Source organism: Chelon labrosus, assembly GCF_963514085.1.
Source record: "Chelon labrosus genome assembly, chromosome: 6".
Lineage (NCBI taxonomy): Eukaryota > Metazoa > Chordata > Actinopteri > Mugiliformes > Mugilidae > Chelon > Chelon labrosus.
Genome location: NC_140342.1, coordinates 7,857,397 through 8,126,562, shown reverse-complemented (window position 1 = coordinate 8,126,562; position 269,166 = coordinate 7,857,397). Strand labels below are relative to the sequence as shown.

The 269,166-nt window shown below is 42.6% G+C and overlaps 17 protein-coding genes and 1 pseudogene across 26 annotated transcripts in view; 11 read left to right on the top strand and 7 right to left on the bottom strand.

The window, feature by feature from the left end:
• LOC311489030 (phosphoglucomutase-1-like) overlaps positions 1–5,181 on the top strand; it is a 6,924-nt gene extending 1,743 nt beyond the window's left edge. The window contains exons 2-11 of the mRNA XM_084545925.1: positions 520–682; positions 992–1,138; positions 1,376–1,501; positions 2,274–2,464; positions 2,601–2,755; positions 3,400–3,515; positions 3,631–3,766; positions 4,233–4,416; positions 4,613–4,741; positions 4,964–5,181. Of these exons, the coding sequence (XP_084402051.1) occupies positions 520–682; positions 992–1,138; positions 1,376–1,501; positions 2,274–2,464; positions 2,601–2,755; positions 3,400–3,515; positions 3,631–3,766; positions 4,233–4,416; positions 4,613–4,741; positions 4,964–5,053 (1,437 nt within the window). The 3' untranslated portion in view covers positions 5,054–5,181. The remainder of the gene's footprint in view (positions 1–519; positions 683–991; positions 1,139–1,375; positions 1,502–2,273; positions 2,465–2,600; positions 2,756–3,399; positions 3,516–3,630; positions 3,767–4,232; positions 4,417–4,612; positions 4,742–4,963) is intronic.
• A 1,449-nt stretch (positions 5,182–6,630) lies between these two features.
• Positions 6,631–10,174, top strand: LOC311489333 (leptin receptor gene-related protein). The gene is made up of 4 exons (XM_084546364.1): positions 6,631–6,751; positions 7,092–7,167; positions 7,819–8,005; positions 8,135–10,174. Exons 1-4 carry the CDS (start codon positions 6,736–6,738, stop codon positions 8,249–8,251), a joined length of 396 nt encoding a protein of 131 aa, XP_084402490.1. The 5' UTR covers positions 6,631–6,735; the 3' UTR covers positions 8,252–10,174.
• Positions 10,175–25,643: 15,469 nt separating this feature from the next.
• LOC311489092 (3',5'-cyclic-AMP phosphodiesterase 4B-like) lies at positions 25,644–60,220 on the top strand. Its single transcript, XM_084546006.1, has 16 exons — positions 25,644–26,007; positions 29,687–29,934; positions 36,232–36,426; positions 36,518–36,554; positions 37,268–37,338; positions 38,242–38,291; positions 46,351–46,463; positions 53,386–53,479; positions 54,737–54,945; positions 55,056–55,154; positions 55,589–55,753; positions 56,165–56,264; positions 56,506–56,660; positions 56,754–56,876; positions 56,959–57,141; positions 57,232–60,220. The coding sequence occupies exons 1-16, from the start codon at positions 25,966–25,968 to the stop codon at positions 57,589–57,591; spliced, it is 2,244 nt and encodes a 747-aa protein (XP_084402132.1). The 5' UTR covers positions 25,644–25,965; the 3' UTR covers positions 57,592–60,220.
• Positions 60,221–65,554: 5,334 nt separating this feature from the next.
• fzr1b (fizzy/cell division cycle 20 related 1b) lies at positions 65,555–72,430 on the top strand. Its single transcript, XM_084547046.1, has 14 exons — positions 65,555–65,960; positions 66,301–66,480; positions 67,047–67,148; positions 67,285–67,348; positions 67,443–67,570; positions 67,853–67,935; positions 68,027–68,210; positions 68,385–68,450; positions 68,575–68,677; positions 69,091–69,272; positions 69,846–70,079; positions 70,587–70,691; positions 71,429–71,521; positions 71,712–72,430. Exons 2-14 carry the CDS (start codon positions 66,403–66,405, stop codon positions 71,751–71,753), a joined length of 1,464 nt encoding a protein of 487 aa, XP_084403172.1. The 5' UTR covers positions 65,555–65,960; positions 66,301–66,402; the 3' UTR covers positions 71,754–72,430.
• A 4-nt stretch (positions 72,431–72,434) lies between these two features.
• LOC311489780 (importin-13-like) lies at positions 72,435–80,462 on the bottom strand (annotated as a pseudogene). Its single transcript, XR_014699941.1, has 19 exons — positions 79,713–80,462; positions 79,495–79,635; positions 79,271–79,412; positions 78,986–79,152; positions 78,468–78,588; positions 77,662–77,809; positions 77,247–77,428; positions 77,139–77,165; positions 76,867–77,001; positions 75,878–76,015; positions 75,686–75,766; positions 75,450–75,587; positions 75,251–75,347; positions 75,122–75,174; positions 74,971–75,037; positions 74,796–74,854; positions 74,181–74,270; positions 73,854–74,041; positions 72,435–72,588 (listed from the first exon to the last, which is right to left on the bottom strand). The product of XR_014699941.1 is annotated as an importin-13-like (transcript).
• Positions 80,463–89,714: 9,252 nt separating this feature from the next.
• On the bottom strand, positions 89,715–91,590 carry LOC311489332 (glutathione S-transferase 3, mitochondrial-like). The gene is made up of 6 exons (XM_084546363.1): positions 91,471–91,590; positions 91,026–91,143; positions 90,873–90,946; positions 90,705–90,762; positions 90,430–90,502; positions 89,715–90,335 (listed from the first exon to the last, which is right to left on the bottom strand). The coding sequence occupies exons 2-6, from the start codon at positions 91,140–91,142 to the stop codon at positions 90,199–90,201; spliced, it is 459 nt and encodes a 152-aa protein (XP_084402489.1). The 5' UTR covers position 91,143; positions 91,471–91,590; the 3' UTR covers positions 89,715–90,198.
• A 3,848-nt stretch (positions 91,591–95,438) lies between these two features.
• Positions 95,439–97,303, bottom strand: LOC311489331 (glutathione S-transferase 3, mitochondrial-like). Its single transcript, XM_084546362.1, has 7 exons — positions 97,204–97,303; positions 96,753–96,870; positions 96,600–96,673; positions 96,433–96,490; positions 96,146–96,218; positions 95,906–96,052; positions 95,439–95,826 (listed from the first exon to the last, which is right to left on the bottom strand). The coding sequence occupies exons 2-6, from the start codon at positions 96,867–96,869 to the stop codon at positions 95,916–95,918; spliced, it is 459 nt and encodes a 152-aa protein (XP_084402488.1). The 5' UTR covers position 96,870; positions 97,204–97,303; the 3' UTR covers positions 95,439–95,826; positions 95,906–95,915.
• A 4,407-nt stretch (positions 97,304–101,710) lies between these two features.
• LOC311489129 (leucine-rich repeat-containing protein 52-like) lies at positions 101,711–108,187 on the top strand (the record flags this gene model as incomplete). Its single annotated transcript, XM_084546076.1, has 2 exons — positions 101,711–102,359; positions 107,859–108,187. 2 exons carry the CDS (start codon positions 101,711–101,713, stop codon positions 108,185–108,187), a joined length of 978 nt encoding a protein of 325 aa, XP_084402202.1.
• A 7,923-nt stretch (positions 108,188–116,110) lies between these two features.
• On the bottom strand, positions 116,111–123,332 carry LOC311489779 (protein zyg-11 homolog). 4 transcript variants are annotated; one of them, XM_084547042.1, is made up of 14 exons: positions 123,163–123,332; positions 122,490–122,655; positions 121,465–122,264; positions 121,157–121,297; positions 119,952–120,128; positions 119,637–119,701; positions 119,244–119,343; positions 118,950–119,000; positions 118,343–118,507; positions 118,186–118,233; positions 117,766–117,966; positions 117,628–117,680; positions 117,031–117,128; positions 116,111–116,753 (listed from the first exon to the last, which is right to left on the bottom strand). In XM_084547042.1, the coding sequence occupies exons 1-14, from the start codon at positions 123,163–123,165 to the stop codon at positions 116,572–116,574; spliced, it is 2,250 nt and encodes a 749-aa protein (XP_084403168.1). In that variant the 5' UTR covers positions 123,166–123,332; the 3' UTR covers positions 116,111–116,571. The 4 variants fall into 4 exon arrangements, with proteins under 4 accessions (XP_084403168.1, XP_084403170.1, XP_084403169.1 ...); XM_084547044.1 differs by having other exon boundaries at positions 117,871–117,966; XM_084547043.1 differs by having other exon boundaries at positions 118,343–118,504.
• A 1,257-nt stretch (positions 123,333–124,589) lies between these two features.
• Positions 124,590–135,159, top strand: angptl1b (angiopoietin-like 1b). Its single transcript, XM_084546711.1, has 5 exons — positions 124,590–125,103; positions 127,883–128,721; positions 130,413–130,606; positions 131,738–132,008; positions 132,381–135,159. The coding sequence occupies exons 2-5, from the start codon at positions 127,899–127,901 to the stop codon at positions 132,566–132,568; spliced, it is 1,476 nt and encodes a 491-aa protein (XP_084402837.1). The 5' UTR covers positions 124,590–125,103; positions 127,883–127,898; the 3' UTR covers positions 132,569–135,159.
• A 3,095-nt stretch (positions 135,160–138,254) lies between these two features.
• On the top strand, positions 138,255–145,446 carry tada1 (transcriptional adaptor 1). The gene is made up of 8 exons (XM_084546003.1): positions 138,255–138,438; positions 139,468–139,559; positions 140,170–140,235; positions 140,494–140,588; positions 140,763–140,975; positions 142,155–142,306; positions 142,562–142,718; positions 143,956–145,446. The coding sequence occupies exons 1-8, from the start codon at positions 138,356–138,358 to the stop codon at positions 144,106–144,108; spliced, it is 1,011 nt and encodes a 336-aa protein (XP_084402129.1). The 5' UTR covers positions 138,255–138,355; the 3' UTR covers positions 144,109–145,446.
• A 113-nt stretch (positions 145,447–145,559) lies between these two features.
• Positions 145,560–162,537, top strand: fggy (FGGY carbohydrate kinase domain containing). Of its 4 annotated transcripts, none has more exons than XM_084546002.1 (16): positions 145,560–146,247; positions 150,995–151,188; positions 152,411–152,522; positions 153,048–153,199; positions 153,459–153,547; positions 153,865–153,980; positions 154,060–154,188; positions 154,979–155,082; positions 156,100–156,207; positions 157,878–157,939; positions 158,173–158,320; positions 159,149–159,223; positions 159,357–159,477; positions 160,017–160,111; positions 161,572–161,633; positions 162,404–162,537. In XM_084546002.1, the coding sequence occupies exons 2-16, from the start codon at positions 151,006–151,008 to the stop codon at positions 162,483–162,485; spliced, it is 1,638 nt and encodes a 545-aa protein (XP_084402128.1). In that variant the 5' UTR covers positions 145,560–146,247; positions 150,995–151,005; the 3' UTR covers positions 162,486–162,537. The 4 variants fall into 4 exon arrangements, with proteins under 4 accessions (XP_084402128.1, XP_084402127.1, XP_084402126.1 ...); XM_084546001.1 differs by lacking the exon at positions 145,560–146,247 and adding an exon at positions 149,397–150,677; XM_084546000.1 differs by lacking the exon at positions 145,560–146,247 and adding an exon at positions 149,397–150,677 and having other exon boundaries at positions 150,963–151,188.
• Positions 146,242–148,624, bottom strand: LOC311489090 (transcription factor Jun-like). Its single transcript, XM_084546004.1, has 2 exons — positions 147,704–148,624; positions 146,242–147,606 (listed from the first exon to the last, which is right to left on the bottom strand). Exon 2 carries the CDS (start codon positions 147,567–147,569, stop codon positions 146,601–146,603), a length of 969 nt encoding a protein of 322 aa, XP_084402130.1. The 5' UTR covers positions 147,570–147,606; positions 147,704–148,624; the 3' UTR covers positions 146,242–146,600.
• Positions 162,538–164,238: 1,701 nt separating the features above from the next.
• On the bottom strand, positions 164,239–166,756 carry LOC311489091 (peroxiredoxin-6-like). The gene is made up of 5 exons (XM_084546005.1): positions 166,482–166,756; positions 165,747–165,903; positions 164,780–164,929; positions 164,498–164,644; positions 164,239–164,379 (listed from the first exon to the last, which is right to left on the bottom strand). Exons 1-5 carry the CDS (start codon positions 166,682–166,684, stop codon positions 164,251–164,253), a joined length of 786 nt encoding a protein of 261 aa, XP_084402131.1. The 5' UTR covers positions 166,685–166,756; the 3' UTR covers positions 164,239–164,250.
• Positions 166,757–166,820: 64 nt separating this feature from the next.
• Positions 166,821–168,980, top strand: LOC311489401 (polyisoprenoid diphosphate/phosphate phosphohydrolase PLPP6-like). The gene is made up of 2 exons (XM_084546471.1): positions 166,821–167,500; positions 168,471–168,980. The coding sequence occupies exons 1-2, from the start codon at positions 167,122–167,124 to the stop codon at positions 168,890–168,892; spliced, it is 801 nt and encodes a 266-aa protein (XP_084402597.1). The 5' UTR covers positions 166,821–167,121; the 3' UTR covers positions 168,893–168,980.
• A 4,335-nt stretch (positions 168,981–173,315) lies between these two features.
• LOC311488851 (myocilin-like) lies at positions 173,316–175,444 on the bottom strand (the record flags this gene model as incomplete). Its single annotated transcript, XM_084545708.1, has 3 exons — positions 173,316–174,282; positions 174,401–174,505; positions 174,979–175,444. The coding sequence occupies 3 exons, from the start codon at positions 175,442–175,444 to the stop codon at positions 173,492–173,494; spliced, it is 1,362 nt and encodes a 453-aa protein (XP_084401834.1). The 3' UTR covers positions 173,316–173,491.
• A 10,830-nt stretch (positions 175,445–186,274) lies between these two features.
• Positions 186,275–205,210, top strand: dnm3b (dynamin 3b). Of its 2 annotated transcripts, none has more exons than XM_084546574.1 (20): positions 186,275–186,456; positions 188,058–188,131; positions 188,339–188,488; positions 190,746–190,949; positions 191,794–191,892; positions 192,038–192,198; positions 192,550–192,692; positions 192,851–192,986; positions 193,786–193,853; positions 194,494–194,632; positions 194,760–194,846; positions 195,662–195,732; positions 196,581–196,635; positions 198,074–198,187; positions 201,976–202,085; positions 202,882–202,996; positions 203,175–203,339; positions 203,658–203,893; positions 204,016–204,189; positions 205,131–205,210. In XM_084546574.1, exons 1-20 carry the CDS (start codon positions 186,296–186,298, stop codon positions 205,168–205,170), a joined length of 2,502 nt encoding a protein of 833 aa, XP_084402700.1. In that variant the 5' UTR covers positions 186,275–186,295; the 3' UTR covers positions 205,171–205,210. The 2 variants fall into 2 exon arrangements, with proteins under 2 accessions (XP_084402700.1, XP_084402701.1); XM_084546575.1 differs by having other exon boundaries at positions 190,746–190,956; positions 191,801–191,892.
• Positions 205,211–209,124: 3,914 nt separating this feature from the next.
• On the top strand, positions 209,125–223,249 carry LOC311489517 (SUN domain-containing ossification factor). 2 transcript variants are annotated; one of them, XM_084546632.1, is made up of 24 exons: positions 209,126–209,541; positions 212,689–212,800; positions 213,931–214,050; positions 214,357–214,580; positions 214,728–214,832; positions 214,922–215,063; positions 215,151–215,268; positions 215,358–215,482; positions 215,589–215,656; positions 215,757–215,864; positions 216,002–216,107; positions 216,469–216,489; positions 216,933–216,988; positions 217,740–217,822; positions 218,070–218,129; positions 218,230–218,295; positions 218,655–218,745; positions 219,364–220,695; positions 220,796–220,883; positions 221,386–221,490; positions 221,777–221,934; positions 222,221–222,309; positions 222,407–222,447; positions 222,546–223,249. In XM_084546632.1, the coding sequence occupies exons 1-24, from the start codon at positions 209,477–209,479 to the stop codon at positions 223,002–223,004; spliced, it is 3,942 nt and encodes a 1,313-aa protein (XP_084402758.1). In that variant the 5' UTR covers positions 209,126–209,476; the 3' UTR covers positions 223,005–223,249. The 2 variants fall into 2 exon arrangements, with proteins under 2 accessions (XP_084402759.1, XP_084402758.1); XM_084546633.1 differs by lacking the exon at positions 216,469–216,489 and having other exon boundaries at positions 209,125–209,541.
• The last annotated feature ends 45,917 nt before the right edge of the window (positions 223,250–269,166 follow it).

Genomic DNA, 269,166 nt, shown 5'->3' with positions numbered 1-269,166 from the left:
CAACATACAGTAAACACCTGAGGAAAAGAATAACAGTATGACAAAACAGAATGCAATTTCTCAGCAATTCTACTGCAAAACAATGCAAGACTGAAATGAGGGTGAACGCTGTCACCAGTAAAAACCTGAGACAGCAGAATAGCCTTAGCTCCTTGGCTCGGCTGTCCTCAAATAGAAACACATTAAACCCATTCTGTTTTCTACCCTCTTGCTTGCCAGCACCAGTAATGAGCTCTCTATGGTTTAAATTACATAACCTCTGAGGTTCTGATGCTCTTTTAGTTTAATGATACACCCTAGTGGAATTTAAAGCACACTTACACACGATACTAGTTGCTTTTGATGTGCCGTAACCGCCGTTCATTAAACTCAATTCCAGCCCTGCATACTTTCAGGAAGAAGCATGACCCCACCTAACCTGATATTCGGTGGCATTCCCAGCCCTCCCTCACTCAGATATATAAAGATGCACGCTCATCTCAGCCAACTTAAACACACCTGTGTGTGACATTTCCCCAGGTGGGTCGTCTGATCATCGGACACCACGGGATAATGTCCACGCCGGCCATCTCCTGCGTGATCAGGAAGTACAAAGCCATTGGTGGCATCATCCTCACTGCCAGCCGTAACCCTGGTGGACCTGATGGAGACTTTGGCATTAAGTTTAACACAGCGAATGGAGGTATGGTAACTTGAGAGGAGGAAGCTTGCAGAGGCATGCAAAATAGTGTTAGGGGGAGAAGTCAGGCATTTAACAAGGTTGTACAAGGCCTCATTCAGATATGCAGCCTGCATACAGATAAATTTATATACTTTGTGCGGACATACATGTGGGGCAAAGTTCAGACACAACAAGAAGGTCGGCAAAGCTTCAGCAATAAACATTAGATATGAAACCGAATATTAACTTGAGTCCGCTGAAGGTCTGTTGCTCTGCCGTATACTACATATAAATGTCAATGTAATACAAAACCTTTTCTGCTGAATACAGGCCCAGCCAAGGACGCTGGCACAAACAAGATCTTTCAGATCAGCAGAACCATTGAAGAGTTTGCCATATGCCCCGGACTGCGAGTAGATCTGACAACCCTGGGAAAACAGATGTTTGATCTGGAGAACAAGTTTAAACCCTTCACAGGTGAAGAGCAACACTGGTCTGTCCCCAAGCCCTTCCAATTAAATGAAGAAGGAGTCTATTACAGGGCTAACACAGAAAGACAAAAAAAACATAAAAACAATCCTTCCTATGCACACCTACGGCCAATCTGGAATCACCAGTTGACCTAAGGACCATGTCTTTGGACTGTGAGAGATAGAGAAAGGCTTGAAATCAATGGTGCTTTGTTAATTAATACAGTTCTGTGTTTTTGTCCAGTGGAGATTGTGGACTCTGTGGAGTCCTATGCTAATCTTCTGAGGAACATCTTTGACTTTGCTGCTCTGAAGGAGCTTCTGTCTGGAGCAAACCACATCAAGATCAGACTGGATGCCATGCACGGAGGTGAGAGAAAATGTCTCTGCACTGTCAACAGACTACAGAGCACTCAGACTAATTTTGAATTTGAGGATTTTTTGCTTCTCTTGGTTTAAATAAAGTTTGTGACTATATTAATTCACATTTTGTTCAAATGTGTCTTAAGATTAAGGTTTTTGCATAAAACTGTGAAATTAGGCTGAGCCCTTTCATGTGTTAATTTCCTCTTTTAACATCTAACAAATTCCCACAGGCTCACGGACCAGCAAACAGTAATTCTTGTCCAGGCTTACCAATTTGTGTTTTGTAGGAAATTCTGACGGGGGAAAAAAAGGTTTATTGTGCTGTAATGTTCCCCAATTATTTGAATAAGGCCAAGAGTCAAGGACAAGTCAAGCCACCAATCAGTGCACTAGATTCTGTTTGACCTCTCGGCCACATAGACTGTGTTTCGCTGAGTCCATTAATGCATCTGCTTGTCAGACAGCGTATCACGCTTCCAGATCCGCACTACTCACACATTTCTCCCATTCTTTTCATTGATGAAAATGATCAGTTTTCAAGTATGACCGAGAAACACATTAAAGGTCAGTGTTGTTTTAGGCTTTGTTTTATCATCTGAGAGGTCACATGGGGTTGCTGTGAATCTCGCTTTGGACTGGTTAGATTACTAAATCTATTTTGAGTGTCCCCAAACACTGAAACAGAAGCTTACCATTGAACCGCCTCATGGCAGAGTTTGAAGTTTTATTTTGTGCTACACCATCTCTGAGTAATGCCTCCTCCCTTTCTCTGTCAGTCGTAGGCCCGTATGTGAAGAGAATACTGTGTGAGGAGCTGGGCTGTCCTGCCAATTCTGCCGTCAACTGCGTCCCGATGGAAGACTTTGGGGGACAACATCCAGATCCTAACCTTACCTACGCTACAGATCTGGTTGACAGCATGAGAGACGGACAGTATGATTTTGGAGCAGCATTTGATGCTGATGGGGTGTGTGTACTGATTTATTATGTCTGCATTCCTACATATAAGTGATAAAACTAAATCAAACACAAATAGCAGGCTCAAGGATACTTCACAGAGGCCTTGACTTTCTAGCCTCTGTCTCTGTTTGTTGGCTTTCTAGGACCGTAACATGATCCTCGGTGGCCACGGCTTCTTTGTCACCCCATCCGACTCTGTGGCTGTCATCGCTGACAACATTTTCTCCATCCCATACTTTCAGCATACAGGGGTGAGAGGCTTCGCCCGCAGCATGCCTACAAGTGCAGCATTAGACAGGTAAAACTTTGACCTACTTTCACATGATCAAAACAATTGCGCTGTTACACCAATCAGGCATAACATTATGACCACTGACAGGAGAAGTAAATAACGTTGACCATCTTGTGCCAGTTCAATGTTCTGCTGGGAAACTTTTGGACCTGGCATTTATGTAGATGTTGCTTAGATATGTACCAACCACCTAGACCAGACCAGGCACCTCCACCCCATAGCAATGACACTCCTTGATGGCAGCGGCCATCCCCAGCAGGATGCAGCCTGACACAGACACACACACAAAAACGGTTTAGGAACAACTCAGAAAACATGAAGAACAGCACAAGGTGTTGACTTGGCCTCCAAATTCCCTAGATCCCAAACTGACCCAAGTATCTTTGGGATGATCCACAGAGGCCCCTCCCCTCAACCCATAGGACCCAAAGGCCCCCACTAACAACATTCTGTTGCCAGACACCACGTGTGTTATGCCTGATCGGTGTATGACTAAGTCAAACATGAAAACAAAAATAGCTTTTTCAGAAGCAACACCGTAGAAACAGATGGTTAATAATATCTAAATCATGTGTTGTTGCATTACTTGTCTGCTGTTTCAAAGGTTGTCTGAGATTTCTTAGAAGACTCTTTCGCTCTATTTCATGCAGAGTAGCAAAGGCAACAAAAATAGAGCTATATGAAACTCCCACTGGGTGGAAGTTCTTTGGGAACCTAATGGATGCAGGCATGTTGTCTTTGTGTGGAGAGGAAAGCTTCGGTACAGGTGTGCTATCTCTTCAGCAAATTATTCAGTTAAAAGATGTTTCATTTTATTTTATTTATTTTTTTCACAAGTTTTGGTGTTTTCTGTGCATGGCAAACTAAATAACACCGTTCAGGCGGAGACCATATTCGTGAGAAGGATGGGCTTTGGGCTGTGCTGGCATGGCTGTCCATCCTGGCCACCAGAAGGCAGAGCGTGGAAGATATTGTTAAGGACCACTGGATGAAATATGGAAGAAACTACTTCACCAGGTGACATGTGGACACAAGTAAACACCAGTGATGTTTCTTAGTTTAAATGGATCCAGAGTTGCACTTCACCAACCATTAAACCAGTAAAAGCCAAAGATAGAAGTTGAACTAGCGCACATTCTTCAGTTAATATAAATGAAAGTGAAACAGGTGGGTTGGTCATTTGCTGTACTGAATATGGGATTTGACTGACACCTGGTGGAGCATATATGCCATTACATGTTCTTTAAAGCCTTGCACGTGCTAAAAGAACATGGGAAATGATTATTTTCATTACATTAAATTTAAAAACACAACAAACTATAAGTTGAGATACAACATGTTTTCTTCACAGACTTACTTTAGTTAAATATAATGTTAAAGGGGACTGCATAGGTAACACATACATACCTTGTTTCTCATCACCTTCCTGTAATACATAAAATGAATAAGCATTAATTCTGCCATTATCACTTGCCTTGTCCAGATATGACTATGAGAATGTGGACATAGATGCAGCCTGCGAGATGATGGAGGATTTGGAGATTATGATCGCGGATAAGTCCTTCATTAAGCAGAGATTTGCAGTGGAAGACAAAATCTATCAAGTGGAAAAAGCGGACAACTTTGAGTACACGGACCCGGTGGACAGCTCCATCTCCAGGAACCAGGTACAGACACACGCACTGCAGTGATGCGCTCCTGTGATTTTAAGGTTATTACCTTAAAGTCACCGTGCACAGGTACAGAAAGTATCCAGTGGTCAGTATCTGTGCTCAGTCAGCATCAGAGCTGCTCAGCTGTGCCGGCAAATCCTGAAGATTCACATAGTCACTGTCACTGTGTGCGGGGCTCTTTTCACTGCAGGGACTTAGGATAATCTTCTCTGATGGCTCCCGAATCATCTACAGACTCAGCGGGACAAGTAGCGATGGAGCAACAGTTCGAATCTACATTGACAGCTATGAGAAAGAGCAAGTTTTCGAGGACACACAGGTAGAGTATGTAAATGAAAATTGAAAGACTTCTTTGAAATCTTTGAATCAATACACAAGAATTGTTTTGCATGAAACATCTTGATGTGTTGAAGGTGCTGCATGGTTAAATACAAAGGTTTAACCTCATAATGCTTGTCAGTGGCTAATATTCCAAGGGTATCAGTGGCACATGGCAGCCATGTGCATGAGTGTTTAACCTTATCCATCTTGTTTTTGACAGGTGATGCTTGCCCCCCTTGCAACCATCGCTCTAAAGATTTCACAGCTTCATCACAGGACAGGTCGAAGTGGCCCATCTGTCATCACATGATTCCTCTTGCATTTTACTCCATCTTTGCTCAATTAAGCCCTGATTTTATTTTTATTTTGTATAAACGAAGCCTCGATTCCATGTGTAGTGGCGTATAACATGTGCATTTTGTCTGAACTTGATGAAACTAAATCTGTAACACATTAAACTGCTTTTTATTTTTGGTTCATGCGTTGCTTGTGTGTTTTTCTCACATGGCAGCCTATGTCAGTTTTTCTTTTATGATTTGTAAACTGTAAATTTACACTAATAAAAGCGGTTGGGTTTCATGCTCATCAGCGCTCCTGGTGATCAAAACAACTGATCGTGGTCCTATTAAACGCAGCATGTGGCTCAAAAGCAGCAGGTTCATATCCTCTGTAAAACTCTTTAAAACAGCATCTGCTCAAACAGTGGATCAGCAAGCCACAGAGCCCTGCTCTGTGGTTTTGAAAATTACTGAAAGGTGAACATGAGGAAAATAAGAAAGTACAGTTGTTTACATAATTTCCTCATGCGCTCAGTGCTCATTTGCCAAGGAAAGAATAGGGTGTTTCCTGCTGTAAAGCCTCAAACTATCATTTGGATCATCCATACTCCTTAATTTAGAGAAATTAAAACTCATGAGGGAAGAATAGCCTTAAATTGTGTCCTGTGTGGGTGCTTGAGGATGAGTGACAACATGCCAAGATGCAAACAAACACAGACACAAATACATCCATCCAAATCAACAGTCCTGAAAATTACAAACAACAATGTGCTAACATTGTTGAACATTGTCAGCCACAGAATAAGATCGTCTTTAGGCTTCATCATGATAAGGAATTTCATCTTTTACTGCACTGTATGCGCCACTTGTACTTCAGCTTCTTTACTACAGCCTGGGCTGTGAAAGGAAACATTTTGAAAGCATCATCCATCTATGGTGGCCACATCATTTCCATCTGGACAGCGACAGCTTGAGTCTACAAGCATCTGGTCCATCTCTGTGATCACTAATGCACTTTGAAGTACTGCACCTTTCCCCTGGTTTCAGCTCCATATTACACTGAGCCTGAAACCCAACAAGAGGAACTCACGCTGAGTTCAGCTCCAGTTCATCTCAGCTCATCCTGTTGTCGGTTTTAGTTCCACTTTAATGTGTGGCCACAGATCACACTATTTGGATACATGGGGTTGACATTATACAATTAAATCACAACACTGATAACATGTGAGCATTAATCAAGGCCCAGAGACCAGACAATACTTCCTCTTGCGCAAAACACAAATAAGACCAAATTTCCTCATTCATCATAGTTCCTCAACACGTGTGTGTTTGATATCGAGGTCACTCTGAAGACTTAAGGCTAAAACTGTGATAGAGCATTACATTTAGTAAGGTTATCATATGTTTATAAAAGTAAAGACACATAAACATATGTGTTTAGGCCTGCATTATCGGTAACAACCATACAATTGAGAAAATTATATTATATTATATTATATTATATTATATTATATTATATTATATTATAAAAAATGTACCGTGCTGGTTTAACTTGCAGGCAGACGCAGTGCTACTGTCTCTTTAAGACGGTCACCTGATTAAAAAAGCAGGAAACCCCCATGGAGGAAGCAGGAAGTTGGTCTGTCGAGAAGGAGGGCCTGAGCACGTAAACAATACACAAAGAGAAGAAACTAGAAATTAAGCTTTTATCGCAATGGCCGGCATTAAAGGTATTATATTGTAGCGCGAAAGCGGCAGCTGAGAGTCGAAACTTAATGTTTGTGAAGTTATGCACTTCAAAAAACTTTGCTAGCCTAGTTGTCAAGATAATTGAAAAGATTTGCTGAATCATAACGAAAGTTACTGTACGTCGCCTTGCAAGCTATCTATTTTCCTTAATGTGTCTTTAAACAGTTTAATATTCTAAGTTATTGTCATTTTAACTAACTCACTGTCAACTTAGACAACTTCAAAGCAACCTTGGCGTGTTTTAGTTTATTTTTTTAATGTAACATATTGTCTGCCAATGTACGGTAGCTAATGTGGAGTTACTAATGTCTGCTCTTTCAGCACTGGTTGGTTTGTCCTTTAGTGGAGCCATTGGACTGACTTTTCTTCTACTGGGCTGTGCACTGGAACAGTACGGGTAGGTCCTCCCTTCTAAATGTATGTGTGATAGAGTATGGCATCGATGTGACTCGACATCATCGAGGAATAGCTGTGTTACTTTATTGTGAGGTTGAAGTTTATCAGTGACTTATGATGCGACACGTCTCAGCTATGATCCTGAATGGCTGGTCATTTAGTGCAGCGCTTCCATAAAGTTGTGAAAGAGGAAGAGTGATAAAAATCCGTGCCTTGGAAGTCTGCAGATGCAGTCCCTTGCAGAGAAATACTGCATTCTACTCATAAGAGCCCCTTTGTGCCTTATAGGCTCATTCAAACCCACGCATCCAGTGTGCAGTGCAGGCTTTCTGTTTAAAACAAATTCTTCCTCAATCCCAAGTGAAGATTGCAGATGTGCTTGGAGATATCACTTCAAAACTAGAAATTTCCCAAAGATGTAAAAGACATGAATTACTCCTCATGATGATTAGACAGAGCTTTACGTGTTTCATTCTGCTGAGGATGGATAGCTCGTTTGTGTGTTTTTGTTGAGTGGCTCCATTTATATCTGCCTTTTTTCTTTTTTTTCTTTTATAAATGGGAAGTTCAGAGTTTGTTCAGAGTTTGCCTTTGTAATAATGCAATTTAGTGTCATAAAGTCTGTGACTGTTCCTCACCTGTTTTTCTGTAGGGTATACTGGCCACTGTTTGTCCTGATTTTCTACATACTGAGCCCCATACCGACCTTCATATCCAGACGTGTCAGTGATGACACTGATTCCTCCAGCAACGCATGCAGAGAGCTGGCATACTTCTTAACAACTGGCATCGTGGTATCGGCCTTTGGGCTTCCCATTATCCTGGCGCGCACAAACACTGTGAGTTCTCTTTAACCATGCTAAAATATTTACAATTTATTTCCATAGGGTGGATGAATCCAAAGTATTGTGACAGCAACTGCATGATTATATTTTGGCCACTTTAGTTAAAATGTTTCTCCCCTGCAGATCGAGTGGGGCGCCTGCGGCCTGGTGATGACAGGAAACGCCGTCATCTTCCTCACCATCCTTGGCTTTTTTGTTGTGTTTGGGGGTGGGGATGACTTCAGCTGGGAGCAGTGGTAGACTTGCCTTGTGAAAGCTGACAGATAACGTGGGTGGGTAGGTGGATAGTTGAATGGACAGACTGCAGACTGAGGGGATCGTGTGTCCTGCACTCATTGGGAGATGATGCACACGTGCAGGCCACAAAATGTCAAACTAAACGGGCATGTTATCGGGCTGATTTTTATATAAGTGGGGATTAGGGTTTGAGAAAATACTATGTATCATATTAATGTGCCTTATGTCTGGGACCAGGGAGACACAGATACCTATATCCCTCTTATGCTCTCTAATGTACCATCACTATCTATCTGAACCCTCATATTTTAGCTGGTTTTGCCTTTGTTTCAACCCCCAAATCACCGCGCTCATTGCAGCTACCGCTATCTCATTATGCCTCAGTTAATCAATATCATAAAGGGATCCTGAAGAGTAACTCTATTATAGTGTACACTGCAAAGAAAGCTTTCTGCATTATCTGTCCTCATTGTTCAAGGAGGGGAGAAGCTATACTGATGTATGGCTTGCTTATTCTGAGAATTGTTTGCTGTTTAAAGTTTAAACACAGGGCAAGTTATCTTAATCCATGCAGTTTGACAGCTAGTTAGAGGGCGTCTAATCAGGTAAAGATATAGCCACTTGCCAGTTCATTAGGTACAGTAATGAAAACTAATGTATTCTAATATGACAGTCCAGCACTAAATCTCCCTTCATGACTGTTGTAATGTTCAGTTCATGTTGAAACGGCGTCAGAAAGGTGGTAAGTCAACTGTGTGATCATTTTGGAGGATGTAGTTTGTGGTGCTGTTAAACTGGATTCAATTTAACGCAAAAGTGTTTCTGTTATTTAAACCAGCCTGCTGAGTACAACGGGGTTGTCGGTTCAACAGTACTACAAACCACAGCCTCCAAAATGAAAGAAGACTCGATCTCTCAAAGTTATTTTAAGCAAATGCTGAATACCATAACATTCATGAAGGTAAGATTTGATACAGGACTGTTTTATTTGAATGCGTTTCCTTTTCATTCGTGTACCCAATTAACTGACAGGTAAGTGTATATTTGTAATATGTGTGTGTGTGTGTGTGTTTTTGTTTTTTCCATTTTGCCTCAAGACTTTAAAGCCTTTCTTTTTCCTCTGGTGCAGTTGTTTACATGTTCACCAAAGATCATTTTAGACTGCAGAAATGGAGCCTATTCACCGCTGAATTGTGGCGTTTGGCTTGTGCTGCACAGTAACACGAGCTTCAAAAGCCAGCCGAGGCATTTGGAAAAGTTTTGCGTCAACAGTGCAGAGAAAGTAGCCACGTTCATTTTATATTCTTGCGCATTACAAAGAGATCCGTAAGCCTGATGAAAGATCATTGATTCATGAATTCTATTTTTACATGTTGAATGCTAAATACTGTACATATATAGGCCAAGTGCACTTTTTTCCCTATGGGGGGGGGGCCTCTTTTTTCAGACTCAGTCATAAATGCCTGCCTTACACAGTGGATGTTTCCATTAACAGAGACATTACCTGTTTTTGTGTTTCTCAATCAGGAGCCATTGAAATTCTTAAACATGAATTAATATTTGACCGTAATATTATATTTTGTCATTGTCCGTAACTGATTCTTAATGAGGTTTTGAGGTTGATCAGCCCATATCACGTAGACTATCACAGGAAATTCTAGTGTCTTTTGTGATATGTAAAAATATCTGCTTTCTTTAACATCTGATACACAACTGCTTTATTATATTGTATGTATATGTAACTGACATGTTCAGTACCAATCCCCTGGATGAATATTCTCTTCTATTTCTTTTGACCTCCATACCCACACTTTGAAAACACTAAGGAGTGTTCAAGAGCTCTCAAATGTTATTTTTAAAGCTCCTGACTGCATTTTGTTTTCTAACACTGATTAAAACTCTCTGTCTAGTGAAGCCAATGTACAAGCTCTGTGTCGCTGTTGATGTGTGCAAAATGGATTGAGAGCTCGATTTGACTCCTGTGAAGCCCTTGCCATTGCTGATGGATGATGCATTCAGTCAGACACCTGCACTACTTGCACAGTACACCAGCAGTAGTGACTGTAGCAAAACTCGGTAATGGCCTCCCACGGGACACAGGCCTGAAAAGAAGGGAGAGGTGGTGTGTGGGTGAGTGTGTTTTGGGGTTAGATGCATTTCTGTCTGGAAAGACTGAGGGAGCCTGTACGCCTGACTGACAGAAACGCAGGTGTGAACATCTGCTAAATAATTAAAATACTTATCAATATTCAAGAAGCGGCATGTAAAGCAGCTTCATGGTTTGCCTTCTAGTCTATAATTCCGACTGCAAAAACAGCTTTTCGCTTTTCCTGTCTGTTTTGCTATTTCCAAACATGCTAGTATTAATATTAAACAGGGTCTGACAACATCACCTGTTGTGAACAAGCTGCATAGCAGAGAATGAGAAAAATAGATGACAAAAAAGCCAACATTATCTATTCAGGGCTAAATAGGATGTGATAAAAATCAACCATGCAGCTGCAGACAACTTGAGTGGTTTCATTTTCTTCTCTGTTTGTGTGTGTCACAACGTACTGAGGCGGCCTCACCAATTTGAAGCTGAGTACGTTTCCTCCGCAAACAAAAGGAACCCACACTCTGCAGATGAATTATTATTTATATAAAAAAAAACATCTGTGCTTCCCGCCTCCAGTGATCACATTTCACAAGCGAGCGGACACAGCATGTATGGAATAACATCCCACGGGCAGGTTAGTGACTGTATCTGTGCTGCTGTTTGTAGAGAACAGGTTTTTTTTTTGTTGTTGTTCCTAAACCATTTTTGTGTGTGTGCCTGTGTCAGGCTGCATCCTGCTGGGGATGGCTGTTGCCATCAAGGAGTGTCATTGCTATGGTGTAGGGGTGCCTGGTCTGGTCTAGGTGGGTGCTACATGTCTAAGTAACATCCACACGAATGCCAGGTCTCCCAGCAGAACATTGTATTGTCACAAGACGGTCAGTGTTATTCACTTCATCTGTCAGTGGTCATAATGTTATACCTGATCTGTGTATACTGTCTGTACTGCATGGAAATGCTTGGTTGGGTTAAGGTGAAGAAATAACAGGCTGGCAAAGAAAGACTGCTTGCAAAACAGTATTGCGAAATTTTAGATGCCATTAAAAATGCTGCACAAAGGCATGAAACACTAAGACTGGTTAGAGTTGGAGAGTGACTGGGAGCTTTTCTTGCTGTCAGACTCCCTGCTGGTTGCAAACAGCGGGCGTACTGGTGATGAGGGATGTTAACACGACGAACACAGCCAACTACAACTGTGTGGGACAGTGCCAGAGGGTTGCACTTGTGCCCACTGAGGTACCCAGCAGAGGATTTCCCGGCCAAATCCAGACTTCTGGTCTCGTATGTGCAACATGATGCCCATCAGAAGAGCATTTAACGGGGCTGCGGATCAAGACAAGCCATCTGTCAACTACATATTTTATGAGGATTAATCAGCCCTGACTCTAACATTTGGTAAGACTGATTCTGAAAGAGGAACCCACTTACCTCTGGGTTACACCAGTGGTACTGTAAATCCCCTCTTCTTACAGCATCATGATGGGCTGGGACAGAAGAAACTGCAAGAGAGTGATAAGGTCACACTGCCTTTATACTCACATAATACACGCGAAAGATAGACAAGGAGGAGAAGAAGAAAATATGAAAGGAAAGATGAAGAAGAAAAGGACCCAGGGATACCCATTCATCTCTGTTCCAGGACAGCTGTTGCCTGGCAACGACCAAGGCATCAAGATTATTCTAAAACACTCCTGAGTACGGCCTTGAACGCAGCACAATACCAGACAGTTAAGAACAACCTAAGGCAGGGCAAGCAGCACGTATAGTTAGTGCTTAAAATTTTAATATACTGTGTACCTCACCACGGCAACAACTCAACAACACAGCAGGATGAGAAAGAAATGAGTTATGCAACACTACAACACATTCCCATGCAGCATGGGGTAACTCAAAGAGAACAGTGCAATGTTGTAAACAACTCTAACCATAGAGTACAAATAAACAATTTTATTTACTACAGTATGTCGTAAACTTTTTAAATGATCAATAAATCTGAAAAGTATAGCTTCAGTACGTATCAATATTTTCGGACGGAAAAGCAGCATTAGTCTTTATAAGGTGAATCACTGCACTGCTTATAGGCTAACGCAGCCTCGTAGGCTATAGTCTAAAACGTAATAATAACTTCTTTTTTTTTAACAGTAGCGTGAAACACAGGGTAACATTCTGTGTGGCAGTAAACATAGCTACTCTTTATCCTAAATACATCCTAAAAGTCACGTCGGTGAATGAGACAGAGCCCGGGGGCTGCAGCCTCATTAAACGCAGACACGGATCCATACCCTACCCTGGCTGGAAATCAAATGGATGGCGGTGCAGGCGGTGGGGGGGGGAAGGCAGAGGGGGCGCGCGCGCTGGCACTCCATTGGTAAACGGAAGGACTTGCGTTGACGGAGTTGAAGCCAATCGATGCGCTCGCGGGATCGTGAAGGGGAACGAGCGCGAATGGCACAAATGGAACCTGATAAAAAGGGGGGCGCGTGCTTCCGAAGCGCGACAGAGGAACAGGAGACCGCACAGTGCGTCGCAGCTCGTGAGAGAGCGGATACAGCCCAGCACTGGTAAGAGACTGCATTTAACAGTCCTGTGATGGATACAGGGTTCCTCTGCTGCCTGCGGAAAAATAACACGTTTCAGTGTTTCCATAGCCTTTGTCGACATGTCTACGCTGTGTAATAACGTAATGTTTATGGCCCGTTGCCGACATTAGCCCGCGCGACATTTTTGAAGTTTTTGCATCGTGTCCGTCCCAAGTATTACTCCTAATGTTGAGGAATTTAGTTTGGGAAAACGCCCTTTATGGATGTTCAGATATCCGCTTTCATTTTTTGAGGGGTTTAGAAGCTATTTTCGCGGAAACATGATCGGAACTCAAATATCTTGAGATGCACTGAAACGTCTTTTGATTCAGTCATATCAGGTTCCTGTCTCCGTGTAGGCAGTGCTCCTTATCGCTATATCAGGGTTTCGCATCGTCGGCATCTCTCATCCTATTGACAGTTAAGTTTCGTCTGGTTTGATTCACTTTTCTTAACAAACGTAGCGGAGCTCTTCACGCATCCCGCACAAGTATCTGTGTGGTCAAACGAGGAGAGCACATTCAGTCATTGATTTCAGTTATTACAGTGGATGAGATTTAAATATAGGGCGGCACTGGTGCCTCACGGCAAAAAGGTTCCGGGTTCGAATCCAGGCCGACCCCCCTCTCCCCTGCGACCCTTCACATGACAAGCGGTTACAGAAGATGAATGAATGAGGTTTAAATACAGAGAAGCGAATAAAAATCCATTTGAGTTTTTAACAGTTGAGATGGGGATGGCCAAAAAGGGAGTATTTGTGTAAATCATGTGACTAAAAACCCATCAAGTAAAGGGATTGATGGCTGTTTTGGTATTTTAACTATGCCTTATATGCCATTAAACAATCAATAAGTCCTTCTAGCAGAAATTAAGTTTGGGCCAAATAAGGTCAACCAAGACATCAATAAGGCTCATAGCACTAGTCCTTACTTTTACCCTGGCACATTATTCAAGATAATATTCCTGTAGGGATATATGTCAATAACAAGGCTCAATACTGACATTTCCAAGTGGTTGCAGGAAGTGAAATGAGAGAGGGCTGTAACAGTTTTAAATTCATCATCTCCCTTTTAGTGGCTTTTAGTGCTGAAGCTTTACAACTTAGATTAAAGCCGCCACTGTTTGTCAGCTTATAATACGTCATTTCACATCTACGACAAGCATGTATGATGTGGGGTGATGTATGGAGAAGCCCAAAGTGTTCCACTGTCGCAATACTGCTTCAGCGGCACAACAGTGGTCATTGTTTGGTGCATGAGAGTACACTGGAAAAACTAACACAAAACACGTGCAGAAGTCAAACAGATTCAGCCGAGATGGGGATTTGTAGCTGACTAGTGGTTAGTGACATGCATGCTGTGAGTATACTAGCGATAATGAATGCATTGTAATTTAATAGTCCTGCTATAGTCTAATCTTCATGAAGGTCATGGTATTCAGGATTTGTTTGAAATAACAGAGAAAGCTGTTGATTCAACTGTTTTCATTTTGGAGGCTGTGGTTTGTAGTACTATTGAATTGTATTGTGTTGTATCGACTTGTGTTTCTATTATTTTGACAATCCCATTTGAGTCAGTGGGGTAGGCTAAATGACAGAACCTGTTATATAACAGAACCTCCTTTCCGTCGCTGTTTCAACGTAAACTGAAGATTAGAACGGTAATGAAGGACAATTTAGTGCAGGACTGTTATGTTTGAATGCATTTGTTTTCACTAATGTACCTAATGAACTGGCAAGTGAGTGTTGTAGTTTAAATAAATGGAAGCAGATAATGAAAGAAGAAATCCTTAAAAGCATGTTATTCGAGGCAAATGTGTCCTTTGTTTTTTACCACTTAATTATTTTTAATTTTTACATTTTTCCTTATGTGAGTGTGGCTGCATGTTTTGTTTCTGCTGAAAGGTTTCCGCAAGCTGGGGCTGTGCAATAACATTTGTTTGAATACCTTTCTAATTAAGTTCAACACTTTATTGCTGGAGTGCGATGTTTCTCTCTCTTATTAATCACCTTTCAGTGCTGTGCATTGTTTTTCCATCCCACGCAGTAAGTCACATCTCACTGAAGGCCATAATGTTAGGCTTCTAAAACTCACTTTCATTTCTGTTTAAGCCCAAAAAAAATTGTGTCGTCTCCCTGGTCATGAGGTATGAACTCAACTGGCCGCTGTGCTTTTATTCTCAGTCAATGCTGAAACAACAGAGCACATACAGTCCGTTAGTTAAAAGGGTTGCCAGACTGATGACTCACTAACTGGCTATGTTGATGTGGTTACTATACTGCCCTTTCTGTTACTGAACATTGATGTTTCACTCCCAGCTGATGAATACACGTCGTGTCTGCGCAAAGCATTTTGTGCTTCAGACTGACTGAGTGATTGTGGTGCTGGGAGCTGTAATGAAAATTTCCAGCTGATTGCGGGTACTATAACCACTGTGTGCAACCATTTGTGTGTGTTAGTGCTGAATGATAAATTGATCTGTGATTATAATGATAGTCATGCAATTGTTCTACATTACTAATGCAAATAGGTCAAATGCAACCGCTTTTACACATGTCTGGGTTTCCACAGATTTAAAGTTACTTTTTACATAACTAGTAGCCCATATTTCTGCACTGTCTATTCATTACTTGGTGTGAAATCATATACAGTATGAAACTCTCTTTGTATGTTTTCATGCTTGTCAGGAAGAAAGTATGGTTCCCCTAGAATATTGTAATATTGTCATTGGTTCTTGTTCTTCCTCAAAAATCAATCATGTAGTTCTGACTGGCAAAAGTATTGCAGTGAGTCAGCATTTTTCTTTTTTACTTACAAATATTGAGCTGTGCGATATGATCTGTGTAATTGTAATCCATACATTGCCTGTTTTTCAGGTTCACAATCTGCTGACGCGAATTCCCGCTTCCTCTTTTCACCACTGCCTGCGACTGAGCGTCTTCATCTGTGAGTATACATTTTCATCGTCTGAGTGGAGATATGGTGGTAAAAATAGGTTCTCACTGTGTAAGATGTATTGCTGATAAAGTGGTGTAGAATATTTCTTCATTGGTTTTCCAGCAGCAGCGATCAGTTTTCAGCTGTTGGTCCACAGTACAGAAGCCTCCAAGCTTCAGTATAGGACATGTTTTTCATGGAATTTGTGCCACTTGAATGTTTTTAGATTGCATTTACAGTTGGTATAAATGTAATGTGTGACGTGTTTTTTTGCAGTCAAACTGCAAAACCATTCACATCTGCTTTTCTTTTCTGATCATTTTAATCGATATCATTGCCGATCCAGGCGTTTCAAAAATGGTTGGATCAGATTGAGCATGTAGCTATACCCGACCTTTTGTATTTGTTATATGTCTGACTTAACTTAAACCAAATTTGAACACGTCTGTTATGTGGAAGTTCATCTTACCGGCCGAGCCTTTGCCTATAAGGGATGTGACTCTTCTGTCTGTACGCAGGGTAACATTTACGTGCCAAAAAGTAGCAATATTGTTTTATATTGTTGTCGAATAGCTTGCCAAAGCCAGTGTGCTCATCTGCTGGTCGGGGAAGGAAAAATAAAGTGCCCGGTTCACAAAGGTTAGGAGTTTTGTCCGGACCCAACGCTAGTTACCAGCAGTGACCTAGGCTCCAGAGAGGAAGCTAGCCTAAAAACAGAAGTATCCCTAGCAGGGTACGGTGCCATGCGTCTAGGATGGTAGCAGCTGGTTTTAGTACCAGTGTGAAACATCCCACAATTTTTCCCATCATTTTCTGACATTCTATCAACTCATTATTTAATTGAATAATCCTAAAGTATAGATATTGGTGTAGATACCAGTGGAAAATGTCATAGGTGTGTGTTGTGGTTCATAGGCCTGATTAGTACTTCCACGGCATGATATAACCTCCCTGTGAGAAGGAGATGGTGGATCTTATTGATTTGTTGACTTCATCATGAAGAGTATCTCCAAGGAGTACAGGTCAAAGCTGTGCAATGATTCATGTCTGTGTCAGATGTCATCTGAAGGATTTGCAGTTAGCGTGTGTTGACTTGGGGGCTGCCAATTTATGACACTCGGTCGCTCCCCAAATTCTGCAGCCTTTGCCAAACCTTCTGTTGCCACCATACTCTCCAAGGCATTTGTTATTTTTAATCTGAGTAGCTGGGTACACCAAGTTTGGTCCAGTGAACAGATACTTGATGAAGTGCTGACATCAACAGTACTTCAATTATTATACCTCACTTCATATTAAATAGGGCGACTTGAATACTATGGGGTAATTAGGATATGTGTGAGTGGGTGTTTTTTATCCACTAAATGACACTCCCGCTTAATTATTGGTCTTTTTCAGCAACTCCAATCAAAGGGTGACACATCCAGAGTCACAGCTGCCATGTGTCCAGACCCACCAATTATTTCTTTCTTTTTGTCTGAAAATGGCTGATAAGCCTCGTTTTTAATTCAGCAGTGCAGCACTAAAAGCTGGTGCTGAATTAAGCTTGAATTTGTCACTTTCAACTCAATTTAAGAATAAATTATAGTATTTGTGATGAATGCTGATCATCATGACCAAATGAATAATTTGCTGTTAGCAGTCAGTAGAGGATGCTATTGACACTTTGTTTTTATATATTTTTTTCTGTCAAATCTCAAAGCAATTAAGACCTCAGTCTGCCACCTCAGGTTTTGTGTCAGATTGATAGCCTGACTTTCTCTTGACATGAGTAGTGATGATATTTGCTGTGACAGCAGAACAATGCTAAAATGGGATGTTTGGCCCCGTGGCAGCAGGCCTAAGAGGGCCTGGCCTCTGTCTTTCTGCGTTCGTACAGTAGGGCAGTGGGTTCCCTGCATGTGGCCTCCACAGTGACGTCATCTTTCATCTGCCACAAGTCGCTGTGTTGTTTCTCTCCCTCCTCAACAAACTCCTCTCAGTCTTAGCTCGTCTGAAAAGCTCATTTCTGCTGGAATCTGCTTTCACACTGTATGCAAATACAAAAAGCTGCCAGAGTGTCAGAGTTTTCTGTGACAAATTGACAAGTGCAGATTGTATTTTTTACTTATAGAGAATCGTCTTTGATTGGTTGTATATTTATATGATTGAAGAATTTACGTTGACACTGAGGGTTAAATTCATTTTAATACCTGCCACCTTTCATGTGGTGTTTATAAGGACTGTTTAAACAGCTGACTTTTCTTTTAAAATCAAATCACTTAAAACAGAAGTATAGTAGGTTTTTATAATAGTTAAGTGAAAAAATTCTAATTAAAAAAATAATTACTCTATCAAAACAGTTTAGTAGTAGAAGCTTGGCAACACCCATATTGGTACCTGTTTCTAATCTGTCTGAAATGGCCATTCAGAGTTGTAGACATAATAACTTGTGTGTTGTTTTTTTTTTTACTTTAAGTCCAGCTTAGTCAGTTAGCATAAGGACACCTGCATGAAGTCCAGCAGCTGCTTTGTGTTTTGGACATGCCCACACAAGCAGTGTGGGAGGAATGGATAAGATTAGATTAGAAAGATAACAGAGTGTGCACCCAAAACTCACTGCAACCTTAAAGCAAGGGTTTTTCTTGACATGCAGTTCTTAACCTATTCACATATTCATAATAAAATGAACCAACTAACCCCACACTGAATGTGTCTGATAAATATGGATTGCTATCACACTCAGCGCACAAAGAGTACTCTAGTGGTTACAGCAGTGTTTTTACTGTTGTATACAGGATTCTGTTATTCTCACACATATTTATTAATAATGTTTGTACGTTCTTCCAGTTCTGATGTACATGAGATATTCCACAAATGTGAGAAAAATATGTACTCGTCACAGTTTACTTACTTTTCATATAAATTCAGTTGGAAATCTGTATCTGCAATATATAATCCTTTTCAACCGCAGCCACAAGATTGTCCAGGAGTGAAGCAGTGCAGCTGTAGGTGTGATTTGCATTCTGAGCAATGGTAAGTTGGTGTGCATCCTCCTGGCTATTGATCTAACGCAAACTACAAAACAAAAGGGCTTCATAGTCCTCAAAACACCACAACAAGCACTGTTTTTGCATCCCACTTCTTGTGTGTGACCTATAACCGTGGTATCCAGACACAAATGTGAGTTTGGAGACTTGGCAGCTCATTTTGTAACCTTGTGGTCAAAAGACAGTTCGTCTGGTTTCTTATTCTTTGTCTCCTTTTTCTACTGCTTGATCAGTTATTGTCTTTACCTTCAGCAACACTCCTGATTAAACATCTGTAACCGCTTATCAAAGGGTCGCGGGGGGGGGGGGGGGGGGCTGGAGCCTATCCCAGCAGTCATTGGCACAGGTCGCCACGCCACGCAGACACAGGGCGAACATGCAAGGCCCCAGTCGGCCTGGATTCGAACCCTGAACCTTCTTTCTGTGAGGCATCAGTGCTAACCACCACGCCACTGTACCGCCTGATCAAACAAATAAACTCAATCCTTCTAATGTAATATGTAACATCAGTAAAATTATTTAATTGCAGATGCTATGTGGTAAAAGATCTTGTATTCATAAAGTGCCTTTCAGCCTATTGGCACTCAAGTGCTTTACAGTCACAATGACACATCTACCCACTCGTTCACACATTCACGCGACAGCGAATGTTGCAACAGTGCCAAGCACCGGGAGCAACTTGGGGTTCAATGTCTTGATCAAGGACACTTCGGCGTGTGTTCCATGCACTGAGGATCAGACCGCTAAGCCTCTGGTTCACGGACAACTCAGCTCTACTGACTGAGCCACAGCTGTCTCTAATACACGAGAAGATATTTTTGACCTAAAAATTTAATTATGGGAGTACGCATGAGCTGAATTTCAGTTTGATGAAGCAGTCCTTTCAGTCTGTTGTTTTCAACCGCTTGTCCTGTGAAGGGTCGCGGGAGGGCTGGAGCCTATCCCAGCTGTCATCGGGGAGAGTCGGGGGAACACCCTGGACAGGTCTCCAGTCTATCGCAGGGCTAACACAGAGAGACCTGACGAGCATGTCTTTGAGACAGTGGGGAGGATGCCGGAGTACCCGGAGAGAACCCACGCAGACACAGGGAGAACATGCAAACTCCACACAGAAAGGCCCAGGCGGCCTGGAGTCAAACCAGGAACCTTCTTGCTGTGAGATCAGATCTTAGATATCTTTAAGCACCGCAATCACTCAGATATCTTTACAAGACCACACAATCTCTTGTATTTGATCAGTAAAGTTAAGCCCCCATGGCTCTACTAAGAGGATTTTACTTTGCAGACGAGACTGGCAACAACTCTTATATAACATGTAAACAAGCTATGTGTGAACATTTAAATTGCTGTTTTCAAGGTGTGAATAAAGTAGGTGTGGTAGTGTTTTCATGCACAATATGTGGGCGGACAGAACAATCAAACAGGACCTGCTGCTGTTCTGTCAACAGCTATTGTGTCTTGTGATGAGAGCTACTTACTTCTCTATTTACCACTTACATGTTGTTAAATGGTTATTTGAAGGCTTGTATAGAGCAGAGATTAATTCTTCACTGAATGGATCAAAGTTAGGTGAGTTAAGTCTTTTTGCTTAATAAGTACAAGATTTTTGCTCTGAAAGGTTCATTCATCGAACACTAAATCCAACCTCTCTGGGTGTTAATGAGTGACCACTGTAAAGTTAATTCCTCATAGTTGTGGTACACAGATGACTCTAAAAACTGTTGGGCTACAGAGGAGTAATTGGAAGTGATGCGCACTTCCACACTGGATTTCTTTGTTTTGACACCACAAAAGGTACCTTTGTGTGGGCGTCCAGCTGTTTTAAATTTATGGCAGTCACTGACTTACTCTACACAACTCTCCATTGTGTGTAGACACCATGTGACATTGATTGACTGGTCAGACAGCTTTCTCACTGCCACCAGCAATGCACCCTTTTCTGACCTACGGTGTGTCCAAATTGCAAACACGTGTTGTCGTCACTGTGTTCTGAATTTCCCTTTTATAATGAGTGCTAACGTTAGAATGTTGGTGCAAGATATTACAGATATACTCAATAGCTATTTATCAATCCATTATTTATACCAACGGCAGGTAGGGAAATGATCTGAACAGGTCTCCATCGTCTATCATGTACATAAGTCCAGCCACACTCAGATTCATGCCCGCAGATTATTTAGTATTGTCATTTCATGTCTTTGTAGACTGTGACAGAAAACCACAACACCAGAGTGAAACCCACACAACACAAAAACTGTTAATTGCTACTTTAATTATGATTCACTATCAAAGACGGCGTCTTAACAGATGCAGAGAGGCTTGTTCATTGACTGGATTGGGGCCGAGACTCAGAGTAGGTACACATCTCAGGATAATTGTTTTATTGCAATTCTCTACCTTAGTTTTACCAAAAGTGCTTTACAGTGTTTTACCTGCAGCAACTATGCAATGTGCTCGCCATTGGGAACAACTCTGTGTTCTGGATGTTTATGCATGCAGAGGGGCCAGGCATCAAACCACCAACCATGTAGTTAGTGAATAACCAGGTTCCCTAATTTTAGAGTAAAGAGGAAGGTTCATGTAATTTTCCTGTAATTTGAGAGGAAAGAGGAAGGTTCCTAACTGAGCCAAAGGGAAGTGAGACGTGGTCTTGTTCCTTACACCAAAATTATCCATTTATCCATTAACTGCTCTACAAAATATTACAAAGTGCAATGATTTCACAACAAAGTCAGACAAACTTGTTTTGTTACTCCACTATGCCAAATATTAAAATATAAATGTTACAGTGATGGACAATGTAAATTATTATATTTTTCTAAACTGGATTTAGTAAATGTTTAACAGTGTTTAACAGTGTTGCCAATACTGTCAATCGGCTAATAGAGTTCAGTTTGGCTTTATGGAAGAAACAGTCACCTTTGAAGCTAAGTGTGTCCATTAGCTTTGCATTGTACTTATAGTTTAATCAAAGCTCTTTTGGTAGGCTTTGACCCCAACTGCACTAGTGATATACACGTAGCAGAATAATCCTTTGGTTTTTGTTTCAAAAGCCAAGCCCAATCCTTACAATCAGCATCTCAAGCACTGACTCATGACCAGGCATTCTGTTACCAGCTTCACATCAACAACCAATTATTTGTCGAGGTCCAGACAGCCGCCGGGGGATGACCTATTGCCGGGGCCTCAAAGATGAGAGGTCACTTGAAGTGTTTTTCCCTAGGAAGTAGAGACTACAGTGCAATTTCAAGCCAATGTCTTATTCGCGCTGATCCTCTTTGTTATGAGTGCTCTCTTGGGTTTTGCGTTTAAATGCTCAAGTCTCAACTCTCATTGCTTCCATAAATGCAGCGACAGAGCGCTAACCTCTTCACTGAAACACTCATAGCAAGGAACAGGCCTTACTTGAAAGTAATAGTGTGGAAAACATTTCATGTTTTAACGACTTTACTTAGATACTTTGTTTCTTGCTTACAGATAAATTGTTTTATATAACAATAGTTTCATGGAGATTTTGAGCCTCGGTAGTTGGTCTTCCGTATAAATGATAGCATTGTTTGACTTAAAGACAGCTAATCATTTATTAAGCAAAAATGCCAATGTTTGCTGGTTTCGTCCACTCAAAGGGTTTTCGTACATTCTCTGTTTGATGACATTCAAATTAACCATTGTTCTGGCTAAACTAGCAATCGGAATATATTACCTTTGGCTGTTGGAGCTTTTGATGGCCACGTTTATTTTTTTCAGTGCATGTACCTTTGGTGTTGGTTGATTCAGTGACGTTCCATATCTGTTGCAGTTCAATATTTAACCATACAGACTTCGGTTAAGTAAATTTTGTTTCTTGGAACTGTGTTTTCCTCTCACTTCTTGGAAGTCCCACAACCTTGAAAAACAAACTTTTTCAAAGCCTAGAAACAAGTGATTAATCAGTATGTGCTTCCTGAATTCCCAATAAGTGGTCTCTTAGAGGTTGACAAGTCCCCTAACGGTTCATTACAAGATGTAACACAACTACTCCGTTATTGAGCCTTTTGGGCACGTTGCACACATAGTGTCTCTAATGGCATGAGGACAAAGAGACCTTTCTGGACCTTCCCTTTGTATTTTTGTGCTTTGACATAACCTTGGATTATGTTTTAGGGAGTTAAAATGCTATGTATATATTTATCCCCCAGTACAGTTGTCATGAATGGGGAGATTAACTATAGAATTTTTTGTTACCAGGCAGAAAACATGTTTATTTCCCCAGTTAAGGTGGACTTTTAACATGGCTGTCAACGGGGATTGACTCGCTTCATTTGAGGAACCTCTGTGTTGCCATATTTGACGTTTACCTGCTAAGCAACAAGCATCATTACTGGAAGTAAGTTAGCATGCTGACGTTAGCATTTAGCTCAAAGCGTCACTCTGTCTAAGTGCTGTCTCACATCCTCAAAGTTCTTGTTAGTGAATCCATATTTGGAGTGGTTTTTATCATACATAACTTGATTTATTATATTTTGTTTTTGATAATATAATTAAATAAAATGTAATGAACATTTTTAATATATGCATATTTTAAAGATTGCAAATTCCAAGGTACATAAATTAAAAAGCTACTTGGACTGATGCTATGATTATTTTTTTATTCCAACTAAAATTGCCCAATCTACCAACTTTACTCTTTCTTGTGGTTCCAGAAAAAATAGTATCCTCCTAGCTTAGGGCTGTTTTTAATTAAGGAGCTGAAAAAAATTTCAAGTCAAGTTTCTGAAAAATACGACTAAGATTAATGTCTTAGAGATGGCTCATTGTACATTCATACATTTCTATTTACAATTTTTTTTTTCTGCTCACACTACCCCTTTTGAAAAAGTGCTTACCATTAAATGTGATGCAGTATATTCAAATGAAACATAGCATTGGCAGGTAACTGTTGGTGTAAATTAATGTATCTACAATAAGAGGTTGACTTGCATTAGAGAAGTGCCAATAAAAAGACATCTCTTCACAAGAATCACAGCTTGTCGGCCAGATGTAACAGTAGAAACATTAGCAACACTGATATGTTGTTAGATTTGAAGTATATCTAAGGAAACCTTTAATCATCATGCATCTGAAATAACTTTACCTTGAAGTGTGTTGATATATTCCTTTTTCTTCTTTTTGCTCAAAGCAAATCATAGTGATGGTGAAGTTTACACCTTTTTCTGTACACTAGTTCAAAGACTATAATGTTTTCTTGTTCAGTTGTGTCTAAAAGATATAAATTTCCATGGAAACTCTCTATTTCACTTTATCTGAACCATCTACTGCACATGAAGATGTGTAAAGAATTTCAGTGGTAATCTTCAGAAACCTACAATACACACACCATACATCATACATCATACTCATACATTATGGAGAACCTGTCCCACCTGCTGAGATTTGAACCAGCAGCAGGTAATCAAGTGTAACTTCTTTTAATTTTTTGAAAGTGAACTTCAGAGCATCAAAGAAATCCTCTTTGCGTGCCACTTGGCAGCAGCTGAAGAGCACCGTCAGCAGTCTCCCTCACGAACTCTTGCACCGACTTTAATGCAAGGACACAGTGCCTGCCAAACAGGGAGTAATGTGCCTGGAACACAGCAGGGATCAATGTGACATGGAAAATATTGATTTGTGTCTGTCACATAGATTAGTCACTCATGTCTGCCTTGTGGTGATTTTCCGCCAGCTGAGGTCTGTCTATAATGGATGTGTGCGTAGTTGGTGCATTCAGAGTGGACTGACAGATGGGTCTGGACTCAAAGACCTTCAGGCGCATACACCATGCACTGTGTCAAATACCTCTCTTATTATGGAATCATTCTCAAACAGTGTATATATGGTATAAAACATACCAGGGTTCAAGGCACAAGAGCTGTTTAGACATGTAGGAAGTTTGGCTTTTTAAAACAAACAAGAAAAAGTTTTGAAAAAGCTAACATGCATGCAGGCACATTATTAGACATATATGTTTGGCACGTTACAACATAACATTTGCAAATTAGCCATTAACACAACGTACAGTTATAGCCGAGGAGAATTACTGTCATAGTTTTGCAGGTATTTGTAATCATAAACCAAAGTATTGACAAATTGACATTTTGACCTAAGCAGCACAGTGGTCATCCATCAGTCATCCTGAAGGTCTGCACCAAACTGCACAGCAATCCATCCAGTAGTTGTCAAATATATATCACTAAAGTCAAGGGATGTCAACCTCATAGTGGTGGAAAGGAATCGTCTGGAGACCAGTCAGGACATTGTTGATGGACTGATGCACTGCCATTGCTATCATTAGACCACTGACATGCCTAAATATGTTTCTAAAAGTTTAGTGAATGCGTGGGTGTGCTGACCCATAACGCAGTCTTTTGAGGAAGAATCACGATCCACAGTCTGAACCACTATTCTCCCCACAGATTTAGAGCTATTTAGGCTATTGGCTGGGCTCAGACTTAATTACAGAAGTTCTTACTGGAAGCGGTGATTCATATGTCCGCTGCTTTGGCACTTCATTCAGGATGTTGGAAAGCTCGTTAGTAATCTTCGTCGGTGGTGCTGTCTTCTGTTTACAAGCCTTTTGCTCAATTCATGTGGACTGAATAAAGCTTGGGCAGCGCTGCTATTTATTTGTTATTCAATGACTCAGTCAGCGCCAGAATGTCAGCTAGCCCACCCCCATACACATAACAATATCAGAACAAATGCTGACAAGGTTCCATAGAGTTCTATTTTATACGTTTGTTTTCTGCTTTTAAGACGCATTTCCGCTCATTTTACTACAATATGCTGGAAGAAAACAAACCCACTACTGCTTTGAATTATACATTATACAATAAGCACAGTGTAGTCTTTAGTAAACAAGTCTGACAGCTGTAGACAGATAACCTATGTGAGAATTTGGAATTGTTACTTTAATATTTTTCCTCCCCTCCACGCCCCTCTCTGTTACCCATGTGCAGGCATGCTGGTGAAGCTGCCCAGTGCAGGATAAGCAGGAACGAGCAGCGTTTCCCGACAGCGGACCTGACACAGAGAAAGAGAGTCGGACTGAGTCTCTCTCAAGATGAAGAAAAGCAGGAGTGCACAGGGGGTTACACCAGGCGATGTAAGTGCTGATTTATCCAACCATCCATCTGTTCAGCTGTGAATCCATCCATATGTTTGTTGCCCTTCAACTCATGATTTCCCTTCATTTGAAATCCCACATCTCATCTTTAAGTTCCAGCGTCTGCACGCTTACTATCAATTTTTGCCTTTGCCTTCCCCCTGCTTCCTCACAAGTGAAGGCACGGTGAGTTATAGCAGGAAAACACACCGGCAGCAAGGTGCAGTATGTCTGTGCGGTGGTCAGTGACTCATAAACAGATGACTGTACTGTACACAACAGAGCCATATCCGGCAGGACACTCTGCAGAGAGGGAGAAAGTGTGCGTGTTCACGGTGTAGGACTGTATCACGTGTGTGCACGAGGGAGTTAGGAAGATAAAGAGTTGAGGATTGTTTAGTTTAGAGGAAGGAGGCAGAGTGGGAAGAGGATGAAAGTTGTTAAACGACCATTCACACCAGGAAACATTTAGGCCATAGATGGAATCGAAACGCGGATAAGAAGAGGAAGGACAGATATCTGACGGAGAGGCCCATCTGTTTCTCCTCTATGCCACTGGTGTTTATGACTGGGCAGGCTGGCCAGATCATTTACTTTCACATTGTCCAACAGGAGCTCAGAGGCCAAGCCTAATCCTGGCTGATGAAAGGTTTCCTGCTGTGACTGGCCTCCATCTCCCACTACCCCATAAATTCATAACAGGCTAGTAATTGAAAATGAATGATAATGAAACCATATATAATACTTCCCTAATGCAAGGCAGTTCATAATTTGTAACAATGTAATCTAGAATAGTGGTCGCTAGTGTCAGGAATGATTAAACGGAGAGTTTTACTTTAATGCCGGCAGTAATTTTGGTGACTGCAGACACATTTTTCAAAAGATGGCCATTAGGACTGTCGCTTTCGCAGAAAGACTCAAACAAACACTATTTGTTCATTTGTATATAGCCCATATTATTACACCCAGTTGGTAAGGTCCTGATCTACAGGGAATCCAGAATACATATCTGGTCATTGTTAAATGAATGAGGCACAACAGCCTGCTCAGCCTCAAAATGAGGATAGTTTTTTTTGTCATAACACAAACCACGGCAAGAAATGTTAACAAAATGAACACTGTAGGTAAAAATATCACTCCAAAAGAAAAAAAAAGTATATTATAAAAGATCATGCTGCCATGGTAAAAGTATTTTATAGTGATATGTATGTATCTGTTTATTTCTTTAAGTGTCCTTATCTATCTCTCACAGCACGTACTGAACAGATATCTGCAGTGTTACACCACTCGCTGCCCTTGAGTGTCTATCTCCTACCTTTCCTTTACATTCTATAGGATTTAAATAATTAAAGCAGATACTTTTTTCCCTTTTGGCTGAAAGATTCAATAATTCAGTCTCCTGTTCGAGACTCACTCGTGAAGCTGTCGCATTTAAAATCACCTTCTTCAAAAAGGCTTTTTGGAAGCATCCCAGAGAACACCCGAGTTGTTTAGGCTGCGCAGCCAAGAACGAAGATCCTTTCATCTTCGTCGCGAAAACACCCACTCCACCTCTGTTTGACCCTGTAGCTACACTACATCCTTTTGAGATCCATTGTTTTATCTTTCATCGCAGTTCTTTTCCTTTTATGAACGCGTTCTGCTCCTATCATAGATTCCGGTTTCTAAATTTACTAATGCTTTGAGATTGAAATTATCAGCATCCTTATCCGACTCCTGGCTTTTATGCAGACACTCAGAATGCATCTGTGTTATTTCCTCTTCCCAGAGCCAGCTGGACCATGGACAAGAGATCAATGAAGAACTAGAGTTACATACAGATGTCAGATACATTCAATAACCAGTTGATAAATAATTTGGCAGTGAATCAGCAATAACACTGGGGCATATTGACAAGAGACTATTTAGATCTCGGCTGATATAATTCATTAGACAGGAGTGATTGTGTAAGTGGAAACAGAGTTTGGTTTTTAATTTTCCCCCTTTTCCCCGGGACAGGCAGAGGGTGCCTTTAAAAGACAGGGACAGTAAATCAGACAAATTGCATTTCCTAGAAAGAGGAGGAGAGTCAGCAGAGCCTGAAAGGATTCCCATCTCCGCTTGTGGTTCCTTTCTCTGATCGTACCTTGTGTTCATTCTATCACTCAGAACCTCTGCCTTTCCTGGTCTCATCTCTGTGTTGTGCCGTTTCATTTATTGTATGTCATGTTGGGTGTATCCCTGCCTTTACTGTCACCCACTTTCACTGGAAAGAGGAGATGAGAAGACTTAATCCTTCTCTTGACTTCTTCACCTTTAACGCTTACATCACCCGGCGACATTAGCCTGTCCACACTTTGAACAGTCAGTTTGGACTTGATATACACTTACTGCAGTAAAGAAGAACTATGAATGAGAGTAGATGACAGTGTCGCCAAGACTGTACTGGTCTTTTTTTAGAAGTACATATTTTAACAGAAACCTACAGCATGTGGCATTTCCTGAGATATCTGCTGATTCATTAGTGCTTGGCTGCGCTGAAACAATTCAGTATGACAAAAAAAAATGCTCTGCAACAATTATGATAATTATTTTGAGATGAACAAATTCAATTTCTTGAATTGAAGTCCATTTTTAGTTGTTGGTGATTTTCTTGTGTTCGCGATAAATTGAAAACCACATTTTTTCACATTTGGTCCAAACGGATTTCCTTTACTTACTAAATGAAACTGGTCCCTTTACTCTGGTCAGTATAATAACAGACGTATTAGTATTGGTGTATGTGTTGTCTGACAAGCAGTCGCAGCACAGAAACGCTAAACCAGAGGTAATTTAGAAACAGTGTCCTCATTGCACAGTTAGACCACTAGAGAGCACTAAGAAGTTTATTGTGGACAGTAAATTTGTTCCACAATTTTTTGTGACATTTTTTTCTAACTCACTATGGGTCAATATTACATTTGATCAGCCAACCAAAGTTTGGTTAAACAGTAATAGCTGGTAAATGCTGTTGATTGAGAGAGCATTAGTGGTTGATTGTGCGCAGGCTTGGTCTGGTTAATGAGTGATCAGTGGTGAGGTCAGACTGTAGCTTCACTCATTCTACATTTCATACTTTCTCACTTGCTGTCAGCTTCTTTCATTCTCACATCTTCTCCTAGTAGTCTTCTGCGCCACACACACACACACATAAAATAGACCAATAATTACTCACTTTCCACAGCCAGATTCTAGGAATACCTCTCTTTCTCCACTCATCATCATCATGTCTTGTTGATTGTCAGCCTTTCGGCATTTCATTTCCTCTTGGACGCAGTAAACCTAAAGTGGAGGGTGATGTATGCACAATGAGCTCTGGCAGCCCACTTCTGTTTCCTCAGTGCTCTGGCTATTTTACAACCCGCCGCTCCAGTGAAGCACTCTTTCCTGGAACCTTCACACTGACACCGACACATTAAACCTGCAATTTATATTCAGCACAGCTTCATAAAGATGTCAATTGGCAGCTCAAGTGTCAAGGGCCTGAAACATTTAATTTTTCTCTGTGAAATGAAGAGCATAAACACAGAAATGTAGCCAATACACAGTACAGTTCTTACTGTTTCCTTTAATACGACCTTTTTTACCCTTATTTTCTTCATGGTGGTTCTTGTCCATAGCATATATTTTATAATGCAATTCACTTCTCCTTGTCTGCCAGGAGAGCAAGGAGCCTCTTGGGGGGCAATTTTCTGCAAGCAACACCCTCGGGGTGGAGGTGTGCAAAGTCCACAGGCGATTTTCTGGCAACCTGCAGCTGCCTCCGTTGTCATGGCGACAGGCCGAAAAGGAGAGGGACAGGGCCAGACCGCTCACGCCAGAGGAAGATCCTGTGACCCGGATCAGACCCACTAGCCTGCCCATCGCCTCCCTGCCCCGCATTGACATCACACAGGCTGACCCTGACAGGTGAGGGAAAACAAAGAAGTGTCAGTGATTTTCAGAACAGCTTGTGTATTGGTTAACAGTGGGAGGTTGGTGTTTTCTCACATCTTCTGACAATAGATTTGCCAATTAGCAGCAATGTTGGCCTTTGTCCTTTGATTTCAGCTCACAGCAGTTTTCAGCACCTGGTTTTCTTCCTTTTTTAGTTGTTTCTTACAGTGATAATATAACCCTGTGCCTTGTTGGAACAACACACACTTTGCTCACTTTGAAGGTATCAGATGGAACAAAAAGAATTAGTAGTCATTTAATCATTAGTATAACATATAGTATACTGCTAATACTATTAGTATTATTTTTGGTTTTGCCTCTGAGGCACAATACAGCAACTTTTTCCAATGCTAGGATTAACGCAAGAATTATGTAGCCGAGGATATTTTTAGGATGGTGACCACTTTACATTACTGAACAGCAATTTTCTTCATAGATCCTTTGTTGTTTTTTTGTTGTTTTTTTGCACTGGACCTCTGACTCAGCCAGTAAAATTAAACATGGTTATGGGCTCTCTTCAGAGATATATTGTTCGTTGACTCGCTTTCATCTGTTGCTTTCATCTCATGAGTACACTCATACTATGCCCTACTGCTTTTTTGAAAGCACGGGTTGCATTTATCTGGAACTGAGGTCAGGAGCTGGAAAACTTTTGCTCTGTTTATTGCGTGACACTGCGCACAGTCCATAACTATTTGTGTTATTTTCCAGAAGAATTATTGAGTAGCCAATCTGCTTGTTGATGACGTTGCAGTCCATTTTGATTTGCATTATAAATAGTGCAGGGGGCATATGTGGAAGCTCAGTCCAGTTAATCGCAGGCTCATGAGTGAATATTTTTGTGCAGTATAATGAGTGAAGTTTCAGGGAAGGAGAGGTATTGTCTTCATTGTGCCGTTTTCTAACCCACATGATACAATGACTCCTTATTCTTAAACATGAAACAAGTGAATGCGGCTCTGACAGATTTATGAAAGGTGTCATTTTAAGGCTGTAGTTTTAGAAGTATCGTCACTGACCGTCATCGGTCTTGTAAAGCGGACACAGTAATGGAAGCTGGTGGAGAGTTGGATGGGCTTGGGTTGGATCCAGCAGACAGTTGCAGTGACGCTGGCCAGAAAATCTCACCGCACAGGTCACCAAGATGCTTTCGCAAGCAGGTGATGAACAAACGCCTTCCCCGATACAGGCGCTTCACTGTAGCCAACGCATGGTAAGGATTTTTTGGTCTGTGAGAGAAAGAGACTGAGGAATTGCTAGACTAAACATAATCTTGAGTAGCTGTCTGTTTAATTGTCAACTTTATTTATTGGTTGTGTTCTTAAAGACTCACAGCAGATGTGGCAGTGATTCAGGGTTTATTTGGAAACTTTTTTTAGGTCTTCTTTATTTCAGGTTGTCAAAAATATCCTTCCTCTTTGGTGACTTAAAGCGCAGAAGAGTCATTTATCAAATTGATTCATTGGTTTGGGAAAACGCTGAAAATAACATGAGCAGTCAGGGGATATCAACAGGAAACTGTCCACTACATGTCATAACTTGAAAGTCAAATCCATATATATACCACATACCCCAGCTAGTCTCTTTGCAATACAAGACACAGATGGAAAAATGTTTAAACAAACCAAATCTATTAGGAAAAATGTGAGATATCTCACAGGAGCTATGATCCAGGGAGGACCGTAGAGAGACAAGAGCTGCGCCCGTTGTTACAGTCTTTCATGTGTTGAAATGTTCAGATGATGAAATTCACTCTTGGAACATTATTTCATCATCTGCATTCTGTTTTCGAAATACTGAAAAGCACAAGGTGAGAGCAGAGCAGGGTACTGATGGGAGTTTTTTCCTCCGAGTTGTATATGAGTAAATGCACGTCATCAGGTCTTATGATTGTTTTATTTCTTTTTCAGTTCATGTTTTATTCTCTGGATTATTCTTTGGAGGGTGTTCATTTAGACTTACTGTTTTTAAAAGTAATACAGAGATTGTCTCAGCTTCACAGCGTGAGTCAAACGCTGAATCTCCGAAAATGTCCACAAATTTCAGGGACTTCAGGGAGTTTGCTCCTCTCGCCTCCACACATTTGTTGAAACTCGATAACCTACAACCATTTCCCAATGCTGCAAATAGCTTCTTGTGACATTAGGGAGGCACTCAGCTTTCTCTGTCTTCAAGCGCTCCACCAGTTTGGTTGAGGTCAATTGACTGTGGAGGAAAGTTTATGACAGTTTGTACTCCTTGGTCTTTTTCCATCTTTGAGGTTTGTTTGGGTTGATTATCCTGCTGCAGTATGAATCCTTTTTCGTGAAGAGGGTATAGCATGTTTCTGAAGAATGGAGTGCTTCTTCTCCTTGGTCAGGGTGGAGTTGATTCAGTGCAAGGCCTCCAACTCCAGAGTAGCAAAACACCCTTGACTTGAGTTTTGTCCTGTCACCATGTTTCACTGTGGGTTTAGTAAACTGTGCTATCATTCTCTTTTCCTGTCTTTCCCTCGTCTCCTTAGATACACCCATTTGTTACTGCTACAAAACATCCAGCCCAAGTGTCTGGTATTGTTTCCCCTCCTAAGAAGTGGTTTAGAGATGCCACTCATCCTCTGAGACTCTACTAGGTAACCTGCTTCTGGCAAGATTTTAGCTGTGTTTTAGCTAATCTAGTATCTGTGACAAAGTTGCTTTTCTATCTCCCAGTGAGCAAAGCTTGAATTATTGATCTTCTGATGGTGTGACCACTTTTACTCTGACTGATATGCATACTGATCCAGTTTCCACAAAGCATTTCACGCACAGCCCCCTTTGCAGCCTTCAGCCTAGCAATGATTCCAGACTCAAAAAGTAAACGATAATCTGACGCCCGACGCTTTCACTTTGTTCTTATGGCAAATTTCCCAACAATCACAATTTAACCTAGTAAGAAGTGTCCTTCTGGAAACTTGAGATAAATTAGTCGTAACATGTAAGCAATGGCTGCAAGTTGATTTATTTGAGCAAATGTGGAAATGATAAAAGGGAGTAACATGGTCAGTGCTACAAAATTTGGTACAGTCAAGCTGACCTACAAATGGAGAGGAAACCTTAATATTTCTTCTTCATTTTAAATGTCGTATCATCTCATGCTTTTAAATGTTTGCAAATCCCCAAACCTTCTGATTAAGTCCAGGTTTATAGGAAAACAACTTGAAGTGAAATGGTTTTCAGAGTGCTCCCAGACTTTTTAAACCCCACTGTATACATAGCCCGTTTCTCTCTCTTCCGCCATTTCCAGTCATATAATAATAGAAGGCTCTGGTTATTCTCATTCTTCCAAATGTCTCCTAAGCTATTCTAAATCAGCACTACTGCTGTGGACATACAGTATATAAACACTGGCAAAGTGTCAGATTAACTCAGGATTGTGCTAATAATACTCGTTCGTCTGTCAGAACCAGAATCTGGACATTATACACTGTATCTGGACATTATCTGTATTTCATTATAGTTGGATATTTTGAAAAAGAAGAACATTTCTGTGATAATTAGATTTCTTTGCTGTTTTTTTTGTAATAATTTTTTTTTTTGACAGTAATGTAGCTTCACAGCAACCATGCTGGTTATGCCATTAACAAGCTCACTTATTTCGCTTTACTGTACATGAGATGTGATGTTCACTCTTACATTATGTTCCTGATTGTTACACTAATTAAATTGTTAATATTTGGCTTGATCATTTTCAAAGTACCCTAAAAAAAGGTAAAATTATTTCTGTCTTTATCTGGGTGTACAATGTACAATGTAAACTACATCATATACACATAGTGATAAATGATCTGGATTTGTAACTTTAACATCAACTGTTTCACTCCAGTAAACTTCAGTCCATATGCTTTTATGGGACATCATAGATGGCCAAAGTGAAGGCGGGGCAAGATGGTGAAACGCACCGACTAATCTGCGGTGTTTTAATAAAGAGGGAAACAGGACAGGCGGTCAGATAAACAGTCCGTTCCCTGTGTTCCAGCCCGGATCTGTCTGTTAGAGTCTGCCAAGGCTTTATTACTCCAACACGTGGGCTGTTACTGGATAGAAAGGGGGTTTGTCTGTGTGTGTATGAACCGAGCTGTCGCAGTATATTCTGTTGCTTGATGAGGAGGGAGGAGGTGGAAAGGAGAGAAGAATGTTACGGAGGTCCCCAAGGTGCAGAGTCGGGCACTTTGACTTCAGCGAGGAAGTAGTCAGCAATGCACACCTCTCAGCTCCCAGGTGACTTTTATCTTCTTTGTAGTGTTTCTCTCTTTTTTTTTCTTTTTCCGGAATCTTTTTGACTGCTTATTTTTAGTGTTTTGAGTCTTTCTCTTGTTTCTTTACATGTCTGCATACAAAGAATTATTGCATAGTTTATATATAAAATTATAATATGACCAAAAGAGTCTGATTTCTAGCTTTCATGCATTAGGCTGAAAGATTTACATTTTATCATGATCTATAGAACATGTGTGTACACGTACGGTGGTTTCCTGGCTGTGTCAGATTAAGAGATTAGATAGCTCTAGGTAAAGTATGTTAATGTTGTGTGAAAATGGGATTTGAATGACGCAAAGCATAACACAGATGACGTCAACAGTCCTGCATGTGTGTAATTAGAATTTGCGCATCACCCATTAATCTGAGCTTCTCTGGCAGAGGTGTTTTAGTGGGATATGTGCTTGGTTAATCCCACATGGAGCAGAAATTACAGCGGTGGGGGGGTAAATGTGTGGTGCAAACATAACGTGTGGTTTAATGTGGATTTTTTTGTGTTAATATTATTCTAGGTTTACTCAGTGAGCTGTTTTCTTAATTCATGAATGTGGCATCTGCTATTCCTCCTGGCATTGACACCTTGACCTTTGACCTCTAAACTCCAATCCATCTGACCTGATCATCTGGTTACGCAATAGCTTGTCGTTTCCTCCTGCACCCACTCCACGGTGGCAGACAGATTATATGCATCTGTGCATCTGTAGAGGTTTTCATTGTGGCATCAAACTATCATTTAGAATAGTAACTGTATTCCTGGAGTGGACAAAAATGTGGAGATTCTTTATAGACTCTAGACTTAATCTGTGTGTAATATCTGAAGTTTGTTGGTTTGCTGTTCCTTTGAGCATGTCTTCATTTCTTGACATGTCCACTGCTACTACAGCTTTCACTCTGTGTTGTGAACAGAACAGAAAACTGTGACACGTTACAGAGAAATAAAAATAACTGAAAAAAAGAGAAATTAAAAATTAATCAAGAACAGAAAACATTTTATTTCTCTGTATGTGTAGTTATTATTTATTTAAGCCCAGCCCAGCTACACACATTGCATATTATATACTGGCAATAAATTGTACAATATGTTAATGTGTTTTTCTTTTAAATATATTTATCATTATTAGGTTTATTTGTCTGGCACCATCTAAAAACCCATTTATCTCAAGCATTGAAATAAGATGCTTGTTACAGATTTAGCCATTAGTTGCTGTTTTTAATCTACAAACACCACAAAACGAAACAGATACTAAATTCAAGTTAATCACTCTGTTTAAGATAAGATAGGATAAGATAAGATCATCCTTTAATTTATCCTATGCAGTGCTCCGCCAGCATATAGTAAAGACAGTGCACAAGACAAGACAAGAAAAAGTGAAATAAATACAAAAATAACAATTAAGTACAACAGTAGTTTTACATAGGTGATCTACTGGGAGCAGGCGTGGTTGTCCAGCCTCACAGCACGAGGAAGGAAGGAAGAAGTTGTCATGGATAGTGTTTTAGTAATAAACAGGCAGGCCAGCAGATTACAGTAAAGCAGCCTATTCTCTCACTGACCAGCAAAGCATTACTTATTTAATGAACACAATAGTTTTTTTTTTTTTTTAGGATAAATGGGTGAGTAATCAGTTGAGTGTTTATGCAACCATCTCTTTCCTGGATAGGATTTGTGAATATGTTGCGCAAGCCACTACTTAGTGACAGCTAGCACTTAGTACACGATGATGATGATTTAGAAGTCAGCTATAAATGATTGGATCAGTGATTGATCAGACAGGATAAAGATAATGCTTTAATGTGAATAGATCTAAGAATGTGTTTTAATTTGCCGCTATGATGTAACAAGCCAGATCCTGAAGTTGATTTTTGGATCATCCACGCACAATCAAATAAATTCAAATTCAAATACTTGTCGTATTTGGGTCTGAATTTAGCCACAATCTCCTTTTTTTTCTTTTTTAACCAGCATGTTGTTTGTCCCTCTCTGTTCTCTTAGCTTTGAAGTGGAGAATGGCCCATCATTGTGCTGCAGTCCCTCAGACGCACAGGCATCTCCAGGATCAGGTCTGGTTCTACACCCCAACCTGGCAAGCCACGGCCAGCGTCGAGAGTCCTTCTTGTACCGCTCCGACAGCGACTATGAACTGTCACCAAAGTCCCTGTCTCGAAATTCTTCCATTGTAGGAGAATTGTGAGTTCTTAACATCACAGCATCACATCTCTGATCAAATGTTGTTTTTTGTGTGTGACTCATTCTTTGCTTTCATTGTATTCAATTACAGGCATGGAGAGGATTTGATTGTGACTCCATTTGCCCAGGTAAGAGCTGACCACAAGTTCAATAAATCTACTCCAAAGAACATCAAAAACACAATTTACCCAAGGGCTTTTAGATGTAATGCTGTCACGGATAAAGAAAGCAGCTCCCTAACTAAGTTGTTATGAATCTATCTGCCCTCTAGTGGGCAAAGGTAAATTAATTTTACACTTAGTGTCATAAATGTACTTGGTATGTTTTATGAGGTTCAAACTAACACACTGGTGACCTTAATTTTTCCTGATCCACTTTGCTTTGTCATCCTTTAATCTCCGGCTGTTGTTGCATATGGTATGTTTGAAAATGTTTCACAATAAAAGACACAAGAAGGCTTTTAATTTGAAATGGTTACATCGTGTCAAGTGTTTAGTTTGTAAGTAGCAATAATGCGGTCACTTTACCTATGCAAATTAGAGCTTCATATTAACATATGACCAGTATAGTTATCAAACAGAAGGTCTGCCTCTAATGCAAACCTGCTTCAAACAAACCTCTGTTACCTTCTGCAGTTGAGGTACATAAAGGCAGCCATCACTATTTGAAGAAATATTGCAGATATAATGTCACAAGACATACTGGTTTGTGCACATTTTAAGCTCAGATTTTGTGAGCTTTTATATCATTTCTCTTTTTCTTTCTCATATTTCAACCCTGATTTTTGCCTTTTGCAACTTCTTCTTCTTCTACATTTTTAACTGCTACCGTTACTTTTCAGGTTCTGGCAAGTCTCCGGACTGTTAGGAACAACTTCACCACCTTGACAAATGTACAGTGTGTATCTAATAAGTAAGTCAGTTTGTTATTTGTTTATTTATCCATATGCTATAGCTGTGCAGTTAATAAAATTACTGTACTAGGGGATTTTATGTCATGTAGGCTAGGAGAAATTCTGCATGTGAATAGATAGTGGAATTAAAGATGCCAACACTTGGGGGCGCCAATGCATCAAAAACATTTTTCATGTTGTGGTTTCATGAAGAAGTCACTCAACTAAAGCCATATACTCTTACTTACGTACAAATCCATTCTACTAGTCCACCACTCAATCTTAGCTTCATGAAGGTTATGATATTCAGCACTTGTTTCCAATAACTGAGAGATCTGTTGCGTCTATTTGAATTTGTATGTTTTCTTTTTGGAGGCTGTTTGTAGTACTACTGAATTGTATTATGTTGTACCAGCATGTGTTTCTATAATTTTCACTACCTAATTTTAGGCATTGGGCCAGGCTAAATAACAGAGACAGTTTTGTGTTTGAACATAAACTGAGTATTAGAACAATCATGAAGGGGGCTTTAGCGCAGGACTATTGTATTAGAATGGATTAGTTTTTACTGGTGTACTCAATGAACTGGGAAGTTTTTTTTCTGATGGTGAGTAACAGTGAAATCCCTGGATTTTCTTTTGGTAGAAGAGACATTTATCTCATCTAATTTGAGTGCACGAAAGCTCCCTTATCCACTAAACCGTGCATCTGCTGAGCTGGGTCAGTGGCTGCAGTTGCATCAGGTGTGCCAGAGGTGGGTCACTGTAAGCCTGAGACCAGCGAGCACCTGTTTTATGTTTGTGCTGTGGCAACAAAGACTGCAGCTGAAACCAAGTCACACTATGGAAAATGCATAATGCATCCATCTGTTACACATCAGGGCTCCTGCTTTTCATACTTATTTACCTACTTCTCTGTTACAGGAGGTCTCCCGCTGCAAATCAGCCCTGTGTCACCAAAGTGTGTCTGTCAGGTGAGTTCAGTCATAAGCTTTCAATACGTGATAAAGGGAGAAAGGAGTCCATTGTGACCTTGATCAGAATCAAGGATTCTAGGAAATGTAGAACACTGTAACATGTATACACTGCTAAGTACTGCTGAGCTGTTTATATCTGGTAGTTCCTCTAAGAAGCCCGAAAGTCACGTTTAGCCCTGCTAAAGTTTTGAAAGATTCAAAAAAGACAAATAACGATCCTTGCGCTGGACATGGAAATTCTTCCATGTGACTAGAATCTGCACAGTTATGGGCATTATAGTAAATTACTTTTCTTGTGCGTGTGCAGTAACTAAAAATTGTTCCTTTGCAAATATACTACACATTTCCAGTTATCTTATCGTTTCCTGCATGCAAAAGCTTCATTGCTCTTTGTTACTGTGGACAGACTACGACAAGAACTGTCATTCTTCATGAACATTTCTATATAAACGGAGAGGAAGTGGTTGAGAAATATTTAATGGTTCAGATTCAGATCAGGTAGCTGTGAAGAAGTGGGAGGGAGTCTGGGCTATTGGTTCCTGCTGCACTGGTTCTTCAAGCCCCATTGACGTCAGCAAGGCCTGCACATGGGTGCTCTCTACTTCCTATCAGCACAGATGGGCTGTGAGGAGTGTCCCACAGCAGGAAAAAACACAAGACAACTTTGAGTCTTATTGTCCTTCCTCCTCCACACTTCTCACAAACGTTGACCTTCTCCAAGTAATCACAGATGAGTGAAACTCTCTCACTGGCTTCCATCATGACGCACGAGCAAGATAGAATAAGAAAAACAAATACGATTAGCTCGAATTTTGTTTGAAGCCTGTGAGACACAGTTCAGTTTTGTTTTTGCTCTGCTTTTCACTCCCGTCCCACTGTGGAATACTACTGTCGTCAACTAAGCATATGCTCAGAGAACATACAGTACACCTGCCACTACATAATAGTGATTGTTGAGTTTGTTCAGGAGGTGAATACAATTAACAATATCACAATGAAAGATGCCCTCACATCCTCCCCTGTGCTGCTTTCTTTCTCGTTTTTTGTCAACTCTTTGACCGGAAAAGGAGAACAGATTTTTCCTGTTTTGCACCTCTCTTTTTAGTGAGGCAATATCCCCAGTAGTGGAAAAGATACAGTACCTGCGTCTTTTTGGAGTGAGCTCAGCATCGGATGTTAGAAATATTGGATACCTCTGTCAGTGAAGTGAAACACAATGAAAATCAAGAGAGAAGATGATGTAGTTAGACATGGATTCAAATAAGACTGTTGCCAGACTGTTGCCTGGAGTGAGATAGGGAGGAAAGAAAACAAAGCAAAGGTTCAGAGGGAGATGTCACGCTTTTTGAACTGTATAGTCAGATGCATTATGGGAGAAGCAGAAGCAGGTCAAAATGGATAAAATAAACAAGAAGTTTGGGAACGTGACCACAGCCAGTGGGTGAAAGTGCACGAAGAGCAGAAAACAAGAAACAGGGGGTATACTAAAAATCAGCTCAGCTACAAATGCGTCACTGCAGGCTGTTTATGTCTCACTCCAGTAATGTTACAGGATCAGAGTTTTCCTCTTGTGAGTTTGCAGTTTTTGCTTCACAAACTCAATTGACCCCATCACATGCAGTCCCGTGAACTTGGCAGCCAGCAAAGGGCTCACTCTTGCCTTTCTGATTCAGATTATAGGCTTTACTGTATATTATGCCTGATAAATGGCGTTTTGAGAAAATTGTTCCATTATGATGTCTTTGACTGCCATGGACTGATGATTAATTTGTAATGGTTACCATTACAGCTCAATACTGTCATGGTTAGTAAGGACACCAGGCTATATGGTTAGACACTGGTCCAACCAGGAGATGCAAAACCATAATCATAATGTTCTTAGAGCAAATGTTCCCTTTGACTGGCCACAATGCCCTTTGTGTTTAGGTAGTCCTGGCAACTTTAGGGAACTTTAGAGTTGACGCCTCCTTAATTTACTTTTAACTATGCATGTCCATCTGCTGGGGCTGGGTGCCGGAGGGATGGGGGTGGGGGGTGGTATCTGTTCTGGGGTATACTGTATTTAGATCTGTAATCAGAACTCTGTTGGTTTTGTAATATGTAAAACTCAATAAACAGACTGTTCAACAAAAAAAAAAAAAAAAAGAGTTGACCCTCCGTGTGGGGAAAAAGACGTGTATTCCTCTTTACAGTTTGTGTGTAAATCAGAACTAACGAACATACACCAGTAACAGGGACTCACTCTAACTAATGGCGTTTTGTAGAAATGATCAATGATGATTTATACTCTGTGAATATATTTTAATAAATAAATATTAAGAATAGTAAACATTTTGAGGGTGAATAAATATGTTCACTTCCTGTGAAGAGGAAGGATATAACATCACGCTCATATGAATCAGTTAAATATAAGGCCACAAGTGCAGGTGGTAAGTTTAGCTTATAATAAACAGAAGCAACCAGCATGCACTGTTCATTAAGCTCATAGCTCACTTATTAACATGCCAAATCACAAATTAGCTTACATGCAAGTTTCCTGCTTCTGAAACACTGTTATTCTTGCCACTGAAAAAAACCAATGATTGAAGTCAAAAATAGGTGTGGTTAGACTCTGTATGTAATCGTTCAGATGTTTATAATCGTAGAGCTTAGGTGTACCTCTGGTTAAACTTTTAATCTTTTTTTAATATTTAATGTCTTTGCTATTATCTTTGTTTGCAGACATATATTTATGGCTGCTCTTGTTAAAATGAATTAATCAAGGGTAAAATCGGTATATGTGCACTATTATGTTTTTATGATTCATTACTCAAATTTGTCGTCAGCATCGTTGTTAAAAACTTTCTGGTCTTTCACAATATAGATATATCAGATACCTGGTCCGTTTGCCAGTTCCCATGAATCACGTGGATTTCAAACAGTGAAAAAATTTGTTAAGCACAGCTGACAGCTACATTGAGACAAACACATTCTTTGCCTTAAAACGACACGTGACTTTGTGCGTAAAATGGCCAGGGCGTGGGGCCCCACACAATAAGCCTTACTCAATCATTCTTCGTCTCTGCTTGTAAACACTTCCTGAAAGAGAAGTATTGAAAGATATAGCTGGAACTGATTATTCTGATAGATTAAAGAAGAAGCTGGTGTTATTTATAACTAATCTGCACTTGCATGTGTGCAGTTGTGCATATACTGCACGTACACACAAGACAAAGCACAAACGGTAATGTTGTAAGTTTTAATATTTCAGCTGGATACAATCTGATTTAACCTCTTGCAGTGTAGTGATTTGTTGCAAGGTTTTAACAGACGCAAATTTTGTCGTGTTATGGTTTTTACAGACGCCTTGGGTCCCCGCTGTCCACTGTCAATTGATGACATTTACACCTTCGTGTTTAAAATAATGAACCAACAGATGGATGGACACAGACAGATAGCTGATCACAAACTAACAGCCAGCGCAAATCTGAGCTGTCGTTTTCAGACTAGTGGCTACTCTGCTCCACAGCAGGAATCCATTTCAGGTTTTCCAGGCCTGCAGCCAGAGGAGAGGATCCGGCGGGCTGGAAGCGTGCAGCCTGGTTAAGTATTTGAATTATGTCATTGACGTCAGCAGAGTCATAAACCTCTCTGTGGCCCATCCCTCAAGCTGGCCTGGGCCAACACAGCTCCATGGAGCATTGTGAAGGAGCTGTCAAACAGGCCCTGATGAGGTGTGTGTGTGTGTTTGAAGGCTTTTGTTTTGATAGGTGGTGAGATTATGCCACAGTTGTAAACTATGAAGAGATGCGATCAGTGAGGGCTGTTTGTGAGACAAGACAAAGAGTGGTATATGGTTTCAGGGTTGGACCTACTGTAAATGTCCAACACAGCATAGCTTTTCAGACTTGAAGCTTTTTGTTGCTTTAACAGTGACAGTACACGAATAACATGACACCAAAGTCTGTCTCATATAATAGGTATCAAAATAACACACCCTGTATATGCTGTTACTTTTAATTGTGGTATCATTAGGTAAATGGGAAGCAAAGAACTGATTCTGGGACTGTGACCCATTTTTTATTTTTTTTTTCATCATCTGATAAAAGCTTTTAAGATTCGATGAGATGTAAATTATACACTCTAAAATAAGCCATGGGTAACCAATTTAAGAGAAAAGTAAGCCAACAAAAAAATTATTACAAAGTTAGTTTACATGATGCACAAATATGAATTTAATTTATTTGATTATTTTTATTAATTTACTTCTTCACTAATAAAAAAGTCATATGTCACTTACGGACTCCAAAACAACACTCCATGTGTATATATTAATGCATTATCCATCTATTCTGTTTAAATAAAATAATGTAGACAAAATGGAAACATTTACTTTTGATAACTTGCTTTATGTACAACAGTGTATGTATAAAACAAAATGCTAAACTGTTAAATTTGTTGTCGGCTAGACGGTGATCAAATTGAACATGTTTATGTATTTTCCTACCATATATGTACTGACTTGGCAGCTAACCTATATAGATCACCTCTCTAGCATATTAAGACTTTTTGTGTGCTTGTTGTTTTCTTTTCTCTCTCACAGTCTCGGTCAAAGTCCCTTTGTCTTTGCCTCTACTTCTGAATTAACTGACGTACATCGACGTTACAGAGATGATACAGAGATGAATCATTGCTGCCCCTTCTCGGCTCCACGTGTAGTGTAGAGTCAGACACAAACAAAAGCTAGTACGTGCTTGTACCGGTGTCAAGAGTGTGCCCCTCTCCTTCATGATGTGGTGAGGTCAAAACGAGGAATGTGTCTGTTTGCGTACATGCAGATAGCTCTGAGGTGTTTGCGTTTCAGCCGATGGTGGTGACTCAAGGCTTTTTCACAGACGCTCAATTGTTACTGGGGTCTTTATTCCCTGACGAGTCAAATTAGCATGACTGAACACGGCTTCATCCATATTAGTCATGTAATAAAGTCGTCTTTGCCATGAAAATTCATACTACATAAAAAAGTTTCCGTCAAGCCTGTAAGGAACTTGTGTAAAATCATTGTACAAAGTGACAAAGTAGATTCACTCAAGACAAAAGCACAACTTTGAGGCACTGGTATATAGGTTAACTTAGGTTTCTTCATGTTATTATAGCTTGAATTACTGAACAGTAACTAAAGTAGCTAAAATTCAAAATGCTTCTCAATGCCATACCTTTAACACAAATAAACCCTTTTAATACTCAGATACATTTTTTGTCATATTACTGCTTTTACTTGAGTAAAGGATATGAACAGGATATACTTTGTCCATCATAGGCTATAGTTGGTCTGAGAGATGAGACAGTGCAGTTGTGCAAACCAAGCTTCAGCCAGACAGCGAGGGAAACAGGTTTTTGGGGTAGTTTGAGAACACAGAGAGGGGCAGTGTGAGGTGGATGTAAGTGGAAGGTGTCTCGGCAGGAATGGAGGTTTGGTCCCAGCCCTGGCCGTTAGTTGCAGTTGATGGCTCTTACAGAAGCTGGTTTGTGGTCCTACAGGGGAGAGAGATAGAGGGAGAGGGGGAGGCAGACGGGGTCTGTCTGCACACTGAGGTCTGTTGTCCTCTCTGCAGCCTCCAGCATATGGCCAAAGCATCAGGACTCACTAAGAGAAAAAAGACTTCCACTAAAAAAACAAGCTGGAAAAGTACCTCACACTCTGTCTGGGAGCCGGTTTTTCAGACTGAAAGTGCGTCACACCACCTTTGACTGGTGACATTGTGAAATGTCAGCCCATTTAGCACTGTATTTATGATCAACCAAAGGTGATGATGGGTTCAGCACACTCTGCTCATACTGTGTGCGTGTGCATAACTTTGTTTGATCTTCAACGTCGACTCACAAATATGATTATTCTGTGACTCAAGTTAGAGGCGCGTTGCTCCAGGCTTTCAAAAAGTTTTATCACTTTTAGTAAAACAAACAGATGATTTAAGTGTTGTCTCGCTGAAACCAAGGGGTTTGAAACCATAATCTAAAACCAGCATAGTTTTCTTCTGCAGTTTACATCTTAGTCTTTTACTCTCATGACTCTGGACTGAGTCTATGATTCAGTCGCCAGCTTTAATATGACCTGAATCCTAACCATACTGGCAATGAGGATGATCCAAACCTTTGATGTTTCCCGACTGCCCTCTTCAAATGTCTGCAGTCTGTACATGCCCTCATCGGAAGGAATGGGGACAGGATGTGGTCACACCTTCTTGGCACTATTCCTGCCCCTATAGCCCAAGACAGCCACACGTTGGCGTATACCCGGTTTCAACAGCTCACCGCCTTGTGCATAAACTGCTTTGATGTTATACTTTGTGCTCCGTGCCGGTGCCTTTTGCACAGCTTGGGTGCCATTGGATCCTGTGAATAGTTTGGACCACAAAACTTGGCATCTAGTTATATCTTGTAGCCAAGGCTGTTTTAAAACCTGGAGATCAACTTAAGGAATAAGGCTAGACCTAGCAGTCACGCTTTTGTAACATGTGGATAACTTTAAACAACGTGCACGCCACTTTCTTTTGTGATTCAGAAGAGACATTGTCATTATGTTGTTCTGATAACCTTCAGTGGTGGAAAGTTTCTTTAGCTACACGACATCGTTTGAGGTTTTATTCAAGTGCTTTGTTAAACGCCGGTGGTTCAAACTCTGTACGCAATCACTGGGCTTTGAAGCGCTTTGATCCACTATATTGACGTAAATTGGGGAGCAGCATGCTGGCTGTCCTGTTGTGCTAAGCATATGGGGTAAATTTCTTCCATGTGTGAAGCCCTGTGAAGTAGAGATCAGTCTTTTCCATAGAAAAAGGATGGTGGGGAGATCCAGATGCGTTCAGCTCCAGGAAGAACTTTGCTGATTCACCATTCTCTTTGGAATATCAGAGTATGATGGTTTTTGATTTGTTTCCTTGTGTTTCCTTAACTCAGTGAATTTCTTTTAAACCACCCTTTTCCTTGTAAATGGTGCGTCTCTACCACATGTGAGTCATAGCTCCTAACGACAGAGCTACTTAATCAGATGACATCTAGGATTCTCCGCAGTAGTCACTCCACCATTTAGTAATTCCGCTCCACATTTTGTGTGAGTTCAGGGCCAAAGAGGAAGTGCTTTGGTTTCTTTGGCACAGAGTGAGGCCCTGGGCTGGCTTCCCCCCAATTCAGGGAGTCAAAATTTGCCTCTCGTGTTGCTTGTGCAAACACAAAGTTTGGTGTTTGATATAATTTTTTTCCTCCCTCAGAGAGGTTCAGAGAGGAGAGAGCCAGTTTGTGAAGCATGGTGGTGTGGTCTGAGCTGCTGCAGTTCAGCAGAGCACAGCCTTGAAGTGGTCTGCATGTTTCAGAAAGGAAGTCACCGGGACTGGAGGGAGTTGCAGCAGTGAATAAGTGCACTTTCTCTTCGTATCCACATAGTTCCAATAAATTAAATAGCGCAAAGGTGCTGAGTTTGGCTGAGAACATAAAGAAGGAAGTATTAAAAAGCAAACCCAGGTGCGTCTCTTTCACCAAGACATTGTTTTAAGGTGGTAGGGTTTTGTACTGTAACTGTATGAATGCACTATTTGTATGTGTTTAAATGGTCGGGGGTCATAGAAGACAACAGCAGGAGGCAGCAGACTGCCTAGTTTGCACTCGAGTGATACTGAGAGGGGGATAAGTTAATGAGAGAGTTTGAGAGGAGGTGGGGGAACCAGATAGAGTGGGAGGGGGGTTGCAAAGCGCACAAGAGCGAGGGAAAGAGGGGCTTACGCAGAGAAAGAAGCCACAGAGAAAGAGAGAGAGAGAGTTGGCAAACAGCAACTCTAACCTCTGTTTGTTGGGGAATACAACTTCCTTGAAGTTTCTGAGGTGGTGGAGCGTAACAAGATGAAGGAGTTCTGTGTGCACACCTCCCCCTCTTCCTCTGCGTCTTCCGGATGTCCTGCATGCCAGTCCTCCATACGATCAAGCCACTCTGGGACCCTTGGTCCGCCACACATGGTATCAGGGGGCTCTAGTATGGACATGGATCCTCTTGGGCCTGGTTACATGTCCATGTGTCTGTTGGCAGATGAGTCCTACCAGAAGCTGGCTATGGAGACCATGGAGGAGCTGGACTGGTGTCTGGACCAGCTGGAGACCATACAGACCTACCGGTCTGTCAGCGACATGGCTTCCAATAAGGTAGGACAATTTAAATTATTTTTAAATTACATTTGTGGAATCAAATGCTGTAAATCACAAAAAAAACTGATGGGATATTATCTCAAACAAAACATTTTACCTTTTTATTTGTAACAATTAGTTTCAGGGTCATCATGTACAGGGTGGTTATCTGGTAAAAATCATGTTTCTAATGTGTCAGGTTTGGAGATAATAGGAACTATTACACAATGAGTACTTGTGTGTCTTTGTGTCAGTCTGTTGTGTCCACTGAAACAGCGATCCCTATGCAACCTCCCACAAACACAGCCACTATAGCCTCATATCTGCCAAGCCAAAATTAAAACAAGATTTAGATCAAAGATGATCATTTACAGTATTAAAGAAATTATTATGGTCTTAGGACTGACCTTGTGGTGATGACTTGACTGACTTATGACATGTTGCAGCGTGGTTGCCCATTTGCATTGTGTATGCAAAATGTAAATTGCTTTTAGCCACAGTGACGCACTTACAAAGTCAGAACTATGATAATGTTTGATAGATCTTGTTAAAAAAGTTTGGATAGTGTTAGTTTTGCATACCAGACTTCTGAGTTCCTGGTGTCTTTGAATAGCATAATTGATTGTGTTCCTTGGAAAGGGTTGCGCTGCCTGAATTTCCGTTCCTTTTCCGTGTTATACAACCGGGCTGGGCTGTGGACGTACATACAGTATGACTTAAACTGCAGACAGATGCATTTGTTGTTCAGGTTAGTGTATTGTGTATATTCACTCTGTCATAATGTTTAGTTCAGTAGGGCACTGGTCCACTTTCTCAACTGAAGTCTTGTTTAACTGACATCGCTTTATCCAGACAGAACAGTTTTAAGATTTACAGAGAGAATTAAGACTGGTTAGAAGAAGTTTCAGCTGACTTGACATCAGTTCATATTTATTGATGATGACACCTACATTTTGTGGGTCCTTATTGTTCTATGTGTTGCCAAGACAGGCCAATTGAAAACACTCAATTTGTTCCTTTATGTTGCATATTCTTGCATCTGTGGATGAAGCAGTGCACTAGATTGTTGTGAAATTGTACAGGGATCCAAAGACAATTAAATGGTCCACCAAACTATGCTTATTGCAGAATTATTATTAAATACAGTTTTTACATTAATGCAGCATCAGCAGGCTTTTGTCTGCTGGCATGTCAGGAAACAAGAAGTTCCAACACAAATGTTGGGAGGCCCAACGCCATGAATTTACTGCTACCGGACAAGTGGTACTAAAGAAGCCTTACAGTGTAATCCCTTCAGTATTTAGCTCCCTCAGAATCAAGGTTACATGATGAAGTGCTCTCCTGCTAGTTACTGAAGTCTAATTGTAATATTTATAGACTTAAGAACCACCAGTGGCTGTGCTTAGGCACGGTTGTGCTTTGAGCTAAACACTGCAGTCAACAATGTAATAAAACGCTTACCATCTTAGCATGTTAGCATGCTAATATTTTCTAATCAGAATTAAATATAAAGTACAGCTGTGGTTGATGGGAGGGCCCTAGGTTTGGCATGTATTTAGTCATAGACCAGTTACATTTTTAGTTTTGATGATGAATCCTGATGAAAGGTTATGAGATCATCATACTGGTGGGACAAACATGTTTATACCAAAGTTCATGGCTATCCATAGTTGTTCAGTGATTTTAATATATTATGTTGTGCTCATAATGTTCCTATTAAGATGCTTGAATTCAAGGAACCATGGATGTCTGCACAAAATTAATGCACGCTTCCTGCCTGCTTGACTGAAAAGATAAAGAACTCATTCTCATCATTTGGCATGACCTACTAAATCCAGCATTTTATTTTAAATTAAAAAAAAGAAAGTTCAGCCTTCCTGTTTGTTTTAACTGAACCTAAATAAACTCATCGTGGTTCTTGGTGTCTACACAAAGCAGCTGTTTAGACCTAATTACTTCCCTTTGCTCTGATGCACACTAGCATTTCTTTGTGCGCATATGATTTGTACACTGCACACCATTACTCAGCCTCCCTGCAGACAGTGGAGACTGTACGGCGACATCAGATTATAAACACCCAGGGTGGTGTTGTCCATTTCCGTCTGTATTCTACACTGTGGTCTGAGGGAGGATCGGGATGGGGAGGGGTGTTGTCAGACTGTGATGGGTGACCGTGACCATGACACGAGTTTCCTGTCTCTTTATTTCCTGCGCCCCCCGTGCTGCCTCCTCTTTTCTGCTCCCTGGTTACCAGACGACAATAGTGATGCTTTGACGAGGCAGGTTTAGACCTTACAGACAACTACGTCAGTGCAACTGGCAAGACAATGGGCACAAGGTCCTTTAGGTCCGCAGGAGCACAGCTGCCTGGTCATGCTGGCCAGGAACAAATTGATACCAATATGACCCAGTACCATTGTTGATCAATGCTGTTTTCCAAAGTGTGGAGGTCAACAATTTGACGTTAAAGTCTAGTTTCATCAGTGTGCTCGACTGTTGTGCAACTGTACAGTTTGCTTTTATGATACAGTCATTACACCATTAATGCAGCATCTGAAGGCTTTTGCCTGCGTTTGCCAAGAGTTATTACAAAGAGCCTGCTTCTTTTCTGAACCGGAGGATGTAACTGAACCCGCAATCAAACCCAGGGTGTCTCCATTTTCAGTGTCCAAGGGCACAGGTGTGTCCGAGGCTACAGGACCACACACCCTGTTGACCACCAGCCTGGTCGCTGTGACCTCAGAGTGGGGAGCTGCTTCCCTACCCCTCACTATCATTAGCCTCGCCACACTTCCATGCTGATGCTGGTGACGGCCTTGGACAAACACTGCCATCTGAATCCAGTTAGAGGAGTTTAGTGCTTTGCGGGTTAGCGTGCAAGCGAGCCCCCGTGCAGAACACAAGCGAGTAGGAAATTTTAACTCACGTGTGGTCACTTCAACTTCGAAGCGCCGCCGTCTTCAGAGGGGAAAGAATGACAAAATTATTGAAACAGATGTAGCGGTGGGTCTGTAGCTGTAGCAGGCGTAATGGACATTAAATTATAGTGCTGCGATTCCATTTGACTGAAAGAGTGGCGAGGAGATCAGACAAGCTGCAGTGGTGGTTATGGTGCCTAATCGTAATTAAAAACTCTTACCTCTCTAACCTTCTGTTCATTCATCATGGAAAATAAGGCATACTGAGAAAACATAAAAATATGTTTTCACTGTAACCCTATTCTTCCCTGCATTATATCAACACCTTCTAGGAAATGTGTCTTTTTAATGTTACTAAACTGTGAAAACTTGCTGGGTATCAACCACAGCGTGTTGACACTGTAAACGGCCACACACGGGACAGAGGCAGCATTGGCTCACTCTGGGCTTTGTTAGATTACAGAGCTGCAGTATTGCTTGTGATTTCAAGCTGTTCCTGTGAAATCCCTTTTGTATCACTGCTCTGGTAAAACGTCATGGCAGACTTTTTTTGGTAAGACACTTTTCCCTAAGGAATATGTGTCATTAGGAATTTTTCCGCCACAATATGTCAGCACAGCTGCCTGCTAAACTTGTTATCAGGGACTTTTCAGTGATGATCTCAAGTATGTCAGTAGTTTGGTGCCTGAGGCCAAGTTAGGAAGCAGGATGTCTACCAGTAAATGACCTCAGTGAATTACTCTATCAAGAAAAGGGAAGTAGGTGGGGACACATGCTCGGGCCTGTGTTGGAGGGAGGAGCCATCAATCTCTCGTTAGACTGTGTAGGCCAGTCAGTCAAGTCAGCTTTATCACTATATGTTTCCTGCCTGTCGCCACTTCAGAAAAGAGAATAGAGAGAGGAAGCAGCCAGACTCTAAGACACGCTAAACAGAGTTATCGCTCACCGACTTTTACAGGATTTCTTTCGCGCTGTGTTTGGTTTTTCTTAAGTGACAATGGGATTATGTTGTTCTGAAAAGCAGAAGAAAAACTTTGAGATGCTTTCAAGTTGGAAAAAGGTGAGTTAGTTTTGTAGCGGCGCACAATGTGTGGGACTAAGAACTGCCATATGGAGACGTGTAATTCAAGAACAGATTCATTTATTTGATTTATTTAAATTAGTACATGTCTTTAGACAACATCAGTATTAATATTATTATTGTTTTATGCTTTTGTCATAATTATACTGAGAGTTTTCTGCCTTGTTTTACATGGTTCTTTTATAATCCAGGTCAGTGAGACAAAGCTCACTGTATGGTGGTGGATTTAAAAATGTTTTTGAACACTTTTAGTTTTAATTTTAGGTTAACTGTTGCTGTTAACAGTATTTTGGCTTGCAGCTTTTGCACTGTACAGTGGCTCTAGTATGCAGTTATTTGAATATTCAAACTGTGTTAGGCAGTGGCTCACACGATTCTGAGAAATGAACCACAAGTTCTTTTAGTAGAGATTAAGAAACTTCTCTCGGTTACCCAAGTCAACGGTTTGTTCAGAATGTAACTCTTTGCTAACGTAAAAGGATGTATGAGTTAATCTCATGCATTGAGCAATGTATTCAAGTGAGCACACTCATGGTCTCCTCACCATGAGTGTTCTCTGTGTGTTTTAGCTGAACTACATGACCCTGGGTGACTGACATGCAACTCAGCCTAATTGATTTTCTAGAGGTCACTCAAATCCATACTTTTCCACTGCTTTAAAGAATCAATCACAAGTTCCCTTTGAACTGAATATAGCCGACTGATTCCAAGTACAATGTTATGTCCTTACGAGCTCTCTTTGATTTTTATGGACTTGCCTCTGGCAGTCTGGGTTTTGAGTGCAGCCAGTGCTTTGAAAGTAGTATTCGAATTTCACAGTCAAGTAGATATTAGCTGTCTGCTCGACAGCTATTGGACAGCTGTGGAGACCAAAGTGTCTGGTTCACAATGAGGAGGAAACACACCATTGTAACAATGAAGAAAAGCCCTGGCAAAATGCATAGTGGCAGTTTTTTCCTACAGTTCTTGATTAAAAGAGAAAAGCACATTTAGTATTGATTGCACGGTTCTTATACTTTATTCATGTTATATTTTAGCGGAATTTTGCATTTACATTTCTCTGCATCTGTGGTCCAAATCTGTGTGCTGCTGCACAGTAACAATCTCTGCGTTTGTAAAATGTGTAGGCTAGTTTTGTCTTTCTACAGCTTCTCTGGTGTGCAGTTGTGCATGCCTGCGTGTCTATGTTTGTGATGTGGTGCAGCGTGCACAGAGTGGGGACCACCGATAGAACGACAGAGGGGGTCATGTGACTCTGTTGCCATGGCGTTTAGGTTGCCATGCAGTCGGTGGTACTGTGGTGGGCTGCAGACCAAAAGCTCTCATCTGCCTGTCTTCCATCCTGCTTCTTTAAGTTTTAAATGCAGAAAACTGCTGCAGTGAGACAGGAAGCTTGCTGTTCTTAGTAACTGATATCAAGTGCAGGTCTCTGAAGTGAAACATAAGAATTATGGACTGAACTACATGGACAGCTGCCCGTGGTCTTTGATTTAAAAATGAGACTCAAACCAATTCTAGTAAATTAATACCCTGTGTCTCCTCACTTGTGATAAATGTTCTGATTCTTTGAAGCCTCACATTGCGCAGTATGCATTGCATCTGTTCTGCATTACTGAGCATGGGGGAGCTTTTCAGGAAGGGAGGGAGACATAAGTGGGGGGGTGATAGAATTAGTGGGAGTGGGCAAAGAGCTACAGAGAGAAGTGGCTAGAAAGAGAGAATATGTGGGGGATTCTCCAAGCTCTCATTTTCTGCAGTGCTGTGTATGGCTCAGTGTTCAGCCACGGTGGGAGGCAGAGAGAGAGAGAGAGAGAGAGCGAGAGAGAGACAGACTCTACTAGTCTGTCTGCCACAGGGGACTCTCTACAGCTAGAGCGCAACCCCCTCTTCCTCTCCCCGTCTTTTTCTGTCCCTCTTTTCCTTCGCTCCCTCTGTCGTATAGCCTGCCTTTCCTCCCTGCCTTGCTCGATCTGGGCTTGGGAAGACTGGATTTCCCCCCTGCACGTCAGTGGATAACATTTGGATGGTGGCAGGAGGAGGCAAGAGTTTAGAGACGGACAAAGGCGACAAAAAACAAGGAAAAGAAAAGGGAATATTGATTGCATCCAGGGGAATTCCATCACGCTCGCCAGCGGCTTGCGCTGATTAAAAATGATGGGCGATGCTAGGAGGAGGCGCGTTTGCCTGGGGATGTAGGGGTCCGCCGCTGCCCCTCTCCAAAGACTCCAGCTGGGGCGTTTTTAAAAGGAGTCGACCGCTACAAACCGGTGATTTGGTGGCAAATTTGAGCTTCAGGCTGTAACGCTGAGCTCAGCCTTGGTGGTCCACTCAGAGAGGAGCGCTCACTGCTTCTGCTGGGGAGCACCAGGGGCTCAGCACAGTTCAGCACCATGCCTGAGGCCAACTACCTGTTCTCTGTGTCCTGGGGATACATCAAGGTGTGGAGACTTTCCTTTGATGTGGCTGTGTGTCTGTGTGCACAAACTCTGTGGTCATGTCTTTTCCCTGCAGATGGGAATGTGTCTTATATTTCTGACGCTGATTTGGTTATACTGCGTTTACACTCTTGCATGTGATACGTCAAAATGATTTTGTCATTATTGCTCAGTTTTTGCATACGACATTTCATTTCCTTGCAAAAATGATTCATAAAGATTAGCACACAGTATTTTGTAGATTATGTTCTATTTGTTGATTTTTGAAATGCCAAGCAGGGAAGGGTCTTGGTGGCTAATTCAAACCAGGACCAGCGAGACATAAACACAGACCTTATATGGCGCATAAAAAACAGAGGCCATGTTCCCATGGGACATGTTCCAGTGGAAAATAACAGGAAATGCTTTATTTTCTCTGCTCGGAAACAGGAGTAAAGTGATTTAATGGATGTGTATTTCTTTGTATAAATCATGCAATCATCTATGTTTTATCTGTTTGCTTCCAGTTCAAGAGGATGCTGAACCGGGAGCTTAGCCACCTGTCTGAGATGAGTCGCTCTGGCAACCAAGTGTCAGAGTACATCTCCAACACATTCCTAGGTGAGCTCTGCAGCATGTATTCACAAACGCAAACACACCCTGAAGTAGACTGTAGACAAATTGTGCTACATAAGAGGATGATAAGTGGGATAACAGACTGTGTGTGACAGAGGTTGCGAGGTTACCCAAAGCATTTGCTAAGTAGTCGAGAAACTCCTAGATGGTGTGCGCCACTGCTTTCAATCCAGTCTGATCTGGTCTGGAGGAGAGAGTCCCCTCGCACTGACTGCAGAATTGTGTTAAGGAAGGAGGGAGGGCATTGCATTCAGGGAAGGCTTTCCTCAGGAGATATCAGGAGCAGTAAGTCGGGGAGAGGGAGAATGTTTGGGCACATACAGTGCCATCAGGTCCAGATAAATCCTGCATTATTCATCAAGAGAATGCCAGCGTTTCCTTGTCTTTCGAATGCCCGGCAGCAATTCGTGACTCACAGCCAGTCAGCCAGTTTTCCTGTCCTGCAAACAGCCAAGCAGCCTACTCCTCAGATATTCCTTTTACCAAATCACTACCAGCGTACAGACAGTTCATCAGGGCTGATGTTCTGCTCTTGCTAATAAACACACCTCCATGCCTCGTAGGAACTAAGCCTAACTCCTAAACATAAAACATAAAACTCAAGAAAAAAAGGCGTGATAGATGGGCTTTGAGAGACAAACACAACAGCGCGCCGCACTTTATCTTTGAAGCTTAGTTTGTTATCTGCATTGCAGCTAACACCTGTCAAGTGTAGAGAGATCATTTTCCTGCGCTTTGAGGAGGATGCAGCTGAGATATTTATTTTTTTTCTCACTGCGGAGCATGAGGTGCACCGCAATTGCGCACTCAGAGAGACAACACTTTCGACTGCGTACGGCATATGAGAAATGTCACTCAGCTACCGGATAAGTTGAATCACATGCACCAGAAGAACCCGCAGTTCCTCATCCAAACAGTTCAGCGTAACGTGAGCCATCTTTCCACGATTCGTTGAACTGTTATTACAACATGGCTCAGTTTCACAGAATGAACGGGTCACTGGAACACTGTCCAATTGTCACAACATCAGGAGGACTTCTTGGTCCTGTATGTTATTATGACATTGTCAATGCATGTTGCGTGAAATAATATTTTTTTTCTTTATTTAAACTTACTTTGTGTACTCGGTATAGTTGCAACACAAGAGCCACAAAATCTGTGCAAAAACCCTTAGAAACTGAGCTGAAAACCACCTTTTTTAATCTTTTTATTCTCTCTACCTTTTATTTCTATTCTCTGCAGACAAACAGAATGAGTTGGAGCTGCCATGTCCAGTACCAAAGTCAAGGGAAAGGAAGCGGAGGCAGGGCCAGCAGCAGCAACAGCTGCTGCAGAGTGGTATGATGACACAGATCAGCGGCGTGAGAAAGGTCAGCCATACGTCCAGCATCTCTGGGAGCTCCTCAAGTCGCTTTGGGGTCAAGACGGACCAGGAGGAATTGCTGTCGAAGGTAATTGGTGGACAAATTGCACAGCCAAAAAAAATTAAAAATAAGATAAAACCTGTGTGATGTCTGGCGTCTCTCTGGCTGAAACCCTTAAACTCTGACCTCTCTCACAGGACTTGGAAGACATCAACAAATGGGGACTGAATATCTTCAAAATCGCAGAGCATTCCCACAACCGGCCGCTCACGTGCATCATGTACACCATCTTTCAGGTCTGTATCCTCGCTGCTTCATCCTCTTCCGTCTTCCACTTCCATCCCCTCATTAAGTCAGAAAGAGCTCAAAAAAAATAAAAGTGTGAAAGCGTACACACACGAGTAGAGACGGCACGAGGCACAGCCCGTGTCAGTGTGTACAGTATGTTCTGTGTTGAGCTGTTTGGATCATTACAGGAACATCTGCTAGGGGATCATTAGCAGTTCAAATTGATTGCTAGCTGTGAATCATGTTGACAAGAGAGCAAAATGTTTTAATTTTTCAGCCTTTTCTCTAGTATACGAGTCACAATTTGGTTTAAACATTAAATTTGAGGTTAGATACTGAATGGATCCACACTTAAAATATGTTTGAAAACATGTTCTAACATCTACAGTCGAGGTTGTTAAGGTCCTCTGTTTCTAATTTTCTTCCTCTGTGTCGCATGCAGGAGCGAGACCTGATGAGGACGTTCAAGATTCCAACGGACACCTTTGTGACGTTCATGCTGACCCTGGAGGGCCACTACCACTCCGACGTGGCCTACCACAACAGCCTGCACGCTGCAGACGTAGCCCAGTCCATGCACATCCTCCTCTCCACGCCCGCCCTGGATGTAAGTCACTTAAAATCTGTCTATATCGACATTCTGCTTCCTTGCTGACACAATATTCTTCACATCCAACTGTTCAGCTGACAATTACCTGTTGTTTTTCTCATAATGACCCTAAAGAATTTCACAGCTTTCTGTAACAAAGTCTGAGATAGTTACATTTGTTGGCTTTCATTAGTTGTTCAACAAATTAAGTTCCGGTTTTCCGCTCAACACCTGACACCATTAAAACGTGGCATCATTGCCCACACCTTTTTTCTCAAGCAGTTTATTAATTTAGTGATCACAGTGCATGCCAGTGAATATGACAAATGGAAGAGTCATCTTCACGCCACTGTGTAATACCTTACCTTGTTTGGCCAGTTTCTTTCAATGGGAAGGCTCATCTCTTTTTTATTTTCTCTTCAAACACAGGCAGTCTTCACTGATCTAGAGATCCTGGCAGCCATTTTCGCTGCGGCCATTCACGACGTCGACCACCCAGGAGTGTCCAACCAGTTCCTCATCAACACCAGTAAGTCTTCTTTTGCACTCAGAAGTCCATTAGAAGAGTCAACAACATTTATTTAGTATACATTTACCAAAACAGGCAAAAACATTTGCACGGTTTAATGGGATCTGTCTCCTCAGGAAACAGACACGGGTTTTTAAGGACACTGAATGGTTACCATAGTTACATGACTTGAGTTAAAGAACCCAGAGTCCTATTTAATTTCTCTCTTCCTGTCATTTCCCTCTCCCTCCTTTGCATTTAGACTCCGAGCTGGCTCTGATGTACAACGATGAGTCAGTGCTGGAGAATCACCACCTGGCTGTGGGTTTCAAACTGCTGCAGGAAGACAACTGCGACATCTTCCAAAACCTCACCAAGAAGCAGAGGCAGACGCTCCGGAGGATGGTCATAGACATGGTGAGGAAATGTCTGGTCTTGAAAGCTTTCTCCCTTGCCTTAATTTCCTAAATGAATTCTTGCCTCATTTCTGAATGTCTTTCTGTCTTCCAGGTTTTGGCAACTGACATGTCTAAGCACATGAGTCTGCTGGCTGATCTGAAAACCATGGTGGAAACCAAGAAGGTGACCAGCTCTGGTGTCCTGCTGCTAGACAATTACACAGACAGAATGCAGGTAAGAGGCGTGCTATTACACACAATATAATTTCATATGCAAGTGAGAGAAACATGATATTAAACTGTTGATTTCTCGGCAGGTTCTGCGTAACATGGTTCACTGTGCAGACCTGAGCAACCCCACCAAGCCCCTGGACCTGTACCGGCAGTGGACCGACAGGATCATGGATGAGTTCTTCCACCAGGGAGACAGAGAGAGGGAGAGGGGCATGGAGATCAGCCCCATGTGTGACAAACACACAGCCTCAGTAGAGAGAACTCAGGTAAAGAACACATCCAGCTCCAGGAATGAAACGTTCAGTTATTAGTTATTTTTCACTTTAACTTACATCATCCCTGTGCCTCTCTTCTAGGTCGGCTTCATTGATTACATCGTCCACCCTCTGTGGGAGACATGGGCCGACCTGGTCCATCCCGACGCCCAGGACATCCTGGACACTTTGGAGGACAACAGGAACTGGTACCAGAGCATGATACCACAAAGCCCTTCTCCTCCTTTCTACACCGGCGATGGAGAAGGAAGCCCGCACGAAGATGTGGAGGGAGCAAGTAAATTTCAATTTGAACTCACGCTGGAGGAACAGGGAGGACAAGGTGGAGACAGAGACAGCGGGATGATGGACACAGCTGACGGATGTGACCACGTGGCACATCCCTCTGATCAGGACGAGGTGGAAATGACGGCACACGACGGCTCTCCGGCGGAAACATAGCCGCACTGGTGGTGTTCTTAGAGAGCAGTCAATTTCGCCGAATTCATTTTGTTGCAGTAGAGCAATCCTGCAATCTGGCTCTGTGGAGCTGCCTGGCTAAGAGGGCCTGACTGAATGTGGGGCACCCCTGCAAACGAGGCTTGGAAACCCTGTGGCAGTTTGTTTTTGAGCCCCCTAGAAGGGAGCTGGAAGAGTGTCGCCTCTGTTCTTTAAAGAAGGGACTACTGTCTGACGGCAGACACAGGCCTGAATCTGGGTCCTTACACAAAGAATGTGAAGGACGTGGTTTGATTCCATGTACTGGGACAAGTAAAAACTTGCACTTCAGGACATTTTTTATGTTCATTTAGATTCTCTGTGTTGTGTCAAGACTGGATACCACCTGATAGTGTCCAACCAAAACTACTGGTCTGCAAGATATTTGTTACCATGTAGGTGTTTTTTTAACACTTGTCTAAAAAACATAGTGTGCCTATTTTTTTTTTTACGACCGTCTTTTTAAAAGTGTTTTCTAATTTATTGAACACATTCATGTAGCTGTAACATGCGCTAAATTTTCTACAGCAAAGACGCAGTTGTCTCACACAGTCTTCCTAATGTTCTGGCAATAGTATAAGCTTGTACTCACAAAGGCGCTGAGTGGATGTATTTCTAAAATCAGTGGACTTCCCAGCACAATTTGCACTTTGTGGCATGCTGTAAAATGAAGAGAGCGTGGAAAGCATCTGTAATTTATAGATGACATTACAACACATGTGTAAAACCAGTTAATTTTATTTGATTTATACAAGTACAGTATTTTATTTCTAATAATTCATTACATAAGCAATTAAATAGGTTGTTGATGAGATTCACTGTAAGTGGAGAAACTTTTTGTATTTTTTAGGCCAAAAACATTAAGAAAACCTCCAAAGATCCCGTAAAGAAAGCACTTTGATGAAGTCACTGCCACCTCTCAAAGGTCTGACCAGCTGCCTGACGAGTCACTGGTGTGACAAGTAAAACTTCCAACAAGTTCCCCGAATCTGCTGGAGAGCTGAGGCATACAAAAGCCAAACAACAACTAGAATTTCAACATCAACTGAGATAAAGATTTCAAATCCCTCTTTAATTGTTTTTTCCGGAATGGAAAAGAACTGTTTCCGCCATGAAAAAAAAATCCCTTTCATTGGCTCTCACTCACACACACCTGCTGCGGTTAAAAGCATTCCATTCTCTTGAATTCACACCGTGACTCATTTTCAGCTTTGAATGGCTGTAAGGCTGTGTGCACAATTTTTTTTATTTATTTAAAAAAAAAAAAAAAAAAGACACCTGTTAGTGATTGAACTATTGTATCTTGTAGTTTTTATTGCAGCACTTTGAACATGTCGACCGTTCTGCAGCTGGTTGCGGATCAGTCCAACACTACCTTAAAGGTACCACATTGTAAGGTGCAACCGTCATAATAAGTGGGGGATCAATTTTGTGTCATGACATGACATTCTTCTCCAGTGTGTTTGTGTGTGTGTGTGTGAATGCGTGTGAGTGTGTGTATATCAGTGGTCACAAAATCGCACAATCTCGTTGCACCAAGCTGTGTTGTGTTGACCCATAAGCTGTTTGTAACAGTGTATTTATTACATTTTCCTTGTATATGATAATAGTGATTGATAATATTCACTGTATATTTGTTATTATTTATATGCACTACCACAAATTGATGGAACTCGTCTGGTGGTTCGTCTGTATTTAGCGAAATATTTTGCTATGAGACCATAACATGAAGTTATGCAGATCAATTTTTTGACAGTTTAAAAAAAAAATATATATATGGTTGAAATTCCAGCCAGAAATGTTTGTACAGACTAAACCAACAACACCTCACGTGAGGTGCCCTAGCAGAAGCTTTTGTTCCTGGCTGATCACAAAGGCTGGACTCTCTCTGCAGATTATTGTGTACGGTGACGGGTCATTGTACAGCTGCAGGAATATTTGCTGAAATATATAGCATTGTTTCAAATGTATTTTTTCAGTGTTTTCCTCACAGTATATTGTAAAATGTCGTATGTTGTGCTCAACAAAATGTTTTCTATCGGATTATTAAAATGGGCATGTATAACAGAATCCTCTGGTCTGAGTGTTATTGAATTGCGTCAGGGAACAAAGTATCAGAACTGTTCACTTTCATTTCTTCTTTTCATTTCTTTCACTGAAGTTCTTTTCATCAGCTTGGAGAAGGAAATGAATTTATGACTTACAGAACTCAGCTACATCTAATTTTAACTTTAGCGTTAGCTTTGTGAAATGTGTGGTAAACTAGATAAATACTAAATGTTAGGTGCTTTTAAAACTGTCCCAGGATTAGGTGCACTTGTCCACAATTTCTACTTCAGATGTTCCAAGCTTCTGGAAGAGCTTACCCAAGATCTTCTGTTGTTATAGGCTCTTTAAATCTCACTCCCTTCTGTTTCTTCTCTACTGAGCTCTACAAAAGCCACACCACAACATGATGAAGTTGGGACCATTCCCATTCCGCCCTGGTGATGTTGTGCACAAACATAAACATCTCAGCTTCCTCGATCCTTTGCATATACGGGCAGTCAGTTTTACAGTTCAGCTAAACTGAGGTTTAGAGGTTGATTCGTCTGCATTATAGCGACTGATGTGATTTTTCTGCTTGCGTCATCCGGCCTTCAGTTTTGCAACTCTGAGAGGAAAAGCAGCAAGAATTCCCCGAAGAAGGAAGAGAGTCAAGACTTGACATGGTCTTCGGTCATTTCCCCTTAGCGACGCCAGTGACTTCTCTTCTTTCTGACTTGAGCTGAGTGCTGCTGGACACTGAGCCAGCAATGTAAACAGGAAGGGCAGAGATAGTGATGCTATGCGCTGAGCCCTCAGGGCATTCACTCTCCCATGGCTGTGAGCACCTTGACCCAAACAGATAAACATCTGAAATACGTGCTCAACATGAGAACATGCCAAGTGAAATTAACATGACGCCACAGATGGCTTTTAAAGATTTTAGCTTGTGTGTAACCTCAACAAAACAAAGCAAGGAAGACGTAACACATTTACTGATTGGAGCGACTGATGCACATGCTCAGTCGTGACAGGACAGTGTGACAAGTGTTTTTGTCAAAGATTTCTAGTCTCGATGGTCGATAAATTCTCATTGTTCTCCTGACAGACGGAGCTCTGCTTTTCTAAGTCTCTGCTGGGTTTTTGTTATATTCATCAGGTCACCAGGCCTTTAAAAGGCCTTCATTACATAGCTATGAAAATGACCTGGTACGACCAAACTGGCAGTGCTAGTGGACCGGTGCTGAGAAAGACTGGTGAAGAGGTCCTTTTTTCAGTCTAAAATGTCCTAAAATGTAGTGCATGTATTCCTTGCGTGATATATTATTAATCCGTCATTGGTTACATTCTGACCTGAGCTTTGTTTTCTTTGGAGTTTGTGTATGTCTAGATGGCAACAGGAAACCTGAACCTTCTCTTCCTTTGGATTCAGCAAAAAAAGCAGGCAGCTGTTTATGGTAAACACTGGCACAGACAGCGGCTAGTGTTTTTCTCTCGTGCATTTTCCATGGTGGTGGTCCGTACTGCCATAGCAATGGGCAGGGAGTTTGTTTGAAAATCTAACACAGGTCTTGCGGTCTGTCGCTGACTGACGTCAGCAGGGCAAAGGCGGCCCGCTCCGGCCCCGGCAGCAACGTCTGTGAACCGTCTGGGTCCGGGCTGGGCCGGACGCTCTTACTGCCAGTGGATCCAGTTGACAGCCGCTCGATGTCCTCCCACCGCTCTGCCAGCCTGGCCATGAAAAGGGCCCGGGGCCTGGGGCCAAGGCAGAGAGGAAGAGAACCACTTCCAGCAAAACAAACCTGCTCTCTCCATATCCACTTTATAAAAACAAATGTCTTCCTGGAGTTTCTCCTGGCCAGCTGCTGTTTGTTTTTAGTTTGCTTGACAGTAAGAACTGAAGTCAACTGGGCAGTGTGTGGGAGGACTGCAGCGTAATATGGGGCATTCCAGGATAATTCAATAGCAGCCCAGGCGTGTGTCTGTGTGTTTGGATGGCAGAGATCATCCCAGAGAGCCTGAGACAGATGAGTAAGGAAGGGAGCTCAAAAAGACAGCTCTCTTGATGAATCTGGAAGAGAGCAGAGGAGGCACTCAGCTTCCTGTGTGTGTGTGTGTTGAATGCACTCGGTAGTTCTAAAATGCAGGATTTGAACAATAACAGGATGCGTCCTTCCCCCCGAAAATGTCACAAATCATCGAGTTATCAAACAAGGTGGCAGTCATCACAGATACGCTATTGTTTCTCTGAGTGTGGCTTTGCCTTTGCATGCAAACGTCTCAAATACCTCTGAATGCATAGAACGTGCCGCGGTTATATAATCCAGAGACGGATGTCAAAACACATCTAAAATATAAGGAGGGCGGCCGTGGATTCAGCGTGTTAAAAGCAACATTGTGTCTCCTGAATGAATGTCTCCAAATCAATGAACTGTAATGTTTAGTTAGAACAGGTGGTTTACAAACAGGTTGTGGGGAATGCTTCCAGGATGCTGGTTTGTGCTTAGAGCACTTGTCCATGTCAAATCACATTTAATCATGATGCATTTAAGGACATGGCAGCCGCCTGACATTTGTGCTGATTCCTCTGGGCTCTTTAAGCAGCATGCAGCCAGCCAGGGAATCGTTGGGACATGGAAGGGAACACCCCTGTGGGGAGACAGCGGCCCACGAGGGTACACTGTTATCATTAAAGAAAAAAAAAACAACAACAACACATGCATACCGAGAGATGACACATGCACTTCAACAGACACACGTTGAAAATATCCTGCATTGCGTATGAACTGTGGTGACACCACTACACCAGACTGGAAAGATGGAAAGTGATTATTGATCGTTCACGTGCAGTATGAGCTCAGTACTTTATTTTTTTTTTTTTCACACGAGCTACCGTCCTCATTTCCCATCCTGATCAAGATCAGCTGTAAACAACATCACGTTCAATCCGCATGCCGGCATTGCCCAGATCAATACTTATCCTCGTTTGACTCAAAGGCAAGGGGAGGCAGACAGAGAGAGAGCGAGAAGGGAGCACATGCGGCTCTGTGGTGCTCTGGCGTGTCAAAGTTGTGCGTGGGAGGTGATGTTCGACATTCAGCAGTGGCACCGATGCAGCAGAGGGGAAAAAAAAAGAAACGAGGTGGGGGAAGAAAGAGAGTGCGTACGCAATATGAAAATATCATATATACCACATCTATAGTGTTGTGATAAAACCTTCTCACTGATGCACACTGTAAACTCCTAAGATCGTATCAAAGGTCACGAAGAGCCGTCAGCGAGGCTTGATCTGGTTTATTGGTGCATGAGGTCAGTTCAGGTTTCACCAAGACACACAATGAAATGTAAAAACAACTAAAAAAATTCGGCTTGACGTGTAATTTTGCATTAGTAAACAATGCAGGCTTCAGCTGTGTACCTGACTTATCAAACATCATGTTGCTGATTCAAAGATAAGTGTGTTGTTTTGTAGTAATACCCTGCTGCCGGGCTTACCAGACTTCCTCACGATGAACCAGCGCTAAAGTTTCCATGACAGCTTTTCCTGAACGCTATAGATGTTTGCCTGGAAAACAGAAATGCTGAGCCGGCTTTCAACAGTGCTACAAGACACCGTTCTTTTTCCATTTTTCATCGTAGTGAAACTATTATGTTACCTGTCACCACACATGAGATGAGATTAGTCAGAGTCCCATTGTTGTTTTGTTGTGGATTCCAGTAAGGATCTGACAGCGTCACAGTCTACCAGCACTGACCCAGCTTCCTCTGTGCCCACTGAACTGCACCGTATTACAAGGAGCGATAAGGCCGCAGCATTTCCCCCTCCGCCCTGCCCGGGCCAGACAAGCTGTTCTACACCCTCAGACGCTGCCCTCCGTGTCGGCAACGGGCTCCTGAAACGTGGGCCTGGCTGCACGTTGCTCATTGTGGACACGATGGTGGATGCAGATAAGAAAGGCTGTTGTGGCTGTGCTTGTCCTTAAGGCAAAATGTGGCGATTGTTTGATAGCTTCTGGGAAGGGACCCTGGTGTTTGTCTGCATGTGTGCACATGTATGGAATGTGTACATGGTGAGTGGAGAGGACAATGTGGAAAAGTACCCATGTATACAACAGGGAAAATACTTGATGACTGCTTTTAAAATCCTGCTTAAAAGCTACAACCATCAGCACGATAAAGCTGAAATAGTCATTGAGCAGAAAACAATGACTATATCTGATTCTGCAGGCAGGGGTGGAGCTTATTTTTATTACTTTATTTACAGTTTGTTTATTAGTTCCCGGGCTCAAGCCACTCCAGAGTGTTAGAAAGATGAAAAAAAAAAGACACTTAAATGTTTGTTTTTCTTTTCTCACATAAAGTGATTTAGGATCAGTGGTATCTGTAGCCCAGATGTTATGTGAAAAGAGTACAGCTCAGACGGCTTTAAGTGATGGATGAACAATAGTGAAACAGCTTAAGGTGAGCAATAGCTAAAAGATATTAATGAATATATGATGTAGCTTCAAGTAAATGATAAACATTAATGTCTAAAAAAATACTGCTGAAGTAGTTACCTTAAAATATTGTAAGTATCTGAAATACTTTGTGAAGCATAATGGATAACCTGTTGCTCTAACATGTATATTTGTATAATATTGTAACCTTTTAGGCCCTGTTTTGTACCTAAATGCATCTGAGGAGACTAGTTTAGAGGTGAAATCTAAATGTAGGATTAATATATACGGAATAAAAATTTGCAACATCTCTAAAGAAATACACGAAATGTATGACGTTAAGGAAATCTGAGAAGGTCTATACACAGTGTGGGTAGCGCGCACCACGTCTGCTGACACGTGAGTGTACGCTTGTTAGTATGTCAGAGGGCGCCTCGGCAGACGTGCCTACGTGCTGCTCAGAGTGCCACCAAAGATGCCATGCCTAGTCTCCACTCTACCATGTCAGTCAGTCTCATTAAGGCCCAGACACGCAGCGGGGCAGTTTTGCTGCCTCTGTCTCTTTTTCAGTTTCAGTGGTTCGGACCAGAAACCACACAGGCGACAGTTCAAAGAGTAAACCTTTATCTAGCTGTTTCGTTTGCTGTAAGTGTGCTCTCCGGGGCTGTTGCCAGGGGGCTGGAAAACTCACTATCATCGAAAGCAAATGTTAAGATCTTTATTTACTTTGAAGAGGGCCGGGGGGCCCTTATAGAGCTTGAGCTATCAGCGTTCCCACTATCTGCTTGACACACAAACTTGTGATGACAGTGCAGATGCAGAGATAAATGTGAGGGGTCAGTTTTAAGAGTGAACTTAAAATGTATTTGAAGGAGGAGCCAGTGTTTTGGGGGTCCTTGGTGGCCTGGGGAATTTGTCCCATGCAGAGACATGAGGACATGAGGAAACTTTTTGGTTTCTTTATTTCATTAAAATAGGTCAAAGACTACATTTATATAGATTATATATATTTCATTCATTCATTCATTCATTGATCTTCTGTAACCGCTTGTCCTGTGAAGGGTCGCTGGGGGGGGCTGGAGCCTATCCCAGCTGTCATCGGGCGAGAGGTGGGGTACACCCTGGACAGGTTGCTAGTCTATCGCAGGGCTAACACAGAGAGACAGACAACCATTCACACTCACATGAACACCTATGGCCAATTTAGAATCACCAATGAACCTAATGAGCTTGTCTTTGAACAGTGGGAGGAAGCTGGAGAGAACCCACACAGACACAGGGAGAACATGCAAACTCCACACAGAAAGGCCCAGTCGGCTTATTACCATAAAACTTAATATATCTCTATATGTAGTTCAAAATTACTACACTTTAAGAAGTTGACATACATTAAAAAACATTTTTAACAGCTTTTCATGGTTCTGGTTTCAAATATAATTTAATTTTAATAAGAATAATTTGTATGTTGTTAATACTTCCGCTTGACGCGTGCGTAATATTTTGAAACCTTTTGGCGCTTGGGATCGCCAGGTAAATTATTATTCTGTACACGAGCGACACCATGTGGTCAAGCGGGGAATAGCCTCGGTCCGCTGGTCAAATGCAGTGAGCTTGAGCCGCCAGCGGACGTCGCTGTTGAACCGCGCACCGCGTCGGCCTCTCGGGCAGCAGAAGTCAAGCAAAGAATTTCTGCTACAGCTGATTCGGTCGCCATCTTTGTCACGAACATAAACAACACCAGCGAGACGCGCTGGCATTCGGACGCACCGCTGTTATTTGTGAGAAAGCGTCAACAAGTGTCCCCGCCGCGGCGCCGATCCTTTGAACCGAAGATGACAGCTGGTTTGGTGAACCGAGCCACCGTGTGAGACGGTAAGAGCCCCGCTGGGTCGTCAGCTGATGTTTGTTGCTCTGCTCCCACTGTAAACGGGCTGCCCTGTGCGCGAGCACGATACCATGACAACGGTTGTCATTAGCGCACCGCGAAGCCTTGTGGCGATTTTACCTCGATTTCAGTCCGTTTGTGTGTGAATAACACGCTGACAAGTGCAGACATGGCTTTTAAACGGCGGGGTTTTAAAACGGCACAACCTAAATGTGACCACGCGAAGACGCCAGGCTAACCAGGCCGTGTGGTTTTTATTTACCTAGCCAAAAGAGCTGCTTGTTGGTGGTTTCTGTCCTGAATGAAACGAACCCCCTTTCTACACAGAGATGGGGGTCCTCTGCGGATTTCCTCACCGGGTGGGAGCGGAGGTTTAAAGGGGGCGGGGAGGGCAGCAGAGGGGCCTTGCTGCCGGTCAGCCCAGAAGAGATGGACCAAGACTACGAGAGACGGCTGCTGAGGCAAATCAACCACCAGAACCTGCCCACAGAGGCCCGCCTGTCCAAGGTGAGGTTAACATGTGAGAAGTGTATTTGAAATATACATACACTTTCTCAGACTAGAGGTAATGGAACGGCTTCCTGTGTCTGATACAGATCAAAGTCTTGATGTCATTGATGACAGGTGTGAGCTCTACTACTACTCCAGCATTTGTGCCCCACATGTTTTGGACTTGTCCTAAGTCAAGGGACTGCAAAAGTTTGAATGATGCATTTGACACCTAAGTGAAACCCTCTGCAGAAATGGTCATCATTGGAGTGTTAGTTAATGGGATCACAATGCTTTTGCTTTCACCTCCCTTTTTGGAAAATTTCCCCAGAGGATCAATTTCACAATTTCACATTTCACAAAATCTGGGGCGCGTTGATTTCTTGTTTTGATCGGCTCAACACTCTCCCATAGGACCATAGGGCCCTGATGCTTTAAGTAAAGCTGTATAACACAGGGCTTGTGCTGCAAGTGCCTCTAATTCTTTTGTTTGTTTGTGGGTAGAAAGAAGACAAAAAAGAACTATACATACACATTTTAAAATGGCAGTAGTCTTACTGGATCACCTGTGTGCTCTGTCTCAGTGTCTGAGTGCTACCTGCAGTCCTGTCAGTGTTAAGTCAGGGGACCGCTTCATTCCCACCCGGGCTGGAAGCAACTGGAGCATCAACTTCCACTATGCCAACGTAAGCGATTTATTTATTTATTATCTATCTACTCAGTGTGCTGTCCACATTTCTGGACGTGCCGTCCCTCAAGAACAGTCCGAGCGCCGCAGTCAAGGCTAAGGCCACTGCTGACGTACCTTTCCTTCTTTTACAGGAGAACTGTCGCTCTCCCAGTCAGAACCACAAAGCAAAGGATGCCAGCTCTGACTCGAGCAAAGGTTGGAAATGCTTCACACTTCTCATCCTGCGTGTCATCACACTTCTCATTTTCCACCCTGACTCACATCTCTGCCATCACTGCCGCCCCTCCAGATGCAGTGGCGTATGCTGCCCTGTTGAGGAATGAGTTGCTGGGGGCAGGGATCGAGACTGTGCCGGACCCTCACACAGACGACCGGCGGCATGCAGTCCTCTCTCACGACTCTCACAGCCTTTTTAGGGTACAAGTCATTAATCGATGCCTGTTATACGAAATTCATAGAAGTCTGATGTACTGTGCTTTTATAGATTAGTAACACTAGGATACAGAAGCTTTTCCTGGCACAAATAAGTAATCAGCATTGCTCGTCTTTAAGTTGTTGATCGGTCACGATGACCAAATTAATACTGAAAAACTCCACTCAAATGAAGCACCTTCTGACTTATTTTTTTTTGTTCCTGATGGAGATTAGACTGGTGTAGGCTCTAATTATTGTTCTACTTCATGTGTTCATCTTCTGCAGTACACTGTCCACACTAAGAGAGTGCCTTTCGATAGCGATAATGAAGTCTCGCCCTACTCCCTTTCTCCTCTTAGTAACAAAAGGTATGAAGTATCTGACATGCTGCAAGCTGAACATATTATTTGCTCAGGTCTTGCCAAGCTCAACACAGTACATTTTTTATTTTTTCTGTAGTCACAAGCTGCTCCGCTCTCCTCGCAAACCAGCCCGAAAGATATCCAAGATCCCCTTCAAAGTGCTGGATGCTCCGGAGCTGCAGGACGACTTCTACCTCAACCTGGTAGACTGGTCAGCGGGCAACCTGCTCAGTGTCGGCCTCGGAGCCTGCGTCTACCTGTGGAGTGCCTGCACCAGCCAGGTCAGAGGAAGGAAATAAAGAGATTTAAAGACGGGCTGAGTTTTACTGTGTAATTTACCAGCTATAGCCTTGCAAACGAGGAATGAGTTTGATATGTCATTCTCTGTTGCATTTTATTTAAAACTGCTGGAAGTGGAAGTGCGTATTTTATGTACGTTATGTCTGTCTTAACAGGTGACACGGTTATGTGACCTGTCAGTGGATGGAGACTCTGTTACATCAGTCTGTTGGAATGAGAGGGTGAGAGTGCCAAGAGTTGATGTCCTGCTTATTTATGACAATGCAACAAAACGGAGAATACGTGATCATGGAAAAGATGGTACAGAAAAAAAAAATAACCGTTGGATTGCTCTGGTTCCGTCAGGGAAGTCTGGTTGCCGTGGGAACCCACAAGGGTTACGTTCAGATCTGGGACGCGGCAGGAGGGAGGAAGCTGACCAGTCTGGAGGGACACTCCGCTAGAGTAGGTCAGTCATACCTGGAGCAAAGAGGAATTGTTTCACCCAGACATGACACACATTTAAAATTACATTTGTGACTTTCTCACTGACAATCCATTTATTTATTTATTTTTCTGTTGTTGTTGTTGCAGTAGGTGGTGGTTATAAAAATAACCCTAGCTTCTAGCCCTTTAACTGAGCTTCAGCTGTTGCTTTCTCTGTCTGCAGTTTAATACTGATGCATTCATTTAGAACAGGAAACAAAACACAACGTAAGTGTTAGGTTAAACTGGTCGATGGTTAAGCAGTACTCTACGACTTCCAACCAATCAAAATCCAGAGTCATCAGTGGCAGTGGGGTGCTATGGTGTAAGAAGCGCTGGGTGAATTTTTGCCGTAGTGAAACAGGAGACCCTCCCCTCCTGCCCTTTGTGCCCAAGGTGCCCTGGCGTGGAATGGGGAGCAGCTGTCGTCTGGAAGTCGAGACAGAGTGATCCTCCAGCGGGACGTCAGAACACCCCCCTCTGCTGAGAGGAGGCTGCAAGGTCACAGGCAGGAAGTGTGTGGTCTGAAATGGTCTCCTGACCACCAGCACCTCGCTTCTGGAGGGAACGACAACAAGGTGAGGTAACCTCTAACTAAAAGTTCAGATACTTTAATGTAACTTGAGACTAGTTTAAAGATCCCATTTAACCCCTGTTTGAGAAGTTAATGATAGGTCAAGTTTGATCAGTCTCACATGTACCCAGATTGTGTCTTTGTGTTCATTCTACCTCGTCTACATGCCCCGGGTTTTAGCCATGTTCCAAATGGTGTGTCTGTAGCTCTAAATGGTAATGAGCTGCCCAGTGTACACGCCCCATTTCACAATAGGGTTGTGTCTTTCCTGTGTCATGGATACCCCTGGAAAATTAGGTAGATCTGGTGTGGCTGCTGCCAAAACCATAGGAAAGCAAGGTTGAATGGCTCATTGAGAAGAACTCTTTTAGGTTGTTGGATAAATTAAACAAAGAAAGGGAATGTCTTTTCACATACTTCTTGGAGTTCATACTGGAGACACATCTTCAAAAACGCAAAGATGGATTTTCCGCCATATGCCCCCTTTAAATGACCAGTGACAGTAAGAGTAAACTCCAAAAAACAGTCCGTACACTTAACATTTCCTTACTTCCTTGTTGCGGTCTTCCTTGCTCAGTTGCTGGTGTGGAACAGCTCCAGCCTTCTCCCGGTGCAGCAGTACAGCGACCACCTGGCAGCAGTGAAGGCCATCGCTTGGTCGCCCCACCAACACGGGCTGCTGGCGTCAGGCGGGGGCACCGCCGACCGCTGCCTGCGTTTCTGGAACACACTGACGGGTCAGGCACTGCAGAGCACAGACACAGGCTCCCAGGTTTGCAACCTGGCCTGGTCCAAACATGCCAACGAACTGGTGAGGAGACGCACGCATATACTGAATGTACACTGCATGCTACCCTAAATCCAGTCTCTGTCCTTACCTAATGGTCCTGTCTGTGGTGGAGTATTTATGCCTCATCAGCATGGTACATGGTGTACATGACAGTATTTCAACATAATGGTGTCTGTTCCTTTTTGACGTGTGGGGTAGATGATGTGAATATTGTGCAGCATAATGAAGGAGCTCTTATTCCCTAGAAATTGTTGGAATACACCTCTTGTATGTTATTGTAAAGTAATAATCGCCTCTCAAAAACTATCCCTCACAAATTGTTGTCATTAAACAAATAATTTCAGGAGTTTAGGAGTGAGTTTGATTTAGTGAAGTATTCTACTACAGCTGGACAAGTTAATATCCACCAAGTTTCAAATTACAATTAAAGCAATGATTTGCTGTTAGCAGTAGTTTTGTTATTTAGTTAAATGAAGGATTTAAAGTCAAGGTTTGTCTGTAATGTGTTGCGTGTTCTTTTGTTTCCAGGTGAGCACCCACGGCTACTCTCAGAACCAGATTCTGGTGTGGAAGTACCCGTCACTAACACAGGTGGCCAAGCTGACAGGACACTCCTACAGAGTCCTGTATCTGGTATGACTCCCACTCTAAATCTATACAGTGTAACCAGGTGACCAGCACATGCTGACTTTTAGTTGCTCAAATACAGGGGAAGCATATTGTGTCCAGTGTTTCCATATATTTTCCAGTCATGCAAGAAGTATTCAAGTACTTAACTTGAGTAGACAGCAATGTCAAAATATAAAATTGTAAATCTCCTGCATTTAGTAAGTAGTATGCAAGAATTATCAGAAAAGTGGATTTAGTGCTCATTATGCAAAGTGGATTCTGTGAATGTTTCAACATGTGTATTACTGATTTTATTACGCCACTCGAGATCACCAAATAAATGCCAAAATCCTCTGGACTGCAGTAGAATATTGTGCAAACATCTATGCACATTGTCACCACTGTACTGACCGGCCCATTACTGACCGGCCCATTATTGAGGAAATACAGCGATGACTTGTGGTCACAAGCGGTCCAGACCACGACAAAATGTGGTCAGACGTTATCTAAAAGTTATCTAAAATGTGGTCAGACGGATGTTAATACCTCAAAAATGACACGATTTAGAGTTTCAACTCCCCACCTATGAGATAAATTGAATGCATCATCATCCGAAAGAGTGTTTTTGCAGAGCCTTCACTTTGCCAAGATACTACTTGTCAATATTTCCGTGTAGCATACCATCTCACCACTCGATTAATCACCGTTCCCAGTAAGCGTTGTTCATCATTTTGTTGATCTCTTTCCTCCTCCCCTCTCAGGCTGTGTCACCAGATGGAGAGGCCATCGTCACAGGAGCTGGTGATGAGACACTACGTTTCTGGAATGTCTTCAGTAAGACACGCTGCACCAAGGTACAGTCTGATTAGCCTGGTCCAGTGCCACGTATCCATTCTATACACATCTGACACTTTCCTTCTTTGACATTACCTAATGACAGCTTTATATCTATATATACTGAAATCATGCCTAAAATGATCTAATATCCCTTGAAATTGTGGATTCAATGTTTTAGACTCAGTTTCATTTCTTTCTCTTCCCCAGGAATCAAAGTCAGTGCTGAACCTTTTCACGAGAATACGATAGGGAACGGCCCGGGTCAGGACTGCGTCAGGAGGAGCCGGCTGGGCCGAAGTTGAAATGCACACAATCAACCAACAGCTCTCACAGACTCGACTGTAGACCCCTGGCCCCTCACCACCACTGCGACAGCTCTCCTAAAATCCAAATTTTTTTTCTACAAAGGATGCGGCCCGAACTTCCGACAGCGACTGCCATCATCACTCTCAGTGACGTCACTAATTTAAAAAAAAACAAACAAAAACACTAGCAGTCTGTGGTCGCCACAAGTTGTCTGGTTATAACGTTGGTCTTGTTCTCTTTTCTGTTGTGCAAGTGATTAAGCTGTTTTATTATATATTAGCAGAAGTATACACGTACAAGAGTTATAAGCTATATCATGTAATGACATTTTTAAAAAGACTCTCCTTTGAAACTGAGAAGACAAGGCCTGGCTGGGGTAAGGCGACGGGGGGGTTTCTATATTTTGATAATGTGTGAATTACGATCTACAGAAGTATGCAACAGAACAAAAACAATAAACAAGTGAACGAACACACAGTTGCTCAAGCAGCTGCAACAAAGGACGTGTTTATTGGGGCGTCGTCAGTCATTAGAAAGATGGAGCAGCTTATGAGAACTGATGAGACTTCCCTTTATCCTCCTTTAAACCTGACAAAGCTATTTTATTAAAAACATGGTTCAATCCAAGTACTACGGTGTCACTTTCTCAGTGAACAGTCTTGTCTGGCGCCCATAGCAGCTCTGACTAGTAATCCGAGTATCCGGACCCCTGCAGGCCTCGGCAGAGCAGAGAGAACTCTTCACAATCTCCTTAACGCGACGCTTGTTGGTTTGTTCCCTGGAGGACAGAAATGATTGCCAGATATTAGACGGATTGTTAGTTAGCGACATAGTGCTGTTTGTCCATATAAGCCAGGCTAATCAAGATCAAGATGTATTTGTATTTCCCGTGTTATGTGTGTGAATGTGGGGCTGTCTGGCCTCTGTTATTGCCACCACTTATTGCAAGAAGTCCTTTTATTGATTGTAAATCTGAAATTTACTGCAGCAGCAGAAACCAGCTGTCAGCATAACACTGAAATGTCACGGAGCAACAGTCGTCGGACGTGCTATCTGATGAATTCGAGTGCGCTTTAGTTCTGCTTTTCTCTCCATCAGCTCCTCTGGTACATGCTTAATGCTCCACTGTGTCAGCTGTTATCTGCCACGGGTTACTGTGAATGATTTATCAGATCTTTTTTTTTTTTTCCCCACTGCTGCAGCTGGAAATGAGACTGAAACAAACAGCAAGTAAGAAACGTTAGCTGTTGACCGAAAACCAAACGTCACATTTCTGTGCAGAGCTGCAGAGTCAGTCGGTTCATGCGCACACACTTAAGGTCACATGTTTTCGGACGCTGACACAATTTTATTTTAGCTGTTCAGACTCGGGTTAACAATTATATAGCAGATATCCACTTGGCTTTAAATTAAAGGGTTAAAAGACGTCTGAAAATACATAAAACCTTTATGAATAACACGTCAATTTTAATACCTTGTCGACAATCCTTTGCAGGTTAATGACTGCCTCAAGTCCACTGACATCACCCAAGGAAGGTTTTTCTTCTCTGTCACCCTCTGCCCAGCCTTACACTGTCTTCAGTTGTTAGATCATGGGTCTTTATGCTTTCAGGTTTGTCTTAAGCACGGTTGTCTGTCAGGTTGAGGTCAGGTGGCTGAGTTACAGTCATCCACCACCTTTTTAAGTTGCCAAGCTCAACAGTGTGTTCATTTTTCTCTCAAAATGTACCAAACAGTTGCTCTCCTAATGTTCCTGTCATCTTTTATTGCTGGATTTGTTCGTTTTTTGCAGCTTAAGGACAGATCTGTGTCGCTTGCATTGAGAACTCTTTTGAACCCATTTCCAAAATAGTCTTATAATCTCACATTTGGAAACAGCTCCAGACCTTTTACCTGCTTAATTGACGATAATGAAGGGAATAGACGACACGTCCATAAAACAGCTTTTGAGCGATTGATTCCTCCTGAACGCCCTCAAATTAAAGCCGAGAGTCTGCTCTTTAAGTTCATATTCATTATGTAATTGCAGTCGCTGTGATTTACCGTAGAAGCTGCTGGCTGAAGGTGTGTTTCTGCTCCGTGGAGACGTGAGCTGAGGGGAACCCCGGCGTCTGTAACGTTTCGTCCAGCCACTGGGACATCAGTGCCGGACAATGTCTGTTTAGATTCAGCAGTACCTCTGAGAAGTGCTCCGTCAGACTCAGACTGCGAGGAGAGCTGCCTCCGACTCCCTGAGACAGCAGGATGTAAATATACAGCACATAAGTAGACAGGTTGGGTTTAATACATTCAGACAGTTGCTCTCCAAAAGCCACCTTCATTATCACAGATGATTGCATCTAATCACGTTATTGTCCTCTGCTGGTTCACCTGCAGTATGGTCTCTGTCAGGAGCTGCCCATCCCTCTGCAGCACCTCCCCAAGTGAAGGCATGTCTTTACAGCGACTCAAGAACTCCGTCTGCAGGAACAAATAGGATCTATAAAAACGCACTGCAACCTTTACTCCACAAAAGATCTGTTCACTCTTTTTTGTAATTTTATGTTACACGTCAGGTATGCAAGTAGTCCTGCATTGCTGAAAGCATCTGTGTCTATGCGTGCAAAATGAAACTTTCTTGTTTCTGTTTTTTTTGGATTTATCCCAAAAAAAGCAGGAACCCTTATCGAGGGTGGGAGTCAGAAATTCAAGATTAGCTGCCTACAGGGAAAGGCAGTGGGCAGTAGATGTGGGAAATGACGCATATTGTAGCTGGCTAAATATTAATACGGTCACAGAATCATCCTGAACTCCAAGATAAGATATGCGTTCCCTCTTTATCCACTGCGCGACATAAAATCTGTACCATTTTGTCAACGCTGCAGGGAGCCATTACAGAGGGACTGAAAAGCTGCAGGCAACTCAAGAGCTGATGTATGAGAGGATGAACTGAAAACAAGAAACGGTGTTTGACGTGAAATCTTGCACATTTCTGTCTCTACTTACAAAGAACAGGCTGGCTGCTTTCACTGTGGGTGTTTCTGGAAACTTGATGGACAGAATCCCTGAAGATCAAAGGTTGATAAAAAGATTTCTTGAAATGAAAACTGGCAAATATCTGCAAAAAGTTATATAAATGATTCCGTATATGTATCGAGTGTGAGCATTTAACGATTCTCACCGCAGTAAAACAGAGCATTAACATCCAGCTGTTCAGACAGGTACATGTCTGGCTTCCTTTTGAGAATCTAACGGTCGAGAGGGAAAGGTACTGTAGTTAGGCGCCGATTTGTTCTGGCGTGCGAGAAAATGCGCAGATGCACTGAACCAACCTGAGCATGAAGGTGCATAAATGATTCTGCGATATCAGGATGATCCCTCGGACCTGCCCGGTAAATACAGGGTGAGACAAGAAGTTATGTGCGAAAACCAGATGGCTTGTATCTGCAGCCTCTCGTTACCTTGGTGAAATATGGTGAGAGTGGTGGACGTCAGCACTTCAATGAGGCCTCTGATGTTAGATGTGTGGTGTTCCTCTCCAGCAAAAATGTGCACCATCTAAAAAAAAAACAAAAACAAAAACAGTCAGACTAACATGTGACCCCAAGAGTCTTCATTGCAGTCGGAGGGATGCTGCTGTTTTTTCGTGGCTCTGCATACCTGACGTGCCAGGTCCAGAGCCGAGGCCTGAGGGAAGGCGCTGTAGATCCTCCCCAGCATCTCGCTCAGCTGAGCCACCATGGGCCCGAAATCGTGCAGGAGGGTTCGAACGGATTTATCAAAAACCCCGCACACTGCCTGGAGGGGGGCAAAGGGGAGCACTGTGAACAAGTGTGAGTCATGGAACGCACACGGATAGATCATACATGCACACAGTAAAAACCCTCCTACAGTACCTCTACCACCTCTGAGTCATGGAGCCATTTGCTGAGGATAGTCTGGATCAGAGCGAACACTTGCTGCAGCACGACTACAACCTAAATTTGAAACAAAACGGAGGGAAGACAAGAGGCTTTCCTTTAACTGCACCACATTTAGTAACACATTTTATGGCAGTTTTCTTTGAGCGACGTGTCATTTATTCTCACCGGGTTTTGCGAGAGTGTGACTCTGGGACCGGCTTCGCCATCCGAGCCGTCCGCCGGTCTGTTGATGTCCAGAGTGGTGAAGAGACTGGACAGCATCCCCAGGATGTGGATGATGCTCTGCTTGTTGGTTTGATTGGGCTACAGGGAGAGAGAGAAGGTAGATGGGTCTGACGTGCTGCACAGTGGAAGCTTTGTGTCTAATGTGGGAGCAAATTTACAGCCATTACTGCAAAAAAGATGCTGCTATGAAAGGAAGGAAATAGTAAGTGGGCCAACGGGGTTTCAGACGCAGACAGTGCCAATTAGATGTGCTCTACAGCACACAGTTTCATAACAGTTTGATTTCGTGTGAAAGATCTTTTTTCTTTTTTTCTTTTTTTAAACAGTGCTCATCTCACTGGTTTGAAGCACAGAGGGACGTCCCATGCTTACCCATTAAGGTGTGTCTAACCCTTCTCTCTCAGCTCTATTCTCACCCCCCCCCCCCCCCCCCCCCCCATCCCTCCCTTTGCTTTGCTCCCCCTTCATTCTCTCATTACAGGAACCAGGGGGACAAGGAGCCAGGGCTTCCTGAGACATGCCCCCACACCAAGTCTTGATCTCTGGTGATCTCTGATCTCTTGGTTTCTCCCTCTCCTCTCATCCCTTTAAATCAATTCATCTCTCCATCAGTTTCCCCCGTGTCAATTAATAAGCTTCCATGCATCAAATAAACTGTGGTTCAGTAATCGAACCCTGCCCACACTTTCCTGATGATGCACGATGATGCATCTTTAAACTCTAAATATACAACATTATTTTTCACATTTAATGTTTGATTATTGCTTATTCAGGCGTGAATATTTCAGGGGCTTTAAGATCAGTGGTGTACGGCTACAGGAATAACAGATATTTCAACATGTTTTTCGCAAAATCTGTAATTTAATAAATACTCCATAATCTAATGAGTTCACAGCTCTGCTTCCGTTCTTATTTTCAATATTTTTTACCTCCTGCTGGGACAGTGTATCCAGCTGCTGGACGTGAGGGGTGATGAGCGAGTGCAGTCTGCCTAAAATCTCCTCTACTGGCAGGGAGGACAGCAGGAAACCCAAGGCCTGCATGAGCCACATGCACTGGCTGCTCTGCACACACACACACACACACACACACAAAGATACAAAATACGCATCATAAATGCTGTCCCCATAGGGAAGACTAGCGCAGTGGTGATTCATGAAATAATATGTGAGTTTAATGGAGTTGAAGCCTGTTTACTCACCTTGTGGATCTCTTTCACCAACACGTCCTGCAGAAATACACACAAAAGCGGTGATCACGCTGTTAAAATACATATGTAGCTTTGAAAAGGAGCGTGAGGTTGTGTGACCTGTGACACGATCAGGATGTCCTGAGCATAGGGGGCGAGGTCGAGTCGGCACTCCCTGCAGATCCTCTTCAGTGTAGAGACGCTGGACACAGAGAGCTCTGGCTTCACGAGGCCCTGGAGCACCATGGGTAAAATGCCACCCAGCATCACCGGGTGGTCGGCCAGCCACTCAGCCAGAGACCCTGACCGACAACATGGGAGAGGAATGTCAGGTTATATTTGCAGTCACAATCACTAAGCAAATATACACCAATCAAAGATAAAATGAGTAATAATTGAGTCTGAATTATCTGCAACACCACAAATAGTGTTCATGTTAAACATTTTACAATACACGCCATAGATTCATTTAAAGACACATCATTTCTTTCCTATAAACAAGGAGACGCTAGTCGACAGGTGTGTAAGCGTGTACCTATGGTGTACATGACAGTGTCGGCCAGCATTATGTTGCTGATGTTGATTCTGGGGATCAGTCCAATCAGACCGGGAATAACATCAGAGTAGTTCACGTCTATGGTCTCAGCTATAGACTGGAAGCCGAATAACAAAGCCTCAGTGTCCTTGACATGGAGAAAAAACAACATGTGATGTTAGATGAAGACAGACGTGCAGGAAACACACAACCTCCCATCACTAAACAAATACAAAGACTCGGAATAACACATACAAAACAGCTCTCTCTCTCTCTCTCTCTCTTCAGAATTCTACACAGAAGCACAAAAATGCAAGGAGTAGATTAGAGTTTATTGAAGAGTTGACTCAATAAAGGGAATTGAGATGCGGCATTTATTAGTTTCAGGAACAGGGAAGCTCTCCAGCCTTACAGCTCAAAGGTCTCATTTTGGCTTATAACTTCCTGTCTGCACTGGAACAGGGAATCTGTTCAGTTTAGACCAGCGTCTGCCGCCTGTGATTGGCCATTTTCTACATTTTAGCAGATCTCTGACCAGTTGAATATTCTATTGCACAGCACGAGCATTTGACAGAGGGGATCAGCTGTTAACCGCTCTAATTAGCTCAGTTCTCCTGCACAGCACTGAGGTCAGCTGGTGCGTCACCGTCGCTCTGGCTGTGCTGACTCGTCAGAGTGTCGAAGAAACTGGGATGCCGCGACAGAAGTTGTCACTCCATGAGCGTTCATTCGCCGTATGGAATATGTTAACTGTGATGACAAATATTCACGCCAGATGCCTCAGTGGGAGCTGTTAATCACTTTACCTGCCACACTGCAGACTGCTGGGGGTCCATCAGCTGTCTGCCCAGCCTGTCGTACAGGTTACTGAGCAGCTCCGCCCCCAGCATTTCATACACATACATCAGCGTGTCGGAGATGTCGACCCTGGGGAGCAGAGCAAATGTAGTTAAAGGTGCTTTGCGAAGCTCAAACTGTAACCTACAATTTTTCAGTACTGAAAGAATTAGTCTGATCAAGTGGAAGGTGTTTGATTCCTGTCATCTAGCACCATCATCAGGTCTGACTTTAAATTTGTACAATACTTTAGTTTGACCTCAGCTAAACTACAGATGGTTGTGCTTTGTGCTAATAAGGAAATCTTGGAATGAAAAACACTAAAACTAAATTAAAATCCTATTCCTGTATAGCCAGAGTACAGCATGACTCTTTAGGCATATTTACCCCTGAATTTCAGTCATGGAAAGGAAATAAGGGCTTTGTTTCTTGGACTTAAATCCCATTTTAAAACTCCTTCAAAGCTTACATCAGTTTCTCGTCTCACCTGTAAATCCTAAACTGCTCTTTGTCATCAGACGACCAAGAGTCGTACTCCTCCTGGGATGGATAGTGGGATTTATGCAGCAGCACGTCCACCAGCTGGAAGTAAACTGGCCTGTAGACCTGCAGGTAAACGGCCTGCTTCTCCTCCTCGAATGACAAAATGTCATCCTGAGAAGTCAAGAAACAAGAACGAAGTGAGTTTGTCGAGATCAGTTTATTAGTCCTCGGAAAAAAGATAAACAGAAGGTATAAAAAAGAAAGCTCTACAGTAACCCAGAGTCCATACCTGCAGAGTGTACCAGAAGGTGAGTGTTAGGGAGCTCGTGGTCTCACTGACTGGGTAGTGTCCAGGGATGCCCGTACAGAACAGAATCATGTTGACCAAAGCAAGATATTCTTGCCAGTGATCCACCTGTTCCAGCAAAACCCTGTCGTGCACAAACACATTAAGACATAAAAGACAAATAATGAAGCTTGACCATGAGATGGTGTCCGTGCTTCTGTGTGTACCTGGAGTGTGTTTCCCCCATGGCAACGGCAATGCGACAGATACCATGTGTGGTTTCCATGTCCCCGTCCTGAGCTGCCGTCTTCAGCTGATCGTAGAGACCCAGCACCAGAGGCATCAGGTTCAGCAGAGCATTAATGTACCTGCGCACAAATGTTCAAAATGAGTCAAACACCTATGAACTGAGTGTCACCCAACGACCTTCTGATCTGTTCCTCACCTCTGGCAGTCAGGCTGTGAGATGGCGTTAACTATTGTCTCCACGGCTGTGTCAAACAGCTCCGAGTTGGACAGTGCAGTGAAACAGTCCTGGACCAGCTCCTGGCTTTCTCCTAATGGCACATCCAGCGCCACCCAGCTGGACAGACAGCGGAGCACCTTCTCCTTCACCTGATTCGACGAGTCCTGGCTTTGCAGGAGCTGGCGCAGCAGCGGGCACACCACCGCCCACTCGCCGACCAGGGCCTCCCTCAGCTGGCCGCGGCGAGCTTGAGCCAGGCGGCTGCTCTGGAACTCCTCTGGAAGGACTGTGAGAAGCTCCAGCAGAGCGAGGCAATGCGCGTGCGGGTCCTGAGAGGCTTTTGCGCCGGAGCCATCTCCAGAATCTGGTTTCTGCGGCTGGAAGGCCCTCACCATGTCCGCCACCGGCTGGGACCAGGCCTGGGGAATTAGGTTTAGCGCCATAGAGGCCAGAGCTACACACAGACGAGTCAGCACCATTTTAGGCCCAGAGGAGAAGTGCAAGATCTGGGAGAGAAGCTGCACCCTGAGGCCCTCATGCTGGTCTGAGGGGAGGTCGCTCCAGTGACGGGAGATCTTGGTGTGGAGGGTGCTGGCGCCAAAAAACTGAACCTCTGGAATCTGCAAAGAGACACATTCACACCATGAAGACACTGCGACACAGGGAATTTGCTGATTCCAACTCACGCACAGGAAGAAATCAGTGTCTTGTAGCTCCGGACCAGCACTCTATAACCACTGAGAAGAACCACAACAACACACCTTTTCAGGGCTGAGCAGAGCCCAGCAGAACTGCCACGCCTGTGCAGAGGCCTGGGCCTGGGTCAGCCACTTCTGGGCCACATTCTTACGATCCATGTCCGGATCAAAGTACAGCTGGTAGAGAGCCTGGAGGAAGGAGGACAGGGCAATGCACAAGGGAACAAAGCAATCAATTTGGACGTTAGCATCAGAGACGCTGGTGAATGTTAATGAGACTTGCATTAATTAACAAAAATTGCATGCACGTTTCCATTTTATCCTGAATGAGGAGGCAAACACTGAGCTCTGTCACGTAACAGGTTGCCACTGTACACACAAAGACCCAAAGGCTCCTTAAGGTGAGGTCTTTAAATACACAGACTCGCATTAACGATAGCATTAATAATTACCAATGCTGGATGACCAGATATCTGAACAGAGTTAAAAAATGTGTTGTCATAGCAACTAATCCAAAGCACATGGTGTTAGTTATTATTAGGACAGCATATGCTTATAGCTGGTATCATGTTACAGAAGGTCCAGTTGGCATAATCTCCTTGTGTTAAACTACAATTGCCAAACAGAAATTTTCCACTTCAATAAAGTTGCTGTTGTTTTACGGTTGTTGCACCAAATAATCTGGAACTCAGCAACGCTTTATTTTTGTTACATTTTTGAGAAACCTGTAGACTCGTGCGCGTTTTAATGCTGCTGCCGCTGCTGCTGCAGTGGGAGCAGAGCTAATTCAGTAAATATTCATCAATGAAAGCAGCTGATCAGTAACTCACCGACTCCACATTCTCCACCGTTAACTCCAACTCCACCGGGCTGACTCCCGGCTCGGCTGGAGGCTCCATCTGGCTCAACGTGAAGGTTTCTTCCGGTCGCCCCTGGCTATCCTTTACAAATGAAAGCCTGACCGGTTAAAGAAAAAAATAAAAAGACGATTAAAACGGGTTTTCAGCGTCCTCCAAAGTGTGTCAAACCGAGCTGACAAAGGACGCCGACAGCGGGTCAATCAGCTGTTCATACAGTACACATGTGGGCAGTGCGCTCAGCCATGACGACACACTGACCTCTGTGTGGGGACTGAAAAGTTGCGGGCACGCAGCAAACACTGACACACATACCGCCGCCACTTGTGGATGCCTGCAAATCGGTTTTCACACCGTTTTGGCGCAGGACACTAAAATGATGTGGAAGAACTTGCCCCACAGATCGGCAGTGCGCGTTTCTCACAGCTCTCAACAGGCGCCCCTGACGCAGACAGCTGCGCCTTGACGCACTGGCATCCGATTGGAGCAGAGGAGCGACAGCGACTGCAAACTGGTGCGTTTCAGAGAATTAGATTGAGAGATGGGTGAGTCTAAAATGAAAAGCACGCAGGCTGAGGGGGGTGAGGCGTGAGTCCGCGGTGGCATCAGTGACACGTCTGGCTCTTTGGAGCAAGTGTCTGTGCTCTGCTCTCACCTCCACCACCACCACCACCACCACCGCATGCCAAGCAGCCCGCCATGCAGCCCCACCCCTACTTCTCTTCTGCCCGACTCCCTCAGGATATTTTTAGCGCTGATGATGTGCCCTGTCAAATCACGTAACGGAAACAGCCTCAGAGCTGAAGAACGGAGCTGCTGCGGAGGACTCGTTTTATATTGTGATCTGCAGCGGGACGCCGGATGAGATGGGATTTGAAATGAATTTGGTGTTTTGTGTGCTGGCGGTGCTTACCGGCTCATCGCAGGCAAGAGGTAAGGTCTCATCCTCGGCGTGTGTCTTTGTGTTTTGATGCCAGCGGACCTGACATCCTGCTGACGCGAGTTGGACTCCTCTCTGGTTTGGCACATGATGCTCTCATCCTATTCATCTGAGAGAAAGTTCATACGGTGCTGCAGGTTGCCATTTATTATCATTAAATCATGTTCAGTCCCTCTATTAACTTTTTATATTTGACTCAGACCCTTAGATGTGAGCATACTATTTGGATTATTATTCTGATGTGTGTACCAGTCTCCTTTTTATTTAGTTACCTTTTTATTACATTTAGAACACTCACTTGTATAACATCAACTTAATGCAAATGAACAGTCTATCATTGGCAGTCAGTAGTGTTAATATATTAATGGATAGTTAGACACCTATTTTTGATCCTTGATGAATCGGTCACATTCAAAGCATAAATGTAGAAATGCAAAAATAAACCTGGGGGTCTCCAGCTGATGATGTTTTGCTTTTGAACTGACTAACTATGGAGTTTGGACTTTGGAGCTGCAATTGTGGTCAGTTAATTCATTAAGTGATTGAAAGACAAGAATGAATCTGCAACTATAAAATTAGTTATTCTGATACTTCATTGCTGAAAAACAAAATCTCAATTGCACCTTCTCACTTGTGAACATCTTTTATTTTATTTTATTTTTTTAACATATTTTATGATTGGGAATATCTGAGTATGTTAACGTTGTTTTATATATGTATACACCAATGAGGCAGAATATTATGACCACTGCAAAGTTCTGCTGGGAAACTTTTGGACCTCTCATTCATGTGGATGTTACTTAGACATGCACCACCCACCTAGACCAGACCAGGCACCCCTACCCCATAGCAATGACACTCCTTGATGGCAGCAGCCATCCCCAGCAGGATGCAGCCTGACACAGGCACACACACAAAAATGCTTTAGGAACAACTGAAAAAACAAAACAAAACATGAAGAACAGCACAAGGTGTCGACCTGGCCTCCAAATTCACTAGATCCCAAATTGATCAAGTATCTGTGGGATGATCCACAGAGGCCCCTCCTCTCAACCTATAGGACCCAAAGGCCCCCACTAACAACACTCTGTTGCCAGACACAACAGGACATCCTCAGAAGGTCCATGTTCATTCTCTGATGAGTCACAACTGTTTTGGAGGCACAAGGGAGACCTACACAAAATTATGAAGGTCGTCATAATGTTATGGCTGATCTATAACTATATATGCACTCATCAAGTTGGGCTTTGGGAATATATAAAAGCCAAATATTCTTACTACTTCCTGACTGTGGAAACTATTAAATCCTAATTAACTGAATTAAATCAGTCTTTAGTTGGTGGCCTGTTCAAGTGTTTCTTAAACAAGACATTTGAATATTTCCCTTGAGACTATGGGACAAAACAAGCAATTGTTTGGCGTCTTGTGGAAAAAAAACAAAACTGAGAAAGGCCCCCCTCTGATAAATACCTTTTGGCCTATTTTGCATAAACCCCCTTGAACCTATGAAGGCCCTACTGTGCAACGTCAATACTGCATAAACCCACTGAAGCCCCATTCTATCTATGACACATACTGTATGTCAGCAATAAGCATTACCTGCACCACTACAAATCATGAAGAAATGTGCCCTACAATGAATCAAAATGTCTCTTTAGCAAGACTGATCTTTCATTTTGCAGGTCAGAGCATAGCTGTGCCTCCTGCCTTCACCTCAGCTGCCCTCCTACCCATTCATGATGGAGCATCTCCTGAGCCATTGACAGAGGCTCATGGAGATGAAGGCCACCAGCAGGGACATAATAATCCTGCAGGAATGGATGAAACCTCAAGCCAAGCCACAACCCTGAGTCCAACAGAAGGGACGATCCATTCAGAGACTGTGACCGACGTGTTCACCACAGTCTCTGCAGCACCTTCACCTCAGCACACAAGCATACCTGCTGTCACGACCGCTCACCTCAGCACTCCAGGTAATCAACTTTAAATGCCTCTTTTATCATAATCAGCGCTGAACCTGTGACCACATTTCATACATACTTCTATGATTGTGTGCCTATAATTTTCCAGTCCGGTCTGTTTTCTTTGTCCAGACTGGAGCCTTAGAATAAAACACCCCACACACTAAACGCTGCCTGTTTGCAAACACAGACTCTCTTTTTCGGCTTCCGGTGCCAGCGGCATTCCAGGAACACGGTCCTTCTGTGACCCCCGCATGACTGCACCAGGCTTGAGAATGTGTATCGTAACCTGATTTAAGAGATTCCCTTTTATAGCTCAGATAAATATAACCCCCTCTCAGCTGATTCCATGTTTCCTCACTGAGGAGCCCAGTCAGGCATGACGTCACCCAGATCACACACGCCTAGTCCCCTGTGCTCCCTGTTATAATATCTCTGTCCTTATAGAGAAAGTTTCTCACCTCTAAAGCTGAAAATATCCTCGCTGGTTATGTTTATTCTCCTTCAAATCCAATCAGCATGAACATTTTTGTCTTTTAAGCTTTATGTCCATAGTCTGACTGCTCTGTTTTCTCATTCTGTCCTGATCTGCACGGCTATCTGCAAGAGCCGTCCAGCTTAACACAGCCACATGTGTGTAAGTTCAAGCAAAAATACTGAACGAAGGAAAAGACGAGCCAAGACCATGATAAATATTAAATCTAATGCATACAACTGTAAATATTAGGGTGGTTTTTATAGTCACTGAATGTTTTTATTAGGGATCTGGGAAAGAAACAAGTATTTATGTACCTGTATTGCGTCCCAGAGAGCCGGAGGTCAAACAGGTTGCTGTTGGGCCGGGAAGAATCCCTCAAAAAGTTTTTTTGCTCGCGTCTGCGTTGTCACGGAGCGAGGGCAGAGAGCAGCCGATGATCATCTGTGCTGTGTTGATGACCCATTGTTGTTGCTTTCTGATCAGCTGCTGAGCAGCCTGCGTACCACGCTGTGAGGCAGCATGTTAGGATGCTCTCTACGGCAGAGAGGTAGAAGGCTACCAGCAGCTTATTACGCAAGTTGTTTTTCTTTAGATCTCTCAGGAAGCTCAGGCTCTGCAGTGCTTTCTTCACAACAACTGTGGTGTTAATCGACCAGGAGAGGTTGTCAGAGATGTGGGTTCCCAGAAACGTGAAGCTGTGAACCCTTTCCGCACAGGCTCCAATAATTAGGACGGGAGGGCCGTCGGCCATGCACTTCCTGAAATCCAGAACGAGTTAATTCATTTTCTTAGTGCTCAGGATCAGGTTATTTATGGATCATCACAATGTCAGTTTCTGGACTGAAATGTAGCCGGCCGTACAACTGGATCAAAATACAAAGCACTGAAGCCCCGGTAATTAGAGTGAGACAGCACTGTATTGAGTTGTTCTGACTATTTTTCTGGTCACCAAGTTTAAAGGGCTGTTTATTTTACACATGTAACTCAGTTTACTCACCACAAGCACTGCTCAGCCTCTGACAGCAGGACTGTGCATTCATTTTCCTGCGGCTTTTGGGTTGACGTCATCAAGGTTATTCCAGCTTTGCTTTAGATTTGAAATCAAAGCCTGCGCTCAGAATGGAGGTAGAAATGAAACGGGCCAAGTATGACGCAGTCACCATGATTGTTTACTTAAATTTCTCATCGTGATTGGCCCGTCAAGAGACACCGTTTGGAAGCAAGGAGCGTCAGTTGAAGGACAATGTTCAGTTGAGTTATGGGACACGTAGGTTCCATTATCTTAATTAAGTCCTTTGCTCATAACTCCCCCAGCATTGGAACTCCTGTATAAATACACTATTCAAGACTATAGCTTCATATATTGCAGTGTTCCATCCAATCCATAGCTATTTACCTAATTTAGTCCTGACAGCTGAGAGTTCAGAGAGTTCAAGATGGTGGAAAAAAGTGTGTGTGGATATCTGTTGTTGATCTGAATCAGCCCCTGCAGAACTAGAGCAGAACTGCAGCAGTGAGCAAAGGGCGACACCCACCACTAGCACCCCTACTACACTGTTTATGTGATGCATGAAAACACAAACAGCGTGTGAAGTAGGTCGTTTTTAACAGGTTTTCTAGGCATCGTCAGACAGGATAGGTGAGATCTGCAGGCCGAGCAAACATTACCGACAGCAGCCCTAACGTCAGCTGGAGGGATCCATTTTCCTGAGCAGGGTGGTGTAGGGTTACCTGTAGAGTGCTCTGGGTACGGTCCACTTCCTTTGAAGCATTCTCTGTACTGTTTTGAATTGATACAGCACTGCGCTCACATCCCCACTTTCAGCTGCTGCAGACAGCCTTTCATCGGCGCCGACTGTTCTGAGCACGACCCCCCTGCAGAGCGTCCCAACTACTGAGGCCGGAGCCCTCCTGCCCAGCCTCACCACCTTTTCATCTCAGTCAGCCCACACAGAGCAGGATGCCAGCTCCACAGCCCCTGCCTCAGCCACAGAGTCAGAGTCTGAATCTCTGACCACAACCGCCACGGGTGCCACAGGGCGCCACCAGACCACAGCTCCAGGGCGGGGCCCCGCAGGGCCAACACACCAGGACGCCCCATCTGAACTCAATGTCGGAGATGAAGGTAAAATGACAGATGAGTGACAATGTGATTTAAGACTGTTAGACTGAGTTAAAATTGATTCTTATCAATTTGTGCGTCACACAGAACTCAAGAGATCCCACTTCGGCTCAAACTCCCCTCTGGACCCCCTGCTGGCTGGTCTGCTGTCAGTGTTCATTGTCACCACCGCAATCGTCTTCGTTGTTCTCTTCCTCAAGTTTCGCCAGAGAACAAATCACCCAGAGTTCCATCGGCTGCAGGACTTACCCATGGTAAGACAAAGTAAAAAGGGACAGTTTCACACAAAAAGGTCGGTTCACTTGTTATCAGCAATATACACTGATCAGACATAACATTATGACCATCTTCCTAATATTGTCTAGGTCTCCCTTGTGCATCCAAACCAGCTGTGACTCATCAGAGAATGGACATGGTCCTTCTGAGGGTGTCCTGTGGTTTCTGGCAACAGAATGTTGTTAGAGGGGGCCTTTGGGTCCCATGGGTTGAGGGGGGGGGGCCTCTGTGGATCAGGCTTGTTCCAGTTCATCCCACAGATACTTAATCAGTGTTATTTACTTCTCCTGTCAGTGGTCATAATGTTATGCCTGATTGGTGTTCAATCCTCAGTTTACTTGTTGTCAACAATATTCTCAACCCACGTAAAGTTACATATTCTTTTTCTGTTTGAAACCAGGAAGGAATGGATGGTATAATGAAAACAAATATTATCCTGATGCATTATTGGAAATGTAGGATTTTATCATTTCTAGCGCTTTACCCATACTTGAGGACTAAAAATGAGGAATACAAGGCCTCTGTGTAGCAATATTTAAACACTCAAATGTCTTCTGGAAACACCCACAATTCTATAAAAGTGAACTGAAATCAGCGGTTGAGTGCTAAAATATCGACAGTGCACAAAGAGAACTTTCCAGTGGCTGGTTGGGATGAGTCTTATGTCAGTCAGCGATGACTGTCTGCCAGAGTAACAGGGACTAGAAAGAAAGAGTAGTGCAGCCGATGTTTTATAGATTCACCGTCATGGGCGATCGAGAAAAACGAAATTTGATTACTGTTAGTGCAGGCTTTCTTTGCCTGCACTAAGCCAAAGTGCTGGGAACAGAGAGGGAGCTGAGGGTCTGCAGACATAAATGTTGAGTGGATCTGTGTAATTACTACCATCGCCACAAGGGGGAGACAAACGTACTACATACAGGTGGAACAGGCACAATTATGAAACTCCCAAGTCTACCAGTTTGTGATATATCTTTGTAAAATATATTTTGAACTAGCCCAGTCCTCTTATTATATTCTTAATACATACATTGTACCGTGTATATGTTTAACTCCGATGATTTGCTTAAAGTTATAGTAGAAATGATCCTATTTTAATGATCTCCTCCAGGATGATCTGATGGAGGACACGCCCCTTTCCAGATACACCTACTGAGGACAAGCTCCCGTCCTGTCACTCGCTCCCACTCCTCCACTCAGAGAACAGAAGTAAATCAAACACCAAAGGAAGACCACTTTGGATGTGAGCAACACCTTTGCCTGGAAGCATCTCTCCTGATGAGTTTCCCCTTGTGACTGAGAGTTCAGGGTCAGTGTTAAAATGGGAATCTTTTTAGATGGTAGGTTTCAGGGTCACTTTGGCTTTCTTCCACATTCCCTTTATTGTTCTGGAGACCTTCAGTCTGGTGGGAGGGTCTAGTTTTATTTTTTTCGCCTCCATGAGTTCATAGCACCGCTGCACCTCTGACTGCCTCCTTATATACGCACAGCACTTTAATGCGGCAGACGTGGTCACACTGCCCTCTAGGGGACAGCTGAGGTAATGTGGATCAAGGCTGCATGGTATAGTAGACAACCTCAGGTTATTAAGCACCACAGAGACGAGGCGAGGATATGACGTGCATTGACACATGAGAAAGTTGACCCTAAACTATGAAGGAATATTAATTATGATCCCTTAGGTGACCAAATCTTAGTGAAGTGCACTTTCAAACCAAATTGCCAGGTCGCACGAGTTGTCTTAAAGCTGAGGTCTCGCAGAAAGTCTGGGCAAAAATGAAAAGAAGCCATATCTTTGGAACAACAGAAATCAGCCATCTCACAGTAAAAGACTCTCAAATGTATTAACCAAGTTAACCCCAATTATAAGTGGAATATGCTTATTGTTGTAGTTAGAGGTGCTATGGAACTTGTATCTTCATGGTCTGATGCTGGTATGTAAACCTTGAATTTGGTAACTCTGTCTTTGATAGTGAATGTTTAATCCAACAATGAGATGAAAAGGTAAAGGTAAAACACGCTGTTGTTAATGTTGTAAAAGTCATATTTATAAGGGATGAGACAGAAGGAGCACCTGCGGGGATTTAAAGTTTGTTGTTACCTGTATCTGTGTTAGGTGGAGAACCATGCAAACGTGCTGGATCAAAACTGTTGTATCAGTTCAAACCTTGTGTCACTTTACTGTCAAGTGCAACAGTGATGTAAGATAATATGCCCTTGAAATGTTGAAGAACTTAGTTATTTCCTGTTTTTTTTAATAAAACAGAAACCACTATTAAACCTCATGTATCATGTATTTAAGAGGGAGGGATGTTGTTTAAATAAATGCAACGGTGATGTGTGGGCGAGCTCTTGGAGCATTAGCCTGTGCAATACTTGTCAAATATCATTAAATAGTGGGAGTGTTCTTGCACCAAAGCTTGACAATGTTAGTGCGCCTGTCCAGACAGGCGATGTGGACTTTGATCAATTACTCAACGTGAAAAGAGGAAAAACCCTCCCTTTAGGCAACCACCATCAATAACTTGACCTCATATATTCAATAAATACCTAATGAAAATCTTAAAAGATTATTTATGGCCAGTGTTTTATATCCAATATGGTTTCATAATGAGAAACAAAATCAGATAAATGAAAAAGTAATCATACTGCAAATTATGGAGGTTTTTAATAGACAAGAGCAACACATTTGACTAACCATTGTCAGTTATTAACATACAAAAGCTATCTTTTTCATCTTTCGCAAACGCAAAACAATAAAGATTATCTGTCGCTAAGTATGTCAAACACAGAGGGTTAAGTACTCATAATTAGAGTTTCTCCATTTTTATAGTGCAAAAACACACATGATATTAAGAGTCATGTGGACAACTGATTGAAGTTAAATCAGGGTGAAGTTTAAAAACAAAACACAATGACGGGTCCTGTATGGTGTGCCTATCTGAAAATACATTCAGTGTTCTAAATGAGGTGAGTCCTGTCCTGAAGAACCAGTCAGATCACTTAGTGTTTCACTGGTCTGATTACCAGACATGTTGCAAGGTATATGATTTACGTTACCTACAGTGGTCTGGATTATACCAATGAATGTGTGAGCGGGGGGTCGGGGGGGGGGGGGGGGGGGTCTTCTTTATCAAGACCGAATGTGGCGGAAGTGCCCCATCCTCGGTCCAGTCCAGCCCAGCAGGTGGCAGCCGAAGTTGAGCGTGGTTAGCATCATCCCCGTCAGAGCCAGATTCCCAAAAAATCCCCGCATTCTTTTGTTAGGATCTGTTTGAAATGAATGGCAGTAACAATGGCAAGTTAACAGCAAGCTTTACTGCATGTCAGAAAAGAAGAACCTGAAACAAGAGCTTTTTCTTACCTCCTGTGGAGTAGCCACACGCATACACCTCTCTGCCAACGATCCACAAAACTCCAAGTCCACTAACTAGACGCTGTTAAAGCAAAAACACAACAAAATAAAAACTCTCAAATTAAAAAAACAAAAAAGAAACACAAAAGATGCAGCTATTCCTATATTCCCTGCCTCCACAACTATTTTCTCAAATGTTGTGCTGTAGGAGCTATATTTTTGTTTTGCTTCATGTAAAATCATGTTTTAGAAGTAGTGTCATGAAGGTGCAAAGATAAACTTACGGGACAATGCAAGCCACCGACAGCCAGACTGAAAAGAAAGGCGGGGTACATCTCCAGCCTGGTGAGAGATGAAAAGGAAAGCATGTCAACTTTCACCTGCTTGTTCATTCAATCACGGAAACATGGCGCAACAACGACTGTGTGTGAGCACAATGGAGCTGCCTTTACGTGTTTTGGTGTGCACGCTGGATGCAGTTGAAGATGTTTCCAGTCTCTGGGTCATCGCTGTACATCTTGGGGTACTGCAAAGAGCAAACAGTTTGTTTGTCCACTAAGTTCACTTATAACGCTTTCTGCTGCGTATTTGTAGCATGTGCTCACCTGTACGTTGTACTTCTTCCGGGCCATGCCGACTTTTACGGCCAGATGTCCAACCATGACCATGCTAGCAACACCAGTTAGCACCACAAATCCATACTCCTTGGAAAGCACAACCATCCTGACACAGAGAAAACAGAGTTGTCGGTTAGTAGGAGCGGTCCACAAAATGCGGTTTAACAAGCTATTGGCTAATTTTAAAAGTAACTCTTACGTTACTTTGTTTTTTATTTGCAAAAAACAGATCTACTGCGGGTAAAATATAAGGGAAAAATCTCGTTTTCAGGGCAAAGACGAGAAAGCAAGCTGAACAGAGGAGAGAGCAAGGACGTTTTCAAAACGAAAGGTCAAATGAGGAAACCAGCAGCGCTGTGGTTGAAGTGTTAGTTAGGGCGAGTTTTAAAGCACGTAACAGAACACGCAAGCTATCACAAAAATATAAGTTTACCTGGAAGCTGTGAGCTGGGCAGGCAGTAGCTGTAACACTCAGGTGAAACACAGAGACTAAGCGTTGACACTGAAGTTTCAACGTCGGCTGCGTCGGCGTGCGTAGCCCTACGTAACGTAAACACAGACGGGGTGTTACGCTATAACTACTCCCCCGTCGATATGTGCTCGCTTTCAACTTTACGTGAACCTTTTACCTCTTTTACCTTTATTACATCTGACTAGTTACTTAAGCCGACCCTATTACTGGTTTATTTTCCCCCGGGATCACCTACACACATTTATGGTGCAGCAATAGCACACACACATATATATATATATATACACACACACAGTTATAACAGTTATAAAAGAGGAAACGGACACTTCCTGAAATAATCAGTTCCATTTATCTGACATGCGCTGTAGGGCACAGGTAAACTGCGCTGTTGTGTTGCTCCCCTACACGAACGAATAGCAGGGGTGAGGTTATCTACTCCACTATATTTCAGCAGGGAATGATGCACTTGGTACTCACTATTTTTGTGTCTGACCGATTTACTGAGTTACTTTAGAAAGATTTACTGCTGTGTGCCTGTATTTATGTCAACTTTTGATTTTAGTACTGTCTGTCTTCTGTGTTCGTGAACTGAAGACAACTTTCCACCCCGGTGAACAATAAAGTTTTATTCTATCATTATTAATATTCATTAACAAATATCCAACAAATAAAGTAGGCTTGTTGGAAATGGTCCAGCTGTAGATATATTTCCTATGGACTAGCCATATCTTTGGAACAACAGAAATCAGCCATCTCACAGTAAAAGCCTATCAAATGTATTAACCAAGTTAACCCCAATTATAAGTGGAATATGCTTATTGTTGTAGTTAGAGGTGCTATGGAACTTGTATCTTCATGGTCTGATGCTGGTATGTAAACCTTGAATTTGGTAACTCTGTCTTTGATAGTGAATGTTTAATCCAACAATGAGATGAAAAGGTAAAGGTAAAACACGCTGTTGTTAATGTTGTAAAAGTCATATTTATAAGGGATGAGACAGAAGGAGCACCTGCGGGGATTTAAAGTTTGTTGTTACCTGTATCTGTGTTAGGTGGAGAACCGTGCAAACTTGCTGGATCAAAACTGTTGTATCAGTTCAAACCTTATGTCACTTTACTGTCAAGTGCAACAGTGATGTAAGATAATATGCCCTTGAAATGTTGAAGAACTTAGTTATTTCCTGTTTTTTTAATAAAACAGAAACCACTATTAAACCTCATGTATCATGTATTTAACCAGGGCCGGCGCTAGCCATTTGGGTGCCCTAAGCGCAAATGCTTGGTGGTGCCCCCCCCCAACCAACCAACTACCCACCACCAAAGGAATAACAACCATTCAGAATTTCTTAGGTTCTCTTTACTTCCAAAATAACTGCTGCAAATAAATAATTTTACATTAACAATGGCACCAAACATGAAAAGAAATAAATATAATATATATATATATATTCTACTGAAATGCATTTTTGATTGAACCATCATACAAAAATATTGCACACATTAGTCTTTTATATAGGCCTATGTGTCACTGGAACATTTAAAATTCAAAACTCTATTTTACCTTTAAAAGAGGTCTGATGAGGCACAATATAATTCTGTACATAATTTGACAACTCTGTGAATATGAAAATATACAAACACTGAGATTGTGTTTTTTTTTTTTTTTTCTAATTGCAGTTTCACCAACAGATGTCGCCCTTGGCCTATGAACCTCTTGAAAATGACCGCATAGAACAACGAAACTTATCTAAAGCGGTCTAATTTGGCAAAATCACATCACGTTCAGTTGCAGGGTTTTTCTAAAGTTCACCTTACCAAGAGCCGTTTCCCACTCACCATTTCATTACGTTGTGAAAGTGTCACTTGTAGCGTTACCTTTTCACTACACATCGTTTGATCATAATTGATAACAAACGCCAAAAAAGCGTCCTGAAATGCAAAGCAAACTAGGCTAATAGGCTAACGTTACTTACCTGACTATATCTCTGATGGCTAAAAGAAATAGCAAGCCCAGTTTAAGCATAATCAAACATAGCATTGCTAGCTGACTAACTGATAAGTCTACCGTGCAAAAACGCAACACAGGTTCTTTTTTATTTATTTATTTGTGATCGTACAGCAGTAATGTTACAGTAGCCCACACAGCAGCACAGGTTCGCGTGGCCGTCATCAGATCTGGAAGTCGCTGAAAAGGCTCTTTCGAGGTTGTGGCTTCGAGTCAACTTCAGTGAGGCGCGGTGGTTTATGGGATGAGTAGTTCCTTCTCTCGGAAATGAAAATATGTACACAGTCTTGTACCTTTGACTTTTTTTTGGACTTTCTCTTCGTTTTTTCACTCGAAATGGTATACTTATGAGTTCAGCCGTAGCTGGTTATCCTAAGACATGCACTAAAACTCTTTAGATACGGATTTTTCCAAAACGTCAATGGGAGAAATGAATGGGAACCGTACTTCCGGCACCTCCGCTCTCTTTGGCTGTGGGCGGGACTGTGACGCTCTATTGAGGCATAATCGAACAGACCACTGGGAGGTGGGGAAGGGGGGCACCAGAGGGAGACTAGAGAGAGGGCCGCACAGGAGATTCACCTTTTTCTCGACTAATTTGGTCTAGGCCTATATTACTTTTGTATTGCTTTTGTATATTAACATGCTTTAGACATATTTTATTTGTTATTTATACTAGTAGCCTATTGTGATGATTTTTCACGACCCAGATTTTTTGGTGCCCCCCCAGGCACTTGGTGCCCTACGCGCAGTGCGTGATGTGCGTGTGCGGAGCGCCGGCACTGTATTTAACCCATTCAGACCGGATCACGCATCTGTGCGTGTTTACTTTTAAGACCGGATCACGCATCTATGCGTAGTTATCATTAGGCGTGTTCGACTTCATGCAGATCTGTGCAGATCTGACTTGACGTGATGCATGCTGGGTTGTTATGCTCATAGACCTCGAATATGATTGGTTAAAATGAACTTGTTCTACCCAGCATGCATCACGTCAAGTCAGATCTGCTCAGATCTGCATGAAGTCGAACGCGCCTATTGATCTGCACAGATCTGCATGAAGTCGAACAAGCCTATTAAGACCGGCAAACGCGTCATTTTGAGCGTTGTCGTCTTTTTCGAGGCACATGGCCAATTATATGCACTGTGATTGGCTGAAATATTCTTGGTGAGTGACAGAGATGCTTAGGGATTTTTTTAAACTCATGTGACTAATAAAACGCTTTGTGATTGGTCGAAATAAGCCTACACGTGGAGTATGTTTTGGTCGAAAATTTTAAACACCGTGCTAGCGATCCGTCACGGCTGACTCAAGTGAAGGAAGTGATATTGACGAAGTAATTGGAAAAATAGATCTTTACTGATTTTCAAAATTTTAAAAATGTTTGGTGTTTATTGATTTAAAAAAAAATGCATTTGAAGATTATGCCCTAGCAAGTCAGTCAAGTTGAAAGCCAAAGAAGTAAGCTGTCAAATGCTTTTTATCTCATGTTTTTATCTGCAACAGAGCCTGAGAAATTAAGGTTTTAGTAAGAGTTGACATATTTTGAAAAACCTCAGGTTTTGAGAGGGGGTTTACAGAAGAGTATTTAGGCCTGAATGGGTTAAGAGGGAGGGATGTTGTTTAAATAAATGCAGCGGTGATGTGTGGGCGAGCTCTTGGAGCATTAGCCTGTACTACTATACTTGTCAAATATCATTAAATAGTGGGAGTGTTCTTGGCACAGGCGATGTGGACTTTGATCAATTACTCAACGTGAAAAGAGAAAAACCCTCCCTTTAGGCAAACACCATCAATAACTTGACCTCATATATTCAATAAATACCTAATGAAAATCTTAAAAGATTACTTATGGCCAGTGTTTTATATCTAATATGGCTTCATAATGAGAAACGAAATCAGATAAATGAAAAAGTAAACATACTGCAAATTATGGAGGTTTTTAATAGACAAGAGCAACACATTTGACTAACCATTGTCAGTTATTAACATACAAAAGCTATCTTTTTCATCTTTCGCAAACGCAAAACAATAAAAATTATCTGTCGCTAAGTATGTCAAACACAGAGGGTTAAGTACTCACAATTAGAGTTTCTCCATTTTTATAGTGCAAAAACACACATGATATTAAGAGTCATGTGGACAACTGATTGAAGTTAAATCAGGGTGAAGTTTAAAAACAAAACAGGATCCTGTATGGGTGTGCCTATCTGAAAATACATTCAGTGTTCTAAATGAGGCGAGGCCTGTCCTGAAGAACCAGTCAGATCACTTAGCATTTCACTGGTCTGATTACCACACATGTTGCAAGGTAGGCTATATGATTTACGTTACCTACAGTGGTCTGGATTATACCAATGAATGTGTGAGCGGGGGGGGGGGGGGGGGGGGGTCTTCTTTATCAAGACCGAATGTGGCGGAAGTGCCCCATCCTCGGTCCAGTCCAGCCCAGCAGGTGACGGCCGAAGTTGAGCGTGGTCAGCATCATCCCCATCAGAGCCAGAGTCCCAAAAAATCCCCTCGCTCTTTTTTTAGGATCTGTTTGAAATGAATGGTAGTAACAATGGCAAGTTAACAGCAAGCTTTACGCATGTCAGAAAAGAAGAACCTGAAACAAGAGCTTTTTCTTACCTCCTGTGGAGTAGCCATACGCATACACCTCTCTGCCAACGATCCACAAAACTCCAAGTCCACTAACTAGACGCTGTTAAAGCAAAAAAAAAAAAAACCCAAAACAACAAAATAAGAACTCTCAAATTAAAAAAAAAAAAAAAGAAACACAAAAGATGCAGCTATTCCTATATTCCCTGCCTCCACAACTATTTTCTCAAATGTGCTGTAGGAGCTATATTTTTGTTTTGCTTCATGTAAAATCATATTTTAGAAGTAGTGTCATGAAGATGCAAAGATAAACTTACAGGACAATGCAAGCCACCGACAGCCAGACTGAAAAGAAAGGCGGGGTACATCTCCATCCTGGTGAGAGATGAAAAGGAAAGCATGTCAACTTTCACCTGCTTGTTCATTCAATCACGGAAACATGGCGCAACAACGACTGTGTGTGCGCACAATGGAGCCGACTTACGTGTTTTGGTGTGCACGCTGGATGCAGTTGAAGATGTTTCCAGTCTCTGGGTCATCGCTGTACATCTTGGGGTACTGCAAAGAGCAAACAGTTTGTTTGTCCACTAAGTTCACTTATAACACTTTCTGCTGCGTATTTGTAGCTTGTGCTCACCTGTACGTTGTACTTCTTCCGGGCCATGCCGACTTTTACGCCCAGATGTCCAACCATGACCATGCTGGCAACACCTGTTAGCACCACAAATCCATACTCCTTGGAAAGCACAACCATCCTGACACAGAGAAAACAGAGTTGTCGGTTAGTAGGAGCGGTCCACAAAATGCGGTTTAACAAGCTGTTGGCTAATTTTAAAAAAGTAACTCTTACGCTTTTTTATTTATTTTGGAAAAAAAAAAATACAGATGTACTGCGGTTAAAATATAAAGAGAAAAATCTCGTTTTCAGGGCAAAGACGAGAAAGAAGCTGAACAGAGGAGAGAGCAAGGACGTTTTCAAAACGAAAGGTCAAATGGGGAAACCAGCAGCGCTGTGGTTGGAGTGTTAGATAGGGCGAGTTTTAAAGCACATAAGAGAACCCGCAGTTATCACAAAAATATAAGTTTACCTTGAAGCTGTGAGCTGGGCAGGCAGTAGCTGTAACACTCAGGTGAAAACACAGAGACTAAACTGGAACTTCAACGTCGGCTGCGTCGGTGTGCGTAGCCTCCGTAACGTAAACACAGAGGGGGAGGGCGTGCTGCTACAGTATAACAGTAGCTAATAAAAGAGGGTGCTCCCTATGGTGCTCCACTAGGACACTTCCTGAAATGATCAGTTCCATTTATCTGACATGCGCTGTAGGGAGCAGGTAAGCTCCGCTGCTGTGTTGCTCTCCAACACGAACTAATAGCAGGGGTCAGATTATCTACTCCACTGTATTTCAGCAGGGAATGATGCACTTTGTACTTTGTACTCACTATTTTGTGTTTGACCGATTTACTTACTAGTTTCTTTTGAGAAACTTAAAGATACAATCTTTAAGTAATGCTGTGTGCCTGTATTTATGTCAGCTTTTGTATTTTAGTACTGTCTGTCTAATGTATTGGTGAGCCGAAGACAAAGTTTTGTTCTATCAATATTAATATTCATTATAATATCCAACAAATAAAGTAGGCTTGTTGGAAATGCTCCAGCTGTACTAGATATGTTTCCTATGGACTAAAGTATCAGTTTATTTAGTGTTCTGAAGTTAAGGTTGAAAGTGAAACAACGTCAGAAAGGTGGTAATCCAACCTTATGATCATTTTTTAGGATGTCCCCTTAAATACACTTGTCAAATTAGTAGAAACGTGACAGTACAAAACACAATGCGATTCAACAGTACTGCAAACCACAGCCTCCAAAATTAAAGCGCAGCTGAATCAACAGCTCAGTATTATTATGCTGGTGTGTGTCTAATAACATCAATGACGGCCCCGTTCTTTAGAAGTGCCGCGGCAAGGTGTGTCACTAAGCCACCACTCAATAGCAGGGCTCTGATCCAGAGGGCAGATTTAATTGAGTTGTGGAGCGCAGCCAAGTAATCTCCTCCTTGGTGAGGTGAACTGAGATCTGACAGGCTGGAGTTTTACTCTATCACATGTCAGGTCACGTGGAGATATGCAAACCACTGCCAGTGGTGTCATTTGCTCAACAAACTCACGCTGCTACTGCATGAGTGAATGAAACAGGTCTGACATCCCTTTACATATTGGCATAAGATATCATATATGATAATATGATAATAGATTAGTTAAACATAAATAGTGCTAGTGAAGATATCTTTTTTGTTTTTGTATGACCTTTACTACACCAGCACTTGTAGTAGACCAACCTGCATTCCAGTAGTTGCTATAACCAAAAATTAATTTATTATAACTTAGGCTCAGGAAAAAGATCATGTCATTCTTTTTCCCCTGCTTACCTGTAGAAGGTGTGTCTTAACCGTCTGTCTCTTTGTTTGTTTTAGTTTTCAACTATTTGCTTCTCCGGTAATCTTTTCCTATTCACGCTCCTTCTACCGTTTTCAGCCAAAGAAATCTCAACCACATTGTGTTCTAACCAAAACCTCACACAGTGTCTTGCTTAGCTCTTAATGTTCATTTCTCACAGCTTACTTACCTCTTCCTGTTAAAAGGAAGTTTTTCTTGTTATTGTCGCCTTAGTGCTCGCTCTGGGGGTTTCAGGTTCAAACCTTTTGAGGATACAACACAAATTAAATTGAATAGAAATTAACTGAAACAAGGAAGCGAAACTTCCAGAGACGTGCCCCCAGTCTGAGTCCCACTCCCTGGGCTCCCTTTGCGTCTGAAGACCATCATCCATCTGCAGTTTCCACCGCCTCATACCTTCCCTTCGATCCCTCTCATCCCTCCATCTGTTTCCCTCACATCTGTTGTGGTCCTGGGTTTCCAGTGCTGGTGCTGGTTTTGTTCTCTTTCCCTGCTTTCTCTCTCTTTCCCTCATTAGGCTCACCTGGGTGGCCAGTTATCAATCAGCACTCTTTAAAAGGCTGGCCATGGCTTCATTCCAGTGCCAGATAATTCTGCATGTTATGGTTTGTGCCAGCCCTCAGATCTTGCCTTGTGTTTCTGTGGCTTTCTCTTTTGCAGACATTGAACTCATCTCTTGTGTTTTTCCCTCCTTTCCAGTGCCTCCCAGAGAGAGCCAGACTCCTGCCCTTGCAACCACTTTGTGTTTTCTTTTGTTTCTCCTGGAGTTTCCAGTGCCTTTTGTTTGCCCTTTTCGCATTGTCTTTTTTTTTTTTTTTTTGCCCTGGGATTTACATCCCAGCTGAACTTTGTCATTAAACTCAACTCTATTGACTTTCACACACAGTATTGAGTCTCTTGCTTTGAGGTTCGGCCTCCGGCTGGACACACCTTTACAACATCTTGCCTACCAATAAACTTCCTTGTATCAATTTAGGTGGACTCTTTGTTAGTGAACAGGTTTGATGAATGCAGATCAAAGAAAGAGACAGATGAGGGACACAAGTTCTTGCAAGAGTGGTGGAACATGAATGGCAAGTTGTAAGAGGACAGATTACAAAACAAAGCAGTTTAAAACCTATTTCTACGTATGCTGTGCTATGCTTTTGTATTTCATATAATAGAGAAAGAATATGTGGAATAATAGAATAGTATAAACTATAAAAAAGAACAAAGAAATCAGTGTTTATGTGTGATAACTGAAAGTGCTCTTCATCCTCCTCAGCTCAAAAATGAGAGGATGAGAGGAGTTGTCCATGGTGGCTTTCAGCTTTCCTCTTATTCTCTGTCACTGCCTCCACGCTGTCCAGTTCCATCCCCGTCTGTTTGCCTCCACATGAACTGGTTTTACTACATTGAAAATGTTTGCCATCAGAGCTAAGCTGGGTATTTGAGATTCATTTTTTATTGGTCTTAAGGCTGATAAATCACCTTCCTCTACCCTTCCTGTCATACAATCTGTATATCTTTTCACTGAATATGATGTTAAACTATGTAAAATTGACAATCGGTCCAGAAACCTGCCTGACATATTTGGTATCCATGGGAAGTTTAAGATGTTCTCTGGGCTTTAAAGCTAAAGGTCTGGGCTTCAACAGTCATGATTGGGCTCCATGTTGTTATGCATTTCCTGTGTCACCAAAATCAGCAGATAGATCTGGACAACCATAAGTAAACTCTTGGGCCACACTTAACCATTCTGCCACAAAGCATGCATCAGTATGAGAAAAGATCAGTGCGTGGCTGCAAAAACATGACTCTACAAAGCATTACCAAGCTTTCGTCACTAGATGTCCTCATGAAGTCACTGAATATAACTGACTCAAAACAGCTGTGTGGATTAGTCCAGTCCACATGGATGACAAGTGTGAAAAAGCATTAGGTTATACTCTGGCGTCCAGCTCCACACAGCCGCACTGGGTAAACACAGGGAAAAGGGCTGAACTTCATTTTGGTTTGGATGTCTATGTGTGGTCAGCGTGCAGTGGGTTGTCGACTGTCGGCTCAGGGGGTTCTTTCATGCACTGTCAGCGGCACATCTGTCCTCTTCCTCCTCCGCCTCCTCCTCCATCATGCTGTGTCTGATTCAGCACTTCAACACCTACACAGTGAACCAAGAATAGACTCAGGACTCTCATACTGAGACTGGAGAGCGGAGAAAAACAACTGCATGCCTGAGACCACCCTGTCCCATCTCATCTCGTCCCATCATCCGCTGGCTGGGTAGAGTTTGTGGGGTCGGTTGCCTGTGTGACATCTCATTCATTATCATAAAAGCCTCGTTGCACATGTTTGCTGAGTGGTCTAAGTAGGCTGATTGGGATTCCCTCTCTCAGCACACTGATGTCACTGTGTTGTCCATACAATATGTTTCTCGCGTGTCACGTGCAATTGATCTTTGCTCTGAACACACAACCATGTCCACAGACAGATATTTACATGAAGGTTACACACACACACATGAGAGCAGCTTTGACACACGTGAGTCATGTATGTATGTAATTACTGTGCCTGCAGTTGAAGTGTCACAGGTCACCTAGTTATTTGTGGCATAGGTGTCAACTGTGCATGGACAATGCTTTGCCTGCTTGATATTTCATGTTAGTATTGTACTACCTCCACTGTCCAGACCTTCCACCCTCGTTCCAGCTCACACCAAAAGCGTGAGATCACTCCATAGCTCACCCTCCACCCCTACCCGCCGCGCAGTTCAGTGCGCCCCCCTCATTTGGATTCAGTTTCGGAGAGCGAGAGGATGGCAAACATGTAGTGGAACAACAGAGCGTGATGAGCAGCGCAGCATGAGGGGACCCTACAGTCTGCGAATAGCTGTCATCAAAATAAACTCGACGAATGTATGACATTTGAAACAACACGAAAGCTCCTGGATGACAGGTTCAACGCAGCGTACGGACGCGCGCTGGATCCAACTGACACGATGAACTGAGACATTACGCGCAAGAGGTTGCCACGGGCGAGCGTTAGGTTTGACCTCGGTGGAAATCATTTCTGGGACAAACATCTTGGCGAGGATGTCTCAATGAAGAATGTGACTGCGTCTGACTCTGTCCAAACGGGGTTGATGAAGCCCTCTGCGGTGTCATGCGTCTTGCCCCGCAGCCAAGCGCGCAACCCTTGCGGCTCATAGTTTTGCTCCTCTTCACTACGGGGGTCATCACATCCCCGGTACTCTCCACTGGCTGCCCGGACAGGTGTGTGTGTGATGACCAGCTAGTAGTCCAGTGCGCTGGGCAGCACCTGACCACCTTCCCAGTCAACTTGCCTCTGGCCACGCGGCAGCTCATCATCTCCAACAACCGGATTGTGGAGCTGCCTCCTCTGGCGCTCAACTACCTCTCCGACTTGGTGTACCTGGACTGCAGCAACAACTCCCTGACGGAGATATCAGAGTCCACGTTTGGGAATCTACGCAAGCTGGCCTATCTGGACCTCTCCTTCAACACACTGACCCGGATCGAGGACAGGACATTCGGGCCTTTGGCGAGCCTGGTGATGCTGAGGATGACGGACAACCCGGGGCTCTCGGAGATTCACCCGGACGCCTTTGCGGAGAACGCGGCCCTTCAGGTGCTCGATGTGAGCCGGAACAACCTGACGGTCTTCAACATCACCTCCATGATCGCTCTGCCCGCCCTGCGCTCGGTGGGGCTCAGCGGGAACCCCTGGAGCTGCGAATGCGAAAACGAGGACCTCTGCTTGTGGGTCCACCTGGAGGGCTTCAAGTTCCAAGGTCCTGTCAATTAACTATTCTATTTTAGTGTACTATCATATAAGGAAATTATCTGAACATTAACCTTTAATCCAAGTCAGTCACATACAAAGACTCCGATATGCTCCAGTTATTAATTATTAGATAATGCCCTGTTACGCAAACGTTTGACCTTTTGCTTGAGGCTCCTTTCAGGAAATGGCCCATTTCCATTGAAAATATGCCTTTTATGTAGGAAAGTTGTGAGTACTTTATATGTCATAAAGGGAAATAGCATGGTGTAGATGCTTTAATTGGAACTTTCTTATACTTGACACCCCTAAAAGGTTGTACCTTGCTCGTCTTTGGTGAACAATTATGCACTCGTGCTTTACATACAGTATATTGTATAAAACACTAATAACATAGTTTTAGGGCTGGCATGAAAACCCAGGGCTAGATGAAACTACTGGGTCTACTGGCAAAAATTATATAGCACACCAAGCACCTATCCAGCCAAGTTCTTCCAACTTTATGAAATGGATAGAATTAGATCTTAATAAATAACAGGCCACATTTCATAATGTTTAGACAAAAGGATAAATCCAAATAATAAAGATCATAAAAGTACAGATTTGAACACAGTTTTTCTAATGTTGTGTTTAATTTCCTGTGTTTTCTCAGAATAAAATTAGCACTGACTAGTTGACAAGGAGCTTCCTGGAATTCCAGGTTCCCGGAACTGTTGCCAATCCAGGCTTGCTTTTGTTTTTCCACCAGCATCACAAAACATCAGCCTGGGTGATTAAGCACCTTTATTTAACACATAAAAGTAAAAAAATAAAAAAATAATAATTTGGCAGCAGTCATACCTAACGAACTGGCAGTGAAAGACTCCCTCAGACCCCTTCAAGGAAAACATGACATCTTTTGAAGCACACGCAGAGGCCTCACTGCTGGATTTCCTTCACGCCATGTGGCATCTGAACTCCCCGCCACGCCTGCAGCTCTGAGCGCGCACACAGTTGATAATCATTGCATGTATAAAGATACGTTGTTGTATGTGTGCCGCATAGACACGTGTGAAACCATGGACGGTTTTATGGGAGTCTGCAAAGTTAACCCCTCTCTCAGCTTTCAGTGCGATGAGACGCAGGTGACAGCAGTGGAGCGTGACAGCATTCAGACTATCAAATGACAAAGGGGGTGAAAGAAGATCGTAGGGAGGGAGCCTCTTGATTTCTCTTCTGGCAACTCTGCTTTCTGCAGTTTTGGAAAGGAAAACAAGACATTCCTTTATCTGGAAATGACTTACCAATCTATATTCTATTTAGCTACTGGGTGCTGTGTTGCAGGTGTGAGTAATGGATCAAAGTTGCACCATCAAATATTGATTCCCTTAAGTTTCATTACTGTTGAGCTGATCGATGCGTCTGATGCTCTATGATCTTTCTTACTTTGAATTATTATGCTCATGCATTGGTATAGATGTGTCACTGTGTAAAAGGGCAGCTGCTATTTATAGTGAGTCTAACTGAGCAAGAAGCCAGTCATAATTCTAACAATATAGCTATAATACAATCGCCACGCTTACTAAAAAGGCATTCCCTGCTTCTCTCTCTCCCTCTCCCACACAAACACACACGCACACACTATAGTTCACCATGGTCCCTGTGAAGCTTAGGCTTAGTCCAAAACGAGTCCTGCAAGAGCTGTCCTATTTTCCTGCTGCTCATCGCCTTTTGTCTAGCTTAATTTGGAGTGGAGCCTCTTCCAGTGACAGCTGCCAGCAAGGGAGAAGGCGGACACATAGATACTCACATTCTCTATATCTCTAAACACACAGTCTGTCCATCTTTTTTTAAAGCACACACCAAACCTCGGCATGTGTGCCTCCATTCGGCATGGTTAAGAGAGCTAAACCATGCCGAATGGAGGCACACATGCACACATACCCGCGTGTACACGCTGACTTATTCGTGCAATTAGACACACAGACGTATAAAGCACACTTGTAGTGCTTGAGGGGGAGAATCAGCAGAATAACAATTCTGGGACGGCTGTTTTTCGGCTGCAAGCTCTGCCTCCGAAGCCTTGTTATTTCTCGTCTGGGTCTCACCTGGTTCATGCGACATGGCTTGCTTGTCTCCACGGTTTAGCAAACACATCAAGAGCAAGCATGCAAGAGAGAGAGAAGGAGGGGAGAGAAATACAGCTTCAGGAAGGAACCAACAGATTCTCCTCTGTCTCGCCTTCCTGGCTAGATTAGCACTCTCTCAGCTGTTATATAAGGGGAGCATCTCGAAATAGAGCAGAGAGTGGATGGGGGAAGGAGAGAGGGAAGCCCTCTTCTTTGATGCCAGTCCCTCCTGGGGGGGGGGGGGGGGTTGAAGCCAGAAGGGTTTCCTTCCTTGCTGTCAGGCGCCTACACATACACGGAGATGAACACGTGCATCCATTAACTGACTCTGAAAGGACTGAGATAGCGGACTGGGAAAAAAAAGTGTTGTGGAGGGGGATTATGCATGCATGTATGCTAAGAACGAGTGTGTGTGTTTGTAATGGCATATTGTGCGAACAGTGTGCAGAAACAGCCTTTGAGGAGATCAGAGTAGACTTTGAATCTCCTGCGGTAGACAGAGCTTAGAGAATCAGACCGCCGTTCTTCAGCTGCATGCTCTTTCTCAGATCTCTGAGCCACGGATGAGCCTCGCTGAAGATACGAGCTGTCAAGTGATTTGATTGACCATCAATCTGAGTCCGTTTTTACACACTACTGCTAAATGTTGCCGCTGAGTGCATGAAAACTACAGAGAATGAGCAGAAATAGTTTGCTAGAAGTGATTGTTAAATCAAAGCATAATTATGTTTTTATGTTATTATCATTGACCCACATTGTGTGGCTCCATTGTAGCTAGATGTATAGATCTTATATTTTGGGCAGCCTTGTGTTCCTTTTTATGGTTTTGAACAGCTAGGCTGGCAACCATCATCTGCACTGACTATACTGGTGCTATGCAGAGGTTTGCAGACCATGTCTACCTGTTGTAGCCTTCCTCTGCCATTAATGTCATAAAATATATGCCACTGTTTGTCCTTTAGTTATGCCCCTGTTGGGGGAAAAGACTGGACAAAGACTTTGTTTTCATGTGTAATAATTTTCTGCCTCTCTTTTGTTTGTGCTTTCTGATTGGGAATGTTTCCTTTCCAGTCCAAGCCGAACTTTCACACAGTCAGCATTTGGCCTACATACAGGCAAAATTCTCTTATGCTTTATCTTATGCTTAAGATTTGAGCTTCTGCCCTGTAGCTCCGTACCCAATGCTGTAGCCTGACGTGCACCTTGACAAAAAGCCACAACAGCTCTTATTGGTCAGAAGTGCATTTCCTCTTCTATGTCTCTCAGTGGCCGGACAAGCACAGAAAATTCACCATTGCTCAGCCTCCTACACATCATCTACATGGACATCTCTCTCTCTCTCTTTTCTGCATTGTAGTCATTTCAGTAAAAGTAACTGCGGCTCCAACTCCAACATGAGCCACTCAGTCCCAGTTGCCATAGTTTGAAGTAAACAGAGAAACTGTGTACTCTGCACGCAAGTATGTCTCAGTAGCCCCCATGTTGGTTGAAATCCCATAATCCTTCACTCTGTGTAGATGAAAAACTATACAAATGTATACAGTAGGAAAGCAAACTTGCCTCAACATTAACAGTTTGGTCATGTTACACTTCTTGCCGTGGATCTATGAGGTTGTATTTAACTTCATTAGAAGCCACTACAGAGCTATCATTCACAAGGTAAAAAGGGAACAAGTTTATAAAATGTAATATCCATGAGTCATTTGAGTAAACATAAAACAAAACTGAAATATCTGAAATATGTTGTGGTATAAAGAGAGCCAAAGCAGCACAGTTTAATCTTTGTGTATTTGTTACGTCCACGTGTGCACAAACCATATTCTCATAGCAAAACACGCCATCAGAAGGGGACTGTGTATTTTGAGGCTGTTGGTGCAGAGATAGGGTTTCAGAAAACTCTTTCCCGTGCAGAAACTTTCAAGTCTTTTGATCTGTCCCAGTGGGAATTCACAAGCTTGGAGAAAACAGAAGCCAATTAAAAAACGGTGGCCGTGTGGAGACGGCAACACTTTGCTGGGTTTCAGTTTGAGCTCGCGGTGACAAAAGGCTCAGCCAGCCTCCAGGATTAGTTTCTGAAAAATGCATCTACTGTCAGCTGCTGCAGAGCCCAGCACCCGTCATGCGGCGTGTTTAATTTTGACTGATGGGCCTTTGAAATGATAGTATATCTAGGCAGGAAGTCAACATTTTTGTTCAGATTTGTAGGTTTCAGCTTAGTCTTAGTTGTAGTCATATCCAATCCAATCCAGTGATGAGGAACCTTATTATCTGTGGTTTCAGGCAGACACAAAGGCCCAAGTCACTCTCTAATCCTGCATAGGGAAAAGGAGTTTGAATAATTCATATTTTCTTCTTCTTCTTTTGTAATTTAATGCGGCATCAACTCTAGACTCTAGAACATGGGGAAGGCGCTCACGCCTCACAGTTTCCTGATAAAGAAGGCAACATCGTTACGCTGGCGCTATTTTTCTGCACTTTGTTTGTTTTTAGTTTTGCTAGGGATATCTTCAGCTCAGTTTGAGGCCATTTACAAATGCAGTGCAAAACGAACTGTAGTAATATGCCTGAATTATTCAACAGTCTTCTCAGTTTAATGCCTTGCGCATAATATTTTTCTCGCTCCGTTACTTTGCATTTTGTTACAACTCTTACGACATCAAAGGAACATTTAAACCATATGCTAATTCATGCGTTTGTGTATGTCCGCTGTGTGTATATAAAGTTATTTAGTGCAAAAGGAGATGAGCGGGTGAATACATTTTGAAGTCCCTGAAAATAAAGTATTTTCTCTATTCTGTCATGAAAGTGAAACAGTGCACCTCAATGGGACACTATTTGAGAAATATGTCCAGGAGTTAGTGGCCAAAGACATATAGTTTTATAATCCCATTTGAATTGAGCCACGGATAACAATTATGTTTATTAGTTTAAAAGTGAGGCATACACACGAAACTAAAAGGCACTTTACTACAGTTAGAACTTACTGTAACTTTCTTGAGAAATATCTCATGTGTAATTCATGGCAAAAATGTTTGTGCGGATCATAATTCAAACGCAGGTCACTGGCAATTTCCTGATGAACTTTTACTTGCTGCTGCCATGTCTGCTAAAAATGTCCCTGACTTGGCTTGATGGCATGAAGAGATGCAAACCCTGCACATTAAGTCCAGAACAAAATGACTCAGCAGCTGAGCGATGCCACTCACGGCCAGCTGACCCGTTTGTATATGTATTATTTGTTTTAACAAGTCTGGACCTTTTTGGGACATTTGAGAAAAGAATGACAGGATTTCTGTCTTTAGTGAAGTTGAGTTTTCCGTATTTTAATAGATGCTGGATTATGGCATTGCCCCGCGATTAATCCTCATCACTCCTGTTCTGCTATGTGTTTTGTTTGACAGACGAGGGCCAGACGGTGTGTGGCTCACCTGCTGACACTCAGGGCCGCCGTCTGGGTGAGATGGGCATCCAGCTACGGACGTTATGTCACCAGACTCTGGGCTCCTGGGACTACCTTTTCTTTGTCGTCATCGGCTTCGTCATCTTTGCTGCCGGCACCGTGTCGGCTTGGCTGATGGGGGTCGTCATGGTGCTCTATGAGCGCTACATCAAGAAGAAAGATGAGCAGGTTGATGTGGACGAGGAGGAGGAAGGCACTGAGACTGGTCGCACATCGAGGGCCAGGGGTGATAACGACAAGGGGAGTTTAAAGACCTCACATACTGTGTAAAAGACTAAATCCCACCCTGCCCGCCATGGATTCCTACAGTGCCTCCTGTCAACTTCCACGACTGTCTGTGAAGTGTAATGAAACTGAGTCTGTTTAAAAGGCTCTGAAACAGGGAGGGCCTTCAGCAGAGATAAGGAATGTCTTTCTACTCGTTTGTAGTGGGCTTCCAGGTGATATAACACACACTGGACCAGAATGGAGGTCTTAGTACTTCAGTAACACATAGATCACATATGCAAATGTATCACTTTGTATGTTATTAATGTCTGTGAGTGAAGAAAGGTCGTGCCTGCTTAAAAAACCCAAACCTTATCAGTGAAGCTGGTTTCCTGGAAGCAGCTAGTCAGCCATGTCCTTAACATATGTGTTGGTTAAGCATTAAGTAGTTTGTGTATTTTGGCCTGCGTTCATTCATTATGTAATGTAATATTTCCTCTTAGATTAGTTCCACAAAAAATAAAGTCATGCCCCTTTTCTGAAAGTTAAAATTTAAGTTAAAATGTTACATTCAGACGAAAGGAATTTGCACAACTGTATTTATCATTTGCACCCGCTAAATTCTTTTTGATCACTGACAGCCACCATACCTGTAAGCGTTGAGATCCATAATGGCGTCTGCTAAATTGTGCATGAACTGCCAGCTGGTTTTAGCAAAAATAGACGGTCTTATTTAAAGTGGCTCTCATATAGCTAGCAGATTGTCAAACTACACTGCTGAACTAGATCTGGAAACGATCAGAATAATTAGTTTTCAAGATTGGGCAAACTTTTAGTCTTTTAAATTTTTTCTCTTTCCACTTTTAAGAACTGAGAGTACCTCAAGATCATTGTGTAGGTTTCAGGAGAACAGTAGAATGATAAAATGCACCGGACTCAGTGTGCGAAGTTTCTTCGAATTACAAATGTTTTTTTAAAACTGCATATGATAAATAAAATAAAGGACTTAGTGTGCTAAGACGTATCTAATCTGATCTAAGATGTACAATGTTTCCTCCCAGTGGCACTAACTGACAAAAGCTAAAACATGCCTCACTCTTAAGGACTCCCTTTTTTCCACCTGGATTTTCTGTCATATCTTTTTCTTTCCTTTACATTGTTACATGCGTCACTAAATATTCCCATTATGTTATTATTATTACTGTTAAATTCTCTAAGTAGAAATATGTTTGCTGCTGGATGCAGGTGTTTCATGTATGAAAGAGAACTGAATACGAGACTGGCCCCAAAAATGTTTTACCTTCCAGGTTTACTTCCCGCCCTTCCCATGGGTTCATGGTTAACTGATAGATAGAAGTTAAATTATAATGACTTAATGAAACTTTTGTAGCTGGGTTGATTAAAAACCCATAATAAGAAGAATAAAAATCAACCTTAATAACCGTTGAAGGTGTACCTTTAAGCGTTTCACAGGCGCCTCTTGTTCACATGGGGCAAAGCTTTTTGTGCTGCGGAGGATTTCTTTCACTGCAATACTACTGGAAAATATTTGCAGCAACACTGAGTGATGGCCCTTTATGCAGCTCTCTTAATAAGCCCATGGGTTGTTTGATTAGTCATGTTTTTTACCATGAAAAAAGTTGAAATTTAGCAAAACTTCTTAGTGAATTAATCCATCTTAAGATAGTGACAAGCTAAACAACTTTTCTAACCTGAAAACTGGTTATTAGACCATTAGATCTGTGAAAACTGCCCCTAAGTGGTGATTACCATAGTGAATGTGTTTACTTTTTGACATGTCTGGCAACTATTTGCTGCAATATCCAGTAGAAATCACTGTTGGGATTGGGATTGCTAAAACCTTTGAAAACCAATATCCGTTATAGGTGGGTTTTACACCACTTAACTGGACAAGATAACCAGCTTCTAGACAATTCTAACATAGTTTTCATAGCATTGGTGGCACTTTGACAAGTCTCATAGTGGCACTAATCAGACTAGAAGAAGTGTGGCTATGTAAAATTAAACATGTTTTGTTGTCATTTTGCCCACAGGCATGGAAGGAGAGGATGAACTGCTTTTATGCAATGCATTTGTATCATTGTACTATGAATAAATGTGCGCACGCGCTTGCACACAACATGGAGTTTGTCTAAGCTTTTGCGCATTTGAGTGTGTTAGTCTGCTGGTGTGTGGTTTCGTACATCTTCCCCTCAGTTATAAGCCCAGAAATTAAATATAAGTACATGGTTCTACAGTGTTTTTAAAAGCTGAGAGAAGCAGCGTGTGCTAGCTGCTGAGGTCTGATTTGGCAGTGGGCCCCACTCTGGATGGCAAGTGAACAGGACACTTTGATAAATGATGCTCCATCTCCTTCATCTGCTTCATCCTCTCTTTGTTGGGTAACTAATTTGAGTGCAGTGTCCTGTCTGTTTCCGCATGGTCTGCTGATGCGCCAAAAAGCCTTATGAGGTGTTTACAGGCTTTGAGGACGACACATTTAGATCATCCCAGAAGGAAACAGTTCTGCAGTGAATAGGGCAGCTAACTCTGTGCAGAAAGACGAAAAAAGAAAAGCCTTCAGCCAATAGTATGTTTCCGTCCTCCATCCAGTGTGTATTCTGTTTATCTAATGAATTTTCTTGAACAGACTTTTGTGGGACCAGAGAAGGAAGGATTTCTTTCAAAATACATGAACCAGCATTTTTCCTTTGTTTTATGTTCAGTAGTTTATGCTCGAAGCTGATATCTTGCAGATGCGGCAGTGTGTTGGAACTGGCTTATGTCACAGAAGACCTTTTATCAGGTGTAAATAATGCAATGAGTGGCTGAATTACATTTAGCAGCTTAAGTGTGTGCAAGTTTGTCCTGCTATTGTCCATGTTGGCACACCTATAAACTCTCACGGGTTACTGGATTGACTTGAAGAGAACAGAAGCATTGTGAGTGGTATTAGTAACACCTGTGCTTCATGGGTCTGCTGTTAAAACGCCCAATCTGTTTTTGTTTCACAGCTTTGCATATTAACAGTTGGGCTGTGCACACCAGGTTGTGGGAAGCAGGACAGTAATGGTGCTAGCTAATGTAATTCTGGAGGACTGGATTATTGGCATTGGCAAGCATTAGGTAGTCAAGTGCTGGTGAAGACAGAGGAGTGCTCTCTGCACAGTCTGTTGCCGTCCTGTAGCGCGATCAGCATCACGACGGAGGAACCTTTCCTCACACATTTACTGGCGCTTGTATTTTGTGGACGTGAACAAAATCTATCTGATGAAGCAACAGAAGCTCAGTAATTGAACAGCACTAGTGAGTTAGACGTTGCTCTATTAACCTTTAGTTTTACCCACTAATGCGTTTTCGCTTCCTCTCCTTCCTTATATAAGGGAGTGATCCTGACTCATAGCAGTATGTACCAGTCCAAACATAATGGCATAAGTAACTGGATGCCTAAAGTCTCAATCCAAGACAGTGGCCTATGTACTGTACCAGTAGGTAGCCTATTTAAGAAGTGCACTGATATGTCTCTGAGCATTTCAGCTGTTTTTCCTGGACCTGTGTGTACTATTTGCATGGGTTTCTCTAGACAAAATGCATTGCATAACGTGCGTGTCTATTAGGATGTTTGGACTAAACTTACATACACTACATTCACATATGTGACAGTTTCAACTGTGAGGACGTATTGCATTCTGCCAAGCACACTGATTAGGCCGTGCGATGCCACAGGCAAGGGTGAGGGAGCAGACTGGAAATAGGATGGTTGGTTGCCCTACTTCGTGTTAGCACAGTGACACACATGAAATGACAACGAATGCTCACGTCCCCCCTTCTTAAAGAATAACGCAACACACTTGTTTGGTTTTGAATTTTTGCATTGCCTCCATATGGACAGTATTGAGGCGAATGTGCTGAATTTCAATAATACACTAAGTGGATGAACAGAATTTCAACATACCCCACTCTTTACACCCCCACACTCGCCTCATATTTAGGCACACGTACGGATGTGTGTTGATACGCAGAGACCAGACCATCATTTCTGCCTCCAACATGAATCACCTCTGGGTGAAACATACTGAGTAACAGCTCAGGAGGACTCTCGCTAACACTGCTTTACTGGCACTAACCAGATCAGCATCAGCATCAGAGCACCATCAAAACTCTAAATCTAAAATGTGAAACGATTGTGTTTTTTGCTTTTATTCTGTGAGTGAGAAAAATGATGCAATGTTGGTATACTAAAAATGGAACCAATAGCCAATTAGCTTAGCATAGCATAGCATAAAGAGAAGGGAAACAGCTTGACAAGCAAACATTAAAAAGATGGCAAATCTGCCTCACAGACATAGACTGTACGTATGGATTTGTATATACAGTATAACATACATAGATACCACACATTTTAGATTTATTTTGTACACACTAAACCAATATACTCATTGCTATATACTCACTGACACTGACCATTCATGTGGATGTTACTTAGACATGTACCACCCACCTAGACTAGACCAGGTACCCCCATCCCATTGCAATGACACTCCTTGATGGCAGCAGCCATCCCCAGCAGGATGCAGCCTGACACAGAAACACAAAAACGGTTTATAGGAACAACTCAAAAAAACATGAAGAACAGCACAAGGTGTTGACCTGGCCTCCAAATTCACTAGATCCCAAACTGATCAAGTATCTGTGGGATGATCCACAGAGGCCCCTCCCCTCAACCCATAGGAACCAAAGGCCCCCACTAACAACATTGTGTAGCCAGACACCACAGGACACCATCAGAAGGCCCATGTCCATTCTCTGATGAGTCACAACTGTTTTGGAGGCACAAGGGAGACCTACATATTATTAGGAAGGTCGTCATAATGTTATGCCTGATGTATAGCATGCAGCAGCTTGTGCTGCATCTGTTTCCTCCTTTCTTAGTTAAGTGGCCCCATGCTGTAGCGTCGTATGCAATCGCATGTGGTAGAATCTTCTTATGTAACTGTTGGCAAAAAGGCAAATATGTGTATTTCCCCAAAATGTTAAACTGTGGTTGTGAGATGACAAATAGTGACACTTAAGGGAATACTATAGTAGAGCTTAAGAATGGCCTTTTGTTTTCATCTCCATATCCCATCATTCACCAGCACAAGCCGAGGTAGTGGTCGGGATGAGCTTGAGGACAGAGATGCACTCAGCTGGCTATGGTCAAAGCACAGCTGTGACTGTGTGACAAGGAAACGCACACAGCTTATTGGATTCAGAAGCCCCTACAACCCCGTTTCCTGCCTGCAGTTGCTCCACTTTTTTTTTTTTTTTTTTGCACCATTGTATGAATCCACTGAGCCGAAGGCAAACTGGCTACTGTAAAATGCCCGCAGATGGGAGATGTGACATCAAGTAAGAGCGGCTCTAACCGACCGTAATAGCCCTCTGACACTTCTACTTCCAAACATGCTCGCTCACACACACACACACACACGCACACATATAAATATATACACACAAAACAGGAAGACAAATCCTTCAGTCATGGAGCTGTGGAATGACTTACATTAAAAGTGGAGAGGAGGGATCTATTCCCAATGACTGATGCATGGAAACTGGCTTCCCGTGTTTCAGTTATTTCATGAAAATTTCATCATTAGTCATCGCCACATACGGATGGCAGCACCAAATTACTGTCAGACGACTCTGAGCTAAGATGGAACGAAACATGGCCTGGAACAGGAAAAAAAAAAAAAAAAAAAGTGCTGTAACTTATATTAAGTTAAATGTGTTCTTGTACTTACATTTGCAGAAAGAGTGTATAATGAGCACTGCTGTTTTATTCTCTCATTTGTTTTGGTAATTTGTCATCTAGTTTCATTTCACCAAGATGAAGTGCTGAGAGAGGGAGAGGGGTAATGACAAAAAAAAAAAAAAAAACTGGATTCCATTACAGGCCAAAAAACTGTTTTTCCAGTTTCCCCTCCCTTTCTTTTCCTTTTTCCTCCACTGTCATCACATTGCATTACCATCACACATTATTTATCATGTGGGTTTCATAGAAAACAACTGAAGTTATTGTGTTTAACCCTGTGTATGTTTTCTATTAGATCTGATACTGACAAGTACCAGTCAGCCCTCCTCAGGGAAAGCGGCTATGGATTGATGGTAAAGAGTAAACCCCTGTCTCCACATGGAAGAGGGGAGCGCGGCCCTACTGCTGTTACATGCCACCAGGCTCAGGGGCCTGCCAACCCTGCATCCTTCCCCAGCAATAAAAGGTCATTCGAGAGGAGATGGTGTGTCCTTTTGTGCGTCACAGTTCTGCCTGGAGAAGTGTTTCTTCTTTATTTGTTCTTTTCTTTTTTTGCTTCATCTCGTTGTTCAACCTCTACTCTCTGAACGCGCTTCTTCCCTCCTTTCCTTCGAGGATGTATCTAGGTTCGCCTGTGCCTGATTAAGCTACCCGAGTCAAAAATCTGCGCACAGGCGCCCAAACGCATGCACGTTCACAGCTGGAGATGTGTTGCCTTGTGCGTTTGCATGATCTGGGCGCCCAGACCAGTTCACAGTTGTGTTAATCCAACAGAGCTGGCTGCACGAGTGAGATAACGAGATGCTTACTCACACTAAGCTCCAACTCAAAAGCAGCACAGAGATATTTCAGACCGAGACAGGGGATCTGCAAATTGGTCTGTGGTATTTTTTGCCCAAACAATCGTGGAACATGAAAGGGGCTTTAATTTCCCACTATTCCCTTTATCGCCAGCGAGTCTCTCTGTAGCCCTCCCTTGCTTGATTTATTAAAGATATTTTGGGCCATAAGTCCTATTTTTGAACCTGTCATTTTCCCCAAAGACATGTCTGTTTCTAGTTTTTTTCTTCCAAGCGCCAATCCTTCTGATCTCTAGTCTGACATTTTGTTTGTGCACTTTGCTTTGCCAAGAGTTGCTGAGTAGATCAGAGCCACACTGGTGCCGTGAGAAGCTACCATCATCAACAGCTTGGCACAAATAGTTATTGTCTGTTTGCTCATAAACAAACCCTGCTCCTAAGATAGTCCGACCCATAACCATGCTTTCAACATTTTAACAATTTTGGTAGCTACACATTTTTGTGAGCTTCAGAGGTGCAGGAAAACAGATTTTAGCCTATCAAAGCCTACCTACAACGATCTTCTCATTTAACTCTCAGAAGTGAATCAGCACATGTTCAGAAATGTTGGAACATGTGCTCTTGCCTTGTTGTTTTTCCTCCCTGGTCTATTTGATAGTCTGTCTCTCATGTGTCACTTGAATATTGATAAGCTCTTTGAGCCGCAGACAGGAACTTAAGACCTGATTAACGCAATGCACACCACTATTACCCTTTGGCTCCTCTGTTCATTTTACCTCTTCCACATGCTATCTTTTCCATGTGCACGGCCCCGGGAAAGCAGGGCTGTTTTCTCACACTCCTCACTGACTTGAACCTCTCATGGAAACATCACACCATGTTCGCTGTTGGGCACTTGACCTTTAATCCTACAGGACTGCCATGGTGAGTTTGAAGTTTAAGGTGGGGTTGAACTGCTGTTAAATGCTGACCCTGCATCAGCTTCCGTTGCTCTTTTTCGAACATATAGATTACCACTGTGGCTAAATTGGCTCAGTCACAAACATACAGTCATACTCGGTTTAACAGAGCTTTTGATATCAAAAAAAGAAAAGGTGAATCCAGGGAATTTGACGTTTAAAAGTTGAAGATGGTGGTACGAGTCAAATATTCATGTGGGCTTGTTAATCCACTTTTCAGAGGGAATTATTAATAGGGCAACTTATAATAGACGCCTAGATGCCTGTGAGCAGCTCTGTCTTCCAGATGCATTACATAAAATATAATGAATTCAGCAACGAGGATACCACAGGGAGAGAGTGTGAGAGAGAGCAAGGGAGGCAGAAGAGAGGAGAGGAGAGGGCTGTGTAATAATCCCTCAGTAGAGACAGAAAAACAGCAGATTCAGGCTGCTTTGGTATCTTGTCATTTATCACCCGATCTTCAGTTTATACATCTAGTTACTTAAAATTTTACACAAACATGTCTTCAGGGCAAAACAGTGCCAGAGCTACGGGGCTAAAGCACCCTCTAGTGACACCTTTTGGAAATATGCATGCTTTCTGAAGCTGCAGTTTGTTTGGAATATTCAGGCATTTTTAAGTAGCAATCTCAAAATAGTGCTAAGTAAATATTAATTAGGACATTCAGTACTATTTGACTTAAAAGCAGATAAGACAGATTTTCATAACTAGTATTCATACTCCAGATAAAATATACAGTATATAGTACACAATTTATTCTATTAAGGGTTCACGTGTAATGTCTGCACTGTAATACTGCCTCTCTGCTGTATCTCCAAACCTGTATCTAGCATATTTTAGACACAGCTCAAACACACTGAATCAAATAGAATCTGTTTCTTCCCACTTTTGTCAGGAGTTTCGAGGCTCTGTCTGGTTGCTGAACGCTCCCGTTTGACACTGGTGTCGCTCCAGCAGGCGCAATATGCTGTCTGTTAGTCCTTTGATGTCGCTGTGTGTGCCAGGATGTGCAGCCAAAGCTTTCAGAAGTTCAGTCAGGCCCTCCTTCTCCAGCATGCCGCTGTAATGGGAAGCTAGAGGATGGAGGGGAGAGGAAGTGATGAGAAGAAGATGAGAGAGGAACGGAGTATAAGTCCCAACACAACTTGACTATTAATAAAACAGACACCTAATGGATTGATTCAACGTTACGTAAGATGCAGTATTTTTTGCCATATAATGTACAATATATAAAATAACTTAAAAAAGAGTCACAGCCAGCTCTGTTTTGCATTTAAGATGCTACTGTGATATGCATACATTAACTGCTAGGTACACTCCTGAGCTCCCCATAGAGTTTGTCTGTCTTACTGTTTTGACTGCAGACCAGATGTATGGCCCAGACTGCCCACAGCTGCACTCCTGAGGGCTGACAAGTCTGAAGCAGAGGGCAAAACGGACGGAACGACCTGAAATGTGGACACATAACAAAACAGTGTGCTAAGATTAATGAGTGTACTTTTAATTAATTGGGGGGGTTCCAGCATATTTTATTTGGACCAGATGGTCAAGTTTCTTCTGCACCAATGCAACCCAGGCTATTTTAGCTAGATTTTCTTTTAAATAGGTTTTCTTGTGATTGTCTGAGCTTACTCTTCCACTAGTGACAGCATTCCTTGTTATTACGCCTCTCATCAGATATCTAAATAAACAGTTCTATTAAATGTACAGTGCATGACGTTTCAAAACAAGAATGTGTTACATACATTAATTCAGCAAGAACTGTGCAAAGTGTTATGTAAGGGTGTTACAGAGCCGACTGTAGGATGTGCAGTGGATGGGAAACAATTTAAATAAAGTCTTATGCAACATGTAGTTTATATTTAATATTGAACTGAGCAGATTGAGGCATTGACAGTGACTCTAGAAATCTTTGTTTTTGCACTGTCCAGTTCTCTGTTCTCTCACCTGTAAGACACCATTTCTCTCTCAAGGTGGGTCCATGTTATTATGGAATCATGCTGCAGAGAAAGGAAGGCCCAGAGACATGAGGCAAATGTAGATTTTAATGATTACTACATGAAAACCTACATCCAAAGTACGCACCAGCTGCTTCAGTATGGTGCTTCGGAGCTCGTCGTCCAGGGTCCAGGCTTCTGCTCTGGAAGTGAGGTGCGCAAGAATCCCCCCCGCAAAGTAACGGACCCCTACCTCCACATGAGAGTCCTGCAGGAGATTGAGGATGTGCTCCAAAAGGTCCTCCTCCATCAGATCAGACTGTAACTCCTCCACTTCTGCGATGTTGTTCTGCACCAAATTAATTCAGTGTTCATTTTTAATATCAGTTGGATACATGAATATTATCTGACAGAAGCCCCAAATTAAAATAAGGCCCTGAATGTGAAAAATGTAAAACAAAAATTTGAATAGAGAATCTCATGCAGACTATGACAAGATGAGCATGCAGTGCATTGGCGCACCCAATGAAAAAGATACAACACATTTCCAGGTATTAACTGTACCCACCAGTAGGCCAAGAACTTTCTGCTGCACTGAAGGTTCAGTGTAGTAGGACTGCAATTCGGGAAAACAAGGACAAATTTTTTTTTATTTATATTCGTCATTTTCTTTTCTTTGAGGATACAGTTCTGCATTAATGTGTCTTTCAGTGCAGCTCTCCTACCTCAAGAACCTCCTCGTACAGCTCCAGGCCCTGGCACTCGATGAAGTTGCGGGACGCTGTGGGCATCTCATCCGTCAGGTTCCAAAGAGCACTCAGTGCAAACTTCAAAGTGGAGTCTACCACTCCCACCATGGCTTTCTGCTGCACAATAGCCAGCAGCTGCTGCTAGACAGAAACCACAAGAAGACACAGGGGGATGACAAAGACGGATGGTGGGAAAGACAGAAAAAAATTATATTCATTTTGTAAAGAGAAATATCAAGAACATCCTCTAGCAGGAAGATGTGAGGAACTGACTGCAATTTGCATTTGTTGGATAAAATCATTACTTGTTAAAATGTGGCATTAAACAAACAATTAGAGAAGATAATTCAAGTGAAGAAAGAAGCTTGGTTACATGGACAAAAGGAGGTGACTGAATAATGGAGTTAGAGTAAACTGAGAAGGACATGTGTATACAGTAAGTAATGGAAAATAAGCAGGTGAGAAAGATGAAGAGAGGCAGAGGGGGAGAGAACTAGAAATAACACTCATGCACACTGTATCTGGTGTTAAGTCGGGGACGTTGTGTAAGTTTGAAACTAAATACCCTGAAAGTGTTAATTACCTTCATAATAAAGACGTCCTTGCTGAGCTGTGCAGTCTCCTCTGTGGACAACTGCATATAGAACAAACAGATGAATGCTTCTTTGAGTTTCAGCCATTCTCTTAAATGTCAAACTGGAACTGGAACTGGAAGAATGCTTGTACCCCACAGGGAAATTGACCACATTTAACTGGACTAAATGAAAGCACCAAGCTGGTTGTTGAAACAAGCGTCACAGATGTGCAGGCTAACTAACAGGTGCCATACTATTTTCCAGCAACAGACTAATGCACAGTAAGTAAGCAGAGTTTTGACCTTCGCCACCAGAATGGAGATGACAGCCACAGCCATCCTCTGAAGGGTCGGATCCTCGTGGCTGCTCAGCCAGTTAATCACCAGCATGGCTGCTACATACCTGAACCGTGATCACGGCATAGATATGAGAGAAAACACAGAATTACAAAAAACATACCAGCGATACACCGACAAACCATGGGAAAATATGAGTTCAGTTCTGCATTTTAACATCTGGAAGAACTATGTCTCTTGGCAGTTACATTTCAAGACAAAATATATTTCAGCTGGATCCCGATTTGTTGGAAAAACACCAGGGTGCCACTTTATGAATGATTCCTGATTACTTTGGCTACTGTGATGACATGGGCACAGAACTCATATTACAGCTGGGGTAAAAAAAAAAAAACTAACTTGTCAAAAGGAACATCTTGAAGGATGTAGTCACTGCAGAGTGCCAGCAGACAATTCTTCTGCACCTGGAGAGGTGGAAAGTTTATAAATTGAAGAAATATACAAATGTAAGAAAATATATTGATGCATAAGAGTACATAAGCAACTACAAATACTGTCTTAACAAGGCAGGAAAGAAGCGTTAATCCAGCAAATATTAGGTCAGAAACTCATGAATGACAAGCCAGCTGGCAGAAACAAATTCTGTGCCAGTGTTTGCTGCTACATGATATGGTATTATATATGAAATCTGAGACTATGAGCATATCCCCTGACCTGCTGGTGGTTGGGGAAGGTCTTCATGGAGTACAACAGCTGGGTGACAGTGGAGCTGAGCAGGCTGACAGGCATGGACTCTGCCAGATCCTGGGTGGTCAGGCTGAACACACAAGCTGTGGCCACTAGGTGGATGTGCAGGGAGGTGGGGTGACTCTGCATCCCACTCACCACCAGCTACAGGGAACAAGGAGTCCATGATTTAATCACACGTGCCTCGTGATTAGATAACAGTTCGTGTCACTGTCTGTACTGGGCTACTAAAATTTAAATTGTGTTAGTTTAGAACCTTCTCCTGTGTCAAAAAGTACCCGCCAAGCCAGCTGTGAGGTTGAATTGTACTATTTATCTGTGAGGCTGTACTAGAAACCTCTCCCCAGTCACATTTAAATACAATAATTAGAATATCAGGTGACAAGATATTTGAACTGCAGCTGTAGTCTGTGTTCAAACTGAGCAAAAGCAAATTGGTTTAAAATAGAAGAAAACCAACAACCAGTTTCCCAGGCATTACATTTTGCTTTATGGTGTTGCGTATTTTTGAGTTTTTCTGTACATCTTCAATCTTCTGGCTAGGTCTCGATTGAAAAGGAAACCCTAATTGAAGAAGAATTAACCCACAGGTTAAAAGTACAGCACCTCATCTCAGCATAAGTGAAGATATTGTGCAACACTGGACAACATCACGGTTTACAGACAGGGTTAACTTTGTGTGCACCAAGACAGGCACAACTCCATATGATTCAACTTGAAACAAAGAGGTTTAAACACTCTGGCTAAACCGGGGCCTTATTTATAACCTGTGTTGCTATCTGGTGATGACTGTTGATCAATTCCACATTGTTGTAGATAATAGTTATGAATCTTATTGTTAAACTAACAAGTGGGAAACCACAGAATTACGATACGGTCGTAGTGAACCAAATAATGAGATAAGAAATATGGGCTTTAACTAAAATTATGTGTTATCATTAATGATTCCGATATTAATGAATTAACTGTTTAGTCAGTAAAATGAAGCTTACAGTGGCGTCTTCGACTTTTTGCTTGTTTTGCCCCACGTAACATTAAGATATTACACCTAATTTATTATCTGACAAAGCATATTCTCACATCTGAGACGCTGACACATAATGCTTGAAAAATGACTGACGATTTTCCCCTTAAATATTCAGTTAACGGCCAAATCATTCAAATAACAACACCTTGAGCACGTCTGGTTGTGGTTTGTCAGTGTCAGTGGTTAGATTGTAGAGATGGACCAGGGCCTCCCGGATGAAACACTCCCGGTCTCTGTACCTTTTGAGGGCCTCACACAGCTGGTTCTCATTAACCTCTCCAGTTACCTAAACACAAAGCGCATCAGTGGCGTCAGTGAGACAGGAAATGCAGGAGGCATAATTAGTAATTATACATATGGAGCCTCAAGTCAGAGACAAATGGGAAACTTAGGCAAGAATCAAGCTCATGTTTTAACCAGCCATCTTGTTTTCTGGTGTCTTGACATCCTTACTTTTAGGTTTTTCCGTGAGGTAAGGATGTCACAGGAGCTAACCCCAGTGGCCAACAAGCCCAAGAAGACCAGTCCACTCCTGGATTCCACAAAGGATCTGATTGCAGCTTCAGTGATTCTCTTACGTCCAGAGATGTCTAAAGAAACAAGTGAAGGGAGGAGCTGAGGACTCCCCTCCAGAAGCTGTCGGACTGTCTCATCTCCATCTCTTCCATCACTGTCATCCGCAGCAAAATGATCATCTGAAAAGTCAAGATGCCTGAGAGCACTGAGTTGGCTGAAGACAAAAAGCAGCTGGGCAGGCGACATATCTAGCTGCCGCAGCCTATGGGCAATTAAGGATCTCAGTGTGTTTTTGCACTCAAGGAGTACAGTAAGCTTTGAGATTGTGGTGCAGGAGATATCCAGATTCTCCAGGTGAGGGAGAGTGCAGATGTCCTCAAGGACAGCATCATTTAGGTCTGTGTTGGCAAGGTTGAGCGTCCTAAGACCCTGCAGGGAGCTGAAGCCAACACGGACTCCGGGGTCCTCCTCCAGAGACTCCCAGCCTAGGAGTAAACCATTGAGGGACAACCTCTGCAGGCTAGACCTGCACCCTGGGTTGGAGGCCAGGCCAGAGACAATGTTTGCCCCTGTTAGACCCCCAAAGACAAAGGAGGCATCTAGTTCCAGGAGCCGGTGTGGGCAGAGGGCCAAGCGGAAAGCTTCTGCAGACACTTGACAGCAGCGGATGGAGGCTCGACGCAAACGGAGCTCTTCACAGTTTCGGAAAATCCCAACAGTTGTATCGTTCAGTATTCCTTTTAGGAAGAAGCAAAAGGAGGAATGTTTTAGGGAATACAACATCCTAGTACGTTAACTATGATTATAGGGTCACTTTCATAAAGGATACACACTTAACATCACCTCACAGATATGTAACATTTTCTTTAACGTTCTTTCTTCAGCTTGGCAACGGGCTCCCATCACTTAGCTACAGCTGCCCGCAGTTGCTGACAAGGACGTCTTTGTACAATTCGACTTACCTTTAGTTGCCATCTTATGCAGCAGCTGGTCAGCCATTTCCTGTGGGAAGAGCGGGGCCCAGATGAGGCTCATGGAGCCGTCTGCTCGCATGCTGCACAGAGCGTCCAAGCTGCAGCACACCTGGGCCAAGCAGAGGTCGCACAGCGGCTGGGGCCCTTCAGCATCCTGCAACACGGAGGCAACAGGGGGCACAAACGCATATTGGAAAGCTTTGCTTATCCAGAATAGAGAATTTACTCCATTATATAGGCTACTAATTTGTTTGAAACAGCCCTTTTAAAATATCTTTATATCAGTATAAATAAATGTGTGTTGTACAGGTCAAACATGTTTGAGACGTTTCTGTTTAATGTGTTAGTGTTAGTCCACACTGAAACTATTTATCATGCACATATAGAGCCAGACAGGTGTCTCTCAGGCGTCTTCCTCGGGGCTCAAGAGACACAGGATCTCTAACGCAGCAGGAGTCTAATTTTATCCACCGACAGTTGAGGCACCGCATACAAGTAAAGCCCGTTTAAATCACCTAATCCGGCAGGTCTCAGTGGGGCAAAGTGGACAAAAGCAACCGGTCCTACAGGCTATAACTAAATGTTTGTCACCGAGGCAAAGCGCGCGAAAATAAAACCATGGCAACATACACTACACACAAGGGAAGGGGGTCAAACTCACCATGCTCAAAAAAGTAAAAAGTCGACAGGAAAATAGAAAAAAAGCAACGACAACGCGACGTTTAACATCCTTTCAAGTGAGCACACCTCATTGTTAATATTAATACTGTGTTTATGTCTCACTTTCTTCCCTGCAGATGACAGAAAATAAATAAATCTTCTCTGTTTTGATTAAAGTCGCAGCTGTTGACCGTCGCGTGTCCGCTGTCACTGTCGCGCTTGCTATTGGTCAGCCGGGATGACGTCACCCGTCAAGCGCCAGAGTTCAAGAAATTAATAATAAAAAAAAACAACTAAATAAATGAATTAATAAATAAAATCAATTAAAGCTCAGTTCAATCTGAGCTAATCTATCTATCTATCTATCTATCTATCTATCTATCTATCTATCTAAGGATTAAATATGACTTTTATCCAAATTGGAAACAGCATGCTGGAAAACAAAAATAATATTTGGAAAGGTGAAATTAGGTAGTAAAGAGGTTTAGCCACAAGGAGGGGCTCACACAGAAAGAGAGGGGTTATAGTATTTAACAAGACTGACAGATTAAGGTCCTTGTAATGAAAAGGGAATGTCCCCATACTGAGCAACTAATCCCTGAAAACAAAGGCCCTACTTCATTCTGTGCATACATGTAAATACTCTCAGCAGAACATTGACTATTTAAAGGCAAATTAAAAAAAGGACACATCACCTACGTATATACAGCATGGGGTGGGAATGGCATTGCCTCAAATGCGAATTCAGGGCACTAATTAAACATGGATGTGTCCCATTATGTCATAAACAAGTACTATTTAAATAAAGGAAGGAACATTTGACATCTGACCTCTTAAAACAAGGCTCTCGTCACAGGGTATGGCCTTAAAGTTAAAAAATAAAATAAAAAAAAGTGTTCTTTCTTTCTCATCTCTTTTGCCGTCATATTATTTATCACAGACACACTCGCTCCATGACAAAGCCCTCACGCATGAATGCGCCACACACAGGTACCCACACACACTGAACTGAGCTGTGCGCACACACACATTTTAGCCTTATGAATATCCTGCCTTGATTGCTCATAAGCAAAATTGTCCTCCCACATGCTTCCCCACACAGAGAATCCCCATGCTTCAAAGCCCGCGCTTCCTCCTCCATCCAAAACATTTAGCTGAGGGGTGTTCTTTTTCTCCGCAAAGCCCTGTGCATATTGTCCTCATAAGCAAATAAACACAGCTGCCAATAGCCGTCGGAGAGAGACACACAACCCATATACGGAGTAAACAGTAGAAACGCTCCCATCTAAAACAGAGCCCAGATTATTATGCTAAAGCTACTGGATTGCCAGAATCGTTCAATCATTAGATTAGAACTGATAGGAAACAGATTTGTGAGGAGGCGAAAACTTCCAGAGAGAATTCTGTGAATGAAGTTGACAGATGAGTGTGTGTGAGTATTTGACAAAGAGAAAGATATGTCATCTTCTACGAGACTGACTGACATGTTGCATGTGTGGGAGACAAACTAACCTTGTAAACAAGAGCTTAAGAGAATTAAAAGATGAAGGCGAGACTGATTCTGTGTGTCTTCAGCACTCACAGACACCCAGCCAATCAAATCCATCCTTTAGGTTTTTATCTCCGGTGAAAACTTAAAGGAGTCTATCTTCTTTCTCCAGAACTTGACGTGACATCAGAGGAGGGAGAAGGCAGGGCATTGCCCCTGCTCAAACTACAGAAGAAAATCACACCATCAACCTCCCTCTTTCTGAGTATGGACCACCCTCCACTGTTCTCTCCTAGTGGACGGTGTTTGCTGGTGCCATAGCGCAGGCCTTCACTCTCAGTGAGAGAAAAGGCAGAGGGAGACTGAGAGTGAGGAGGTGAGAATGGAGAGTGTGAACTTGCAGAGGAGAAAGTGAGAACAGAACTGGACGACGGAGTAAATTCACTGGCACAGGTTAGATTTTTATTCATTCACATTTCTCTGATTGTGTTTTTTACTGATATGACATCATGTGTACCGTTTTTATTCCTTATGGAACTTTTTTCAAACTGCTGAAACCTTAAATTGTTTTCGTTATTTTTACATATTTGAAGCAATTTTGTCTGAATCTGTAGTAATGTGTGTAGTAGCTCGTTTGTAGCTCAAATCTAAGTCTGACATAGAGCCTGCGATCACATTCACTATTTACAAAGCGCACATGTCAAGTCGTCTCCTCTGCAGACAGCCCTAATCAGTGGCACCGTCAGAATAACTTGTGGGCTGATTGGCACAGTCTGATCAATCTGCTGGCCCAGAGCAAAAGCCACAACAAAGTCAGAGAGGAAAAGGGGGGATTTCTGATTTCCAATAGAGTCGTTGTGTTTGTTGAAAAAACTAGCTGGAACTAAATGGAGAGATGCATGTGTGGAGCTCCCATGGATTAACTTTTTGAGGCTTTGACTATGAAATGAAATCTTTTAATTAAGGAGCTCAGTGGCACTGCTTAGAGTCAGTGGGCCGTTTGGTAGAGTCCTCCTGTTGCTGTGGAAACCTGTGGAAAACCAGCCACCGCACAATTTGACCTGTCTGGTTTCAAGGACTGTATTAATATAGATGAGGTGGCTGGATCTGGTTGGGTCTGAGCAAGGGAAGGAGGGGATGAAATACCCTTTTAATAAGTCGGCAAAAATGCCTCCAGTGGCTGAGTTGATGAAGACCAGCGGGGTGTTAACGGCAGAGAGGAACCTGGCCGTAATATCTGTCGGTGAGATCCACAGCCCTGGCCGAGGAGCCTCTGCGTAAACACTGTCACTCCTGTCAGACCAGGCCCTGTGTGAGATTCATATTGTGGGGTTGGACAGTTGCAGACCGGCCAATTGCTCAGACTGAGCTATTGAAAGGGGATGACCTGTGATTCCAGAAAGACAGGAAAAACTGCTTGCAGGGTAATAATAACCGACTGTCGGTGCCAAAGTGTTTCTGAGCTTCAGCACATGGCCCATATTCCTTTAAGTGCAATTTCTTTTGCCCTCATATGGTTTATAACATATGACAAAACAAACTGGAGCTCATTCCATATGTTAAAGCTAAAACAAAAGCTTCAGAACAGAGTCTTGTGCTGCTGCACATCATTAAAAATTAATGTTGGCTCACACACTGGCTTTCTGTCAAAGGGTCATTGTGCTTCATGAACACACACACACAAAAAAAGGATATATTTCTCTTGAGGCAGGCACACTTTTTCCTATGACAATGATACAAGAGCACTATTCTGCTTCAGCAGCATTTGGAGCTTAGGTAATGCTCTGGGAGCTGTCCCATTCACTGTGGTCAAGACTCTTCAGTGCAGCTAAACATCAGGATGAGACCACAGAAATGAATTAAAGCCTCTGTCTCTGTCTCTGTCTTGGAATCATTTATTTCTGCTTCGATGCCATCTGAGAAAATCCTCAATATGAATTGTGTGCAGTGCCTGTCAGAAGTGTTAGATGAAGGTTGCTTAACCTCCTAGGCCAAACACTCCGTACTGCCTTCTGGCTGAATTTGCCTCAGCTGCCAAAATCAGCCTCAACTTGGCCCACCATTGTAGCCCCTCTTTCAGAGCCAAGCCATGAATATGGAAGGAGGGATCTTTCACTTAGCATGCGCTAACCCCTGCTTTATTCGTTGTGCTGTCAGAACCAATGAAATCAAAACACTAGGTTTATTTCCAGAAATAGACTCCTGAAAAAAATACTTAGGATCCTGGTCCCCCCCTGCTGCTCAATAAAGTAATCAATTCCTTTTATTCTTCTCCAGATTTATGTGTTTATAGGTAGAAGTTCAAATGAGTCAGTGACACGAAATGCTAGCCTCTTCTTTTCTCCCTTACATCTCTACACCTTCTGAATTCAAACACAGCCACTGGGTGCTGTGCCATTAAATGACAGGTTTAGTGGGGACAAGAATTCAGTATTCTGTTTTTCACCTTTTAATTCTCCTCATGAACCAGTGGAGGTACACTAAAAGGCCATAGGAGAGGTTCAGGGAAGGCCTGTGCCATGAGATCTAAATATTAAAAACAGATCTCAACACTTGCACACACCCAGACACCTGATATGGACGTGGCGAGGGCCATAATGAAAGAGAACCCTTGAGGGAACGTACTGAAAATATGAGTTAAGATAACAGATTTGTGGTGAGTGGGTGGAACTACCCACTACTCAGCCATAGTCGTAGCAGAGAGCGCATCTCGCCAAGGGCAGTGACACGAGAAACCAGCCAAGCTCTGCTATTTTTCACTTTACATTTTAATGCTCGCTCACGTCACAATTAAGCTCTGGTAGGAAATTGAAAAAAGAGTACTAGATGGATAACAAGAGAAAAGAAACTTCTTTTCAAATATAGTTATAGAGTCAATTCCCTGGGGTGGTGTACCTCTTGTTGCCCTTCTTTAGTTTAGCGCTGTCCTAACTGCTAACATGCTCACAGTGACAATATTAACATGCTGATGTGTTTCTAACTATATATTAATAATTTCTGAATTTAGAAAATAGCTTTCATCCTCTGAGGGTCTTGAGCTATTATGCTACTGATTTGTAAGCTTGTTCCTCATAAGGAACCAATGGATTTGGTTAAGCAATACAGACATAGGGCAGGGAAGATTGAAAGAACTGAGAGTCAGACTAACATGTTGTTTCTTGTTGATGTATTCATGAAAAAACAACAACCTTATCCTTTATGTATGTAATGCACTTCTCTTTCCTTTTGATAGATCTGTAGCTTGTTTGATGATAAACAGAAGAGGAACCATGGGACCTGGAATGTGGAGCTTGTTTATTCTGTTTGGTCTGTCGCTCTGGAGCAACAGTCAAGCCTTCACCAAGAACCCCATCCTCTCCCGGATACGAAGGGCTCCGGAGGCCAGCGGAGAAAACAAGAAGTGCTCCTACACCTTCCTGGTCCCTGAGCAGAAGATCACAGGCCCAATCTGTGCCGCCCGGGGTTATTCGACTGACAAGGACAGAGTGACTCGCCTGGATGTGGCCTCAGTGCGTGACCTTCTGTCAAAGCAGCGCCGGGAGATGGAAACTTTGAAGCTGGTAGTGGACGTGGATGGCAACTTGGTGAATGAGATGAAGCTTCTGAGGAAAGAAAGTAGAAACATGAACTCCAGGGTGACCCAGCTCTACATGCAGCTGCTGCACGAAATCATCAGGAAGAGGGACAACTCACTGGAGCTGGCTCAGCTGGAAACACGCATACTTAATGCCACCTCTGAGTCACTGCGTCTGGCATCCCGGTACAGAGAACTGGAGGCTAAATATGCAGCCTTGTCTGCTGTGGTGAACAACCAGTCAGTGCTGATTGGAGCACTGGAAGAGCGTTGTATGCAGGTGTACAGTCGTAGGCAGGACCAGCCGCCCATGGGACCTCCGCTAGTGCAGGTGGTGCCAGAGAACATTCCAGTCAGCGTGCCACGTTTCACCAATGAGATCCAGCCGGACAACACCCGAGGGTTTGCTCGGGAAAGGGGCTCTCGTTCTGGGCCATCTCCCACAAGCGGTACCCTGGAAGTCCAGAAACCCCCTCAGAGAAACTTCAGCGCAGAAGGTCAGTTACTGAGAGACTTGTTCATTCATCTGGTAATTAATTTTCATTTCATTCATGGTAAAATGTAGAGCAGTCATCACTTTGCAGGCCAAGAATAACAACATACTAATCTGTAACTTTGAATACAGCTGCAGGTGGGCCAGTGGCCTCATTCTCAAAAGGTTAAAGCTCTGCAAATTCAGCCGGAACGCTCCCTGCTCACCAGAAAAAAAAACACAAACCAGGATGGAAATAAAAATGTTGTAACGTCTGAATTGGGGCTGGGGACTTAAAGCAAAGCAAAGAAAGACCTAACCAGCGTGATTTTGCTCATCAACAGAATTTCCTGACACATTTAGATCGCCTTCGCCCAAGAATAACAAAGTGTGTAGGATCTCAGGGCAGCTGTGTGTGGAAATGATCCCTTACAAGACTGTTCCATTGCATATGAGATGTAGACAAAACCCAGGCTGGCATGACAGGGGTCCTGAAAACCACAAAGTACTCCCGGTGTACTTAAATGAATGGCCTATGCCCTTACATTATTATTATGGGAGACAGTTACTCGCCCTTTAAATAAACCCGCTGCTACACATGGTATTAATTAAAAATCTCATACTCAGAACGTTAAATTACCTCGAAAAACAGCAGACGAAGGACAAGTTAACAAGATATCTAATTTGGGTTCTGACCTCAAATGAAGTAAAGCAGTTTCTTAATAAAGTGACTTAAGAGCCCAGTTCTCTTCTGCTCCTGTCAGTAAACAAGTGTGACGGACAGTAAATACATGTGTTTTCTATTACTCTGTCTGCTTGCGTGATTTTGTTCCTGTTTACTGATTTTTCTTGTGTATTTAACTTTCTGTCAGACATTGGCTTCAATGTTTCCTCATAATCTAAACTCATGGCTGAAGTCTCGGCGCTCTGATGAAAAATGCGTCACAAAACCAAAACTCAGTCACATATATTAGGTCAAAATTAACATTAACTATTTTTTTCTTGCGTAGAAATGTGTCGTTTTTAAAGATATATATTAAGGAATATACATACAAATCACAATGACTTCCCCCTAGCTGGGTCAGTCGAGCCGGAGGACAGCTAGCTTAAGCTAACTTTACGAGACCTATTATTGCAGCTACAAAAGCAATAAAATTCAGTTAGTTTCACAGCAAAAATCTTAGTAGAATCTAATACCAGATAAACTAGGCCTGCTGAAACATGTTTGGCCAAACTTCGGTCATTGACTGTCCAGACAAGTTGTTCACACCAGGCTTTAAAATGAGTCTTGGGCAACCATAGACAACACAACACCATTTTGTAATGGAAGTTTTTTTTATATCTTTGTCACTGTAGTTAACTAAACTGCATAAAGTGGTACACCCAGCATACTTAATCTTGTGTCTGAAACAGCAGTTGCAAAAGCGATCCATTGTTTTGAGACAACAGCTGTTGCACATTATTCTACGGTGCCCCAAACGATTTAGATGTTTGCGCAGAACTGATGCTAGGTGTGAGCAGACCCACGTAGAGCTGGGAATGGCAACAAGTCAACAAGGTCTTGGCGGCCCTCAAACGTCAGACACAGTGCTCACAAGAGTATCAGGACAAAAAAAAGCCTGATGATTTTTTTTTTTTGACCTGCTCTTGATTTTCCAGCTGGTCTCTTTCTTTCTAACCATTCGCCCCCATCTTTCTTAATGTGCTTTCTCTCAGGCCCATTCAGAGACTGTCTAGAGGCGCAGGATGCTGGCCACATCACCAGCGGCATGTACCTGATCAGACCAGATGAGGCGGAGAGACCAGTGCAGGTCTGGTGTGAACAGGACATAGACAACGGAGGCTGGGCTGTTATCCAGAGCAGAAGAGACGGCTCAGTTAACTTCTTCAGGAACTGGGATTTCTACAAGGTGATGACAGTGACACTTCCCTGACCTGTCTGTGTCTATTTTTTCCTCCCGTCTTGGACAATTATCTGAATACCTAACTTGCCAGAGACAGCATACGTGCCTCTGCGACCCATCTAGAGGAACCATCTGGGGTCTTTGGGACAATTTCCTGAGCCTGAATCCTTGTGTTTTCACTTATAATAAAATATAATGCCCTGTCAGCAGCACTCTTCGACTAGGTCATTTGGTTTGAGATTCCCATTATGAAACACTAGATGCCCCACTAGGAAGGTATGTTCCACAGCTCAGTCTGCAGACGTTTCTTTCCAAAACCGCTACTACTATGGTGCCTTCCTGGATGGATGGCTGGTTGGCTTACTGCACCGCACCATATACAGGCCTCTCATCAAAGCTCTGTGAGAATGAGATGGAGTGCATCGCCGCTGGCAGCCTCTGCAATCCAGTGTTCCATTCAGACCGGCCAGGCTCGTGCATGTGTAACTGGAAGCTGAAATGCTCTCTTCAACATTGATTTGCCTCTGCGCTCTCCCACAAAGCCGCCACATGTACACACACACACACACACACACACACACACACGGTCACAGCACCGCAGAGGAGGCCCCCGAACTGAAACCCTACATCATTCATCATCTACTGGCTCACCCAACTAATCCACAATCACAAACCTCAACCTCCTCTACCAAGTGAAGTGTTCTGAAGGCACATGGCCAGATGTAGAAGGCTCGTGGTTATTCAGCACAAGCGCCCAGTGCAGTTACACCATTAGCTGTGATACAAGAGATCTGTGGTGTTTGGGCAGCGAGCCAGTATTCTGACGGCAGATGCTTATTTTCCAGCATAAACACTACAACATGTCTTTCCCGGGAATTCCACAGACACCGTGGCATTATTTTGATAGAGGCCATTTTTTCTTTTGAAGTTTTCTTAACTACAAAACCCTGACGAGCAAGTCATCAAAAAGAGAATTCACGTTTGTGCTGTTAACAATCCCAAAGGCCTCATCCACAAAAGGTTTTATGTTCCTAAATAACGCTCGTGTTTCTAAACTCCTCGGGCGACCACAGAACAAACAACGCACCTTACTTCCTGTATTCTTTTTGTTACCTCGCTTTTTAATCTCTCTTTCAGAGCGGTTTTGGCAACATAGATGGGGAATACTGGCTAGGCCTGGAAGGCATCTACAACCTGGGGAGGCAGGGAGATTACAAGCTGCTGGTGGAGATGGAGGACTGGATGGGTAAGAAGGTCTACGCTCAGTACAGCAGTTTCCACCTGGAGCCAGAGAGTGAGGGCTACCGCCTGCGGCTGGGCACTTACCAGGGCAACGCTGGAGACTCCCTCAGCAGCCACAACGGCAAACAGTTCACCACTCTGGACCGAGACAAGGACGCCTTCTCAGGTAGATGGAACTGCCTCGGTTTGCACAATTGTTGCATATAGCTTCCGTTGAAGTGCATTGGATTTTAATGGAACTTAAATCTTGCTTTTGATATTGTGAGGTTGAAAACTCTTTCATTGATTACGGTTGCTTGATGAACATTCAGAAGCATTTTTTAATTTGTTTTAGTTTTTTGAAGCTTAGCAGGATACCACTTGTTTGTGAAGAGCACACCATTTCTGGGGAAATATTGTAGTATGCATGCACCGCAATTTTGGATGCAGTATAATAGAATCCAGAGAGACTCTTGGAGAAACTCTGTGAAGACTTGTGGACTTGTAAGTTTGTACACTTCCTCAGTTAGCTAATAGTTCCCTTGTTTCCCAACCACAGGTAACTGTGCCCATTTCCATAAAGGCGGGTGGTGGTACAACGCTTGCGGCCAGACCAACCTTAACGGTGTCTGGTACACCGGAGGCGTCTACCGCAGCAAATTCCAAGACGGCATCTTCTGGGCCGACTACGGTGGAGGCTTCTACTCCATGAAGACCGTCCGCATGATGATCAGGCCAATAGACTGAGAAGATATTGGTCGAGGAGCAGCTGTGGAGGCAAACTTGAAACTTGTGACTCGCTACGTCAGCAGTAACTGGTTAGTCCCAGTTTGAGGTATCAGAAAGATATGGAGTTTACCAACAAACAGTTAATGACCTGAACTGCCTCCTCTATCAGTTACGGACACTGCGTGTTCTCTTTGTTTTTTTTTGTTCATAATAGACACACATAGAGGGATTTAAGGGACACGACTATTTATAGTAAACTATGCTACTTCTTTCACCACCTAATACTTAACGATAGTGAAGGTGAAATTGAGATTAACTGCCAATGTTTTGCAGTTAAGTTATTAAGATCTCTGTCTGGTTAAGATTTTTTTTCTCATTTCTCATGATCACTTTATGATGTAAAGACACCACATCCTAAGCGAACTTCCCTAGCACGGATTCCATTCAGAGGGTGGCTCCAAACGCAGCTCTACCTACCTCGCCAAGATAAATGTTTTAAGAAACACTCATATATGGTGTTTAACTCTCTTTAGTTGCTTGGAGCTGGAAAACACATTATTGTTTAAACCTACGGTATATAGATTTATTTAGGCTCTGTATCCACTTTCACATCTGAAAAACCAACATATTAAGAAAGCTGAAGTTGGTATGTGTGATTACACAAAAGCAGTGGGGGTTTTATTTTTAATCCTTACACTCAAAAAGACCTTTATGCTGCATGTTAACATAATTTCTCCAAGTGCAGATGACCAGAAAGGATAATTTATGTGTATACTTAACTTATCATAACAGTGAAAAGGGCCAGGTGTCCTGAGGGAACGGTAATGATTCCACAGAAAATAGAACTAATTTCCTCCTCTGTATGTATGACAATCATGCCCAGTGTGCTTCCACGTGTGCAAAAAGTTCTTACGTGTTTTTCTCATTTGGATGTTGATTAAATTCCAATATGACTCCGGGAAATACAAGCATTGTTGGAAGGGGAAAAAAGATGGAATTAACATTTTGTTTTGAGTGGTTTTTGAGTGCAAAAAAATATGCCGACCAAGCGTGTTGAGCGTTGCAGGCGCTGGGGCAGACAACGAGAAACACATTTCTGAAAGCCAGACAGGATGGAGAAAGAAAAAGAGAGGAGGGATTGGAAGGGGGGGATGAACTGGGATGGAATCGGTCCAAATTTCCAAGTTATTTTTTCCATGTTAACCCCCACCCCCTAATCTTCCTTTTAAATACAGAGAAATGTACATTCTTTCCACACAAAAGTGCTTGAACTGTATGTTTTTGTAAAAAAATATCTTTCATTGAAAAAGTCTCTGGTCCCCCTGTAATCACTGGTACGGATGGTAAGCAGCATCCTCTCAGGGAAACCATTCCTGAGGAAAGGGGGAGCAGAGAGATTAAAACTGGTGGGCGTGCTTTGAACAACAGCGCTGCATCCACAACACACATGAAAGACAAACAGCCTTTGCTCTCTGCTCTGAAAATAGACTCACATTGTGTACTGTTTTTTTCCCCCCCTGTTGACCACCAATGCCCTCACACCCATCTCTTTAAAAACTTTTATGAAGCCACAAAACACAAAGCAGGGATATACCGGTCAAAATCCGGCTGGACACGGAGACATGTTTATGGACAAAAAACAACGTCTTATAAAACATGCCGTTGTGATCTGGAAATTAAACAGCAGAAACCAGTGAGTCACAACACTTGGCAAAACAATGCTTCACAACCCACGGCCAGTAAATGAGAACATGTTGGGTCACTTCAGGGGACATTCTTCTTCAAAGATTTTGTGAAGGATCTGTTTTCATGTGCCACACTGATTTATACTTTTAACCAAGTCAGTTTTTAATACATGGCTGGTTTGTTTTTAGTCTTTGTTGAGATTACATGTACATTCCAGTCTTATCTTGGGGGGTGTGAGTCATACCAGTAAAATGACGTCCCATGGCCAATTAAAAATATACTGTTTATATAGAAGATGGAAATTTTTCCAAGAATATTCCGATCTGGTTTGGCATTTAACAGTATCTTATATCCCTGGCTGTTTGTAGTATGTGTTGAAGTGAAGAAATCACAAGGAGACAGCTGAATATGTCACAAAGATATCTCTCTACAAGTAGTAACCGGTAGCAACACATTCCTGCGGCTGACTTGATCAGTTCAAGGCACACACAGCCCGGACTACGTGACTGTGATTCATTGTTGTTTATTCTCTTTGTTCCACAGCCCAACAAACCCTCAGTGACGTCTTTATAGTTTGAATGTGCAACATCATAACCATCAAACTTGTGTTCCCTGAGAGTAAGACTTTCATTATGTGTGTCTGCGTACATGTTGATGTTAGATTAAGAGATCATTCTGCAAGGTAAATATAAATCTATGTTAACTTAGCTTAAACCTGGAAGACTGCTCACGAGAATACACCAGGGTCAGACTCAAAGGAATAGTTTGACATTTAAAAAAAATAAATAAATCCATATATTCTCTTTGTTGCAAAGAGTAAAATCTGATATTTAACATCACTCATGCCTGTCATGATAAGTGTGATACCAGAGAGAGACTCAACCAGGTTGCAGAGTTTTCAGAAATGTCCGTACGCCACGTGCTTCTACAGGTCTTTAATAAATAAGTTATGTCTCACTGAGTTTCTTTATAAAAATACATAAATGGCAAGTTGCTTTTCACGTGCTGAAAATACAGAGTCATTTAGTTGATTGCTAAGAAAGAGCACATAAAACACGTGTCATAACTTGTTATTTTTACTTTGTGCTGAACTGTGAGATTTGTTGGTGTTTTCTTAAACTTTGGACAGAGGCAGGGTAGCTGTTCCCCCCGTTTCCCATCTTTGAGCTGAGCCAACTCCTGGCTCTAGCTTCATAGTGTACAAACATAAGACATATACTGAGTTGCTCTCCTCACTTATGGCAAATAAGTGCATCTTAAATGATAGACAAATCTATGCATAACCTATATAAAGTATAAAACGAATAACCGAGGCTCGTCAACCCACACAGACATATTTTCATGGTGTACGTAGCTGAGGAGGTCAAGCGCAAGATCAGACACTCATCTAAGTGCACTCTTGTTCTTTAAAACCTTCACGTCTTTGTGTATTCACAAGATGTTTCTGTTCATCCTTGTCCTCTGCTGCTGGTCACTGAGCGGCTTTACTGAAACACTTCAAGATTATGCACCTGGTTCACAGGCACCTTAGCAACAGTTAAAATGCGAGCATTTGTTTATTTTCGGTTCACATTTCACCAGCTAGACCAAGGATAAGAGCCAGGATTATGCCGCCTTCCTGTCACAAATCTGCCTTTAAAACGTCAATGCTAGGCACCCCACAGACAGCCAGTGTGGGCTCCTCTGTCACCACAGGAGCTGTAACCGAACCCTTCCAATAACTTTGCAACCACACACTGAACCCTCACATTTTAAACAACCTCATAGGGGTATGTAAATGCCTGATAAACCCACTAAAACCAGACTCCTGTGCAGCCCTAGACGTTGGAATAGAGGAGGTGACATCCTTGGCTACGTTGAGGGGACCACACTCAGGCCTGCACCCGTCTCAAATACCTGGCCAGCAGACTGAGGATGGCCAGGCGCTGCTGCAGTGTGGTCCTCTGAGAACCACCGCACGTCTCAGAGGTGAAAGCCCTCCTTGTCACTGAGTGAAGGTTCGCTGTCTACTAATTTCACCGCTGGGATCGGAAGATGTCTGGAGAACTCGGTGCTGTTTGCTAAAAGACATCTGCTCCGGGGGGAAAGTCCGTGAGAGTGACTCATTAGCCCTCGAAAGCTCGGTCAGTGTCAACGAGCAAATCAACAGACAGGATGTGGCAATGTTTTCTTTGAAAATAGGCCCTATGACTAATTTTTGCCCTAACTAGCTCAGTTAAACAACTCCATAACTAAGTCTGCCCCTAAGTGCCCTTTTGATTTAAAACTCAACAGACACTTGTTTAGGATGGATGGCCATTCGGAGGGTTTCTGGGAAGGCTCACCCTGATGCTGACAGCTGCAGTTTCCACTCTCCCTTACTGGTCAGAAACATGCATATATTACTTAGTGCTAAAGCACACAAGCAAGGGTCTAGATTGTGAAAATAAGATTTATTTTACTGATGTTACTTGGACAGAAACATGTCAATCAAAGCACCAAACAGAACCCAAAGATAACAAACAAAGGGACATTTGAGCCACGAGAAGTGTGCTCCTTGAGTTTCAGCCTCTCATTAAAAGACATTTAGTCTGTTCTATTAGTGACCAAAAATTCAGATGGTTTTCATTGTTTGTGTGGTTTGCATGGCATGCTAGTTTATTCTAGACTCAACCTTGAAACTCGTTAAATGATCAAATGGATCTCCTTTGTAAAGGGTAAGACCTCAAACACTGTGGAGTCAGCATTGCTCACTGAACTAAGACCCACTAATAGCCTACATTATTACTGCTAACTGTACGTGTTCTGGTTATGTGGTATGATTCCACTTATTGTGATGAATGGCATGAGTCACGAAGGCCTATTTAAGACTGCACGACCGCCTGGAGAGACAGAGCCAAAAGAGCGATGGCCCTGACTACTCAACTGTTTTTACACATTGGTAAAACAATGAATAACAAAAGGGCCTCTGAGTCTAAACGTTCCTGAGAGAGGTAGGAGCCAAGGAGCCACAGAGAAGGAGCCATAGAAATGCTTCACATCCAGTCTAGTGGAGAAGTGGGGTGTAGGTAAATCTACAACCACATTAAGGTGATAGAAGAAAATAAAGCATTAACCTCACCATGTAGGGGTAGTACTATTATTTTAGTTGCTGCATACCAATGTAGATGTGTCTTTTGAGTGGGGCATACATTTCATTCGCTCAAATGGGACATGATACAAATATTTTTACAAACAGCTTTCTCCAATTTAATTAAGAGTGCTCAGATTCAGGCCATTAAGCTTCATGTTGGAAGGAAAGTTGCTGAGATTATTAAAAGCAATACCGGAAAAATCCGGAGTTATGGGAACAAAATGTTCCCATGTAGATCAACTTTAATGAGTAGTAAAACGTTGGAAGATCTTAGGCTTGAGAAGAGAGAACATTTTAATTTACTGTGACTTTGTTGCAGGAAGCTGCTTCCTGTGCATGAGATGTATTTTTTTAAAGGCATCTGACACATTATTGACATTAATTGGGCTTGCACATCAACTCCACAGCTGTACTTGACAAAAGTCTGGTTGGGCTCCAGTAGCATATCAGCTCTTGATATGTTTGGGAAATAAAGCGTGTTCAGTCTCAAGAATGATGAGCTATAAATCCACTGATACTGACGTGCAAAAAGCAGATATAGAGGCTTGGAATGCTGCACAATTTATTTATTTTGTTTGAAAAGAAAAGTTCCTTTTCTTTTTGCTGAACTCTTTCTCATCCACGATACAGGACTTTGCAGAATTTAAATCATACCATGATGCCATCTAGCGGTTGAATAGTTTTACTACTAAACAAGTCCATAATTTGTAATTGATGGAATTATATGAATAATTAATATCAGAACACTTACATTTGTCCCTTTCATTTTGAATCTTGCATTGATTACAGAGCGCCCTACATATATTTTAATTCCATTTTTAAAAAAGTATATGTATATTATTTATTATTTTCATGAAATATGTAAATATTAAGATCGTGTTCAGTAAACGTATATATATTCATAACATCATATGTTTGTTGCCTATTTTCTGTCCTGCTTTTAAAACGTTTACAAGTGAAAGGGCAAAAACTCGGTGTCGCCGGTTGATGACGTATCTGTCGAGTTTATGAACGCCATGGCGGCTCATGCTAGCGAGCTTGAGATTGCAAAGAAGAATTTAACGGATGCAATTGGCGATAATGTCAAGCAGTAAGTACGACGCGGTTTGTGCCGAGTTTCTGTTTGTGCTGTCGATTTTTTGCCCCATTTCTTTACCGCTTGAATGCAACGCAGTTAGTGATAGTTAAGTGGGCTATGTGCAATTTAGCACCTAGCTAGCACCTGCTAATGTTTGCAGCGTTTCACCTCAGAATCAGAATCAGAATCAGAATCAGCTTTAATGGCCAAGTATGTGCACATACAGCTGTTCTCATCTTATGTTGCAGTTGTTTCGTATATAGTATTTGCTTACTGGTTGAAGTGACGTGCAGCCAACGTCAGATGTGTTACTTCCAATCGTCTTGAAATTGTTTTAACTGCGTTTACTAAACCGTTAAGATAAGTTTGTGTGGGCACAACTTGAAGTGTGCTCTCAATTAGCAAGAAGTGAAACGAAAGGAGGACAGTTAAACTCACATGCCAATTAATTGGGTACACTAGTGAAAACGAACACATACTGATATAACAGTTTTGTAGTAATTCTTAGCTTTAAGAAGGTTATGGTATTGAGCATTTGTTTAAAATAACTGAGAGCCGTTGAATTAGCTGTGTTTTCATTTTGGAGGCTGTGGTTTATAGTGCTATTGAACTGTATTGTGTTTTACTGAAACATGTTTCTGTTATTATTTTAACAAGGCTAAATAACAGAATCCCTTTAGTGTTTAGTTAAATCCAGTTTAACAGCACCACAGACTACTTCCTTGCAAATGAACATACAGTTGAAATACCACCTTTCTGACGCCGTTTCAACATGAACTGAACATTATAACAGTCATGAAGGAGCACTTAGTGCAGGACTGTTATATCAGAATGCATTTGTTTTCTCTAGTGTACCTAATGAACCGCTAAGGGGGTGTAAATGAAAAGGGATATAATGGGAAAGCAGTTATTAATATTAATTCATGTGTACATTAATACATATTATAAGCATAATTTGGTGTGTCATATAAAAATGAATGTTGTAAATGCATCACAACAAATGTTTGTTTCTGATGTTTTCTGTTTGTTGCTCCCCTGCAGTTATTGGGCAAACCTGAAGCTGTGGTTTAAACAAAAGATCAGCAAAGAAGAGTTTGACATTGAGGCACGCCGCCTGTTGGCTCAGGAGAATGGTTAGTATCACAGAGAAACTATTCTCCGTAGCGACTGCTTTCTGTAAGAATCATTTCTTAGCCAGGCTTCTCTTTGGCACGCTTGCAGCCGGTGCAGAATGCTTTTTAATAAGAGCAATCAAACGAGACCACAATTCCCCCGTACTGGCCTCCCGAAACTGGCTGCCAGTACATTCCGGGATTGATTTTAAGATTGAAGTGTTTTCCTATAAATCACTGAATGGTCTAGCTCCGACAAATCTCTCTGATCTCCTACAACCACACGTCCCATTAAGGTAACTCAGGTTGTGCTTTCTCAGCTGCAGCCCCCAAACCCAGAAACAGTCTGCCTCTGCATATTAGGCAGGCCCAGACAATGCCTTCTTAAAACTCGTCTAATTGTTTGGCGTTTAATCCAGTTTGACAGCTGCTCTTCTTATTGCGACTACTCATTGTGTTTTAATCCAGTACTAGCTATTAATTTAGCATTTTTCACCTCTTTCACTTTATTTTCCTTGTTTTTGTGTTGACCATGTGTGTTGTATGTTCTATATAATTTTTCATGATTCGACTGCTCTATACAGTATTAAATGAATTGACATTGACATCATATTTTGTGTTTCATCCCCAGTCCATGTTCACAATGATTTCCTCCTGGCAATACTCACACGATGCCAGATCATCGTCTCCACACCAGGTACGATTTCCTTTGAATGTAACTCGATGCTTCTGAAATTGCCGCTTAGCTTGTGTTTATTTAAAAGCCATGTTTCAGTATGAAATTAGTATTTTAAATCTGGGTGTCCTTTTCATACTAATCCACTGCATATACGCATTTTATTGTTTATTAAATAGTTAAAACCCTGTTTGAGGCTTACACTCACTAAAACACAGCATCTCATCTTCTTTGTTTCTCCAATGCATCTTGTGTTGTATGTTCTCTTGTGGCCTCTAGAGGGCGCAGGACCATTACAATGGCCAAGCAGCTGTGCTTCAAAGCCTGGCAAACCAAAAGTGAAGAAGAAATGTTCTTCTAGACAAAAATTTGATGTAAGCACTATTTCTCATTTTCATCATTTTCATGCGGACGCTGGGTATGTGCAAGTTAAATTTTCCAAATCTAAAGATCATGACTGATTATAAAACATTTGATCGTTACTTGGTGCTTGTGCAGTTAACAGACTGTATGATTTGGATGTTTGTATGTCCTCTTTGTGCGTTCAGCATCGCTTCCAGCCTCAGAACCCTCTGAGTGCCGCCCAGTCGTTCAGCCCACGTGAAGTCGGGGGTGAGGAGGAGGAGCTGCGTCTCAGCGCCCACACGCTGCTGCTGCCCACACGGGGCCAGCTGGAAGCCCGCATGATGGTGACGGCCTTCGAGCTGGGCCTGGATAACATTGCAGAAGAGACCGTCAGCAGCATGATCTATGCTGTTGAGGTGGGTAGTAACTGTCCAACAGGAGAGTTCTGGTGATTGTGTATGAATGGCATTGTCTTGGTTTATCATTTCAACTGACCCATAACCTTCATACAAACCTATTAATTATGAGACAATAGTGTTTTTTTTTTTCTTCTCATTTTTTAAAATCCTTTTAGACCTAAATGAATGAATGAATGGATATATTTATTTTCTGCACCACTCATTTCGTAGGAGTCTGAGCAAAGCCTTGTGACTCAAACCAAAAGCCATGGCAAAAATTATTTCAGTGATGTGGCCAGAAGCAGTCGGTGCAGGAAGTGGTGTGTCTGGCATTCCAACCATAGACTGTATAAAATATGGACGTGTCCCCTCTTCCTTCCGTTGGTCAAACTGACACTAGAATTCCAAGGATGTCAGTTCCAAGGAGGCGGCGCACCCGTCCATCCTTCTGCCAGACTCACTCGTGTTTTTGTTTAATTAATAGTGCGCTCTGCTCTCAGTTATTAAAAAATGTTGGATTATACGCTGTACTTATGTATTTTTTCCTACTCTCACAGTCCTAAGGGGTGGCTTCACAGAGCTGTTGTCACGGTAACTGTTAGTCAAATATTGTCACATCCTGTTTCTATAACATCAAATAACTAACTAAAACAAATAGTATCAAAAAAATGCATCGGCATTATGTTAAATACACAAAAATTACAGAAACCATCCTATTTGATGTAAACTTTAGTGTGAACTTATATCGCAGCCAGCCACCAGGGGGAGCTCTACTTGCTTTGGCATCATTTTTAGGCTGTCCCAATGTCCATCTTTTTTACAGTCTATGGTTCCAACCAATAACTGAGAGCCTGCCATTGGAGCTTGCATGACTAATCTGCTAACACAACAATATGCTAATATGCCAAATGCATCTCTTTTTATGAAATATGTAGACATTATGAAACTTATTTTATGGATCCCTGTTACGCATCTGTTATTCTCTGTTTGTTGATATTGCTGTCAGATCATTTAAAAGTAAAATAAAACAAAGTGTTCGGTCTCTCCCTGTTTCTCAAACTCATAGGACATTGTATATCCAAAATTCTATTAAACTAAACTCTAAACAAGGTCAAATCGTTTTGTTACTCGAAGTGAATGTAGACAGTAAATGTTTAGTGTGTCTGTGTCATGACCCAGCGCTCTAATTTATTTCAGCACCACTTGAAAGATGTCCTGACTGCGGTGATCACTCGGAGGAAGGCGTATCGGTTGCGAGATGGTCGTTTCCCCTATGCGTTTGGCAGTGATGTTACGCCTCAGCCTTATCTGAAAAACAGCCTGGCTGCGTACCACAGTGTGACTGAATGGTAACACTCAGCTTTTATTCGCCCATGAGAATTGTGCCCAGTACTTTATAGCTGTTTTCAATATAATAGAAAGTAGTTCATGCAAACAAATGTGTCTGTTGTAACTCTATGACTGAATAACGCTGCTTCCCAAGTTTCACTTAATTCTTAGTTCAACTTTTTTATTTTTTTGCCACCAATACTTATTTATAGTAATACATGCAAGCATGCTTGTTGTCAGTTTACACTGTTTTTTTTCTTTCTCCTTTCTTTCAGTCCCCCTCCTAGTGCTTCTCTCCCTGCAGGCCCACCACCTCAGGTGTCACCCGATGAGGCAGAGCAGCAAGCTGTTCACTTGCTGGCTTGTTCTGCAGATGGTCTTCCCGCGCCCCTCCCTCCAATTAGCATGTTTGATCTCCTCGAGGCTTTACAGGTAAGAAAATGTACTAATGTACGGCATGTCCCTGGTCTTAACATCTTTAACACATTTCACACATGGTGTATTTGGAACACCGTTTTTTAAGCATCAAGTCAACTAGTCACTGATCATGTGAAAATAACCACATGTACACCTCAGTGAAAACAGGTGAAGAATGCAGTTGTTCATTGCAGCAAACTAGCTGTGTTTCATCAAGTACTGTATGTGGAAATACTTCACTAAAGATGAAGCCCATTCTACTGTGACATGTCAGTCCTGAAATACACCAAAAGTACTACTGCAATACACACTCATCTGCTAACGCTAGCAGAGGAATGCTCCAAATCCTCTCGACAGCAGTCAGTTAACAACTTCACCAAACGCCCTGCGGTAACAGAGATAAGGAGGCTGCTCATCAGCAATTTACTGGTGAATTTCACTGTAAACGATATAAGACCTGCAGTACACGGTCCATGACTCATCTCATAAAGACTAAATTATTTGAGTGGCTCGGCAAATCTTTTCCAGAGCATAATAAGTTTCCAACGGAGCGACTCCTGACCAACTTTCCGCCTCAAAACTTTTGTGGGCCGGAGATGTTTAGGCTGGCTTCCAGGCTAATTCATTTCCCAAGCATGTAGGTAAATGATGTCTGTGTTGTGCTGCAGTGATCAGGTTAAGTTGGCAGGGTAACAACTCTGAGATGTGATGCTATGTTGTACCTTGAAACGAGGTGCATAGAGTTTTTAAAGGGGAACTACTGTTTTTTACAACCCGGACCTTATTTTTGGCATAAAATACGGTCGTTACGGCAGGTAATGCGTTATTAAGAGGCTGCGTTTCGGTGCCCCAGTCACTCCCACTACATGGATATACGCTGCTCTAAATATCTCCCTAGGGAATCCAAATTACACAAAAGTAATTTGGGTGAGTACACGACCGTATTTTATGCCAGAACTAAGGTCCAGGTTGTAAAAAAACAGTATTTCCCCTTTAAAATCTGTTGAAATTGATCAAACATTTTAGCTTGTGAACTTGGGTTTAGTCTGCGCTATAACGGAGCTCTAACAACTGGTCAGTTAATTAACTTTTAAAGTTTCCTGATTTTGAGTTAAAGATTCTCGCAGGTTTTCTAAAGGGTTAAATGTAGATTATCTCTGGAATTGTTTCCATTTTTAATTCTGCCCTGTAACAGTTTGACCGTGAGTACTTTTAACGACTGAATCATCTTTCCAACATATCTTCAATACAGGTTCACCATGGAGTGATGCCCTCTCACACTATGTACGCTCTGAACATGGAGCGCATCCTTTCGCGGCTCTGGCACCCCAGCCACGAAGAGCTAGAGCAGGACCATGTGCACCGGCAGCGCCTCGCTGTTAAAGAGGGCATGGTCGTCAGCTGAGGACCACTGACAGAAGACTGTACGTGGATACCATCAGGAACCGAACACGGAAACAGTCCCTACATAGAAATGGACGCACTGAAAAGTTAAATTTCAGTTATACAGGCAGCACAGGATATGCAGGCAGCTTGACTGACATGAAGCTGCTTTATTTTTGTCTTGTCCGCCATCATTTTGGCTAGAAGAAATTAAGCATGGAAGAACTTGTTCTTTCTGTTTCATAGTGAGAATATACACTAGTCGAAATGAATGCATTTTAATATACCAGTCCTGCACCAAATCTCCTTAAATGACTGTTCTAATGTTCAGTTTGTGTTGAAACAGCATCAGAAAGGTGGTAATTCAACTGGATGATCATTTTGGAGAATGTAGTTTATGATACTGTTACACTAGATTAAATTAAACACAGAAGTGTTTCTGTTATTTAGCCTGTTTCAACATAAACTGCACATTATAACATGAAGGGGTGCAGGAATGTTGGATTACAATGCATTTTGTTCACTAGTGTACCTAATGGATTGACAAGATAGTATAATTTGATGGAAAACATTGTCAAGTGTTCAGTTTTAGGATGTACCAGCAGCCATCAGTCCTGAAAAGGAAAATAAATAAGGTTCCTGGGGAGGTTGCATTAGAATTTAGGTGTCTGTGGGTAAGAAGTCTTGATAGACTAAAACATGACTGAGCTTCCTGAAGTTCATCTTGTTCCACTTATCAGATATCCGCCTGAACTATTAATGAAAACACCCTGTAAGAATAAAGAGCAGCTTATCTAATCGTGTAGCTCTGTGTACACGACCAGGTCACTACATACTACGCGTATAAGAGATTAGAAATCTTTAAGGAGTCATAAAGCCCCCAGGCTACACATGGAAGTGTCTGATAGCAGCTGATTAGACCCCATGTCAGGTTTGTGGAAGCTACGAGGAGAGATGCGTGAGCGTATCGGTGTACCAACACAAATGACAAAGATGGAAACAGTCCCGCTTTGACAGGTGCAGCTGAGATGTCAGTCAAGTTGTCTGCTGCAGAGTATTGAGTAGAGCTCTATGGAGCTTTAAGTGAAAGCACCTGTGTGGGTGTGTAGGGACAGCTGCCTCCTGTGCTCCTCATGAACGTATGTGGAATTATTCAAACATTCACTGGTGTCATGTGTCGGTGCTGGTGTTCCTCTGTCTGTACAGATCAATGAACATCTGTCCATCGTTTCAGGTTAAATGTATATGCATTTGTACGTTTTTTTTCTACACAATATTTTTTTTATTATTATTTATATTGCAAAGAATAGTTAAGGAAATAAATAATCTTTTTTTTTTTTATTCCAAATCAAAGTATGAATCTCTGTGAATCTCAACTCTCTCCCCAAGTGTGTAAACAGATCCGCCTTTGCTTCATAGGTTTAGCAGTCACCAGCTGCAGAGGGAGGACGGTGATTCAGACGCGCGCACACACCCCGTCCCAGTGCGCACTCGGGACCTCTTCGCCATATTTGGCAGCGTGCGGCTCGCTTCCGACGCCTCGCTGTCCAATGGGCGTTCGTGTCGATTCGCCAACCATGACGAGCACCTCACGCCGCACTGGGTGACTCAGTCTCCCGTCCGTCCCGTTTCCCTCAACAACAAACACTTAATATCACACAAAGACGGTCTCATGGTCTGCATTTACAAACCTCCCTCCCCCCGATCTATCATTAATCTGACACAGAAGTACTCACACATTACGCGTCGTGTCCAACATTTTATTTTGACATATTTACAGTTAAGTGCTCAAAATACTGCGTACAAATATTATTACAAAGTGTTATTTCAGGTCTAACGTTAGTTACACCTATATCACAAAGTCGTATGAACGTAAGTGTTAAGAAAGTAAGGCAGTTCTTTTGTCAGTAAACGCTACGCACACCTATAGGAGTCCTTGCGTAAAGGTGTGAAACTTTTTCCTCTTTTAATGTTAGTGTTACTCTGTACACAGCCGCTGGTGCATGGGATGCTCAGTGCTTGACTCAAGTCTATACGCATACATTGCTACTTGACATAGTGGGAGATTTGCAGGGCAAGGCCTGGTTCACATTGTGTTTTTGTCTGCTTGCAGTTCGATTCCACATATGCTCCGATGCTCGGGCCATGATCAAGTGATAAGGTATGGACACTTGCTACGATTCCCTGGTTTTACAAATATTTTTTTTTTTTTGTAGTATGGTGAAGACAAATATGTGACAAACCATGTCAGAGAAAGGGTTTCCTCTGAGCTGTCTGCGCCTGTACAATAAGTTTGGTGGCTTCTGCTCTGTAAATAATTCATCAAACTGATCAATTACAAGTCTTGTCAGCCACCATCCACGTGGATAAAATCTGAGCAGATAATTTGGTGGTAAAAAAAAAAAAAAAATGCGCTGGGACGCAGGGACTTCCCTGAAAGGCTGAACCGGCCACTTTAAGCTGCATTTGGTCCCTATAAGCAATGTCCCCCGGTTCTTTTTTACCCCTGGCAGTCTAGAACGCTTGGAGCTGCTGCGTCAAAATGAGCCGGCAGCCGCTGTTAACGTGGTCCATGACCTTTTGCTTGAGCAGAGCCAGCTCGTCCCGGAGGACGTTGGCAGAGGAAACCAACTCCGTGTTTTGGCTCTTCAGGTTTTTGACCCTGTCCTCCAGCCGGGAGATCCTCTCCAGCTTTCTTTTCCGGCATTTAGACGCGGCCACTCTGTTCCTCATGCGCTTCCTCTCTGCTTTGATGCGCTCCTGGCTCTCCATGTCGATGGGGGAGAGCGGAGGGGTGTCGCCGGACATTTCCGGCACCGTCTGCGGCTCCTCCTTGAGCGCGTGTAGCCGCTGGTGTCGAGCCGCAGCAAGTTGGTGGTCCATGTGGTTGTGGGACGGCTGTGTGGCGACTGGATAGCTTGCAGGGGGGTGCCTCTCGTTGGCAGGTGCAGACGCAGAGCCCAGGGCCCGGCTGAAGGTGCTCAAGTTTGTGTACTCCGGCGGCTCCGTGCGCACCGTGCAGCTGTAGGGAATCCCGCCGCTCTCGGGCGCAGAAGATCCGGGTGCCATGCTGCTTGCCGCGCCGGTCTGCGCGTCGGGGTGGGCGGGGGGTATCTGCTGTTGATAGTGGAGATCGGCTAGTGCCCTCGCAAAGCCTTCAGCGAAGCACTCCTGCTCGTCGGTGATGTTCTTGGAACAGACGAACTGGGTCGGGGTGGGAGTCGTCAGCCCGGTGCAGGACTGGATAATTAACCTCTCCAGTTCAGGCGAGGCCAGCTTCAGTAACCCGACATCAGGGGACGTCAGGATGTCCAGGGCCTTAGCGCCCAGCTGGGGTTTGAAGTTTTTCGGGTCGTTCAGGTTCAGTGTCATGGTTTGTTTGAGGGTTTTGGGGTTGAACCCATACACCGCCGTCCCGTCATGCTGAGAGTTGGACGCGTTCACCGCTTCGTCGTAGAATGTCGCTTCCATTTTCTTGGACATAAAGTTTCGATCGCCCTGAGGGAGGTTTTCTTTTATCCTTAAAAAAAAGTCCAAGATTGACTGTTTACATATGTCCTCTGACAATTTCACAACAGTCTTGCCGATAGAGTCTCTATTGTTGAAGTTCAACTCACTTGACAACTTTGTGTCCTGGGAAAACTTTTCTTTTGTGAACCGCGCCGTCACCACCAAAAGGAACCCGTTCCTCTGCCGCCGAACGTCAGTATTTTAACACCTCAGGTATCCTCTTTGATTTATCCTCCTTCCGAAAAACTGGAAACACGGCCTGGTCACGGCTAATACTTTCTATCACTTCCAACGTGGAGACGAACTTTATCCACCTCTAAGCTGCAGCTCTCCTGAAAATAACAATGATGTCATTTCTAGAGGCTGCGATTGGCTGGAGACGGTTTGGTAGGCGGGACTCATCTAATGACACCCAGGTTGCTCTGACAACGAGCCATATCCCCGCCTCCCGCGGTGGTTTATGGGATTAGGTAATGCAGACAGTGGAGCAATGTACTCTGGGATTACGTAGTGTTTTTGAATATTTAGTTACCCGCTCAATTACTAGTTACCTATCCTGAAGTGTGGAGGTTATCTCTGATTAACAACGAGACCGTATTCTTTCAATAAGACAATTTTGGTCAGGAACTTTTTGTCCAAAATGTTTCACGTACTATTAAGACAACAGCAAACCCAAAATGAGATAATTTTCTATCAAACGTGACAAATGATCAGTGTTTTCTACAGCTATGGTAGATATGGTGAAGAAGAACAAGGCTGAACAGTTCAGGAAGTGAGTGCTGGTTGGCTGTAGAGATAAAAGAAAGAATATGAGCCTGACCTGCATCAAGGGCTCTTTTGTTATAGTATTCTCGACAAACAAAAAAATGCATTCATATATCTGCCCCTGTTTCTCTCAGATGTGTTGAAGTGTGGCGAGGAGGACACGTATCCTCTGCAATAGGGTATATGCATTTATTTGCATAACGGGGATATTCACATATTAATATACAGAGAGACAAAGAAGGTTAAAGGTGAGCAAAAACATACAGCTGTAAATAAATATGTACATTATAATGGAGATCATGCGTCTATGATACAAACATGCTGAATACACATACAGTATATTGTTTATTGAAGGGACACATATATATTCACAGGAGTTATTTATTTATTTATTTTGAGCCAGTTAGTAATGCTTGAAGATTAGAAGAAATAAAATAGCCCACTTTTCAGGATAAATTTCAGGATTTTTCTCCCCTTTTTGTTCCCGCTCCTTAATTAACAATTTATTTGAACATTTCCTCATAAATTCGTTATTTGAACATGCTTCTTTTGTATGTGTGTTACCAGAGGATGCATGTTGTGTTTTTTTGCAGTTTGTGGAATGGCCTAGTTGTTTGTCATGACACGGAAATGAAAATCAAAAGGCTGCTTCTAGTATTCTAAGAATATATATATATATATATATACACATACATATATATATATGGTCTAATGAGCATTTTTGGACAGAATGTTCCTGTCCCAATGTGACATGTAATGAAATGGTTTTGATTACATTTATTGTTATCCAGGTAACTGCCATGACATTGTTTTTTCCTGATTATCTAAGCCATTTATGAAAATAATTATGTCATCCCAGGATTTAATCTTGGCTTGTGAAAGCACTTGACTTGCGTGATAACGTTCCTACGCAGAACATATGGATATGTATTCACTACATTTTGTCTTACGGAGGCCTCATAGGTAAATGACTGAAGCCTCTGTGCAGCTGCAGTCCAGTCTGTCTGGCCTCCCCCATTGTATTATTCAACATGTTCTCCTCAAGCCAACTATAAATAAGTTAACAGCTCCAGACAGCCTGGGATAACCAGAGCTGCCTGAGGTCAACACTCTTGAGATGACATGTTGTCTTCACGACACGGCTGTGTAACACCCATTTGACACTCTGAAGTAGAAACCCAGTGGCGGAATTCTAAAAACTTTGGCATCTCATACCACATTGTGGTGGCAAACAATTCTTTTCGTTCTCTGTTCAGCAGCGTCCCACGTGGCAATAACGTTCTGAGCCATTCTTTCTGTGTTTCTCATCATACACCTGTGTTAAGACCCACCAAGAAGTATTTTCCAATCAAACTACCCAAATGCCCCAGCCGTGCTTCCTGTTTCTCTGTCAGCCTTTTCCCTTCTGCTGGCCTGATGGGGTCGCCTTTAGATAACATAGCTTTCCTCCTCCCGCCCTGGGCCAGCTGTTTCCACTGCATGCAGTTTTCTAATCAGGAGCTGGACCTGCCTGCTTCCCAACAGGCTCTGCTTTTGTTGTATGGAGGTGGGACAGTCCAGGGTCCATGGAAACATCCCCTCTCCATGAAAGCAAAACACAGAGGGGCTATTTGGACATGTGTTGATGTATCAACAGAGCAAAGTTTTGATTACCTTCAGACGTGGACTTGAGGGACATACACACTAAGGCACTGTGAGCAGCGAGAGAGACAGATGAGATTTCAAACACTGTCCATGCAGTGTTTGTTGAAGACCATCTGTTTCTTCCTGTCCTGCTGCTCGGTTTTCCTCTGTACTCCATCTCTGCTGATCATTCCTGGCCCAAACACACTGATCACAGCCAGCACAACATCCTTTAGGCAGCTGTTCTCCTCTAAGAAAAGAACAGTGCAGTAAAATGGGTAGGATGTGGGGAAGAAAGTTTGACAAGTCACTGTTTGGAATGATTTTAATGGCAGGTTATTATATCTGCCTTTTTCAAAAAAGTACTTTATTTTATATTATTGCAGATTGATTCATTGGAAATGTTCTTATCAAAACACTATCAAAGTTCATCTTAATCATAGACTCTACGAAGATAACAAGGGAGAGACAAATAAATAATTAAATTAACGCATTCTTGATGCTGAAGCCCTTATCCCTTTGTGGGGCTCGGCAGTAAAAAAAAAAAAAAAAAAAAAAAAAAAAAAATGCGCCTGTATCCTTTTTGTCCTTTCTCGCGTTCCGTCTCGAGCACCGTCTCCAACTCGTACGCTGGTCAGAAACTTAGACGATAAACGTAAATGTTTCTACAATAAAATACCTTTTGATCTCTGGGTGAGTTCGTATACGTGGTGTAAGTTTATGCACTGCTGTCCTTTTAGTTTGATAGTGTCTGTTACGTGTATTTCAAATGTTATTCAGTGCAGGTTATCGGTGTTATATATTTGTATCTTGTCCGTTTCCACTGCACTGTTATCTTGAACCGAGGAGTGTTTTAAGATAATGATAAGATGTAATTTTTCTTATAGTCCACATAATACTTTTGTATCGGTGTCCACCTAGATTGCATAGATTGCAATGTCGCCATTGACAGAGTAGCCTGGTTAATAATCTACCCAGGGATCCTCTGCTGCCCTCTCGTCTGCATTCAGCTCGTGTCCTCATGGCAGAGCTCTACTATGTTGGAGTGGACGTGGGCACTGCCAGTGTGAGGGCTGCACTGGTGACCAGAGAGGGCCTGCTGAAGAGCTCCGCAGAGGAGCCCATCAGCATCTGGGAGCCCCAGTCCGACCACTATGTCCAGTCATCCACTGAGATCTGGGAGAAATGTTGCACCGTGGTCAAGGTACTTGGAGCAGTGATTTTAAAAAATACACATCTACCCCCATATTCCCTCAGCTTCCACTACAGAATCCAACAAACTTTATCAGTGAGGTGTGGGAACTTTGACCAAGCGAAAGTTCACTTGTTCGCTGGGACCTCCCAAATGGTTTGCTAACATAAACCACATGTGAATATGTTTACATTATGTTTGCAGTCCTCCGAGGAGATATTTGTTTTTTAAATCTATTACTTAAGGCAAATTATTTAAACTTTGTATTTATCACTTTAAGTACATTTCAAGAAACTGAAGTTTCTCAAGCAAGTTTCAGATCTGATATAAATGAACTATGAATTAATTATATAAGATGCTTTTGCCTTACACTAACTTTTTCATTAGTTTAACCAACATTTCAACAGTTTATTCATAGTTGTTGAAATGTTAGCTAATTATTTCATTTTTTATTCATCACTGTAAGCTAATATTAGTTTTGGGTAACATCCAAACGTTTTAATGTTTTTAGCTAATTTTTCAGCTTTTTTAGCTAACATTTCAACAGTTTATTCATATTCATATAACTATTGCCTAGTTATTTCATATTTTATTGATCTCTTAAAGCTAATAGTAGTTTTTGGTAACATTCAAACCTTTTTAGCTAACATTTCATCTGTTATTTTGTTACATTGAGCTAACATTTATCTTATTTAGCTAACATTCTTATTTCATTGCTATTTGTTATGTAAACTGTTAATTTATAAACTTAACTCATTAACAATTTAAAAAAACAATGTGAGCTTTATTCATAACTACTACTACTACAGCAGTTTATCTTCATCAAATACTACTACCTGTTTTCCATGACGTTCATGTTCACCTTTATCTTTAGCTAATAATTACATTTGATAGTTCAGGACTCTTAACAGGTTGGAGGGATTTATCTAGTGTACAATCAGCATATCTTGCTTTTTTTTTATTATGACACTGAATTAACATTAGTATTACCACTCCAGGTAGTATCTTTTGAACATATTCCCAAGTATGGTCTGGAAACTGCCAGTGTACTACCTGAGTCACCTGGGAATGCTCCTTTAAACATGTTGAATATTGGTGTAAATTAACCATTTATGTTACTATGCTGAACTACTGCTCATGTAGTCATACATACCCTCTTAAAATGAATCCACATATGTCACCTACAGCACTTAAAGAATGTGGTTGTTCAGACTATACTGTATATTTGTTCCAGAAAGTTACCCACGGTGTGGAAAGGAGGTGTGTTCGGGGGGTTGGCTTTGACGCCACCTGCTCTCTGGTGGTTTTGGACCAAAGCTTTCAGCCTGTGTCAGTCACTCAGGATGGTGAGTGACTTATTTTATTAATGCCAGTCTTCTGTGGCCTGACCTGAATACTTTTGTGTGTTATTGAGGGCACAATTGATTATGTCCTTGAAATGCTGATTTAAGTTTCAGTGTTTTCCATCTGGAAAAGTTAAAAGAAATGTTTCGTTGTGAAACCCTCCAGCTGTTGAGCTTTGCTTGGACACATTGTTTTTGTGTAACGTAATGCGATATGTTATTGATCTTTAAAGTAAAATCCCCTCCTCCACGGGGAGGTCAAAGGTCAGGACCAGCTGCAGATCAGAGGCCTGGAGCTGGAAGTGTTTCATGTTTTTTGTAATTAAGCAAGGTGAACACAAAGATACTCAGGATACTGTACTAACCATGCCTTGGCATCATATGTATGTGACAACAGTCATATTTATCATCTCTTAGATATAGATACATTTTATAATACCACATTTGTGGTATTGGTTTGATGCAGTATTAGCTACTTTCGGTATTAGTAATACCAGACCTTCTCCCTTCCTCTCATGGTTTTCCCAGGTGACACAGAAAGGAACGTGGTGATGTGGATGGACCATCGAGCTGCAGAGCAGGCTGCTCGTATAACAAACACAGGCCACAGGGTCCTGAGCAGGGTGGGAGGGGTCATGTCACCAGAGATGCAACCTCCTAAGTTGCTCTGGCTCAAAGAGGTGAGAGGTGAGAGGTGAGCGAGGTCACCACCAGACCACTGGTCTCTGAGTTTTATTGTTGCTCTTTACGAATGCTGGTCAGCATGTATCTGATGTCTTTTTTATTCCTTTTTCATTTTTGCATGCCTTTTTGTTGGGAGATCTGATGGAATAGACCATATTTATTAGAAAGTGCTTTATGTTCAGTTAGTACATACGCTGTTGTTGCTTACTGGTCAGGGGTTAAATCCTGTATATATCTCTTGTCTCTTCTTATCAGAATCTAAAGGAAAGCTGCTGGAACAAAGCCACTCACTTTTTTGATCTACCAGATTTCTTGTCTTGGAAATCAACTGGCTCTTTAACAAGGTGAACTTTCAGAGACTGTGATAAACTCACTTTCAGAGTTTGCCTGTGAGTCATTTCTAGACATTTTTTATTAATGTGTGCCATGAAGATGTAGTAAGTCAATAATGTATTAGCTGATATCCTGTCCTGTTGAAACATTGTCCTTGAGAAAAATGTGTGTTTTTAAAGAAAGTGTTGTGTGTGTGTATTACACCACGTACAAAGCGTTTTAGATACTGTGACCTTCTCAAGTTGATCTTAAATTTGACACCAGATTAGTTTCATGAAATATGTGCCACTTGATGTGTGTTTCAGCTCCATTCTGCTTTGCTCCGCAGGTCTTTATGTACTCTGGTCTGTAAATGGACCTACTGCCCTCCAGAAGGGTGGGACGTCAGTTTTTGGACGAGTATTGGACTGGAGGACCTTGTGGAAAATAATTTTTTCAAAATAGGTCAGCAAATAAAGAATGTATAACTTTGATAATCAGTGTCTTTTTTCAATCTTTATACTGTTTCCTCTTGGTCATCCAGGCAGTGCGACGTGTTCTCCAGGAAGTCCTTTGGGAGACGGCCTCACCCAAGAGGCTGCAGCAGATTTGGGTTTGGACCCAGGAACTGCAGTTGGTGCTTCTCTCATTGATGCTCATGCTGGAGGCCTAGGTATAACACAGGAGTTAGCAGGAGACACACATCTTTTGTTGTAATGAGTAAGCTGACATCAACTAGTGTATGATCTTGACTTTTATGTCACTTTTGCAGAAAGGTTTTTACTCCATCCATCACACTGTAATGCCTCAGGAGATATTAAAAGGATGAAAGAGACTTAAGGTTTAATGTTGGAGATGTAGTCAAAGGACAAATTGGGTCCTACTATGTGTTTTAGACTGCTGGGCCTGGACATTTTGTGCAAAAATGAACTAACAAATAAGAAAAAACAAGTTGCTGTATCGATCAGTAAGCTGTGCTGGCTTCAGGGCGTCAATAGCGGACCCTACTCTGGTTCAGAAGTCCTGACCATCTGGTTTTGTTCTGCGAGGTAAACTGCTTCTGAACTCTGCCCTCTGGCCCATGGCTGTGACCTCTGCCAGTCACACATTGTCGTAACAGTCAGAGGTTAAAACACTCTGCACTATTAGTTGTTGTCCATGTCACGGTGATGTACACACACCCCAGCCTCTGCACGTAGACCAACCTCCCACCTTTAACTCAAACCAGCTTGAAAAATATTATTCCAGCAGTTACTGTCACTGCAGACTTCCAAGTGAAGGTTAGAGAACGACGACTGATTTAAAGCTTCTGATCTGCAAATCATTCTGATTATTGCCTTGTGGGGCTCCAACAGCAGTTTGGAAACTTTTTATTAGGTAGCACACACACAAGACAATAGACCCTGACATTGACTAAACAGACTACATAACAGACTAAATAAATATAGCCTCTCTCCTCTCAGGTGTTATAGGTGCAGATGTGAAAGGTTTTCACGTGCCTTGTGAGGACCAGCCGATCACCGCACGCATGGCGATGATATGTGGGACGTCAACTTGCCACATGGCGGTCAGTGGTTTATGGCTGCACCTGATTCTGGACCTTTTTAAAAAGATTTTAAAAACTAGCAACAGCATCTCCTGTTTTGCACATCAATGGAACAAATGTTGATCGCACACACACATAGTATTTGGATATGGTGTGAACTTCATTAGAACCTTAATACATCTTTCTGAGAATATCATCATGTGACTAAAAAAAGACTTCCGGTGATTAATGCTGCACTCACACTATCTGTTTATAATCTGAGACTGAAATACTGAGATGATGTACTTGCTTAAAATGCGTGGAAATATCTATTAAAAGTAATCTGATCAACTTTCTCAGCATTGCTGATAACATGGCCACTCAGAATTTTTTCCCTTTGTGGCATTTTTACGTATGTGACCGTCATATGTTCAGTGCAATCTTTAAATTGTTTATACTGTAGACTGCACAGGCCAATGGCTGTAACTGTGATGTTTTTATTTTTATTTTATCCGTGAGTTTTCATTCCGGCTTGAAACAATATTTCCTAATATTTAAGCGAGACGCCACAAGTGAATAGGGTAAAAGATATCACCATGAAACGTCCCCAGCTGATTCCTTACTACAATAGCACCATGTGTTTTCTGAAATTGTCAGTTTTAACATGAAAATAAGGATCTTGTCTGGTTGAATATGCATCAATTTGCCATATTTCCAGAAGTGAAATTTGAACATTACATAAAGCCAGGTTCAAAATCTTGTTTCATTCTATTGACATGGGAATTAAAGGCTGTTTAAAGTAATAAAATGTCTTACAAGTCTAAGGATTTATCTAATAAAATATGCACTGATTTTCATATATTTCCAACAGACAAAGTGCAAACATCTGAATGTGTATTTTCCTTCCACTAGTTTAAAAGAAAAATGAAGAAGACGTGCTACAACAAAGCCTCAAAACTGACAAATGCATGCAAAAACTGTAGCTTCTCCCCTTAAAATCCTTCCTAATGAGATGTAAAACCAATTTAACCATTTCATGTTTGTCTTCATGCCAATCAGATCAGTGAGCAGCCTCTGTTTGTGCCAGGAGTGTGGGGACCCTGCCTGTCCGCCATGGTGCCCGACATGTGGCTCAACGAGGGAGGACAGAGCGCCACAGGAAGGCTGGTCAGTCCTCTGACTGTATAGATTTCTGGATGATTTTTGCTGACCTTCTACATTAACAGAAAAGTAGCGAGTTGACAACTAAACATGAATGTATACAGTTCCTATGTACGTGTAGTAGAAGTCATTCAGACGTGATCCGAACATCTGGCCACCTCAGTAACAGAGTGTGCAAGTAATTTGATTCCCCTGCTGTAAACAATTAGCTTTTATTTTTTTAAAGAAACACATTATTTAGGAATGTTATAGTTGTTGAAAAGACTACTTTTGTAAAAGTAATTTGATTTGCTTAAATGTATTCCAGTTTCCTTTTGCCATTAGGTTCTGGTAGACAGAAAAATAGGTTATTATAGAATATTTTTGTAGTAAAATCATTAAATATTTTAAGGTTTCTGGCTTCTCAAGGGCTTTTCCATCTGCAATGAGTAGCTTCTCATTTCTTAAACAATGCCGAAAAACACATCCCGTGGTCGTGAAAAAGATGTTAGTCTGTTTGAGAAGGGTCAAATCATTGGCATGCATCAAGCAGAGAAAACATCTAAGGAGATTGAAGAAACTACAGAAATTGGGTTAAGAACTGTCCGGTGCATTATTAAAAACTGGAAGGAAAGTGGGAAACCATCGTCTTCAAGGAAGAAATGTGGTTGGAAAAAAATCCTTATTGATCGTGATCTGTGATCACTTCAACGTTTGGTGAAATCAAATTAAAGAAAAACAACAGTAGAACTCAGGGCTATGTTTAATAGTGAAAATAAGAACATTTACACACGTACAATGTGAAGGGAACTCAAAGGATTGGGACTGAACAGCTGTGTAGCCTTAAGAAAACCACTAATCAGTGAGGCTAACTGGAAAAAAAAGGCTTCAGTTTGTTAGGGAGCATAAAGATTGGACTCTGGAGCAATGGAAGAAGGTCATGTGGTCTGTGAGTCCAGATTTGGGGGCATCAGGGTAAGAAGAGAGGCAGATGAAGTGATGCACCCATCATGCCTAGTGTCTACTGTACAAGCCTGTGGGGGCAGTGCTATGATCTGGGGTTGCTGCAGTTGCTCAGGTCTAGGTTCAGCAACATTATGTGCCCAAAGAATGAGGTCAGCTGACTACCTGAATATACTGAAGGACCAGGTTATTCCATCAATGGATTTTTTTCTTCCCTGATGGCACGGGCATATTCCAAGATGACAATGCCAGGATTCATGGGGCTCAAACTGTGAAAGAGTGATTCAGGGAGCATGAGGCATCATTTTCACACATGGATTGGCCACCACAGAGTCCAGACCTTAACCCCAATGAGAATCTTTGGGATGTGCTGGAGAAGGCTTTGCACAGTGGTCAGACTCTCCCATCATCAGTACAAGATCTTGGTGAAAAATTAATGCAACACTGGATGGAAATAAATCTTGTGACATTGCAGAAGCTTATCAAAACAATGACACAGTGAACGCATGCTGCAATCAAAGCTAAAGGCGGTCCAACAAGATATTAGAGTGTGTGACCTTTATTTTTGGTGGTGCCTTTTTTTCTGTCCAGGCAGCGTATTTTCAACTTCAAGTTAATCAAGGTCATAAATGAATAATCAGCTGTTGCAGCCACATCAGCCTTCATGCCATGACCTGTGTCATCTGTAGTCAGTCCTTCTCAGTATAATTATATTGCTCTTTCTCTTCCCTCAGATTGACCATGTGGTAAAGGGCCATGCTGCATACACCCAGCTCCAGGAAGAGGCACGTCAGAGGTCAGATGATGCATCTAATGCTGCACTCCCCAAACATGGTTAGGCACAGCTGTCATCCTTGTCAGCTGGTGTATAGTAATGAGAAAAAGCTTTAGTAGGATTAGAAGCTCAGTAATGTTGTAAAATCCACTATCCTGCAGAAAAATGTAATATTTAATTTCCATAGAATCGCACATAGATTCCCACTGACATGACTCATTTTTTATGTGCCTTCCCTTGTTTCCGTTTACTAGCAAGAACGTCTACAGCTACCTGAACAGCCGCTTGAGTTTGATGGCTAACTCCAGTTCTGCTCTCGATCTGCTGGGGTCCAGTCTTCACGTGTGGCCAGACTTCCATGGGAACAGGTCACCCCTGGCTGACCCCACTTTGAAGGGCATGGTGAGGGATTGACACTATGAGTTATGACCATGAATACTTATTATTCAAAACATTAACAGTCAGAGCTGGAGTGCTGATAGACTGAACCTAAATATACTTAAATATTCCAAGATATATCTTATTGTTTGGACACTGTACTTTCCCCCCAGAAGCTTGTTATTATGAATTTATTTTATCTAATGTCTTGGGAAATATGTTTATTTGCTTCCTGTTGTAAGATGAGAAGACTGATGCTAATTCCATATCTGTGTTAATTACAGAGCTGGAGATAGAAAACCATTGGCCTCGCTTCCCATTAGGATGTATGTGGAAATGGTTGGTCTAGCTATAACTCTCCCCAGAAACCGCAGAGTGTTGTTTTTACAGTCCTGTTTGGATATGGTGTAAACAAATGCACTGAAACGTTTTAGAGGTCCTTGTTGGTATGTTTTTGAATTTTGGAGAGATGCAGGGTAAACTGTTTTCCCTCGCCTCCCCCTGCTAAGCTAAGCTAATTAGCTTAGAGAGTGGTTTCATGTAAATGCCAGCACCAACCAACAACCTCACAAAAAACAGATTTTTATTTGTGAACTTCACATGAATTCATGAAAGTTGACGATTTGAACAGCTGATTTCTGTTCACTATGCTAATTACTGCTGTTAGGCCATATTTGTATTTCCAGGAAGCCGGGAGCTAGGGGGCACAGTATTGGCAATTATTGTTTTGACTCTACCAGACTATCACTGACGCAGTTTTGCGTTTGCCAAACCTTCGTTGGCGACCTTAACTCACCGTCTGGTTATTGTTCGCCCCCAAGACATTTGCTGACTATGATTGACTCATTCCAGGTGATTGGACTGTCTCTCTCCCAGACCTTGGATGATTTGGCCCTGCTCTATTTGGCCACCGTTCAAGCCCTTGCTGTAAGGCCGATGTGTTTTATGTGTCATATCATATCTTCCTCCTTCCTCACACTGATATCCTTTAAGTACAAAGGATGGTCGTACTTGTTTACTTTTGACATTCTTCTTCTTGTGTCTTCTTTTCTGGTGTCAGCTTGGTACGCGTCATATTCTGGAGGCCATGAAAGAAGCAGGACATGATATCAGAACCCTCTTCCTGTGCGGAGGGTTGAGCAAAAACGACCTGTTTGTTCAGATTCAAGCCAATGCTACAGGTATAAAATATATCAAAAAGGGAACACCGCAGTTTTTCATATATACAGAATAGGTATATATACACCAATCAGCCATAACATTATGATTACTGAAGTGAAGTACAAAACATTGATTATCTGATTTTCATGGTATCTGTAACTGGGTGGGCTATATCCTCAAAGTTGATGTATTAGAAGCAGGAAAAATGGGCAGGTCGAAGGATTTTAGTGACCGTATCACTAAAATCCAAGCTACTGTAGCTCAAATTGCTGTAAAGCTTATCATAGAAAGGCAGAAAAACGCAGTGCATCACAGTTGCTGCAGACCAGTCAGGGTGCACATGCTGATCCCTGTTTACTGCCGAAACCACCTACAATGAGAACGTGAGCATCAGAGCTGGTCTGATGAGTCATGTTTTCTTTGACTACGCCAAACACACACACACACACACACACACATACATACACACACACGCACCATGGAGTCCTGGAAAGAGGACGAGGTAAAACTAATGAATTTCCCATGAAAGCATCACCCTTTTCCATGTTTTCATTCTCAGGATTGCCTGTAGTGTTGCCAAACCAGACGGAGGCTGTGTTAGTGGGAGCAGCAGTCCTTGGGGCGTGTGCATCACGTGATTACAGCACTATACAGGTAGAGTGGCACACAGACACATACAAACCAAACACTCACGGGGGTTGAGGATGAAAAGGTTTTTCACTTTTATCTTTACAATTCTGTTACTAGCCGAATGTTGGTATTTACATCATACTCTTACACAATAACCTGCTTAGAAATCTGGTGAGGTCGTAGCTGTGCTCAAGTGGAAATATACTGAGGGACCATGGACACACACAGTGGAAAGTTCCATTTTTATGCAACTGGAAAAAGAAAATCTAAACCAGTATCTCTAAGCCCTATATTGCTTGAGAGAGGAGCTACTGTATATTGTTTTCTACTCCTGACTGCACTGCAGTGATTTGTACATGTTGCGCTTAACAACCCAAAACAGCCCTGAAAGTAACAAAAGACATACTGTAAAAGCAGAAGTCTTTGTGTCTTAAAATGTTAAGAAACAAATATATTTACAGTGTAAATGAAGCTAAAAGGGTTACATGTTTCATATTCGAGATCAGTCTTGGTTGGACTTAGCTGCTTATTAAATGGGGTTTGTAGTTTATAAAAATGTCCAAATTAGAAAAAACAGAGGTGGAGATATTTTGACGTTTAGTTTCTAGTATGAGTCATGCTTCACAATCACTGAATTATATATTTCCCAGCTGGATAGCATCTCTCACACACTCCAGTTTGGATGGCAGGCGTATTGTTAAAATGTTCCGACCTGTCAGAGGCACACAAGAAATTACACAACTGTTTTCACAGACTGAATAGTACTAATAGGCCGAATGTAATGTGCAAAGTAGGTGGAGAACCACTTTAAAAATATATTTTTTAATCCATGTCAGCTTGATATTACAGTCTTTATTTAACAACTCACTGTATGTAGCCGTGTGCAATGCTATGTTTTATTTTGTAGTCCAATAGAAAAAAAGCTAAAGGTGAAGCTTTATACAGTAATGCAGGACATCATATAATTACTAACTCAGTGCCTCCATCTGCTGGGTGGAACCAAAACACAAACTGTAAAGCATGTAACTCTATTATTTTCTGGCTTTTGTTACACAGAAGAGCCGGGTTTGTGTCCTTGGAAGTACAGTGCGGATTGAAAATCAAGTGAAGATTGATATTTTCCTGGATCAAGCAGTTATCATCTCTTGGTCTCTTAGCACCAGAACCCATAGCAGCCCTTAAGCTGGATATGCTAAAAATAAGATGTTATTATTTGGACTAGGCTGCACCTGTCAACCCCTTTTCAGACATAAATACAGCAGGCATTTTGTTGTGTCTGATCCTCTGAGCTGCGCAACTGCCTGGATTTTGTAGATTTAGACAGCCAAGAGGCCCCCGCTCTGCATTAATCATAAACTCCGCCTCACCAAAACTGCTGCCGTTGGCTCGTGTTCGTACAATAACTAGGTCATGACTGATCTGAGACTTGGACGTGCCTGTCATGATCTGTTGAGTGGTGTTTGTGTTGGTAATTTGTGTTTTAGGAGGCGATGGAAAAAATGGCTAAAGTGGGGAGAGTCGTTCAGCCTGACTGTGAACTCCAAAGGTGAGACAGACGCTCTGTGATATACACCGATCAGCCACAACATTATGACCACTGACTGGAGAAGAAAATAACATAACAGTGACACTCCTTGATGGCAGCAGCCATCCCCAGCAGGATGCAGCCTGACACAGACACACACACAAAAACGGTTTAGGAACAACTCAAAAAAACATGAAGAACAGGACAAGATGTTGACCTGGCCTCCAAATTCACTAGATCCCAAACTGATCAAGTATCTGTGGGATGATGCACAGAGGCCCCTCCTCTCAACCCATAGGACCCAAAGGCCCCCACTAACAACATTCTGTTGCCAGACACCACAGGACACCCTCAGAAGGATCATGTCCATTTTCTGATGACTCAAAACTGTTTTGGGGGCACAAGGGAGACCTAGACAATATTAGGTCATAATGTTATGCCTGATCGGTGCAAATGGTTTCAAATACGATCTGGATGTTCGGTGCAATCAGAATTCAATAACTCACCATTCTAAGTCTTATTGTCATGTGTTTTTTTCCTAACATGAAGTAAATAGCATCACTTTTGAATGTGCAAAAAGTATGTAAAGATGTGAAGTATTTTTTTGGTTCAGTTTTTGGCACAATTCTGCTCATTCAACGTAAAACTTTCATTTCCATTATCAAACTAGTATTCTTTAAGTGAAGGTCAGGCGGATCCTTGCAACATGTCTGTTTTATTACAGCGAAACCTGAAATAATCTGTAGGGATCTCATTTTTTTATTTTTTTTGCATTTCATACCATTTTACAGCTTCTATGAGAGAAAGTACAAGGTGTTCCAGCGACTGTTCTCCCACCAGAGGGAGTACCAGGCCCTCATGAATCTGAGATGACAGTGCTGGTGGGAGGAGGCTGAGGTGGAAGTGACTCTCTGTGACGTAACTGTGATGACAAATCTGCACACTGGAAAGGAGAACAGACGCCTTAACCTCGTTGCTTTACCTAACTGTGAAGGTCCTAATTTTTTTTCCCCTCGGTAACCCAAAGGAAGGCAGTTATGAGTCTGGTTCTGAGAACTGCGTGTGAACAACGGCGGAGTATCGATCAGATATCGAAACTCTGCCACTGTCAGATATGCAAGATTTCAGCCTTTTACAGTCATTGCTGTTTTAGCCTCAAGAATAGAAACAATTACAGTGAGAGTTGTTTCACTGTTTGACTGCCCAGTGACCACTCAGCTCAAACGCCATCACTGTTATTTTCAAATGCATTCCTAATAAATATTTTAAATGGTTAAAATGTCATTCCTCTGTGGCTCCAACCTAATCCACTGAGATATGTAATCTAATTTGCCTCAACTCAACAGTCCACAGACATTCATTTTCAAACTGCTTGTCTTTCTCCTCATGTTTCTTGTTTGTTACACCTCCCCCTGTCCTTACATTCTCCTGTCAGCCGTCACAGACAGGGGCCTGTTGCCAGTGATCAAAGTTGATAAGCTCTTCTCTGATGTTGTCGACCCGGTGAGCGGGGAACGCCAAATCCTACACAGCTGAGTTAACACTTCAAACAAAACTAACTTATGACAGATAGTGGGGCAGGGAGAGGGACAGCTCTGCTGGCCACAGCTAACAAGCTCAGACAAGAGATCCTGGAAGTCATGACTGGGCCAAATTAGTTGTTAGTTGATCATTTGCTAAAAAAAATAAAAAATCCACTCTTAGGCTTTTATCAGTGAGAAAATAATATTTGCATTGACCAATTATTATTCAGTATTAGACAATTGTACAGGTTTTAAATAATGTAAACATTAGCAACTAGCTGCTGGACCGCCTTCAAAACCACCTATTGTCGCAATGCACCAAGAAAGAGAGGAAATTGGTAAACCGTGTATATGTAAGACGTTCTAACCCAGATAGCATCGCTGTTACACAACATAAACTTCTTCTGCCGCACTCAAGATTTAAACATTTTTCATATGCTTGCCAGGCCATTAGGTTCACTAGTGAAAGGAATGCCTTGTAATAAAACAGTCCTGCACTAAATCTTAGCTTCATGGAGGTTATGGTGTTCAGCATTTGTTTCAAATAACTGAGAGAGCTGTTGATTCAACTGTGTTTTCATCATGGAAGCTGTGGCTTGAAGCACTGTTGAATTGTACCGTGTTGTACTGACACAAGTTTCTATTATTTTGACAACGCTGGTTTAGTGTGCTAGGCTAAATAACAGAATCACTGATTAATTTAATACAGTTTAACAGCACCACAGACTACATCCTTCAAAATGAGAGATGGACAGAATAATCCTACATATATTTTAAGGCACTGGTATTCATTCCTTTCATTTTGTCAGGGAGGGGTGATTCACAACTGAGATACACTATATTAACAAAAGTATTCACTCACCCATCCAAATAAAGGAATTCAGGTGTTCCAATCAGTTCCATGGCCACAGGTGTATAAAACTGCAGAAAAGGGTGGGCTGACACCATATTAAACCCTATTGATTATGAATGGGATGTCACTTATGTTCATATGTGTGTAATACTTTTGGCAATATAGTGTATCTGCTAGTTGACGCTTGAAGACCACAACTGAAGACTTCTGGATTAAGGTACAGTCCCGGTGACAGACTTGAGTGCTGAATATCTGTGTCTTCTTATGGCCATGGTGTGTAGCGCAGGTACTTCTTCCCAGAAGGCAGGTCTTTGGTGTAGACACCACCCGGGAACAGAGCGGCAGCCTCCTCTTCAGGTATACTGGGAGGGATCATCACACAGTCTCCAGGCTGGAAGACACGACACAGAATGCAGCAGGTAAGTTCTTGTCTCTATTATCTGTGCTGTCACTTGGTGAGATAAAATAACTGGTGCAGTCTGAGGTGCACTTCCAAATCTGTGACGTACCTTCCAGTCTGCTGGTGTGGCCACTCGTCTCCCCGCTGTGAGCTGGAGCGAGTCCACCACTCGCAAGATCTCGTCAAAATTACGCCCCGTGGTGGCCGGGTAAAGCAGTGACAGTTTCAGCTTTTTGTCAGGACCAATTATGAACACCTGCATGAACAGAGAGAGATATGAAGACTGAGAAAGCTGAAATCTTGGTTTCTACACTTGTCAGTTGAGATGAGAAATTCATTTTGGAGGTGCCTATGAAATAAGCCAATTAGGTTCTTTGTGTTTGATTCTCACACAGCGGGCGGTGACCGGCATGCCATCTTTATCCTTCTCATCTGGGTCCAGCATGCCCAGAGCGACTGCCAGCTCCCGTTTGCCGTCTGCTATGATGGGATAGGGCAGCGAACTGCAGGAAGAGTCCTCGCAGTTGTACGCCAGGATGTCCTAGTAAGAGACGCAGGCCCTCAGTTAGCTATTCACACCAAGCTGATGCCACAGTGATCAAACCCTGACCGGGACAATACAAAAGAAACATGTAATATGAGGTGCAATCAAAATGTTGATGGACAGCATGAATTTTGATACTGAAAACTGGCCATGGGATCACTCTTAAAAAAGGCAATAAGACGTGCAGTATATTGGTATGAACTTGTCTAACAGCTCACCTGTTAAACAGCTTAATATATTATCCTATGGAAGGTTTGTGTTCTAAAAACATAAGTGAGCTCTGTTAAAGTTAAATAAATACAGTTGATGCAGTCTGATCTTAAGCAGGCAGATCAGTAGTGGGGATTTTACTGTTCTCTGTTTAAACCTCAGATTAAAGGTCAAACTCTAAATGCCCTCAACTTCCCATATTGCAGCTCAGCCGTGTCATTCAGTAAACGCTTCCTCCGCACACTTCAAACTCCATTCATTCCACTTTATAACTGTTAAAAGTTGAATTTGTACCGCAGAAATATCTCATGGCATCAGTAAAAATCCAAGATCAATGTAATACTTCATTTGGGTAGAGGTCATTTTGTACCTGACACATTGTTATAAGAAAAGGGTTTTGTTTCAGCATGTGGTTAGAACTACAAAAATTCAGCCTAGTAAAGATCTGAACATGATCATGAATCATGACTGTGCCGTTGGCCACTTCAAAGACAAAGCAGCCAGGAAGTATGGGCAGCGTCGTGCCTTCTGGGGTTTGGTTACTCTTTTCAACACTGCTCAGAACACACAGATGTGTTTGTTAAAAAGGACGCTGTAATGGCACCTTGCTCCAGCCATGGTGGTCCTCCAGAGTGTCGATGGACAGGCCGATCAGTTTGACTTCACGTTTGAAGAACTCGCTGCTCAGTCTGGCAGCTCGGCCCAGCTCCGTGGTGCACACGGGGGTGTAGTCTCTGGGGTGAGTGAACAGGATCCCCCATCTGGAATAATTAAAAAAAAAAAAAAAAAAGGGAAGAGCTTTCAATCTTGCTCAATTTCCTCTCATCACATGGAGGCTACACTCGTTAATATTGTTGCTTGGTGTTGTGTAGCAGAATAGGAAGACAATGAAAAAGCATCTGACACCAAAATGACAGGATGTGACCTGTGTCAAAACTGATGAGAAAGTTTTTTTTTTTTTTAGGTCAGTGATGTAATTGTGTGAACCACTGAGGAGTTTTAGGTTTGACTTCTCATTTGTTCAGTTTTAACGAAATAAATCTTAATTTCTGACTAACTGACCATAAGCATCTGATAACTCACAGATTAGACTAGAGGCACTTGTGCATTTTGTCCAAATTTATTTTTAATGTGACACGTACTGTGTCTGGGTTTGCGGTATTGTTCTAAAGCAGAAGTCATAAACTGTGGACATAAACAGGAACTGTGTTCTGCCTCTCCCTCTTGCTCTTTCTCTGTCGCTCTCTCTCTCTCTCGTGTTAAATGAATGGGATTGTTAATTGCGTCCAAAAAGAAAATATAAGAAAATATATTTAAAATGATGGACATGTGTACTTACGAGTCACCGAGGAATTCATGGAATTTAATTTTTCCTGCGGTGGTCTCTGCCTCGAAATCAGGAAATAAATCTCCGAGCAGCAGCCCCGGCATAGTGACCGTGGAGGTGTTCGGGTGTTCAGCAGCGGCTGTGATGACTGACAGCGTGAGATAAAGGAGAGGAGGCGGAAACGTTGCTCTGTACAGCCCACATACTGTGAGCATCCACCACAACGGAGCGCACTCATAAAGAGGTGCGTTGGGGTTGTGAGAATGTGGCACAGCTGAGTGTTTACGCACGGATATGTATTCAAATTTAAGTAGTCGACACTGAAGTGCACACATAGGCAAATCAGTCCAACAGCCAAAAACATCCACGTGGATATAGTACTGTGGGATGACCAATAACATGCACAGATATTGTCCAAAATTGTAGACTTTTTTGTTCCAGAAGTGATCAGAGTTGTCAAACTTTTCACAGCTTCCTTTGCGGAGTATTTTTAATCACGTGACAAGAGCTGTCCAGTTCTAATCTGGTAACATTTCGACCCCTGCAGAGTCCTCCGTTTAAAGGATGGTTTGCGTCTGAGCGCAGCGGGATTTGTTGGGTGCTCCACAAAGAAGGGCAGAGAGATTACCGAGGACACTCTTGTCAAACCAAAATGTCCACACCGGCGTCCAGACGGAATAGTTGCCGCGGGGCTGTGTGTGGAAGCAGGGCATCATCCGAGGGCCATGTCCGCCGCAGGGCCTCCAACAGCACTTCCATTTCACCAGGAGCGCAAACTGAAAACCTTTCCGTCAGTCTGAGCCAGCCGATATTTACCATAACGCTCCGGTTTCTGCTGGCGATAGACCTGTGGCTGTCCAAGCGACTCGGGGTGTGCGCGTGTGAGAAGTCTGCGTGGGGCAGCATACGGCCCTTGGTGCGGCTGGTGGAGTTGTCCGGTCATCTTTTCCCCTGGCTCATCGGCACCGTGTACACTTTGCTCCGTGGAGAGAGCGTGGAGGAGCAGGAGATCATGCTGAACTTGGCCCTTGGTGAGTGGCATGTTTTCTTCAGTAGATATGTGGAGGTCAGATCAACAGGTTTAGTTGTCTGCACCCAAGTCAAATTAGGAATTAATTTAATGCTCTAGATAAACATCCATAAATACACCTTTTGTCATATTCACCTGGCACAAACTAAACGCCATCATTCGAGTTTTTACTCACCGCCTTCAGCTGTTTAACACACTAAGCGCAATTGTCTTATATAGCTTTCCACCTGGTTAGGGTTCTTGTTTACGCGTCTTGATATTTGTCACCACATTAGCCAAATTCCCGTGCGCTTTTACGCACATTTGTGCCAAGTCCAAAGTGTAGCCTTTAACCGTCAGGGCTGTCTCCGTTGAGGCCTGGTCACAGTTAAATAATGTTAATGGCTATTAAAATAGCACAACATATCAGGACAAAGCCGCATCCGTCCAACCAAGTGTCAAATAATGCATTAACAGGACTAGATGGGTGTTTGTGCTCCTCCATGCCAGAGAAGCAGAACAGAGCAGCAATGGAAAGTTTTCTCTTTTGAGCTGTCTCACTAAAATAGCGGTTGATGATATATTTAGTAGCCTATGCCTAGATTATATTTGCTAAATTCATGCTTTGACATCCAGTGCTGTGCTGTTTACTGTATTGTGCTGGGGTGAACTACCAGAGCTATTCTTGGCACATAATGGTCTGGATGTTATGTTGTTTTGGAAATTCTATAGATAGTATAACTCTGCTAAATGCTGTCGACCAGCGGCAGAATAATGAGGTCAAAGGGTTCATTAAATTCCATTTCATAGGAGAGAACATTTTTGTAGGACAATAGATTGAGAGGGATATTGTTTTAATTGTACCCTACTTATATTTTTAAGGTCCATCAGTAAGGTGTCAGTAAGGATTCAATAAATTCCGAGAGCTACTTTTTGAGTGGCCAGTGATGCAAACTGACTGTCAGTGTTTCTTCTCTTTCCCCTCCTCAAAGCTCTGGTTTTGGACCTGCTGCTTGTCAGAACCGTGAAGACAGTGGTCAGGCGCCGACGGCCTTCCCAGAACCGCTCCGACATCCTCTCCGCCTTCTTCATGGAGCGCTACTCCTTCCCATCGGGCCACGCTTCAAGGGCGGCCATGTGCGCCCGCTTTTTCCTCGCCCAGCTGGTGGACGCGGCCTCCATGCGGGCCCTGGTCGTGGGCTGGGCCCTCTTGGTCAGCCTGTCTCGACTGCTGCTTGCCAGACAATATGTGACAGATGTGGGCTTTGGTTTGGCCATGGGCTACTGCCAGTACAGCCTGGTGGAAAAGCTGTGGGTGACTTGGGACTGCCTGCAGGACCTGCTGCTCATCCCACTGAGCGAGAGACTCAACAGGGCTTATGTTGGACTCTGGCTCATAGACTGGAAACATTAATATAGGCTGAGGTGTGTGTGCGTGTCTTCCTATGTATGAGGAAATGTGTAGCACGAGTATGTGTAACTCAGAAATGTTCTGCTATTATAAAAAGTGATCATTAATTATTATTGATCAGAGATACTTCATTATTCTTATATTTTTGTCCATCTGTATCAGTTTGTTTGTGTGGAAATGTTATTAGGATGCTCATGCAGCTTGTTTGCACAATGGTACTGAGAATAAATGAACTTAATTTCCCAAGGCTGAAACCAAAGTGGAGTTTGTTTTTTTTTTAATCAAAAGCCAATTAAAGCAAGCTGTGTCATTTACAGATGTAAAGATGTGTATCTTTTCATGACAAAATGAATGCCTGCAAACTCCTTCCTGGTTAAGTGGCAATTTCTTGTGGTATTTCATGTGGTCTCTTACTGTGCTCTCACAATCCACAATGAGTGCTATGTCTGTGTGAACACTGTTGGGGTAAAGTCAACTCACACTCCCCCAAGTTTCCATCACCTGCTGCTGAGTCTCCTGACTGCCATTATACAGTAATACATCCCGTCTCATCTTACTGTGTTGATAAACTCTGCTGCCATGGCCTCCTTCTCAACATGCAACTCCCAAATTAAACCATTTAAATGTCGATTTGGAATTAACATGTTTAACATTTAACATCTAACGTGAGCTCAGGGGAGCAGACAAGACTCGGCTGTGCTCCTGCATTGATGAAGCACGGTAAACTCTTAGACCTTGAAGGTGTGCATGGAAAATGCAGGTGCTGTCAGTTGTCCCCAGATGGCAGTGCACAGCAATAATAAAACGGCAGCATGTACAAAGCTCTCAAGAAATAATATGTGAGATAAAATACAATAAACAGAAGATTAAGCTATTAAATATATTAAATGAGTAAATTAAGCTCTACCTGATCATCTATAAGACTGAAAAGCTGCTTGCGTATTAATGCATCAGTAATAATCTATTATTACTGCAAATGAAAATAGAGCACTGTTTTGGTGTGTGATGAAAACTTTTCTTCTGAATTCAAAGTCCATTTTGATAGGATTACAGATAACTAGAATGTCAAGTATCCGCCGATCAGGCATAACATTACGACCACCTTCCTAATATTGTGTAGGTCTCCACTGTGCCTCCAAGACAGTTGGGACCCATCAGAGAATGGACATGGGCCTTCTGAGGGTGTCCTGTGGTGTCTGTCAAGAAAATGTTGTTAGGGTTGAGGGGAGGGGCCTCTGTGGATCATCCCACAGATACTTGATCAGTTTGGGATCTAGTGAATTTGGAGGCCAGGTCAACACCTTATGTTGTTCTTCATGTTTTTTTTTTTTTTAGTTGTTCCTAAACTGTTTTTGTGTGTGTGCCTGTGTCAGGCTGCATCCTGCTGGGGATGGCTGCTGCCATCAAGGAGTGTCATTGCTATGGGGTGGGGGTGTCTGGTCTGGTCTAGGTCGGGGCTACATGTCGAAGTAACATCCACATGGCCAGGCCCAAAAGTTTCCCACCAGAACACCACAAGGTGGTCAATGTTATTTACTACTCCTGTCAGTGATTTTAATGTTGTGGCTGATCGGTGTAAATATGTATATGATAATAAAATATTTAAAATACCAAAACTGAGGTGGATAATATACAGTGCCTTGCAAAAGTATTCACCCCCCTTGGCTTTTTACCTATTTTGTTACATTACAGCCTTTATTCATTCATTCATTCATTTTCTATACCCGTTTAGTCCTGTTAAGGGTCACGGGGGTCTGCTGGAGCCTATCCCAGCTGTCATCGGGCGAGAGGCAGGGGTACACCCTGGACAGGTCGCCAGTCCATCGCAGGGCCACACACAGAGACAAACAACCATTCACACTCACACGCACACCTACGGCCAATTTAGAATCACCAATTAACCTAATGAGCATGTCTTTGGATGGTGGGAGGAAGCCAGAGTACCCGGAGAGAACCCACGCAGACACAGGGAGAACATGCAAACTCCACACAGAAAGGCCAGCCGGCCCATGGATTCGAACCGGTGACCTTCTTGCTGTGAGGCATGGCCCATGGATTCGAACCGGTGACCTTCTTGCTGTGAGGCATCAGTGCTAACCACCTCGCCACTGTGCCGCCCCCATTACAGCCTTTAGTTCAATGTTTTTGTAATCTGAATTGTATGTGATGGATCAGAACACAATAGTCTAAGTTGGTGAAGTGAAATGAGAAAAATATATACGTAAAACTATTTTTTAGAAATAAAAAACTGAAAATTGTTATTTGCATATGTATTCACCCCCTTTGTTATGAAGCCCATAAAAAGCTCTAGTGGAACCAATTACCTTCAGAAGTCACATAATTAATGAAATGATGTCCACCTGTGTGCAATCTAAGTGTCACATGATCTGTCAGTACACATACACACCTTTTTTGAAAGGCCCCAGAGGCTGCAACACCTAAGCAAGCAACACCACTAACCAAACACTGCCATGAAGACCAAGAAACTCTCCAAACAAGTAAGGGACAATGTTGTTGAGAAGTACAAGTCAGGGTTAGGTTATAAAAAATATCCAAATCTTTGATGATCCCCAGGAGCACCATCAAATCTATCATTACCAAATGGAAAGAACATGGCACAACAGCAAACCTGCCAAGAGACGGCCGCCCACCAAAACTCACGGACCGGGCAAGGAGGGCATTAATCAGAGAGGCAGCACAGAGACCTAAGGTCACCCTGGAGGAGCTGCAGAGTTCCACAGCAGAGACTGGAGTTTCTGTACATAGGACGACAATAAGCCGTCCGCTCCATAGAGTTGGGCTTTATGGCAGAGTGGCCAGAAGAAAGCCATTACTTTCAGCAAAAAACAAAATGGCACGTTTTGAGTTTGCAAAAAGGCATGTGGGAGACTCCCAAAATGTATGGAGGAAGGTGCTCTGGTCTGATGAGACTAAAATTGAACTTTTCGGCCATCAAAGAAAACGTCACATCACATCACCCAAAGAACACCATCCCCACAGTGAAACATGGTGGTGGCAGCATCATGCTGTGGGGATGTTTTTCAGCAGCCGGGACTGGGAAACTGGTCAGAGTTAGTCAAAGATGGATGGTGCTAAATACAGGGATATTCTTAAGCAAAACCTGTACCACTCTGTGCGTGATTTGAGGCTAGGACGGAGGTTCACCTTCCAGCAGGACAATGACCCCAAACACACTGCTAAAGCAACACTTGAGTGGTTTAAGGGGAAACATGTAAATGTTTTGGAATGGCCTAGTCAAAGCCCAGACCTCAATCCAATAGAAAATCTGTGGTCAGACTTAAAGATTGCTGTTCACAAGTGCACACCATACAACTTGAAGCAGCTGGAGCAGTTTTGCAAAGAGGAATGGGCAAAAATCCCAGTGGTAAGATGTGGCAAGCTCATAGAGACTTATCCAAAGCGACTTGGAGCTGTGATTGCCGCAAAAGGTGGCTCTACAAAGTATTGACTTTAGGGGGGTGAATAGTTATGCACGTTGTCTTTTTCTGTGATTTTGTCCTATTTGTTGTTTGCTTCACAATAATAATAAAAAAAAACATCTTCAAAGTTGTGGGCATGTTCTGTAAATTAAATGATGCAAATCCTCAAACAATCCATGTTAATTCCAGGTTGTGAGGCAACAAAACACGAAAAATGCCAAGGGGGGGTGAATACTTTTGCAAGGCACTGTATGTTTCATATAGAGACGGTATCTACAGATGGTAGTGCAATAGTGTGTTCAGCTGTCACACAGAGGTGAGCTGTTTTACAGTGTTGTGGTGAAATGATTTCTCAGTATGATCATCATAACAGTAGAGCTAAATGAGTCAGTTGTTGGGTTGAACTGTCCATGATGGAGATGTCACCAAAAGTCTCCAGTAGTTTTCCACTGACAGTTCATGTGTGTATTGATCCTACAGGTCTCTCTGGCAGTGATGCTGCTCCCCCAGCAGACCACAGCACGGTGGATCGCTCTCAGCTCCACCGGACCTCCAGGATCTTGTTGCACACATTTAAAGGTCTGAGCTCCTGGTCATATACGGGAATGATATTTTGTAGATATTCTATATTTTGGTGAAAGCCAAATAAGCATACGTAAACTCCAGCATTGGACCCAGAGCACTGATTTCTTGTGTGTCTTTGTATACACTTCATACTTGTCCGCCTTCATATTGTCCTTATCTGGGAGTATAATGAAACAGCTGTTTATTGTTTGTGAAGCATGTGAGACTAGGGTATTTTGCGGAACACAATTCAAATCAAAAAGCATTTTCTACCATTTTATTGGGAACTTAAATAACATGAACATTTATTAACAGATTACAAAAATATCATTTTCTATCATTACATCATGATTACTGTTTGTTATCAATGTCTCTATCACAGCTACTTTAATATATCTCCTTTATAAACATTTATTTGTTGCTGTAACACGTCTTATTTACAACCCTACTAGAAAAAATAGATTTTACAATTCCAAAGCACAGAGATACCTAAGCCTTGCAATGATCTTAGTACACTGATCATCAGACACATTATTGAGTGTTTCATCTAATTCACGTGCTCTTGCATCAGCACAGTCCTGTAAACAGGAGTAACTCTCTAGCTGGCCCTGCCCAGTCTGATGTCATAGGTGATCATGTGGAAGTTGTCCCAAGAGTACAGCTTCCTCTGGGCGTGGTTGTAGTCCACCATGCTGTTGTAACGGTACTTGTTCTTGAAGGGCACAGAGACTGCTTTTGCCTCACCGGTGGCCGTGTCAAACATGTAGTTGATTGTGGTGTTGGGTGCTGTGTAGCTGGCCACTGTGTACAAGCGTCCACACACCATGAAAGCATTGGCCACTGTGTTCTTCCTGATGTTGGTCTCCCAGCTCTTCTTCACCTCCAGGCTCTTGGGGTCCAGCTGAGAGATCACAATTGCACCTTTGGCTTTGCTTGTGCTGTAGATGGCCCACAGGCCCTGCTCGTCCACTGCCAGGTCGATGTCGGTGTAGCCGCCCCAGGAGTAAGGATGCTGGCCGCGAAAACCTGCGTGGGGCAGCTCCAGGCGCGATGCCAAAGTCTCGGAAGCCAGGTCGTAGCGGATGAGAGTACGACTACGTCTACGCTGGTAGTAGAGGGAGCCTTGGTACAGGGCGGCCCCTGTGCTTTCCACAGGCTCGGGCAGAACCAGGACCTTCATAGGGAAGCCTCGGGAGAACTGATCCATGTCTTCGTATGCAAAGAGCTGACGCACATCTTTACCCACTGCATCGATACGCCACACGGTCTTGTTACTGTAATAAGGGCCCTGAGGCTCTGGATCCTGCAGCCACACTCCATACTTCCCTGTGATGCTATCAGCTTTCCTGTGCAACACAGGCTCTCCCACTGACAGTAACTCTCCACAGCCTAAAGCAGAAGAAACAAGTTAAACTTCCTGGTATTTACATTCTGCGCTCACAGTGCTTTCAGATGCATCGGTTTGCATCAGCATCTTGCTACTATTTGAGCAGCTACATCAACATGCCTGTGAGGTTGTGATTTCCTTCAGGAATGAGGTGGGATGCGGGGACCTCTGTCACCTCAGCCTTCATCTCCTGATATGCACCATTGCCCGAATCATATGCTGGGTCTGGAAGAGACAGAACAGAGCAGAAATTTGTGTGAAGAAGATAAGCACTGCAAAGGACGTTTGAGTAAAACACAGCCAAAAAAAAAAAAAGTAGCATCACAGTCTCAGTGTCTTGTTTATTTGCCTCGGAAGACAGCTGCCCCCTGCTTTAACCCTGAAAATGATCACACTCAGACAAGTGAGTGACAAAGCCATAAAAGAAGACTCTTGGGCAAATTCCTATCCCCTTACTCAACCTGGCACAGAGCACTGCAACCTGACCTGGTGTCCCTAGAGACTTTTCATAGCCTAAGTCCACAACAAAAACATATATTCCTAAAATAAAGAGAGAGAAAGTAAAATATGTTATCTATCAATTTCCCAAAAAGAGAGCACAATTTAAAGATTAAGAAAGAATGGGATTGCAGGTGTTGTAATTAAGGGTTCAGGTTTTGGTTTGTGTGTGTTTTCTCTTTACCCGCTGATGTACATACCACTTGCAGGCCTGTTTTCATGCTGTGTCTGCAGGCAGGGTTTCTTCCTGAGGTTCTCTGCCTCCTGGCTCAGCTCATCCAGCCTCTTCTGCAGCTCCTGGACCTGCCTGTTCAGCCGCTCCTTGTCCTGCTGGAGCTGATTTTTTTCCTCCCTGACCTGGGAGTACGCTTCCTGGAGACCCTCTTCATTATTAGCCCCGGCCTCAGACGTGGTGCCTCCGTCCACTCCACCTATCGCGCGGCTGACCAAAGCTTCCAGCAGGGTAAGTCTGGACAGGACTCCATCTATCTCTGGTTTTGCGCTGCTCCCGGGGCAGGAAGGCTCATTTGGACTGGCCACGGTGAAGGTGTAATGACACCGTCCGGTGGGGTCATTGGAGCGGCGGAGTGAGGCTCGGTCTTGGGCCTGGCTCTGGCTAGGCAGAGTTAGGTAGAACAAACAGAGGAGAGACACATGGAGCCACATTTTGGAGGACCTGACAGAGATGACAGTCTTCTCGTTTAGTGAAATTTGCAGAGATGTAGATGTTTATCGTCCTACAGTCAAAGAGTCCCCTTTTTACTTTCTTAAGCAAGTCTCTTTGCACCTGAGTGTCTCCGGTCAGTGCAGGTCAACGTCTGAATCCCAGCAATGCTCAGAGTAGGATATTTATACAGTTAACTGTCAGGGAGTGGGAGGGGACGAGGAGCGTGGCAGGGAATGAACTAGCCAGGGGGTGTGGAGTGTTTGTGCAAAGGTCCACGTGTTTCTTCTTCTTGCTGCTGGTGGAGTGAGTTGTGCTGAGAGGGATAAACAATGTGAAAATCACACAGTATCAGTGGAAAAATAAAGCATTTGACATTCCTGTTAAGAATTCTTTTGTTGTGCCTCAGCAGACAGTGAGTGTCTGCAGGTTGTTTTGACTGGACAGTGTGTCTTTATGTGTCTAGAGGGCGTCGGCTGCAGTGCTGTTTACTGTTTACTTCCTCCGTGACTGATAGTTTTGCTATTAAACCACAGTGTGATTAACCGTAAACTCAGTTTATGACCTGGTACGGGGTGAAATTTGGGCTCGAGGGGAAGTGTTCGGGAAGCCGATGTTCGGCGATCAGACTTAAGAGCAAGACAAGTGATCCTTAAGAGGACCTGGGGGCGTACTGGTACTCTTCTGACCCATCCACAGCTGGGCAGGATGTCTGGCGCAGGAGGCAGTCTGGCGAAGAATGAAGATGCTGTCTGGCAACTCTTTCCTTTGTCCTTCCATAACCTCATGTTTTCAATCCGTGCACAGTTCTCCGAGGGTGTACTTTGGCGTGGTGCTGCAAAACTGCCATCCCCGTTTATTGTGTCTACATTATAACATTCGCTAATTAGCACTAAGCGCAAACTACAGCAAATGCTTTGAAAACTAAAGTACAAAATAAGTGCAAAATAAATCTTTTTTATTGTCAGAATAATATCGCCTGGCTTTCAGCAGAGAGGGGCCCACAGACTCGATCTGTTTCTGTGTTGAACGAGAGGAAATAGTAAATACATCACCGCTTGAGTCTAACACAAGTGTACCCTTTGTAAGTGTGCAAAAAACATTACTGAGGTCTCTGAGGGACTAAAGGCCATACATTTATGTTATGAGCTGGAGGCAGTTCCTCTCAGCTCTTTCCTGCTTTCCTTCTCCGTGATCTGTTCATCCACATGTTGCGTCTTCTAACCTTGATGGATGCAAAAATAATATATATGCAACAAAATATGTAATATTACATAATAAGCAGCACAGGACCCCCTAAAAGGAGCTTGAGGTTCACATCTGTGTTTGGTTCCACAAGATCAATCTGCTGCCTTGTTAACCGGTCCTTTTTATGACCCATGGAAAGTCGCCGGTATTCCGCAGTGTTTTTACCACAGAGGTGTGTTTTTCTTATGTAACGTAACAACTCAGGCATCCTGTAAAAAGTTACAGCCTGGGCTGGCCCCTAAGAGAAGAAAGGTTCACAAGGAACACATAACTTCTTCCACAGGTGACCGTGCTTTGTAGCTCTACCGGGAATAAAGGCCTCCACATTTTGCCTGTTGTTTGTCTGCTGAAACGCTCAGCATGCACAACCCGAGCCCAGAATACACTTTGTAATAATATGGTCTTTATTAAGAAGTATTTTACAGATGTTTGGTTACTGTTATTTTATCTAAGGTTTGTGAAGTACTAGAGCTACAGTGGTCAAAGTTTTGACGCTTACGTTTTATGTTAAACACTGAACATAAAAGTCCCATATTAGCAGTATTTAGTATCATACCTACTCATTGTGGAAGCCAAATCAAAAACCCAACTTGTATTTTATGGTTCAGTCAGATGCAAAGTGTGCCTGGGCCATCACTTTTAGTAATTAGTGGTGCGACCTTTCTTATGATCAATGTTCAAATTAAGGTTATGTGACTTCAAAACAATGTTTATCTGCTTGGGATGAATCTTTGATGACTCTCTTCTGAACTTAAGAGGCTGGTGATGTAAAGCTGTTTAAGCTGAACAATTAAACATCAAATATTTCAAAAGAAAAATAGCAAAATTTAAACCAGACCCCCCGTGTTGTCACTCATATGTTTCCTGATGAAGCTCAGTGTGGTCGCTCCGGTTGCCGCCATCTTGCTAGTGCCTGACTGTAGGACCTTCTAACTCCCGGCTAAGACAATATGTAGCCAGTTGGCAACTTGTTAAAGTCTCTATCTGTTACTTGAAGCAACCATACTCTTAATTAAGCATAACTTTAATCCTCAGTATACAGTAATTTTAACTATAAACATGTTTATTTTTCCTGTAAAGTTGGGCTTTTTAACATGGACGTCTATGGGTATTGACTCAGCTTTGAAACCAGCCCCAAGTGGCCATTTAAGGAGCTGCAGCTTTTGACACTTCTGCATTGACCTTTTAGACATGACACATGGCGAAACAGCTTGTCCAACAGGACTCTTTCATCTTATAGGAAGTGATGTTTTCTTAGACATCACATCACGGATAGATCACTGAGATGGGCAGAGAGATGTGTTTTATGAAGGAACGTTTGACATTTGGGGAAACATTAGATCACTCTCCTGTCAAGAGTGAGATGACCAGACTGGCACTCTCGCAACTGTTGGATATGAAAGTGCTTTGCTTAGTAAACAGGCGGAGGAGTTCAGTTGGGTCTGGTTAACTGAATAACACATATCCTGTTTGTGGAATCCATACAGAAACCGCAGTGTGAAAAGGGTTGGTCACATGCAGGGCTGTTTCTACTGCTCACATGCGGCAGCTAAACCCACTTTCATTTGTTGATAAAAGAATAAAATCACGTGGAGTAAGGAGAGAAAAATACTAAATAAACGTCACCGTTATTTTACCAGTTATTGTAAAATCGCTTTGAAAATGCAATCCCAGAATCCTTGGCAGTGTATTATTTCCAGTATTCAGTTCTGAAGGAACAATTTTCTGCAGCATTTGTTTGAATATGAATTGTGTTATGCAACAGGAAATGGAGAGGAGACAGACATTGGCACCCGTAGAAGAAGAACAAAAGAGATGAGAGAGGCAGCCGCGATTGCAGAATCAGTCTGGACAATCTTGAATCTCGAGTTGTTTACGTCGCAGTCGACTGCACAGTTTGATTATGGGCTTACAAGACAAGGAAAGTGTGCAACAAGATAAATAACATGACGGTCATCATTTTCCAGCGGTCGATGAAGAGCAGATATGAGTAACGCCCACACAGAATAATCATTGGCCAGACTTCCATTTACAGGTGTGAAACGTTACGTAACGTGCTTTTACATGGATGGCCTGTCTGGCTTGTTGATGTGCAAAGTAATGCAGACGTGAAAGCAAGCAGTCGCAGGAGCAGTGCTGAGCGCTCAGCTCCTGACAACGACAATTTCACAGTACGCCTCAGTGGTCTGACTGAAACTACAGAGTGTTAGCCTGATGTTATCTGTTTCTCTTACTTTCTGTCTGTCTGTCTGTGGTGAGCCGGAGAGAGTGAGACATGCTAGATGGGTGTTGTAATGTGAGCCACCAGCTCAAACAAGTGACTAATCTATAGAAACCACTGATGAGCCAAGATAACATTTAGAACTACAGTTTTATAGTTTAGTGTTCGTGACACAGGAGCCTGGGGCCTCCGTGAGGTGTTTTTGAGAAAAGTTTTAAAATGTCATGCTGCCTGCTGGGACTGCCGTGGTATAATCACAGAGCAACCAAACATGTGAAGCATCACGGCACCGCAACAGGAGTTGTCGGGTCTTACAGGTGTTCCGCCAGACCTTCTTATTACTGATAGAGACAGACTGGCATGGCTCCAGACACGAACAGATAACTCAGTAGTGATGCAACCTGTGTAACTGTAGGTGTCAGGTATAGTGTGGTAGTGTGGGAGCTCCGTCATGCCTCAAGTGATGCATTTGCAGGATGTTGTGGGAGATCAGTCTGTTTTGAGCATTAAATGTTGTTGTCATAATGTTATGCTTGATCGTTGTATTTTTCTTCCTTGGTGGATTTTGGGGATTTAATGCGACTCCAGTAGGTGTAACTATATCACTAAAAAATAAACTAAATCTATGATGGAATTTCTGGCCTCCATATCAAATTAAACTGATTTCTAATCTATAACTAATGACCACTGACAAACTTTTGGACCCATCAGAGGCCCCTCCCCTCAACCAATAGGACCCAAAGGCCCCCACTAACAACATTCTGTTGCCAGACACCACAGGACACCCTCAGAAGGACCATGTCTGTTCTCTGATGAGTCACAACTGTTTTGGAGGCACAGGGGAGACCTACACAATATTAGGAAGGTAGTCATAATGTTATGCCTGATCGTATAGCACGGATACCTGCAAATTATCTGCAGTGTCACAAGAGTTGTGATAAGCAGGCTTTCGGCCTAGTAATGCCAGATTCCCTCTCACTGGCAGGAACATAACCAGAGACTATTACTGTCCCATTAAGGGCTGAAATACAGTGGTCTTGTATTTATTAATCTTTTCTATCTAGAGGTACTTAAAGTGCTTTACAATCATAATGACACATCTACCCATTCTAACCTCTGCTTCGTGGACAACCCGCTCTACCCGCTGAGCCACAGCCACCCAATATGGGTGACACTCAGGTGCTCACTTTTAATGCTGTTTGTCCAGCGTGGCTATGTATTGAAGCTGATGTTCTTTTGGCCATGGTGATAAATTTTGAAAACTTTAGCTGATCAGTTTACGCAGGAACTTTCTTCAAGGTCAGGTCTGTAGTCTGGAGCATCTTGATGGCAAGTACAATGTATCTTAATACTATATACGTTATATCTTTATATGTTTATACACTGTTCTGTTGCTGCTACATTGCATGTGTAGCAGTTATGCTGGAGCTCATCATTGACATTTAAATTGACTAATAATTGGGTGAAGCACAGCTGCATGATCAGACAACAGTCCTGTTTTTAACTCCCTGGTGTTTTGTACCAGACGGACAGGTTGGTGTGCCAGAGGCGCGTCTCTCTCCCTGTACCCTGCATGTGGTGGTGTGGTGTGGTAACTCAATGCACTATTAACTCAGTCGCTAATGTGTGGTTTTGCTGTGGTTAGGTGTCGGTGAGTATATGTGTTTGTGTGTGTGTTAGTGTCTGGGCACTCAGGCAGCCTCCAACCTGTCTGGCTTCTATTAACTGTGACGCCTTATATGAATTACATCTTTTTACCCCCCCCCCCCCCCCCCCCCCCCCCCCCACACACACACACACACACCCCTAAGCTTTTGGTCTCCAATTCTTTACCATAATTAGTGTTCAATAAATTGCAGCATCTAAATCTATGTCTCTGGAATTAGTTTTTTCCCAATCTTTATGGAACCCAGACTTTGTTTTCGTGAGGTTCCTAACCCCAGGGGGTGTAGTCCAGCAGTGAGAGCAATCACCCTCATTACTTTGCCTCTGGTACAAAGTCTGCAGCCACACTGGCAGTTCTGTGAGGCAAAGTATGCACTGAGCTGAATGCTAAAGTCTATAGCTAATGAAATCATAAGGAGAAGACCGCCTATGCACCGATGAAGCATAACATTATGACCACCTTCCTAATATTGTGTAGGTCTCCCTTGTGCCTCCAAAACAGTTGTGACTCATCAGAGAATGGACATGGGCCTTCTGAGGGTGTCCTGTGGTGTCTGGCAACAGAATGTTGCTAGTTGGGGCCTTTGGGTCCTATGGGCAAAGGGGAGGGGCTTCTGTGGATACTTGATCAGTTTGGGATCTAGTGTATTTTGATGCCAGGTCAACACCTTTTGCTGTTTTTCATGTTTTTTTAGTTGTCGCTAAACTGTTTTTGTGTCTGTGTCTGTGTCAAGCTGCATCCTGCTGGGGGTGGCTGCTGCTGCCATCAAGGAGTGTCATTACTATGGGCTGGGTGTGCCTGGTCTGGTCTAGGTGGGCGGTACATGTACAAAGTAACATCCACAAGTAACATCCACACGAATTCCAGGTCCAAAAGTTTCCCAGCAGAACATTGAATTGACACAAGATGGTCAATGTTATTTACTTCTCCTGTCAGTGGTTTTAATGTTGTGGCTGATCAGTGTATATAGTAGATGGACCATCATAATCTTTCAAATATCCTTATGCATGATTATCAATATGTAAATATGAAAAAAAAAAAAAACCTTACATGTAGTCTGTCCTTGACTTGTATCCATTTATTTGTCTTTGGTGGCATTACGTCATGCAAATACAATGCAGGAATAATAGATACTGAGCCTTCTACTTCTAATCATACCTCCTCACAGAGAATCAGCCTCCAGGCGTGTTGTTTTAAAGTATGGGTTTACTGGATTCCAGTGGTTCCAACAGTTTCAGTAAATCCTTATTTTTGTGCCTATGACTTTCATTCCATCTGGATGAGTAGACAGTGTGTGAGTGTGTTCTGCAGTAGGGTGTTATGTAATGGGGGCCATTGATGACAGTTTAACAACAAACTCCTTCCACTGTGGTGCGAGCCAGGTTAAGATTTAGCAACTATCTTAAAAGGGGAAAAAAAAAAAATGGAAAATTGCAAATTTACTCGCTAACGTCTTTCCTGAGTCATTAAAGCCACCAGGCGCTTGCACAGTTCATAAACGCTGCTTTATTCTCCCTTTGATTGACAGGCGCTCGCGTATTTTTTCTACTCATCTCAGTGGCCTTGCAATCTCATTTGACAGAGGAAGAATGAGCAAGGTCAACTGAATTCCTTCCCTGGGAGCAGATCTAATTCTAAAGCTGCGTCAAATTCAACAGCTGTGTCCGCGGGACTCTCTGTGACTTGTTGTTGGACTGAACAGCAGCTCGTGTTCTGGTACAGCTCAAACCGGACGCAGTAAAAGTTCATTTGGTGAGCTCAGATTATTATGGCAGCACCATCCTCTCCAAAACACGGCTCTGCGCCGAAGCGCGGGTGATGGATGATTCGGGACGATGATGGAGTGCAGCGTGGAGACCAGCATGTTGATAAATACGCTCCCTGGCCTCCCTTTGACCTGACGCCAATGATCTGTTCTCCGCCGGGACTTGACCATCTGTCTCACATTCAAAATACACATATGATATACGCAATTACACACGTGTCCACACAGACGCCCCTACATATGCTCACAGCATGCTGTATTATTGGAAGTGAACTTTCACATGCATGCAAGTCTTTGCTTTGTCACCCATGCTTAATACTGTAGGATCTGTACTTGGGGCAAGGTGGACAAAATAATGAAAACACTGAAAAAGGCCTTTAAATTTAATTTGAAGCTACATTTGGACTAAATACTGCCAGGTTCAGTGGTTAAATGGTCATGTTTTTGTATAGTGCTTTTCTACCTATTGCTATTCAAAGTGCTTACAGTCACAGACGCATCTAACCATTCACTCACACAAGCACACACATTCACACACCAGTACCACGCACTGGTAGCAACTGGTTCAGTGTCTTGCTCAAGGACACTTTGGCATGTGGCACATTCCGGGGATCAAACCGCTAACCCTCTGGTTACCCGCCCTACCTACTGAGCCACAGCTGCCCCAAAGTTAAGAGCTTTTCATATTCGTTAGGCAGAAATGCTCAGTTACGTCTTGCATTCATTCATTTAAGTAAAAACAACGCATTATAACCGTCACGTAGCTTATAAGTATCAAAAATAAAGACGTCAGTAGTGCTAGATCTATTTGAAGGTCACGGCACCCTGGTGGTGTAGCGTTTGACAGACACAAGGGGTGGTTGATGCATTTGTGGTCTGAGGTAGAAAGGGCCAGTAGCACATTTATTTTATGCACACACACGTCGTTGAGAATGATGTCATTTTCGTAAACGATGCCGTTTTGTTCATGTGTAAAAATGTGTGATGGTCTCTCTGCCATGTTTGAATTCAGGACACCCTCCCCCAATGGTGCCCCCATGTCCTCATAAACCTCCTTAGGTGATACGACGTTAAGGGCCGAGGTAGAGAGGACTACAGGAAGGCTGAGGTTTTCTCAAACAGTGCTGCAGTTTTAAATTACCCAAAAACAAACACCACAACAGCTATTGACCTCAAACATTCTCCATTACCTTTCAAAGAACTGAGCTGCTTGTAATTGGAGCCGTATAACTCATCATCTCCTACATTAAGCCACAAACATATCAATGAATCCGTTGTGTTTAAAAGACAATGGCATATAATCTTTGTTACTCCTCTCAGTTACCAAACAATTCAGCTAAGAATGTTTTTTTTTTTTCTTCTGTACTAAATGCTTCAAACCCAGTATATTTCAGTATACTGTAAGAAGCACAGGTTCCCTGTTAAGATTAAATGCCCTGAAAACGTCTCATTAGCAGCTCCGCTTCAGTAAATAATTCCTGGAATGACCCTGTCCGGCTCTGAGGCCCCCTGAATCCTCCAGGGCCTCGTTTTCATGGCGCCCCTGTTGTAGGTGGACGGTCCCGTGTTGGAGTGACCGCCTGTCCCTGGTCTAAAAACAGGCCCACCTACATTCTAAAGCCTTAAATACTGACCTGGAGACTGACTCTCCTGTTGCCCCAGATACCTCGGGGAACAGGATCTTTGGCAGGAGATGAAAAAGAGAGAGAGAGAGAGAGAGGTGTTGAATTATACTGGATACCCTTGCTCACATGTGCTTCCTCCATCAGGTAAGGTCACAGGGGTCGAGCTTGAGATGAACCAGCAGACCCCTCTGAATATGCTCAGCTGCTGCTTTCTGAAAACACTAGAAACATACAGAATAAAGAGCTTTCAAGTAAAGTTTAAGATTATTCATTCACTCATTCATTCATTTATTCATCTTCTATACCCGCTTATAGTCCTGTTAAGGGTCGCGGGGGTCCGCTGGAGCCTATCCCAGCTGTCATCGGGCGAGAGGCAGGGGTAAGTTTAAGATTATTCACAAGTTTTCTTTCTAGGACTGTGACTTAGTTGTTGCTGGAAGTATTTCCCCTTTCTCCCATTACACCATTCATTATTTTAAAAGCACAACGGCACAGGTCTTTTGAAATACACCTTGTGTTTCCTCAACAAGTAACCAGTTTGGAAATGTCTCCACAGGCAAGGCTACTGTGGTTAGGTGTTGCTGCCACCTAGTGCTCACTACAGCATGATGTGCTGCTGTGTCTTCAGAGGCCTGACCATGATGAAAAGGACAAATGCTGAGTAACTCCATGAGATGTTACTGTTATTAATAAACTGAAGTGAGCCCACAGAGTTCTTCGGTGCCCTCCATTCATGTCAGGTTTTGGCCTCTCAGCACATGGTCTTAAGGAACAAATTAGATCTGTGTGCAAAGATCATTTCATGATATCAGGGGACATCATCGTCCAGTAGAGAGGGCACTTCTCTAGCAGGCACAGATGCCGTCCTATGAGAGGTTAAGACAGAATGGCAGCGTCCTTTCCGCATGACCGCCTCCACCAGCCTCGGCCTGCACTGACAATCTGGGACCAAGCATCGCACGTTTGCGTCCTCTTGACGCACACCCTTTCGGGGCGAGATTGTCACAAAGGACGCGCACCTTATTAACACGCGCCAATTGAGGCAACATAAAATGACTGCCGCGGCCCGCGCCGTGCGTCAAATGGCAGCGTGCGAAATTTACGACAGCTGGTTTCTGCTCCCACTGCAGGGATCTGAAGGAGCGCATCCACCTCTTCTGTTGCAGCGATGCGCAGCCGTGCCGCATGACTCACAGCGGCAGAAATGGCACGGATGTAAACAGGGGGCGGGTTCAGGTAGCCTAACCTGTACCCGTCCGGCCAATGGGGCGCCGCGTCTCTCTGCCTCCGCTCCAATCCCTCGCCTCTCATTGGCCCTCCGCCGCGTCAGTGGCGAGGCGCAGCTTCGCAATTACGCCGCGGAATAGAGAAAAGGGGGGAGAGAGGAGGGAAAAAAAATGATTAATCTGTCAAAGGCGAATTTGTGTTCGGGATGAGACCGCTCTGACATTCAACCGACCGTATATCGAAGCTCACAGGCGAGCGCCGTTAGCGCACAGGAGTTTTAGATTAAGCCGATGCACCGCCACATAGCAGGTGGCGCTTGTGTAATCGTCCGGGGTCTTGTCACTTGTCTTTGCTGCCTGATCTGCGCGTCGTTTCAGCACTGGACAGCGACCGGGACCATCGGACACTGAGAACACCGAGGGAATCCTGAGGCGGGGTGAGCTCACAGCAAACACAAGGACACTGTCATTAGTCCGTGCTGGGGTATATTTATTTTTTATTAAACGGACACTGTTTTCTAATGGACACCGCCGTGTGTTTGAAACGACGATTTGTTGTGCATTTACTGAGCGAGAACCGTGCTCGGTTTGTGAAGCCATGCGCGCACGGGTTGGTTCAATGTGACAATATGGAGCATTTGGAGCTTCTCTCACCAAATGCCCTTGAAAGTATAGGCTGGCTGAGACTGTGTGTGTGTTTGTTTCAGAGAGGGAGATGGGGATGAGAGAGAGCGAGAGAAAGAGAAAAAGAGAGAGAGAGGGTTATGATGGTGGTGGTAGCAACTGCGCAATTGTCTGTCCCTGTCTCTTCATATCTTCCTTTCTGCACCTCTCCCTCCTCTGTCTCCCTGTTTCCCTCTCGGTCTCTCTACCCCTTACTCTCTCTCTCTCTCTCTCTCTCTCTCTCTCTCCTCTGCTTCCACAGTCGGTCCGACCCTCGCTTGGCTCGGGGCAACGCGCGGCTAGATGACTTCACTACATCAACAAGCACCGCAGTAGTCCTGGACTAATATAGCAGCGCCACATCCACCACCTCCCCCTCACCCCCACCCCCTACTCTCTCTCCATTCGCTCATCCCGAGTCCCTCCGTCCAAAGGCACCATGGGAAACCGTGGCATGGAGGAGCTGATCCCGCTGGTCAACAAGCTGCAGGATGCCTTCAGTTCCATCGGCCAGGCCTGCAACCTCGACCTGCCGCAGATCGCGGTGGTCGGCGGCCAGAGCGCAGGGAAGAGCTCCGTGCTGGAGAACTTTGTAGGCAGGTAAAATTGACCACCAGAAATAGGATAATCCCCTTTTCCCGTTAGCCTTGGCGATGACATAAGAGGCCTATAGGGCCAATCTCTCTCTGTCTGTGTGTGTCACAGTTGGAGCGCTCATATGTTTGAGCACATTAGGTCAAGTTTTGTCCTTTGACTTTTAACAACACCGCCTCGTGGCTGCTAACAGAGGAGGGGAGCTTTATTTGGGTTACAGGCAGCACCTTTGGGGATTTCAGCCCAATCAGCACCAACTGCATCCAGGCTCCTTCACAGTTCAAGAAATATCCGTCGTTACATTTCCGTGTTTTCTAAAATGCAGATTGCAGAAACACAGGGCTGCACCTAAACGGTTTTAAAGCACCATCAACCATATACTGCAGCTCCTGAAACCACATGAATATTCATCATCCCGCATTTTAATTTCGGTCTCAGAACAAATAAATTATAAGCAGCTGAATGTCAAGTGATTTTTTTTTATATAAGAAGCAAGCCAAATTCATCCAAAAACAAGAAATACTTCCAGTCTCGTTGACATTTATTTTTGCTGCAAGAACCCTCTCACACAATAATATGTTACCATGGTTTCAAAGTCTAATTACAATGTCCCTAATATAGAGAAGTGCTAATGACTTAATTTGAGAATTTGCAGAGAAAATAGCTCTTTAAATGGGTGACTGATTGATTTATGTTGCAAAATTAACAGGGGCATTCCACTACTCAGCCTGTAAAACCAGCTGTAGACCACAATGTCTTCTGCGGCTTTGGATTGTGGAGCGATGCCATCAGGCATTCAGATTAGAGTGTTTAACAAGGAGGGGAGGCTTAATAAAAGATGAACTAGCATCTCTTTGACTACTACTTTTCAAAACTGTGGCGTCCCGTTAGCTCGATTGTCTATAGTGCAGCCAAATATTGCATGCCGATACATGTGCTCAGCTCCAGATGGATGCATTGATTTAGTCCTGTTTCAGCCGTCACAGAGAGTCGTGATGCTGAGTAACGGTCCATCTGTCCAGCACTGGCTCTGTACAGCACTGAATGGACAAGTAGTGGGCTTTTTTTAAACCCGTCCCACTCGAGGGACTTCCGAGGGTCGATATGTGTTAATAAGGTTTCCTCAAAAGAGACCTTAAGCAAGAGATGGTAGGCTGTCAGGTGTGTGGCACAAACTGGTAGAGAGCCACACACACACATACTGAGTCTGTGAAACCCCCCAGGAAATGTTAAAGTCATCGTTATTAAACAGAGATCTCCCTGTCAGCGAAGCAGCTCTTCTTTCTGAATATGACTTGTTGTTTATTGGGTTAGATCGTTCTGTACTGTTATAGCACTCGGTTGCAGCAGCTGGAAGCTACAGTGTATTTTAAAATGACCCCATATTCCACATGTATTAAACTGGCTCACAGCACATTGGATGAATGACACTGAAGCCTGTCAGGCCATTATAGAAGTTATAATTATAAGACATTTGCCCTTCAAGACCTCGTAAGAAGGAACCTTAAGATGAAATGATCATTATGCTATGTATAGCCACTCTTTGATCAATGTTTTCATTTGCTGAGGTTTGACATAATGACTTTTGATTGGCTGTCATTCTTCAGGGACTTTCTGCCCCGTGGATCTGGCATTGTCACCCGCAGGCCCCTGGTTCTGCAGCTTATCAGCGCCACTGCAGGTGGGTGCACACACATCTACACACCCACACATGCTAGCATGCCACACATTTGCACACACAAACACAGCCTCCTCCTCTTTGCTTTTTAAATGGCGCTGCGTTATTTATTTATTTTTTTTATTCCCCCTCGCATTATTTTCCTCTCAGCCGCACGCAGCCCAGTCACTTCTAATCTCTGTTATGTGTTCTTCATTCCTACCCCCTCAGAATGGGCTGAGTTCCTCCACTGCAAAGGGAAGAAGTTCACAGACTTCGATGAGGTCCGCCAGGAAATCGAGGCGGAGACCGACCGCATCACGGGGGCCAACAAAGGCATATCTCCCGTCCCCATCAATCTGCGGGTTTACTCGCCTCACGGTGCGGAAAAAATAACTCAGGTTTCCTCCTTTCACTGTCAAGTAACTGTATGCAGTAACACTTTTGAATCAAAGTAGACTGTGACAAGCGGTGAGTCATTGTACTCTCACTCCTCACAGGAATAGGTGGCAGATAATAATTTAGAAACAAAGAAAATGGTTTTGCTAGTGAAATAATTATATATGAATGAACAAATTCCATGCAGGCGCACAGATACATTAAAGGCTCTCTGTTGATATGGCTGAACAGAGCACATTTAAATATGCTCTGCTGATGTCCTTCGATTGCTACCAATGTAAAAGTGAATGCTATCCTTAATAACCAGAGCCTTGAAATGAAAGGAATGTGAGATAATAGACTAATTCATTCAGCTTCCTGCCATCTGTGATCCTCTGTCACTTGTCTCGCTCCATCAGAAGACTCTTAATGTGAATCATTTGAAATGAGCTCATTTTGTATTTTATTTCTGTTTTTTACTGATAGCATGAGCTGCATATCCTGATACAGATACAGATGAGTGGTTTATTCACAACTGATGATAAGTCTTCAAATATTATCATTTAAATGTTACTCTCTCATCATATCCAGTAGCCTACAGTATGGTGTGGGCTATAAGCCGTACAGTTTGAGCAACTAGAGGTCTATAACCTATAGCTGTAGTGCAAACATAACCTCATTTTACGTTTTTCATTTTATTTTTTTATGTAAGTATCTACTAAGAGCAGATATGTATTAGTGATTTAAAATACATATCAGTTTTTACATAAAGGTTATTTACAAATATTTACACCAGCAGCTAGCAGCTAAATGCCACACGGACTAGCTAACTAGCTAGCTTGCTAGGAAATACTATTACATTTGATTAGCAGAAGAACAACCGCTCACTGACAAGTAATATGGTTAAAGTATCTGTTGTGGTACTTAATTGAAGTGCTTTTTAATAATGGCATGAACTGCTAGAATTTTATCTACCTCCAACTGTGAAACATTAGCAACATTGTTAGCTTCCACCACCCACATATATTATTCAGGTCAGCTTGGTCCCTGTCATTCTAAACAGAATCAATAATGCTAAGTCTAGAGCACACATAAAGCAAATTTACATTTTTTACAGGAATAAGCACAGAATAGTTGAAAAATCTGAGTAGCGACAATTTGCTAGCCGTTGGTAGCCAGACTCAGTTCTGGCAACACTGTTGGATTGTATCACGTGGTGTGTTTCAACTGATAGAGGAAAAATAATGCTCTGTACACATTTAGATACTAACACAACCTATTGGAGGAAATTATGGTATGCCGAGCGACAAACTCTCCTTCCTTTAAAGTTATGTAGATGTCAACATCTTTTAAAACAGACGCAATAGCAGCATCTAAACACTTGGCTTCTCCTATGGCAGCCATTTTGTTGTAAACAAAAGCAAGTCCATGGCGCTCAAATTAGGGTTGCCAACTTCCTGAAAAATAAATAAGGGACACCTCATTGGCAGGGCCGGCAGACCATTCACCCTTCCCGGTGTGGTGAATTTTTTTAGTGTGTGAAACGATTTTTTTAACTATTTGACTCAAACCTGAATTGAATTAGATGCATATTTTTGAGTGAACACATGCAAAACAAATGATCTTTTTCAGTATCTTCTTCGTAAGCGACAGTATCCCAAGTACCCCTGAGATGAGCGGGATTCCCGCTGTCAGCTCATTGGTCACAGAGCAGGAGACGGCCTGGGAATAAGTTTACCGTAAATGTTCATATAAAGTGCCCTGTTATTCATTCATTCCATTGGCACTTTACACACTATTTTTGATTCTCACGGTAATACGGGGGCAAAGTGCGTACCGTTTCAGCTCAATACGGGACTCGTACTTTTGTTTCTAAATACGGGACGATTCCGTTTTTCAAGGGACGGTTGGCAACCCTAGGTCAAATGTCACGTATGACTACACCGCTGTTAGTCTTCCATCACCGCATGAATCCCACCCAAAATGATTTGATTGACCCAGTAGATCTTCAGCCGGCATAATCACCTGCAAACAGAGCAACTCCAGGCCAAATTACCCTACTAAAATTTTGTAGAGTCAGCTTCCAGTCTAATGATTAGCATGTTATATGTGCGTCCTACCTGCATTTTTGTTCATTTTTGAACAGACTGAAGTACTTTAGATTTGCAGTTTTAACAAGTGCTAAAGAGCAATAGGTCACATAACTGTCAAGCAGGTATGACTGGGTCCTTATATTGCCTTCTTCTTCCTTCTTCTGCAGTGCTGAACCTGACGCTCATTGATCTTCCGGGCATCACTAAGGTGCCAGTTGGAGACCAGCCTGTGGACATCGAGCAGCAGATCAGGGAAATGATCATGCAATTCATCACCAGAGAGAGCTGCTTGATCCTGGCCGTCACTCCGGCCAACACTGACCTGGCCAACTCCGATGCCCTGAAACTGGCGAAGGACGTGGACCCCCAGGGTAAGACGTGGGTGTAAGGGAGGGATTCTGGGAGTTAAGAAGGCTTGTAACAAGGATGAAGAGAGATAAACTGAAGGAAATGAATCTGTGGAAATGTAGACTTGTGGTTACTGGGCCAACCCCACCAACAACACATCAGATCTCTGCCAGCTGCAGGGATGGTTTTCAGTGTCTAACCTTGTGCTTTGACCTTTCTCAATGTGGAAACAGAATTCTCCTTCAGGAATTGATCAAGTGTCACATTATTATTAGAAGCGAGGAAGAAACTGTTATAATTAATCAAATGCTGTCGAAAGGAGAGAAAGGAAAAATAAAATCTTTGTAGCTGGGCAGAAATAAACGCAGAATGGTTGAGGCTAAGAAAAGTCTGAGAGGGACGAAGGAATCAATTTAATTTAATGCCCAAGAGTTTGACCTTCAGACATGAGAGGAGGGTAGGACAGAGAAATGGCGAGGAAGAGGTGGAGGACAAAGTAACCTTGTGGGTGGGATGAATGATATCAGACAAGGAGAGTGAGCTGAAGGAATACAGGAGCGAAAGAAAGGATTCCGATGGCTAAGTTTAAATAAGAGTAATGAAAAAAAGAGTAGAAAAAATAAAGGAAAGAAAGCTGGATGCAAAGCTGCATTAGAAGGGCACGGATATTCATGAGACCCAAAATAGACCATTTAGCAAATATAAATAATAAATGTCTAAGAAACTAGGTTATGCAGCAGGACTGGTCTGCACAAGCGTTTTCTTTATATTTACAGGATTGTGTAACTATATTAAATATGGGAAGCATATTTTTACGCTGTAAGAGTATTTTCTCCTTATTCCATGACTTCTTGGTGCCCTCTCTAGGTCTCAGGACAATTGGAGTGATTACCAAGCTGGATTTGATGGATGAGGGCACAGACGCCCGCGATGTGCTGGAGAACAAGTTGCTGCCACTTCGAAGAGGTGTGTGCTTGTTTTATAGTGAGCCACGTCCGCCACACTCCCTTTGGCTCTTCTCTCCACTTTAAATGTCGCTACTTTTGTCTTCCAAGATTATCCATTCATTATTAGTCCTCTCAATTTGTGCACTTTTTGGTTTCCTTCCAAGGGTACATTGGAGTCGTGAATCGCAGTCAAAAGGACATCGATGGGAAGAAAGACATCAAGGCTGCTCTAGATGCTGAGAGGAAGTTCTTCTTGTCCCACCCATCGTACAGGCACATGGCTGATAAAATGGGCACTCCACGCCTGCAGAGAGTGCTCAACGAGGTGATCATAGATTTACTCCCAGTGGTATCCCTCAGTGCACTTTACATAATTAATAAGAGGGCGGCCTACTTATTTTATTTTATTTTATGCTTTTACTTCAATTGTATGTGACATCGGTGTGGGTGATATAAAACTGTCAGTAGGTGGGAAACACACTCACTCTTTCTAGTTCAGCCGCTAATAATTCATAAGTTCACTCAGGCAGGCATTCCATAATTTCTCTGCATTGTTTTTGTATGTGATGAGTAAAATATACAGTCTTAGCCATAGTGTAGCCATAAATGAAAACGATGTAATGTAATTACACGATTTTCAATTTGTTTCCCTTTTGCTGGATTTGTATCTCCATAGCAACTGACCAACCACATCCGGGACACCCTGCCAGCTTTCCGCAGCAAGCTGCAATCCCAGCTGTTGGCTCTGGACAAGGAGGCAGAGGAATACCGGGGATACCGACCTGATGACCCATCTCGCAAAACCAAGCAGCTGCTGCAGTCAGTACCCCCTTTTTCCCACGGCAAAAACCCTTTCGTTTGCTGACAGAAAATATGTGCACTGCAGAATGCATTCCTTATTGTCTTCATTGTCTTTCTTACCTTATATATTACATGTCAGAAGTCAGTGTTGTTTTTTTTATGTTTTTGTGTTTCAGAATGGTGCAGCAGTTCTCCGTGGACTTTGAGAAGAGGATTGAGGGGTCAGGGGACCAGGTTGACACGGTGGAGCTGTCTGGCGGAGCGAAAATCAACCGCATCTTTCATGAGCGTTTCCCCTTTGAGCTGGTCAAGGTGACATGCCTCTCATAAAATAAGATGACCGTGTCTGCTGGGTGCATTTCAAACGCGAAATTCTCCTTTTCTCTAGTGCACTAATCTCACACCTGTAGCCAGGATTTTAAACTAAGATCGTGAACCCAGGTCCCTCCAAAACCCTGCCAGAAGACTGTGAGCTTTTTACAAAATGTAAAATCTCTGAAACAATGTAAACGATTTAGATTTTTTTCATATTTTATACATGCACTTATTTTACGGTGTCAGTAATTTCTAAACCCTCCACGTGAATCATACCATGTGAATTTTTATTTTTTTTATTATTTTTGAAAGTTTCCAGAGAGCATGAATCTGTTCAGTTGTAGCTTTGGCCCCAAATCATCTGTCTTGTTTCAAGACATCAACACTTACAGAGAGATTCCTCTGTAAGTTCCTCAAACAAAGGAAATTACATTGTGAACAGGTTTAATAATGACCTCCCTGGTACACTTATTCATTTTAGGAACATGTAAGCATTCAAGGATGAATATAAATCGAAATGACACTTTCTGCAGTACATCCCTTCCTTTGTTTTCTTTGTAGTTTTCCCCACAACTCCACACACACTCTATAATTGCTTCTTATATTCTCTCTATTGTGCTTTTCTTTTGAATTATCCCTCAACAGCTTTACTATTATCAGTGCACTATTTTCTCTCCCTTTTAAATCGTTCACTGCCAAGACCCTTATCTCTTCATGCTGTCATTCATCTCTTACGTTTTTTCAACTGTGTTTTCTGCGTCCCACATGAACACAACGTCCTCTCTGTTCCCCTCAGATGGAGTGCGATGAGAAAGAGATGCGCCGTGAGATCAGCTACGCTATCAAGAACATCCACGGTATCAGGTAGGGGTTTGTCTACTTAAATACATGTTACTTTCTCACTTTTTGCTCCCACGATTCCTTATCTATTCATATCTCTCACTACTGCATGCCAAATTTTCCAAAAGACACAATTCCCTCATGGTGAATGTCATACAAACAGAAAAACAGAATAAAAATGCAGAGGTTTGAATTTGGTTTGCCAGCAGTCTGAAAATAAACAGTTTGGATGAGAATTTATGAACATGGGTGGAGCATGCCTTTTATTATGTTAGGTCCAGGCTCTCTGTGTGTTTCTATATTGATTCAGCAGTGGTAAGATACCACAGCTGAAAAAAAGAAGAAAATGCCACCCAACAAGTGAGAGAGTCTGACATTTAAAGAGACATTTTGAGAAACACCCAATTTTCAGCCTGGATTTCTTCCAAAAACCAAAATGTGACTGTTTTGATCACATCAGTATTGGTTTTGGTAATAGTCCCTTGATTATTGCAACCACATATAAAGCCCATCATTGAACCAAAACACAAACCAAAAGCAGGAATATACTCCAAGACACAGTACAACTACTACAACAAAATACATATCATCTATTTTTCTTTTACTGTGCTTTAAGGAAAACAGTTTTCATCATCTCTTTTCTTGTCCTCTTTGTGGGATCCAGGACTGGACTTTTCACCCCAGACATGGCTTTTGAGGCCATTGTGAAGAAGCAGGTTATAAAGCTGAAGGAGCCTTGTGTCAAGTGTGTGGACATGGTCATCCAGGAGCTGATTAATACTGTACGCCAGTGCTCCACTAAGGTAACCCCATCAAGATATTTTACGTTGAAAGATTTATGGCACAGTGAGGAAGGAAAGGAGGGCTACTGAAAATTTTATTTGGTTATTCATTATGTGCATGGGGTGATAAACTGTGATGTGTTTTCAGCTGGAATGCTTCCCCACACTGCGAGAGGAGACTGAGAGGATTGTGACTTCTCATATCCGTGACAGAGAGAGTCGGGCCAAAGACCAGGTAATACAGTTTGCAATTATAGATGCATGTTTTTGTGTATAAGGGAAGATGTACGCAAGATGTACGCCATGCATACTCACACAGGCATCCATTGCCAACTTCAGTAGCCAGTTTTCCTTGACATGAAAAGATTTACATCAATCATTCTATTTTAATGGTGTAAAATAAAAAATAAGGTGTGTAGTATGCAGATAAATTACTATGAATATACCTAGCACACTGTAATACATCCTTACAATCCTCACAGAAAAAAAGATGTGTAGCTCAAAACCACTCTCATGTCTGCTGTTTATACTGTCTTAAAATGGGGTTGTGTTTACTGTGTTCATGAGAAAAGTCCATTTAAACGCGCCCTTCTTGTGGTTTTCCTTGCCTCGTAAGTGGTGTACGTGACTTCCTATGTTGTAACCACAAGTTCACAAGTTACATTCGCTGACTGTTTAACAAAGGTTCCTATTGATGGCAGATTTGGTTCAGATGCTAACGTGAGCAGTCTGTTAGCGTAGCACAAAAACTGCAGACAGGAGAAATTAGCTAGTCTGGCTTTGCCCTACTAAATGACTTGACTTTATAGAACTTATTTAGCTCACACATAAATACACTGTATTTTTGTACAAATGCAGTGTAGCTCTTTGTGCTGGACAGAGCAACACTAGCTGTTGCTCTATTTTATGCTAATTTAAGCTAACCCACCTACAGGCTCTGGCTACATATTGACTGTACAGAAATTAAAAATGGCATCTTTCTTCTTGTCTACTCCGAGAAAGCACATAAGATTACATCATGATAAATGTTCTATGGTTTTTTTTTTTCAGGTTCTGCTGCTGATTGACATCCAGCTATCTTACATCAACACTAACCACGAGGACTTCATTGGATTTGCTAAGTAAAGATTCAAATCAACTATCTTCGTTCTTCCATGATTAATTCTTTTTAATTGACCCTTCATTGGCCTTCTGATTGGTTGCTGACCCACCAACTAGGTTGCTTCCACCATGGTTACCGTTGCTAACGTACTTCTGGTTAGACAAACAAATCCGGTAGTAAACTCTTCGTCGAAGCAGAGTGAAAATTGAGAGCGAGAACAGGAGGAATTCAGACCAGGAAAATGGTTAAAAAGGAGCACACGAGCTACGTATTAGGGATGTTGGTAGAAATTGGGAAAATTACTATTTCTTCACCAGTGTTCAGTTTTTATGATTGGTTATTTCCTCCACTTCACACACACTTGTCCACCCTTTTTACATGCTTTTGAAAAATTTTGTTTTGAGATTAAATAAGTCTACATTTTGTACGGGATATGACCCTTGCATTAGCTGCTAAGCACTTTCCCTGCCCACTACATTATTGCAGTGGAAAGTTGGACAGGAGTCACTCCACTGGGAACTGATTATATTCCTGCAAAAATGTTCCAGGCTATTTGATTGGTTGTTGGACTATTCCGTTGCATGCAGTGGTATCAGTTGAAACTTGCCTCCTAATTAAATCCAAGTGCCGTGTTCACAGACTCATATTCTCATAAGAATTCAGTGTGGTTACGCCAATCTATCCCCACATTGCTATTGTTTGTCTAACGTGGCCACGGTAACATGGCAGGCTTGTAAAAGTAAAGGTTTAGAGGATCTTCTTTTACTGCAGTCACATTTGTCTCTTTCTCTTTCCTCTCTGTTCACCTTTTACTCCCCATCATCATGCATCTCCTGCCATCTCTGTTTTGCTGTCTCTCCGCCGCAGTGCGCAACAGAGGAGCAGTCAGACTAATAAGAGCCAGAGTTCAGCAGGAAATCAGGTGAGCATTTGCCACGTCTTGTGTGTCCCATACAAACAGCACAGAGCACAAGGTCAAGGGAGTGCTGTGCACCCACACAGTGGCAAGATGGCTGCTGCAGAGAGAATACAAAGAGCTGAAATGAAAGAGATCTGTTGCGAAATACTCTTCCATTTCAGTAAATCAATTGAATAGCACAGAACCGATGTTATACAAATTTTACTTTTGCTTTTCTTTAGGTTTATAATTAATTTATCTTCTAGTCGTGCATGCTGTATTATGTTTTAATCGGGCACCAGTTGTGGACAGTGGTTTTTGTTTCACATTGGGTTCTATTACTTTTTGCCACCTTCATCACTGGTGTTGTTGTTGAGACATTTCCCTTTGTTTGAACCCCTCCTGTGTCGTCAAGGTGCCACTTTGCATTTCATCCCCATCCCTTAGTGAGAATCTCAGCTGCCCTCTTATGGGTGTCTGTTGGTGAGTATGGCTCATTGTGGGTTATGGTTTGCTGTGTGTTTTTTTTTTTTCTTGTTTTTTCTTGCCTGCAGTAACACCTCTGCCCATTGTGTGGTGCTCTCCGGCACTGCTGTATAAAAAAACTCGTCATTTTCCACCCCAACAAGTCAAGAATGCTAATTGATTGTGTAGGCTACTATTGGGCAGAAGGTTTTTCTTTAAAACTGAAGAAAGTTGCCATTTTATTTTAGTACCACAGGGTGTCTAAAAACCCCACATTGCTTCCTGTTGCAGGCCTCCTCTCCTCCCGCATCAGGCCTGATTGTAAGAGCTTACTCTCTAACCGTTTACTCTAACACCGCCTCCACGCACCAAGACTACAAGGGGTTGCCAGCTAAACACATATTAATAAAACAATCTAAGTTGTCCTCTCCAAGATTTAAAGTGTAAAAATACACTATTTATTTTAGTATCCTGAAATACTTTCAGCCACAACATGGCTCTCTCATTTGTACCTCCAACAGAAAGGCTTTGTAATGATTTGGTTAACCTCCTTAGTGAGTCTTAGGCGGTGCAAGACTGACAGTAATCTAACCTAATAATCACTTGGCACTATGCCTGCAGGCCTGTTTATGTAGGGCTTGTAGGGTTAATACACCTAACCAGGAGAAAACACATGCTTTATTGTGTGCTTGACACAGTGGTCACTTAACAAGCTAACACAACCCTCCGCTCGTGGCATTGTGAACACAATTCCCTGAATGAGACTGCACTGACACACAGTCACATGCTAGGCTCTGAGTGAGTCACACAGACACAAACCTAACCCGAACCTCTTCGCACCATTTCATTTGCTGTACCTGGGCTAGTTCTATCCATGTTTTGTGGATGAATCTTTACAAATAATGAGCTCCTGTAATTCTCTTTATGTTTTTTTTTTGTTTGCTTTTTTTCCTGTTATGCATCTTTTTCTGACTTCTGAACTTACCTTCCTCCCCAGGTCATCCGCAAAGGCTGGCTGACTATTAACAACATCAGTATCATGAAGGGAGGAGCCAAGGAGTACTGGTTTGTGTTGACTGCAGAGAGCCTCTCCTGGTTCAAAGATGACGAGGTGAGTGGTTGTTCCGCTGAGCCAAAAAAGAATTATAGCCTCCAGTTTACTATTTTAGTTCATTGTCACTGCTCTCATGGAGTTTCTTTGGCCACAGCAGGCACAGAAAAAAGAGCTCTGAAATCCCTCTGCACACTCCCTGATGGACAAAGTTAGCGATTTAAGAAGCAGCTTAAGTGTGGCCTTAGTAGTATTTTAATTCTTATTTGGCTTTTTGACATGTCTGAAAGTCTTGAGAAGATATCAGAGGAAAAATTCACACAAAAAAGGATTGCCCTTCTTTTGCCATTATGTATTTAACTGTCAATCCCAAGATATATTGAAAATAGATTAAACGGAGACTCATGGATGACAGCCTGATGTGATGCTGAATAGAACCATCTTTAGTAGATACATGACTCAGATCACTTGGATGTTTTTAAGCAGAATTTTATTGTTTTTATTTCAGTTTTTATTGAAAATATAAAACACAGACCATGAACAGCACACTGATTTGTAGTTCTACACGGCATTGGCACCCACGAGCCTGCATCAACACGATCCAGCATTTGGTCCGTCCTGATGGCTTATTTTGGCGGGCTGATGTCTATCTGCCTGTCTGTGCCTGCTGTACAGGTTGGAGGATATTCTGCACAGCAAGTGTAGATAGGCAGACACACTGCAACTCCTTCTGCCAGTTGGTGCTGTTGCTGCTTTTCTGTTTGTTCATCAGAACACCTTTAGCCTCTTGCCATTGTTCAGTTCTAAGAGAGACACACAGAATGTGAAAGAGGAGTAATTCTCAGAGACATTACCTTTCTCTGCAGCCTTGATCATCAAATAGATGTTTATATGTGGTTCCAATTAAGTTTGTGTAAACTTAGCTTGGCTGGGGTACTATTTGTGAGCAGTTTGGCATTCTTGAAGTGTGCATCATCACCATGACGGAGCAGTTTACTGTATGAATCACATATGTGAAGAGTTTTGCCTCGGTCCTGTCATTCACTCGTTCTTTCCATTCATCTTCTCTTTTGTCTTGGAGTTTCCCCTCTTTCCTCCGTTTCTTCTTCTTCTTCTCCTCCACTGGGAGTTCAGGCATTCGCTCCTTCTTTGCAAATTTGGAACAGTCCCAATCCCGACCAAATGTTCACTCACAGACACCCGGAATATATGAAAGCACGTTCTGCTCTCCCTCAGACGGCACATGGGGGCCGCGCAGCACTGGGCCTACAGATTGTCATTTGAGACGTTAGTGTGGTAATGTAGGAAATTATAGACTTCGCTGGCTTCGCCTTGTATATTTCTGTTTTTACACTCCCTGAACTTTCTATAGTCACACGTACGTGCACAGTCACATGGGTCCATGTACACACACACAGCCTCCTGCCTCTTTCTTAGTGCGGCTGGCAGTTACTTTGGAGCTACTCGCGTTATTGGCAGCAAAATCACAAGTTTCTAATCCAAACATCAGCCTCCAGTGTATCAGCGGAGAGAAACCCGTATATTAAATATCAAAACCCCAACCCTTCAACTTCCTAAGTAGCTATCACTTCATCACACTGAGTCACTGCTTTGTGCATTCTGTACATGAGTAATATTCCGTTTAAAAAGTTGTCCTCCCTGTGACTCTATACTTTTTTCTGCAAAATACTTTTTCCTACTAGTTATTTGACACCACGGCAGTCTAGTGTACATCAGAGTCCTTTACAATCTTCAGGCTCCATTTTGACCACCCACTGAAATAACTTCACTGGAGGTGTCTGACTGTATTTTCAAACTCCACTTGATTGATTGGCCCTTCGTTCCTTTGGCCTGTGTTTGATGCTTTGCAGCCACATTTGCTCCTCCCCCTTCCAGTGGACCACATCTCCATCGGAGCACCAGGCTAGCAGCCTGCACACTTACTCATTCATGCTATAAATTATGTGAGCTGGAGCCTCAAATTCTTTTCCCGCATTCAGACTCGAAATTTAGATTTTTTTTTTTTTTTTTTTTTACACCCTGGCTTTGGTAGCAAATTGTCAGATCTGCAGTTAGTGTCAGAAATGTGTGATAAATGTTTATTCCCAAAAAGAAGTGAAAAGGAATTGGTGAGTGTTAGAGTGCACTTAGGACAACATACAGATGGATACAGATCAATTACAGATTAAAAATAGTGAAGGGTGAGGAGGAAGCAACAGATGCAAAAAAAACACGCACATTGTAGACCTGAAATGGTAATAGAGAGACGGAGAGAGAGAGACGGAAAGACAGACTGACAGAAGAGGGTCCATGCCCAGTCTAACCAATGTGCAGACTACTGTACACCAGTATGACAATGAACAGGTAGTCTGAACACTGGGTGGACGGAGCCGGAGTTAAGAGCCAGGCCTTGTGTGCTGTTCTCTGCCATTCCAGATGCTTGTGGCTCTGTCGTCTGTGCCCTCCCTTCGCCCCTCTCCATTTTGGCAGCAAGGATCCCGTCTATCGAAAACCCCTCAAAAGTGCGATTCGCCTTCATCCGTGCTCGCCGCTCTCCCCTTCGCCCGCTGGTGACCATCTCTCGCAGTGTTTATTTGTTTTGGTGGGCGTTTGAGCTCTGGGTCCCCTCGCGGTCCGTTTCGGTCACGCCGGCCATGAAGAGTATCCAGCCTTGACGTGGCATATTCGCTCAGACGACTGGGACAGACTGGCTGCACGTTCAGGGAGGGGATATTACAAAAAAGAGGGAAAGAGAGAGAGACGAAGGGGGGGGAGTGAGTAAGTGAGAAAGGGAGAGGAAGAGAGAGGAAGAGGGAGGGAACCTGTGTGACCATATATGGGCCGTAGTGACCCCTTGGGAATACAACACAGAAGGTTCTGCAGCCTTTTCTCATCTTCTTCTCCTCATCTCCTTTAATTCTTACCTGCAAGCATCTACCACAACTTTCCAAACCGTCCCGCCAGATGTGGGCTTTCTCCGGCAAATCTTTTGCAAATCCACTTTTGTGTATCTTCTTGTCGGTCTCTCCTCCCTCCCTCTCTCCCTCGCCCCGCCGTCTCTTTAACTTCTCCCTCCTTCCCTGCTTCTCTGTGTGCTGCTAAGCACTACCAGATGTTGAGTTTTAACGCCAGGCTGTCATTTAATCTCCCTTGCTCTCTCTCCCTCCTTCAAAAAAATCAGGCAGGAAGTGGGCCCCTCTGGAATGGAAAGAAAAAATATTGAAAAAATATTGAGGGGGAGGGATAAAAGAAAAAAGACGGAGCGGGTTAAGGAAGATGGAGGCTAGGATGGAGTGAAAAATGAGGAGTGCTTGAAGCCAAGGCTCCGTCGCAGCTCCTCTTTGACTCTGTTAGAACCTCAGTCGCATCAACACCGTATCTGAGCAGTGCCTTATCTGGACCTCCAGTGCTTTTTTATACATCAGCATTTTGCCCGTCTTCACCGCGATCCGAGAGTTTCCTCAGCCTTCAGCTACCAGCTCTCCCCGGCAAAACGCACCGTGAAGAACGACTGTAGCTTGACCCACACTGTAATGACTTCCACATGTGCTTTCCTTCTCCCTTTTTCTTTTTCTGTTTCTGCTTCCCCTTCTCCACCCACGCCCCCCCTTACCTCCCACTCTCATTTCTCCCCCATTCCTCCTCCCTCCCGTCACCCCTTACTCTTTCTGCTCACCCCCCGTCTATCCCCCCCTCTATCCCTCTTTAAAAACCTGATTTCACCTTTGTCTTACCGACATCTTTTAAAGCAGCTGTTAGCGTGACAAATTAGAAAATAACAATGGGAAGGAACTGTATTAGTCAGAGAAGTGATTCTGATCCGTAACGTCTTCTTTCCTCGTTCGCAGGAGAAAGAGAAGAAGTACATGCTACCCCTGGACAACCTGAAGGTCCGCGATGTGGAGAAGAGTTTCATGTCCAGCAAGCACATATTCTGCATCTTCAACACAGAGTCACGGTCAGCTGCGAGACTTTCTAACTTCACAGTTGTTTGATTTGCACACGATCGAAGAAAAACCTTTGGAGAGCAATCACATGCAGTACATGCAGGCCCCTCTGCAGAAGAGCAGAGGCTCAAATATGTTTCAGATTATGTGGTATGGACGATATACGTGCATGCATGCATGCACACAGCCTGAGACAAACTTAAAGTATTTCCAGTAGATCTGCAGTTCAGTTCATGAGGTTTGTTATTTTTTTGCAAACGTCATCTTAGAAAAAAAAAACCATTTACAATACCAGACATTTACAAGGCTCTTGGAGGTCTAAACATTGCAACAGTGCACTGATGAACTAACAAACAGCTGATTGCTCTCAGTGGATGATTATTTGTAGTTACTACAGTGAATCTGTGTACTTTCAGTGATTGTTGCAATGTGTTCTGTAAAAAAGATTTCCACGGTGATCTATTTTCATCATCCAGTTTCCAGACTTCTTGGCTTGCAACCTTTAAAATGTTAAACAAGAAAATATCCCGCATGGAAAAAGACACATAACCTAATAGACTGTCAATACTTCCAGATGTCTGAGTTTTATCTCTTTTGCTGAGCACTTTTTGAAACTAAAAGGCAGCATTGTCTGCATTTTGTTAAATAATTACACAGTCAAAAGGGGCTTAAATCACATTTAAACATGTAAATAAACACACTCCTTCACCTTAGTATTGAATGCACGTAGACAACAGAAGGTTGTGAGGATTATCAGGTACACGGTGGTTTCCATTTAGCCATGCTCTCTCGTATCATGACTTTCAGGAATGTGTATAAGGACAATCGCACCCTGGAGTTGGCCTGTGACTCTCAGGATGACGTGGACAGCTGGAAATCGTCTCTCCTACGTGCCGGGGTCTATCCTGAGAAGACCGCAACGGTTTGCATTCGTTCCTCTACTTGCCTGGCTACTTTTACAAGCTAAAGATGGAAAAATAAAATAATATTATTTCACATCCAGTATTAAAATGTCACCTCCTTACAATGCAAACAATACAACAGCACGATTTTTCGCACGTATAAAAAACCCCCAAAAACTTGCCTTTCTACTTGTACAGGTTGAGAGCGAGACCACCACCACCTCGGATAACTTCTCCATGGACCCCCAGCTGGAGCGTAAAGTGGAAACCATCCGTAACCTGGTGGACTCATACATGGCTATTGTCAATAAGTGCATCCGGGACCTCATGCCTAAGACCATCATGCATCTGATGATCAACAATGTAGGGAAAAATACTGGAGCTGACAGCTTTACATTTGGTTTTTACTGTATCAGAGCTACTACTGATACCTTAGTTATAGCTATTATAATTCATTTTGTATCTTTATATTTGATTGCGTTGTGTTACTTTTTACGTAGCCTGTTGTTCACCCACCAAACTAACCCCTATCCTAAGCCCTGTCCCAGAAACCCTTCTCCCTGTCCACAAAGATGTTTGGGATTGGAGCTCAGTTGCTGTGCACAGACATCACCGTTCATCCCCTTTTTTCTATAAATTTTTTTTAATCCACTGTCCTCCTCTACCTCGTCCTTCCTCTAGGTGAAGGACTTCATCAACGCAGAGCTGTTGGCCCAGCTTTACTCTACTGGTGACCAAAACTCTCTGATGGACGAGTCCCAGGAGCAGGCCCAGAGGAGGGACGAGGTGCTGAGGACCCACCAGGCCCTGAAGGAGGCCCTGGCCATCATTGGTGACATCTCCACCTCCACCATCACAGTTCCAATGCCTCCCCCTGTTGACAACTCCTGGGTGGGGGGAGCCGGTGGAGGACGCAGGTAAATGAAAATGAAATGCACACAGTGACTATGTGACATAAAAAGCAAATTGAGGGACTGTGCGTCAAAATACTACTCTTCCCTAAATATTATTCTGTTACCACATCCTTTCCTCTTCTCAGGTCTCCTCCCTCCAGCCCCACTGCCCCCAGGAGGATGTCTTCAGGCCAACGTCCTGCTCCTCGAGGGGCTCCGCCACCACCAAACCGTCCAGGACCCCTGGGGCCCTTCAATAACAGTGCTGACAGCCCTCAGGCTCCCAGCCGCCCGAACAGGGCCCCTCCTAGCATCCCCAGGTGAGTGCTGCCTTCACTTCCTTGCTCTTTGAGGTTTTTATGACATAGCTGTTTCCCACTGGATTAACAAAGTACATTCTCTGACTGAAATGTGGAAGCTCTTCGTAGTGATTGAATTTTCCATCAAGGAAAACGTTGATGCATAGTGATCAACGTCTAACTCTCCGGAGTTTTGCGGGTTTTACATATTTACCCAACTTAAATTATCTTTTATATTTATTAATCAAATATGTTATTAAAAAACTAAAAAACAAATAGCAGCTCCTCCTGCTCAGAATTAAATCTCAGCTGCTCTCAGCTGTCATTAGCTCAGAGTTAATACTTTTCCTGTCATTACATGAAATCTGCTCTAGAGTGGCCTCTATATTAAGACACATAACAGCAGTAGCAAAGGGGCTACAGTAAATATTATCTAATATTAGCACAGCTAATGCAGGGATTTTGGAAAAATGTCATCATAAATGCTTTGCTGCAGTAACATAAAATGCAGAACTAATCAGAGGTTGATGGGATTACTGGCTTTGTTTCTGAGATGAGAAGATGGACCTCACTCATGTCTGTACTTTACTTACACTATGAAGCTACCATCAGGTGGCACTTAGCTTAGGATAAGGCAGTGAGTCAGACTAATTGTTTTTTGTATGTATTAATGTATTTCTGCTAAACTAACCTAACTGGTTTGCAAGTGGAAGAGTAATATTACGTGGCCATAGTATCGATTTACTTTACAAATAATCTCTCTGACTATTAGATATAAATTCTCCACATTTTTAATTTTATTGACTTGTGCAAGAAAATTACAATTCTTTTTTTGTCTTACTCATAACAAAGACACAAGATGTAGTGAAGTGTGTGAACACTAAAGATTAATCTCTTCTCTTCTCTTCTCTTCTCTGTGACTCTCTCTTCCCTTACGCCCCATTGTCATTTTGTTTCCTTAGTCGGCGACCCCCTCCGTCTCCCACAAGACAAGCCCCATAATCATCTAAAGGAGATCCTCACACCCTTATCACCTTCCCCCTCATCCACTCCCCTCCCCCTCCTCTCTTAGCCATGCCCCTGCCGTCCCGGTCTCTCCTTAGTGCAGATACTGACGTCTTTGACCCCTTTGACCCTCAATTTCCTGCCAGGTGACGATGTCCATATATCTATGTACAGTATGGTACTTGTCTTGTGGTGTATGTGTATGTGCGCTTGTTGCTCGCCTGTGGTCCAGGTTTGCTTAGCAGGTCCACTACCCAGTATCAGTCCCTGGAACCTTTCCTCCACTCCCCCGCACACCAGCCCCTCACCGAGTCAACCCCCCGACCCCACCTCACCCCACCCCCATCCCCGACACTTGCTGCTTCTACATGAAAATACGCTCAGCAGTCGTATTGCCCTACTCATTCCAAAATGCAGCATGGCACATAAGCTGCTTTTATTGCATGGGAGTGCGTGTGTGTAGAGTGTGTGCGAGTGTATTTTGTGTGTATGTATATGGGGGAGGGACTAATTTGCCTATATGTAGGCTGGGTTTGATTTAGTATTGTATTAATTTATTGTATATTGTCCCCTCCTAAGTGTTAATTATCAGCTTGATGTTCTCTTAGGAACAAAGGTTGTATCTTAGTATATGTGTGAACATGTGTGCGAGTAAAACTGTGTGAGTAATATGTGTGCGTGCGTGCGTGCGTGTGTGCAGGTGTGTGAGGACACGTGTGCATGTGCTGTCTGTCTGCACGTTTGTTCAGTTCCATTTGTTTTCATGGTCAAAGCTGTTAATGATGAATCATAAAACCCTCGGGGGTAAATTTAATGTTGGACTTTTTGTGAGTTGTTCCTGTGTTGTAGTAGCAGCCACACACACATAGCAAGGCTGAGGAGCACCTTCAGTATTCTCTATATGGAAAACAGCCTCAATAATGCATTTAACCTCGTCATAGGTGTCCACCTGTGCTGTATCAGTGGTCAAATCGTGACCCTTACAGCCTTAAGCTCCGATTCAGACGCTGGCCAGCGAGATGGATGATGGAACTTGCATGCGAAAAAATAAAGGAAAAGAAAAAAGTTCCTCCATTAATGAAGAAAGAACATGCTTTTACATGTCTCCATTTAGCCCTTTTCTCAGGTTTGAAACGTGCAACTCCATTCATATCACAAACTCCTCTTTTCGCACCCTTCTAGTCTCCTCTTTCCTCGACTCGCAAAACTCAGAAGCCAGTCGGTCAGCGTTTGCGTCAGAGCTTAAGGTGGTATTGTCATTGTTCAAGTGCTTCTCTGTCGGTTTGTTATTGTGTATGTGAGCCTAAACTGTGTTCTGGTGTATATAGGTAATGATAAGGAGATACTGTACCTGTGGACTTTAAAGACCTCATCACGGATCCTAGCGCTTTAATCGTTCTCTGTGTCTCTATTCACTAAATGCTCTCTTCTCTCTAATTTAGACTGCCTTACCGGCATGAATTACAATTCTGTATTGCCAAAGCTAAATATAGAAGGAGAATTGGAAAGTTGGGGGAAATAAACAAAACAAAAAAATCTGCTGACGGCCGACAACAAAATGGTTCCAGTTGTAGTGAGGTGGCATTGTTTAGCAAACGGCATAATGTGAAATTGGGGAAATGCATCAGTTGTTATTTTCTGTGTCTCTGTATCGCTCCTCAATAAACTTCTTCCTCATAATGGCATACTTTGTGTTGCTGTTGTCTAAGAGACTGGGTTTTGGGGGACAGTTATAACAACCTTATTTAAATCCTCAGTACAAACTTGAGTTTTATGCATAATTTCATTTTATTGTGGTCTCTTTTGGCCAGAAGGTGACTTTAGGAATATTTGTTTTTATCACGTAACGTCATAACATATGTGTAGGTACTCTAGGTCTGCAGCATCCAGCCCATGCAGTGGGAGCACATCTGGTTTCCATAACAACAGAACTGAAGAAAGGAGGCACAACCCAAGAAAAAGGATGAATACATGGCTACAAAATGAGCATAAATAATCTTTTATCTTCAAAGGTTTTAAATTCTTATTGTGACTTTGCATCCTTGATAGCCTAGAGTTGTTTCAAACTCTTACCGCTCACTTTAATGTAAGCAGCATGTGACCTTGTATTTGAAGACAAGTAGTAGTAGTAGTAGTTGTAGTGGTGGTTGTATCAAGCTGTTTATGCTCCTTTGAAATCTGCATCTACAATGGACCTTTTTAAAAATAGAAATGAACATCAAATGGACTGTTTGCAACTTTGCACACAGATTTCCATCCCTCAATACAATAAAGCTTTTATCCCCCTCAGCCCAAACATCTGGAGCAGTGCTCGAAACCTTGCACCCTAAGTCAGTTGTTTAATCGCGTATGTTTGATCAGAGGGCTTGTCTTGTGGTTACAGTCCGTATGGTCAAACCAAAACACCAGCATAATAAACATCTACCGGTGGTCAAAGCCTAAATGATTTAACACTGTTTGCATAGAGTACACACTACGAGCACAGAGCAGAGCATTCATTTTCTGGAGTCTGGTCATTTTTAATTTAATTTTATATATTTACAGTATATAAAAACATTTTTTTTTACAAATATTTCCTTCCATAATGTAAAAAAAAAAACCAACTTGCTATTCAAGATACTGATATTGCTTAATGGAAATGCACGTAAAGTATTTAGCCTACAAGTTCAAACAGACTGAATGTGTGATAAATGAGTGAATAAGGTGACAAGACAGTAACTTCATCATCATCATTTTCTGGCCTTAACTGTATTTTATATGTTGACTCTGAACCCCTGACTGCAAGCCCTAATTCACTAATTATTTTCAGTCATTAGCATTTGTTTAATGTTTTAGTGAGTGGAAGTGACAGCATGGAGAAGACAAGGAAGCTGATTTTAAATTACCAACCAATTTAAGGCCCCATTCCCCTACAGCCACATGATGGCAGCAGAAGTCCAGCTGAGCTTTGCACAAAATTATTCAATTAATAAAGTGAGACGGCACAATGTCATTTAAGTTTTGGGTATATGTGGCACATGTTCAGTGTTTACAGCTGATAGAAGCTCAGTTGAAATTCTGTCAGTTTTGATGTCTAGAACTGTTGCGTACTCAAATTTTAAAAATCCATGCCTCTTTTCCTCTAAATCAGGGGGTATGTTTTGTTTGAAGCTTTATTCCTTTTCCTACAGGTTACGGTAGGCTATATATGCTCTATTGTGCCACTAATTCTGATCATGCTCACATTCGCTGTGCTGCTCTAAGTGTGACCATGCAGTCCTACTCATTGGGGAGATGTCCCCTTCAACTTTCCACTTAACACAATGGCTCTTGAGCACACAATGCTCATGGGAGCAAGTGAGCTCCAAATGATCTCTGGCCCTTGGTACAAGTTGCAGAGCTGAGTAAAGAGCTCCCTCTAGTGGTCTACATTTAAACATGCTTTTTACTCTCGTCAAGATTGCGAGAAGTGAAGGCCCACTGCCAAATAACCACACCACACACGTCATATCTGATTATTACAACAGACTGCTGCGGTAAAGTACTGACACACTCCTGTAACAAAAGGATTCAGAGTGCAAATGCTTGCACTAAAAATATATTGCCCGTCAACTCCTTTTCGCAGGCGTGAATAAGTCTCGCGATGTTTTGTATTCAAACGTTCTTTATTGATAGCAATCTTTTTTTTTTCTTTTTTTAAGGGAACCTTTTTTTTATTTTAGTTTTAGTAATTCAAATCTTTAGTTACTGTATTTAAATAAATTAATGTACATATACAATATAAATAAATTTGTTTTAACAAGGTTAGATTTTTTTTCCCCCCAGCAGCTGTTCACACACGTCACATCAAGGTGACTGTGTCAGTGATATTTATAACAGAGTGGAGCTATTCTTGTCACAATGAGTTGTAATTTCCATAACTGATAATAATTGAAGGCGCAATCATTCTCTTTAACCCGGGTAAAGGCGTTTATATACAGTCAGTGGTTTAAATACTTGAGCTGAAGGATAGTTGAATGAGCGCAACAAAGTCGGTCGACCCGGGGCTGCAAAACGAGCGCACCCAACGCTCTCTCGGTTTGAACTGCGCAACAGCGTGGCTGCCTTTTGATTGGACGGTTGGACGCTGACCCGTCGCACTGACAGTCGTTGTGAGTGGGTGACATCGGCTAGCATCACAATTCACCCTGAAACTGCCAGCGTCAGCTACGCTAACAGGAAACAGCGGGTGATTTTGTGCTTTTCACAGCCGCGGAGGCCACTAACTAAACGGATAAAACGTTTCTGTGAGTACGGCGAGGATGTCTGTCCCGGCAGGAGAGGGATGAAGATGACACCGCTGTTGTGGCGAATTGTGTCAGTGTGGATATGTGTAGCTGTAGTCTGTTGGTGAGTTGGTTCAATGTGTCTCATTTACTAATACTGCTGTTGTTTGTTAGCAAACGCTGAATGTGTGAACTTCTAAACATTCTGACTAATGTTATCCCCTGTTAAAATCTGTTACAACGCGTTAGCCGGCTAGCTAGCTACCGTTGACATGACGTTGTGATGTGGCACCTGGATGACTTCTGACTTGTTGTCAAGTTAGCATGAGTAGCTAACTACTGACCTAGCTCGATTTAAAACAGGCGACGCCGGCGTTAGCTAATAATAAAGATGTCCTTATGTAACACGATCGTCCACCATGATATATGGAACTGGTACAATTTGATCCAGTTAGCAGCCGCATTAAGTATGACCTGTCAGGGTGACTGTTCTTAAAACTGGTTCACGGGTATAAGTGTATCCTTCACAGAAAACATCTCGACTGTAACAACCTGGTTCCCAACCTGCTGAGTTTACTGTACATCCTTGACTTGTGATTCACACGACTCACAATGTCACACAACAAGACAGTGTGACACAGATCTGGTTCACCAGCTCTTGGCTGGATTATAACCCTGTCACGTCAGTAACGCCCGTCCTCTTGAGAGCCTCAGGTTAGGTCTGTGTAAATCTGTCAGAACACACTAAAGCCACAGGCAGTTGAGAGATTATGTTGGATGAGCCATGATGTTAGAGGGTAGTAATACAACTCAACACGCACTGACTGCTGTGCTTCAGAGAGTGGGGAGGGGATGGAAGGAGGGATATGATGTAATATTTATTGAGATTAGTGTTGGTTCTTGGTATGGCCTACTTCTACCAACACTGCTTTTAGTGCCTGGTGAAATTGTGAGCGACTGTGTCCCTGGCACAGTATGTGTAAGTATAATAGTTTATGTTGCCGAGACTTTTTTTGTCCAGTCCAGACCTCAAAAACACCTGCTAGTTTCTCACCATGGTCTGTCAGATGTTGTTAATGAAGGAGCCTCACAGAGACTGTGCTTATTTTCTTCTTCTCATAAATAGCGATGGCACAAGTGTGATAATTTAAGACTGTATTTTGCCATATTTATCATACATCCAGTGATAATCATCCATTTTACCTGTTATTACAGCTGTATTACAAGTACTTTTATTTCAGTGATTGCTGAACATCACAACATACAGTACTTTGTTTTTGTGTGTACTGTATAATTAATCTTCTGGATTATCCCAAACAAGACATTCATCAATTTTAACACCTTTCAGAATAAATTGCTAGATTGTATGATGATACTTTAAGGAATTGTGTCAATTTCAGATTGAGAAAGTTTTCAAGGGTTCCACAATATCAGTTTATAGTTCTACCACAAATTTTTATTATTTCATTACATGTATGGGTGAAACCCTAATGTATGACATATAATCTTATCAGGTTCACAGGTCACCTGTCAGATGTGTTTCCCAAGGACGGTATGATGAGAGTGGACACATGTACATGATCTTTGCACCTGTGGGAGACGTGTTTTGTTTATTACATTTTTTCCCCCCTATAGTAGCTAATAGCTGTCCTTCATACCCAACTTGCCCCTTGAGATTGTATAGGGACTGATTGCAATCTATTCTTGTTCATTTTTGTTTTTATTTTATTATTTTGTATCCTTAAAAAAAGACACAAAACTATATAGAGCAATTTATGATATACATATATATGACATACATATCATGCAGTATATGAAGACCACTGGACAGTCTTTTTGACAGGGAGACTTTAATTCTTTGTCTGTAAGCTATTAGTTAATTATTTAGAAGACTTCCTACCATTCTTGCTCCGCTGGGAGTCATGTTGTGGCTGCTGACTTTTAATTAGAACACAAATGCACTGTTGTTCACTGAAGTGTTCATGACAGGTCTAGCCTTGATCAGCACAACAGTCACACTAGCCGGGCCAGTGGCCAAGCTAAGTACCTGACCTGGAATCCAGAGCAAAATCCAGATAATTGGATTGTTGACAAGTCACTGGTATGGTATGGTCCTTAAGAACAAGTATGACAATATGGCATTTATTTAAAGCCTTGTTACTGCTAATTATCACATTTTTCCCCTACTGGAGACTTTTCTTGCATAACTTCACACAGCAAAATTGTGGTGTTAAATACAAAAGAAAGGGGAGTTGTCTGTAAATGTTTTGACACCCTTGGCCAACTTGGGCAACTTACGCACTTGGTCGTTTTTTAAGATGAAGTACACATGACTCATTTGCAGTCATATGGTCATTTGCTTCGCCTTTCCAACTAGCTTACCTGCTGCTCTATCGGAAGGTTTTCTTGCACTACGCACTCTGTTTTACTTAATGCCATTCTGAACTGTGGAAATTGCAACCTTGAAGTATCTTACTGTGTATAGCCCTCAGTGGCTTTGTAGGCGTCAATTAGCTTCGTTACTCAGACAGTTGTTGAGTGTTTCCACAAGGTTTGAAGAGTCTGAGAACAGTCATTCTGGATATGTCATCAGCTGAGAATTTTAATTATTGCCCTGCCCTGTGCCTGCCTGTTGAGTTAGGAGTTTTGATGATTTACACGTAGAGATAAAAAGTATCGGAGCACTAACATTTGAAGAATAGTTTCTTAGTTGTCTGATTGTATTTGCTTTGTCTCATTTACTCCATCAAAATATATAATTGGCACATCAGTGGCCCAAGTGAAGAGACACAGGTGTCCTTATTCATTCTTTATTTTCACTTACAATATTGTACATTTTCAGTAAATGGGTAATAGATACAGGCTCACACAGACTCTGGGCAAAAAGAAAAACATACTAGGATTTAAACATCTTAGGATCTTCCATGTGTCCTTTAAGAGACTCTGTGGTCATGTTGTGCAATATACAACTTGTTTCAGGTGTGTCTGTTGACTTTGACAACAGTCCCTGGCTCTGCACACAGATAAGATAAATCGTTCAGTTGTGGTACAGGCCACCTGGACCTTCTCGGTGCGTCATGCTTTGACAGTGTGCTGCAGCCTGCTCCGTCTGTGACGCAATTCTTTCATAATAAAATGTTTCGCTTGCTTGGTTGAAAAGTTTATGAATTCTCCACATTCTTATTGTTTGAGCCCAGTACAGTTTCTGTAACACGTTACAGACTGACTCAATGGTATTATGGCAATGATTTTCTTTCCCTTTGTCTCGTAGGTATCCTAGTTGCTATGTTGGCACAGAGACGCACCAGGAGGGCCAGAGGTCTGTTTCCTCACAGGACGTCAGTTCAGAGGAAGAGTCAGGGGAAACGTCTCATCATCACAAGGTAGAATCTTATAATTGTGCAAGACTGTCCTACAGATTACCTCATGTCTCAGATGATTCACAGATGGGTTTAAAATATATATATTTTTTATGAGCATACACTTCCATCAAATCAGTATTTGGAGTGACCACCCTTTGCCTTCAAAACAGCATCAATTCTTCTAGGTACACTTGCACACAGTTTAGAAAACTAGCCACAGATCTTCTGTGGATGTTGGCTTCCGCAAATCCTTCTGTCTCTTCGTGTAATCCCAGACGGACTCGATGATGTTGAGATCAGGGCTCTGTGGGGGCCATACCATCACTTCAAGAACTTCTTCTTCTTTACGCTGAAGATACTCCTTAAAGACGTTGGCTGTATATTTGGGTGAAAAAACATACATATCTGTATTCAATTGGTATTGCATGATGGATAAGTAGCTGCCTGTATTTGTCAGCACTGAGGACACCATTAATCCTGACCAAATCTCCAACTACAGTTGTAGAAATGCTGCCCCAAACTTGCAAGGAACTTCCCCCATGCTTCACTGTTGCCTGCAGACACTCGTTATTGTACCGCTCTCCAGCCCTTCGGTGGACAAACTGCCTTCTGCTGCAGCCAAATATTTCAAATTTTGACTCATCAGTCTCGAGTACCTGTTGCCATCTTCTGCACCCCAGTTCCTATGTTTTCATGTTTCCTTGAGTCAGTTGGCCTTGTTTCCATGTCAGAGGTATGGCTTTTTTGGCTGCAACTATTCCACGAAGACCCCTTCTGGCCAGACTTCTCCAGTCAGTAGATGTGTTTACCTGGGTCCCACTGTTTCTGCCAGTTCTGAGCTGATGGCACTGCTGGACATGTTCAGATTTTGAAGGGAAATGAGCTTTTCATCTGCTGCACCAAATTTCCTTGGCAATTTCCCTAACTTTCTGCCAGTGTGCCTATCAGAATTGATTCTGGTTTGAAGGCAAAGGGTAGTAATGCCAAATATAGATTTTATCTAGATGTTTCTTTTGCTCGCTCAATGTCAGGTTGACAGCAATTGCGCAACAGTATGTGAGAGAGATTATTATGTAACTCATTCAGGTTAGTAAAAGCTTTTGATTATGTGATCAAAGTGTTACTCAGTGTTGTTGATATGTCTGTGCAAGGTTGAGGAAAGCTGGGTCTCACCTGCTCGGTCCTTATCTGAAAATGAGCAGCTGATAGAAGATGAACAGCAAAAAGAGGAGCAAATAGCACAAGAGGTGGACCAAAAGCAGGATGAAGAGGTACAGTATAGATGTAGATCTATAGATCTGTGTAGATTAAAAAATACTATAAGTGTTCTCTGCTGTGACATTTACATACAGCATGTGAGTAATAATTTCAAAGATGTGTTTAAGCTAGGATTTCTAAAGGTGTTGTTTTTCAGACCAGAAGAAGCAGTCATGTGCATGTAACATACAGTTTTTTATATCGATTGTTCCTTGACATTTGAAACTTTAAGTGTTTTGTTGATCAGTCCAGCTCCAGTTAATGGACCAAGCATTTCATTGTTTCACTCAGTAGTTCAAATATCTCTGCTGATCCATTAGGCCTTTGAAACGGAGGAGCCCACTGCAGAAGCAGAGCTGGAGGCAGACAAAGGAATTTTACAAGCTGAGGAAAGCTCAGAATATCAACACCCTGAAACCTCCTTCGCTCAAGATCAGGACTCTGCCTCCCCACTGCCTTCCACTGACTCTGTCTCTGGCTTTTCTGCTGCTGAGAATAAAGATGACCCAACCATCTTTAACATTCAAGACAACACTCCAAAAAGGCAAGCTGATATTAAGTCACATTAAACTGAAGATGCATTTTTTTGGTTTTATTGTTTGTAAAAAAAAAAAAAAAAGGCGACAGAAAACAATTTCTTTGCTTTAAAATATATATTACATTTCTTATACATTTCTTGTTTCATATTCAGTGTTTGGGGTGACACATCAGATGTAGCTGCTCCTGAGGTCACTGATTCTGACCTGCCTCCAGTTGACTGTGAAGACGAAGAGAACAACCCATATGACAATGATAGGTAGGTGCAGTTAATCTTGTGCAGAATAAAGATTGAGTTTAAAATAGAACTGACTCTCTTAAACAAGGCAACAATTTCTGTCGCCACAGCAACCCTCCAGTCGTTCTGGAGAACACTTCCAATGCTCACACTGCAGGTACTAAAACCCTCACTGACCCTTCTCTGAGTGCTCCAGCTGGTCACGGCAGCCATCATCTGGAAGCCAACACATCACACATGCTTAAAGAGCAGGTAAGAAGCCGGGATATAATGTGAACTATTTTCCCCTGTCTATCAGAGGACGTGTCCCAGCTCTCATTTTCTCATTATCTTTGACAGGACTTGAGCTCCCTTGTGACCACAGACACAGATTCCACTACGAGTTGCAAAGACGCAGAGGACATCCCCACTTTTGATGAGTGGAAGAGGAAGGTGATGGAAGTGGAGAAAGAGAAGAGTAAGATTAAGATTTAGATTTCATCAAATTCGAGAAATGTAAGCAACAATTTTGTCAACATAAATCTTTGCTGTGGTTTTTCTCTGTAGCTCAGACTACTCACACATCAAACGATGGAGGTTCTCACACAGTGAAGAAGGTTCAGAAGAACTTCAATAACTATGCGTCAGTGGAGTGTGGAGCCAAGATACTTGGTGCTAACCCAGAGGCTAAGGTATGTTTTTTTTTTTTTTTTTTATTCCATGTACCTAGAAATACTGCTTGTCCTGTTGGGTGCTCACGCAGTGACTGATACTGGTTTGTTCATTTGTTCCGTACAGAGCACTTCAGCTATACTAGAGGAGAACATGGACTTATACATGTTAAACCCCTGTAGTAACAAAATCTGGTATGTAGTATCAGTGCATCTCCTGCTTTTTAAATATCAGTGAGACCAGTTCCTTTTGTCACCATCTGAAGCCCCATTTCTCTGTTTGTCTTTTTCTCAGGTTCATTATTGAGCTCTGTGAGCCCATCCAGGTGAAGCAGTTGGACATTGCTAATTTTGAGCTTTTCTCTTCCACTCCTAAAGACTTTCTCGTCTCCATTAGTGATAGGTATGCACTCCAGCTACTAAATTCAAGTACAGTACGGTCACGTACCATGCTTTTAGTCGGCCACATCTAAATTCCACCCTCTGGCGTAACGGAATGAAGCATTGGTCAAGTAACTAACATATCTTCTACTCCCGCAGATACCCAACAAATAAGTGGCTAAAGCTGGGAACATTTCATGCCAGGGAGGAACGCACAGTTCAAAGCTTCCCGCTGGATGAACAGATTTATGCCAAATATGTGAAGGTGAGCATGGTATTTGTTTGTTAATAGTCACACTACCTCAATGTAGTCTGTCTCTTTTGAAGTAGTTTAAATGATTTGCTGTAATTTTTAAGTGAAGTTAAAGGTAAATGTTCCATTTTAATCTCTTTGAATGGAAGTTTTGTCTCCTTCCATACTTTCATAGCACTCACAAGAGCACTCGGGTCCGTGAGTGACTCTTGTAAGGCTCTTCTGTTTTATAATGAGGCTGTACTCTTTCTGTCCCAGAGACACTGGTGCCATTTTGACAGAAGTAATCCAGATAAAACCAACATACTCTCTTTAGTCCTGTGTTGAATGCATGCTTACATCTTAATTTTTCTCTCTTTTTCTCTTGCTTCAGATGTTCACCAAGTACATAAAGGTTAGCATGTCCTTCTTGTAGTGCTCTGCGTTTGGGTGAACTGAATATTAAATGTGTATTTGGTGTGATCAACATTGACAGATTCAGATCTAACTTGCCATGCTACTTGCAAACCATTATAACTTCAAGACTGTTAAATATGCTCATATCATACATTGTAAACATTTGAAAAGGCATGAAATGATAACCCCCGGCTGTCATCCAAATAATAACAATCTCTGTCAGATGATGTAACTCGTCATGTGCGGCCATGTTTCTGTCAGATTTCTTAACATTGTGACTTACTGGCATTCAATCAATCAGCGTTTCATTCCACCGTATTGATTGTTCAGCAAATGAAATCAACGCTTTGCTGTTTGTTTGCTCAATGTGCTGATTTGTGTTTGTTATAACACAGCGATACATTTTCATCAAATTGTCTGAATCCTTTTTGCTTGTTTCAGGTAGAGCTGGTCTCTCACTTTGGCTCTGAACACTTCTGTCCACTTAGTCTCATAAGGTAGGACATTGGAATGCTCTTAAGACACTGAAAGCTTCTTAATAGGAAGAGAAAAACCTTACTTTGGGACCAGAAATAAGTGTAGTGCCAATTTCACAGTTCATCTATTTGTAGATGATTATAGCCTGGAAGCCAGCCTGAACTTTCCTTGCCCTCAAACGTTTTGTGGAGGAAAGTTGTATGGAGTTTATTGTGCTCCATAAAGACCTGCCGGGCTTATCAAATAGTTTGGGTGGGCTTTATGCAGTGATTGTCAGATGACTAACAGATAAATAGCCATATACATCATATGAGAGAGGTGGAGTTGAATTTGTGTTCAAGACTACTTTATAGTAGGACTTTACAATTATACGCAGAGACTCCTGTTCTGATAAGGCTTGAGTCTGGCTATGGCAGGCTACGATGATCCTGCATTCTTCTGTTTTTAATGATCTAGTTTAATTATAAGTATGAGTGTGTACGATAGCCTTTTGCATACCACATTAACTTCCTAGTCTTTCCTAGTCAAGAATGTGGTTGGAGCAGTAAGAACAAGGAAACAAGTAGAAAACTCTATGGCATTTTTTTATTTCTGGTGTACTTTCAGATGCTACTTTAAGAGAAACTGACTTTCTAATGCTGAGACGTAGGAGCCTTTCTAGGATTGCCCTGTTAATGTACGGCAATAAAGACGCAGGATAAGACAGATCAGTTTTCACATTCCTGTGGCATTGCAATGATTTGGGTGAACTGTTTTTTTTTTTTTTGTCAGGGTGTTTGGCACAAGCATGGTGGAAGAATATGAAGAGATAGCTGATCCAGCAGAGAGACCAGATGATCAGGACGATGACTTGGGTGAGAACTGAGTACATTATGTTTTTAGCAGCTAAATACAGTTTGTGGAATTTTTCTCCTTATCTTAGATAAACTCAGCCTCTTGGACAAGCAACCTGTTAACCTGCCAGTTTCAAGGATACTATGATAAACCTGTTTTGAAATTAATTTGCTTTCAGTGTACCAAACCTAAAGTGTTTTTTAATCACATGTTGCTTGAGAGGTGGATGTGATCTTCTTTAGTTTAAATGTGTTAATATTTCTACAGATTATCCTGGATCTGTACCAGGTGAAGTCAAGTCTAAGAACCTGATTGGATCAGCAAAAGGTAAGTCGGGCTTAATGTTTTTTTATGGCATCAAGAGCAGAGCATTTATATCTGAGATGATTGCATTAACTTGTGATTGGTCTTTTAATTTTCTCTTCAGATGCCATTTTGAATATGGTTAATAATATTGCTGTCAATGTTCTTGGGGGAGGCCCAGGGATGCAAGGTATGGACAACACTACATACTTACTTTCTAACTTTCTTTGTAAAATACTTTTACAATTAATTTCAGTACATGTCTTTAAAACACAGATACAGTACAGAAAGAATGTAACTTTATATTTATCTCACCCATCCATAACAAACCGTCCAATGCAAAACATGGTCTTCAGAAAAAATAAGAAACATACCACAAGATAGTGTTTGGTAATTATACATTCAAAAAGTACATTTCTTTTAAATTTAGACTAAACTAAAAATTATTCCATCTTGTAGAGTTTACCTTATGCTGATAAAATGGTCAGGTTGACAAAATTCTAATAATTTGTACAGCTACTCATAGTAATTCTTATCCATGTTTTCAAGGAAACCTTTCATCCCAAGAAGGGAACACGACTGAGCCGTCACAAGAGCTTGAAACCACCACTGAAACTACCACTGCAGACCTTACTACACTGTGAGTACACATCAGAGCCTTTTAAAAGAATATTTCACCATTTTAGCATTGTACTTATTTTGCGTACACATAGTAGCAGCTGATGTGGCTTTGAGCTGCTAACCTTGGGCAGAGATAAAAGGTGGACTACAGCAATATTTTCAAATTTCACAACAACAGATGCATCTGTGAAGTTCCCCTATAATCTTATATAAAGTTCCAATCTTGATGGATTGGAATTTTATATATATTGGTGCTTTGATTTTCTGAAATCTGTCTGTGTGAAATTTCTCGTAATTTGTTTCATGAAAGGTCGTGTGGGTTTTTTTTGTATTTTTATTTTTTTTCTCTAAAATCCCACACACATTTACATGTCTTTGTGCATGTTACTCGGAGATAAGTGCTAGTGGGAAGTGGTTTGATATTATAAAAAACCCTACAGAGTAATCTAAGTACAGCACGGTTCCTCAAATCTGGTATCATGTGTTAGTTTGTCAACTGGAAGCAGCATCTTTATTATCCAGTGGTGGTTTTACATGTTTTATAGATATTTTCTTTGTGGGTGGGTGGGTTTTCGACAGTAGCTCTCGTTCACTGCGTCTAATGTGTACAATATTTCCATTCTCTCTCTCTCTCTAGTCCTGACGCTGAAGATGTGCAGATTTCACCAGACCTTGATATCCCTGAAACTGCAGGCCCCTCTTCAGAGACCCTTGTGCCAGAGGCTACTCCCTCACCTGATAGTAGCAAACAAGAGCTCCCCCCAGTGGAGGAACAAATAGTGATACCTTTAGGAAAAGATGAAGATGAAGATATCAGCTCTACAATCACTCTTCTGGACAAGGAGGAGGAGCTGGATGAAGACAAAGAGAAAAGGGATCATCATAAACGACAACAAGAAAGCCAAGTTTACTGCTCACTTTCCTCTTCATGCTCTTGTGCAGCCTCTCTCCAGGAGTATTACCACCGGCAGTGTTCAGCCTTTTTGTACAAAAAGAGGAAATGCCAAACAATGGACCGAAAGCAAATGATTCCCCCCATCCAGACACCCACTTGGCATCTTCCTCCGCTCCCTTCTGCCTGCCCTGGGCCTCAGCATCACCACAGAGAGGTACAACAGCCGCAAGAAAAAGAGCCAGCTCCTGAGCAGAAGCCAGAGAGTGAAGCTGTTGTACCAGAAGCACCACAGCCTCTGGAGAATGCAGCAGAATCCGTATATGAACCTCCGCCGCTGGAGCCCAGTCAAACCGTGAACCTCCCCAAACCCACTGTCACTGATTCACCCTCTTCTAAACCTGCTGCTATTGTGGAAACGCCACAGCTGACTTCTGAGAAGCCAGCAAAGGAGCCAGGGCCAGTAAAGAGCCAGGATGTGCTGGCTGAAGAGAAGCACAGCAAGCCTTCAGCCTCTCTCAGTAGCTCTGTCTATGTAAAACCCAGTGTCAGTGCCACAGTGGACAAGGAATCAGCGCCACCAGCGGAGGAGAAGCCTAACATTGATGCCTCTAACGTAGAAATAAATGCCGCCACCCAAACCCAGGATGCAACAGACCTGTCTCCAGTTCCCCATCCCACCACCTCCCCTTATATAGAACACCCCGACCCACCAGTTGTGCCTGAAAGTGGCACTGCTTCAGCTGAAGTATCCCTCCCTGCTCCTGACACCATCACAGAACCTGAGCCCTCTGAAAGCAACGTCATCATAGATAATAAAATGGAGGATCTTGCAGAAGACGTATCTACGTCTTCAGGGGGCAGCGGTCGCCCCACTACTCCGACACCTTCTTCGCCTACCCTACCATCCCTCTCAGACATCTACGCGGAGCCTCCTAATGGCACGGAGCAGAACGGGAACCCAGTGCATGGCTCCAGCCAGAAAGAGTCTGTGTTCATGAGACTCAACAACCGCATCAAGGCCCTGGAGATGAACATGTCACTCAGTGGGCGCTACCTGGAGCAGCTCAGCCAGAGGTGAGGGAACACTTGCACACAAATAATAGAAAGAGGTTGTTTTTCATTTATGAGCTGAGGTCAGGGTGACTTTAAGACTTGTACCACCTTTAAATTGAAGGTATCGAAAGCAGATGGAGGAGATGCAGAAGGCTTTCAACAAAACCATCATTAAACTCCAGAACACTTCTAGAATTGCAGAGGAGCAGGTGAGTAATGGCAGCTCCCCTTTAGAGATACAGCATTTAAAATTCAATATTTTTTTATCGACAAATGCTTAGACACTAGTACGTAATGTGAAATGGTTGCTCATAGTGACAAACCCACCGAGAATTAGAGATGCAATTCCCCTCAACTCAAAATGGGATTTTAACATCTCGTAGCTCATTGTTTGTTTTAACTGCACGCAGCTTTACGATCAGTCTCCAAGGCTAAAAGGAGACTCATTATCGGACTATTCATTAGGTGGGCAGAAACACAACTCCTCATGCATACTGATGTTGCTCCGTATCAGCAAGATGCTAAACTGTTTGACTTCGCATTCATCCATAATACATTTCCAGCTCGTTGCGTTGCCTCCAAGTGGCCAAAATAGAAACAATTCAAAGCTTTAAACATCATATTTAACATTTTTGTCTATAATACATGCCATTTCAGTGACGTGAATCTGTGCAGTTGGTTACTGAATTTGTTGTCCTTTTACTCCCGCAGGACCAACGTCAGACTGAATCCATTCAGTTGCTGCAGGGCCAGCTGGAGAATGTGACTCAGCTGGTTCTCAACCTGTCTGTCAGAGTCAGCCAGCTGCAGAACGAGGTAGATACAACTCTCCAGGCACAGAGCCTTCATCTGTAATCAGTGTTATTTCAGCCCCAGCTGAGTAAATGTAGTCTTTTCCCAGGACCAAGTCATTAAGATGGACTGGTACTATTTCCCACGAGGTTCTGATGTTTAGAGAAAATATGGTACAAATGATTCGATATCAGATGTGATTCTGATTGTGTACTTGTGTGTTTTACTGTATTTTTTTGTCCTATCTCTGTCTTATCAGATGTTGCTCCTGTTCTACTAATAAGCTTGTAATCAATGCTCTGTTCTCTAGGTGTCAGACAGGCAGAATTACCTGCTGCTGTCTCTTGTGTTGTGTTTGTGCCTCGGCCTTCTGCTGTGTGCCAACCACTGCCGCATCTCCACTGTTCCCCAAACCACAGAACTGGAGCCACCCCTGCCCAAGAGCCACACCTACTGCGTTCCTGAAAGGTAGAAATACACGCTCAGATTTATTTATGACACATGACGACAAAGAGGAGTTATGGTCGAAACAGAAGATGTGAATACAGACGTGAAATGGGCGGTAACAGCTAATGGGCAGAGGTTACGGTGCCTTGAATGGCTTCTGCTCATTAAGCCAGTTTATTGACGTAATTACTCATCAAGAACATCGCAGCTGGAAACTTAAGTGATCACACATCAGTGACTGATGTCCTAATAAACGTGCTTCACGCTGTCTTTCCCCTCAACCATTACTGCTCTGTTTCCTTAATAGGCAGTTCTCCTGTAATGAGACGGGCTTGAAGAGGAGTGCATCCTATCCACTCATCCACTCCGAGTCATTCCAGTTAGCCACCACTGAAGGTAAGGTTTTAAGTCATTATATTTGTACTGTTCAGTGGTGAGAATCGAAGAATCAAACCACCTATTGATAGTAATGAACCCCATCCTTGTGTAACAGGCCCAGAGGAGACACAGAGTCTTTGTCCAGCAAATAGAAAGGTGAGTACAGTATGATTGTAAAGTAAAAGTGTGAAATGCTAGTAAGTTATAACAGGTTAGCAACATTAAAATGGTTCTTGTGTTTTTTTTCTACACAGAGGAGACGTCGTAAGATAAGACCCTTGGATAACGTGGAGACTCTGAAACCCTCCTTCCATGCTCCTCTAGAACTGTGTAATGGAGCTGCTGTGTGTAACGGCGTGCCTGTCACCACAAACCCCACACCCCATACAAAGAGGTTTCTTCAACCTCCCTTTAGAGACTCTCCGTCTGAGGGCAGCTCGGAGGCATCTTCTCATTCTGATGACCCCTCGTTCTGTGGCATCACCACAGCTTGCTCTCGAATCTGCGACGGCCTTCCTCCACCCAAGACGCGGGCGGAAAAGCGGGCGTTGAGACGCAGGCGTCCCAAGTCCAGCTGCGCCGTGGTGGATTTGCTTCATGCTCCTCGGAGGGACAAGGGCGAACCGTTGCACATTTCTACCATAGAGGACATCATAAATAGGAAAACGGAGCAAAGATCTGGGACATTTGTGACGCTCTCAGGTTCTGTCTAACTTAAGAAGAGACAAAAACTCCACTTACTGACTGCTAAACTCTTTTACAAAGAGGGTGGTTGTTCATTTCTTTAGCCAGAGGCAGCTTCAAGCTTCAACAGGAGGCAATCCTTCATTTTTATTCTTCATTTTGTTTTCTGTTCATGTTCTGCGTTCAGCTCTTTTCAGACTATCATATTTGTTACTTTAAATCAAAGAAATGTCTTCCCGGCTTTCCATTAAAGCTTTTCTCTTTCTCTTGTGAAGCCTGTTACCATTGACTCTTGACAAATCTAAATCTAAATCTAAACTTTAAAATGTACGTCAACATTTCCTGTCTGCACTTCATCTGACCTCTAATTAAACCTGCCAGAAAGTTCAACAAGACATTTGCTGTAGTCAATTTAACTTTCAAAATAAGAGCATTGAAATATTTAGTAACATTAATTTGGTATCTAAAGAACACACTGTATTGAAACAGCTGGATATTTTAAATTAGAAAGGCGAATATACAGATGCAATGTCTCTCCATAAATGAAGGACTGAACATAAGAAATGAACTATGTATGTGATATGTAAATAGAATTTCTGCTTCTACCTTCAGTCTTCAGATGTGCCCTAGCTTTGCAATGCCAGCCTCTCACCTCAATTCACAAGATTGTGGACTAATCTGAAGCATTATTGTTTGATGCGATTTACACTCCCGGAATAGTGAAATTTATGCCTGCCACTCCATTTGCTACATTAGGTTTGAGCTTAATTCACATTCAAAGTGGAGCTGCGAGTGTTATTAGGAGAAAATGAAAATTAATGGCTGGGATGGATTTGAGCTCAGGCCTTCTCAGAGCTGGAAGCATCCACTTCACTGAAGTACTTCGAGTAGGTCAATGAGTTCCTTCTTGTGGCCTCAGTAGTGATCCCCTGGTGCAGACCCTAAGCCCTGAGCGCTGGAGGAGAATAATTTTCCTTGTTACACTTCCTTGTTACATTTCCAATCAAAAGGTAACTCTTAACAACTTGTGATTGTTGACTAGTGTCATCATTTGCATGTGTGCTTGTACTTTTTTGTGTATAGTTAAATGCCAGATCCATTAGCTTTAATTTACACCGATAAGAGCGTTGTAGCTGATTACAGTAGGAAGTGTGGCGGCAACGTGAGACACACTTGGGTCGACAGTATTAAGAACAGGCAGGTGTTTTATGTCGGGTCACAGAACGTAGTGTGACATATTTAATGTGGCGCTGACGTGCTGATTCTCCACGTCAGTAAATCATTGCAACCTTTAAAAAGGCGAAAATGCGTTACAGATGAAGCCCTAGATGCAGTTAATGGAGATGGGAGAAAGCGCTACAGTTAGGTCCTAATGCATTTCAACACCATATATTCAGGTACGTAATGAATGTGGGACTGAAGTGCAGATTCTCAGCTTTAATTGGAGGGTAGTCAATCCAAATGTCAGGAAAGGTGATGGGAATAAAAAACATGTTTATACACACCACACTATTTTCCTAAATGCTATTGGACAAATGAACACAATCATAAATAACATGTTCATTTTTAAATTCTCTGTCCACAACCTTAAGGAACCCCTCTGTTGTGATGCTTTTCCAGGCCTTTCCTGAAGCTGATCGACCTTCGAAAGCATGCTGAGAGCTGAGGGAAACGGTTTACAAATTCTAACGTTACACTTGGAATCAACTCCAAGCCTGAAAATGGCGGGCTGCTTTATTCCAGATCTTTCCCTCCATTTGCGTGTGGTTACCCTCAAAATAAAGCTCGGTTCTTTTTGATAAACAGTCTCCAAACATGTTTTATATGAATCTTGCTACAACTCAATACAGCTAAAAAACAAAAAAGCCCTCAAACATTCATACGAACAGGTATGCATATACACTATTCAGGTGAAATGCAACAACTTCCCCTACGTGACCTACCTTGTGTATAAGTAATTATCTGCCTTGTCCAGCAGGGGGCACTGTAATCTTTGAGTAAACCTACTCTAGATCATTTTAGCTCCGCCATGGCCATCATCTTCCATGTGATGAGTCATCACTCAGGATGGAAGTAAATTAGTCCAAGGGCTAACACTGCTCCCCCGCCATGCCCGCTCATAGGCTTCTGCCACTACAAAGCCAGTGAAACTACCTCCCTTATTATCATGTTTGTGTTACCTCCTTAACTGTACTTGTTTGATTTTGAAAACACAAGGCACTGACTGAAAAACCTTTTGATGTGAAGCCTCGGCCAACAAGCATTCAGCATATGGCTCCAGCTGTGTTTTTCAAGTCGAAAAACTGGATTATGTACTTTGCTGGCTGTGGTCGGGCACGGTCAGAACGGTGGTGGATGTGAGAAATTAGGTTAAAACCTCTTTATTCATCTGACCTGGTTGGGTAGCAGGAGCCTTTCAGAGATAAGCGTGCCTGATGCTCTTTTTTTTCTCTCCTTCATTCTGCTAACAGAATTCCTAGTTCTCTCTTTGCCCTGCCTCGTCCCAAAGATTATCTGTAAATGCAGGGCTGCAATCCTCTTTTCCCGGCACTACGTTTTTATCCGAAGTCTATTATGGACTGAATATTCTGAGTTTGCTGATGTATGTGCACAGTATGCCTTTATTTTGGTGCACAGGTGTCTTCTCTGTGCTTACTGCTGGAAGAAATCGAGTCCTGGCATTTGAAATTAAAGGAGTACCAAGCTGACTGGTCACAAGACATACCATTACAACCTATGGTGGGAGCTTTCCATTGTCAGTCTTTTGATCGACTTCTGACTGAACTCCAGTTCATCCCGTTATTACTCTATTGCTCTCTCATTTCCTCTAGTCATTGTACATTCATTAATTTCATGCATGGGTTCACACCATAAACTGTATATTAAAGATGGACGACGGGGCAGCTCATCAAAAGTGAAGACAAAGCAAGTAGAGCTCCCCCTGGTGGCTGGATGCAGTATAGGTCATAAGCTCCACCCCCTCCATGTTAGTTGATGGGACTTGGGCCAAACTAAAACATTAAAATACACATCAAATAATTTTTTTCAAGGATGATTTTTGTCATTTTAATACAATGCTGATGAAGGTTCAAGTGTCCACGTTTCTGCTAAGTTTTATTTTACTTTAGTTATTTGACACTATAGACACAGGATGTGACATCATGATGACTACCAGTTAACATGCGAACCACTTCGTCAAGTGGTACCATAGGAATACAGTGTATAATCCAACAGTTCTTTGTAACTGGTAGAGGTGTCTGGTGTAGTATTATTATCATCGATAACGTGGCTCCACTCTCGTACCGTCCTGCACAGACTCTGGCTACAAACTCGCAAGATGCCGCCACCAGTATCCCTGGAATTCTAGCATCAGTTTGACCAAAGGGAAGTAATGGTGCACAGTTGTCCATATTTATATACAGTCTATGGTTCGCACTTGCAGTAAGACAAACAATCCCAGCTTCCCGTCTTTCCATTACTTAGTTTCCTCTAGAATTCACTGTTCCTTTCCGTATTCTTACATCTCAGCATTGACTGACTCACACCTTCAGCTATAATTTTTCTCCCACTGCTCCTCCTCCTTTTCTCTCCCACCATCCATACCTCTCTCTCTCTCCCTCTCTCTGTGTGGGAGGGGGTCTGTTAGCGAGGAGTGGAGGATCCCGTCAGAGTAAGTGTATGCAATTGGAGGAGAATAATCCTCTGAGTGCTTTGCTTTCTTAGATTTTTGTGAGAGAGGAGTAGAGGGGAGTTCTTTGATGTTCAGCGGATACCATACGAGGCTGTGGCATTAAACGTGGATTTACAATTTCTGTCAAAGATTCTCACCATCCCCTCCAACCACCTCATCCTCATTTCATTCGCTTTCACTAAATTGCACCTCTTGTTATCTCTCTGCAGCTCCCCATTTTCTTTTCTTTTTGCGTCGAGTGTTGCACATGATAAACTCACTTGTTGTTCTGATTTAGGAGCAGTTAAATCTTCATGGTCTGGCTACAATGGCATTCTGACAAGGCCGTTTAGCAGGGTGCTTAGCAAGAAGCCGATAAGGCGTTGGCAGCCACTTGAAATCAATTCGGCCATGCCTTACCCTCAGTAAGCCCACTGTCACTGTAGTACCCATCTCCATTCGCTTGTGTTTAAGCCTGGTGTGTAGGGCTGAGGTGGCCGTTCAAAAAGCTGCTGCAGACGTGCCACATTTGATAAGTCTTTGGTTGCATGTATATGAATTCCTCCAGGGCAGCTTCTGCTTAATGTTTCATGGACTTATTTCCTCTGTGCCTCTCTGTCATCCGAGATTTGCAGCTGCCTAGAACATGAGGTGCTGCCCGAGATCACGGCTCCTCTGACATAAAAGCCCGAGGTGTGTGAGGGGTAATAATGGATATTCTTTCACATACACTCAAAAAATAAATATAAAATAAAAAAAAGAATCCATTCATGTGGCAAGACATGGCGGACGTGGACATACAATATTGAGCGAAGGTTCACCTGGTCACGTTGTGTTCTCACGCGACGCTCACGTGGGTGAGACACAGCTGAGACACTCTGGCACACAGATGAGATGTGACATGTTGACTAAATACGGGATGGGGTGCACACCATTCAGCCTGGAGTAAAGAATGATCATGCATGACGCGCACTTTCACAGAAGCATGTAGCCTAACCTTTCCCTCGCTGATGAATGAGTCACAACCCAGATGCCAAAGGTGACCTTACCCGGTGTATTCCTCTGACTGGAGCCAAACTCTGTCTCCGGATTTTTAAAACCAGAAATCATGCTCATCATCATTCTCATTTTTTCAACAATCTATGACAAGGTAGAGGAGAATTGTATGCACTAAAATAGACACACATTGTTGACACATCCACTGTCATCAGCGTGCTATATTATGGAATTAAGTTATAATGCTTACCATTGGATTGTTAATTAAATCATACAATTAGCACTTTTCACTGACTCATAAGGTCTAAATAATGGTAAAGCAAGCTAAGCAGTGAAAAAAAGGAAACAATATATATTGTAATACGATTCCATGTGTTGATTTTGACGGTTCACACAATTAAAGGTGACAGAAAGCTGTCTCCTTGGTCTAATTTATTATGATATCCATTCCTTTCACACTGAAATAGGCAGCTAGCACTAAAAGATGGATTTTGCGCCAACTGAACTGATTTGCATAACATGTCAAAAGCACTTTCAGTTTTTATAATCCATAGTTGTAAAAAAAAAAAAAAAAAAAGGAAGAGAAAAAAAGATCACAGACTGCAAGGATAGACCACCCATCACCACTTCTTTCAGCTGTACACTAGTGAGGCAGAAAAAGGCTTAGACATCTTGTTGGTGGTGCAATAGAAACCCAAGGGTGGAGATGAGGTGTTCAATAATCTGATCTCTCAGATTATCTGTTAGTACAGTTTGCTTCAGAAACACTTATTGTGTACTGTACTTGGAAACAGACAACAATAAATAAAGGGAAGGAACAGTGTTACATTGCTGTGTATATAGTTCCTTGTAAGAGGTGCAGGTGATCTGCTAAGTAGATAACACCATCTTGTGACAATGCAATGTTCTGCTGGGAAACTTTTGGACCTGGCGTTCATGTGGATGTTGCTTAGACATGTAGGACCCACCTAGACCAGACCAGGCACCACCACCCCATAGCTCCTTGATAGCAGCAGCCATTCCCAGGACACACGACACTGAACTGCTTAGGAGGCACAAGGGAGACCTACACAATATTAGGAAGGTGGTCATAATGTTATGCCTGATCATTGAAATATCAACCTGTCGGTTCATATCACCGGCTTCCACTGAAGATGTGTTGTAGGATGTCGCTCTCTCGCTAACAGTATGAAAGTACAGAGGAAGTCACCACTCTCTTGCCGATGAAGCTCACTGCTTCTTATCTGTCGCCTTTTAATTGTCATTAATTGAAATGAACCATTTATTTTTGTAACTCTGATGTCTGGTTTTGTGTCGTAGCCTTCAAGCCGGGACTTAATGAATCAAATACCTAATAAAAGACAAACCTGTTTGAAAAAACTTAAACTTAAACTAAAACTTAAATGTTTTTCAGTTAATCTTGTATCGCATCTGCTAATATGATGGTGGCGAGATTTGCAGCCTGAACTGCATCACGATACCACGTTTCCACACAGGCGGTTACATCCTTCGAAAATCCTAATAAGCGATCACTGAAAGACTGGGAAGGAAACACAAACCGTTACATAACAACCCTTGCACTGAATGCCACATTTAGTGAAGCTCAAATGTTTTTTTTTGTCCTCTTTCTTTGCATCATTTGATGATTCAATTATCATTTTTGAGCCTACACTGTTGCTGAACAAACACACAGTGATGTATGCGACGGTTGCACGGTCTCGTGTGTCGACTGTAATGTGCAAATTAGTATTTAAATTAATATGTCTCTCCTGTGCCACTGCCTGTGTAATTGTGATTCATAGCATAGCAAACAGCACAAAATTATGTGACGCGGCTAGGGGAAACTCAAGAGTAAAAGTGGGGTACGTTCTGTCTGCCAGGACAAGGAGATACATGCTGTTTCTGCGATGTTCCCCACTTGCTGAAGGTCTAAATGCACTGTCCTTAATGGTTGCTGTACTCAAGACTCATGCACAGACAATGTCTTCCTACGCAAAAACTCTTTCCAGGACTGCTATTACAACTCAGACTGCTGATGGCAAAGAAGATCAGCTGTGAGTCATAAGGGAAGAATGCATACAAGGTGTTAGATAAGAGGGAGACTGTCTTATGAATTCCTTGTTACAAAATCGTTTTCTCTATGTAGTTCTGCACATAATAGTTCGAAGGCCACAGACTGACCCTGACACCACACCAGCCTTGAGGGCTAGTGGTCCCATCTCGCTCTGATTGTCACCATGGTTACACTCAGTGGGGGTGGATGGGGCGGGGGGGTCCTGCAGATGAAGATGCGATAATTATGATGATGATGAGGATGATGATGATGATGATGGGGGTTGGTTGTCATAGTTTGCCTCCAGGCCCTCTGGTTTCACATCAGGCCCACCATCCTCTGCTCGTGACCCCTGTCACCTACCCTGGGGAGACACTTGCCAGGTGAGAAAAGCATGCAACAGGAATTAGAAGGACCAGGTCGGCTGTGTGTTCTCTCCCCGGAGCAAGGTCGTGTTTGGTCTGTCCTTTTTGCGAATTTCATAGAGGTTTATTTTTGTCCAACTAAATCAGGAGCCGAGATGCACTGGCTGATACATAATGAGAAGAGTGGAGTAGATTTTAATGAGATTTCACTGTCTAATCATACCGAGTTAACGTCATCTTTGGACTTATTACACTGTGCTTAAACACTTAAGAAAAATCAATGGTTTAAAGAGAGAAAAGCTATTCCTGTTACAGTAACTGATTGAAGCTGTTTTTACACAGTTTACAAAGATGCGTGCAAATTCACATTAAGACAACACTGAGAAAGATTTCTGGTTACATTTAGTAATAATTTACAGGAGTTTTGTGGTTTAGTGACTTACATACTGAGGAGCAAAAGGCTGAAGTTCTACTGATGATTGTTATTTTCTTAACTGTTACGTTTGTAGGCTGCAGAACCAAGGACTGTACATACACATGGGCAAAACCTTCTCGACTCCACACAGAGGTTTCCTGAAGAGCAGTTTTGAAGATCGGTGTGGTGCCGATCGTCGCAATCTTGGGACGCTGCCTAACCCCTGGCTAATTCAAAAATTGTAAAAGTGGAGCGCGAGAAGAGCCCGGCAGTCATGTGCGTAATTATAAGCCTTGATATAATTTAAAAAGGTGAGTTATTTAAACATTCATCCCTCAGATGGGGACATCAGTTATGGAGATCCACAAAAATGTATTTTAATGTGGAGGTGTGTGGCGATCTACTCGTTTTTGGAGCTAGCCTCAATTGGTCATTCAAGGAACTGCAGTTTTTTTGCACTGGGTTGACTTCATGTTTCAGGTTTCCATTTGCACAGAAACAAGCTGGATATGCGCCTGTGAATGCTTCACCAAATTTTTGACTATTACACATCCAATTTTGAGGAAGGTTTGAGTTCAGTTGATGAATATGAATCTGGTCTTACCCTTCAGGTCTGTTGTGGTGTCCCCTAACTGGAGATGCTTCATGGTGTTTACTCAGTATTGGCTATCTTTGTTCTTCAGCCAGTTGTTGCTAGCCTTTTATTAGACATTTAATTAGTGGAGAACTGCTGGGAATAACACTGGTGAGAGTAGGATTTTGAAGTAACAAGGCCAAAACAATGAGCTGTAAAATACCCTTTTAGGCATGAAGGGAACTGAGAGTTGTGGTCATTTTTTTGCAAGTTCACCACTTTCAGCCAAAGCCATCTGATCCGTCGTTAATATAAAAATGGCTATTATTGCAGCTTTAAATAAAGGAACCCTCCCCCAATGTTCCAGCATCAAAAACTTGGCACTGTCCTCCATTTTTCTTTTTTTTCTTTTTTATCTATAGCTCCATTTATTTGAAACCGTTCTAACTTGCCCAGGAAGTCACCTTGAATTACTGATGCTTCACATGCACTCTGGCAATTTCCCATATCACATCAGTGGAACAACCTCAAATCTTTCCTGCAATGGCTCATCACATTTTTGGCTCTCTGTCTTTTTTTTTTTTTTTTTTTGAGTGAGAGATGTTAATGTTCACATGCCAGAAGCAAACTTTTCACAGATCACAAAGATGTGTCAAATCTAATAATTACTCTCTTTACTGGTTACAAAGAAGAGTGAAATAATTTAAGGAGTAGCAACCTGGATAAAAATACCTTAATTTATCTGTATCTAGAGTGAGAGACAGCCCCACGGTGCTCTCTGAAACCATCTTAATTAGCTCTCTCCCTCTTTGGTTTTGGAATATGCAAGGGGGATGTTGTTAGTCGGGTTCATATCCACTAGTCTTGCATTGGCTCTTGTTAATGCTATGTCAGCCCTCGGCTCATGCATAGTGTAATGAAGGATGATTATTTAGTTTGAGGCTACAACAAGTGGATGGTAGAGTAGAATACATCCCCTCAGGTTTTTCTAATGGGCAAACACAGCCACATGTACTCTTTTGTTATTCAATTACGCAGCAACTCTGAGTCCGTGTGTGAGATGGGACGCATAAAAAAGTCTCCAGTGCCGCTTTTCTCCTTGTTCATTATGATTATTTTATTTCATTTCCATATAATTGTTAGATTCTGTTGTAAAAATGAAAATGAGCAGGGTGGTTGTAGCTGTGTTAATGACACAGCTCTGTGGGTCCACCACTTTGGTCTGGTCAGATGTTGCTCAGCAACTAGTGGGCTTTATATATGAATTGTGCACAGACACTTGGGGCCTACTGATTTGACTGTTTCTCTTATCCTTTTGTTTTAACATCAGTCTGTAAGTCTTGCCCTGTGCTTTCATCTACAACTAAATACTAATGACATTTCCTTCAGTTTTGACGGCACTTAAATTAGAGGGTTCTCAAGGCTGCCAGAAGAAAGGCATTAAAAAATGGATTTGGTCAGTTTCATTTGATCAAACATAACCATTTATTTTAAAAATTATCAATAACAGCATGACAACATTTTATTTTGTTATGATACGCTAGTGCTATCCCCCCTTGAGTTACCTGTTATCATCATCCGGGTCTCTAGATTGACCTACTAACCTCTAACCTGGATGATGTCATCTCTGAGCGCCGCGCGCACCCCGTGCGGCTTGTTTACCTGTTATTTCCTACTGCTAGGTTTTTGCAACATGACTGAATATTTTTCTGATTCTGAAGTTGTGGACGACTTTGTTTACGATGGACGTCCTTACCATTTTGAGCCAGAGTATACGGATGAGGAGCTCGTTGAAAGGAGGATGTGGAGGCAGAGAGAGAGGAACAGCTGGCCAAAGAACAACAAACCGCTACACGTCTGCGAACAGGTAACTCCAGACTCAACGGGGAATAGCACTAGCGTATCATAACAAAATTTATGGAAGCCCATTTCCGCCACTTGATGAAAAAAAAATATGAGATACTAAGTCATAATTATGAGATACTAAGTCAAAATTATGAGATACTAAGTCAAAATTATGAGATAGCTAAGTCATAATTATGAGATACTAAGTCAAAATTATGAGATACTAAGTCAAAATTATGAGATAGCTAAGTCATAATTATGAGATACTAAGTCAAAATTATGAGATACTAAGTCAAAATTATGAGATAGCTAAGTCATAATTATGAGATACTAAGTCAAAATTATGAGATACTAAGTCAAAATTATGAGATACTAAGTCATAATTATGAGATAGCTAAGTCATAATTATGAGATACTAAGTCAAAATTATGAGATACTAAGTCAAAATTATGAGATAGCTAAGTCATAATTATGAGATACTAAGTCGAAATTATGAGATACTAAGTCAAAATTATGAGATAGCTAAGTCATAATTATGAGATAGCTAAGTCATAATTATGAGATAGCTACCGTAAATCCTCTAATATTGGCCTGTATTCCATTAGCGGCCGGGTCTCCAACATTGGCCGGTCGCTGTCAGCGGAGGTAAATAAAGGGCGGTCTCTAATAGTGGCCGGGGCTATTATTAGAACCATCTCGGCGGGTCAGGATTTCGGCGGCACGGTGTGCGGGACCTCTCCCCGGCGTCGGCCGGCCCCCGCCGGGCGCATTTCCTCCGTGGCGGTGCGCCGCGACCGGCTCTGGGTCGGCCTGGAAGTGCTCGGGGCGAAGGTGGCTCGCCGGCTCCGGCGGCGAGCTTTACAGCGACCCCCCGCATCTCACCTTTTTGACTTAGTATCTCATAATTATGACTTAGCTATCTCATAATTATGACTTAGCTATCTCATAATTTCGATTTAGCTATCTCATAATTTCGACTTAGTATCTCATAATTATGACTTAGTATTTCATAATTTCGACTTAGCTATCTCATAATTTCGACTTAGTATCTCATAATTATGACTTAGTATCTCATAATTTCGATTTAGCTATCTCATAATTTCGATTTAGTATCTCATAATTATGACTTAGTATCTCATAATTATGACTTAGCTATCTCATAATTTCGATTTAGCTATCTCATAATTTCGATTTAGTATCTCATAATTATGACTTAGTATCTCATAATTTCGACTTAGCTATCTCATAATTTCGATTTAGTATCTCATAATTATGACTTAGTATCTCATAATTATGACTTAGCTATCTCATAATTTCGACTTAGTATCTCATAATTATGACTTAGTATCTCATAATTATGACTTAGCTATCTCATAATTTCGACTTAGCTATCTCATAATTTCGACTTAGTATCTCATAATTATGACTTAGTATCTCATAATTTCGACTTAGCTATCTCATAATTTCGACTTAGTATCTCATAATTATGACTTAGTATCTCATAATTATGACTTAGCTATCTCATAATTTTGACTTAGTATCTCATAATTATGACTTAGTGTCTCATATTTTTTTTTCATCAAGTGGCGGAAATGGGCTTCCATACAAAATATTGGTGAAATGAACGAGTTTTATTTAGAGGCTGCGTTGCGGTGCCCCAGTCACTCCCACTCTATGGATATACGTACCTAAATATATCGTCCGAATGACTCCAAATGACACCAAAGTTATATGGGTGAGTAAACGATCGTATTTTATGCCAGAAATAAGGTCCAGGTTGTAAAAAACGCTAATTCCACTTTAACAGGAAATTGACTTATCGAGAATGGGAGGGAAAAAAGGAGTTTTGAGAGTCAGGTTTCCAAACCTATTCAACCATCCAAGTATTAAGAAGCATCCTGGCCTCCGCAGTCTTACTTCATTTAGTTTTACATCTAATCAAAATCACTCTGCTTGGATGAGTCCAGATCTATGTCATTTGACAACCCTTCATGTAGTCTCCAGAGTCACATTCACTCAAGGACCACATGGTCTCATCTCTTGTGCATGTGATATGCATGTATATTTGTGTGTCTGAGGTCGCATGTGTCCCCCACATATTGACTCCCACAGAGACAGCATTCAGGTCTTGAATAGTAGTTTTCACCCGGAGACGTTTATGGTGACGTTTACATGTGTACTGTGCTTTCAGGCAATAACATGGTTTGTCAAATAAACTTCCTCCCGCCAAAGTGATTATTTCACTCTTGTGCCTCTGGGACCGAGTTCATTAAAACAGTTATTCTTCTTGTGTTGGAGCCAATCAGAAATAGGCCTATGACTTATGTTAGATTTTGGCTCTTGGCTATGACTAATCAACGCTCTTTGACTGAGTGATCAGTGGTATTATATGATGCTGTGTTACTGTGTGGGCTTTTCAAAAACAACAGCCACGTCATACTTAGAGAAAAGCTCACTGCACTGACTCATAGGGCCATTCACAAACCCAGCGTGGAAGGAAAAGCCAGGGAAAGCAAAGGAAACACAATACTACAATAGCGATCATGCATCATGGGTAATTTAGGTTGCCAGCAGCAGAAGTGGGTTTGCTCTACAAGGAAGCTGCTGCTGCACTAGCAGACTCCTTCTGACATACCCCATAAGCAATTTAATTCCTCCAGAGTTACTTTGCGCTACAGTTCTATCCACTTGAGAGGCTTGACATCATTAATCCATTAAACTTTAAATTCCAAAGGATTTTTAGCCCTCCTGCTCCCAGATTAGCAGTTCAGTGCGTTTCTGTGTCAGTTCACTGGGTTGAAATTAATTTCTCGACTAATTTAGTAATTGCACGCCAAAGCTTTTTTTATCTGTGTGGAGGGATAGCTGCATCACTCTGCTTCTGTAATGCAGGCAGGTTAGATGTTTGGAAAAAGGAAGCGTGGTTACATCCTCCAACACATGTTATTACAATTTTGGCACGAGCGCTGCGGGAGTCTGCTCATAACACCTCGCGCATGGGCAAATAAGTGACTGACCCTATCAAAGCCGGCTGGATTTTCTATTCAATCTGTGAAACCCTGATCATAGAATGCGGCACGCTGCGACCTGTCACTGAGAGAAAGCCTGCATCAGGATGTAGACACTGAAATGTGATAATTTGCACAAGCTTTTAACCACTGTTTCTGAATGTCTGCTCTCACTGTGAGTACTGTATTGTACAGGATGGCTCCTCTGGGTAAGTGCTTGATTCACTGCTCGTGCCTGCTTTGCCCATTATGGATAAGCTTCTTTGACACACTGATGTAGAGGCTACTTCTTTTGTATGCTGTCATATGTATGTGTGTGTGTGTAAACTCGGTGTGAGCATGCTCTTAGTAGTGTGGGTGGCATTGGCTGTAATGAGGGAGCGAGATGATGTGCCATGATGAGTGACTCTGAATCCGCCCCCCCCTCCTGCCCGCCCCTGCCCCCTTCCCACAGTGTGAGTCACTGTGTCTCCCTTGGCGCCTCCTTCACTCTCCAGAGAGCATGCAGATGCGCAAACACACACCAATAACAGTTTTGTGCTGGCACGGGCCGTCTGGACACTGTCCCTGCTGATCACCAACCGCATTTGACATCTCTGCCTCTCAGCGGGGCTCGAGTTCACGGGGGTCGAGGGAGGGTGGACGTGGTGGGGGTGGTGGGGGGGTTTCATAAGAGCATGTCACCCAAAAAACATGGTGTCTGCTCAGTTGTGGAGCCGCTAGCGGGCGGCCTCTGAAAAACATGACAGCGTTTGAAATGCACATCAGCGCTGTTGTGACACTGACTAGAATTACAGTAAATTACCACTTTGTAGTGAGGTGTAATAACAGCACTGCTAGTCATTGTTCCCATGACGCCCGGCTGCGCTGCCACACCGGTATGGGGGCCCATCTGCCGGCGGAGATGTGCAGCTCTGTCTCACAAGGCGCACACGAACACGAGGTGCGCCCTGTTATCACGGCTCGCTCGCATTCTTGCCTGAGGTGTGAGAGTCGTGATAATGGTGTGTCTTGCAAACCCAGCCATCACGTGTCACTTCTGACAGTCGCCGCTCGCCTCCTCTGCGCGCATACACGGGGTGTACATACACCCACAGTCACAAATAAGTGATTGTTGTCACAAAGGTATGAACAACAGAGGGGAGACGGCTGGCAGGTTGTGATGAGGAACCTCGTTGTCTTCTCACGCGAGTCCCAAATCTCAGACATTCAGGAACACATCCAACATATTACAGCCGCGCTGAGACATGATTTATTACATCTCACCATGTCTTCAGAGACCATATCTCTCAGAGAAAAAAAACATAATGTTATCATCTGTTGATAATACTCTTGGTATGATCTCAGGTTTTGGAGCGGCTTTCCAAGCTGGCAGTTAAGGAGTCGGTGTCTGGTGTGGTGCAGTTGGTTAGAACTGTGTTTCCTCTGCCATCATCCCTAGTCATCCCTAATCCTGTGACTGCAGCTGTACACACAATAGGTAATCCCATCATGGCTCAATTGTGTGTGGATATAAAGACACACGTTGGCTCGTGAAGGGGAGAGTTGTTTGTTAGCGCTCAGAGCGGGCAGGGTCTGTTGTTGTTGTGTTTCACTGGGGAAGGAGTGAATGGTATTAAATGTTCACCTGCCAATACGTCTCTGCTTGGACGGGCTCCAACGTGGCACCCCCTGCCACTAGAGAAGTAAAAGAGTTTTGTTTTCTCCCTGAAAAGAAGGTGTCACTCTTTTCAAAGAATTGTCCTTACTGGATAATACGGACTAATGCGCGGCGTGCAATATTAACAATGCACCTCACACGGCAAACACCGGCTCTCCTCAGGGTGAAAGAGCATTTCATCCGACCTGGGCCTTTTGCAAAATGTATTATTCAAGAGGCAGACAATAGTGAATTAGAATATTGTCGCTCGCAGGTTTATGTGCTCATGAAAAAAAGAAGGGTGGGGGTCCAGGCTGTAGCCGGTAATTGCAACGCTATCGCCGGCAATTTCACAGTAGGATTTCCTGTTTACAGACTGAAACTGTGCACAGCTTGGAAGCTCGGCACAACCAAAGGCTGTCTGCGTTGATGCCTGTTCGCGGTTTACCGAACCACTGACCGCGCTCGTGTGTCAGTCTGCCGTGGCCTCTATTTCAGCTCCTGCTCCACTGAATTTTGTGCACTGGCTCAGATAATGAACAGCCCAACCCAAGGGGGACAATTAGCTTCTTAATGTGTCTGATCTGATAGACGTTTTCTCTGGCAAGCCGACGAGCGAGCGCTGACACGCTAAGGCCTTTAGCAGCCTACGAGGGCTGCCGCTATGACACAGAAAGGATCAAACTTAAAACATAAGCCTTCTGTCTAACACCGCTGCGTCTCCCGGCTGCACGACGAACGTGAACCCCTCTTTGCATTTGGGATTTGCTGTCTGAACAGTTTTTGCACAGTTCATCCCCTACAGATTCCCACTGCACTTAACACTCCAACTCAGCGATTGCCTCGAGGAGACAAACCCAGTGGTACCTTTCGTCTGGCTAACCCCTTGACACTCCAATCGGGGAAAGAGGCAGGGGCAGACGCTCGGAATTTTAATCAAAAAGAGAATAATGAATTTGTAGAATTTGAAAATGTGCCTCTCAAACAAAACGCTGCCAACTCTCTTTGATATGGAAACGCTACCACTCCCCCCGTCCCTCCTTCATGAATTACATTATGCTCCCTGTCTGTACAGTTGGGTAGCCCAGGGCACTATGACCCTCATTACATGGGTTGTACATAAGAGAAAAAAGCCTCCACGTCTCTTTATTTGCCCTTCATTTTTTTCCCTTTCTATTTACTTTCTCCCGAGCCTCTACTGTACAATAGCTCCCCAGCTGAGCAGTGACCTGGTGGTGCTCCATCCTGACAGTGTGTTAAATAGGTTGAGAGGAGGTCTGGAGGTTGAATAAAATTAACAGCTGAGTGTAGTTAATTACTGTACAGTTCTTGATGTGTACGCAGCCCTGCATGGGGGTTAAGCCCCTACAGCAAGAAAAAAAAAGAAAACGGGCTAGGCTCGCTCTGTTGAAAGTTAAAAGACACTGCTAAACCTCTTTTTAGAAGAGACATACAATCTTCATTGCTGTTTGATCTCAACAACTTTCTGCTCCTGAACGCCTTGAGATAGACCTAGATTCTTTTTTGTACTAAAAAAAGTCTTAAAAAAAACTATTTGAAGTTTTTGTCCAACTTTTGTCTGATATTTTCCCTTTGATATTAGTACACAGGAGGGTTTGGATGTGTGTTTTTTATATACTGTACAGTAATGATGACTGAGCAGTTGAATTTGCAGTAATGAAAACTGCCAGGATGCAAGATGAGAACATATGAGTTATATTTCTGTGACGATTCATTTGTGCTCTGTGCTACGTGTCGGATACTCACCACTTCTGTCAATACAACCCTCAAAAATCCATAATCTGACAAAGCCGGAACTAGCGGAATTTCTTCTTTTCAGTCCCTTTAATAGAAACAAAATGTCAGTGTTAAAAATGGTCTTGCTTGCTTAGAAAAACTGAAATAACTTTACACAGTTTACTCCGTAGTAGGAAAAATCCTCAGCTAGTTTCAACAAATGTCTTTAGAAAAGGATTTCTAATTCCCAAATTTATTTCCATGCATACTTCAGAAATTAACTGTAAGCACAAAAATTTCATAATGCCACTTTTTAATTAGATTTGTCAAAATTATTAACAAATATTTGCTTATTTAAACATCCTGGGACATCAGCATTCATTTGTAGATGTTTTTTTTCTCCCCCACCAGGGAAGTATTTAGCTCCTTACTGAATTTGGTCTAAGCAGCCGTTCGCAGTGGACAAAAACAATCATATAAAAGCTGAGAGAGCCACAACATGGCAAGATGCAAAACCGAAACAATGAAGTGAAAGAACTGAAAGCTGAGGAGGTTCAGTGTTGCATACACACATTTGTTCACTAATATGTAAGAAGGGTATTAAATTAATATTCAGCGATGTCCTGTTAGAAACACCTCCCTCAAGAAAAGGTCACCATGATGCCTGCCTTCTAGCTGGACATCATAGTGTCAACCAATAACCAGATCATCTATTGGTTATAGATACTTCCTGTGACACTGAATTGTAACTCTAGTTGGACGTTATGGTTGGTTGACATGGTGACTGTCAAATCAAATAAAGAAGTGCAGTTCAGTCATATCTCAGTAATATTTATTGTTGTTTTCACATTGAACTGACTGAAGGGGTTATAAATAAATTCACGGATAATAAATGTTCTTAATAATTTTAAGTAAAACAAGAGATTTTTTTTCTTCTTTGTTAACTTGATTCAACGCCTCAATGACAGCTTTATAATAAACAATCTGAAAATATCTTCCCCACTTTCCTTATTTCTCTCCTACATTGAGAGATGTGAGCTTGAGCTTGTTCGGCCAGGATTTTAAATCTGGGCTGGAGTGGTGTCAGCGATGCTTATTGGAAGTGACACATTTGATTGTACGAGTAGCATCATGTGATGCTTCACTTTATGGCTCAATAAGTTTCCTCGGCTACTAAACGTGTTGTAACGGCTAGAAAAGCTGTGATGTTCTGTAAAAGTTTAATAATTCAGAAATAGTCTATAGGTTACAGGTAAGACTGGCGTCTGCTTATATTTTTAAACATATCATTCTTTCCATCTCTGGGATAAATAAAGGATAATCTTATCCTATCTTATTATCACATTAAGACATGCAATAGGACCATATCCTTCACATTTTATTAATTCATTTTGGAATTAATCTAAGGATTTTATGTTACTTTGAGGCTATACGTGATTTAGCCTTTGCATTTGCTCAGGATTTTTCTCCCGAGGGTTCCCTGTATCTCAAGACAGTCTCTTTTTTTTTCTTTGCTTTAATTCAGAGTAAAGATTAAAGGTGACCTGTGCTTTTGCCGTCAGGGCGCCCGTGGGCTTCTCTGTCTGAGGAGCTGAGGCTGCCCGACATAGTGTCCTCCATTCAAATTACTTCTTACTGTGTTTTATGAGAACACCTTTCTGTCCTTATTATGTTTTTTTCTAAACCTTGTTTGTTTACTCGTCTCCTATTTCTACATGGGACGTTCATTCTGTATTTGGTGTAGTTTTGACTTTTACTTTTGCATTTTTTTCCCAAAAAATAAAAATTGCATTCGTTGGTCTGTGTGATGCAATGCAGCGCCGTTATCTGTATGCATCATAAAAACCCAGTATGACTCACATTAAGTTAGTATTAGTTAAAGGGGATTCAAGGGGATTTATGGTTTGGATGAGGTGAACAGATGGATGTAATGAGTTTTAGTTCTGCTCTAACAGTTACAGTATGTCTGATGCTCCAGGTTGTGACACTCTGGAGTTACTGTTAGCTAGAGCATATGGCAGGCTCCTCCTCTGGTTTGTGGGCCCTTTAATTGGTTCATCGGTCCAAATGAGGTTACTGCAGTAAAAGGAAAGAAAAATCCTGTCAAAAAGGCAAAAGGGAACAGAGAGAAATTGTGTGTGTGTGTGAATGGGGTGATGTGGAGTTGGGCATGAGAGCACAAAATGTTATGTAATTCAATGCCTGATTATGTAAGAGCTCAATACTGTAAGGGGACCCTAGCACCCCCTCCCCTATCTGTGCCCAACATGCTAATCATTGTTCTCCTCTGAAGTTCACGGCTAATTGTTTCTCAGGAGAGGTGTCTGGCATCCTCCGCTGCTCCTGCTGTGGAAGTCGAGATGGTGTTGCACGCTGTGTTGTCAGACGATGTACAGGAAGGACCGCAAGGGTTTATTAGACAGACTTTTTAACATTAACAAAAATGGGTGAATCAATTTCTGAAGTGACTGGCAGGAGTCTTGTGAAAGTCAAAATGAGCTGATTTACATGCCCTGCACTCACCGTAGATTTTTTTGGTTTGGGACCTTCTACACAGCTGACCTATTCCTTGGTAGTTGGGTAAAGGGAGAAATTGGCAATTTTTTGGCACACAACTGGTAGCTACAGCACAACGCTGGATTAGCTTTGACTCCCTTAAGGCTTGGCAAACCATCTAGACAAGTCTTAGGCCATCGTTGATCCACCTCATGTCGACATAATACTCAGAATAACGCTTCTTGAACTTTTTATTATGCTGTTGTTCTCATCCTGCCTGGGGTTATGTTTACCGTGGTTTAGAGAAGACCTCTAGTGGTATTCATGACCTTGCGAGTGGAAATACTGTTTGCTTTTCAGAAACGGAGAAGGTAGACAGTAAGTTGCTATATTTTTGTTTCACTATATAGAGATTTTTTTGTAATTTTATAATATGTCTAGGGAAAAAATTATGTTCTCAACATCCGTGCAAGTTAAGTCACCCGGCCGTGAGTTAGCTGTGGTGACCTCTAGGTGGCAACAGTTGTTGTGCAGCGGTGTTTTCATGACCTACACCTGATTACCCCCTTGACACATGTTACCACTTGAACGACAAGCATTTTGTGCATTTCCCATGTTATAATCACAAGATCCCGAGTTTCATCTGAAGGCAGCAAAACACTCACTTTCCAAAATGCTACATTCAACTAGTTCATGCACACCAAGCTGCTGGACAGAGGTTTTGAAGCATGGTGGTGGCTCTGGCTGTCGCCATCTTAGCAGTGCCTGACTTCACCTAACTCCTGGCTAGCAAGCATGTTAGCCAGTATGCTAAAATGTTTGCATCCTCACAACCTAATTACACTGACAGCTTCCCCCTTCTCCCCCGTTCCATGCCAGAGTTAAAGTTTCTGGGAACGGGGAGAAGGGAAGAAGCTGGGAGACCTTTCCAGCTTCCCTTAAAAAGCACATGTGCTTGCCTGTTAATGTAAATGTTATGATTTATTTTGTGCTATTCTGTGGCATTGCTAACAAAACATTGTCTGCCCATGGCTCGTAAGCTTTTTGTATTTATGTAGTATATTTACTTCGTCTTGTCCAGGATCGCCCTGATAATTTCTGTCAATTTACCCCAAATCTTTTTCCTTCTTATGACAATACAAAACTCTCAGCAACACGTTAAACTTGCTGTAAGAAAACCTGCACAAGTACGGCGCAGTTAAAACCTGCATGGCATTTTCACTTCAACGGAATATACTGTATGTGTGTCAGAAAGCCAACACCATGCACGGTGGAATTCTACATGACACCCGTCAAGACTAGGAAATGGCTCTTTTCTGTTCTCCAATTCCCCAGCTCCATCAGCACGGCCTTGTTCGTTGCCTCACTGTAGAGAGAAGGAAGATCACAGGCTCTCCGACATCTCTCTTTCATTCTCACGGTCTCACGTTCCTGCTCTCTTTCTTGCTCTCTTACATCTCTCTTCTTTTCCCTTGCACATTTGTCTTGTTTCCTAGCTTTCGCTCTGTCTTGCACTCCATTGCCTTATTTCTCGTTTTTGTTTTCTGCTCCCCTTCTCCGTCTTTCTGACCCGCACGACTTCACCTCCTTCCTCTCAGTTCAGCTGTTCTGGGATTGTCCCTGATCATTTGACATCAAAATATCTTCCCCTCACTGTTGGCCTGTGTTCCCTTCATCTTGACCATGTAATATTAAAGTCAGAGGGGACACCCCGGCTGCTTTCAATGAGAGCTTGTTTGTGGCGGAGTAAAAGAGGCTTAGAGCAGGAGAGGGGAAAGCGATGTCACCCACAGCAGAGCCAGCAAGATGAATGCACTTTGACTAAATCTCGCCCTTAGCCACTTATTATTATTCAGAAAGTCCAAACCCTGCTCTACCACAGCTCGAAAACTGCATATAAAATGTGAAGCATGTATTTGTCGACAGTCGACAAACAATGCTATTTCGGGCAAGGTTGAGACTGAACACACGCAGACCCCTCTGACTGATTATGCACATAGATTACTACTGTACAGCTGCCACAGAAGCAACAGATTGCCAAATATGACTGAATGACTGATTTAACATTTGGATCGGTCATCGAATTTCGTGTTTTTTCTTGACAGGTGACCAACTGTTTTTGGAGGTAAATGACCCAAAAATATTCCCCTATCCCGAAAAGCCATGGGGGACTTTTATTATGGGCCCCTCAGTAGTTCAGCCCACCGATGAAGCTACATAGCAGCACGTGTGCAATTAACACAGGACAGATGGTCCAAGTTCACATCAAATAAATGCTCAGAATGAAGTGATGGGGAGGGAAGCCTGGATTGCCCCGTGGGGCCGACATGGCTTCACATTCACTGATGCATGGTTCGATTTGACATGTTTGATCAGGTGACTCCGTGCAAGTGTATCCACTTTGAAATTGAAATGCTTGCCAGGGAGTATTTACAGCGCCCCTCCGTGTTTTGTAACACAGGTGGATCCGCATTACGAAATCTATAATTTTAGATTACTCTCATACATTATGCATGTGACATGCCATTAGTGAAGACAGGTAGGGTAGGGCCAGAGGGGGATTTAATGAATTTTTCAGATGATGATGATAGGAGGATTTGCATATGCGGTAGGTGACATTGTGTTTGCTCTGGAAAATTGGTTGAGATTAAGGTTCATGGTCGTGGTGTGCCTGTACCAGCTAATACTGTTATGAGGAACAAGAAAATATCAGGGTGTGTTGTGATCCTAGTGTTTGGTTAAATTAATAGATCCCTGCATTAATCCTAACCTTGTTAATTTCCATGTCAATGAAAAATGTAATACTGTGTACTTCTACAACTGATTAAATGTAAATATCACACGCCATTGTTGGGCCTTTTTCCTCATCGTGTCAGATTGTAGTTCACCGTATTGTTGTTATTATCGTGTTTTATTATATTGCCATCCCGACTTAGTATTTAAATCAGTTAAACACTACAAACTGGCATTTTATACAATCAAAGACCCACTTACTGCTCGGGGTCTGCTGTCATGGAACTGTACATATAGCAAATACTATGGCGATGATGAAGCTAGTGACAGAGCAACTAAGAAGACTTTATGCTGAGATTTTCTTAAGCTAAATGCAACTACAAAATCAGGCAAATCCAGGATAAAATCTGTTAAAGTATGTGGTTTAAGATAAATAGTGTGATGGTTGTGTTTCTGTGGTTTCTGTGTTCGCGTTTTGAGTTTTGTTCATGTTTCTTGTTGTCCAGTTTCCTGTTTTATTTTAAGTTTTTTGATTTCCTGTTGCATTACTCCCTGTGTTGATTAGATCATTGATTTCACCTTGTGTTGTCTCTTGATTTGCTTCACCTGTGTCTCGTCACCCCTCTCTTCCTCATGTGTGCATATATAGCCCTGCCTTCCCCTCTGTTCCTTGTCGCGTCATTTATCCATGTTTTTTCGCTCTTCTGTGTTTTTGCCACCCCGATGTGTCTCCAGTGTTTCTAGTGTTTTTTTGCTACTCCTGTGTGTCTCTAGTGCTCCCTGTTTTTTATCTCGAGTCTTTTGAGAGTTTTTGATTTTGCCTTTGGAGGTCCTGCTGTTCCAGCAGCGCCTTTTGTTTCCTTTTTATTTAATTAAACTCCAGTTTTGCCCACGCCTGCCTCCTCACTCACTCTCCGCACTTGTCCTGCACTTGGGTCCTACCTCCCTGGACAAAACTGCAACAAATAGTTTATGTGAAACACATAAAGCCACTGAACAACGTCTCATAGAAAACAAATTTACTAGGCACAGAGGTGATTTAAGCCACAAGTTCACAATGGCAGTACTAACATACTGATGTTCAGTGTTGTCAGCTAATCTTTGCCAAGTTCACTACATTAACTGTAGGCCTGTCCTGCACGGTTTCGAAGTGGTGGCTCTGTCCATCACTGTGTTTGCTTTACCTGTCCAAAAATGGCCAAAGAGGAGCTTGAGTGGAGCTGAGGCAGACGTGTGATCCCTAGGCAAACAGCTTGAGAGGACACACACTTGTCACTCAAAGCCCTAAATTATTGATAACTTGAAGCCACGTACAGCTGTCATAAAAAGGTAAATCAGCTATAGAAGACATGTATTTTTGCTGTTACGGTTAAAATATTACCAACATGGGTATGTACAGGGATTGACTTGCTTTTGGAGCCAGCCTCAGGAGGTAATTTGAAGAACTGCAGTTTTGGCAACTACGTGTTTGCGCCATTTGTCAGCCCTAAGTTGCCACTTGGATCCCAATTAATGTTTTAGAATGCTAATATTTGCTAATCTGCGAAGCTAGTGAGACTGTATATGATGGTGGTAGAGGTAAAACGTCACCAGGAATTCATCATTTAATGACCACGAATTTCTAATTTCCTTGCAGTCTATTCAATAATTGTTGAGATGTTTCAGTCAGACCCAAAGTGGTCAGAGACACAGACATCCACATGCAAGGCTTAATAGGTTTGTATCATTTTTATTATTTGACACAGTATTATTATTCTTTTCATTTTTAAGGAAGAAATCAGGAGAGAGTTAAAGAACATAAAGACCATTATATCCAACATACTTTTGGAGCTGGCATTTAGATGTTACTTAGACATGTACCACCCACCTAGACCAGACCAGGCACCCCCACCCCATAGCAATGACACTCCTTGATGGCAGCAGCCATCCCCAGGACACCACAAGACACTGAACTGTTTTGGAGGCACAAGGGAGACCTACACAATATTAGGAAGATGGCCATAATGTTATGCCTAATTAGTGTATTTCAAAACCAACTGAGGATGGTAAATATTTTATACTAACTTGCCACTGGCAGCTGAATCAAAACCTTCATTCCAGACTCAAAGGTTTGCTGTATCATAATGTTGTAGCACTTCCCTTTCCTCCGACAACGCATAGACATCAGAGGTCATAAACAGTTTTCTTAATTTGCTACAGTCTGTTAATATTCTACCAGAGGCTGCAGTTTAAACTCAAACAGCCTTCACTAAGAAGAACAGAATATTTATATCTCACCCTCTGCCTGTACAGCGTCAGTGCTGAGCAGCCGTGATTATAACTGAAGCGTCGCGATAATGACCTTGCTTCGGGTACTCAACAAAAAATTAATTAGAGGTTGCTGTGTTTATGAGTCAGCTGTGGTCGTTACACAACTGGGCCAAGGAAAACAACTAATGTGAATTCACGAAAAGAGACACAAATCTGTACGGTTGGTCTTTGTGCACAAAATGAAACCGCTGTTACATAAACCTCAGCACCATCAGTTAGAAGCCATGAATGATTTCTTGACATATTCATCAATAATTTAAAAGCTATGTGACGAAAAATCAATAGAATATAATAGAAGTGGCAGTTTTAATAGAAAGAATATTGCGTGACTCCATCATGCGTGATTTTCTTTGGCACCTGCAGTCACAGAGGAAGCAGTTTGGCAAGCAGGGGATGGGAGGCGTTAGTGCAGATAGCATTATGAGCATCCTCGCTAATTAACTGTTTCTATTTCCCCGTCCAAAGCCCGCAGTGCCTCTCGCTTGCTCTATAACTCCTGCTCCTCCTCGTGTTCGACAGCCCTGTCTGATTTGTATTCAGGTGGCTTCCTCTGCTGCCTGTGTGTGACTCTGCAGAGCAGGTGTCCGTGGCTGTGGCTCCGACAATGATAGCCCTCTGATAAGCTGCCTCGCACAGACTCATAGATAGGCAGAGGCCCTGTGTTTTCCACTGACAAGGATGGCATGTTTTCAGCTGGTATTTTCTAGTTATGGAAGGTCATTTAAATGCAACATGAACATGAACTGTATTAAAACACACTAGATGTTTGTAGCCGCTTCCATACATGTGATGTAAATCTACTGACATTTTTTGTCATAATCTGGTTTTAAAGCAGTAATTAGATAACAACGCATGTAAAGATCAGTTATTAACACATATCTCCTCTTGTCTGTATAAATACTCACTTTCAAAAATAACTACTGAACAAGACATAACCTGTTAATTAGTTTACTAGTTTATAGTGGCTAGGAAGCAGACTTTGCTACCTTTAGAGTACCAATTTCTAAGCTCTGTGCTGAGCGGAATAATGAAACATTAAAAATAAATCTTTAGCAATAACTACTGGAGATATAAACAACATTTAGTGTTTTTTGGCATGCTCATTGTGTGTGTTGGGGTGGCACTGGGACTGGGAGTTATTATCCAACCCCCAGTGACAAATTACGTGAATGAAACGTGTTCTGTAAAACTGGTTACATTTGCAGATGTCTCTGATTTTAGGTGGAATTTAGTTCTACCCTGGTATTTTGGCAACAGATGACTAAGCTGGCTAATTCACTGAGCATTCAGATGGCCTGCTAGCAGCGCACACAGCCCATGAACCGGCTCTTGTGGATTTCTGAGCTCCACATTAAGGCTTGTGTGCTTGGACAAGTGGATGTTTTCGCAAATGGGAAAATGACTTGCCCCAACAGACAATTCAAAAGTAATTAAAAATGAATGACAATGAATGGCAATTCCTCCACCCTCCACAGCCCAGGCGAAGAAAGCTCCAAGGAGTCAACGTTGCAACCACACCGTACGAGTGAAAGACAAAGCTGAAATCTGTTAACAGCTGGAGAGGAAGGTGTAGTGTTTTGCAGCATCTGCCAGGGGTAGCCCAACTCGGCTGACTGTGAACTGACATGAGCTTGCTCGCGTTAGCACATGTGTTATTTATTATCACTTCACATCTACTACAATATTTTATTATATACACTATACATCGCATTGATCCTAAGATTCATTCTGAGACAAACTAAGATACAAACATAGCTGACTAGAGAGGGGAGAGAGAGCTTCATTTCCACTCCGACAATTATCAATAAATGGATGTGGAAATGTTGACCTTTCCACACTGAATTACTAATTCATCAAACCTAGCTGTAAACAATCATTGCAGTTTCTTGGTCATCGTTATTAAACACCAGAAGGATCATCAACTATTAATTTAAACAGACTGTAAGCGCTTGAAAAAAAAAGGTGAATGTTGAGCCCTGCATTCTGAAAAAAAGAGACCTGGCAACATGGGTAACTTAATGATCCATGTATGATGGTAATTCCTGATTAGGTCTTAATAACATATAAATTCTGTGATTTTATCAGAAGAAAAAACAAAACTTGAGGTCACAGCAATATGGGCTTAAAGATATGTGAGGAACTAGTGTTGGCCTATAGTTTACGTTGTTCAATTTGCTTGCTGAATCACTCTGAAACCTTGGCAGGCCTGTTATCTCTTAACAGTCATCGGACGCATGGACAGATCCCACCGGTCAAAGCCGTCAAGTCTTCCCCTCGAGAACTCCTCCGTGTGATGATATTGTGCCGCCTGTCTCTGGCATCCGGCATGATACCACAGCGATTATCTCCTGTAATCTTTAATAACATCCCAGGGAGGAAGATGGGGTGCAATAAGCTGCATCTGCTGTTACTGGCAAATGAGAGAGAGAGAGAAAGAGGCAGAGAGAGCAGGAGAGAGGGAGAGTAGTGTTAGCCTTGCGTTGCATCGTTTAACCTCAGTACAAGGTTAAAATCACCCGTACGTAATTGTGTTCATTGTGCAGACAAACTGGCCACCAAAATCAGTTTCCAGCTGTTCACACAGTGGTGGAACAATAGTGGTAGTGGTACCAGATAGAGCCTGCCTCAGGGTCATTCATATTTCCTTAAAAAAATTTAAAAAAATAGTGAAAGACTTTGATGAACTAACTTTTAGACATTTATTTTGGATTTAAATTTATTTATTTATTTATTTAAACCAAAATGAACTCACTTTGTGACTTTGGTTGTGCGAGCAGTGCTTGTGTTGAAGTTTCTTTAACAAATGTGACCTCAGGGTTTTTTCACTTCCCACTGAGCTGCAAAGTTAATGTCAGTGTGCGCATCTGGGTGTATAATTGAAAAATGAGTACATATAAATTAAGGACGGCAAAGTAACAGCACGGTACTGTGATGAATTGAAAGTGAAGGAAAAGTAGAAGAAGACTGACTTGCTAACTATTACAAAGTGAAATTAAATTTAAACATATGGAGAAGCTGATTTTATACTTTTGACAGAAGACATCCAGCAACTGAGCTAGATGAGAGATAACATTATTCTGATTTAGTAAATATTCTAAAAGACATGTGACCTGAGCAGAACATTTGTAATTTATAATGGTATCACCCATATCTATTGATCCTCTATCGCGTCTCTGTATTATGGTTCACAACTTCCTTGTTTTGGTTCGCTCTCACCACTTTCATGAACTTAAGTTTCATAAACAGAAGGAAAAGAGCCAGATATTTCTCTCAGGAGTTGGTGGAGACCAAATCAGTGATAAAAAGATACTGAATATTAGGTATCAACTCAACCGTACATCTTTTGAAGTCTATTTTAAATTTATTTTAAAGGGACAAGTGTAGATTGCTCTTTTCAACATGGGAGTGGAGAAATCTGCTTGCTTTATGCCAGTGTTATGTTTTTATTATTGCAACAGTCCAAGACAATTATACAATGATAAATACTTTGCAGAGTATTCTCCAAAATAAGACAACCACCTATTTAGCCATCACCAGTGTCCAGGTCTCCTCTGTTGCAACTTGTTCAGCCTGCTCTGCCATTAGGGAGGGTGAAGAAGCCTCCCTGCTCTCACCTGTGTGCTTGAAGCTGAACTTCCATTTCTGCTCATTGGTTTCTGCTTTCTTCTTTCTGCTTCTTTCTGAATTTTTGGCAGTTTTGGCAACTTTGTACTTGCCGACTTGGCAGGCGGGACTTGACAACTCTGGAGGACAGTCACTCTGTGATTTGGAAAAGCAGTGTACTCAATGACGCCCACGAAATGCATTCTTGGATCTACATAAGTTACCCCCCAGTGCATCCTTGATACAAGGCAGGGCAAGAACACGTCCGTATTCAGACTGTACTTGGTCAAATATGTACTTTGAACTGCCATCTGCTGCCGAGAGATCCCACCATCTTCACCTGTTTTCCACCTCTTGTGTTTTTTTTCATTATTAAACAGTTCAACTGCCTGGGTTTGTGTTTGGGTCCAGTTTCTTTCAGTTTTCAGTCCAGTTTTACTCAAAGTAGGAAAAAATCATCCCCAAACATCCACTGTTTTGCCTTTTGTTTCTTACTGCAAGTCCTGGAAGACATAGAAGACAATATCCATTACCTATGTGTGGAAAAATGGGCCCACAATCAAGAACACCCACTAAGCTGACAGTATTTTATAGAACGGAGACGGAGTGAGTGTTGATGGCGTATGCAGGTGATGGCGGGGTCTGCAGCCCTTCTGATGGGCTCGTGTATTCCCGCCTGCGACCATGGATGAAGATTCATGGTGGCCAAGGCCGCTCCATGTCCGCCGCAAATCCAGGAAGGATATTTATGTTGACAGCACTCCTTCTCCCACCGAGCCCGGGAGGAGGATCACACAACCTGTCACTCAGATTGATGCCTCCCCCGACGGCACAAGTTAAAAGGAAAGGAGGAGAATGTAATGAAGAGAAGATGGAGGATAGAGAATGCTCCCAGGGTTGGAGATGAAGATGAAGATGATCTCTCACTGCCGCATCATCGGTATTCAATTCATCGCATTGACATTCTAACACATAAACAAAACCATACCGTATCCACTGGGAGTTGTACCTTGAGCAATGTTGTGTGAGCAAAGCTGCTGTATTTCACAGAGGATTTGTCGAGTATGTCTTTGATGTGTCGCCTGTTATTGAGAAGGGGGGGAAAAACTATGTATGATAGAGCATGGATCAAATGAAAAGGAAATAAAAAGATACAATGAAATGTTATGAGTATGACCTCCTTGTGTATTGCAGCAATATTTATTATGTTGAATATGGGCAGCTATACAGAGTGCCAGATCTGTTATCTAGTCATATCATCTTTGAAATGGGGCATTGTGTGTTCCTGCAGGTGTGTCATTCAACCCCAACCAACAATGAATTTTCAATCTCTGCGTGCTTTGATATCGGCGATGATTTGTTTTTATATCATAGCCTTGCATTGTGCTACAGAGGTAGTTTTTATTTATTTTTTTCATGGCCAGCGCCTCTACATAGTGATGAGGGGTAACATAATCTAATTTCTGCTTTCATTTACAGGACTGATTGTTCAAATAGAGTAATAACTATCTCCTGTGCCCCCTCTCATTCTCAACGCCGCCCTCCTTCTCTCGCTCTCTGCCCATTCCGGCCCTATTCATTCCTTGAAGAATGAGTTTGAAATCGTGCAAATGGGAACAAGTGAACAAATGAATGTTTCATGAATGTTTTCGTGATGAGGAAATGCAAATGAGGATGAGTGAATGAATGAATGTTTAATGAAGGCTTGTTTAATGAAAAGGACTTATTAACCACGGCGCTGACTTAGCACTGTGCCCCAGCCTCGGCCGAGCGCGCATGAAAGGTTCCCCATTCTGTTTTGGCAAAAGCCTGATGCGATATGTTTGTATGAATAAGCGCTGCTAATCAATTGGACCTGACTGACAGGGCAGAGACATATTAAATTAGCGTTTAACTGTCACTTTCCCTCACCCGCCTCCATTTGTTTTGGGTAATATTGCACAAACATACAATCTGGTGAAGTGAAATTGGATGGGCCGTGCCAGCCGAGCCACATTTTTGGCTTCCGTGGCTGAGCTGGGGATAGAGGCCTGCACACGGGGGAGATAGATCACTTGCCTCATTAGCTGCTGTTGTCATATTCCCAACATTACACGCAGAGAGGTAGAGAAAGTATTATTTAATTTCACCCACAAGTCCATTAGAAGACGCTTGACGGAGTGGGAAGTTGTGTGTGTTTGTATTCTCCTGGCTGCTGACATCTGTATGCATGTTTGTGCGTGATGAATGTGTGTCCATATCCTCAAATGTGTGTGTTTGACTGCTAGAAACTGCAATCTCTGAAGCCAGTGTGGTGCAGTTTCCCTCTCTTTATGGGGTCTTCCTGCTGCCTCCATCACTCTCTCCAGAATAGCTTGATCACCGCGGAAAACCCAGAAGGAATGACTGACTGGCACGCTGTATGCACAATCGGTCCAAAAGATGCGTAGTTTGATTTTAGTAGAGGAAAAAGTGTCTATGATGTTACATTTTATTGAATTTCCTTTTCATTTTTTTACTACATATGTATTATTCAAATGACCCTGCATGTTTTTTTTTTTGCTATCACTCGTCACTGACGAGCAACCAAGTTGGGAGGAGTTAAACTAAAGATATGTTCCGTTACAGTTCACTAGAGTGAGCTGTGACTAACAGCATTAAACATGTATTTTTCATGGTAAATCAACAATATTTCAGCCAAGCAACTGTTTTTAAACTGATTCCCTGATCTGATGTTGTCCTGTCATGCATAAAACATGAATATGATCTGATTCTCTTTACTTATACTGGCACATTTGTGTCTTTTCTTATATGAGGATGCTTTACAGCATTGCAGTCCACGCTGTATATTCTTGTTTGTATTTAGCATTACCAGAAAACAGACGTACGGCACCTAAGCACTGACCCTAACTGCTCTCACTGTTCTGCTGCATTCTGGTAAACAATTAAATGAGCAAACATAGGGGAAAAATTAATTAGGCTGTGCTCGCAAATCAAGCCAGTGACAAATGCAAAATGTGCTGCAAATGAGCTACTGGTCCCATCCATCCATCCATCCATCCATCCATCATCATTCTTTCATCGGAAGCTAAGCAGGAAATTCCAGACGTCCCTCTCTCGAGCAACACATTCCTGTTCTTCCTGGGTGATGTCGAGGTGTTTCCAGGCTAATGGAGATACATAGCATATGTATGTATGCTATATCATGTACACTGAGTATTGACCTGATTTTTCAGTGTTATTATTCTGAATGAATAATTCTGTTTAATGCTGCACTAAACACAAGCTGACACAATGATGATGGAAAAAAGATCCCTGAAGGCATAGAGACCTAAACCATCACATGAAGTGGTTCACATGTGGCTGCCTTTTAATGTATTGATTTTAAAAGGTGTCTTTCCATCAAAGACACAAGATTCAATTAAATGACACCTTGTTACGTTTAATGATGTCGGAAGACTTTTATTATGTTTATACCTGCTACTCGTACATGACGAGATCACCTTTTTATGTCCTGTGCAAAGTGAAACAAGTGTGGTCAATTCACAACTAAAATCCACAGACTGTGTAAAACGCTGGACAGACCTCCTTAGCAACAGTTTTGAAGCTCAGTGTGGCGGCTCTGGCTGCTGCCATCTTGGAATTGACTGACTCTTCTTAACTCCTGACTAATTCAACATGTTTGTGCCAAGTGTGTTTATTTCTGCTGTGAAGTTGGGGCATTTAAACATGAAGGTCTATGAAGATTGTCTCGCTCTTAGAACCAGACTCATGTGACCTTTCAAGGAACTACAGTTATTCACACCTTTTTTCTATCTTGGCGAAACGTCTCACCTCCTTCTTTGCTGAAATGAATGAGGAGCAATATATCACCTGAATGGACCGATACAGAATTATGGAGGCACCTATCTGAGAGTGTAGTGTCTCACTGAAAAACCTCTACACTTTTCTTTCCACTTGAACTCCACCCTGGTTTTCTCTTCTTGTCCTAAATTTAGATTTTGTGGTAAGTATGGTGGTGAGGTGTAGATCTCAATCCGTCCACCCCCGCCGAAACATGTGAGTGACTTATGAGTAATGTTTAATTCATGTTTTTTTCTACACTGAAGCCTGTTTGACAACTGTTTCTGAGCGTATTCATGGATAGGATAGGCCCATGTTAGTGTTAGTTTGACAGCTTACAGTACATCATGTCCTTCAGGTCAGCCAGAGGAAAACACTTATAATTTAGTGGCAGGGTGGCACTGTTGTATAATCCCTGGTTGAATTTAAACCTTTTAGCTCTAAATGGAACCATATTATTCCAATAACGGTCATTATCCCCCATATTAGCTTAGCGGAGAGAACACACCAAATGGCAAGGGCCTCTTTGTCTGCTATTTGACCTTCCACACCCACTCTAACGCTCGCCGCACACTCGCTCTCTCTCGCCACCCCATCCATCCCCAGCCCTCCCCTCTATCTCGCCATCTCCTCCCTCTCTCCCCCGTTGCTACAGTTGCGTTAGGGGGAAATGGGGCTTAACAAAAATATTGTCAAACTGCCTGGAAAGCCGAGGGGAGGAAGCTGGGCGAGCATATCCAAATAGCCTTCATTTGAATTGCTAATTTGAGCTCCACAAAAAAAAAAAAAAAAAGTGTTGACAGAGCTGAGAGCGGAGCAGAGGAGAGTAGGTCCTTAATAAAGCAACAGTGTTAACTCCGGGGTGAGCGGCTCCAGAGCGAGATCAAAGCGTTTTAAAACAGGCCGAACTTAAGCTTCTTCAGGGGACCTCTTTCACCCATACACACCTCTTTCTCTCTCTCTCTCTCTCTCTCAGTCTCCCACTAATTCTGTCCCTTCAGTCGCTAGCCTCCACAATCCCCTTTTTTCACAGCTTGGGCTTTTGGATGAGAACCGCTACTTCCTCAAAGAGCATGCAAATGTGTGGATGTATGTGCGACGGAGACAGAGAGCGAGGCAGAGAGGAGAGGGAGGAAGAAGGAGAGCTTTGTTAGAGATGTCTAAATTGGGTTGTGCAAATCCACTGATCTCTTTCAAATGAAAAGGGAAACATGCGCTTTTGTCCCGCTAATAGGCTGTCCACATACCATGAAGGGGTCGGCATCGTGTCTGCATGTACGTGCGTGTGCGTTTGATCTCCACACATGTGCAGATTCTCCGTATGTAGGCGCACGCGGGTCAGACGGGAGGAAGCTGCACATCAAAACACGTAGTTACTCGTGTGGAATAGGAGTCAGACTCAACTGGTGGGAGAAACACACACCCACGCACATTAACATAGACAGTACAACAACTCATGTCTGTACCTACATGTGTCCTGCAAAAGCCATTAATGCAGTCGTTCAGAATGCCACACCGCACTCTGAGCCATCTTGAAGTGATACAATGGACACAGCAGAGGTGAGAAACATTTCACCCTTCTCTTTACTTCACCACGATACCTTATGTTAAGGTGCGTATACTATTTCCATTTACTACCAGCAAAAATAGGTGCACTCTGCAGTGCATCAAGTTATGGTTCATGTAGTTTTCCAAGACAGTTTAATTCATAGTTTCAGTCTGAGTCACCTGTCAGAGTTAAATCCGGTGGCCTACTGTTTAATCGACCCTGCAGCTGTTGACTCGGCTGTTGAACTGTGTTTAAAGTTGGTTGATAAGCCAGAAACCTTCCAGCCACTCATATTTTTTCATGGTGATTGTACAACAGTGTAATGGAAATTGTGTACAAACTCCCCAGGCTGGCTAGCAGTAGGATAAGGGATATTTACCTCTGTGCTTGGAGCGAAAATACTGGTCTTGGGGATGTTAGCACGTATTAGGGGCAGGAGTGCAGCAGAGATTAAGCTCCAGCAGAAATGAATTTCCTTCCTGATCCAGTATTTCTAACTCACCTGCCTTTAAAACACGCCAAAAATCATTTTTTCATGAATGATAGCTGAAGTAACTCACTAGCTGATGTACAAAACTCATTTCCTGTGACTATTTTATAACAAAGGTTAAAACATTTTGCAATCAGCCCCAATGCCGATCGGGACGTTCCTATCTATAACACATTAGATCTTGTGTGCAAATACATGCTACGTTAAGGGAAATTGTAACCACACATTTTTGCTTTGTGGCAGGGTGCATCATCTTGCTGAAAGAGGCCACGGCCATCAGGGAATACCGTTTCCATAAAAGGATGTCCATGGTGTGCAACCATGCTGATGTACGTGTCCAAGTAACATCCACATGGATGGCAGGACCCAAGGTTTCCCAGCAGAACATTGATTTAAAACATCACACTGCCTCTGCCGGCATGCCCTCTTCCCATAGTGCATCCTGGTGCCATTTGTTCACCAGGTAAGTGAAGCACACGCACCCAGCCATCCATGTGATATAGAAAAAACGCTCTTCCATTGCTCCGTGGTCAAGCTCAGAAGCTCACGTGTCCATTGTTGGCGCTTTCTGCAGTGGACAGGGGTCAGCATGGGCACCCTGACCGGTCCGTATGCAACAAACTGCGATGGACTGTGTATTCTGACACCTTTATATCATAACCAGCATTAACTTCTGCAACAATCTGAACTACAGTAGCTCGTCTATTGGATTGGACCACACGGGCCAGCCTTTGCTCCCCACATGAATCAATGAGCCTTGGCCGCCCTTGAACCTGTCACCGGTTCACCACTGTTCCTTCCTTGGACCATTTTTGATAGATACTGACCACTCCGGACAGAGAACAGTGCACGAGAGCTGCAGCTTTGGAGATGCTCTGACCCAGTCGTCTTGCCATCACAATTTAGCTCTTGTCAAACTTGCTCAAATCCCTACGCCTACCCATTCTTCCTGCTTCTAACACATCCACTTTGAGGATAAAATGTTCACTTACTGCCTATTGTATCCCGCCCACTAACAGGTGCAGTGAAGAAGAGACAATCAGTGTTACTCACTTCACCTGTCAGTGGTCATAATGTTAAGCCTGATCGGTTTATCTTTACCTTGTGTCCGATTTATCTTTCACATCTTTTGATTTAAAGGCTGTAATCATCACATTACAAAACCTAAGCTCATTTAAATTCTCTTATTCAAATTTGTGGCTGACCAAATAAAATTATAATCACTTTAACACATCTGCAAGATCTCCCTCCTCCTCACATCTCCCTCCCACGTGAAGCAAACACTCCATTCGAATTATTATAACAATCAAAACATCTACATTCATTGCGATAGTCTGAAACTGACACCACAGTCTCCTCATATGCTCCGCTCCTCCCACACTGACAGGAACATATTACAACCAAAACAAACATGTCTGCCGTGGGATCAAACAGAATATTGCGTTCAGCCCCAACACGACTTGAGACGACACTGATCTTTGCTCTAGGAATAAATAGGGGAGCTCACACGTCATTCTGTTTCAGTGCCACATTCATCATTCTGGATCATGGCCACAACAAGAAAGAGAATAGTATAGATTTTTAAAAAAGACATGGCGGGGAAGTATCCTTTAAAAGAGCGGAAACTGATTCTGACTTTTCACATACAAAGTGTGTTTTCTTCTTCCTATCACTGAAATCATCGGTCAGTACTGATTTGTCAATATTGTCAACTTTCAACACGGTGCAAACTGATTCACAGTGTATGTGGTAGGAATGTAACCTCTTAAAACAACCGGCACATTTGTATCACTTAACAGCCGCATCTTATTGGATGTGCTTTTTAAAACTCTGTCTGGAGACCACTGTGTACTGGAGTGTAATGTAGGTCAGATGTGTGAGCTGCAGTGCCGGTTCACGGCGCTGACCCAGTAACGAGCCCTCTGTACCGTTCGCTGTCAACCCACCTTACCTGGCACGGTAGGTTAGGTTAGTCCCTCTGACTGTGTCACGCGGCGGCCAGAGGAGAGACGAGGCAGGAGCGCCCAGCTGTCTGATCATCTGCTGGAACAGCACATGAGGGCATCCAGGATGTCATCGTGTTGACAGCTGGTTCTCAGTGTAAGATCCAGAAAAACCCCAGAGGCCACCGAGGGTTTTTATTAATTAATTATCCAAAGATTTTTTTTTTTAATGGTGAGGCCATTTCTCCTGTCACTTTTGAACAGTATTACACCTGTCACCTGTCCACATTACTGTCCAACCTGCCTATGATAATTATTATATTCAATCATTATACCAGCTTTTATTTATATTCATTATCAAACAATCATGTAACATGCATCACTTATATTTTGTATTTGTATCACGATTAGATTCTACATGTACGCTTTACTAAGATGTATGCATCTACAACAGATGTACGTTTATCTCGTCTCCTGCTGTTCTCTTCTCTATCTTTTTCTGTCTCTACCCGGCCGGCCTCGAGCAGATGGGTCCCTCCATGTGAGCTGGGTTCTGCTCGAGGTGTTTTCCAGTTAAAAGGGAGTTTCTCCTTGCCACTGTCGCCTTCAAGCTTGCTCTGGGGGTTTCAGGTCGGGTTTTGTAAAGCGTCTTGAGACAATTTGTATTGTTACTGAAGCTATATCAATAACATTAAATTTAATTGAACTGAATTACTTTACACTAACTACTACACTTAGAATAATACTTGCTTTTTTAAAATTCCTCTGCACTTTAGACAGCTGTATCTAGAGACTTTATACTTAGAGGTTCCCTGTCAGACTGTCTGTTCCATTCATAATACTCAATTAGACCTTACCTTGAGAAATTACTCAAGTTAAGGTCATTGTGTCATATAGTAACTCCAACTAATGACTACCTATCATTCCAGTCCATCCCACAGATACTTGATCAGTTTGGGATCCAGTGAATTTGGAGGCCAGGTCAACACCTTGTGCTGTTCATCCTGCTGAGGATGGCTGCTGCCATTAAGGAGTGTCATTTCTATGGGGTGGGGGTGTCTGGTCTGGTCTAGGTGGGTGGTACATGTCTAAGTAACATCCACATGAATGCCAGGTCTAAAAGTTTCCCAGCAGAACACTGAATTGTCACAAGATGGTCAATGTTATTTACTTCTCCTGTCATAATGTTATGCTTGATCAGAGAAATTCCATTACACAGATTCCTTTTGATTAAATTTCTTCTAAGTCTTCACTACATACAGTATGTTATACAGTATGATATAAGGTGATTGTTATTTCGTATATAGCAGCACAGCTACAGAGCTGCAGCTCAGCTTTGTTCATTGTAATGAAAAATCAGCCGGTAAACGTGGCTCAAAGTCTGGGCATAGAGGGCAAACAGTTAGCTTGGCTGTATCCAGAGCTACAGATAGTGTGAAGATTTCCACTCTGATCAAAGTGTTTGTGTCATGCACAAGTCAGACTGCTCAGTTGTGGAGTCTAAAAGCTCTGGCAGCTCTTAGAAGAAACTGGATCAAGATCTGTTGGAGATACAAGAACTCACACATATACACAGCCCGCTGCTTTTATTTGATTTTTCTTCATAAAGCTACTGCTCTCTGAAAAAATATCTTTAAATTGTAATGAAAAGAAATTGGCATGTTCACATGCTAACATAGGATTAATTAAAAACATGGTCTCTGTTGTGGGAGAATATCTGTACACATGCTGCATAGTTGCTGTACAGGATGCCGTAATACGCTGCAGATACGAGCAGCAGTGGAACCCGATGTCTGGAAAAAGGTCACCGTCTCTGAACATCACAATGTTCTACGTGAAAAGGTAGACGAGGCGTGCGGGGGGCTTGTGTGGCCTTTCCAGCGTACTGTTTTTTTTCTCTTGTAAAAAAAAATTGAATTAGCAGGTGGTACATTAAGCAGCTTATGTTTAGTTTATAATGATCACCCCCCCCCCCCCTTTTTTTTTTACCTCCGTTCCTTGCTCCCACTTTTTTTTTTTCTTCTGACGGATGTCTCTCCCCCTGCTGCTCCACCTTTCTCCTGTACCTGCCTGCGAGGCTCGGCGACGGCTCTGCGTGTTTGTCGACTTAATGCCGGAGCGAGGCTCTAATCTGTTATTAAGACAGGGGGAAAGAGAGGCTTACTAGTGTTTCTCTTACAAATCCACTTCCAGAAAACCCCGGTAGAAATGCTGCATGGCATCCCGATGGATTAGCGGAGGGGCTATCACTGAGAGGAGAGAAGAGGAGAGGAGAGGAGAGGAGAGGAGAGGAGAGAGGAAAGGAGAGAGAAGAGAAGAGAGGAGAGGTGGGGACAAAGGTCAAAAAGAAATGATGTGCTGGAGGAAAGGTGAGGATAAGAGGTGGAGCGCGCTACAAGGACAGCCAAAGAGAGACTGAGGGACCTAGGTGAGAAAACGAAAGTGTGTCTGTGTCCAAATATAACATTTCTGTCTGCCTACGTGGGAATACACAAGAGAGAGAAGTGTAAAGGTAAATGACACTCGGAGGCAGGGGTGTAAGAGCAAGAAAAGGAAGACAAAAGGCAGATCAGAGAGCGGTGGCGGCGCTGTGTGAGTGTGCTGGTTGTGGAACCAAGGGGCTGTAGGCTGTAACATTTAATATCTGCTGTCCGCGTGGCGTTTACTTAATGTTGTGTGCAAATATCAGTTACCGGCACATCCCTGCTCTGCGTCTTAACCCCTTTCAACCTGTTCAAATATACAACAGATTTACTCCCGCGTTCACCCCCCATCCTCCTTTTCTCTTCACCCTGCTTTCGCTTTAATGATAGCCAGACTGCAGGGCCCTCCCAGTGTCACTGTGATGCAGCCCAGGCATGACTAACACCTATCTGAAGGCTGTCCATCTGTGGTGGGAACACCGGAGAGCCAGAGCAGGGGTCTGAAATGAAACGGTCCTGACAGGCAGATGGCTCAGCTCCTCTGTGCCAGGACTGTGCCCAGTTCCCTCCGCCCCCGTAACTCACCCCCTCTTGGCTCAGCCCATCTGTGGGTTGCCCTTAAGGGGAATGAAAGTGACCCACCTGGACTGACAGGGGGGGTTCAGTGTCCACTTCGCTGTGGTTCATTTTAATGAGTCAGAGGTCCAACCAGAGCCTAAATCACCCTTAACAAATGAAAAACCACCCACACTCATTCGAGGAGCTGCCCCCTCTAAAGGTAAGTGAAAGGGCTTTTTTTTTTTTTTCCTCTACCAGACACTCTTGGCTTTCCGTGGGCAGTTGCCATGGCTACAGTAAAGTAACCGACCACCTGTGGGCTCGCTTCTGATGTAAAAGAAAAAAAAAGGAGGCAAAAAGAGACAAATCACCGGACTGCAAACTGATTGACCGAGGGTACCCTGGAATAAAACCAACATTTCAATCCTCTCTGATGTTTCGGAACATTCACGCAGGCAGATAAAAACATCTTGATTCAGCAGACAGCAGACGTCTCTGGATCAGCCAGACAGAAGCTCAGTCACAGTGGGCATGGGCAGCAGATTTTCGCCCGGGTCAGAGCAGAACGAAACCCCAAAGCAACTCACTCCACGGATTCCTTTCCTGCTGGACATCAATCTTCAGAGCTGCTGTCTTGGCAAAGAGCAGATTTGATTTCTCCACTGAACAGTGCTCAACCCTTGACCTTCCTCCCCTCAAAGCCCTGGTAGTCCCAAGTAGTTGCTATGGTTACTGTAAATTGGGTAGAGGTGGTAGTTGCAGCCCTGCAGGATGCAGAGCCACTGTGAACATTATAGGAATAGATATAAATTTGTACAAGCCCCTCGCAAAGTGTAATTGAATGTAGTCAGGGAACCCACCCCTGTCAATAAATTACCTCTTTATTTCTGGCCTTGGACAAGGTGACTGCGTGTAATACGTGCCAGCATACTGTGCAGTGCAGCGCTCTGAATCTGAGCAGAGGTGGATCCTGTTTAAAAACACAGTCAGGTCTGAGCACTCCCCGGTCATGTGCAGCCACGGCAGCGTTTGTGTGGATACGTGTGCGCACACCGGCGAGTGCTGTATGTGTACGTGCATGTTTCCAGGCGTATGAGTATGTGTTGACTTGGTGCCAGTGGGTTCCTCATGCCAGCGCTGCAGTCTGGTGAGGCAGAGCAGCATGTCGGCAGAGCAGCATGTCGGCTGCACAGCTGCGCGCGGGCAGCTCCCATTGGTCGAGGTTAACAAGGTAGAGAGCACATCTGCATCGGAGTAGAGCACGGATGAGTGAGGCTGCAGCAGGAGCCGTGGTGATCTCTCTCTTTCTCTCTCTCGTTCTCTCTGACTTGGCTGCATGTGCTTTTATGTGTGCAAGAAGCGCATGACTAGATTTATTTTTATATCAGGAATGATGTTAATATGTCAAAGGTTGCTGACATACATCGATCCGCCACAACATTAAAACCACTGACAGGAGACGTGAATAACATTGATCATCTTGTGACAATTCATGTTCTGCTGGGAAACTTTTGGACCTGGCATTCATGTGGATGTTACTTAGACATGTAGCACCCACCTAGACCAGACCAGGCACCCCTACCCTATAGCAATGACACTCCTTGATGGCAGGAGCCATCCCCAGCAGGATGCAGCCTGACACAGACACACACATAAAAACGGTTTAGGAACAACTAAAAAAAACATGAAGAACAGCACAAGGTGTTGACCTGGCCTCCAAATTCACTAGATCCCAAACTGATCAAGCATCTGTGGGATGAGAGGCCCCTCCCCTCAACCCATAGGACCCAAAGGCCCCCCACTAACAACATTCTGTTGCCAGACACCACAGGACACCCTCAGAAGGACCATGTCCATTCTCTGATGAGTCCGAAACATGTTTTGGCAGCACAAGGGAGACCTACACAATATTAGGAAGGTGGTCATGTCTGAATGGTGTAAAGTATATTATGTGGGATTCCAGTGCGGAGCAAAAAACTGGTTCAGCTTCAGCAAACAAAACTTTCAAACAGTCAGGATTAGGTATACAAGAATACAATTTGTTAGTGATTGTGTTATATGTTTAAAAAAAAAAAACACTGGATTAAATGCCGATGACCTTTGAAAGACACCTTCAAATTCACCTTCCTGCGCGGGGAGCAGGAGCAAAGGAGTCATTCTACAGGTGCGCCAGACAATCAACAAAACCTGCAGCCTTGCAATCGCAATAAAGTCTGTGAATAAACATGTCCAAACTGCATTGGCAAAAGGAAGAAGAGATAATATGTTTCCATTCACCGCTCATCAAACTTGAGTGCTTTCATAAAGGATTTGTTCACGCACTTTCACTGAGCAGTTTTCTGAAGCTCCACATCAGCTACGGCGATAGGAGGCCTTTATTGTTCTGCACCCCGCTACGAAAAATGAAAAAAATAAAAAATAAATGCAGTGCAGCAACAAAAGTGGCCTGAATGACGTGCGGTGTCTGTGCTCCTCTTTGTAAACTCATCTAAATGAGAGCCCATGCTTGTTTATGCATGTGCTGTCCTCGACCTCACTACGGTCTAGTGCTAAGTATGAATGTGAGTGTACTCAGTCATGCATAAATATGTCTTTGTGCTTAATGGTGCTGCGGTGCACTGTAGTATCTATCTAGGACAGTAGCATGTAGTGATTGCTGTTTACACAGCCTATTTACATTAGAAAGGCCCGCAACAATAGACGGTCTCACCATGTAGATTCGATAGCCGGGGGTTTTAACGTCGAAGCCCATCGTCCTTTTTGTCTGCCTCACCCAGGGAATGTAGAATTAACAGATTAGCCAAACAGAGGAGGGGGGGGGCGAAGAAAACGCCTGCATCTGCTGTTTGATTTAGAAAAGGAAAGACAGTAGTGATTGTTTGAGCAAGCATGTATGAATTCATATGTCTATTTGAGGATAACGACTGGAATCGTACGCACACAGGACCTGATGAATGTAAGCAGGCCTTGATAACGTGCTACAGCAGTTGTCTCCCTCTCCGCCTTTTCTCCTCACTGCGGTGGAGATTAAGTCTACGAGCCGAGGCGCGTGTGTGAAGAGCGAGACGGAGAGACAGACAGAGAGAGATGGCACGGAGACGGGGAGAGGGCAAACATATTCCTCTTTACCTCGGATCCACTGGCTGAGTCACTGCAGATGGAGGGCATTTTTCATGCTGCATTGCAACACAGTTCTCCTTTCTGCGTTATTTTTTATGACACTCCTCCCCAAGGATGTCGGAGTCTTAAGGAGGCCCCTGACTGTGATTAATATAACAGGATGTCGTTACCGCCTGACATTTGAGTCCCTTCTCCTACGCCACCGCACATCTGCCTCATTCCTCATGCAGCGGGTTACGGCGTCAGCCCCGCGTCATGCTACAATACGCACGGAGGGGATGGCAGTTAGTGGAATATTCAAACCTCCATCTGGCTCTTTATCTATCTATTTTTCATTTTGCTTGCCTTGTCTGCTACCTTTGTTTCTCCTTCTGTCACTCACCGCTTCCTTTCAGTTCACCTTCTCTCTCCTCCATCACACACACACACACACACACACACACACAGCATCTCTGGCCGATCCCTCAGTGTTTCCATTCCAAATATTCTTGCAGTTTGGCCGGCTTAAATAAAATCCTCCTATCAATCATCAAACACAACTAGTTTTGCCCCGGGAAAGTTTCTTGCTGTAATTATACAGCAGATTCACTGTTTGTTAGGATTCGGAGATGTGCTCTGAAGCAATGTATCGTAGCCCCCCCCCCCCCCACAGAACACATCAAAACTGGGTCAGAGCTCCAAAATATCAAAAGAGGAGCCTTATTATCATTCCTGTGTATTGTCGAGCTTCGTACTCTGCCAGATAAAAACTCTCTAAACAATAAGCTGGCACGTTTGGCATGGAGATGAGGATACGGTGGGAGGAGAGGAATGCCTGGACTCCAGATGTCAGGGAAGGAGAGGCTCAGTTGGTGGTGTTTGTCCAAAGCAGCCTCCAGCTTTTAAATAACTCATAGTCAACACATCGATGGAGTGACTCCTGCATGACGATCAAAGCCTTCAAATCTGGGTCCCCGCGCCGGTTAAACTCCGCAATCTCCCGTGAATATCTCGGGGCAGCCCTGTGCACACACGGAGTGTCAGTGTGTCAGTATGCCTCCATTTGCATCTTGCCTGTGTGTGTGTGTGTGTGTCATGTAAAGTACGTGTGGGTGGTTAAATATATATGTCAGTTCGACACGGAGAGGTGTGCAGCAGCTGCACCCGTCTGGCTGCCTGTGCACGGGAGTGTGATGATGTGTATGTGTGCCTGTCAGCGCCGGCGAAGGGGAGGTCTGAAGGCATTTGGATGCTCTTGATGGAAAATCAAATGCTCCCTCCTCCTCCTCCTCCTCCTCCTTCACCCAGACTCCCCACACTGAGCTCCACTTTTCCGACGCGCTCCTTAAAGACAAGCTCCATCTGGGTGCTCCGCTGCAAAACGTACCCATCTCAGCTATCACTGATCTGAGATTGAACCTTAACATGCACCCCCCCTCCAAAAAAAGTGAATACACATGACAGAAAATGAGAAAATCTTACTTGTTTGCAAAGCTTTATCAAAAAAAAATGTTTCCGAATATGTCAGAAGAATCAGTTTTATTTTTCTTAAAGCAGGCTGATTTGCATTGAAAACAAGGGAAGTAATCTCCATACTTCTGACATGTTTTTCTTTTTACTTGCTTTTGGAAAAGCCCTCTTGTATGGGATGACTGGATCTGACAAAAAGCAGCAAAAGCTTATCAGACAAACGAAACGTAAAGTGTGACCGAATGCACCGAAAAACAATGGTCATTTCAAATCAAATTGCAAAAAGAATTTGATCTCTAATCAAATTAAACAGTTTGATCTCCAATTAAATTAAAAGGGGATTTAATCTCCAACCGTTATGTTTTCCTTTGAAGAAATATCCCTGTTGAGAAAATAAAAGAAATCTTTCTGTTTGATTAAATTTGTCGTTGATTGAATGGTTTTCCACTCCTTCGCTTTCTTTCTTTTGGTTTTGGCAAACATTTAACTGTTTCCCTTTTCCACCTGCAAAACATACGATGTGTGTGACTGTGACGTGTTGTCATCATAGAACAGCAGCTTGTGGTTGTAACGTCAAATGTCCTTCACACTGCTGTCACGCGGCATCACCGTTCATTCATTTAGTAGCAAAGGCGTCATGGAGAAGTTCAAAGACACCACGCCTTTGTCTAACCTTATCATTATCTACATTTTGTCAGTTTTGAGACTAAAGGTCTTGTCAAAGTGGCTGTGCAGCCTTGGAACTAAATGTGGGAGTTTTATTTTTTTCCCTCCAGTTCTGAATTTACTGTCTGCAGTTAGTCCTTTTGTGCATTGCTTTAAACTGCATCAGGGAAACCCATTTCTCCCTCGTGTATGCGTCTTGGGATTAAAGGCATGTGCAACACACACCCACACAGTCACACAGCAAACCATACTTGCACGCGATGAGCTACTCGGGGTGAAATGCGCAACCGTACACAAACACACCCCCTCTGTGCGGTGCAGTAAATACAGTGATTGTATTCCGGCTCCATTTTCTCCAGGGTGGCGACAAGTCTTTTTTTTTTTTTCTTTTTCTCTCACATGGTTGAAATGAAATCCAATTATATCTGTAATGGCTCTTCAACTCTTCTTCTGCTTTGAAGGAGTCAGCTTGCTTGAGTCACCACTGTTGGGCCCGAATGTGCTCTGAAAATCAGTGATGTGTAATGGCGCAAATGTGTGCGTGTGTGTGTGTGTGTGTGCGCTTAATGCCTCTATTTTAAGCATCCAATGCTCAGAAGTGACTTAACTCCCGTCAAACTTTGTCACTCTGTTAAGTGCGTCGCAAGTTACGGCAGTGGCTGCCTATTTGCATATTTTAATTAAATAACTGTATTTTAGAATTAATCACTTCCTAAATTTATGGGGTAATTATATAGTGTTTGTCCTTGACTTGGCAGCGTCACCCGCCCATGAATGAATTCATCACAGTCTTCTGACGCCGGGCAAAGTTACGCTGACACCTGCAAACTTTGTTTCCTCCACTTACCCCTCTATTACCCTCTTTTATGTTCTCTTCTGACACAATAAATCACATACTGTCACATTGTCTTTGTCACCGGGCCTCTGTGACAAGCTGATCATGGAGATGTGTGGGTGGAAAGTGCATGTGTGTGTGTGTGTGTAATAGGGATTTCTAAATACTCCGTGCACTCAGTGCTACAATAAGGGCCCTCTTTGATAATCCGGACATGAACGAGGTCTCGTGTGTTTCCATGGCACCGCGAAGAAGCTGCTGTGTGCTCAGAGTAGTTGATTGAGCAAAGACGCTGTCATCTCACGTCTTCCCAGGAGGCTTACATCACAGGCACATCGACCTGTTTATCAGTTTACCGCGTACGATAACTCTGACAAATGATTTACTTTTTCCTTGAATTGATTTTTCCATGAATCTATTGATCATTTTCTGAATAGTAGGTTAATCCTTTGGTTAACCTACCACTAAATAATCATATTCCAACCTTACGTTGAAACATTTTCTCATAATGATATGAGATATGAAATCTATGAATGAGACCCTGTTGCAAACTTTTACCTAATGATAATATTCATTACAAACATTAAGATCTATTCTGTCATTAATTAGCTTAGATATTGTTGAGTGTGATTTAACTTCAGGTTGCATACACCTGAGAGAGCGCAACGTTGCTGGAAATCTACGTGGTTTACTTTAATAGATCTTTATGTGCATAAAAGAAGCTGCTCACAGCTTTCGAATCATTAGAAAGCACCACTGCCATTCTAGCCATTAGCATCTGCTTCCCAGAGTCTTCACCAATTTCAAAAACTACAAATGAGGAGGCAACATTGCCTCCCAGGCACTGACCCCCAACCAAGACGAAACTCGAAGTAACAGTCCCAATATTGACGCTGCTGTCTCATCTCATCATCGGGCAGAGCCGTGCTTTCTGCTGAGATGCTTGTGGCAGTTATACTCCCGTGCTATGCCACTTAATCTTTACAAGACGTCTGTTTTATTGGTGTCATTTTTTAAAATGTCCACACTTTTGATGATCTGCCTTTTTTGGATAATGTCTCATTTTCAGCATGCCTGACTATAGCAGCCACTGTAATTAGGGATGAACATAAAACTGACAAATCAATGGGCTGGATTACATTGACAATGTATAAGTTCAAATACACACATTACAAACAAGCAAACAACTGTTTGACATGTTGGAACTGGTACTTTATTTTTTTGGTAAGTGATGATCCAAGTGAGGTGAGCTGATACCAAAAGGTGATATAAAAAATACTTCAGAGCTTCAACTGGTTAAAGAGCTACCAGTAACAAATATCACAATTTATTTTAAGCACTCTGCCCAGATTTTCAAAATAATGGTAGTCACACAAAATCACACCTAGTAATCTGACCAAGTACGGGTCCTCTGTTCCATGACACTTACAAAGTGCTTGCGATGATAATTTGGCAATGTCAGCTAAACTGAACTGGTTCAATCTGTATCAGAAAAACAAAACAGCATTCCCTTTAACTGCCACTTGAGGCTGGCTCCAAAAGGCCAATCAAACCTACGGACCTCCAAATTAAAAAGCCCAATTTTCCAGCCAAACATTTATAAAATTAAAATAAAGACATCTACAGCCTAGTACAAAAAACGTATTGGTCTCTATAACTAACTGACCCATTCCTGACAACTGTACGGATGGTGGATTTTTATAGAACCCACCTGATGGGTGTCCTCACAGGTTGCTAGTTATCTGCTTATTTGTCCCTCACCCACCTAAGCATCACTCACCCTACACCTCTTGAAGATCTTTGATTCACTTTTCAGGATTCCTGTGTTTAACGTCACGTCAAGTGTCCATCCATCTTTATTTACAATCCATGATATGAATATATTCGGCAAG

Coding starts and splice junctions, on each gene's coding strand:
- LOC311489333 (XM_084546364.1), top strand. Junction 7,168..7,818: donor TGTGCACTGGAACAGTACGG/GTAGGTCCTCCC, acceptor GTTTTTCTGTAG/GGTATACTGGCCACTGTTTG. Junction 8,006..8,134: donor TCCTGGCGCGCACAAACACT/GTGAGTTCTCTT, acceptor TCTCCCCTGCAG/ATCGAGTGGGGCGCCTGCGG.
- LOC311489092 (XM_084546006.1), top strand. CDS start 25,966: ATGAAGAAAAGCAGGAGTGCACAGGGGGTTACACCAGGCGAT. Junction 29,935..36,231: donor ACACAGGCTGACCCTGACAG/GTGAGGGAAAAC, acceptor CTGTTCTCTTAG/CTTTGAAGTGGAGAATGGCC. Junction 36,427..36,517: donor TCTTCCATTGTAGGAGAATT/GTGAGTTCTTAA, acceptor ATTCAATTACAG/GCATGGAGAGGATTTGATTG.
- fzr1b (XM_084547046.1), top strand. CDS start 66,403: ATGGACCAAGACTACGAGAGACGGCTGCTGAGGCAAATCAACCACCAG. Junction 67,936..68,026: donor TCTCCTCTTAGTAACAAAAG/GTATGAAGTATC, acceptor TTTTTTCTGTAG/TCACAAGCTGCTCCGCTCTC. Junction 68,451..68,574: donor CAGTCTGTTGGAATGAGAGG/GTGAGAGTGCCA, acceptor TGGTTCCGTCAG/GGAAGTCTGGTTGCCGTGGG.
- LOC311489332 (XM_084546363.1), bottom strand. CDS start 91,142: ATGGTTGTGCTTTCCAAGGAGTATGGATTTGTGGTGCTAACTGGTGTT. Junction 90,503..90,704: donor TCGGTGGCTTGCATTGTCCC/GTAAGTTTATCT, acceptor TTGCTTTAACAG/CGTCTAGTTAGTGGACTTGG. Junction 90,336..90,429: donor GTGTGGCTACTCCACAGGAG/GTAAGAAAAAGC, acceptor CATTTCAAACAG/ATCCTAACAAAAGAATGCGG.
- LOC311489331 (XM_084546362.1), bottom strand. CDS start 96,869: ATGGTTGTGCTTTCCAAGGAGTATGGATTTGTGGTGCTAACAGGTGTT. Junction 96,491..96,599: donor CAGCGTGCACACCAAAACAC/GTAAGTCGGCTC, acceptor ATCTCTCACCAG/GATGGAGATGTACCCCGCCT. Junction 96,053..96,145: donor GTATGGCTACTCCACAGGAG/GTAAGAAAAAGC, acceptor CATTTCAAACAG/ATCCTAAAAAAAGAGCGAGG.
- LOC311489779 (XM_084547042.1), bottom strand. Junction 117,129..117,627: donor AGAGAAATGGTGTCTTACAG/GTGAGAGAACAG, acceptor TCCACATTTCAG/GTCGTTCCGTCCGTTTTGCC. Junction 116,754..117,030: donor TCTGGTCTGCAGTCAAAACA/GTAAGACAGACA, acceptor TCCATCCTCTAG/CTTCCCATTACAGCGGCATG.
- angptl1b (XM_084546711.1), top strand. CDS start 127,899: ATGATAAACAGAAGAGGAACCATGGGACCTGGAATGTGGAGCTTGTTT. Junction 128,722..130,412: donor GAGAAACTTCAGCGCAGAAG/GTCAGTTACTGA, acceptor GCTTTCTCTCAG/GCCCATTCAGAGACTGTCTA. Junction 130,607..131,737: donor GGAACTGGGATTTCTACAAG/GTGATGACAGTG, acceptor TCTCTCTTTCAG/AGCGGTTTTGGCAACATAGA.
- tada1 (XM_084546003.1), top strand. CDS start 138,356: ATGAACGCCATGGCGGCTCATGCTAGCGAGCTTGAGATTGCAAAGAAG. Junction 138,439..139,467: donor ATTGGCGATAATGTCAAGCA/GTAAGTACGACG, acceptor GCTCCCCTGCAG/TTATTGGGCAAACCTGAAGC. Junction 140,236..140,493: donor GATCATCGTCTCCACACCAG/GTACGATTTCCT, acceptor TGTGGCCTCTAG/AGGGCGCAGGACCATTACAA.
- LOC311489090 (XM_084546004.1), bottom strand. CDS start 147,569: ATGTCCAAGAAAATGGAAGCGACATTCTACGACGAAGCGGTGAACGCG.
- fggy (XM_084546002.1), top strand. CDS start 151,006: ATGGCAGAGCTCTACTATGTTGGAGTGGACGTGGGCACTGCCAGTGTG. Junction 153,981..154,059: donor AAATAATTTTTTCAAAATAG/GTCAGCAAATAA, acceptor TTGGTCATCCAG/GCAGTGCGACGTGTTCTCCA. Junction 155,083..156,099: donor CGTCAACTTGCCACATGGCG/GTCAGTGGTTTA, acceptor CATGCCAATCAG/ATCAGTGAGCAGCCTCTGTT.
- LOC311489091 (XM_084546005.1), bottom strand. CDS start 166,684: ATGCTCACAGTATGTGGGCTGTACAGAGCAACGTTTCCGCCTCCTCTC. Junction 165,904..166,481: donor CATGAATTCCTCGGTGACTC/GTAAGTACACAT, acceptor TAATTATTCCAG/ATGGGGGATCCTGTTCACTC. Junction 164,930..165,746: donor ACCACCATGGCTGGAGCAAG/GTGCCATTACAG, acceptor GTCTCTTACTAG/GACATCCTGGCGTACAACTG.
- LOC311489401 (XM_084546471.1), top strand. CDS start 167,122: ATGTCCACACCGGCGTCCAGACGGAATAGTTGCCGCGGGGCTGTGTGT. Junction 167,501..168,470: donor CATGCTGAACTTGGCCCTTG/GTGAGTGGCATG, acceptor CCCTCCTCAAAG/CTCTGGTTTTGGACCTGCTG.
- dnm3b (XM_084546574.1), top strand. CDS start 186,296: ATGGGAAACCGTGGCATGGAGGAGCTGATCCCGCTGGTCAACAAGCTG. Junction 188,132..188,338: donor GCTTATCAGCGCCACTGCAG/GTGGGTGCACAC, acceptor CTACCCCCTCAG/AATGGGCTGAGTTCCTCCAC. Junction 192,693..192,850: donor AAAACCAAGCAGCTGCTGCA/GTCAGTACCCCC, acceptor TTTGTGTTTCAG/AATGGTGCAGCAGTTCTCCG.
- LOC311489517 (XM_084546632.1), top strand. CDS start 209,477: ATGAAGATGACACCGCTGTTGTGGCGAATTGTGTCAGTGTGGATATGT. Junction 214,051..214,356: donor ACCAAAAGCAGGATGAAGAG/GTACAGTATAGA, acceptor CTGATCCATTAG/GCCTTTGAAACGGAGGAGCC. Junction 218,130..218,229: donor CCTGATTGGATCAGCAAAAG/GTAAGTCGGGCT, acceptor TTTTCTCTTCAG/ATGCCATTTTGAATATGGTT.